Source organism: Astyanax mexicanus, chromosome 7, assembly GCF_023375975.1.
Source record: "Astyanax mexicanus isolate ESR-SI-001 chromosome 7, AstMex3_surface, whole genome shotgun sequence".
Lineage (NCBI taxonomy): Eukaryota > Metazoa > Chordata > Actinopteri > Characiformes > Acestrorhamphidae > Astyanax > Astyanax mexicanus.
Genome location: NC_064414.1, coordinates 42140733 through 42346950, shown reverse-complemented (window position 1 = coordinate 42346950; position 206218 = coordinate 42140733). Strand labels below are relative to the sequence as shown.

Genomic DNA, 206218 nt, shown 5'->3' with positions numbered 1-206218 from the left:
CTAACCATGCTCTATACACAGGCCTTCTACCATGTTCACTGGATTCCCCATACTCGCACAATCTTACACCCAGGACTCATCTATAAATCCACTCACTCATCACTTAAACCACACTTATTTTTGTATTTATTTATTCATTAATTACCCCAGTGCTGGCATCTCTTCATTGGCTGCTGATGAGTTTCAAAATAGATTTAAAAGTTTTTGCACTTGTTGTCTTTTAAATGTGCTTTAGAAGTAAAGTTGATTTGACTTGAAGTTGACTTGACTTATCAGGCTGTTCCTAATGGGGCTCCAGAATATTTTAATAAGCTTTTTTCAACTTACTAATACAAAATCTTTAAGGTCCTCAAACCAAATGTTACTGTGTGTTTCACAGTAAAGTTAAACTAAAGTTAAAGGGTGACTAGACTTGCAGTCTATGCTCTCAGGCTGTTGAATAATCTCTGTACTGACACCAGACTATCAGTTCATGCTTAAAAAAATAACTATTTTTATTCTCTTGCTTTTTTAATAGTGTTTACAATTGTAATTTGACATTATTTGACATTTGATACCTTGGTTCCTTTGTGTTTTAAATTCGGAATTATTTTTTATTTATCTATTTTATTTTGTGATAAGAAAGACTACTACTACCGTATAGGACAACAGTTCCTCCACTGCCTGCCTACAAGCCGTAATCAGTGTGTGTATCTTCTGCAGGTTTAAGTCATGCTTTCAAGTTGTCTTCCCTGGTTTCTGCCTTTTGTTTTAATGTCCAGTATAGACCTGCTTGTGCAGACTTCTGCCTACCTGTTGTGACCTCTGCTCTACTCACTGAGCTCGTGCATTAGTATGAGTGGCACACTGACACACATCCTGAGAGATGTGGAGCAGTTTACAGGGTCACTGACTTATAGATCTGAACTGATTTGCTTTCAGGAGACGAGCATAACATATTATATAATCTACAGTAGCCTACATGTCCCAAAGGGGAGGATTCTTAAAATTAAAGAACCACATAATTACACAATACTATTAATAATAATTAATAATTAATTAATAATATCTTTTCATAAATCAGCCAGTTTAAAGTGAAAGTTAGATAAACTATATGTGCAAAAGTACTGGGACACAAATTTCTGAAATTAAAGGTATTAAAATAAGTTCATTATACTTTTGTTGAGAATCTGTCTCTAACTAGCTGAAGAAGGCTTTCTACTAAACTTTTGAAGCTTTGCTGTGAGTATTAATTGCATTATCATGAGCTGGGGGCCTTTACACCATATATATACTGTCTGAAAGCACATTAATCAAGCGTCTTTGTGATTAATCACACACTCAGAATGATATAAGGCAGGTGCCTGATGATTTAGGTGTGCACAGGTTTCCAGCCTTAGTTCTGGAGTAGAATCTGCTGTTTGATTTACTACATTTCCACTAAGAGGAACACAGTGTATTTGTTGATTTTTACTGAAGCAGCAGTGCACATGTCAGATTTCAGACACCCCAGGTGTTTGATATGGATACGCTTGTGTGTTTTAGCAGGTAGTGAGAGACACCAGTGAGTCTAATCAGAGAGAGAGATGAGCTCAGGGTTAGATTCAGGCAGGCAGCAGGGTTGTGCTGTTCTGTGGCTTGGGGTGCAGACACATAGTAGGCTGCAGCTCCAGAACACCTGGAATAGAGAAGATAGGAGGAAATGCATGCTATGATTTGGGATGAGCTGGAGCTTTACAGCATAAAGGAAAAGCAGCAACTACTGTTCAGCACCTCCAGAAACTCCCTTAAGATGCTTAGAAAACTATTAAAGGTCACTCTCATGAAGACACTGAGATTAAAATACCAAGAGTGCAGATCTGACAAATGTGGTCCTTAAAGTATAAAACATATTCTAATTTGTTTAACACGTTTTGTTTACAAAATACTGTAATTCTGTATGTGTTTCTTTATAGCTTTAATGAAGTCTTTAATACTAAATTTACAATGTAAAAAAAATCATAAAATGAGAGAAAACTCATTGAGTAAGAAGACTTTGGACTGGTACTGTATAGAAACTCACACATACAACATGTCTAGTCACACTATACTGAAGTATTGCTAATAGTACAGATTTATATACAGATATAAAGCCCATTAGAGGTATAAAGTCCACAGTACTAATCTGTGCAGTGCAGTGGAAATATATTCTCTTGAATGATGGTTCTTAATACTTTTGGGATGAGTTGGGGAGTCACTAAATGCAATAAAATACTATTAGTTGATCTATTAGTATTTTATTGCATTTAGTGACTCCCCAACTCATCCCAAAAGTCCCTGGAGGATAGAGGCAGTTACTCAAATTAAAGTAAGATAAACATTTTTTTGTATAATTTTATATATTTTCTCCCATTTTCTCCCCAATTTACACAGCCAATTACCAACCCACTCATTAGGACTCCCCCTATCACTAGTGATGGCTAGCACATGCTGACATGTAAAGTCAGCTATCTCCTCTTTCTGAACTGCTGCTGATGCAGCATTGCCAAGTAGCATCAGAGCTGCGACATCACCCTTTGGAGTGATGTGGGGAGAGAAAGCGCTATCCACCCTCCCAGAGAGAGCTAGGCCAATTATGCTCTCTCAGGGCTCCAGTAGCCCATGGCAAGCTACATGAACAGGATTCGAACCGCCGATCCCCTGATTATAGTGGCAGCGCTTAGCCCACTGGACCACTCGGAGCCCCAAGATAAACTATTATTAATACACATGATTACGAGCGAAACAATAAATCAGCAGGTGTTGGTAACAGTAGAGTACAGTTTTAGTAAATGGGGTGTTGTAGTATTTAAGAATTAAGACAATGCTGTATAACAATCAGTTATTTTAAGTCTTTAAGTCTAAAGTAGCACATGCACTGTTAAACAGCAATTATAACACTATGCACTTAAAAACTGACCTTCATATGGAAACCTATTTGCTAAGCGACTGTCCAATCCCACAACAATTCATGGTCACGCAGTACATAATACCAGCAGAGCAGATGCAGGTCAGACATGGTTCTGCAGAATGAACGGAAGGATTAACTACTTCACACCTACTGCCCTCAGCTCTGCACTCATCAGTCTAATGGAGAGACCAGACCTGTGAAGGCTCCACAAAAACTGACCAAACTATGTCATGTCGGGATAATATTGACACACATTCATCTGAAGTTCTTACGAAACATCAGAACATCCTTCATTCTGTGACCTTGGAGCTCCACATTTAGTAAGGAAAAAGCAGGAACCACCAGGGTTTCTAAAGAAATGATTGTTGTAAGGGGTTTAAAGAATATACAGCCCCAGAAAAAAAAGACAACTTCAAAATAAAGATCAGTTTCTCTTATTTTACTGTTTACAGGTACAGTTTATGTTTAGGTAAAACCAGCATTGTTGTTTCATTTTAAACTGATAACATTTCTCACAAATTCCAAATAAAAATATTTTCATTTAGAGCATTTATTTGCAGAAAATGAGAAATGGTCAAGATAATTAAAAAGATGCAGAGCTTTCACACCTCAAGTAATGCAAAGAAAACAAGTTCATAATAATTTTGAAAAAGCAATACTAATGTTTTAAGACTTCAGAAAACAATATTTAGTGGAGTAAACCTGATTTTCAATTACAGTTTTCATGCATCTTGGCATGCTCTCCACCAGTCTTTCACACTGCTTTTGGGTGACCTTATGCCACTCATGGCACAAACATTTAAGCAGTTCTGCTTTGTTTTTCTTCCTTGATTCCTTGATTACATTCCAAAGGTTTCTAATTGGATTCGGGTATGGAGATTAGGTTGGCCATGACAGCCCAATCATCATTCAATACAGCATATATTCATATAATGGAATATAATAGAATGAACAAACATTTGGGAAATGAACAACATCATTATAATACTCTTTAGAGTTTCAGAGAGAGTCAAGAAAATGTAATCGGACCAGAAACTCACACATTACCAATAATTATCAACTAAAAATGTATTATCACAGTGTGAGATCACTCAAATATTTCATGCAAGCAAAGAGCCAGTACTTGAAACCCACACACACCACAGCATCCAAACTGATTGTAATTTAGTTCAAGTTCTTTTTTCCAAACTCTCCTAAAAATGCCATTACTCTGCAGTAGAAAGCTTCTCAAACATGCCCTGGAGAATGTATTTTCTATTGGATTACCTCTTCATATTTCTGTACTTTTATGTGTTATCTCCACTCTACTGAAAGACACACAGTGTAAAGACAGTAAAGTGTGTGAAGTTTTCTGTTGCTGTAATTTAGGTCCTTGCACAACATGAAAGGAAGGTTACTGCAGTGCAGAAACCGAGGACTGTTTTCAGAGCTGTATACAAATGAAGAATGCAATGTTTCTTTTGATTTGTTTGCATTTAGAAAAGCAGAAGGACTATTTTGTGCCAGAATGACTCAGTAATCTGCTTCAGGCAGTCCTTTTCTATTGTCTATACTTTTCTATAGAGACTAGACAGGTTTTATGTGCAATTGTACATCTGAGTTAGCAATGGTTACAACATTAATTTGCTGAATGCATTTATTAGAAGGGCTGTATGCAAATATTTTGACACACACAATTAAAAGTATCTTGTGAATTTTACAGTAGGTTAATGGCAAAAAGTTGCCAATAAAAGATTGACTGATTACTGCATACAAAGAATAGTAGTTTACTGGAAATGGATAACAGAGTATTACAGCATTCTTACATTTTAATATTGTAAATATTGAATGTTTGGGGTCTTCAGTTGCCAATGAAGTGCTGCAAAATTATTACTGACACAATACTGTAAAAATAATAGCTGGCCACACTGTAAAGACTCTCACTGTAAATGAGTGGCAGTAAAAAAAACTGACAAAAAGCATAAAGTTATGCTTGGCAGTAAAATAAATAGAAACTTGCTCTTATGGCCTACAACACTGTGTCACCGCAAATAACCAATATATCAAATAAAACTGACTACCCAACAATCAGGTAATCCTGGTAGGCAGGAGTCCACATTGATGTGGAGCTGATGGTCAGGCATGGGGAGACACGCCCATTATGCAAATAAAGGATGTTTGTAGGATGTGTGTAGCCTCAAAACAATGCGGTAAAATTTAAGAATGAACACCTGTCTTTCCCTCAGATGTTACAGTAATTTATACAGGTGACAGCCGTTTTCATAGAACATCCCAAGATGCATTTCTCTCTTCTACTGTTTTACAGCAAATTACAGCAAGTACAAAAAAATAGATATATAATATAAAAAAATGGGAGACACTACAAGGACACAGTAGACATACGTGAGACACAAGACAATAGTGCAATAGTGATGGGGGTGAAAATAAGATATATAATATAAAAGGATGGGAGACACTATTATGTACAATACAAAAATGACACAAATAGACACAAATAGACAAATAGACAGAAGACAACAGTGCAACAAACAGTTATTTACTGTATGATTTTACTGTAAAAAAAAATACAGGAATTGGTTACAGTGTATGTCTACTGTATATACATATATACATAAGTAATAATAATTGCTGCACTATTTTATACATAGCCTAAATGCACACCTTACAAACTGTTAACAGTTTGAGTAGCATTCAAATGTATAAAATGGTTCTCTGAAGGTGCTGACACAGTGCTGGTAGACACTAACCTGCACCAAGAGGCCAGAGGATGGAGATGAGGGAGGAAACAATGAGGGTAAATGAAATTAGTTGAATGCATTCTTTAAAGGGGTTGTTGAAAACAAATATATGGACATATAATGAACATCTGCTTAGAATTCACTATATTTGCAGCAGATCAAATATTTTGTTTTGTGAATGTGGATATAAGGAAAACTACAACTGCTCAGCACTAGTAGTAGCTCAGTGATAAAAGTGATAAAAGCTAAAAGCTACAAGCCACTGAAGATGCTGTTGATGTTCCCATCAAATAAACACGATAGTTTGAATCTGAAGAGTGGGTTTTGCTCTTAAAATGAATCTGTGGGGGTCTGCAGATTGGTCTTTCACACAGTAAGGGGTCCCGTGCTGCAGAAGGCCTATTGAGAAGCCCTGCTGTAAAGACGTGGATTTTCTACTTTAATTAACTCAGACGACAGCAGACGTGTCCAGTTCCGATCTGGAGATGATTTCTGTTTACTTCCTGCACCTGAAGTACCCTATCAGAGTGTGAGTATTACCCACCAGAAACCACCCTGCCAGTCTGAGGTCAGGAGATTATAGCTGATGATACACTGAGCTGAACGTGCTGAGAGGGATGTAGCAGATGAAGAAGGTAGGCTGAGCTATCAATCCCAGAATACCCCTATGTGTGCAGCATCCAACAGCTTTAAAGAGTGAATCTATCTAGCCCCAGGCGGCAAAGCTCCAGAGACTGCAGTCTGCAAAAAAAGTGCTAGTTCTCAATCAGGTCCTTAGCCCAGGACCTCAGGCAGGGTGTCAGACTGACACATACAACTTCAGGGTGGCCAAAAAATAAAAGACACATAAAGGGAGAGAAAAAGGACAGAAAAGCTTAAGGGCTGTAGGGGATCGTTATACCCACAGATCATCCAACTACCACACAAACATGTCAAAATGCTCTTGATTGATTTTGCCATGCTGGTGTAAAATGAGGCAATGATTTTATATTTTTGGGCACTGGGCCACGAATAAGGCATGATGCACCTAACTGTACAGCAAGAAAACTCAACCGCTTTAACTGTTAAATGTTAGCTGCTGTTAGTGGTGGTCAAAATTCAACTTCTGGAACCCCATGGAATGAATATCATTGCTGTCCAATGAAAAACAAGTATCAGCATTTTTGTTGATTTTTGGTTTACTACATAATTTGAACAAACTGTCCCGTATACTGTGCCAATTTTCTTTGATAAACAGAGAGACCAATAGAATTACTTAAAATTTAACATAAATAATCTTCCATTGAAAGTTTAGAAGGGCTTTTCTCTCTCCTTTACAGTTGCTGTTTACAGTCTTGTTTTCCATTGGACAGCGACCATATGAACATCTAAAACAAAAATGTACAAAAGGCTTCCTAAATAATTTTAACTTTCTTCAATTGTTCTTTTCTTTTCTCTTAAAGCAGCACTATGTAGGATTTCCTTGATTTTTAATCTTTTTAAAGAAGTAAAATTACAGCTTGAAACTCACCGCAGCGCTGCATTGAGGTGTAATAGGAGGAATAGTGGTGCTCTCGTGTCTGTGCCGGAGCTCCTCTGAGCTAAAACCAGACTCTGTAAGTTTTCTGAGGTGGCCGCGACCAACGCTCATGAGAACTGCGACCTGCTTTCCGACCTTTAGTTCTACAAGGACTACTGGTTCTTTCTTTACAAACTAACATACAGACACTCTGGCAGAAGCTGGAAAGAGACCGAATACGTCTGTGAAAGCCAGAAAACGAGAAATTCGCCTGAAACATTTATTACACTCTACAACTGTAGGGGGAGCCCACAAGCATAAAATCTCAATCCTACCTAGTGGAGCTTTAAACAGTCCAAACGAGAAGTCTATGCAAAATGCATCATGGGTTTTAAACCACAGGAATTATTGCAGCTTTGCTCTTATAATGATGGATCCTGTTATCTCAAAATCTTACCAAATCCTAAATAAGAAAACACATCAGGGAGTGTCAGAAACTGTATAACATTATGTAACTGCATAAGTGGGTATTGGTTGATGAATAAAGCTGTCATATAACACAGTTGTAATATTACTCACTGAATTTGAAAGTTTTTTTCAGGCACTGTTACTTTATCATACATGCACAATATACATCCTATTGCAACATTGTTCTAAGTTCTTCTTTATTATTTTTTTATATAGTTTTATTGTTATTATATAACTTTTAATTTATGCACATACATTGTGTAAAATAACTAGATTGAATTTGCTATTGTGTTTGTTTTTCTTGTGTATCTTGGGCTACTGCAATACATGAATCTCCTTCTAGGATTAAGAAAGTATTCTGTCTGTCTGTCTGTTGAAAACTTGGAACACCCTCTAAAGACACCAGCTACTCGTTATGATATATAAACATTTCATAATATAAATAAATTTGGCATTTATTCCAAGGAATACATCAGACATGCAATGTCACATTTTTTTATTTTATGTCCTTTAGAGGGTAACAAAGACAGCACTGACCTGCAAAATTTGCACATAGAGCCTCACGTGTCACTGTCACACTTCAGTCCATGTGTGTCTTGTGTTTTTCCTTTTATTTTGGTTTGGTTTTGTTTTCCTCTAGTTTTCTGGTTTGTGCTCCACCAACACATGCCCCCACCCTAACATTAGAGTCCCCTCCTGTCTTGTTTGTTATCCCACCTCCTTGTTACCAGTCCCAGGTGTTCCTTTGTGTATATAAGCCTCTTTGTTTCAGTGTTTGTATTTTTTTTGTATGCTTCGTGCTCTTGTCAGGTCTGTTGGTTTTTCTTGCTGGTTGTTCTTTGTTTCTTACTTTCAAAGAAATGTTTAATCTGTTTAGTTTTCTTAGTGTTATTACTCATAGTGTAGTTTTCTTTTTGTTTGATTTTCGTTGTCTGGTTTTAACCATTGTGTTGCTTATTCTTGTTTTGCATTATTCCTACCTGTTTTTGTTTTCTGTTTATGCTTTTAGTTATCTTGTTTCATTTAATTAAATATTACCTGCATTTACATCTGTGACTGTCACGTATCCAGACACCACCAATCGTGATCATTAACACACACTGTTATGTCTACTCTGTGTGGTCTTCTGTGATGTGTGATGTATTCCAAGTACACACATGACACTGTTGATAGAGCAAGATCAGAAATTAGATGTTTCATCCATCTGGCACCTACTATCAGGCCTCGTTCATACTCCCATAATTCATGTCACCTTACCATGAGTACACAACACCTCACCACTGGGTATTCCAAAGCTGTCCACGAGGTTTCACCTAATGATTTACAAGTTCTCATTATTTTTGGGATGTGAGTGTATTTCAATATACTGATATCAAACACTAATACCGACATTCTACAGCTTCTTTTACATTACATTACATTACATTACATTTGGCAGATGCTTTTGTCCAAAGCGACTTACAATAGTCAAGTACAATAGAAGTTAAAGGTAAAACATTGTTTAGATAGGGCTTAAAGGAGGTCGAAGGGAAATAAAGGGATAGAGAAGTGAAGGAGGGGAAGAAGGAAATGGGGTTAGAAGTAGTTAGTGTGTTAGAAGTGTTAGGAGAGTAAGTGCTCTTTGAAGAGCTCTGTCTTCAGGAGTTTATTAAAGATAGCGAGAGATTCTCCTGATTTGGTAGTGGAAGGTAGTTTGTTCCACCATTGGGGAACTCTTTAACGTAAAGTAGAAGGTAAGTCATGCAAGTTCTTTTTTTGTCATGGCAGCAACAATATGCCAACATATATATGTGATGAATTATTACTTAAATCCCATATTACTTATGATAATTAGCCATGTATAAAGCTGCCCATTGTAGCATAAGAACATCATTGCTAGAAACTGAATATATTAGCCTGAACAAGAAGGTGCACCTATGCTTTTATGAGCAACCAAACTAACCAGGTCCAGTTAATTATGATTAATTAAGTCAGTTCATATCACTCTGCTTTTCTTGTCATGCGGATGCCTGCAGCAAAGAGCTCACCTCACTGAGGCAACAGGATTCCTAGTTAAGTGAGCGCTGTATCTCTGATCAGGGTTCAGAGACCTGGTGTTACTGACATCGTGCTCTCAGATAACCTGCCCGAGGCATGTAGACACTGGTGAGCCATAGAAATTGAATTGTATTCATGGCAGTGTTACCAATCACCTAAAGATTAACAATTTTCTGTGATTAATCAAGATTAAATTACACATTAATGTTAAAACACTGGTATTTCCCTGTATTTTTAAGAGGTTACATGTGGCGCCCTAAAAACAGATATATATATATACTATAAAAGGGTAATTTTAAAGTTTAAAAACTACACTCTTTTAGGGGGCTTCGAGTGGTCCAGTAGGCTAAGGGCTGCCACTATGTTCAGAAGATCGCTGGTTCGAATCCTGTTCATGTAGCTTACCAACGGCTACCGGAGTCCTAAAAGAGCACACTTGGTCCTTGCTCTCTCTGGGTGGGTAGATGGCGGGTGATGTCGATCAACACAAAGCGTCTGTAAGCTGATGTATCAGAACCGAGTCGCAGTGCTTTACTCCGAGAGCGCTGTGATGCTACACGGAAATGCTGCATCAGAGGCGGTGGCAGACTTCACATGTATCAGAGGAAGCATGTGCTAGTCTTCAACCTCCTGGTGTTGTGGAATGGGTGAGACAATCGGCCTAGCTAAATTAGGGAGAAAATTGGGAGAAAATTAGACATAAATATAAAAAAAAATCTACACTCTTTTAATGTGCTGAGTAAAAGTTAATGGGTGAGCTTTTGGAAAGGAGCGGCAGCTGTGTGTGTGTGTGTGTGTGGGCAGGTGTGTGTGTGTGTGTGTGTCAGAGGAAAAGAGACAAAGGCATCTAAATGACAGTAGCGATGCTATGTTTAAATCACAAAAAAAAAACACTAATCTTGCCCCAGATGTTTTTTAGTTTACAGTCCCCACATATCTACGTGTAATATGTGTTATTTTATTCTTTGGCCTCTGTCTTTGTTTTATTTTAAGTTTGTGTTAAAAAATACTGTACCCACATTCACATCCTGTCCCCAGGCTTCCCAGCTGTGTTAGAGATTACATAAATCAGTCAACATTTTCCGAGCTGAAGCTACAGAATATGCAGCCTAAACAGAACAATGCTGAGGAATGATTATCTTTTTACTGCCAAGTCTTTCAATAAAAACTCACACCTGCAGTAAATGACCTACTTCTAATCCCATATGAGAAGATGAACTATTTGGCAGTGCTCTGATAAGTCAGAGAAGGTGTTGGATATGGACCAGATTAACCTCACTAAACACTAAAACATACAGAGTGATTTATTTTAAGCGTTTATTTATTTTATTGTTGATGATTATGGCTTATAGAAAATTGGTACTTTTGGCAGTGTGGGCAGTGTGCCAAGTCCTGCTGGAAAATGAAATCTGCACCTTCATAAAAGTTGTCAGCAGAGGGAAGCATGTGCTGTAAGATTTTGTGAGAAATTACTGCACTGACTTTAGACTTGATAATAAAACACAGTGGATCAACACCAGCAGATGACATGTCTCTCCAAACCATCACTGATCATCAGTAAATTTTACATTTTATTTGGAAATCAAGGGACCAGAGTTTGGAGAAAAAGTGGAGAGACACACAGTCCAAGTTGCTTGAGATATAGTGTGAAATTTCCAAATTCAGTGATTTAAAAACACATGTCATCTGCTGGTGTGGATCCACTGTGTTTTATTATCAAGTTCAAAGTCAGTGCAGTGTTTTTCCAGAAAATCTTACAGCACTTCGGGCTTCCCTCTGCTGACAACTTTTATGGCTCACTTGCCCACACTGCCAATAGCATCAAGTGGTCTTAATTATGTCAGTTTATATCACTCTGTTTTTATTGTTATCCGAATACCTGCAGCAAAGATCTCACCTCACTGAGGCAACAGGATTACTAATTGAGTGACTGCTGTATCTCTGATCAGGGGTCAGAGATGCTCTCAGATAACCTGCTCAAGTCATGTAGACACTGGAGAGTCTGACCTTTAAATACTTACAGTACATAGTAAATCAAACAGCCAGTTAATACATAAAACAAATACATACACATAAACTAATTAGGTAATGCCTTAATAAGATATTTTTAACTTGAAAATGGCTAATTTCTAATTTTAAAAGGAGGATAATAAAGTATGTAGAGAAACAAATACAGGACTATAGTCTTTAATCATAGAACTATTAAGCACTCCTATATGATCAGAGGAGCTAAAAACAAACTGGATAATGGGTGGAGAAACAAGGAGGTGGTCATAAGGTTAAGGCAATAAGGCTCTTAAATAATATCACGATATTTAATGGTATTTTCGTGATATCGACACGATATGACAAAACATTGAATTAAAAAGAATACACTGCTGCAACAAAATGAAAATTTTATTTTATTATTGAATACAATATGATATGACACAGCCCTATCTGAAATATTAAAAAAATATAAGAACTAGAATATCAGATTTGTAACAGAAGCCAGTGATCCAGAATGTCAGTATCCCAATAATGCACTCCAAATATCTCCATATGTCCAGGATTAAAGTAACATAAATGATGCTGGACAGATATAATCGGACTATAGTGGATATATATATATCGGAAAATGAGAACAGTGTGAATTTTTCTTTTGCTAAAAACAGCAAAAAAAGTAGTACTCTGATGTGATAATTAGGGGTGGGTGATATGGCACCATATTTCAGGGTATAATATTCTTCACAATATTAAAAAATGTTGGTGATATTATTTTGTACGATATGATATGGCACACCCCTATTAATCAGTGTATATATACAGTCAGTCTATGGAAATAATGGAAATGGCCTAGAAAATATTTTACAGCTGTGTCTACAAACCTCCTCTATAAACCTCCTCTAGGCTGAAGACAGAACATCTAAATATTTGATTAAATATTTATCCAGACACACTTTATTTTTCAATTTACATTATTTCCAAGTGTATATTGTTGTGAAACCTCAGATGAAATGAATGAACTGCAGCTACTAGTAGCCTACACTTTTACGGTAGCCGCACAGAAAATACACTGTCTGTTACATAATAGCAGCAGCAGCTCCAGTGGGTCACTGACACTGATCTCCTGGGTGACCTTCTTTATACAGGTCTGTATAGGAAGAGCTATAGCATTGAAAACATAACCCACTCCGGCCTCTGGCTGTATGTCTCTCTATATTCAGGAAAGAGATAAAGGATTTCACACAAGGCTAAAGCACAGCAGTGCAGTGGCTGCACTCACCTGTGTTACTGCTAAAGGCTAAAGAATGTGCATCTCGAGAGTCCAACTGCAGAGCAGTGTATTTTAATAAATGTTATATAAAAAAAGTATCCCAATCCCATCTCACCACTTGGCCATGTAACCCTTCTCCTTGAAACAGAGTTACAAGGGAAAGGGGTGAAATCCTCCCACTAAGAACTGAGACAACCTTCAAGCACCTGATACTTCACCAGGAACACTAAAGTTCAGTAACCTAGCTCCTGCTTCTTAACTAGTTAACTTTAGGGCATTGTATGTCCTCAGAATGGGGGAAGATGGTGCAGAAATTAATTATTATTGTCCATTTCTTAATTGACGTAATTCCTCTGTGAAGGGGAGCCCAAATTAGCTTTTATCTTATTTTATTTTTCCGTTCCGCCTTAAGTGCTGCAGCCTCTGCCATCTGTTGCACCATTTAGGTGAAACAGGAAAGTTAGCTAGCTAACTATTTTGTACTTTTTGCCCAGCACTCTGTACAATGGCCGTATTTGGGGCATATTTTGCCCCAATAAATCGCTTTTTACACCGATATCCAGGCTCAATGTAGCTCCACACCTCCTTGCTAGAATCCAGAGAGCCCTGACATTTAAAACGAGGCACAAAAAGCTTATTAAAAAACACAGTTTACATCATTGTACTTATAATGACAGAAATATATACATAGAATCTGCATGAGACAGGCTATGCAGAGCATATGTATATATGTCTGTCATTATCAGTACATTGATGGCGGTGCACAGCTGAAGCTCCCATTATGCCCCCATTTATGCCTCGTTTTAAATGTCAGGGCTCTCCAGATTCTAGCAAGGAGGTGCGAAGCTACTTTGAACCTGGATAACGGTGGAAAAAGCAAGTTATTGGGGCAAAATTTGCCCCAATACGGTCGTTGTACAGAGTGCTAGGCAAAACTGTATGTCAGAAAGCTGTAGGAAAGCGGTGGTGTGCTATTCATCAAAGGTAATTAATTTTTATCATCTTTTTAAAAAACAATTAACAAGCACATATCCCAGTATTTTTGTCCATATAGTCTATTTAGCATTGGTTACTTTAAAAATGAGAGAAGAAAATAGGTGAATAATTTGGTAGCCATTTGATTTAATATATTTTGTGGAGTCACACTGGGCTCTAGTTTAGGGCCAATATGAACTGATGTTAGTTATAACAGTAATGTATTTACAAAAGAAAATAAATGTGGGCTTACATACAAAATCTAAGGGGCTTTACCTGTACCAGAGTGATGATAAGAGACGAGAAAGAATAAAGAAACTCCTCCTCATATGTAAGAATGAGCATGCATGATCTCCAGTAGAACTGGATCATTTGTCTTCATTGATGGTGAGTGTGATAGTGCTGACACCAATAACAGCAGCAGAATTAACTGCACAGAGGAATCATAAAAATATTCAGTTATTAAGTTCAGTTACACCCTGTTACCTTTCACATGTTGGAGACAGGCCAAAAAAACAGTTCAGCAAATACTAAACTACCATTATTGATCATTTACACCAGTGCAGCTGATTAGTCAAGACATGTTCAATATTTGACGTGTGCTTCTTTTATTTGTGATTGTGACACTAGGCCAACACTCTAGCAAACACTTTCACCAATTTATCATCACCAATACACACCTAAAAACATCTTTACACACACATGCATCCAGATCTCCATGTGTTTACTGTACACAAATCAACAGAGTTTAGAGCACAGTGTGATCGACTGATCATGTTATATCATGTTTAAAATGTTTTGCACTCTATTTTAAGGATATTGGTGCTCATCTAATATTTTATCATGTACGAAGGCACCTGTGTACATTTTTCTTTTAATATAAAATGAATAAATTACTAAGTAGAATAACCCTGTAAAGTCTGTACCATCAAAAAAAAATGATTTGAACTTTTAAACAACAAAAATAAATAAAATTAAATAACACTTTTCATGTATGACTCATATTTGATACATTAGTATTTATTGTTTACAGTTCACATTTGCTGTTAAAATTTGTATTTGTATTTTTCCAGTGCATGCAACAGGGGGCAGAGAACATGTCTCTGATTTGATTTAATTAGATTGCATATTTGCACAATGTTCCCAAACATGATGAAAAAAAATCCTTTCTATTCTTTTCTTTATAGACAGATTCTGGTCCACATTACATAAATGTAGCCCATCTGCCTCAAGGCTGGACGTCTTGTGTATTTTGAAATGCTGTTTTCTCCTCATCAAAATTGTTCAGCAGTGGTGAAAACAAACCCTTTACTTAAGTTAAAGTAGAAATACCCAAGGTAAAATATTACTCCAATAAAATGAGATGTCCTCCCTTTAAATCTCCAAAAGAGTAAGTGGTTCTTTCTCCTTCTTACTGTCCAAAAAAACCCAAAAGTTGTATTTTTAAAACAGAAAGCACAAATATTCTTAACTTGTAATGCTAATTAAATTAAGACTGGAAAAAATTAAAGAGACCACTTCAGTTTCTGAACATTGTTGTTTTATTCTATAAACTACAGACAACATCTCTTCTCCCAAATTCCAAATAAAAATATTGTCATTTAGAGCATTTATCTGCAGAAAATGAGAAATGGCTGAAATAACAAAAAAGATGCAGAGCTTTCAGACCTTAAATAATGCAAAGAAAACAAGTTCATATTTATCAATATTTGATTGAATAACGCTCGTTTTAATCACGTTTTTCATGCATCTTGGCATGTTCTCCTCCACCAGTCTTGCACACTGCTTAATGGATAACTTTATGCCACTCCTGGTGCAAAAATTCAAGCAGTTCAGCTTGGTTTGATGGCTTGTGATCATCCATCTTCCACTTGATTATATTCCAGAGGTTTTCAATTTGGTAAAATCAAAAAAACTGACAATATTTTTCCAGAGCTGTAGATGCTGTATAAAAATAAAAAATTATAACAATTTAGACACTTTTTACTGTTTATTACTGTTTTTATTTAGCAGCATATTTCTTTTCACTGACACAGAATTAAACACAAGACCCATCAACAAGGGTTATCCACCCTGACTGTGTAAATGACCCCCTTCCCGCTGTGTTCTCCCATCACTGGACAGCACAGCACTGCTCAGCAGGACCCTGGCTTTCTTATTGAGTGGTCAGCACTGCGTATCGATTCCTCCACATCTACCCGGCTTCCTGTGAATTCACTGTGAAATGACCCAGAAGCGATGAATGAGCTTACAACACATCAGCCCACCATAGGAGAGGCATTAGGGGGTCTGCTGCACAGGTGCTGCTCCTATAGTGGAGTGTAACTTTCTGAAGGACGATTATTTTAACAGTAGGTCCTTTAACTTTGAAAAGAGCACCACCTTCTGGCTATGGGAAAGTACTGCATCCAGCTGAGTGGTGTCCAATGCAGGTTCAGTGGTGACTAGAGTCTGTTAGGGCCTCAGAGTCCATCACTACTACTATATTATAGATATGACACTAGCTGTTTTTAGATGATGATGCACAGTTTTCTAGATTATAAAACTACTAAGACTAAATTCTACTACAGGGGTGTCCAAACTTTTTTTGTTGGGGGCTAGAAGGAGAAATATATTTGAAGTCACGGGCCACACTCTGTAATAAAACAAATCATGAAATATACCACTTTAAATAATACTTTTTTCCTGATTACTTTCATTTACACACCATTTTACTTGACTTACTATCTTTATCTTTGACAGTGTTGTGTAAACTAAGATTTTTCAAATTGATGTTTAATTTCATGATGTCTCTTAATATCATGTCTCTTAATATCCTTAATTACGGCAACTTTTAGACTCTTTGGCCCTTTTTTTCTGCGCTAGAAATGCGCACCCTCTCCGCTTTTAGACTCTTTGCCCCGTTTTTCTGTGCTAGAAATGCGCACCCTCTCCTCTTTTAGACTCTTTGCCCCGTTTTTCTGTGCTTGAAATGCGCACCCTCTCCGCTTTTAGACTCTTTGCCCCGTTTTTCTGTGCTTGAAATGCGCACCCTCTCTGCTTTTAGACTCTTTGCCCTGTTTTTCTGCGCTAGAAATGCGCACCCTCTCCGCTTTTAGACTCTTTGCCCTGTTTTTCTGCGCTAGAAATGCGCACCCTCTCCGCTTTTAGACTCTTTGGCCTGTTTTTTTTGCTAGAAATGCGCACACTCTCCGCTTTTAGACTCTTTTGCCCCGTTTTTCTGCGCTAGAAATGCGCACCCTCTCTGCTTTTAGACTCTTTTGCCCCGTTTTTTTGCGCTAGAAATGCGCGCCCTCTCCGCTTTTAGACTCTTTGGTCCGGTTCTGACACCTAGCGTTCAAACTTTGAAGCTCACATTATAAAAACCTGCTTAACAGTGGGCCAACTTTCATTCTATTTCTAAAATACCTCGTGGGCCGCTCCAAAAAAGGAAACGGGCTGCAAATGGCTCGCGGGCCGTAGTTTGGACACCCCTGTACTACTACATTTTTAAAATAAAAAATAAAAAACGCACACCACAATGCACATACAGCTCTGGAAAAAATTGAGACCACTTCAGTTTCTGAATCAGTTTCTTTGATTTAACTATTTATAGGTTTATGTTTGAGTAAAATGAACATTGTGGTTTTACTTTATAAACTACTGACAAGATTTATCTCAAATTCCAAATAAAAAATATTATGTTGGTGTCTGGAGTTTGCTTCTAACAGACAATACTGTCTGTTTTAATCCAAGTATTGTTTAAATACCCATAAGGCCCATAATCTGTGTTGGCTTCTAATTTAGACAGAAACAAATGACTAAGCACTGAAGTACGCGAATCATACGTCACCTTAAGCTGTTGTTAAATGCTGTTGATAAATAATCACTTCTGCTGAGGGAGAACAGCTCCACTACTCGATTAAATGCCAGCATTTTTAAAAATGACTGCTATGCCAGAGGGGACAAAAGTAATTGAGTCAGTCACTTTAATCTGTGTGCAGACCTCAGTTCAAACCCCTCAGCCACGTTCATGTTACGGTACAGAGCTGTACAAGCATAAACAATAAAACAACAGTAGAAACCTATCGACCCCCCGCACCCCCTCAGCACTGTGCAGAGGAGCAGTGGAACTGTGTTCTCAGGAATGATGATGGTCTATCCAATGCTTCTAAAATGAGTTTTGGAGTCAGAGTGAGGTGAGATGATGATCATCCAACATCCTGACCTCAATAACTACCGTAGCTTTTTGTCATTGAATGCAAACAAATACTCACAGCGTGTCCCAATACTTTTGTCCACAGAGTATATGTGTAAAGTGGACAGTTTGGGTGATTTTTCTGGAAATCATTTCACAGTTGCTAATTATGTAATACATCAAACTGAGCAGTCTTTTAAACAAATTCCCTTGCAAATGAATGAGGACGCAGCTATCATTTCACTTCAGGTAAGGGAAAAATGATAATCTAATATTAATATAAAGTTTTGTAAATGAAAGTACATATATATTTTGTAAAATATTTGATTGTATTTTTTTTAAACATTTAGAAAAATTTATAAAACAGAAAAAAAAACAAAGAAATCATTTCAAGATAGAAACCTAACCTGTAACCTCATTAAGTGTGAAATCTGAACACAGGCACTGTGGTTTGGAAAAATCCATGGTCAGAATTATCAAAGGTATGTTAAAAAAGGGAAAAATGTATCAGTCTCATTAGACTACAGTATTTGCAGGTAAGCAATTACTCATATTCAGGAGACTGAGAGGGCATAAATAGTCTGGCTTAGTAATATCCAAGTATTTTCCTGACTTTATCATGTGATGGTTATGATGAAGTATGGAAGAAAACTGATACAAGAAAGACATGCTGTGATTGATGAAAAACTGCTAAATTATTAGTACACATCTTAGGAGATTACTAAAACTACTAAAATCAAGTTTAGAACTGTCCAACACATTAAAAAAGGAAAGGACTGGCTGGAACAAATAATGAATGATGGTGATCGGTAATCACTTAAATGTCTGGTGAAAAAAATGTGGAAAAACAACACTACAATATGATTATTAGTGACAATGAGAAGAAAACAATGGATGGGCTTTCATTTGCTAGGGAGCATAAAGATTGGACTCAATCTTTGGAAAAATGTCATGTGGTCTGAAGAGTTCAGATTTACCCTGTTCCAGAGTGAGGGAGCACCCATCATGCCCAGTTTCTACCGTACAAGCCTGTGGGGGCAGTGCTAAGCTATCCCCAAAGAATGAGGCCAGCGGACTACCTGAATATACCAAATATAGAACAGAAAATTTGATTTTTTTTCTTCCCTGATGGCACGGGCATATTCAAAGATAACAATGCCAGCTTGTGACATTATTTTCACCCATGGATTGTCCAGACCTGAACCCCATAAAGAATATCTCGAAAAGTGATCTTAGGGGAAAATGAATGTAATTCTGGACAGAAATAATTGTGACATGGCAGAAAGGACTGTTACCTGTTCAGGCAGTGTTTATCCATGTCTACATTTCAGGCAACCATTCTTCCTGAAAATATGTCCTATGTGTTGCCGGAAATAGAAATAAAATGTTGGGTTGTAGATACCAGACACATAATTGGCCAAAAAACAAACAGACAGACAGGTTTATGAAGAAATGACAGGGTAATACAAGCATTTAAATTTTGCTCCCAACTAGAGCACAATACAGCTTTATTGCAAAAATACAAGTTCAATTTTCTACCACAGCATTTACAAAGGTACATTTTCAAAGTAGATTTCTCCCCATGTTCAAGACTGAACACTTTGGATATCTGTACATACTTATATGTATTTACATCGTTCACTGTTTTTTGCCTGGTCGTTCCATAAAAAACAAGAGTGAAAAAGAAAATATAAAAGTAAAAGACACTTGTATTTGTGGTCTGCTAATAAAACTGGGGGGCAGTGCTGCACTGCATACAGGCCAAGGCTCCAATCCAATCCCCTCAGCACAGCACAGCACAGCAGGGCACTGCACAGGCACACTCACCCTGCACTCCACTCTTATAAACCTTTATAAAGCAAATAAACTCAACATCAACGAAAATATTAGCCTTCATATAACAGAAACAAGCCTTCAACTGAGAAAATATCAAAAGTAAAAATCTCGCTGGAATCATGTTTTTGGAAAATTACTAAAGCTTGCTCACTGATGTTAATATTAAGGATCTGGCACAAAACACACAATCTTTACTCCTCAGTGGCTTCAGAAAATGTCCTTTTTACCTTTCATAAATATAACCCGAAGCAATATTTCACATTACAATTGATATATTTTATGCAAATCAAACACAAAGTTCAATTAACTGTTAAAAACATTTTTTTGGAATTATTAGAACAAGCACTAACAACATTATTAGAAGCAGTCCTTTCTAAGGAGTACATGATTTAGAAACAGATCAAGAACAAGCCAATCAACAGTTTTAATTTTCCTCCTTATCTTGTTTGAGAGTTTAGTACTTCAGGAAATACTGATAGGCTGTATATTCAGCATCAGCTCACAATAGAAAACAGTAAATATAGTTGTTTAATCAGGATACAGATCTATAGATTATGCATACACATATAAACATTGAAATATTTTTAAAAGATCCCAAAATAATGGGAAACATTACAACAGAGGTACATTTCTAACAACACTTTTGAAGTGCACTAAATCAGTGTTAACAGTCAAGCAAAATCACAAAACCAAGTAGTGTTAGCATATGCTGTTAATGCAGGGCTTGCAACATTGCATATATATATATCTATATAATGTAGCTATTGTAGCTAAGCAATAATAACTGTTCTAAAACGTCTCTGAACACAAGCATCGCTGTAAGACATATTTAGGAGTTAATGTGGTAGGTACACTCACACAACAACCCCAGCAGGTCTTCCACACATGCAGCTTATTCTGGTCCAGATAAAGATGAAATAACTACTGCGTTTGGATATAATATGTAGTCACAATCACACATAAACCTTGTATCTCCAAAGGCAAAAAAGGGACAAGATTCAAATTCAAGTATTTTCTATGGTTTGTTGGTTTCTAGGGTATCCCAGGGGATTGATGTGCTATTGCTAAGAAGACGTTAGATGGGTGCCATGAGTAGCAAGGTGTTTGCTATAGTTTTTTTATGCAGTTGCCATGATGTTGATTAGTGGTTGCTATTGTGTTGCTAGGCAGTTGCTATGGCATCTCTCAGGTTGCTCCACTAGTACTGAATGTTGATGTCTGGGTGTTACAAGGTTGTATCAATTGTTATATTTTAAGGGTTCCAGCACTTTTGCACCTCGTTTATTCCTACAGAAAACAAAGTTGCAAAGATTTGTTGCTACACATAAACTGTAAATTTGATAAAAAGCTGTAAACAGACACACATCACACAGTCAATGTGCAACCATAATTATGCCAAAAAGTGAAATACAAGGTTTTGTGTTAGTGTGATCATTTGTAAAATCTAGCTTCAAGTTGTCAAAACACATGTTTTATGAGAAACAACCTGAATCATACACTTAAATATATCAGTACTAAAGCACTGAATTTGTAATTGAAGTAGTCATTTATCAAGGACACAAAATGCAAGAATCACTGCACAAATGTGGACACTTTTTAATAACCCACTACCTGCCTTTGGAATAAAACCTTCATTCTTAACTCCTTGAAAACAATTCCAAAAAAAAACTCCCAATGTAATTACTGAACGATAAGCAATATGATGTACCTCGAGTGTGGAGTGTTAACACTGCTTATTCAGCTTCGAGAGATATTTATCTTGCCTTGTTAAATTGGTATGTGATTATTATTAATACCCCAGTACACAGAAGATTTCTACAGTGAAATAGACAAGCCTATTATTTCATGTAGAATCTGGCAGTCATGACCTTGGAAGACACAGCAAGTGCCGCCTCAACCACTACTAAGAAAAAAGGCATTTTTCCACACAAAGACCATTATGAATCATCTCAGTTCTTGTCATAGATTAACATTCTACATCTTCCTATTACTTCATCACTTTTACAAGACGTTCTAAATACCATGCTCTATTGGAACATTCTGCTCATCACACCATTAAGCAGTGTAACATTCAGCAATCTGTACTACAGAAAGAACAATCAGCTCTTTAATAGAGGCCCATAATTCTGTAATCAAAAAATAGATATCTCTCTCAGTCTTTAGCTTGAGCTTGTGCTTTTGTCTTCATAAAAAGGCATGAAGGAACATGCTCTTCACATAGATAAAACACTGTAGCTTTGTCACTAAGCCAAGTTCTAAATACCAATCACAAATTGGCAAATCATTCAAAGAATGGATGAAGCTCCATCCCTTGCGTCAAGTCAACAAATCTCAAAATGCTTCATGACAAAAAGAAATCCAACTCTTCAGCCAACAGGATGCACACAGTGCAGATTTGAAGCGTCAGAGCTCCAGTCAGAGGCCGTTGTTTTGCCGTAAAATATTAAAAGTAGAATTCGGGAAAGAGGACAGATAAATGAGATGACTGGAAAGAGCCTGGCATCACTCTGACTGTTGCAGCAGTATAACATTGGCATGTGGATGAATAATGTAAAATGACAAGCTGGCATTTTCATGATGTAATACAGCCTCAGCTGGCTGACCTATAGTGGTTCATGTAGGACCGGCAGGTCTGGCACTGGCTGAGCCCATGTTCAGCTGGGCTCTGTTGGCAAAGTGAGCAGAGTGGGGATGGGAAGCCACGGAGTGATCTGGTGCGGGGATCTGGTCTGGAGAATGCTGGGCTATCCACTGGAGCTGTTCTGTAGTCAGTGGTCCTCCAGTCACACTCCGGGGGCACGTCAAGACGCATGGGCTTGACCATAGGCTCATGGTGCTGTGGGATCATGCGCGGGGCTGTTTGAGTGGGCCGGCCTGGGTGCTGAAACGGCTGATAAGGAGCCTCTATGAGTCTGCTGGTAGGTGCTGAACGGCGTGGGTGTGCCAAGGTGGCGTAGCCAGAGTCTGGATAGTTCCAGGCCTCAGGGCCAGCAGCAGGTCCAACTCTGGCCTTGGGCAAAGTGGACCCGGAAGGGGCAGACCTTCGGGGAGCCCGGGGCAGTGTGCCATAGTTCATTGCAACACTGTGGTAGTTTTCACGGGCGAGAGCTTCACCCCGGTCAAACACAGCCAGAAACTTGTCGACCTTTTGGGAATCTCCTGCAGAAGTTATTTAGAATTATTTTCACATCAAACATGCAAGGAACAATGAAGTCAGAGGAACCTGTAGCATTATTAGCTGATTAAAGGTGAAGATTTTATATTTTTGTTTTTAGCAATCATGTGCTAACCTTACATTATAGTAGGAGTAGAATTTTTAAACATCATATGCAGGATGATATGCATGATATGCATTTCATATTTAATGGAAATGAAAGGAATATCATCATGAAAGACATTAATTGCAATGGAGATTGACGGTTTCCCTCCACAGACCCAAAGGAGTTACTGTATGCCTGCAGCATACATTGTGATTGCTGATGTGACACAGTGGAGAAAGGGGGAAGATGGTTACCTGGGTGTCCGTGAGAGGGCCCCAGTGGACTGGGCCGCAGTGCCTGCTGGCATGGAGGTGCTTGTGGAGCACGCTGCTGCTGAAGCAGGTGGAGGTACTGGTGTTGGGGTTCGTGGGTGAACACTGAAGGATTGTGGGATAGGGGTGCGGCATGCAGGGAGGTGCTTAATTGGCGCGTGATTGGTCGTGGATCCGCATGCTTGGCCATCCTTGTGGCAGGAGGGTCCTTTACAAATGGTGCAAAAAGTGAAAATCACAAGAGGCATGACAGAGGGAAAGAGATTATGCAAAAAATAAATAAATAAATTAGAAATAAAAAGAAAAACAACAAAAATGACAAACGGAATGATGGCCAAAACATAAAAATAAAACTAAGTAATGAAACAGTGACATCACAATGGACTTGCACATTGTACCTGTTGTTATATAAAGTGATGAGGATGCAGGATAATACACACTTATATTTAGGGAAAAATACTAAAGCCTTTTAAAAAAAACCTTCAAGAGCTGAATTTTGGATTAGCACTAGATGTTTTCCACATTTGCCTCTGTGTCCAAAAAAATCTTATTTTCCCAAGGCTGGGATAGAATATACAATACCAGTCAAAAGTTTGGACACATCTTAAATTTAGTGGTTTTACGTTAATCTTACTTAGATGAAAGCTTTGCACATCTTGGCATTTTCTTAGCTTAAAGAGGTAGTCACCTGGAATAACTTTCAGTTAACAGCTGTGCTGAACTTTTTTAATTATTTGAATTTCTTGCTCTCTTGTGTTTGAGAGCATCAGTTGTAAATCTGTGAAGAGGCAGAGTTGGTATAAAGTGAATAGCCCTATTTGAGTAATGTTCTAATCCATATTATGGTTAAAAAAGTGTTGTACTAAGAAAATAAAAAAAGGTCAGTCAATCTCAAAAATGGCAAGAACTTTGAAAGTATCCTCAAGAACAGTCACAAAACCTATTAAAAATTGGCTTTCATCAAGGAAAGGAAGACCAAGAGTTACCTCTGTTTATCAGAGTTACCAACCTGAGAAAGTTTTTTTATTTGTTCAAGACTTTTAAGTTTACTATATGACCATGTATGTGTTCCTTCATAGTCGTAACTTAAACAAACATAAAAGCACTTAATGAGAAGGTCTGTCCAAGCTTTTAAATGGTACTGTAGACCAGGTTTTTAACCTATAACTTGAGATTCTGAGGTTTATGAGCTGTTTCATAAAAGATTTTTAGTGACATGAAGGCACACAGTCTGTAAACTGGTGGATTCGAATGGGACACAGGTGATTACTGCTTTACCCCATCTCCTCTACAAATGTGCCAATGACCAAAGGCCTACTTGCAGATAATTTTTATGCTGGCCTATATGGCATGCCCACTGCATATGCACCACTGTAAATCTGTATGGGTGATTCTGGTTAAATTTAACTTACAAGACTGCGAGAAGGTACAAGATTGTCAGCTCGTCCTGCTATGACAGTCCCACTTAAACTGCGTGCAATACGACGCAGATTCTCAGCACTGTATAATTCATCCTCATCCACTTGTACCTCATTCGCTGCAGCAGTCACAGGCTAAGGAACAAACACATACAGAGAGTTAACATTTTACACCCAAATTAGTGTCAATCACAAATATGTAGACTGAGACAGGAGAAAAAAAAAAGAGTCTGCACTTACTCTGTGTGTTGGAGTGCTGGTATATGCTGGCGTCCTGTAAGCACTCCTCTCAATCTCTGCAGTGGGTGTTTTAGAGCGGCCGAGGCTGCCAGAGTGTCCAGATGCAAGTCTGCGAGCAGCAGCAGGTCCTGTAGAGAGAGGGACACCAGGTCAAACGGCCCTTAAGGTGGCTGAAAGTTCAAAACTAGCCTTTACAATGGGAACATAGAGTATTTGAAAGATATTTGGTTTAGATACACTATATGGACAAAAGAATTGGGACACCTTCTCAGCGAGTATCTGTCCAGGAAGTATATCTACTAGAGATTACTGATGTCAGGATGTTGGATGATCACTACCCACCTCAGCTGATCCCCAACTGCTCTACTCATCCCAAAAATATTGAATGGAGCAGCATGCTGGGAAATTTATACCCCTCTAGTACAGGTTTGCAGTAGCTTAGGAGAGTCCTATTCTACTGAAAATACTTCTCTACAGGAACTAGAAATGTCATGTGTGCATTTGCACAACTGTGTCAACAGTATGTATTAATTAGAAGGGCCAGATATTTTTAAACATGCTGAAGTACACATCTGACAATTTTGGAACTGTATTTTTGGAAGTATTCTTTGATTATTTGTATTAATACCTTGTCTCCCAATGGTTTGAGGACTGGGCCCTCTGTGTCCCCGAGGCAAACTGGAAACCTGCAGGCTGGCCCTGTAGAGCGTCTCCAGCTCAGACAGCTCCTCGCATGGTGAGCCACAGGATGGCTGCAGAGCATTTTGGGAGTTGTAGTATCTGTTGACATTTTCAGCCCAGCGTTCTACAGGCATGGGCCTGGCTGCACTGTGGTCCTGTGGTGGCGATGGAGGGCGGGGTGCAATGCAGGTGTCTGTCTGGGAGTAGTGCACAGGCTGCTGGGGAGTTTGGGCTGTTTGGGGAGTGTCTGTGTGCCCCAGGCTCCTAGAGGGTCTGCTGCATGTGGCTGGTGGAGGAGCCGGGGAGGGGCTGGACAGGCTGCTGTCGGGAACACGGCTATGCTGAGAGGACGGAGGGTTGTGTGTCTCCTCTGGGTCGAAGTAATGTTTGGAGGATGAGGAGGGGGCACGCAAGTGTGTTTGAAGAACACCGAAGTTCTGGGACACAGCAGGATGCTCGCTGGTCCATTGTGTTGGGGCAGCAGAAGAGCTATCTCTAGACAGTGAGGGTGGCTTAGGAGCGCTAGTTTTATTGGCTGATCGTATGCAAGCAGTTGGTGCAGTGGAGTGCTCCCATGAGTCTGAAAGTGACCATTCATTCTGTCCGTTATCAGTTACTGCAGGGTGGTCAGGGATGTCTCCTGAACCGCCCTGGTGCTTGGGCCCTGGGTCTGTGGAATGGATGGGTGAAGCTTGCCAAGGGCTGGAAGGGGCTGGAGATGAAGGAGTGGTGGAATGAGGCATTATGGGAAGCGATGAAGGCGGGCCTAAGGAAGCTTCCGTCAGTGCTTCAACAACGTCCTCTTGAGCTTCCGTCAGAAGTACTTGGATCTTGACAGGCTGGACACTGTAAAAATAAAATGTGAAAATGACTACCTGACAGGAGGTGTGGTTCAGACAGATCATTATCTATCTGCATATGATGTGATGGCATGTCTTACCTCTCTGCACAATTAATAGATCAAACAAACTGGACAAACAGACAAACAGCCTGGTATGCTTTTAAGTTCAAACTCAGTTCATTAAAACCTGACCATCACCTGTTCACTTAAGCACTGTGTTGTTTCTTACTGAAGTGCATGTGTAGGCCCCTGTAGGCTTCATCAGGAGGGTGTCCACACACATACACACACCAGAGCCAGCAGCAAGTACCTGATAGGCAGTTTTTGCTCTTGCTCCTTCTCCCTCTCCTTCTCCTTCTCCTCCTGCTGTTGCTGCTTCTCCTGCTGCTGCATGCGCTGCTGCAGGCCTCGTGCTCTCCGCATACACTTTTGCAGTCGGGCCTCAGCACCTGTCCTGCCCTGTCCGTTAGCACTGCTCTCATGCATGGGATGCCTGAGTTTTGCTTCAATAGCAAAAACAAAATGAGAAAAGCAAAAAAAAAAAAAAAAAAAAAAAAAAAAAAAAGGAAACAAAAAATTATGAGAAACAAACAAAAAAGAAAAAAGAAAAAACACTGACTCATGGGATGCATGCAAACATATATGCTATGAAGTCAAGTGTCACACTGGGTTGGATAATGGGAAAGGTTTAGAAGAAAGAAAAAAAAACACACTGGGACATGGAAGAAGAAGACTGAGAGAACTGGAAACTATACTACACGTTTACATTTCCAGCACAAATGGTTAAATTATAGTGAATTATTGCCTATGTTGATTTAAAGGTTCTTCAACTTAAAATGAGTTGAATTCATCCACAGAATTAAATTAAAATGAACTATATTCAGCCATGGAACAAAAAAAAATCAATTAACAAAAAAATGAAACACTGTCTCAGAGCCTAAATGTAGGCTTAGTTGCATAGTAATTACAGGTGCATGAGAGCACTATTCTAGGCTTAAACAACCTGACAAAAGTAATCTAAGATTTCTCCAGCTACACATGGGACCTTGTTAAACAGGCAGAGGAGAAGGGTTGAGATCACACCACTGGGATTAGCACAGAAGGAACAAGTGGAGGGAGTGCAAAATGCTGTGTGTGTGTCTGTCTGCCACAATTTAGGAATATTAAATTTAAACATACAACAGCCATACATGGAGATACAAAGAACACAGAAAAAGCACAGTGCAGAAACCCATCAGATGTCAGAACCACAGAGGCACAGAAAGAGACTTGTTGACATTTACAAACCAACACAGGCTCACACACTCTAATGAAGCGAGAGATTGAGAGGTTGCCATAGTGTTAGGCGCCACCCCCATTCCCTTTGGCAGCTGGTTGTTGCTGCAGTGACGGGTAAACAGCCCTCTGCGAGTGGCCTGGATTCATTGAGATGAGAGCAAAGGCTTGTCAATTCTACAGCCACTCAGATGGTAGGGAAAAGTGTGTGTCTCCTACCATCACTAACTTCTATGAGACACGTCCTTGCTACTGCTTCAGTGTTTGACAGGAAAACGCAGACGAATTTAAAAGCTGTTAGAAGAGATCACTGGGGAAATACAGGCTACACACAGGTCTCTGCACTAGCACGTGCTGTAACTCAGCTTAGGATAGTGATATAAACCATGTACTTATAAATGTTTCGAGGAATAATTGTAAATGACTCCTAAATATTATTTATTAATGTGTGTTATTATTATTATTATTATTATTATTATTATTATTATTATTATTATTCAAACAGATGGGAAGCAACACAATTGTGCTCATGCACATACTGATTCTCATACAGACTAGTTGGTGGGCATTTCAATCTCTGCCTTTAGTCACTGAAACATACATAAACCTTTATCACAATGCACAGAAAATCCGAAATTCTTATCTCTACAATTCTCTTTCCAGGCATGATGATAAAGAGTTTTACAAACAGTTTAAATAAAGGGCTGAAAGTCCCAGAAGGATTTGTAATCATTCAGCTGGACTGGCAAAATGATACAGGAATTCTTTGGTCATGATGAGAGAATTCGGCTAGCTACATTGCAGATTTGAGGAAAAATTAATCATATAACACTGTGGCTCACTGATATTTATTGTATGGATTTTCTGGGATTCACATTATTGTGTATAAAGTTTATGAAGGACAGGGAATGGTTGTGTTAAGGTTGCTTTTATAAGAGATAAAAGTGTTTTTCCTTTTGCTGTATGAAAAGCTGCACTCAGTTCTGGGCTTTCAGATAAGAAACAGAGACATGCAGTCAGATAAAGGATCTGTTTTGTTTTACTTATTCCTTTCTTGAAGGGGTTTTTCAAACTTAGTTAATGAGTTTGTAAACTTGAAACATTTTACTCTTGGTTTGGTTTACTTTCACACAGGGAAACTTTCAAGCCCACTAAAACGAACAAGGAGGATACAACACACAAGGACAAGTTATTCCAATACAGCAAAAAAAGTCTCGCTGTCTCTCACTCTTACATACACACATGGCAGACATGGTAATGGCAGCTGCAGTTGAGGTTTTGAGGACTGGACAGGACTACTTACACACTGCTTCATTTACCACAGAGATAGCAGCAGCAACCTCTCCTGCCTGCTCCAGCCTCAGAGATTGATCTAACAGTGCTTCCGCCTCCAGAACACACCGCTCAAAGCCGTCCCCCTTCCCTGAAAACAACAAACACACCAAAGAACTGCAGAGCACAAAAGCAACCCACGCTCCCACATGCACAGAGGGCCATACACTGCATCCACCAACAATCATCTCAGTAGAGTCACACAGGCCACACCCTAGTTTTAAAATACAACGTTAAAAAAACTCTTTTAACATTTATTTTTGAAAAATGTCTGCTCGGCTAAATTATATAAAAGGAATCACACATCACACTAAACCTCGCTAACAGATGAGTTGAATAACTAAGATGCTTTAATCAGAAGCTCATTGTTGTCAAAGTAATATAAGACAATAGCAAACAGCGGTTTATCAAAATGTGCATGGATGCCTTTAGAAGCCCTAGAAAAGAATCAGATTTACTCTGGGGTGGCCTTAGTGTAACTCTTATTCTGCTCCCATACACATTCATCATTGTATCCCCCACTCCCCCAACTTCCCAAAGCAGCAGCAAAGCCCCAGAAAAATGAAATGCCCTGCGAAATGCAGCCTGCGAGGTGCTTACCTTGGTGCTGCAGTTCATCCAGGTCCATGAACTTGCTGGGTCTGGGGTTGAAACCCATTGCTGCTTCTCTCTCCTTCTCCTTCTTCCTTTGGAGCTCTTGCTCCTTGGCCTTGCGTGCCACCTCCTCCTGAAGCTCATCCAGTTCACTTCTGCCCTCTCCCACTGGATACGGACACAAAAATCAGTAAATAAATATACACAAGGACACATATTCACACAGGTATGTTCACTAGATTACATGACTAAAATTAAAACAGGATGTAGAAGTATATATTTTGAGTGCTTAAACACACACAGACCATTCTTATGTAGACAATTCTTATGAAGACAATATTCATAAGCAAATGCTGTGTACACACCTAAACTCATGTGACTGTTTCCTTTGACAGAAGCTTTAACATCCTGCAGAAGGGCACTGCTGCTCTTAGACTTCTGTACACTCTTCCAGGAGGGACCAACACTGGGAGGAGGCTTTATCAAAATGGCATCTTTCAGACTGTAAAAAATTATGTCCCATTAATGATCAAAACCATAAACTAGGCCAAACCAGCTTAAACAAAATATTTCAGTGCATTTCAGTGCATCACTTTGCTCAAAAGCACACAGATTCACCTACCTTGTTAGGCCATTACTTGCCCCCTCATTTATAGGCATGTCCAGGCTAACAGGGCTGTTGCTGTTCCTCTCGCTGCTCTCATATCCACTCTCCATTCTCTGAATGAGTCGGGGTGGCTGCTCTGACCCTTTGCTCTGGGACAGCGGTAGAGTCTTGGACGCAACATTGTTATTAAATGTAATCTTCTGCAGAGACCCCAGCATCGCTCCATGCAGCCCTGTGTCCTCGGGCAGTGAGGTGCCCAGCGGGCTATAGCCGGCCTGCCTACGTCTCTCCTTGCTGAAGATGGTGTCAATGTTCAGAGCCTCACGTCGAGGCTTCCACGCTGGCCGATAGCGCCCCCCAGACGAACTTGACTTTGACTCACTACTGGTGCTGTCGACCTCCCAGTCGTGGCTCTTGGCCCCAGTATCGGGGGGCCCCACTGAGCTGGAGGAGGAGGCTGAGAGAGGTCGGCTGAGGATAATACTGCTCATGGTCTCTTTAAAGTCCCTCAGGCGGCTGGAGCTCTTGGGTAGTGCCCGAGGGGCCTGCTGCTCTTTCAGAGTCTCTCCTGGACAAGGAAAGAGAACAGAAACATTAAAATATTTAAACATAAATAAAAATATAAATAAATATATATATATACAGCTTACAGCAATCATACAGAGTACAAATGAGGTACAAAAAATCATAAGGGAGATCTGTGCAAAGAGTTATAAATAAGTACTTTTTAAGTTGCTCACCTTCACTGTGGTATCCTGCAGAACACACCTCGTCAGTTTTTGAGCTTCGGCTCCTTTCCTCAAATCTCCACGGGCGAATGGTGCTCCTTTTCCTATCAAGAATGCCGTTTTTTCTGTCTGCTGTTCCACCTTTTCGGAGTGTGTGGCGCTGTGTCTGCTCACTGTCAGTCAAAGGACCTTCACATCAAACAGCAGAAAAAAAGCCAGTCATAAAATCATTAAAAACACTAGTACACTATTGAGTAAAATTAAATTGAGATTAAGAGATTAAATTGTTAATCAAAACTGCTTTTATATTATAACATACATGTGAGTTCTTAATGTATGAATATGGACATACCTGTAGTGTCTAAGCTGCTGTGTGAGTTAGAGTTGTCAAGGTTGCACACAACGGTTCCCTGGGAGTCGGAGGAGAAGTGTGAGGCCAGTGATTCGTGGTGTGAGTGGGACTGCTTATAGCTGTAGCTGTCTGTTGAGGAGTCTGTTCGTGTGTCACTCGAAATGGATGGCTCACGGCCTGACGAAAAAAAATAAATAAATAAAATAAATAAATAAAAAAAGAATTATATAAAAAATAACCCATGACCAGTCACATAGGCAGAGGAGAAGACAAAATCCCAGTACAGTAACTTGTAAACTACAATAATGAAGAAAGCATAAAAAGTGTAATTTATTTAAATGTCAGGTGCCTAGAAATGATGCCGCTCCACAGCAACCACACAAATGAATATGGGATTGTTTTTTAAAGAATAAAAAATAAATCATCAACCTTTTGCTACGGCAAGTGAAACCAATTTAAACACCCCAAATTTAAACACATTATGAAAATAATAATTTGACTGCTAGCACAACAAACTAGTAAATCATAAATGAAATGAAATTCAAGAATGATTACTCTAAACAAACAATTTTAAGAAGCTGCAGTGTTTGTACAAAAAAAGATGCAGAAGTTAATGTAGCTTATGATTTACCAGAGTCTTCGCTGTCATAATAGGTTTTGGTGAAGTGGTGCTGTTCTAGACGAGACGCCAGGTCCTGCACAGACACTGGCTTCCCCCGGGGGTCAGCATAGAGCAGCAGCAGCGGCTGGTAATGGCCCTTTATACAACGAGACACGACATCCCTCCACTTCGGCCCAATCTGGGAGAAAATAGGGGAAGAAAAAGTTAGAGTGAAGCGAAAGTAAGAAAAACAGGAAAAGAGACCTCATTATTTCGATTCATCTCAAGTAACTCGAAGTTTTTATCCTCTAAATTGGAAAAAAGAACATTAAGCAAACACAGCAAAGACTGGAAGACGAGTGCAGTTTCAAGGCCTGAGACGAAGTGTTCTGAACTAATCTCACCACCAGCAATGACTTCCTAAACCGGAGATATTCTCTACATTCCGCCGCTCGCAGTCACACAGGAACAGGATGTCCAGACAGTCCGAGAGTATGAGACGAGAACGCGTGAGATTGGGTGTATGAACCCACGTGAGAGAGAGACAGAGAGACAGCAGGTACGAAAGAGAGTGAGCTAGAATATGCGTGATGGGCTATCATGGCGACCGCAGTATGTCTGTGCACTGGCCACACCCTGCTGCTGTCCAGCTGGGAGGGATAAACAATAGAGGGATATCCTTGTTTTCAGTGCACTTTTGTGCAGCCCCCGTGTGCCTCGCGTGCTGCCTCTCTGCTGGCCAGTCGCTCTGAAGAGACCAGGAGGAAAAAAAGCTGCTTTGTGTGCAACTGTCCTGGATCCAGAGTGCAGGAGTGTTATTGTGGAAACAAAGCCTTGCTAGGCTGGTCGAACCCCACGTAGGACGGCACACTGCCCACACAAATACATTACAGTGAGTCTGAACTTTAGCCTTTAGCTCTCATGGAAAAAACACTGAATTTGAAGCATTTCATGCTCAGCGTAGTCTTTATAAGAATGTCCGTTCAGCTAAAATTCATCAGTTCAGCAACAAAAAGGTTATTTAGAAGCCTTTCTCACGGTTCTGGACTTTTATATCTAGACTCTCAATAACAACATGCATGAGTATCAAAATGACATTGGGGTGCAGAACAATTACAGCGTAGGTTAGAACTGACAGCAAGGATTAAAAACTGATTGTGAAAACTCTGACGCAAGAAAACACTGCAAGTGACAGCTTTATGTTCCCCAGAGGTGTGGAATGCTTAAGTGAATGTCAGTTTTGGGTTACGCCTTTGTCGTTCAGCAGAATAAAAGATGGATCTGTATTGGGAAATCAATGCTTGGAGAGTATGGGCTTATCCATGCAAAACACCACAACACCATGAGTTTACTGTTCATTGGGTCATGCATTGCAAGCTTGCTTACTGTGCTGACACAACAAAAAGGTCACCTCTAGCTGCATCACCTCTACAGTTTACCACGCAGGCCCTTTGTTGCTTTTAGTGACCTCGTTTTTGCTTTTTGTAATGGTAAAGATTTGTGGCAGTGATTAGCATGTAATTCAGCAGACAGCAGTTCTCCTATCATTGATATATTTATAAGGAGGACAAAAATTAACAGTTTGATCCCCCTGACTGGCAGGAATTGACAGGACACTGGGCACATGAGTAGTGATGTGGCCACTTACCACTCTGGGGTTGTGTTCTCACTACCAATAATTACTAGCATGAGTGTTTACTGCCACAAATGGGTTGAATGCAGAGGTTTGGGCAAATATGAACTCATGCATCTGGTATATACATTTAGTCCTCATTAAGCATATTTTTAAAGGCTGCATGTGTAAGTCTAAACATTAGCAGTTTAGATATGTGTGCAACAAATCAGGTTTGAGTTGTGAAAGAACCTTCCATGTGTGGAATTCTTGAAGCTACGATAATCAAAAGCAGATCAATTTGGGTTTGGAAGTATTTAACCAACTACTGAAACTATTAAGTAAAAAAAAAAAAAGACCAATACAAATTAACATTTGATGTTGAATGAACTGTAAAGCATTTAAACCACTGAAATAACATTCAAACAACTAAAACAAAAAAACAAACAAAAAAATAATAACACTTATTCTTTTTTAAGAAAATTACAGGTAAATAATCCTATTTTGTTCCTGATAAATGAAAGCTGTACTTTAACAATCAATACCAGACATCCACTGAGGGAATTCACAGCCGTCTGTGTAACTACTGTTCATCTGTAGCCCCAGGCTTGTGCTCAGAGCAGTTACAATGGACTCTCAAGAGAAGATAAACCTCCAAATCACCTTTTTCACGTACAATAAACGAACAAAGCATCGGGGAAGTCCTAGTTTTTGCACCCCCTCAGGTTAACAGATACCAGCCCGCAGAGTGAATCCACAAACCACCAAAATGTGTGAAGTACAGAAACAACCCACTGCCAATGACATTAACAATAACTACTGCCTAATTGTTAGCCAACCAAATTTACATTTGAATGGTAGAAAGGTAGTATCTATGCTGTTACACAATGATACACGCAATGATACTTAGTTGACATTCAAGAAGTGTACCTCTTTTACATGCGCATCATCAAAATACATCCACTTGCGGATTTTGGTCTGGAAGAAGAAGGTGGAGTAGTGTTTGCCGTAGTAACACACCATGCCCACTAGGTAGAGCTCTGCCTGCCTGGCTTTCTCCTCGGTCACCCTGTAGAAAAGCTGAAGAGACAGGGAACAAAGGTTATGGATGCAAATAATAAGTGGAAAAAACAAACAAACAAAAAAAACTCAACGAGAAGGAACAAAATGGTATTTGAGTCTATACTAAACCTGCTTCTGTTTTCTTTTTAGACTTTTCAATACCACCCAAAAACAAGACCACTTTGTAACAACTAAATACGCAACACAAATAAACACACCACCATTTTTACATTGTATTTTTGGACAAACCAATATTTCTAGCAAACATAAGTTAACAGATTTTCACACCAAAAATTTTCAAACAAATTTGTCTAGTGCAAAATGTGGGTTATCTAACCTCCATGCCTACAGTTTCCTCATGTCTACAGTAATGAATGTACCTGAAAATAGCATCCCTCTAAACCCATAAATAACACTGTTGTTTATGTATAGTTCAGTCGTTAAAGCCGTTAAATCAGTAAGCTAATTTGCATATCAAATTTAAAACTGCAAAATGCAATACATGAAAATAAAATACAAAAGTGTGACCTTTGTGAGATATATTTAAGACATTTTAAGACACATTAATGTCTTTTTTTAGACAAACAAATTTAAGACATTTTTAAGGATCTGCAGATATCGTGTAATCAATATTATAAGTCATACTAAAGTTACAAGTTGTGTGTTATGTGTCAGAGCTAAGCAGCAAAGCGTGTTTTCATTACAGTGTGTTTATTTTCCGTAGATACTTTCTGTGATGCTGTTCATTTGTTTATTTCCATTTGTTTTATCTCAGTTTCCATCAGCAGTCACTCAGAGTCATCCTCTCCACTGATCACACACACACACACACACACACACACACTGTAATCTTTTCTGTTTTCCAATACAAGGTCAGAAACATCCTGTAAATGACTGAATATTTAACATCTAAAGAATCTGTCATGGTCAAAAATGTGCCCAGCCTTTCTGCTTTTCTGGACCACAGACTTTACTGCTTGACCCAGATAGAAGTCTAATATTAGACCAGAAAGACTCACAAGAATGACCAGTCGGGTGCTTTCTGTTCAAAAACAGATGGATGTCTGGGTGCAGTGAAGCTGATGTTAGTGTGTGTGTGTGTACATATGTGTGTGTGGAGAAATTAAGAAAGTCTTACATCTCCGAGGCGCAGGATGGTGCCCAGACTGTGGATGACATCCTCGGCCAGGTCAGAATGGTCCGAGTCCCACACCAGGCCAATGGTGATGATTTCTGGAGAGTTCATGAGAACACGTCTAATACGCAGCTTCTCTCCACAATTGCCCTGAAAGGAAGAAAGAAAGAGAACATTAATAAAAGAGAACGAGATAAATATGCTGTTATATGGGTAATTGTGGAGCCAGGGTTATCTCCAATAATCAAAGCAACACACAAAGTAAACAGAGTTTCATGCAGACAAAGAATGCTTTAGTGTCGATCAATAACTGTGAAACAGTGCTACTGTTGGAAGCTTTAGAGAGTGCTGTGTACAGCAGTGTGTAAGTGCCGTCTGCACATATAAGAAAATTTTTAAAAACTTAGGTTTCTGTCTTTGTTTTGGCTTTCCCGTCCACACAAAAACACTATTTTTAGAAAACTGAGCCTATTGTTCACGGTCTGTTTTTTTTTTACTGTTGTTGTGTGGACCACACAACAGCACAACGCATGCATTTTTCTAAATTGATCTTAAATACCTCCTTACTCATTATTTTGTGTAGTACATAAGTCATTAAACTACAATGTCTACACACAGGTAACACTAGATTTGACGATTTTGGCAGAATTAATAAATTCACATAATTACAAATATATAATGATTTGTTTAGATTTAGAATCCATCATTTCGTGACTTGCATATACAATATACTACATTACATTTTTACATTACATTTGGCAGACGCTTTTGTCTAAAGCGACTTCCAGTAGTGAAGTACAAAAAGTAATATTAAAGGTAAAAAGACATTTTTTGACAGGGCCTAAAGGAGATCAAAGGGAAATAATGGGATAGAGGAATAAAAAAGGGAAAGAAGGAAATGAGGTTAGAAGTAGGTAGTTAGTTAGAGGTGTTAGGAGAGTAAGTGCTCTTTGAAGAGCTTTGTCTTCAGGAGTTCAGTATTAAAGATAGTGAGAGATTCTCATGATCAGGTAGTGGAAAGTAGTTTGTTCCACCATTGGGGAACTCTGTATGAGAACAGTCTGGATTGGTTTGTGTAAAGGGTTTGGTAAAGCGAGGCGACGTTCATTGGAGGAGCACAGCGGCTGGAGGAGCACTGGCGTAAGCCTTCAGGAGTGATCAGTGCAGGTAGGAAGGAGCTGTTCTGTCATCACCTTGTAGGCGATTGTAAGAGCTTTGAATTTGATACCAGCAGCAACTGGTAGCCAGTAAAGCTCAATGAGCAGTGGCCTTTTTTGGCTGGTTGACTAGGCGCGCTGCTGCATTCTGAATCATCTGGAGTGGTTTTACTACACAGGCCAGGAGGCCAGTTAGTATGGCATCGCAATAGTCGAGGCGTGAGATGACCACTGCTTGTGCTTGTACTGCATAAGGGGTTATGTGTGATTTGAAACTAACGTCTATTTTCTTTACACATGGTTAGAATTCTGTTTTTTTGTTCGTTTATTTTTGATGCTGTGTTGACAGAAATCTTATTAAAAATAGAGAAAGTGCAATGAGTAGTGCTGTGTTTTAGATAAGAGACAGGAACATTTGTCATCACTCTATAACTGCCATCTTAACCTGATTTCTCACACCCAGGAACAAACACACTCTGCAGTGAGGACTCCCTCACAGTTTAAAAGCACAAACAGTGTTAGATTTTACAATACAGTTTATTCATGAACTGTACAAAATATTGACATTTACAGAGTACTCTAAGGTTTAAACTAACACATGACAACACAGATAACAAAGATAGATAGTGAGAGAAAGACACACAACCCTGGCTCCCAAGGCCATTCAACAAAAAACATCACACACGTGCGCACACAGACACAACAACATTTAAAGTTCATTAGATGCAATTAGTGGTTGATTGAGGATTTGTGTGTGCTGTTTTCTTTTATGTGCATGAAAGAGAGAGAGAGAGAGAAATAAAAGAGAGAGACAAAGGAAGGGAGAGAGTTCATGCTCACAGGACAGTTGCGGAGATCTCCCATGGTGCTGGCATTCCTCAGCAGCTCCCCAAACATGTCTGGCGTTGGCTTCTCCCTGCTCTCCAGCATCCTCACAGCCTGATTACTAAAGAAAACAACACACAAACATGCACACAAAGACACACAGTGAGAAAACAGTTCAGCTCTGTCTGCTCTGTGTTGATTTTGTTCTTCAAATTAAATATGTGCATATAAATAAACTCATTGAAATTAAAGCCCCACAATGTCATCAAGGACGAAACAACCAACAACAACAACAACAAAAACAACCATTATAATAACAACTGATTGGGAAAAATACATGTGTTGTGTACGTATGTGTGTTTGTGTGCGTGGTTGATTGTGACTGCAAGGTGACTTCTCAGTGCTGTTTGCCCTCATTCTTCAGGGCTCTTGGGATTGAAACACACACCTCAAACAGACTGCACTGCAGAAGCAACACTACCCCTCTCCTTGCCACAGACTCGGTCTGGCGTTCAGGGACAGGCGTATTCTTCTGAAAACCTGCAACCATGATACACCCCTCCTGCTATGTGTGTGCGTATGTGTACCAATCAGTGCGCACATACTCCCCCTCCCTTTCTTGTGCTACAAAATATTTCTAGCACTTTATCTGGCAGAATGTTTTCCACCATGTGCTCTCTCTGTATGAGGTGGTGGAGCAATGGCTGACTCTGCACTGGATACAACCCAAACCTCTCATACCCAGCTCTCTGGAAAGCTCTACAGTTCTAAACGTTATGTGGTTTAATGCTTATATCTCACTGTTCTTCCTCGAATATAGAAACTGTGAGAAACGCAAAATGCAAGTAAATGAAATAACTGCAGGATCTCGTGTTTAATGGCAGTGGTGTTTTGTGGACATGCAAAAGAAATAAACAGATGTTCTAAAATTAGTGCTGCATATAGGAACAAGCATTTCAACTGATGTCTAAAACTATTGTATAGAACTATATATTAATACAGCTCTGCCTAATCTCACACAATTTTGCTGTTGGTTTACATTACATTTCTGTATCTGCCAGTAAGGTTTAATGCAGTTTTGTCCTGTCTAGGGTGAGTTTGTCAACGGGTCTATGACAAAATCATTAAAAAATAATAAAAATAATAACATTGTAAAGTAAACAGGCATGTGCTTTCTCTGTGCTGAGTATCTGCTTAGATGGCTCCATGATCTGGCCATAGTCCTAAGTATAGCACAGGCTTGGCTATAAGTGCATATTTCACCTGCTTCTGACTGCAGCTCTGTGGATGTAAGAGTACCACTGACACCAGTAATAAGCACTAATGCAGAGTGTACTGCTCTCATCCCCCTGGAGACCAAAGGTTTAAGTTGGCCTGTGGGCTGCTTTTAGCCATCAAGAGCTGATTTTCACTTTGGATGGGTGTCACCATGATGCCATTTGATGTGACAGAACACTCATTTGTGCTGCTAAGAGAAAGACAGACGCTCCAAGCAGCCTTTCATTTCCAGACCCGAGGATGTCTGGAGCTTGCAGGTGCTCTTTGAACACTAAATGCCAATTGACTTCATACTTTGACAGAAACACTAAGCAGACAGCAAGTTCTGGCCTAGGAGAGATGCTGGAAGGCCACAGAAATTAGTCTACAGTACTCACCAGAGAGAGGTGGTGGAGATGTAGTGCACCATTTGAATGAAGGGCAGAGGGTCTGATGATGCTCCGCAGCTACCGCAAACACACTTAGGATGAAAAAGACACAGCAAAAGGCATGAAGCATGACTGGTGGGTCCAATGATGTATATACAACTTGTTGTAGCAAAAGAAGAACAGAAGCAGGAGGATGCAAGAAAAGAGAGACCCAGAAAAAGGAGGACAAAAAGGGAAATGGGACAAGTGATGGTTAGAGAGAATTACCTGCTCAAAAAGGGTCATGGCAAACTTTTGGTGTGGAATACAGTGTTTGGCTGTACAGATGTCCTCCTTGGACTCATCAGCAATGTGAAAGTGGATACGCATCAGGATATTCTCCTGTGAGTGGAACAGAGAGAAAAAACTCAAGAGTCAGAAAGCGACTTTGAGACTGTTTACATGTCTGAGTGTATCTGTCTCCATTTGAGATGCAAGATGGGGTTCCCAAGTGGTCTAGTGGTACTAGTCTGCATTCCACTAAGGTTTCTTTGCTCACTAATGGTGGATGTTTCTGTTATGGAAATGAGGAAAGAGAGTATAATTTATATTAAACATATCTGTAGCGGTATATATATATATTTTTTTTTTTGTTGTTGCAATTTTTCATCTTAATTTACATTGCACTAGAGATTATAATGAGAATATAATGAGGACCTATCCATTATGAAATTTAAACAAGCATATACAGAATGTCAGTCATCCATCTATAAAATCTAGCAAGGTTGCCAGTCTGTTTGTCTGGAAAAGTTGGGGTCTTCAGTTTAAGTCCATGTCTGTATGGAGTTTCCATGTTCTGTCCATATCTGCGTGGATTTCTTCTGCGGACTCTGTGCCCTCGTGTCTGTGTGTGTGTGAGAATGAGTGGGGGTGTGTTTATGTATGTAAATGTGTGACTATCTGTAGGGCCAGATATAGATAGATTGGAAGTCTGTCCTGGGTGCCTCTAGTGTCTGGTGCAGTCCTCCAGGTGGGCAGTTCATATAAATGAGAGAGGCATGCATGGTGTCCTTCACGCCTTACGCAAATATCTTCTTACAGTCACAAGGATTTTAGGCAAGCTTTTTTTTATAGCTTCTCCAGCTCTGGTGCAGGCCCTGCAAAAGCTGGTGCTCTTGTCTCCACATGGACAGAGGCACTGTTTGCTAAGCCCCTGCCTCAACTCTGATCCATAAGTAAGTACAATGGCCAGAGAACAATAAGCATGAGAAAACGAGACCAGGAGCAGACCCCAACTGCAGCTGCTGGTGGTTAGCGTATCCCAGCCATCTTCCAGCAGTGGAGGGAGAGGCTTGCACAGAGGCAGTAAGACAATCCTTTGGCTGGTTGCCTACATATGCAAGGGCTTTAGAAATGTGCTTACCACAAGGAAATATTGCAAGTAACTGCATCTACAAGCTCATTCTTCATGCCTGAGAAGAGAGAGGTTACATGCGACCAAACATTAACCTTTTTTTCTGTTTCCATGACAGATCCAAGGCGCCAACAAATGCCAGCCACAATATACGCAGAGATGGCACTGTGGTATGAGAGCAGAAGCCTCTGCTTTAAGCAGTGGCTCTTTAAGCTTGATTTCTTTTTCCAGATGAATTTAATTGGCCATTCTGTGTGTGTGTGTGTGTGAGTGAGTCAAAAAGATAAATAAACGCTTCTTCTTATTACAGATGTTTTAAGCTGATATTTTTAGGTATAAATAACACATTATGTTGGTTTACGGTACTTACAAAGCATTCAGCAGCATCATCCATAATGCCCAGTTGGAAGCGCTGTTCATCCTGAAAGGTCTTGGCCAGAGCAGTACGCAGAGCATCTGATGGCAGCACCTTGTCACTGCTGAACTGGAACTGGGCAAAGATGCTCTACAAAAACACAAAATATTATAAAAAACTTTAATAAACCAATAAACAGCATTAAAAAGAAGTGTAAAAGTAGGTACAAACTGATTCATTAAAAATTAAATGTGGATCAAATAGGAGAGAGTTTAACCTCACCTCTAAAAAAAATATTCAAGATCTGACAGATGTATGCAACACTTCTGCACACCACACAATACAATACAATACAATACTAATAAAGTAACAGACTTTTCTGTAAACTGAAAACAGCATGCAGGCAGATCTACACACCTCACTGCTGCAATACTCTCAGGTCTAGTATGAGAGTGCCTTACTGCTATGGCACAGACCTTGAATTTCCAGTCGTGTTATTGAGCGTTTGATGAAAAGTACTGCTGGCACTCCAATGCATTAGAAAGAATAAAGTGAAGCACAGAAAAAATAAAGTGAATCCAGACACAAAGAAGAGAGAGAGAGTGCTGAGAAGAGATGGAGATAGGAGACAAATATCCAGGACTGCCTAACCTCATTCATCTCCCACATCCATGTCTGTCATATCAATGGTACAAGTAGGAGAACACTGCAATGGTCAACTATAAAAATTGTATGCTTCTCTGACAGAAAATCTACACCTAGTCACAATATGTAATTATATTTTTCCTCAGCACATATATTCTAATGCAGCTCTCAAAAGTGTCCTTGTCTCTCAGAGAAGTAAAAAAGCCCGAGCTTAAGAACGGAGTCAATGAAAAAACAACAAACCCAGTCCAATTAGAAGCACATGCACAACCATAAAACTGTAAAGCTGCTGTTTACCTTAAGAGCACAGAAAATGCACGAGTCCTCCATGCACTTGTGTGTCGTTAGTTGCCGAAAACTTCGCCGGAAAATGTCCAGGTGCCACAGGACCTGTCAGAGAAAGATGAAACAAACAACATGATATAACAACCTTTTAAGCACATTGTTTAAGTCACCCCTCCGTCTATTAATGACTGAAGAGAGAGAGAATGAAATCTGGTGTGGGGAAGCAAATACTCTACTACAGTCCTGAATTCTTGAGAAGCTTCGGCTATCAAAACTGCAACAGAGTTCAGAAACCCATTCCAATTGAGTGTATCTTTCTTCAGCAACGACGACGCAACATCAATGAGCCAATCCCGGTTTTGTGGAAAAAAAAAAACATGGAATACAAACAGAAGTCATCATGAAGTTATACCTGATCGAAGATCCCGGAATCCAATAAAAGACAGAGACAAAAGTGCGAACAACAACCATCAAACCTCTGCCTATCAGCCCAGAATGTCTAATAATACTGCACAAGGTCCAGTCTCCCCATTACAAAAAGCCCAGATGCTTCATCTATCAGATGTCAGACATCTTATGTATGTAATAATACCTGTGGGTGAGGATGCCAGCTTGAGCGAGGAGAGAAGGAGATAGAGTTTGACATGAAATTACAGAAATAAGGAGTGCAGGGGAATAAGCAGTAGTTTTCCAGGTGATGCATGATGTGGAGCGTCAGCGGAACAAACACTACCCTGGCATCTTCCTGCTGGTCAAGGTCTTCCTGCTCTTTCTAGCTCTCTCTCTCACTCTCCCTTCTTATGTTCTTATGTCTCTCACTCTTCCAAACACACACACACACACACACACAAAAGACATCTGTCCATGTAGAGACTGCTCCAGGGGCTAACCTGACCACACTTGCATGGCAGTAAGCCCAGGCCACAGCCATGCTGCTCCCAGCGTGCATGTCAGTGCAATTGCATGCTGAATTATAGAGAGAGCTGTCAGCCCCCGTTAACACAGTGGTCTGAGTGCTGCCTTACTGCTCTCACCTTACTTTTACAGATGTCCACCATGTCAGTTATTCCTCTTTTTCAATTAACCACAGTTAGCATGTGCCACAGTCTTATAAACACTTTTGTTAAGTTTAAATGTGGGCCTGCTGCCGCTGGAGAGGTAGCATTCTTCAGGTAGCACATAAAATCTCAAATATATCAAAATCTAAGGCTCCATTTACATCAGACATTAACATGCGCCCTGAGTGATCAGATCACAAATGATTTCAAACATGCATAGCTGCCACACCTGGCATTTAGATGTGACTTGTTTCCTTTGCATGGAGTTCTCAGCCTAAACACAGATAAGGCAGCTAGTTCCATTTGCGCACCACCTAGAAGTACTGCCATTATCAAATAGCTTGTGAGATCAGCTAACTTGTGCGGACCGTGGCCGGTCTGGTCTTGCAATTACTATGTATGGTGGTGCTTGCTTGTGGTTAATGCTGGTGGTGCGTTACTGTCGGGGATCAATAGAGACACTTGATTGATTAGTCTGCTAAAAGGTTGCTCTTAGGGAGCAGGGTTGGTGAACCCTTTCTCACAGCACATGATAAAATAATGTCTTTATGTGTCTTTCAACCTCAAACTTAAAACTCACTTCCTTATAAAAATCTCTGTCGATTTCCTACAGACCAAATTCCTCAAAATTACTCAAATATGCAATGCATAAGAAACATCACAGTATTGAGACAACAGAAGTAAAACCCAATTATTCATTATTTCCACTGTGACATTCACATTAAATCTCTTAGGGATCCACATGAGAAATGTGTCTATGATATTTACATTTGTAAATATAAATCTACACCAATACAGGGTTAATATAAATCCACTGCAAGAGACTGGCAGCTTACTTAGTAAGAATCACAAATCTAAAGCGCTACAGAGAGACCAGAGCACTGCTGATATGATATAACAAAATGGGTGATTCCAGCCTTAATGCTGCCATGACGAAAGCAGGAAGGACAGGATAAGCAGATAACTCATGATTGAAGAGGAAAAAAGGCAGGCCAGGTCAGTATCAGCTGCTGAGATCTTATGTACACACACATCCACACCAAATATAACACAGGAATGGTTCCACCTTTTACACAATCTTTCCTTTCCTTTTTAAAAAACAATCAAAGTAAATTCATAAATGGAAGTGTAATGTATGCATATAAGAAGATTATGCCTAAGCTAAAGCTAAGTGCATAGTTTTTGTTTGTCATCTTTGCTGTTATTCTTTAGATAAGGATGCAGTGACAATTCTGAACATTGAGTAATTTATGCTGAATAATTTTTTTCCACTTAATTGGATGCTACTTTTACAGCTACAATTTATACAGACATTTGTAGCCAATTTATTAGCTATGACATATGCCAACTGAACAAGCAGAATCAACAGAACAAACAAACAGAACTCCAGTATTCTAGATATACTGTACCAGGTTAAAGAGACTCAACAAATGATCACTGGAGACTCTCACTTATTTCTTTTACCTGTAGTAACTTCAATATTAGCACCAACATTACATTAAGGGTTTTCCTTGCAACTTTAATTTGCATACATGTTTGTCTCTCTGGAAACAAGGGGAAACTGGGGACACTGATTAGTGCTCTTGGAGAATTTACACAACCCATAACACCTTAACTTGTTAATAATAAGCGCGCTGCTAACAAAAATGTCAACTGCATGAATTTTAAATTCACACAATTCTCTTGGTAAAATTAATCAAAACCAGAAGCTGTCACAGCTTCCCCTCATTAAAAGCAACAAACAAACTACAAGTCTTGAAGAAAAAATAAATAAATAAAAACTGGAACATTAAGACATTTTTTTCTAATGTTTTATGAACTATCAAAGCAAATAGTGTCCACGGTGAATATGTAATGGGAAATCAATCTGATTATGATTTATTTTGAAGTGATTAAAAACACAAGTATAGACACAGAAGACATGATGCTTCTAGTAAACATATCTAACAGAACTAAACACCCTATTGTATTGTTCTAGTGTTATGTTGCAAAATCTTTTGCACATTTGCACTTCATGTTGTCTAAATTGTACTATTTGTTCCATGTTGTTCCATAGTTGTGGAGGAAGATATTTTAATTGCACTGTGTACTGTATAGATGGAATGACAATAAAAGCCTCAGATGATCAGGGATCAGATGTTATTTCGGGTGAACTCCTTTAATAATAACCAACTGACCAACTGCTCATCAATTGACTGACTGTGCATCAACAGCATAAAAGAGCCTGCTCTGAATTGATTGCTCCTCTGTATGTTCGTGACTAATACAAGCTTGCTTTTTGAATGTGACATTGAATGAGGTCAACACACTGGGACACAGGACCAGTGGCCATGGGTGTCCTTTGGTATTTAGAGCTGCTACAATCACCATGCAGATAGAGATGGCCTTACAACCATTGATTATGGGTTGCTGTTGTGTATGTTTTGTTAGTGCAAGTATCATACTAAGTCATTAAATAGACTGACATGCCAAATATCCTAAGACAGGAATCACTTTCTCTTATGACTTTTGCCATGTTTCATGTGGATATGCATGTAGGCCCTTCTGTATCTTGCCATAAGAACGCTATCCAGCCTTCATCCTCACTCACTAGATAACACCTCACAACTTATACTGGCGTGAGGGTTCCCATGCCTTCCCCTGAAGTAACACTTCATTATCAATTTACTTTTATGTTTTTCCATGACTTTTGGCAATGTACCACACATGGGTTTATGCTGAAGCCTATGGCAACACAAGCCACTGTGTAGCGGATTTCCAGTCACATTAAGATGTAGACTGGTTTCAGTAGCTCGTGAAGTAGATCATTAGGACAGAGAACACAGTTACAAGCGGATTACAAGGCCGGTGAAAGCTGACAAGGGTCCGCATATCTCATGCATAACAAGTTACCAGAATAAACAAGAAAAGCAACAATCTGCCAGCCAGCTTCCTGGGGCACACGTGCTGCTAACAAATCCAAACAGCATGCACAGATGAGCCAAGGTCTGAAAGGTGCCAAAAGAAAGAGGGAGATTTAACAAAAAATTAACCAACAAATCAGTGTCAAGGAAAGGCAGCAAAATTATCACAGAAGACACAAAAACAGATAAAGTGACAGATCTGTAAAGGAAATTACAAAAAAGAAAAAGTCATTAGTGTAATGCCAATAAATTATGCAATAATTTTCACTTAAAAACATATCATGCTCATGGAAAATGTCATGCTATGACCACTGAGCAAAATATTATGCAACTAACACTGAGAATTTCTATCCCTGGAGTTCATGAAGCAATCAGTACGATAATATAAAGCACAGTTCACAGTGAATCCACAGTAGGGCTGGGCGATATGGAAAAAAATCTTATTACGATATAGTTTTTCATATCAGCCGATATCGATATGTATCACGATATAAATCAAATCACTTTCTGTTACACTTAAAGGTTTCTATTTTTACTCAGAAGTGACAGAATAAGGGAGTTATGGACAAAATCACTAGCAGGCTCAGAGCCTTGTGGACAGACACTAGGATGTTAACATCTTGCCAGGTGGGTACAGCTTTTAAATTAATTTTAAAAAGGGGACAAATATATAAACTAAAAAATATGTAAGACCCTTTACATTATATGTCTGTTTAATTTAAATTGCAATAACACTTTATTTATTTTTATAAAATTATATTTAATCAAAAGATCATTCCCCTCCCTGAATGCAGGCAACTACATAAAGCAAAATACAAGAGTATATCACAGTGTTCATTTTGACAGGTGATTTTGATACAGTCTTAGTCTTTTCACTAAAATGTATAATAGTTTTAGTTACATTTTAGTCTATCGGATATTATTAGTTTTAGTCAGATTTCAGTCTAGTTTAATTTTGGTCATATAAAAAGTATGTATTACATATGTTTTACTGTTTTTCTATTTTCTATTTGTTGTAATTTTAGATAATTTACTGCTTATGTTTTTTTTTAAATAAGAGCCTTTAGTTTTTTTTTCATTTAAATTAAGCTAACATTTAAATATTTAAAAAAAAAGTGGCCTATAATGGAGGTGGGAGGAATAAAGTCAAGTTTCTGAAATGATCCACTTCTACTGCAGTACAGATTTATACTAACATTACTGGCTTTCAGTAGACTAGACTTACATTACTTAAGTGTATTTAAAACTCCAGTTCAGTAACAGCAATGTTTAGCTCAGTTCAAATACAGCTAGACAGATTATATAATCTTCTGTATTTAGTAAAATATCCAGCATAACAGACTCTCTATCTGTTAAAAACTATAAAACACAAAGACAGAGGAGAATGCTGCCCTCAGGGTTTTCTAACAGAAACAGTGAGAGTTAGGAAAAAAGATGGAAAGTGCTTCCTTTCTGTGTGTTTATATACTAACCCCTCACTCGTGCTGAAGTTAACCTTAATTTACACGAAACGTGGATTAACACGGCTAACGTGCGTTACCCATTAGTTTATTAGAATGTAAAAAGCAGTGAAAGCATCTTAGCTAATGATGACAGATTGCACAGATCCCTTTTACACCTAAACATCGCTAACTTTAAACTGGAGACAAGCTAATCTAACTAGCAGCAAACAGAGCAGCGTTTACCTGCCTTCAGAAATCTGAACAAGCTCACCTCTCTAAATATCTTGGAGACGCATGCCTCATATTTAAAAGGTGAGTTTTCCAGTGTAGCGCCGCTGAATAGTATAAATGAAGTTTATCCAGTAAATGGGAGAGAAGGAGCCGCTATGTGAGGAGTTCAGAGTGGAGGGGCTCGGGGGGTGGGGCGGAGGGGGATGGTGGAGAGGGGAGGGGAGGGGTTGTACTGGGCTGAGCAGCAGTTCAGCGTGCTGCCTGATCTCGTGCTGCGCCTTTTCACAACGCTACTTAAACGGGAAATAGAAAATTTAGTTTATCGAATTTCTCGCCCCGACTTATCGCGATATATAGTTTCCTCGATAACTATCGATATCGTTTTATCGCCCAGCACTAATCCACAGTCATATAGGACATGCGTCACAGCAACAATGAACAACCCTAGACAATGCAAATCCACAACGTGTGGTGTGTAGTGGCCCCAGCTGTTCATTGCTGCTATATTCCCAGATCTACCTGACCCAACTTTCGATGCAGCAGTGCCAAACTACACCCCCTCCAAAGAACATGTCAGAATGCTTCTTTAAAATCCAACAGACTGATATATATATATTTGACCACGTTTTATTAACAGCACAAGCAGTCATTTCCATTTGTGAATTAATGTATTACAAAAAAAAATTATGGATTATCAAGTAAAATGTGCTTGCAAAAGGCTGGAAAAGAGAAGAGGTAAGAGGCTGATGCAGCCTTTCTCTAATGGGGCCAGTTTCCAGAGTCCTGCTGCTCCATGACTCAAGAAAATGACTCAGAAAACAGCTCTGAAATTGCACTGTGCCCATATAGACACTACAGCCTATTACTGTCCGCATTATGTGCATGAGATACTGAGGACAGGAAAGGGAAGTGAGAGAATGGAGTGGGGAGTGAGATAGAGGGAGAAGGAAAAATAGTAAGAAAAGGAAGGAAGACCAATGTGCAGGTCACTTCCATTAGCTCATTTTTGTCTTTAGCTGCATCTGCTTCCTGCTTCCAAAGATTCAGATATTTACCAATGTTTTCAAGTACAGTGGGATTCATAAGTATTAAGTACACATACAACACAATTTTGCAGATTTAAATACACACCATAAATATGACAATTTGTAAGCAACATAAAGCATGCATTTTCCCCATATTTTTTGTTTTCTATTAGGTTTGCTTACATTTATGTGGCTTTACGTTTAAAAAATGATAAAAAAAAAAAAATGAAAGGACCTTCCCCTCTTTACACTGCGCTTTAGTTGTGTTCCTGTTCAGGCTTTGGAGCATAAAGTACTCCTTAAATACTCCTAAACCTTAGCAAGTAAAAACCAACATCACAGTAGAACATCTATTTACAACTTTGTGATCTCACAGAAAAACAGCAATACTGTAATATTACTGAACTGCACCGCAAAACCCCAACTATTACAGAGATTTTCTTTTAATTAAAGGGTGATGCGAGGTACACCACAGTGCACAGCTGAACACTCAATTATGCTGTAGCCACAATTATGCTGTAGCCACTCCTTTTATAAGAACAGTAACAAGGAAATATTTTGAAGAAATAATTACTGTATAATGAAATCAATCAGCCACTGTAACCATAACGGTTGTAATAGTTTACTGGAGGAGTTGGAATATGTTTTGTACTAAACCAACATTTACATCTTTCCTCAGCAAATGTTGATTCACTTGAACACCAGTACCTATAATGCCAATAGGTGGGGTGTTTATTTTAAAGAAGTTGTGGTGAAATGAGTGCTCTAGGTGTAGATCTAATTAGGGCTGAAGTCGTGCCCCCTTTTAATGAGAAATATACTTGCTTATTCTTTGCCTTTGCATAGACAATCAGCGTTGTGAATATAGCTGTTGAAATACTTGCTGAGGACACAACTGAAATACCAACAGGGCCCAGAATAAGCAAGACATGAACACGTTTTGAACTGCAAGCAGATGTCTAGTAGAAATGCATCAAATATATTGGAACTGAAATGATTTTACCAGAATTGTGGAAAAAAGCACTTTCAGAGTTTGGCAGAATAAAAGAATGAACAAATGTATTCCAATCAATTTGTCATATTGTGTTTTTTGGTATGACATGTACACAGTGGTTAAAAATTTTTGCAACATTTTAGAAATCATACAATAGTTTGTGTTCAGCATTTGATTCCAATCATATATTTCACTTATATTGTGAACGACAAAATGCAGTGCTGTCAGTTGCAGCTGGTTCCCTTTCTGGTTTCCTTTATCCGGTGAAACCATTCTACCCAAAAAATCAAATTTTGTAGCTTAGCATCTGTATATGGACTATGGAGTGAATGTTGGTTCTGAAATGGCTACAGTGTTTATATATTACTTCAACGTGTCTTAAATAAAGTGACGAAAATTCAGTTTTCCATGATTAGGCCTTTTAAAAGAGACGGTCCTTTCAGCTCCATTACTATAACAGGAAAGTGTTGATTACACATCCTGACCTCCACTGTGACATAGTCCCCCCTTGACTCAGCAGGAGAAAATAAAACTGTTTGTAAATACATGCAGACTAGACATAACATAACCCTCCCCTTTCCCTCCCTATCTTATCCTCCATGCTGTGTCCTTGGCTAATTTTATTAATCAATGCAAGAATCCATTCATTCCTCCATCTATGCAGACAAGTCTGCGCTGCTCAATAATGATCTGCTACAATCTTGCTTCTAAAATAAAATTGCCTGGACTGTATAGAGGCTCTGGCGAAACAAAGAACACCTAAACATCTAGCTATTACAAAGAACAACCTCTATAACCAGCTCATTCTCTGCATTTCTCACTCGAGAGATTTACTTAATTCCCAAACAAGACATTTATTTACATGAATGAATGGTGTATCAATTCTGTAAATTAGTCTCCACATTAAATTATCCTATGTGGAGAATTTAAATAAACTATACTGAGACAAGTGTTTGCTATGTGGATCTGACTGCATTCAATGGAAAGCACTTCTGTGAAGTCAGCATGCTATAAGATAGCCACCTGAACACAACCCTATCTCCCTGACTCAAAATCCCAAAGTATTGAATGGAACACCGCAGCTCCATAGCTCAATGATTTGGAACCTTGTACCTGGATGGCCAGTGTTGGCATTAAGGATGGTGCTTATAGATTCATTCTCTGTTCCAATGTGTCCTATTCTATTGGCAATACTTCTCTTTGGGAACCCGACCAATTATCTACTCACAGCTAGGGTTGCAACGGTATGAGATTTTCACGGTATGATAACCGTCTCAGAAAATACCGCGGTATCACGGTTATCACGGTATCACAGTTTGTTACATATATTATTAAACTGACCCTTAAAGAAATTACAACAAAGGTTTTTTGTTCAATTAACTATTTATTGTAGAAACCTGGAACAACTATATAGATAATGTCTCCTTAAAAAAAATAAACTGTACACCATTAGGTGAAGGAAACCAGGTTTTTCCACTACTCTTAAGGTCATTAAGGGTGTATATAATTATATATATATATATATATATATATATATATATATATATATATATATATATATATATATATATATATATACACACACACACACACGTGTCACACATTACATGTCCTCTAAGAAGTAAAGATCCTGTGTTTAAACTATTCAGTACAATTATTTAAGTTTAAATTATTTAATATCTGATAAACTGAGCCTGGGTCAGTGTCTGATCAACAACTGTTGTAAACGTCCGTTTTACTGCCAAGTTGGTATATAACCAGATAGAGGGGATTTATTTCTGAGTCTGGTTTTAACACATGAAAAACAGGCACGTCAGAATTTGAAAATTAACACATGTAAATGAATGGCGTCTTTCACATCCAGTCCGCAACCCTACTCACAGCACAGTAAAATTTCTAGAGAGAACTGCACTGCAACACCAAACACCCGCTACAGCCAACAAAGGAAGTCTGCCTGTAAATGTGAATAATTTATTTCTGACTTCCAGAACAGCAATACCAAATATTTGATTTTATAGTTAAATATAATATTTAAAAAAATAATCACTGATTAACACCAAAAGAAACTTTGTGCTATGTTTGACAATAACAGCCTGTGAATTACACTGGTAGATTACTATATGAACGCAATTTGATGACTTGCAGATATTTTGAAGTACTCGTCTTTTTAAAGCCACATATTCAAATTCAAAACAAATGCCTAATGTATACAGTGTTACATGAAACTATCCTGTGTCTACAGCACACAAACAGAGTTTGTAACAGTGTTATTATCAAGCATAAGCACAAAAGTCCTCTTTCATAAATTAAGCAACTTGAATTGGCAGTTTTTTTGTGAAAAAAGGTCATTTTTAGAGATGGAATGATCGATCGGCAGTGTATCGGTATCGGACGATTTTCAGCCAAAATACGGTATTGGCGATCGGGCGATATTCCTCTGATTTTAGCTGGTCCGATTTGGGAGTTAAGGCAGTGGCGCAAAAAAGGGGGTATGCAGCCTATGCGACGTATCTAGTCTGCAATCGGAATCGGCCCCAAAAACACTGATCGGTCCATCTCTAGTAATTTTACATGTAAGTGCATTTCTGTAAATAAAAAAACAGCTAGTCTTGGGGAAACTCCCTCATACCACTCTGGCAATTCCTGATTATGGCATTGACTCTCAGCATGATTTTTTTTTTTATTGGCCTCTAGATGTAATCACACAGGTCTTCTGCAGGCGGGCAGACAATCATCCAAAAGTATTAACACATTGCTTTAACATAGAGCTTGTTAAATAACTACATTTAATTCCAGACAAAGAAATGACTGTTTTCGCCCCCGGGTGCTCAATTTGCTGTCTCGACATATTGTCATGCCTCAAAGTAGCAGACAATACAATAGAGCGGTTCACCCCCCTCCTCCCCCTGCTATAATTGACGCTAATTTGCAGCTTTGGAGGTACTATCAGCCAGCTAAAGCTGCTTTATTTCCATATAGCTGATTATACAGTAATCCAAAAATAGATGGGACCTAATGGCAGGTTGCTTTGCAGCGTAATTATTGTCCAGCCCAGCATTAGACTGACAGTTGTTTGTGGGGTCTATTGCAGACGGGGTTTGAGTCATCACTTAGTCTATAGTAGGCACCACTGAGCACAGAGAACAAAAAGTCAGGCGAGCTGTATGCTGTGCTGCTCACGCATGAGAGAAGAGCTAGGGGCAAAGCACTAAGCTCCCTCTATTTCAACTTGTGCCATTTGTGGCTATTCAAGGCTCATGATGCTCCAAATGATCATGACAGGGACAGAAGGCCAACCAGCTGTTAAGACTTTTTTTATTGAGCGATTCGTACATGCAAGTCCTTGGCCTTGACCATAATGGATACATACTCCCTACTCATTAGTAGTATTGCACTATATAGGGAGAAACCATTTAGTTTAGTGATTTATAGGGCAAGCCAATATGTTGTAATTATCAATATAGTAAAAACTATTTTATACAATGACCATAATTGTCATGTTGTAATATCGTGCCTGTGTGTGTGTGATTTTTTCCAGAAAAATAATGTGAATAGTTTGCTGGTATGGAAATGGTTTGCATTCTGGAGGGATGGTGCTCTACTGAGAACAGTCTTGTGAAAACCATGTTACAGAAACTTGGTTAAAAGTAACCAGGATTACATTATTTTACTATTTCAAACATTATCATTCTTCATATCCTTACACACAAACTGTATTCTGAAATAATGTTAATAAAGTCGTATGCTGTTCATGTAATTTTTTTGTTGTTGCTTAGCAACATTACCTGCTCTTAAAAAACTACATGGTAGAAAACATCTGTTGTTTAGTAACATAGGAGACTCACAATGCATGGTGGTGCTGATCCAGCTCATATAGTGAGCTACGCTGCTCATAAAATATTGCAAATGAATTATGGGAGATTATAGTGCCCTCAAATTCATGCTCAAATTACACTCAGAAAAAATTGGCGGACAATGGCTGACATTTAGTCACAGCCATAGCCTTCACATCTGTATTTAATCCAGTCCATCTGACTGTTGTGACGAAAGGGTCTATGAAAGAACTTCATATATTTCTCTTCCAGATCAGTGTGACCACTCATGTAGTTCTGTCTTCTTTTAGGCAAGCTTACTTTAATTAGAAAACAGGAACACTTTTATGTGTTTTAGTGTGGCCATGTACATAATAACTGGCTGGGCTCATGCATGGTCAGTGATGTGCTGTGTTGAGCTTCAGAACTCAACACAGAGGTGTGTCTGGTATTGGTGAAAAATCCTTTTTCTAAATATGATATAATATTTAAATAAAACATTGTATCTCTAAAAATATGATGCTTGTTCATAAACTATAAAACATAGTGTATACTGTTAGTAATGTACTAAATGTTAAAATATAACTAAGAGGCTTTATTGCTAAAAACAGCATTAGCTTTTTTTACTGTTCCCCAAATGTTTATTTATTTATTTTTATTAAACTGTCACAGCTCCTTTCCTGTTTTGTTTATTACTTTACTTTATACTATTCCAAGTAAAAGAATGGTCTTCATTATACTGCTGAAATTCATCAAAGTATTCCTCAATACAGAGAACTGGATTCTAGCAGGCTGTTTGGCAAAGGAACGGGGGAATTAAAATGGAAGAAAAATGCTACTGCAGGCTTGGGGAAAACTACAGGGTCTCTCTGTAATTACCAAGCGCATGGAACAGCCAGAGACAGAAACTGATTATTACAATGGGTTTGGAGCCTCTCAGCAACACAAAATATACGTCTTTAAAATCTGGGTAAAAGATGGGGTAATTTAGCATTGCAGTAGAACACATTCAAAGGCTGTATATGTTATATGTTAAAGGCTGCAACAATGGTACTGCTGTCATGTCGAGATGTATTTTTGATCTGTCATAAATTTAGTTAAAAGAAAACCAGTTTTATTAAGAAATCTCAAGAAATCAAGAAATCACTCTTGAATTTTTTTAAACGGAAATTAGGTTCAGCGAATAAGATCAAATCACTGTAAGCAAGACAAAAATAAAATAATTATTTAAAATACAATAAAATGTGTAAGCTCTGCTCTCAGAAAAACTGAAATAAATATACAACACACTCCTTCCAACAATGATTTTGCCCAAAAGACGGCAATGAACAACCCAGATACAACTCCTGAGGTTATCGTCAAGCTCTTAGTTGGGAGTCATCATATTCGCAGCAAAGGATGTATAAAAGTTATTCCCTACCTGCAGAGCACTGTTGAGGAAGCAGCTGTTTTGTCCTGGTTCATTGCTGAGCCCTTTGCTGGGGGCGATGGACGTCATGGTCCGTGGGGTAAAGATGCCCTGCAGCCCACTGCTGCCAGATGCAAAGTAGTTCCTTTTCCACGACATTGTGGAAATCTCATTCAGCAAATATATGTATGTTCCAGTAACACCAGTAACCACAGGTGCATAGTCTCAAAACACAAAGGTTTTTTTTTTAAATCATGTCCAAAAGAAGAGCTTTTTTGATCTTTTGAGACAAAAAAAACATTATTCTCTAGTTTTCACAGGCTCCAGGAGGGCTTCAGGAATTATGAAGAGAGGAATCAGGAAGTTGACTGCAGTTGTTTCAGGCTGATTTACACACTCATCCTCAACTTTTCACACTTTTCCCGTCCACGCCCTGTCTCCAAGGACTTGTTTGCAGAATGTCACAAGCCTCTGCTGAGAGGGGCCCTGGGTTTGCAGTAGGTGTAGTGAACTTCACTGTAGAACCATGGTCCAAAATGGCAGTAGAAGAGTCTTGTCCTTCCCTTTCTTGCAAATATATCACCTGGGCATGAATCTTCACACTTCAGCAGACCTAACGAAGAAAAAAAAATAAAAACATTAAGGTTTCCAGAATCATTCATTACAGCTTTCAACTAACAAAGAACTCACACCCAGTGTGTGTTTTTGCCACCTCACACAAAGCTGCTAACCTGCCTTGATTATTGGATAATAAACATGTTCCACTACAACCTTATACTGACAAACCTTGCGCCCTTCACCTACCAAAACTCCTGCCACCCATCCAACTCACAGCTGCACACAGCACAATCTACACACATGCCTAAAACTCCTGTGAGTTTGACCCATAGCGTAGAGGCCTAGCTCACAGACTCCCCTTACAGACACTACTCATAGAAATAATAAAACTGTCACACTGAAAACAGCTCAATCACTGTCAAGCTAAAAAAAGCAATAAATGTGCATCATGGTGAGACAGGGGATTTTTCCTGTCATTCAAAATTGTATTATTCATCCAATTTAGGACGGTCTCACCTCCAGTCATGAGGCAGAATGTTTAACAGGCTGAACACCATTGAGTACATCTTAAGTCAATTTTAACAAACTCCTCTTTTTCCATCAAAGCATGATGTCCTTTTACATCAAAGAGGGACCTCAGGGCAATGTTCTAAGTATTCTTTTTTTCCAGTGTCCTGGAAAAAGGACTTTAGTGGTAGAAAGGAAAATTGGCAGAATGGAAAGATAAAGAATCAGGAAGAGATTAAATGACAGCAATGACTTGCTTTATAAACTGTGATAGAAAACTTAATGTACAATTTCAATATTGTTTATTGTTCTTAGCCTAATTTTTTAACCCTAATTTTGCAATGTGTAAATAAAAAACAAATGTAATACATTCTGGCATTTAAGAGACCATATGTACCCACAGTATTTATTTTATTTGTATTTATTCTAGAGTTACTCCATCAGGCATCTGAAACTGTTCTGCAGTACTTTGAAAACATTATTACACCATGGACCCCCAAAATTGCAACTTTACAGCAGCAGGAAAAGACATCTAAATGACTTTAAATGGAAGCCAAAATAAAACTTTACTTCCAACTAATACACTTACAGCCTGTATTTGATGTATGTGCAGTAAACAGAAGACAGCAGTCAAAAGCTCATTACAAAAGCCACAAACAAAAAAAAAGTTCTAGGTGGGCTATTCTGCTCTGCACGCACATAGGGTGGGGTGGATTGTGTGGCAGGTCAGCCCGACAGATTAGGCTGATCAGACACTGGGATTAGTCTGGCCTATTGCTCACAGATCTGTCTGTCGGGAAAACCAAGCTGGGAAAGCCTCATCTACAGTTAGGACCTCCTTTGCTCCCAGATGGTTCCAAGTCTCTGTGGGCCTGCTTTAAATCCTGGTAAACAAGCATGGTCACATGGTTTTTGGTGAGACACAAGATGCTGGTAAACAAGCTTCCCTCACAGTTCCAAGTAAGGAAGCACAGTTCACACTCTCACACTCTGTCTCACATACATACTTCTAGCTCTGTCCTTAGAAATGTTTACTGTGAAAACCTGCTACGTCCTCAAAAATGTTTTGCCCTGACCCTGCATGTTCCGTAACCCTTGTGAAAAGTGATTAAGGCAAGGTTAGGTTCACAAACACTGTTCACCACAAAATGAATCTATGGACAATGCATACAAATACTTTTTACAAAACGCATTTGTAAATGGAACTACAGAGCTTGCACACTCATTAATGCCAGTACTGTATGCTGTTCTATCAGTCTGGTGTTAATGGATACCCACATTACTAAGCCTACTACAGTATCACAACACCAGCAAACCTATCAAACACCACTAAATACTTTTTGGTTGATTTCAGAAAATGAAAAAGACATCTCTGTGACGAGCGTTACAAGTAATGTGAATGCATGTACTGGGTTTAAATCAGATTGTACAAAGAAATAAGCAATCTTGCATTTCTTTTCTCCCTCATAAATGCAAATGTTAAATGAGATAAATTTTCACATTTAAAGTGCTCTATTTTGTTTTTTCACTAATTCTGGGTGGGTACTAATGAGTATTGTTTTGGTTCCTATCTACCCCCAAGCTACAAAATAACCATTCAGGGTTAACCTGACCTATTATTAGGCTGACCTTTTTGCTGACCTCAATAATGCCCAGTATGAATTTGTAAGCAAAACAGCCCAATAACAAGGGTGAGCTGGTTTTTTACATTTATTTAAAAATATTATTTTATTTAGGTTCCATGATTGTGTGAAATCTGAGACATCCTTAAAATTAAAAAGTCAACTGAATTAGCTATAACATAATAAATAAAGTGTTATTGAAAAAGTCAGAAAATAAACACTCTGCAAACCAATTCAATGGAAATTGCTTGTTTTATTGATAGCAAATAAAAACAACAATAATGGCATTAGAGGCCTTAAAAATGGTCATCTGTAAATAACATTTAACTTGTAACAATTGCAATGTCCAAGAAAAAACTCAGCAGCACCCTCCCTCACACACACACATATGTTTACAGCAAAAAATGACACCTTTTAAAATTTGAACACACACCCCCAAACCCATATGATCAGCTTATATTAACTCATCAACTGTTGCAGAGGACACAGCTAAACCCTCAGCTTCCTAGTGCTCCCATGAGAGTGCAGCTCTTAACAGTTATGCAACATGACAGTGTATGGATGACTGCAGCCAGGCTTTTCTCCAATGGCCCACTACGTGCCTCTAATCACCTCTAATGCCTCAGTCTGGCTGTGCTCCAGCTCAACGCTGTTGTTAGACACTAGCCACTCCACAAATTCTCCCCAAAGCACTGGATCCTGCCGACACCACAAACATCACCCATAACCCCAAGAGGAAAGAAAAGTGCACTGACAAAATATACTGATCTACGAGCACATTTGTCCAATCAAAGTTTTTTTGGTCCACAGCATAAGAGAACATACTTACATCACATGTACTACAGGAACACTGGACCAGAAGATGAGCAGAAAGAAAATCACTTCAATGCTACTACAGCACAGAAGTAGTAGTGCAGGCTGGAAAATGAGCTTTTTAAATAGCCACACTGAACCACAGGAAGGCAATGGGTTACTCAGTGACTAATAAACTCTGCTGGGAACAAGAGTGATTGTTTAAACCATCAGAGGTGAGAAAATCCATTCCCCGCCCACCCTTTGACACCACTGTCTGAAATTTTTAACACTAGCAGAGCACATGTGCACTACTAATGAAATCTGTAATGTCTCACCACTGAGCAGCTTCACACTCCAGTCTAACACCAACAGCTTCTGGTCTTGGCAAAACGTCACTTGAAGCAACAGTGAGAGAATATCCAACAGGGACAAAAGCTTAACACAGACAAGTGGATGAATATATGCAGTGCCGTCAGACAGGCCTGAAGACAGACCTTGTGTTTCCTACACTAGACTTCATGTGAACTGGAAACATACCACTGGGATGCGTTTAGAGTTCTGAACAAAAATTATTTTCCTAATCAAAGTCCAAGTACAGAAACTAATGATTATGCTGTCTACAGTGTTGTCAGGTGTGATTTTGCAGTGGCTGTCCCTTGCGTGTATTTTTTATTTTTTTTAATTAAAGCATGAAGTCTATTTTTTAAAACTAAATTAAGCCATGTTTAGTGTTACTCCTCCAGTGCTATTAACCTCTGGAACCTTATATATTTGCTATTATATTTGAGTTATTCATCCCACGTCAGAAACTATTAGGATTTATTTGGTAGTTTTTTGGTATTTTTTTATTTGGTAGTAAGCAAATTGTGTGATGTCCCACTGGGTTCTTATTTAGAGCCTATGAAGATGTAAGGTAAGACTTAATTCAGCAATATGGTGTATAGTCATTGATGGACACATATAGACTACCATCATCCTATTATTCCATTCTTTTTATTGCCAGAGAGATTATACGCATTGTAACATTCAAACAACAGGTGTGCCGCAAGGTAGCTGAATTTACTCATTAGAATGAGTGTTTACTTAGTTTTGGACATGTTTTGGAGAACTGTCTCTTACTCTGCCCTCTCAATAGATATATGAAGGCATAGCTTGACAAGATGCCATTATGGGTCATGGCTTACTTTTCACCATAGAGATACAACAGCAAGAATGACCATATCCGTTGCCACAAAGACCATGACACAATGCCATTTTTGAAAGAATGAGGTGGAGACATGTAGCAGAAATGAAAATACAGAGACAAGGGCTACATTCTTATTACTCAGGTGAAGAAACTATACAAAAACACACTAAAGAGCAACACATCAACACACTGGCAATTCATCTTCCGTGGAAGGGTACAGTCACATCAACTGTGCTGGGAAGCTTTACAAATGACACAAAGATCAGCTGTGAGATCAGAGGAAATGTTGAATGTATGCACACAAATCAACAGTAGTCAGGTTCTGTTATCAGTGGTGAGCAATCTAAGGGTCATTTCAAAGACCAGTGAATGGAAATTGTTGGTCATGAGAGAGGACATTATAATTATCAAGTCATATTATTATTATTATTATTATTATTAAAATTAATGATCTATAAAGCTTGTTTTGATTAACTGCATTTGTGGGTAGTTTGGCATAATATATTATTAGGGTATTTCAGTAGGTAACTGAAAGTTTTTTGGGTGTTTCCTAAATGCATACATATGACTTTGTCAAGAAATATGTACAACACTGTATTGATTTTTAAAACAAAGTAAGGATTAGGGGTGGGCGATATGGCCCTAAAACAATATCACAATATTTCATGCTATTATCGCGATAACGATACTCTTAGTGATATGACAAAAAAAGAAAAATACACTACTGCAACAAAACAAAACTTTTTATTATTGTATACGATATGATATTGCACACCTCTAATTAGGATATTAAATAAAACAAGAATATTAGCAGATTTAACACAAGTCAATTATTTAAAATGTCATGATACTACTAATAATAATGCACTCCAAATATCTCCATATATCCAGGATTCAAGTAAAATAAATGATACTGGACAGATCAAATCTGTCTCTAGTAGATATTTAATAGGAAATGAGTGAGTTTTTATTTTGCTTAAAACAGCAAAAAGTTAGTACCCTGATGTGATAATTAGGGGTGAGTGTTATGGCACGATATTTCAGGGTATAATATCGTTCACGAAATTCAAAAATGTTGCCGATATTATCGCTTACAATACGATATGGCACACCCCTAGTAAGGATTCAATTAAATTAAATCACAATACACTGAATCCTAAAACATATTTTCAGTTAACAGAGCTAAGAAGGCATTTGAAGTTTTATACAAAAACTGATGTCAGAGTTGGTGACAGCCACTATGTTAAAAAAAAATTGTTTTTTTTTGGTCCAAACATACTGTACTGTGCAAATGGGCCGTTACTCGACTGTAACCTAGCAACAACCAAAAAGCCATTAAAAAGTCATTGGTAAGTGTAACCAGCTACAAATAAAGAGGCAGTCGAGAAAAATGAACTCAACGAACTTCATATCCTAACAACAAGCAATGTGAGCGAGCAGCAACAAACCCAACCACTCCTATAAACAAGAAGGCCCATCTCCAAACACCATCTTCAGCAGAGCACAAAGTTAAATGAATGTCTTGTTTCTGTGTTTGATCCATCATGCTTATGTTTCACATCAAGTAAAAAACTGTGATGAAGGCAGAAGTCCTTAAATTCAGCAGTGATCAATTAACATTACAAAAAGTTTAATAAATGTCAGAACTATCAGAACTGGGGAAGAATCACAATAATACACAATACATCTGCTACAGAGTACAAGTGTGTTGATCTTAACAGTTTTCGACCTCAGAACAACCTTCAGTTTATAACTGCATTATTAACCATTAATCATTCAGAAAATAATATATGCATGATACTGCAACTTATCTTAATACTGTAATCATTTATCACTAAAACACAAATGATTAAGTGACTAAATCAACACAAGAATCCATGAGTAAGTAAGGTCTAGAGAAACAAAAAAGAGATGGAAAAGAAAAGTGAAATCAATCAGAAGCTATTAGCACACAAGTCATATCTGTACACAGAAATGTTACCTCTGTCACACAATGTATGGAAAAGTCTTATAACCTGGACCACGCAACACAAATTAATTGTCCTCTGGGTTGTTCAAATATCATCAGTCTTTTAAGTCAGATCTTCTTAAAAAACAGAAACACTAGAACAAAATTGTATCACAGTTTCTGTGATGGTCTGCAAAGGCAGAAAAAGAGGGATTTACTTCACACAGCTTGTTCTCTCATGTGTGCCAAAGCCTGTTAGCTGGATCTTTTTGATCTGAAGCTGACCCCAATGTGGGTTTAGCCAGATCCCATGACAATGCAATTAAACATGTGACTACCACTGATCTCCAAGTGTCTACTTGGCAGGTCAGAGATGCAATGATCAGATCTTTAAAACCTAAAAATCTTAACAACTGTTGAGATATGTTGAGTGGGCTCAACAATGATATTGTCAACAAACATGAAAAATATTAGACATTGATAGAACTGATTTGCATTAGTTACCACAATTTTGAGCTAATTCTTTATCAAAAAGCTTCCACAGTTTTACAAAATGGCTGTCTGAAGACCCTTTTACCAACTTTACACAAGAAAAGTCAACAGAAGAATGAATAGGAGGAGTAAGAATACGTGAACAAAGGATATGGAGTCTCCCTTTCTTGCTAAAATGGGTGTATGGGATCCCAACAATGACTTTTGAGCTAGTTGTGAAGAATGCTGTCTCTTTATAGGTTGTTCAGTGGATGAACTAGAATAAACTAACAGGTATGTCCTTTTTTTTTTTTAGCTGTGTTGCTCCAAGAACAATAGATGTCCTAATAATGCTCTGCACTCAAGGTACCCCAACCCAGTATTAATGTAATTAATTAATGACTTCTCCAACTCAGGATACTACTATTACTACCCGGTATCTTACATACTAACATACGATCCCTACTATGGTATCAGTACACCTGAACATTACAGACATTTGGGATTCTACAGTTGTTTTTTTATAATTTAGAAGTAGCATTGATCTAATGAGAATGGGTCCCCCGATGAGTCCCTCGTTTCTCCCAAGCTTTCTTCCTGCAGCAGTGAGGGTGATTTTCCTTGCCACCATTTAGGCCTGGACAATAATTCGATATCGGTATTTATCGCGATAAGAAATGTTTCAATAACGGTGATATCATTTTTGTGGTATATCGATATGTATTATTTACAGAATCTGTCACGGACATGCGTTTTACTGGCGTCAGCTCGCCGCACAGCTGAACACAATCAGCTTCCGTAGCTGGACTATCTCTGTGCGTGATGACGTAATCACATAGGCACGTAGCCAGATAGGCTAGGCTAGGCTAGATTTGGCTAGGCTAGGCTAGGCTCGGGTCCGCTACGCATCTAAAATGCCTCGCGCTGGAGCCAAACGGAGCCGGCACGAGCGGATCCAAGGTTAAGGTAGGCTCGGTTTGCATCTGAAATGTTCCGCGCTGGAGTGGAACGGAACGGAACGGAACCGAGCCTAGCCTCGGGTCCGCCCACGGGTCCGCTCGGTCCGCCTCTGGTTCGCTCGGTCCGCCCACGGGTCCGCTCGGTCAGCGGTCAGTTGCGGGTCCGCTTTGTCAGCCGCGGGTCCTCTTGGCTCCCAGCGCGGGACATTTTTGATGCAAAATGAATGCCCCTGCCGCTTCCACAAGTGATTAATTGAAGGAGGGAGGTCTAATTCAGTGGTGAGGATTTGGTTCGACTCTCGAAGGTCTGCTAAACTTCAGTTTGCTGCAAATTGTGCCGGAGAGTGGAGCCGACCAGCAGCGGTAACGTTAAAACATCTAATCTGTTCCACCACCTCAATCAGTTCCACTACATACAATATTTTCCTTATACTGGCTGAAGCACTTTTATAGCTTATGTTGTAAGTTATTTAAGTTATTTAAAGTTTATGAATCCTTTAGGTTTGTTTATTTGACGGGGATATCATGTTCCTTTTATGTTGTATGTTAAAGAGTTGTATTTTGGCTGAAGCACTTTTGTAGCTTATATTGTAACTAAGTTATTTATAGTTGATAAAGCCTATAGGTTTGTTTATTTGACGGGGAAATCTTGTTGCTTTTATGTGTATAAAGGCTTCTTGTGTTCTTTATCCTAGTTGGAACACTTTTGTTTTGATCTGTTAAATTTGTTTACAAAAGACTAAGAAGCTCTGCTTCTATCCTAATTTTAAGTTATTTTTTATTGGTAATAGTTATATTGGCTTATGTTTGACAGGGATGTCATGTTTTTATTTTGCTATATGCAAATAAAATTGAGCATTGATTTATCTTGACTATTGTTTATTTCTTAAGTATTATAATGTTTTCGTGAAAGGAGGTTTCAAAGACTTAAATTAAGTAGACAGTAGTAGGTACTAGGGGTGTGCCATATCATATATCACGATATTATACTCTGAAATATCGTGCCACATCACTCATCCCTAATTATCACATCAGGGTACAAATTTTTTTGCTGTTTTAAGCAAAAGAAAAACTCACACATTTCTAATTTCCTATTAAATATCTACTAGAGACAGATTATATTTGTAAAGTGTCATTTATTTTACTTTAATACTGGATATATGGAGATATTTGGAGTGCATTATTATTATTAGTATCATGTAATTCTCAATTATTGACTTCTGTTATAAATCTGCTAAAATTATTGTTTTTTTTTAATATCTTAAAGGTGTGCAATATCATATCGTATACAATAATAAAAAAGTTTTTTGTTTTTTTGTCATATCGCCAAGAGTATCGTTATCGCGATAATACCATGAAATATTGGATATTATTTTAGGGCCATATCGCCCACCCCTAGTAGGTACGTATTTCCATTGCAGGGATTCTTAGCAGTTTTCTGAGGCCTTCTAAGTATTTATATCGATATCGGAATTATATCGTATCGACCGAAATTAAGGAATATATCGTGATATGAATTTTGGCCATATCGTCCAGCACTACCACCATTATGTCATATGGTTTTATGTTTTATGTGTTGTTTGTCTTATCACAAGGTTTATGTGATGCTTTGCGACAACAAAAGTTCTAAAAAGTACTACACAATCAATAAATTCAATTTGATTTGAATGATTTAATGTTAAAGTACAACATGTTGCCCTGGTCCAAATGCAATTCACATGCCTCAAAATGAAAGTGCTTTCTCTCACATCACACTGCATTGATCTTAGTCATGCCATCCCTGCTGACTATGCAGCACAGCAGCTATGGGTGCTATGCAGGTGTATGCATGATACTGCATAAATCACTGCTTCACTGTCTGTGTGTTTCATAATACTCTAAACATTCAGATTTAGACTCTTTACACTGACAGTTGTATAGTGAAACACACTTTTGGCTAGAGCTGAACAATAATTCAACATCAATATATATATATTTTCCCAATAACTGTGATAGGATTTTTAAACACAATTTAAATATTTTAATATCCCTCAGAAGCCACTCAAGGTCCACACGGAGCAAGTGGCTACATGCTGGTGTTTTGACCTTCATAACTAAAGAACAGAGTAATGTACAGACATAATACACAAATCGTATCAAACAGACTAGTGGGGGAGAACATGCCAAGATGCATGAAAACCTTTATCAAGAACTAGTGTTATTCCCCCAAATACTGATGTATGAACTCCTTAAAAACTTATGAATGTGATTTTTTTTTGCATTATTTAAGATCCGAAAGCTCTACACCTCTTTTGTTATTTCAGCCATTTCTTATTTTCTGCAAATAAATGCTCTAATTCACAATATTTTTATTTGAAATTTGAAGGAAATGCTGACCATAGTTTATAGAATAAAACCACAATGTTCATTTTACTCAAACATATACCTAGAAATAGCTAAATCAGAGAAAATGATTCAGAAACTGAAGCGGTCTCAATTTTTTTTTTTCAGAGGTGTATACTTCACAAACTATAATTTATTAAAAATGTTGTGTTTAAAACTGCTTGTTGTGCTATTATAAATCATTATGTCGGTGGTATTTAAGTACGGGCCTCAAAATTACATTTATGTCGTTTATCGCAATAATAGAGCTATTTTATTCGCTTAAAGTAATTTACCGGTATTGTTATCATGACAGGCCTAATAGTTTACTCATATTTTTCCTAGTTATATGTAACTTATATAACGTTACTTTTTTCTGTGCAGGAAGGGCTGTCTGTCCAACTTCCCTTCAGTGAACAGCCAGACAGTGTAGGTTACATTTTAGGTGAATAACTTTTCACAGTGTGTTTTTGACAGTGTGTTCAGGAAATCCAGAAGTCTGAGGAGCATCGGAAGACCTGCGTTCACCTTCACTTACTGACTAGCTATTACACAAACAGACTAAGAGAGAAAGATGGACTGCTTTCGACAAGACGTCTAACAAATTTAGTCAAAAAGGCACCATTAATGAATAGGAGTTAAAGACCTTGACTATACACTTGACAATTCCCACATTAAATCTCTCTTTCTAACGAAAAAACGCGTTCAAAGTCCCAAATAAATCGTTAAAGTAGCGAGCTAAGCTAGCCTTGCTAGTCCCACCAACTTCCCCACTGTGAGTGAGCAGCCTCCCAACATTCACGGCAGCAGTAACTTTAACACGAAGTCTCTTCGGGAACCTGCAGTTAGTTTAAACACTTAACTGTAAAATAAAGTTTTAAAACCTACCTTCCTCCCTCTAAACGTTACAGAAAGGAGCAGCAAGCAGCCTAAAGACCTGCTGTCCGCTCCCTCATCCTGTCTCAGCGCTGACCGTTAGCCCCAGTCTCCTCCGCACAGGAGCCGATTTAAATTTCAGCACTTCACGCGCATTCACCGGCGGAATGTACTCTCCACCCGTATCCAGGCAGAATCCACCCGTATTCTGACAAGTCCCGCCCAGCTGCGCTAGGATTGGCTAGTAATACAGCGCTTCTGCGCTAGGATTGGTTAATATCGACAAACTGCGTGTGTGTATGACTTACTAGCCAATCCTAGCGCAGGGAGGCGTGGCTTTCTGGAAAACCGGTGTGGAAACCAGGATGAAGTGACTCAAATCTGATTTTTTGCTCAATGTGGCTCACATCTGATTTCTTCATTGCTGTATGAACGTGCTAAATCTGATTTTTTTCAAATCAGATTTGAGTCTCTTTCATATGTGATCCTTAATCGGAGACATATCCAATCCACGTATTTTTCTTTTACGCATCTACCCACACATTTCTTGGTGCAGCTGTGCAGCTATGGCTGCAAAAACAGCAAAAGCAAACCGCCTAGCCTTTTTTCACCTCCTCGACCTGAACGTTTATCAGACCAGCTGTTTACTCCCCACTCCAGCAAAAGATGTTCCACATACGAGCTGCTAACGCATCCATTTCCCTTTATAAAGTCATCTCTCAAATATGATGTTTTTTGTTACGTATCAATATGTGCATGTGAGGTGTTTCAGGAACAATTACAGGTCACTTACGTTTGTGAATATAAACCGTCAAGATGGCCATATCCAATTTGAGCAAAATTTGGATTTGAGCAATGTGACTTGTAATGTAAAGTAGCCATTGTCATATCTTCGCTGTCATGAAAAAAATCTACATTTTCCCCTTTTTGTCATACTTTGAATCAGAAGTTCACAATGAACCGACCAACATAAATGTATGGAAGCACATTTCCGCCACTTTATGAAAAATAAGAGGGTATTCCAAGCCATAACTCGAAAATACTAAGTCATAATTTTAAGATGGTAGGTCATAATTATGAGGTACTAAGTCTGGGGAAAATATCTCATAATTACAACTTACCATATGCCTTTTATGCTGGAAATGGGCTTCCATACAAATGCTCTATTAATTATTGCATATTATTGTGTCCAAATGTTTGTTAACCATTTCTTTAGTTTGTACCAACTGCTGACACAGCTATACAAATGTACAAGTGCTAATAACATGATAATAAATGATAATAATAATGATTATTATTATTACTATTAGTGAGAAGCACGTTTTGCTTAAAACCATTGTGCATTGTACATATGTGTGTTTGTATGTTTCTTTGTTTATCCATCTCCCTAGACTGACTTGCATTTCATTCCTTTTAGACAAACACCTTGGATCTTCAAAATAGCTACTTTAACTAATAGCTACTGTAACTAATGCTCACATTTTAGCTATGGTTTTAACACACATTTCTCTTCTTCACCAGACAGCCAACCAGAGACTAGTTCTGGGGTCTTGTGTTTTAAAAATAATAACAGAGGCACAAGGGGAACATATCGATCTTTTATTCAGCAACTGTAAAAATCAATAAATGTCCGTTCATATGCATTGAGGTGTTCTTGATTTGATCTGATTTGGTCTGACTGGGCAAGCACAAGCCGAGGAGTGAATGATGGGTCAAAAACAAGGTTTGGTGCATTCTCACATGTTACTAAAGCTCTAAAAAGCAAAAGCAGAGCATTTTCTCACTATGAGTATGAGGCGAAACAGCTAAAGTATTCACTGCATATGTGTTCATGACTTAATGTTAAGTTAACTTCTTTTTCTTATTCAGCAGACAAGAAAAGTATGAAGTCTATAAGCTTAAGAAGAGAGTCTAAGCACTAACCACATTCTTCAAAAGCAGCTATTTCCTGAGACCCAAACCATTTATTGGCTGACAGATGACTGCATGAAAATAACACTTAAAGGCCACAGCTTCTCTCCACACCCAGAGATAATTAACTATGTGTAAGTTACAGTTTAACCTGGTCATTTGCCAGACCAGCAATTCCTGTCTAGAATCCACATCTGAAACATGAGCTCAGGAAGGACAGGATATTGCTTCTACAGAAAGTTTTCAATTAAAAGTACAGAGGCAGCACTCCACTTCCCTACATTCTAATACTGTGACCAAAACTGTGACCTTAAAACCTAAAAAAAAACTGTTAAAACCTAAGCAGTCACCCAGGGTAGTCTAAAGATTGCAACAGAGTCAAAACTGTTCAAACAGCAGTATCTCAAAATATTTTTTGTGAAGAATATGTTCTCTGAATATGTTGCCTGAAACACGATTATAATACATTATGTAACAAGTTGCCTAGGACAGAGTGCAAAATACAGCTTTCTCTTAAAAATCTGTTTAGTACAAGGGTTTACACTGGCTTTCAAATTGTAACTTAAAATCTGGAGACTGAGCAGTGTGGCAGTGTATATACATTATATATAAAGTGTTGGCATTGACGGCCAAAGGCCATTGACTGGTAGGTCAAGGGTTCGATACCCGGGTTTGCTACTGTTGGGCCCTTGAGCAAGGCTCTTAAGGCCTCACTGCTCCCAACTGGCCATGTGTTGGACATGAATCACTGTGTGTGGTATATGCTTGTCTTGTCTAAATACAGGAAGAAGGTCCTGTGCTCATAGCTGTTGTGATTTTATTCGAGGTCCGATTACATTCTCATCAGTAGTTTTGGTCCACATCAATGTATAGTTACTTTATGCCAAAACCAATTGCCTCAAGGTGGAAAACAAGCACATTTACTCAGATTAAAAGGTGCTGGAAAATTTTTATCTTAGACATTTTTTATCTCTACATTCACAGACCCACACAGACAAAACAGAGCCTGTTTAGGACTCTTGTACGATTGAGATCTCTGTTAGACACAGAGCAGCGCACACTCTGAACTTTATAAACAGATTAGCATCTTAGGAGCACGAATATTAGATCCAATGCAAGTGTAAATGTTTTAAGAACCTTAACTGCAGACATTACGCTCTTCGCATTGCTTTCCACATTATTACAACTATAACCCTCACAGCTATGATCAAAATGAGCTTTTATAGCCCAAAGTGAACTGAGATCTCAGTAAGGTGTTTAAGTACGCAGAGTATGTTTTTGATCTTTATCCAGAAGCATGGGATATCCCAGCAGCAGGAGTCTACCCAATTTGTGGCTTCATCAGCAGCAGGCCTAACAAAAGAGTGAAACATCCAAGGCTGAAACTCTAGAGCTAAACTGGCTAAACCCACACAGGCTGAACCAAACAACTTCCTAAGAGAATACAGACTAGAATCAGACTGGAACCAAGCCAGATACCAAAAAAGCTGAAAAAATACAATCTTCATCACAATTACTGAATCACACTACTGAATCATGTTGGTGAGACTGTAGGAGGAGGAACACAGTAGTTTCCCACAATAAATCTATTCAGCCAAAAACAAAAGCTGATGGTGGAAAACAAAAGGTCTTCCTGATAACAATACATTCCCCATCAGTTCACCAGCTTCCTCCCCCTCACCCCAAAGGCCAGACAGAGTTTTTTTTTTACTAATGGCCTAAAACTGCATCAGTTACTCCAGTTAATGGGGTTAAGTCTGCCCTACATATACCATGAGTGTATGAAGATTGTTTTTGAATATTTTATGACAAAAAAAAGTCCTGGACCTGTACAGTTAATTACTGTGTGAGTGTTAATAACTTTGTTTATGGTTCAGAGCTTGTCCTGAACCTTCAGGCCTCAGAAATGCATAAAAATGAATGTGAGTGAAAGGGAGAAATGATGGATAAATAAATTAGAGACAAATTAATGTGGTTCAGTATAGCTGTGGATTAGAATTCAGTTACCTGCTCTAAGGGACACAGAAACTCTATGGCTTGGGCTATGTGAGAAAACTGAGTGAGTGAAATTGGGAGTGAAACGAGGAAGGAAACAAAGGATAAACAAATGGCAAATAGAGAAATGTGGGTCAGAATGTGGATTAGGCTAGAAATTGGGGACCTGCCCTGAGAGAATACATGCAAGTTGATAATGGTAAGACAAAGACTGGGATTGGGATTTGTTTGGGGGTGAAAATGAATTGAATTAAATAGGAGTAACAATAGATGTCCTCTCCTGAAATAATGTATCCAAAATGCTGTGTATTTGGCCAGTCTGAAGTACAGTAGAAGGGTGCATTAAAAAAAAATGGGATCCTGTGCTCACAGTGAAGTGTATACAAGCACACTTCACACAATCAGACAATACAATCTGGATGTGGAAGTGCTAACATATCAAAAACAGTGGGGATTAGATATGTGGTAAAAAAAAAAAATCCATATACACAGCAAATTGCATATAAAAAGAATATAAATTGGATAATAATAGGATTTGCTACAACCATAATTAATATGACATATCCTAAACAATGAAAAAACATACATCAGATAACAACTGATTATTCAGATAATATTATTTACAACATGCAACCATAAATAACAGGACAAATCTTATCTAAAATATATATCTTACACAAAAAACTGTGGGTGCTTATGGCAGATCCGACGTCAGGGAAAACCACTGTAAAACCCTATCATTTACAAACTAAACACAACCAGCAACTGCACTTTATATATACACACAGTCCAATTCACCGCAAACAAAACAAGCACGCTCCAATTTCTGAGAATACCCTTTATAAAGGAAACCAACATTTCCAGATATTTCCATATCCTCATCCCAAAGTGCTCCACACCACACTGAACAAACAGACGAGTGTGAGCTGCAGATGATAATGATCGCCGTAAAAGGATCAGAACCTGCACATCCTGCTTCAGTGTGTGAGATTCATCAGTCAGCTGTACTACCCTTTTACTAGAGCCACTTCCTACATGACATCATCCCTCACAGTGACTCCTCCCCCTCTCAGCCCCATGCTTTACACACAGTCATATGATTACCTAAGCACACACAAATACACGCTCACACACACACTTAGCTAATCCCACACAACTCCATGACAACCGGGAAGCAATAGGGGTACTCGCAGTGTACACACACGCATACACATGCACACATACATATACATAGGCTGACTAAATCTATACCTCCTACACAGACAGGCCTTCATGCTGTAAAGCACAGCAAAAAAAACACAATCTTTCCTCACATTTTTTTTAAACCCTTGTGAGTTGAAGTGCTTCCAGCGTGTTGGCGTCAGCATGGTCTGCAGGTAAATTTGCTCTGACTCATCCTCAGTTTTACTTAGAGGCAGCACCAGCAGCACAATCCTTGATATTTGAACCAGGTTATGTTAGCCAAAACTATTAACAGAGGTCACACAGCTGAAATGAGAGGAGCTTCCACATAAAGGCTTAATAGAATACTCCAGGTACTTCAATCTGTTTTAAAATAGTCCCATTAAAATTATAAAACTATTGTTAAATACTCTTAACTCCTTGTACTTACACTATATGTACGTCTTCTAATAAATGCATTCAACTACTTTAAGTTGTACCAACTGCTGACACAGACAGTGTGGTAGTCTAGTAAATAAGTGTTGCCAAATGAATAGGACTCTCTGAAGCAGATAAACAGGAATCAATTTGCTATCAATTTGCACCATTCCAGCCTATGTCTGGTGTGGCCTAGAGGGGTATAATGCCCTCGACCTTCGAGCTGTAGAGCAGGTACCCAACTTAATACATTTGGGATGAGTTGAGGAGTTGGGGATAAGGTAGGATAGTGATCCTTCAACTAACACTCTTGTTGGAAGAAGCAATAAACGAGCAGATGTCCCAATACTACTGTCCATACAGTGTATGACCATACACATCAACTTACCGTAATTTAAATAAACTTACCAATGTGTTTACCATGTGTTAAGCAATTCTGTTACATAGCCCACCAAACACTACTAATTGACTGATACGATTATTTAACTAAAATTATACTTTGAGTACAAAGTAAAAAAAAATCAAGACGTGATCATTACTAAAAAACTGCATTGTCCACTTCTATAATGTATTCATGGTGTACACAACACTGTGGATTGTGGAATGTTAAATGCCAGCACAACTTCGGAAACTGAACGTCCCATCCATCTGCCTTCCACTATCACACCTCATTCAAACTCTTATAATTAACGTTCGCCTTGCCATGAGCATGTTTCCTTTAGCATAATGCACCTTTATCTCTTTAAGAATGTACAATCACTGTAAAGGATGACCTCAAGTGCCTTACCTCTTCAGTACCTCACTGTGCATCCTCCTCTCCTCTCCTCAGAGCTGCAGTGCTCTTCAGTTTGACATTGTAAACCAGAAGTACATCAGATATATGAAACCTGAGACACCCACACAAGTATGTTCATTCAGCTGACCTGTTATGCTGGTTGCAAAGCTGGTTCAAGTGATTAGTAATCTGATTCACAATAAAGTCCTTTCAGCTAAAAGAACCTCACGTAGTCTACACTGCGCTATGATATGGCATTTTACAGAGCTACAGCATTGTGCAACATAAACCACTGAAAGATCTGCACCTCCAGCACTTTTACCTGAATGAGGATCCTGTGATATTTCACCCCAAAGCAAACTCCACCAGGACCTCAAAACACTGCAGTGACACCTGCCAGATCCGGCTCTCAAATATCACCACTATTCAGCCCCCCAAAAAACAGTCTCAACCCAGCAGTTAATGTTACAATACTTACAGCAGGCTGACAGGTGATCCAGTGCCTAGCAGCTGTTGTGTGTGTGTGTGTGTTGCCAGCCAGCGTTCAGCAGCAGTTTTTCCAGGTGATCCTAAAACAGTGACATCATCCTTTCCAGCCCACACCTGTTTTCTCCTGTACTCCTCCCACCTCTCCATCTTTAAAGGGACAGAGACCAGGGACAACAGCGGAAACCTGAATTCTGACGGACTGCACTGTCCACAGAACCAGGGAGCAAAGTCAATGTCAAGCTATCAGTCACTGGATATGCAAGCTCACTGAAATTTTTTGGACAATGCTTTTCAAAAATGACTGCTAATTTTAGTGCCTTTTACCACTGTAAATGGACTAATCCTCAGGTATTCTTTAGAAATACTAACTATATAGAACATGTAATGGAAAATGAGTTTTTTTTTTTATCCACACTGAATTCTAACAATCCTATTAAAATAAGCAATATTTTTTAATAGCCAATACTGGTGGGCTATATTACAATATTTCATCACATAGTAATGTTTTATGATGTGATAAACAATATGCGCACATTTTAATACTGCCGTAAAGAATAATATTCTAATAGTAGCCATTACTAACGTGCCACTACTGATACATCTGCAAGTCGGTAAATAGCAATAAATATTGTGTAAAATAAAATGTCTTGTTATATTCTCGTAATATGTCTGAAATACTGTGATATATAATACTTGTATTATATTTAATACCCCCACAGTATTACTATATGATCCTCAGGAAGTCATTTCAGTGGCAAAATAACATGGTAAATTGTATATTTTTTAAAAACAGGTATAAACTGTATGCATTTTGCATGAAGTTAACTGCATGAAGTATGAAATAATGTATTATCTACTATGTGGATTTTATTATTTTATCCAGTTGAGTGCATTGCAGTTTACAGTCCATCATTGTATGCTGTTGCCAAATAATTGTTTTTATGTCAGCAATTATAACCAAAATTAAATTAAAACCAAAATTAGAACTAGCCACTTCCTTCATTTTATAAATATTATTTATTATAATTTAATCACTTCCAATAAGAACTTGCCAGCGTATTGCCTGAAATATTACTAACATAAGAGCCTCTATTGGAAAACTGCACTACAAAAGAGCTAAGTCGCTCTTAAGCCTGGCGCCATTATATACTGTCATTAGACATAATTAAAACAGAGCTTATACTGTACATTAATAAGTGTACCTGTCTGTTAACTGTCATGGGCCATTTTAAGGTTGTCATTCAAGAGTACAGACATTAGATTTTTTTTCTCTATGCCATTATACACAGGTGGAAAGTGTCTATACTACAGAGTGAAGTGTGTGCTGTGTAACTACATGCATTAAACAAAGCTGCAATAACTTTAATGCAACAAACAACACACCTCAGAAACATTATGTAAAAATTGATCTTGGGCTCCCCTACAGTCAGAAAGTGTTCTTTGCACTTTGAGACGCCACCACAGAATACACATACATTACTTGACAATCAGAATCATCAAAGACAGACAGAATCTTCACAGAAAGTGAAAGCAGCATATGGACTCTTTTACATAATAGACTAATTTACATACTATAATCTGCCTTCTTAATTAAAGTTTTATAGTGCAGTTTTCAACTTGACGAGCTAGTAGACTCCTATTACAGTTAGTGGAGCATCACAGTGATTTTGAACCAGCTGTTTAAGGTAAAATGCAAAATAATGCTGCTTTATATTCTGAAAGAAATTACTGGGCTCAAGCTATATTCTTTTCCTGTATGTATTAAATTTGATAGATTCGAAGAAGAAATGGGAAAAAATACATAAATAAACACACCACTCCTCACGTGGGATCAAAACGTGTCGTCAGGGTCGCGGTCCAATACACTATCGCTGCCCCGGCTAGTGAATTGGGACACGGCCGGGAAAAAACAGCCTTATAAGAAGAAAGGAAGCCCAAGAACGAGCAGAAATACGAGAATGGGCGGAAATTAGTCACGACGAGCGCGACAGAGAGACAGGGGAGGAATGTAACCAACACTCACCAGAGAAGCATTTTATGTATATATATATATATATATATATATATATATATATATATATATATATATATATATATATATATATATATATATACACATTTATTTTCCATTATCATTCATTATAGTTTAAACAACTTCTGGCCCGCGGGCCACCAATTGCCGACCCCTGGTCTAAAGCATCACAACTATCAGTCTGCTAGATGTTTAGAGACCCACTACAGAGCTCTTTGAAGAGACAAACAGTTCCTTTACCACCTAAAACATGTTATCAAAGCTGGATACTGAAATACATATTGCGACAATTCTCATTACACCATCCACACACACAACTGCAATGGTGTATCAACATGCAGGAAAAATACAGAGGCTGTGAAGTTATTAGATGAGCAGAAGCTGTTATGTAATTGTCTAGACTGAAAGCACACACAGACACAGGCACATACAATCGACACACGCAATGCTTCACCAGGTGACACTCTGACCGGGAGACTAACACCCAGCAAACACGCTTCTGAGTCTGATCAGAGACGAGGACAAACACAGCATCTCACACACTCACAGATACCCCTGAACTATTTCCCTTTACTTTTATGCATAATTTATTAGTATTCATCTCAGCAGCTCTCTAGCTGCTCTAGTTTAAAACCAATAACACACATTACAGGTTTATAGCTGTTTGGAGGGGAAACATGAGTTCATTGCTGTTATAAACAGGCCTGAGGGTAAATTTAGCCTGCTCATGATATCCCTGCCCATGTGGATCTAATCAGAACATGATGGGATTGAGGCAGGAGAGCCAGAGGTCAGCCTGCATCTAAAATCTACACCACTAAGCTCAAAAATGGATTTGTCTGCCCCTCTGCTGCCTCAATAGTATACAGGTTTACAGCTCTTCTACTTACAAAATACTCAAAGTGCTGCATACTCTACCAGGGCTTAGGGAAATTTAGACAAATGCTAAGACGCTAAGCTGAGTGACGGGACCCAAATTGCTAAAGCTAAGCAATCTAAACTCCTATTCTCCTTTGCAAACATAACCCAAGACTTGTTTTATACAATACAGTTATCAGACCTCAATATCTCTTGTTATTTTTGTTGTTAGTAACTAGCAGTGAAAAGTGCACTCAATAAGGTTAAACTATTAACTGCAACATGATCAAAACCTAAACTGTATAACAAAAATATAAACCTTACACAGACATGCCAAAACTCATGGTATTCCCAACACATGCACAAATGGCAAAGTGACTTTAATTATTTCCAACGTGGCCCAAGCTTGTGCTAGACAGACAGGATATGCCATTTCTGAAGTTGTGCAAGCATTTAAACATCCCTCATTGCAACATGGTATTACTGTGCACAGTGGACAGCACAGTGGGTGGCAAATATCATGACCGGTGACATACTGCTAGAATTGCCCATGGAAGAATCACATCCATAGTCAATACTGGAGGCCACACACACACACCTCACAAGTCAGTTCAGGACACAATATTAGTTCCATAAAAAAGATCTGACATGAACTCAAAAAGACCTCTGAAGGTGTCCTGTGGTATTTGGCACCAAGATGTTTCCAGTAGACCCTTCAAGCTCAGGGTATCCATGACTCTGTCACCAGTTCACACATGGCATGGTTCCTTTTTTGAACTATGTTTGGTAGGTAAAGACCACTGCATACAGGGAACACCCCACAACACCTACAACTTGGAGATGCTCTAACCTAGTATTATAGCCATCACAACATCCACTGTCAGACAACCCTGTAGATTAAGACAGTATTCATTTCACCTCTCATGGTGTTAATGTTATGGCTGACTAGGGTGTGTATGTATGTATTATTTCAGCACGATGATGGTCATCATCAATCACTGTTGTCATCCCAGCACAAGTATCCTATATACATGACAAAATTAAAATTAAGAAAAGCTTTGGGTCAGTTATAACAAAAGATACAAAGTGAAACAAACTCCAAAATAAAAAGTATTACATTTTTGTTTAGTTTGTATGAATTTTCCCGTTGCAGGTATAGCATAGGAAGATCATAAAGTATAGAAAATGCCAAAGTTTTTCTTTAGGTTAGACTACACACAAAAATGAAAACAGTTTCATCAGAAGTTCCAAACCTTTAAGAAGTTTATTAAAAGTTCCTCTCATTGGATTTTCTGTCCTTTCCTTAGAGACTTTCCATTCCTTTGAATATCTGTCCTCAATCCCACAGGCATTTCATAAAGCTCAACCAATTAGGTTGTCTAAAATGTCTTTGTTTACCCTGTCCACCTACCCCCTCCCCAACAACTCTGCCTGAGCTGAATGCATGGGAACGCAGAACACAAGGCCACAAGAATTGACCATCAGTATGTTAATTTATTCATCTCTGAATTTTACATAACAATCCGTCCCCTGATTTAGCATGCATACCAAAGCTCACATTTACTTTTCACAGTGAGGTAGTATCAGAGGAGAGGTTGCGGAGAGGAGACTGGATAGAGCTCCATTTAATCTGCTTTTCTCCACTTCTTAGTAAACACTGCATTTCCAACATGTTTTATGTAAGAACCTTATTCCAGACAGGCTTCACAAATAGGATTTACACTCAAAATATACACACATATTTCAACATAAAAAAGGAGCTGTTACTTAAAATAGATAACTTTTTTAAGACAGCTGTCAGATGTAGACTTTCTGTACTTTTCATTAAATCCAATAGATTAATTTCTGAAATATAGATAGTCATCTTTTACATAGTTAACTAATTAAAAAGTTCAGATTAAAAATGTTATAAAATGTAATCTTCGAAAGATAAAAGAAAAAAAACAACAACTTGTTTTTGTCAGCATGAAAAAAATCAGGTCAGACCATTATTCTAAAAGCTTTTCCATAAGATAGGACTGGGAAATATATTGTGCATATCAATATATTCTAAAAAAAACAGTAAAACTTTGTGTTACAAACAACGATACACTAATATTACACTTTATTAATGTTTTCATCATCTTGTATTGTATATCACCATTTCCCTTAAGCATATTGTGGTATTTATTTATATTGAGTTTTTAGTCCTTTCTCCCAGCACTTTCATTAGACCTTTTCTGAAACAAGCAGATAAATCTACTCTTACGTGTTTTATATGTGTGTCTTAAAAACACATAAAAGTTGATGCTCTGGATGAGCGGAAATATTTAGGTGATGTTTTGGTGCTGTGTTTAGAAAGGGTTTTGCAATGCTATATTCTATCAAATGCTATTTCAGGAAGAAGTCCTATTTTCTACATTTTATAAATGTTCATGTATTAACATTAGCAGATTTCCATTTTAACATCAGCTCAGAATTCCCATATTGGGTACATCCATCTGCAGAGGTTACTGTTTTCTAGCCTTTAGGACAATGTTACATACACTGACATACCCCATGCAATTAGACAGGAACTAGTATCATTATGCTTTATTTAAGCTAAAAAACACTATACTGAGCTGTGGGATACGCATGTGGGGTCTCCTGAATTGCAAGGACTATTCTTGCCAGATTCCACTGGCCATGATCATTACAGACTGGCAGATGCCATAACAGTAGGTGCTGTACAGAAAATTAGAAATCCCATAACTGTGCATCTTTATCATCCATCCCTAGGGACTACTGTCTATTTTTCAGACTTTTTCAATCAATCTTACATGTAGTTGCCAATACGGAGAGAAAAAAAGGAAGCTATTTTTTTCCATTTTTTTTTATATTGGGCCATTATCTGACCCTGAAAGCTGTTCTTTATCTGTTCTTTTTTATGTTCTAAATTCATGATGAAATTTCAGGTACAATTTTTTCACCAAATGTCCATTCAGGGTTAAGTGTTTTTTCCTCCTTTTGTAAAGTTCATTCTCCAAGCATTCTTTATCCTTAAAGCACATACTGTAGGTATCCAAAGTAACCTACTATTTCTCTCAAATTACTAACAACCAATGTCGACATGAATCCAGCTCTGACGTAAATCACACTGCCACTTTCAGCTTTGCACCATTATTACTTTGTGCATATATTTGGGTTTGGCTTGAGGAAGCCAAATACCTGAAAGTCTTAAGTCCCTGATAATCCATCAGAGATGGAGAGTGTACAACAGCACTGCTCCCACATTTAGCCTGGCAGTGCTAATGAAACCATTACTGGATGAATTATTATCACAATTATGATGATCCTGTTATTTTCTCCACACCTGCGAGCAGTTGTGAGGGGGCTGAGCAGAAAACATGCACAGTAGAGGAAAGACATTTAGGCCGTAGAGTAAAAATATAAAATCAGCTGGGAAGATTAAACCTTTATTAAGGAAGTTCAGTAAGAGTGGCTTTAACCAGCTCTGCTCTGTAGGCCTCATTTCCAACTTGCAGCCTTTTTTGAGCAGTTTTATTAAGGTGGGCTCACTTGAGCAACTAGCCAGTGACCCAAATGTGATGAGGGTGGCCTATATGTTCAGCAATTCATTTCAGCTATGCTTAAGCTGTCTAATATATTGTTTTAGCACTGTTATTACAGGTTTTACTGTACAATAATCACACTGCAGGATATGCACTGCCAAATTCAAAATTTAAAACATTTTTTGCTTGATACCAATAAAAAAAATGATATACCTACAGAGACAGATTATATTGGCCCAATATGATTTACTTCACCACAATACTGGATGCACAGAATAGATTGTTAACAATCATGACATACTGGATCAATGACTTATGATAAAATCTGGCCAAATCCAAATACATTTTTTTTCACAGGTTCTGAGAAATGTTTCCAATGTTTTTCTACAATAAAATATATATTAAATACCCTGAATATCAAACGTCAAACTACAATTGAAAATATTTTTGTATATTATTATTTGTATTTTAATTGTACCATCAAAAACACCATGTGATTTTGGAGTACCATGAAGTATAAGTACTAAAAAAAAAAAAGTGCAGATTTGTACTAAAAAGAGTACAAAGCTTGTCGCTGGGGCAGTACCTATTATTGAGGTACAACAGCATACTTTTTAGTAAAAGTCTTTTTTTGTACCCATGTTTTTTTGTACCAGTAAATATTATAAAGATTATAAACATTATCATTAACTGAATATTTATCAAGAAATTCATGATTCAAAATTAACTGGCTTCATATGAAAAATTTATATAATTAAAATATATATTGTTTATTTGTATAGTGATACAGAATAGCGAATGTACCTTTTGGCTGGTTAAATGGTACAAATCTGTACTTCCTGCTGTTAGGAAAGACTTTGTACTTCAGACGGAACACATCTGACCCTCTAAAGACCAAGATTTTACCTTTGAGGGTACAATTATGAAAAGTGTACCTTTGAGTACAAAAAAAATCACTTAGATCATATCTCTGTTTTTTTTGTGTAACTTATTTCAATAAATATTGAAAGAACTTTTTTTCTGCCAAATAATCTCTAAATATTCTGAGCGTCCCCAGTAGAAGAAAAACCTACAATGTCAGTTAGATGCAACGATAAGGTGTCACAGATTAGACGACACAATCGTCAATGTTTATTATTTAAATGTGTGGACTCCAAAGCTTAGTGGGCAGTTCATTCATTCAGTTTACACTCAGTTTGGTCACCTAAAGTAAAAGACACAACAGATTACATATTTTCTCAGTAATAATCATAACATTTTACGTTTTAAAGACTTATGGGCATCTCTGATGTCAAACTTTCCCCTCAATATTGTGCAGCCCTAACCTATGTTATATATGTAACACCACAACTACATATCCAGACATAATAAAAAAAGACAATGTGCTTGGTCTACTTGGTCCACGTGACCAACCTGAACCTGCTCTCTCTCTCTCTCTGTTGGTTTAGTCTGGTTTACTATCTACTAAGTGCCAAGTAGATGATGTGAATGGCACTGGCTGCTACGAGGACAGTGTGAAATAGCTCACTACGTCATCGATAAAACCCCAGCAAAAAGAGCATGCAGGCTGCTTTTGGGCTCTGCACACACACAGATGGGACGCAGCAGACGAGGTTTGCTCACCTTTTGCTCACAGCGCATCTGCTCAGCCTACACAAACGCACGATTGTGCTTTTGTGTTGTTTGTGCATGCGCAGGGCAAGAGAAAGTGGCTATTGTGCGCAGTAGGTATTTGAAGAAGGGGTCCTAATGTAATGGCACCAGTGGCCAGCCTGATGAGACAGTGTGTAATCGAGCTGAAGTTGCTGTTTAAGCTGCTGCTACTGCAGCCTACCGTGCAGCATCGTCAGCAGGTTAACGTTGCTCTCTCTCACACATATGCACGCACGCATGCACAAGTCTAGTAACATGCATGCACACACCTCTCACATTACACACATAGAGATGCATGCACCAGCTTCATGAACTGCGCGGGTATCTTATCTACTAACACGCTGGACGTTTGAAACCAGCTACGTATCTCTCAGCTCGCGCTGCAGCGCGCGGCTCGCATCAACACAACAGCACAGGCACTCACATGCTCGCGCTCTACTACGGAGCCTCACAACTTCCCCGCACGCGGACGGAACGCCTCCTTCCCGGCCCAGGCTGATCTCCCCGCCGCCGTGCCCGCTCTCCAGCCTCCGCGTATCTCCGGGTAGCGAGAATAAAGGAGTGTGAGTGTGTGTAAGTGTGTGAGTGTGTGTTTGCCTGGCTCGACCCCCAGACCGGCTGCACCTCAAACAGCCTCCAGCGTCACTGCGTGCTGCAGCCAAGGTAACCAAGTCTCGCGAGATCCACTCAGGTAACGAGTGGTGACGAGAGGCAGCGAGATTTGCCACAAAGTGGATTAAAAACTCCGATTTTCGACTTTTTATTGGAGCTGAAACGTCAACACTTTTAATAAACAGATAGATAAAGAGTATAATAGCCTTAAATACCACAAGTTCAGTAACTTCACCACAGAGGTTCAGGTTTAAGTCATAATTTTTGAAGAGGACTCAAAGAAAGGCTGGGCAAAAAGGTAAAATGATTATTATAATCACAGTATTTAAAAAAAACATTTACACGACACACAGCATTTATCGCCAAAAAACTTTTCAAGTTTTTTTAGGAAATACACACAAAAAACATATGACAGTTGTTATTTAAAAATTAGCAATGGTTTAAGAGTATAGTTTATTATATAGGTGTGCCAAATTAACCAAACTGAAACAATCCTAATTGTAACGGTGACACTACTGATTAAAAAGATATAAATGTAGAGCATTTCTAGCTAGCTTTATGGACTTTATGTTAGCTAAAAAAACCTCACACCAAACGATACCAAAGGACAATAGAACTTTACCTTTGGTTATTAAATACATAACTTGTTTTAGGAGTCAGACAAACCAATGATAAAAAAACATATAATCTTAACAGAGCTCTGTCTTTTTTTTTTTTTTTTTTTTTTTTTTTTTTACAAATATAGTGGACTTTCATAGTAATTGGCCATTGGCACACAATTGCTGTTTCTATTGAAGTGTATAAACATTTAGAAAGTGATATAAAGACAGACCAAAACACATCAGCTATCAAATGTTTATTAAATTGGGAGATGACAATATCAGATGCCAAAGAACATTGGATCAACGTGTTGCACAAACAGTGGTGGGTTTTCCAGTGAAAAGAATCAGGTCAGTAAACCTCTAACATGGATAATAGATCATATGTGCAGCTTGAAATTTTATTTTTTAAAATACTTTTTTTGTAAAATACTTTTTAGTATGTAACCCCTTTACCTGTTCTTGCAGGTTACTGGAGCTTAACTACTTACAATAAAGAGTTAGGTGCTAGCTTTCTTACCACTTTTCACCAACATTACCTTGTACACCAACATTAATTTATATGCCAACATTAACTTGACTACTCTTGACTGCTCTGACTACCCTTTACTTGGACTACTGTCCAAAAGTGCAGGACATCAGCCCATCCTACAGTTCAACATGCTGAATAATAGTAAGCAAAGCAAAATGTCACTTTTCTCTTAGTCATTACAGTTTTAGCTCCATGCATAAACTTCTTCTTTGGAGTGCAGGTGCATGGTAGGATGAGGCACAGTGTGACAAATCAGGTTAAATATGGACTTTATTGTATGAGTGGAGTTGTGATACACTTACTGACTGTTCTATTCCATTTTCAGTGTGTTATGAGAAGCAAACCTACTTCACACCACCAGTGGATCATTATCCTTTTCACACACAGTGTGTCATATGTTATTTAGCTGATCCATGAGAGAAGTATTGATGTAAGTATGTGTGTGTGTGTTTGTTTGTGTGTATGTGTGTGTGCGGGGTTAATATTATCAGGGGGGACAAAGCCTGTTGAGCTGTTGCGGGATCATGAGGTTTACTCTTCACAGGTCATCTGTCTCTCCGTCGAATGGTATGGTATCAACCTCCAGGTGAATGTTGCTTGGTTCTCCACTGCCTACCCAGCCTATGGGAGTACGGTTGAAGGAGGGTCGCGATCCGATGTCATGCTGATACACCACTGCGGGCTCAGGTTCCTCTGTCGCCACATCAATGTCTGGGAGCTGGAAGGTCATCAGTTGAGCAGCTTTCTCAAAGCCTCCAAATGGCAGAGCAGTCCTATTAGTGCAAAGACAGAAATAATATGTTTGAAAAGAAGACGAGTCACGCCTTTTTGGTAGTCTCCACTGGCAAAAATGATAACTTTAATGTTAAAATAGACATCTAATTTTAATTCATTAGATTTAATGATAGTGATATTGGTTTCATGTAGGAAAATCTTTTGTGATAAAAAATACAAATATAAATATTAAGCCCTTGCGCTTCAGAAGCTGCAAGTTACCACAGATTAATTATTTCCTAATGAGGAAACAGATGGCTTACAATTGGCCTCAACCTGTGAATCATTAAAAAAGTTCACAGTTCTGGATAAAAGACCCTCTAATTCCAAAACCATGGATCAGACTGTGAAGCTGTAGTCCTATATATCCTGTTGAAAGGATAGTTAAATCAAAAATAGATTGCAAGCAAAATGGAAAAGATTTTGTTGTAACAAACATTTAAACATTGATTAAACCAAAATTAAGGAACATTCATTTACTAATTTTCCATTTTGAACATAAAAATTATTGATTTAAAACATTTAGAACAATCTTTCGTTCCTTTTTAAATTAGATTACATTTTTGAAGATAATTTTTTTTTTTTCAATTTGTTTCCCCTATTTTCTCCCCAGCCCACTCATTAGGACTCTATCACTATCACTAGTGTTTCCCCGAAACCAGGGGGGTGAAGACTAACACATGCCTCCTCCGATACATGTGAAGTCAGCCACGACTCTTTTTGAACTGCTGCTGATGCAGCATTGCCAAATAGCATCACAGTGCACTCAGAGGAAAGTGATGTGATGTGGACAGAGCGCCATCTACCCATCCAGAGAGAGCAAGGCCAATTGTGCTCTCTCAGGGCTCTGGTAGCTGATGGCAAGCTACATGAACAGGATTTAAACTGACGATCTCCTGATCATAGTGGCAGAGCTTAACCTGCTGGACCACTCTGAGCCTGGTTTAATTTCTGAACATATTTGACTTTTTGGAATAGTGTTTCCAAATATTTTAATAGTGATTTCAACGTTTGAAAAAAGTATTTAATATCTTTGATTACACTTATATTTTACACGTTTAATTACATTCATTCATAACCTATGAATGGTGATTTCAAATATCTATATGGTAATATAACAAGTACCGTGAGGTCAATAAATATTTATAATAAATAAGCAATGTGTTGGAAGCAGGGGTCATGGCTGTTTGGGTTGAAATGGGATGTCTATACCTGTCAGTTAATTACAAAGAAAACTGTTTTAAAAATTAAAATTCATCATGTGGCACCTGTTGAAGCTCTTGTATTTGGGCAGATCATGGTAAATATAGGGGCCTGGCATGTACGGCTTCATGGTAGCCATAAGCTCTTCATTCCCTTTCATAGCTCGCTCCCAGGGTGATGTATACGTCTTCACATACTCCTTTCTTTTTTTAGCCTTCTCCAAAGCAGCCTTAGCACTCTCATCACCTACAAACAGAGAGAAAATCAGGCAGGTTAACATCAAAGTTAAGTACTGTATATTTTGTCAAACTATTGAAGGACCACAGTAGCCCACAGTTTACTCAGTGCTTTGATTGAACTCAAATATCAGGCTGAACAAAGTGTTCAGAACTGTGGCCTGCTGTTCCTCAAATTTGTGTAGTGAAGTATGATCTGCATCGAGGCGTATGAATCAGACAGAACGTTTACCCCCATATGGAGATTGTCGACTTGCATGGATGTGAAGTCAGGGTGGGTGAGCTGGGCAGTGTATGGAGGTCACCATCTGGACCTTTGTCTGTTACTCACTGTGAGAGGCATCTGCTGTTCCTACAAGTATTCCTCCAGCACCTCCTGCTCCTCCTGCCCCTCCTGCCCCTGCTACCCCTCCGATAGTTGTTCCGCCTACAGCTATCCCACTTCCTGCCCCCTTGCCAAGGCTTCCTGGTTTGGGAGGGGGCACAGGTGCATGCCCGCCTGCACCAGCCTGGCCAACCATCTGCCCGCCAATCAGACGGCCACCAACATCTATCATCTGGCCTCCAAGGCTCGGCACCAGCTTCTGGAGGTTATCCTGGGACCACAGATCACAGTTAGATATTATCACTTGATGCATGCAATGTATATTTCGGGAAAGGTGTGTTTTAGGAGGGATTGAGTCAGTTCTCAGGTTGATGTTATATATTTTTGATAATGATTTGATGTGATTTATCAGTTGGATTTGCTAAATAATAAGTAACAATACTACTTCAAAAAGGGGCACTATTCCTCTTCACAGCAACTTAATTAACTATTGTGTTACACTTTTTTCTGTAGACTTTTGCAGCTACTGCTCTGTGCATCATCTGTTTGTATAAACACTGTTTTTCTCACCATCGACTCTTGGCTGAAGAGGTCAGGGTTATTCTCATAGATAAACTTCTCCACACGCTGCTGCCTCATCTTAAACATCTTGGATCCCTTGTTCTTCATCAAGGACAGTTCCTCCAGCATGATGTCCTTGGGAACCCGAATCTTCGTCCCCAAGTCAAACTCGGAGGCCTCAGGCTCTGACTCATACTCTAGTGGACGACAGAGGGGTGAGTAGTCATGTGCCACATTTCTATGCCTTTGAGTGTCTGTAACTCACTAGATCACACATCACTCAAGAGAGCCATGTTCTCTAAAAAAGCATAGTTACTTGTTGTTATATTTGTTTTCTATATAATATAAACCATTAAAATCAATTGAATTGTTGATTATTAAATACACCATTATAGTAATGTTCACAGCAGTGGCAAAAGAGAAAAACTCATCTACAAATTTTAATGCTATTAAAAACTACATAACCAACTTTAGTAAAGTTAATGGTTGCAGATATTTTATGTGATGCCTGAAAGATTGTTTTATAATAGTTTCAGTAGAGAGGAATGTGCAGTGTCTATTCCTGATCTATATACAGTCCCAACACAAAGTCTTCATTTTATAAATATATATAAAAACACAAATGCAAGAAAAGTAAAGTATCCTAGTTATTTTCACCTCCACCGTAATTCATTTTAAGGCATTTGTTTTCTCTACAATTAACCATTTCACAACATTTTGAATATTGGTAAAAAATAATTAAATCAGTTCAAATAACTGGGTAGCTTTTAATGTTTTTTATTGTGCTGGAGGTCACATGAATTCTGTAATTATTTGAAAGTAAAAGTTCAGATGTCACATATGTGTCACAAGAACAATTAAATAATTTGTATTTTATCAGTTTGTTCTAGAAATTTGTATTTGTGTAATTGTATTTGTATTTGTATTAAAAATTATGTAATTGTGCTGGAACAGACTTGTAATATTCAGTATATGGCACAATTTGTTAAATTCAAGGACAAAGACCTGTAAGGAACTTTACACATATTTAAAGTGTCTGTGACACATATTGTATGTATGGATTAAAGTAAAAAATCTCGAATTAACCATTGTGGTTTCCCAATAACCATCAGAATTTAAGAAGATGTTAAATGGGGTCATCCGCATGACAGCCACGGAAGAAGGATGTATTATCTGTCTGTGATCATCTGATTATTTACATTTACCATTAGCCCATGGCATATCCTGATCACATGTTACATAATGAGGTAGAGGTCATGTTCTCAACATGTTTGCTCTTCATTTCCTTATTCATTCCAAAAACACAGGAGCTGTTTGAGATGTTCTTTCCTCACTCTCATAACTTTCAGACTAGTTTTACATGGAGTATTGATACAGAAATGGGCTTCAGGGTGAAAAAAGAATAATAAGTCTGGACAGTGAGGGGTTAACTCACATATAATTTGTTCTGGATAAATCATTATCCTGGATTCAGTTGAATATACAGGGAGCCGAGCAGTGAGCAGGAAAGCTGGAAATTGCATTTATAAAGAATTGCATTGACAGAGACATACTGAAACTGCAATTTAATGTAATCGAGAACCATAATCTGCCTGAATAATTTAGCGCCTGAAAGTGATTGTTGCTCAGGCCTGAGAAAATCTAGACACATTATGAATAAAATAAAAAAACAACAATAACTGCTGAGATCATAGAGAAATGTCAGACAAAAGCATCTGAAGGATTTACTGTAAGCAAGTAGTTTTTCTATTTTTTTTAATAACTGTACAGCACTATAGAACCGAATATACTGTATTTCTAAATTTAACATGATGAAGCAACACTGTTTGCAAATGGAACAAACTGTAAGAAGGTCTTGGATTTGACCCAAATGAAGCCATCCTTCCTAATAATCCTTAACCCATCCTTAAGGTGAGATCTTGCATGGAACTCCAGAGCGAGGGCGATTGACTGTTCTCTTGTATTTCTTGTGTCTCTTGTACAGTTGTTTCTTTCCTCACCAAATGTGTAGCCTATGGTGATCGAGAGGTTTGAATGGAAGGTACTGTTTCTGTTACAGGTGTTTTTATACATATAGAGAGGTGAGAATAAGAGTGCTTCCTTAAAGGGACAGGACCCATTTGTGTGCATCAAGGGCACATAACTGATCAGTGGGGGTCAGAATTCTTGACGGTTAGTAGGGGATCAGATACATATTTTACCTATGCAAATACAAATCTCTGTCTCTATCTGTTAAAATCCTACCATAAAAATGATAAACTGTTCATGTCTTTGAAAGAGAGTAAACTTACACAGGTGGTGATGGGCACAGATGACATTTAGCCTCCGCTTATAACCTGAACCTGTCCAGTGAACACATACATACACAAGTGAATAAATTTAATAACCTAAAACCTTGTTGATGGCCCAGTGCTCTAACTGCTTAGTCACCACTGACCCTAAGACCAACTAAACCATTAAAACTCAAACAAAAACAGATTAGGCTTTTTTTTTTTAGCAGAATTCACCTTTTTTTAAATCTGCTTTTATATTTTACAGTATCCTTTCTTAAATATGTTCTAATTATTTGAATTATTATAGAATCTTTGCTTATTTGTAGCTCATGTGATATGCTTTACTTGTTTATTTATTTAATGCTACTTTTTTGTTTTTAATCTTTGCTTTTATTTTGCTAATCATTTTTGATGAGCTAGATCTCAGGATTTTTTAAATATAAAGTTTATATAAAGCAGTTAAGCACTTTGGTAGCCCATGTGTATGAAAGGAGCTGTGCAAATTAACTTGCCTTGCCTTTCCTTGCCTTTTCGTTTTCTTGTCTATACAGCTCCCGTATTAGAATGAGAGGTACTTGTGTGATAATTGGAAAGACAGTTGGCATTTCTGCTGTGAAATCTGTGGAATAAGCATTGGTGTGTGTGACAGTCTTCCCCTCATTAAAACATATACACCACAACCATGCAGAACATATTTGACAAGCCCTGAAATCTTGACTGTGCCTCCCATAAACACAGTAATTATGCTATAAATAGCTTAATCATCTTTTTTGTCTTTCCATTTGACCTAAGCATGTAGTCACAGAGGGACCGACCCCCGACCGGCCGCTGAGTCAGAGGCCTCGCCTCAGGCCCTCGGCTTAAACACTGCCTATGCTTTGTGCTTCACTGATAATCTCCCCTCATTCACCATATCGTCACTCAGCAAGTGTATTTCACAGATGAGGTGAGCTGAATGAACATGCGCCACATGAAAAAGACTTCAAAAAGACTGCACATACAAGAATCATGCAACCAGCCTTCCAGGAGCTGCTGAGCAAAACTGTTTGTAAATCAGGAATCATCTATTGTTTTTAAAAGATTTATTACAACATTGCATTTGCAAAAATAATAAATAACTAACTAGAAGTATTTCAGACTGTCACAATAGAGGTGCAAAAGAATATTGGTATATCAAAGTATCGTGATATTTTGTTTTGCAATGCTCTATCAGTTTTCATTATTAGTTTAGATAGTGTAAACAGTGGTTCATTTAGTGTTGTGTTGAACTGTTCTGACTGCATTAAAAGAAACTTTAATTTTAGATTTTAGATTTTGTAAATATGATCATGTGTTTTTATATTTCGCTAGTTTTCCTAAAATTTTATTTCACCAATTGCAATATATCACCTTGCTTACAGTATCACAGTATATTGAATCATAACCCCTGTATCATGATATGGATTATATATTTAAGTTGTTGCCAATGCACAGCTAAAGTCACAGTAAATGTAAACATTAGATCTGTATTAATATTGAGTGTATTACATGTTCTTCACACCAGGCATCTCCATTGCCATTCATGGACCTGTGGCCTTCAGTAAAGCTGAGGTTTGGGATTAGAGGCGTGCTTTTTGCAGAGCTGCATGCTCCTCAGACTCACCATTCTGAGTGATGTGAGAGAAGTCAGTGATGATCTTGGAAGTTTTTTTTCTCTTGTTGGGAGGGGCAGGTGTTCCAGACAGAGGCATGACTCCAAACTGGAAAAACAGACATTGAATAAAAAGGTATGATAATGACCATTAGGGATGTAAACCTCTATTCACACAATGAGTTGAAAACAACAGAATGATTCAATGAAATTTAAAAATCATCTGATGCCATTTTTTCTACTGGTTTAAATATTTGATTAAATACACTAAATACCTAAATAGGACTGAAGGGATCACATATAAAGCAAAGGAACAAAGGTATCAAAAGTATTTACATTCATTACTCAAGTAGAAGTATAGATACTAGGGTTTTTAAATACTTGTAATAATACGGGTTTCAAAACTACTTAAAAATAATAGTAATTATGGAATGAGAGGGAAAAAATGCCATTACAGACAGACGCTTAGGTCACGCCACAAGGAACAATAGTGCACTGCCCAAAACACATTTCTCTAAAAGCCATAATGATTATAATGTTATATTAAAATGTTAATGTTGAAAAATGTGGGAGATTTTGCTCGAGTTCTTTTGAGTTTCTGCACGGATCATCTTCATACTAGGCTACATACGTCTGCTATGTTCTTGCTGGAGTGTGGACGTGACGTGTGCAGGTCTAATGGATTGTATAAACCAATAGGGTATGTATAAATGGTATATATTTATACTTCTCATCTAACCACAATCAGATTCACTCTATCTGGGTGGAGCAATTTATCTGGGTACGTTTTTTTTCTGAATAATGACAAGCCAAAAAATTCGAAAAAGAAAGAGGTAGTGTTGGAGGGGCACTGATGTATGGGTTTAGAAGTCGGGCAAGAGGGAGAGCTGATTTGGCTGAGCTGCAGCAGTGTGCCTATGGTAGCGGTGAGACCCAGATGATTGGACGTCACCAAAGTACACGGATACATCACCCTTGCCTTTAGCACTGTTGAACCTGAGAGAGCACTGCAGAGGTGAAAATTACCACAATGAAAGTGTTTTTTTTTTTTAGGTTAGAAAATGCTTATAACAATTTTAAGCAGGACTGGTATGTTTTATTACTTCAAAGAAACACATTCCAGCCATTAATGGAAAAAATATAGTTTAGGGTTTAGTGGCTCTTTGACAGAAGCACTGTATGCCTCAGTCAGTGGCCACAGGAAGCTGCAGTTCCTCGTTTAACCGCTAGCTGAAACTCCGGAGCTGGAGCACAGCTGCAGACAGTACTCGCTAATCAGCAGCTGGTCAGGTTTGGAGACTCGGGCAAAAACCTCCAGCTCTGAAGCTCCTGCTGAATATGTGTGTGGAATGTGTAGCTAAAACTCCTGGAGGAAAGGGAGTAAAGATGTTTGATCCCACTAACTGGAGAATACCGCTCTCAACAGAGCAGCTTTCAGCCCATACTGTGAGTAGCAGAGCTAGTTAACTAGCTAACAACCACCACCGCTAATCAAACTAAACACCAAACATTCAAAATAACAGGTTTAGCTCTGGATAAGCAGCTCTGTACAGTTATGTTCCTACTTTAAGCTCCACAGTGATATTTGTATCAGTGTATATATAGTAGATATTTGTATCAGCAGACTTTCTCAGTTGGAGTTTCACAGTGTTTTAATGTGGGTAATTGTAAAAAGTAACCCTCCGTTGGTTGTTGAGAACGCTTCCCCTCAATTATGCGGTATTCGCGTTTAACCCTTTCAGACCCTGCTTCTATTAAAGTGGACAGCGAGTGTTTTCTTTTATATATTTTTTTTCTTGCTAATAACGCTAATTAAAGCCTATTGTGCGGCTAAATAGAAGTTTGCATCGGAACACAATCATGGCAGCACTAGACAAAGACGGCACTAGAGCCAACAAAGTTGCAAAGTAAGAGCTATTTTTTAATAATTGTATGTGATTGTGTACATTTTATCATGTTAATGTTTATGGATGGAATTGCAGATAGAAAACAACATTCTATTTTTTTTCACTGGAACATAATGCAGGCCTAGAAGCGTTAATTGAACAACATTTTAAAGATAACTTCATTTAAGGTGGAATGGACAGTTTGAGAAGGGGAAAACATAAGCTTAGCTGAATTTGGAGCCTTGTTTAATCATGATGCAACCAAAACAAACAATACACAGGACAGTAGTTAAACATGTTTGCTACTTAATATATCAGACAAGGATTGTTTTAATGCTTTTCTGTTTCTTAGGTGTGGTTTTTGGGGTTAAACATCACTGAACAGCGCACTCAGAACAACAGCGCACAACTGAGAGAAGTCTAATGCGGCACTTTAAAAGCACTGGATAGTAAGGTCAGTTTTATTTTTTAAATGTTTCTGCAAAAACTATAATAAATAAGTTTAGAATGTCCAATTATGCACACGTCTCACTAAAAATAAGGTGTTTCTATGTTTGGTGAGGTAGGTTAATTATAAAGTGAGGTAGGTTAATTATGCATCATCTATAGGATACATATATACAGTATAAAACTATAGACCCAAAATTACACTTTAAAGCCACCTGATTTATGTGTTTAAGCGTAACAGTGTTAATTAAACAGTCATTTGTCTCACACACCACCTTGTTTAAGTTATCTTCTCTCTTTCCAAAGAATGTTTTTTTTTCCGGTGCTATGCCTTGGTCCAGAAATTTGTCACAAGTATTTGGACAGAGAGACGATTTTTTGTATGTACACCACTTTAATTGATTGAAATGCAGCAAGATTCGATTACAGTGTGAATGAAGTGCAGTCTTTAAAAAGGTCCACATCCATAAAGATGGTAAAAGAAGAGTATGGGGATGGGAAGGACAGGTTTAGGATTTAAAGCAATACCACAGCATCTATCAAACATGGTGGAAGAAGTATCATGGCATAGGCACGTATGGCTGCCAGTGGAACTGGATCATTGGTGTTAAGTGATGATGTGACTGCTGATAGAAATAGTAGGATGAATCTAAAGTGTTAAGAGCTTTACTTCTTTTCAGATTTGTTCAGATGATGCAGAACATATCTAAAACAACGTAAAAAGAACTGATGGTCACCTACACAACGCTTATTTGCTGGTTTGGAAGGCAGGTTTACTGGTCAGCCAAAAGGGTCACTAATTAGCATTAATTTGCACATTATGTAATAGGTCGTAAGCAAGAAAACGTTTTGGGACCTCTTTCCATTTTATTCACGCTGATTTTACTTATTTCATATAGGAACTAAAAACAAGGACAGGCTCACCAGGTCCTCTATAATCTCCTGTAGGGTTCAAGCTAGTGACCAGAATAAAGTTGTAGTAGTTGATGTGGAGTATTGCACCATCTGGTGTCAGAAATGGTACATTGGTAATACAGAAGCTGCACATGGCATTGCAAAGTGTCTGTCTGTGTGTGTATGACCTCACATTCCAAAAATTCCAAAGTGAAGGCTGAGAATCGAAAACCTGAAACCCATCACTGCTTTCAGTTTGTTTGGGCTCTCTGACACGAGTGCTAGACAAAACTCTCAGCAGCTGTCATTCAGGGAGGGCAGAAAAGAGTGAACATCTGGAGTTGTCAAATAACATGTTGAACACCAGGATGTGCTGGGATTTATACACCTGTACATGTGCACAGATTAATAAAATCTACAAACCCTGATATTTTGGGCTGGTCAGTGTTTTGGCCTGGTCAACCGTTACAAATAAACTGTTACTTAAGAATAACTAATGGGTTCCTTCAAGAACCTGAAGCAGAATGTTTTCAGATTCATGCTGTTATTTAGTACTAGCTTTGTCATGGAAACAATGCAGAATAGAAACATGTGTAATTGTTGCTTATCTTGCTTCTGTACTTTGTATTATACTGTATATTACGTTTGAAATGTGTGGAACATACAGTATCTCTGCCACTTCTTCAAGACCCTAATGGCAAACACTGCATTGCATTGACATGTCTGTAACTCAATCCACGCCAGTTATTTTTAAACACCATTTTGGACCAAGACCTTTTAGCAGCTAGCAGTGGCGTCAGTGACGCCTCACATGATCGGACACCAACAAATTTACATTAATAAACATACACAAGATTTTATAGACAAATTGGTAGTTGTCTTTGAAGTTGATTAAATATATAAAAGGGAAAATATATTGTGGGATATGTATGAGGTGCTCTAGGTGATGTTCTGAAATACTTGCAAGCTGTAAACCACTGAGCTCAAGTTCCCCCAACTGGATATTCCAGGCTTTACACTCCATATAAAATCAACAGCCGGGCAGTGGAGGGGGCAGCTCTGCTTATTCTCTCACTGACTCTGTCTTTAAGGCATGGACCCAGAATCAAATGCGAAACCTTCTCTAAAACTGACCATGCAAACCATGATGAGGCCCATAAACGCGCTAAGGCTAGCTCTAGTCCTTAAAGGGAATAAGGGTTAATACTGGTGATGTGATTTAATCTCTACCTTCCAACCGTGTTAGTTTTAATGGGTGCATTTTGGTAGGTTAGTAAAGACAGCCCATGCCAAGTACCAATCCACTCACCCAGGCTCAAGGCTACTCCAAGAATGTGGTCTCAAGAGGAAGAGGCTTCAGAATAATCTTCAAAAATCCCAGGCTCCCTCAGACCTGTGGCTGGACCAAGATCCCAAGGAGTGCAAAACCCAGTCAGGATTTGGACGGCAGATCTTTGAGGGGGGAGGGAGAATCTTTGTGGGAGTGGGTGTGTGTGAGAGAGAGTGGGGGGTAGGGGGGTGCATGGGGTCTCACAGTCTGCACTGCACGAAGTGCTGATGGTGATATCAAGAGACTAATATCTTTCTTGCAGATGCTTCATGAACTAAATATATAACAGAGGGAGAAGGAGTGAGGGAGAGTGAGCACTTATCAAATGGCCTGACGGGGGGCAAAGACAGCACTGCATACTGTTGGGGGGCGTGGGTCGGGGGTGATAGATCTGTCCTGTTTCCTCCCACATTAATTAGCCCCTGCCTCAGGTCAAATTTTCACCTTTTCTGTCATATAGATGATCCCAAGCTGTGAAACATGTTCTCTAAGTACCCTAAGTAATATGCTTTTGATTGACAGATTCAGCATGTTTGCATTTCATTTTAAATTGAACTATTGCAAGTGTTTTTTTTGCAATTTTCCAGCCCACTTGTACAGTAACTTACTCTTAGCTTACTGTGCAAGCTTATATTTAAACATAAAACCTGTACAGTGTACATATCCTACAAAGCCTTACTTTTAGAGTTCATAGAGTAAACTGACATAATACTCAGTTAAGCAGTGAGTATGCCCCCTGTTAGAAAATGTAGAGAGTTACACGGTCATATCTACAGATAGTCAGAATGTAAATGAAAAGTAAAAAAAAGAAGGAAAGCTTGGCCGATCCATTAAAAGAAGATTAATATTAACAGGTCTAAATATAGCCTAGAAGCATAGATAACACCAGACATCTTACTGTGAGCTGCACTTTCCTTCTACACATTGTGCTGAAGGTTTTAAATAGGTTACCTTTATTTTGCATACAGTGCTATTACAGCATATATAGAAACATGTATTCATGTTCAACAAGTGTTGTGGAAATCTCATACATACATACATACTAGAACATAAAAAGTGAGATTTTACCATTTTCATAAAAAAAAAAAAACTAATTTAAAGCTTGATGTCCGCAATGCATTTCAAAACAGTTGACATTCATAGGGCCATATCTATCATTGGTTAGCACCCTTTCTTTTAAACAGAGTTTTTAAACATCTGGGAAGTGAGAAGATCACCTGGAGTTTTGGGAGACTAATGTTTCATCCATTCTGTTGAATGTAGGATTCTAGCATAGTAGTAATAGCAGCGCTTGAGACACCGTTCTCCTCTGAAGCTGCTTTTGTAAGAAAAAACATTCTTTATAATGTTGCTTCAGGTTATTTACATGTGGTTGACATCAATTATTGGTTTCACTGATCAGGAGTGTGTGGATGCATTATGTTATCTTTTGAATTTGATGCTGTAAATTATATATTTAAATAAGCATTGTTGTTTCATTATGAAGGGTATCTCTATTTTTATTGCTTATAGCTGATGCTCTTATGCTGAGATACTTGAAGAGATATTTGCGTCATGTTGCACAGGTGGACTTAAATCAATGGATTATCATCTGATACCAATGTGTATACCTAATGTGTTGAGCTTACCTGGCTGACAATTTGAACCTTTGTGTGCTGCAGAGCAGGTGATGTTTGCTCTCTAACACTCTTTCCTTTTGTGGCATTGTGTACATATACTGTACTATGGCACTTTGAGTATGTAAATTTTGTATAAGTAAGCTTGACTTTTAGCAGGCCTGACTGTGTCTCAGTCTGTTAAATAAGTAATCAGCAATCAATCTTGCACAATATTTGTGAGTCAGACATCCCAGGCATGTAATCAAAAATACTTACTGATACTTTTAAAACCATGACAGTTAGCAGGAAACCTAGACTGTAATATACCCAAAATTACGTCTTACACATTTAAATGTACATATTTTATATGTTTAAATTGTCAAAAATGCATTGGTCATGCATTTTCCAGATATTTAGGGCTTATTTGGATAATTATCTTTGACTAAAAATGAATGAATCCTAAATAAAAACAAAACAATTGTATATGTGTAGTCTTGTACAGTATAATTTGTGATTATCCACAGCTCAGTGTACCATACCGTTCAGTTTAGAACTAAAGAAAGAGCTCCACCTTGTGGTCAGCTGTGACAATATATACTGTAATATTCTGTAGGTTATAGATAGAGGGCAGTGTTGGTGCAACAAATTAGAGTCACTCAGAAATGTATTTCAGTTTATTTTTATTTCATGAAAAATAACTTAAGTTTTTCCATCAAAAGATCATTCAGTTCATTGTATCTTTGCTTCATAAACTCAGATACAATTCTACACTCAGTCTCATTTACCATAAAGTCTACTAGTTTGGTTACATAAAGCACAGAAACATACATGACAGCCATTTCAAACATACTGACCCCTCAGATTACACTCTTAATATAAAGGTGCTTTAAATGGTTATTTGACAGATGCCATTAATGAAACACTTTTGGTTTCAAATAGGAGCATGTTTGTAATAGAGATCCTTTAAATTAGTAAAGAACATTTTTATCAAGTGAAGGTTGTGTAGATCACTGTTTCTCAACCCTGAGATTGGGAGATTCTCTGCCTGGCACATTTAGTGGATTACCTGCTTTAACACCCACTGACAATCTGAATTGATTGTTAATAAGCTGATTTAGTGAATAAGGTGTTTTGGGAGCAGGGAAAGCACTGAGAGTGTGTCTCCAGGGCCAGGATTGTAAAACTCTGCTTTAAAGCTCTACACCTTGTTCTAAACATGACCTAAATGCCTAAGAGTGATTATACTATGTGATTGCTAAAATAACCATTTAAAACATTTTTTTTATAAGTGGACTAAAATAGCTCTTCCAGTGAGTTTGTAAGAAACGATTAATGTAATTTTAAGGTATGATTAAACTATGAGTAATCATCACAATGATGTTTAGTTACAGTTTACTGAAGAACATATGAGTCATTGAGGAGTAAATAGGCGAGTTCTGTGTTAGATGTTCAGCGCTTTATCTAATTCAAGTTTTGGCTAGTCAATTAAAAAAATATGTATATTAAACTAAATGTCAGATTTTCATATTTGTTTCCTGTACAACTTCCTATTTCCTTCATTGCAGCCTGACAATAGATCAGCCTGGCTTTCTGATTCCCTTCTTCTCTTAATAATGATCACATCCAATTACCACAGAATAGCTGTGAATTTTGCCATCTTACTAACAAATCTAAATTGTCCCTTATGTTACAAGAATAACAGTAAACGGAATCTCTCTCCAAATTCCATAATTAATAAATGACTGTATTTCTAACCATACCTAAACACCTGTATCAGGATGTCTAAGCAAGTCGAGGGTCACTGGTTATATATATATATATAATAATAATTCTCCCAATTCTCAGCTTCGTACTTTAGGCCATTTTTTGCGTCTATCAAACAAGACTGTGCTTTTACTTCATGCTGGTTTGACCTCATATCTTGTAAAGTCACTGTTCAAAACAATTAATAACACATATATGAGCTGTCTCTATGCCATCTGCTTAATATAAGATGAGTAGTTCATGAATGCCACACATCTAGTCAAGACCCTTTGGGACGATCCTGGTTCGCTGTTTACTTTGCTCCCACAAATAGGTTCTGACACCCATGCACCTGTTCCATCCAGACTCTGCCAGATGAGATATCATTTCTGATAGGTCTGTGGGAGCCAGGGTGGCCAACAGCTACATTCAAAAACCCCTATTTCAAGCAATCCAAGACCCAGCAAAACCAAAAGCTGCCTCTAGAGGGACAACTTTAGGCCAGCTATCCCAGGTGCTTTGCCAGTGTAGCAAATCCAAACAGTCAACAATCCAAAGAACCTTCTCCAACGTTCTTTAGGAATCCTATGGATTCAATATTGTCAGTCCAGTCATTTGTCCATTTCCTGTACTTGCTTAAATGCTTTGCCTGCATATGATTCTTCTCCTAAAGTTTATGTTGCTCACCCCATAACCCCTACATAGCAGTCAATGACTTGAGACTGCTCTGGGAGATGATCTTCTATGCAAACCTCTGCCATGAATTCTAAAAGATCATCTTACATGATTTTAAAACTAGCAGCTTTGTGAAATACGATATGAAATGCTAAAACAAAAATCGACAGGATTTGATATATAGAGCTTTACAGATATTTTACTATGTAAAGTGTCAATCTGTACTGTAGATTGTAGTTACAAGAATGAAAGCTAATTAAATAGTGCTTTTTGTACTCAGAACCAGTGCAATTAAAGGCTAACTAAGGCTATATTTACACAGCAGGTACATTTATGAAAAAGGATTGGATTTGAGAAACATTCATATGTAGTATTGAAATTCAATACATTCATGAAACACAGCAGGACTTTTATGTGATGACAGCCGTGAGGGAGGGTTTCAGTGGCAGGAAAATGAGATAACAGACCTAAATATCTTCTTTTCTAGGAAAATAACAAGATACATATTGTTTTTGCTACGGACAGGGCTGCAGTGTCAAAGGAATCACATTTGGGCTTACTGTAGTGGTATGGGGGGGAAAAAAACATTTTACACAAGTTTGAGCTCACATTCAATGGAAAATCGATCACAACGACAAACAGGTTTCCGTGATAGATCTCCAATTTAATGGTACAAAGCATGTGTTTTTTATACCTAAAAGGTTGCATTACACATCCTTTGCATAAAATATCAAATAAAGTGTTAAATTTGCTGATTTGATGAAAGCACTGTTGCTATGATAATTATTTACTATGCAAAAAGTACTGTCTGCCAGCAAGCTTGATCCGGTATGGCCTTTTAGTATACGTGTAAAGAGGAAATGACCACCAGACGACTGACCTTTTATATCAAAATTGCCATTCCACATACACATTATTTTTATCATATGGCTGACGGAGACAGAGCACTCTGGAAGAAAAGAATATTGGCTATATGTGCTTATTAAGAGTATTAGTAAGAGAAGAAACATAATATTAATATTATTATAATACATTTACCTGCTGTGTGAACATAGCCTTACAATACCTCCCAAAAAACTACAATCAGTCTCTTAAATACTCTACTAGAAAATCAAACAATATTACCAAGTGTCATCAGAAAGCTAATTTGATGGGGCCATGAGCAGGCAAGGTTTTATTCATTCTCTTGTATCAGAGAGCATCATCCTCTTAGTGGTGCAAGGTGCCAGGCCTCCAGACATGGGGCTGTATTCCAGCCCTCGTAGCAATAAAGTGAGGCTTGGGTACCTGCACTGGAGGCCTCAGGGGCGGCAGGGCACTAAGTTCTGGGGCGCTTTTGAACTGTTTGGCAGCCTGGAGACCAGAGTAGTTTAGGCTCAACATGCTGGACATGGGAGCTGGAGGTGAGTAGGGCACAGGGTGACCTATGGGGGTGGAAGAAATTTTGGGGAGCTCTGGCAGACCTGGGGCTCGTGTGGGCATGGCTGTGGGTACGTGAACATGCTGAGATGAATGAGGAGTAGTCATTGGTGGAGGGGAGGTCATATGAGAGAGAGAAATGGGTTCAGCAAGTGTGGTTCGCGAGCGAGGAGCGATCACAGTGGGTGTTATTGTGGAGCCCGACATAGGTGTAGGTGTTGAGAAGCGTTTGATCTCATACACCCGAGCCGTCTTTACAGGTACCTGTCTAGGTTGGGTTAAAGTGTGGCCCTCCTGCATTTGTCTTTGGTACTGGTAAGAAGGACCTAAGAACTGTGTACTTGAGCCAACTCCAGAACTGAACATGGCCGGGTTGAGTTGATAAGGCTGTCGCCTCATAAAATCTATGGCTTTGATGCCTTCCTTTTGGATTCCATAACCACTCCTACCCACCTTGGAGCTTCCATCAGAATGCTTTGCACCCCCACGCTGTAGCCCTATAGGGCAGGAAGGGGACAGCAAAGGGTTGTACCCAATGGGTGGTGGAGCACGTACATTTGGGGAGTACTTCCACTGTGATGGGGTGGGCGAAGGCTCTCGTGGCTGAATCATGGCCATGACAGACTGAGGTTGTTGAGACTGTACGTACTGCTGTTGAGGCTGTATGTACTGCTGCTGAGGCTGCATTTGAGGTGGCTGCTGCTGTTGCTGTTGCTGAGGGGTTGCAGGTGTAGAATCAACTACATAGAGATCCATGCGACTTTGTCTTCGTGCAAACAGCTCAGCACCCTTCCCTTCTGCTTGAGGAATTTGGGACACCTCTGGGATGACACGTGGTTTAGGAGCCACTGGTGGTGGGATCCTTCCCCTTCTGCTATCCATGCTGTTCAAATCTTCTTGAGGGACAGGGACAGGTTCTGAATATTCATGTCTGGGCCTCTCATCCAGATTTTGCACCAAAGAGAGAAGCTCAGGGTTAGGTGAGTTATTTTTGTTTTCAGGCATTGTGAACATTGGCTTGTGCGTACTTCGACGGCGAGCTTCTTGAAGAATGCCAGTTCGATTGCCAGCCCCTGAAGCTTTCTCTCTGTACACAACTGGAGACTGGGGAACATCTGGACTAGCAGGACTTGCCTGAGTAGCTGGAGTTACAAGGGCTGCAGGACCTGCAAGAATCGTTGAGGTCTCTGGGAAAGGAGCTGCAGTGGGAGGCACAGATGTTATAGAAGTGGAGGCAGTGAGCCCAGCATGGGGAGTGGTAGCAGTAATTCCGGCAGTAGGAAAAGATGAATCAGCAGGCATTGCTGTCTGTGCTGCAGGGGATGCAGCCAAATCATTGTCCATCGATGAGGATATATGTGGTGGATGTGAGTGTAAAGAATCTGGTATGACAGCAGGAGGTGGGATAGAGCCAGGGGGCATAGGGGCAAGTGTGGTGGGCATCCCAGCAGGAGCAGCAGGAGTTATCTGATTTATTGACACATTGGTAGATGCAGCATCCATGGGCTGCTCTTCTGATGCTGTGGTAAAAAAAGGGGCCAATACTGCAACTGACACTGGTCTGGGAGTCTTTTTAGCAACGGTAGGGCGGAATACTACTGGTGCAGTGGCTGCTCTGTGACTTATGAACCCTGGGGCGAAGGGGCGAGCTGTGCGGTTTAACACTGAGCTCGCTGGCAACTCTGGCAGAGGTGTGGGAGGTGGAGCCATTACGGTCGATACAGAGGTTATTGGTTGGTCTGTTATAGGCACCTCAGTGGATACACTGCTGATATCCACGTTTCTAACAGCAGCTTGAGGTGCAGGTACTGGGATTAATGTCTCTGCAGCTGGAGTCTCCTTTTGCAGCATCAATTCTGGAGGTCTAGCAGGTTTTGGTGCAACTGGTGGTGGCTGGACACTGGGCTTCTGTTTTGTTTCTGCCTGTACAGACAACTCTAGCCCTTGTGATTGTGTTATTTGTTGTGTCCGTGTCTCACTCTGTACTTGAACTGTGGCCATCTTCTTTGCATGCTCTTCAGCTCTCTTCCTCTGTTGCTCAAATAGTTGTGCCCCTTTTCCTATAGTGTCGCTCAAGCCAGGGCTCAAAGTATCCTCTCTTTCCTCGCCTTCTAACCCCCTAGATGCCGATCTCTTATCCAGCATGTCCAGGACTTCACTGTCCCAGATGGGATCAGGTGCTGCACTAAACCCTTCCTCGTCAAACTCTGATTCACTTCCAGGGAAGAAACCGTCCTCTTCTTGAGAGTCTGGCTGCATATCTTCATCCACACTACCATAACTTGTCAAAGTGTACTTCTTGGAGCGCTGGCGACGTTTTTTGAACATAAGAACACCTTTGGAGTGGGGGTTCGGTGCGTCAGTCAATAGGGAAGCAATGGTACGGCACTTGGTTTGGGCCTCCTTCACCTGCTTGTCTTGCTGTGACTCCCCACGGTTAAGCTCTGAACAAGGAGAAGAGAAGTATTATCACTGTGGAATGTGTTAAAGTATTACCACCATTACTGCTGAACCCTGCACACACTACTAGAGCCAGAAATGGTTCCTTTATAGGCTGGCAAAGAATGTTATCACAGCAATGGCCTCCCCATTGATAAAAATCTGAATCTAACCTTTAAGCCCCTCAGCACTCTCCTAAACAGCCTGTAGAGGTCTTTTAACAAGCATTTATTTTTGCACATGCTAATGGCAAGCATTGAATAAGCGAAATACCGTTTAATTTTAATTTCATGAGCAAAAAAAATGCTTAGCAGGCCTGTGGCTTATCAGATTTACAGCAGTTCACATTTACATTTTTTGAATCTCTCATTGAAAACAAAACAGTAGCCAGTTATATTCTAGAAAATTACAGTAAATTATTCTGTAAATTACTGTCTCATTTTAGGCCTTAAACAGTTTTTCCATAGCATGTGGACTTTAATCTTGACAGCACAGTCCACAGGGAACATTTAATATTAGTAAGTGTTGTCCAGAGATTTACAGGAGTTTATTTATTTTGCCTCCTGAAACAGCACATCCTCAAATAGACCTGGGTGGTAGGAGCTATGTTTTCATGGGGCAGTACAGTGTTTGAGGTCTCTGCCTTCTTTAGAAGGTTTGCATTGCTGTACATGATACATTGTGCACCCGCTTCTTGCCTTTATAATTTTTATTATTTAAAATTATTTACACGCAATTTCTATTGCCTAGCATAATCGTTATGTTAATCCAATAAGAACAAGTGTTCTCATAAGATGCCTCCAAAAACAAAACAAACTGAAATAAACTTGGAAATCAAAGCCATTATGGCCATCTGCTCTCAGACCGCTCAGATCAACAAACACATTCTTTAGCTAGGCTTTATAATAAGTGTCATAATTTAAAATGTCTGCTATGTCTGGCAGTTATCAACATGCATACACTATAAATAGTACATGAGTATATGAGCGTAAAGGTGTATATGAGCCTATGTGAACCATAGGGATACGTTATGGCACAGTTTACATGGACAGCCAGAAAAAATTAAGAAGAAAAAGTCTTGAAATGAGGAAATATAGGACACATATATATTAGTAAATGCGTGTGAGAGAGAGGCTGTAATGTGAAAGCAGAGGTGGAAAGATTTGAGGAGGCAAGATTGTGGTGCAAAGGAGAGGACCGGAGGGGGACATTGCTACTTGACACCAGAGAGCAGCTGTAGATGCTTTGGCCATCCCATCGAAGCAGTGCTCGGGTTATCCACCCACACAGCTATGGGACAAATATAGACCCTCTGCACTGCCACCCCTCTTCTCCTCAAGAGGTCCCCATGCAGACTATCACATTGCCATTTAAAAAAATGCTAACTACATTACCTGAGACAAGTGGTGACATTCAAAGCACAAGCCACACACAAAGGCGAACCAGTTGTTCTAGTGGGCACTTTTGGACTTGATCCAGGCTACAAGTGCCACTTCAATGTCCTTGCTAAGGAGCAATTTATTCCAAGTAAAGAGACCCACTTAGAATGTCTGTCATGCACTACACCGATAGCGTATATCAGCTAAAGTTTAGGCTGCAGTCCTGTAGTATTATTTAATGTCTCAAGCCATTGGCTTATAATTCATTTATTTTACTAAGGACATTTTGGGACCTCTTTAAACTCTTCTTTTTGTGATTTCTTTTGGGCAGGTGTAAATATAGTAATCGCACTTCAATGTAGACCAAAATGACCGCACCGAGACTTTTAATTGGAGATATCGGAGATGTCATATTATCTGAAAGTTTGAGCTTAACAGCATTTGGTAGGTGGAGTTTAACCTGGAATATTACTCAGATAATTATGAACTCGGTGAAATTGGTGATGGCACATGCAACACTCATTGGCCCAGTTATGGCCCAGATATGAGCAGACTGTTTGGGCCATAGTTCACCTTGATTTAAACTGGGGTTTGGCCAATGTAACTCTTGGCTTGGTGTGTGATATTTGGTATGGTAATGGCCCATTAGTTTTTTGCTATCTAGTTTGTAACACATTTGACTTGGATTTTTTCCAATTTGAAAACATGAAGAAAAAGTTTCGGGTTTACAAACTTGCTCAATGATTATATCCAAAAATACTGCAATATAATGATATATATCATGTTTGTAACAGAGATGATCTTTACATCAAGTGAGATTTTTTTTAAGCCTTTAAAAAGTTCTTCACCCTTACACATCTGTTACAAACTTTGTTTTGTAATGGTACAAAGTAAGATTCTTTTATGGCATTGCATGCCAAAGTTGTTTGCCAGTAAAATACCAACATGAGGATTCAATCATGTTTTGTTATATACTTACTGGCTTGTTTGGCTTTATCCATGTAGGTCATTGTAAGCTCTTCATCTACTGGTTTGTCAACTGGCCCAACCATGGGCACCAACTGTCTTCGTGAGCTTAGCATCAGTGCTTCCTTTGCTCTCTCTGGAGACACCAGTGGAGGCAAGTTTGCGGGCTCCTGGAACCCGCTGTCTTCTTCTATGACTACAGGGCTCTGGTCATCTGCGCTTATTGAAGAGGTCTCAGTGGAGGTGTGGGAGGACCAAGCTCCCGATGGAGGGGGCTGGTAAATAACCTCTCGGCGAGCAACCCCAGGTAAGCTATGTTCTCTCCCCTCAGGTCTCATTACGCTGAAGCCCAGGATGTCTGGTGCACTGTCATAGCCGCTCATTTCAGAAGTTTCTCCACCCTCAGGTGAAGTGCGGCCTCCTTTTCCTGGGGAGTTACTGGGGCTGCGTCGCTTCTGTCTGCGCTGCTTCTCGTGGGCTACCACATCCGCGTCGCTATCCGTCTCTCCATAATAGGCCTCGCTGCATGGAGGGGAGGTCAGACCGCTGCGGCCTGTCGGGGACATCATTGAGCCGTGGTGGACTTGCCGGACACTGGGCTGCTGGGGTCTGGAGCCGGAGCTGGATGGGGATTTGGCCCTAAGGGCAGCACGGTACTCTTTGTCAATGCGGGGAGAAGGAGCTCGTTGCACCAGAACTACCGACTGGAAGCCAGCCGGTGTCCTGACACATGTGTAAAGGAGTAAATTGGCAAAGGAAAAGTAAGTATCAACACACATTGTATTTTAGATGTGGAGCTTTGCATACATAATGCTAAAATAAATACTGTTTAGGACAAGGACTTAAATACAGTCATTGACAAAAAAAATAATCCATCCCAAATGGCAAAACAGATTTATCACCAATCAAGCGTTTATTGGACCAGCTAGGACACCAGCATTAGCAACCTACAAGTGTGCAAAATCTGCGAACAAAATCGTATGCCTCCGTAGCCAACCATATCTTATCTTGTGTTCAGGTTAGTGAAGGCCCTACAGGGCACAATAAACTACTTTAAATTATACAGTTTTCCTAAACAAATGAATTTAATATTGTAATTGCTTAACTCCTTGGTGCTATTTTTTTGTCAATGATTGTACATCTGACACAAAGTAAAAAAAAAAAAAAAACATCTAATGATCTGTCCCAGCTTAAACTCAGCGTCATACATCTTGAATAAACTTTGAAAAACATTTTCTTCTTCAGAAAGAGAGAATGTTTTACCTCTTTACTCTGATGCGCAGCGCTCCAGGGATGCTGTCAATTAGATTCATAGCCTGAGCATGTGACAGATTCCCGCAGTAAGTGTCGTTGATGGACACCAGCTCATCCCCTTCTCTCAGTCCCGCCCTGCATGCCTTACTGCGCTTACGCACCTAGAACATCAGATAGATAGATTTTTAATTAAATACTCAGTCTTCATTGGTTTTAAATAAAAGGGTTTCTACAAAAATAATAATTTTATAATTGATTTTAAAAGTTAAATTAATAAAACCTTATGAATATACCATATAAATATCATATCCTGCAGAATTATCAAAACTCATGGAAACAAGAGCAAAGGAACTAAAATTTTCTTCTGCCTTTATTTTATGCTATATCATACATTTAATTTGTGACATTAAAAAAACACAAACAACAATCCACCAATTTCTTACTTTTTTCAGTGGGTTTAGTTTAGGGGACTGGGGCTGAGGTGGCTACTGGAAAAGTGTGATTGATTGTGGAATGTTTTGGACTATTGTCCCACTGGATGACCAGACATATCCTTGTAGTAACTTGGCATAGGCAGTCAGGAGTCCATGATGCCAAATGCCCTCATACTAATGGATTACTAAGGGTCTGTGAACTGTGTATCACCTCATATTTATACCCCACTCCTCACCCCAGGATGCCTGTACTCATAACATCAGAATTCCAAAAAATCTTTAATACCTTGTTCTCGCCACATTTATATTTAACTGTCATGTTTATTATGTTAAATTAAAGAAACTTTTTTTTTTCAAAATAGGCACTTTTTGCATTGTGGCTCCATCTAGAGTCAGGAAAAGTAATTTGTATTTTGAGCCACACTTTTTCTGTGATGAGTGTTACAGAACCTTTACCTAAAGAATCATATGTAGGGCCCTAAAAATTTTGGCTGAGGAGCAAATTAATGAATGAATAACTGGAAAGCTCCCTGTAATTAACATCAGTCAGTATCAGATGATATAAATACTGTATATGTTTCTAGACCAATTTTTATATATGCACATTTATTCACCTAAGAAATTTCAAAACAATTAAAGAAGACGTTCACATTTGCTAGATGTTATTTTCTGGAGATTCTAGGCTACTTAAATATGTCTTAAAAAGTAACTACACTGTAATACGTTTTTACATTAATAGTTAATGTATGTTAGAAAAAAATATATAAAATAATAAAATGTACCAGCCCTGCTTAAAATGCTTACACAATGTGGAAATATTAACAGAATTTAGATATTTGACCAAAACATTGAGGTTATTTTTTATTTTAGTCAATACAGTTTTCTTTTTGTAAACATCTTTTTATATAAATGTTCTTTTCTGTGGCTTTTATTATGAAGAACAAAATGATGGACTAGCCATAATGACTAAATGCTAACTGGCTAACTGTTTTATGAGTTAAATTAATGGCTGATGTTTGATAACGGATGGATTGGGCTGTGATGGTTAGATGGCTATAGTTCACACCAGTCTTTAGGAATTGACCTCTGAACACCAGAATGCAGCTAGTGGTTGAATGCCTTCTAACAGCTAAACTCAGCAGTAAGGATTTGAGGATGATGGTATAAATGAGAGTATGGATAATAACTGTTTCTGTGATAAATTAATCACAGGTTAGATATATTAAGTTCTGCTGCTTGATATGGTATGTGTATGATATCTGTACATTACTCTGGTCTTCAGTTGTGAAGGTTAGAACACCAGCACCATTGCATTTTAGGTATTTTAGATAATTATGTTTTTTCTGATAATTTTGTGTATTTCATGTTTATTCTTACTTTCACAGAGAGAGAAGCATTACAGTGATTTTGAAGCTGCGTTATGTTGCTTTAAAGAGATCATGGTGGAAATTGGCTAAAAAGCAAAAGGGAATTTAGAAAATGATGTGATAAATTTAATATCCAAAACGCTTTCAATCCACAGTGGACAGTGGGTGGTAATGATTGTGACCGGCGGCATTTGGCTACAACTGTCTGTGCAAACACATCCACATTCAATGCAGGAAACCCCACATATCCATCAGGTCAGTGCAGCTTTATTTTTCTTAACCTAATATATGACATGGCAAAAGTCATGGGATGTGATATAAACTCCTGTCTTGTTACTTGCATGTCAGCTTAATTCATCTTTTGTTATTTATATAATAACAAAAAGGATTGCTAAAATGAGTGATTCTCAACTTATGAGTATTACTGTTATTTCCCTCTCACTGGCTATGGTCTGTACATTTCATTTATATTTAAGCACAGAAATATACATATCATAAAGATAAATATCATATAGATAAATAAAATATAGAAATCTTCCAGAGTTTACTGAATGCTGTGCATACTTCAGTCACTTGACTCTGTACAAGAACAGCACAGTCAGGCTTTTTATCACCTCACACTCACACACATTAAAATGGCAACCAAGAGAGGGCAGCAAGCAGAGCCTCAGTCCAGCTGGCATCACCAAAAAAACCACACTGAAGATGATAAGGTCACTTCTGACCACGTCATCTTCCCAAAGCAGGAAATGGGCAGAATTCCCTAAACATGCTACTGTATCTCTTAAGCACATGAAGGCTATTGAAAAAGATATTAGGTGTTCAGCGATGAGCCTAAAATACTGATGACTGACATGTAAATCAAGTCAAATCTTTGGGGAGCTGACTCCTCCCTCTTTAATCCCAACTTTACACTGCGGAGCCTAGGCCACTTCAGTTCACCTGCTCTGAGATCAGGCTAATGATATCTGTGGCTTGTTCTGACTGAGATACAGACAGTTCTGGAATACACATTTAATTTATCATAAATTCATCATAAATTGCTACATGTTCCAAGGTATTAAATAAGATATCTATTTTGCTTGTGTTGGAGTAACTATCTCTACTGTCCTGGGAAGCTCTTCCACTTGATTTGGAAGCATTATTGTGCATCCAGTACCAAAAGCATTAATGAGGTCAGGATGTGAGGTCAGCTCATCCCAAAAGTTTTCAGTGGAGCACTGTATTTACAGAGAACACAGTTCCACTGCACCACAGCTCAGTGCTGTGGAGGTGCTTTATTCCACTCCAGCTCAATTCTGGCATAAGGCATGGTGCCAATAGGTTTGTGTTTATTTGCCCTAGAGAGTATAGTGTATTTTACTTAAACACAACTACTGTGCTGTGTGTAAACAAAAATTGACACTGAATTATGCAATTTGAGCATTTTTGTTTTATGCTTTATAACAAGAAAAACCTACATCAGCAGATTCCACAACCTCCCCACAGCCAGAGCAGTGAGTCATTAGATATGCCAGCATTATACGGACACAAACACACGTAGCCTGTGATCTGATGCTGCATGCAGGTCTTAGATTACCATAAACTGTTTGTGAAATCCCACTGGTGTTCAATTATGCTACGAGCAGACAAAATTTCCCAACCACTCTACGCTTCAAAAGAAGATCTGTAGTTTGAGATGTCTTGAGTAAGGCCGGGGGTAAGAGACATTAGACAGTACAGAAAAATGAAAAAGTTAAGGAAAGTTAAGGGACTTTATACGTTTAATCCAAATGTGTTATGGGGTTTAGCCAGAATGATATTCTTTGATTTGTCTGTTTTTTATCTACAGGTCCCAGAGTGCATTGCACTATTGGTTAATATTGCTTCTTAGGTCTGAATACTTGGCTGTTGAGGCAATGTACCATTAACATAGTATCGGGTCAGTATCAGAAAGTTGTGATTGTTATTTTTTCAGTGATTATTAATACATCCTGGGTGAGCCATATGCATAACTCTAGTTGTTAGGTGCAAGATTCATCATCTTCCTGTATTACGATATTTGTAGGCTTAGTCTCTTTTGGGGAGCAGAGGGTAGAAAACTCTCTCCAGTGTTTTAAACGTGGACTGTGTTAGTCATTTTATGCATTTGCTGTCAGTTAGTAAATATTGTTCCTTTAGCAGTATGTAGAAACCAACCCATTTAGGAACCTGTTCTTTCAGAATAGCCTAGAGTATATAGCCTGTTAGACTGCTGTCCGTAAACAATTCTGCATGGTCAACACTTGTTATAATTAGTGGTAAACCTGCTCACATATAGCCCAGGAAATGATATCCTGGGCAGGGATAGCCCCCTCTTCACAACCTGCCTGAAAACCAGGATAAAGTGCATTCCTTTTTCAATATACCTGTAACAAGGAATTTAGCATTGATGGGAACCTTCCTTAACAAGTCACTCTGTTTCATATGTATTTTCCACTTTGAAAAGAGGATTTTCGCATTTCCCGGCTACGCAAACAGAAAACATATATAGAACACTATCTTTTCTGCTGGCAGGATATATTTATGTTGGCCTAATGGTTTCTTAAGCACCTCTAAACAGCAACAGATCATATCAGGAGTTATTACTATGTTTCCAAACACCATATGGCCAGAAGTGTTGGGTTTGGTTTGGTTTTGTTTGATTAACTGTCTTTACTGTTTAGGGATTGCATTCTACTAGATTTTGGAGCATTGGTGTGAGGAGTTGATTCCATTAGTGAGGTCAGAATGTGGGATGAACACTTTCTTTGAGAAGCTCTAACTGTCCAAATCATCCTAAATGTACTTGATGGAGCACCATCATTCCATAGTAAAGTACACAGTTCCACTGCTTCACTTGAGGGTTGGCGGGGGCATATGTCTGTCTAGCTAACATCTGGGTTTGATACCTGGGTTCGTCAGCCGCCACTGTTGAGCAAGGCCTGTGCGCCACAGCAATGGCTGCCCACCACTTTGGGCGTGTGTGTGTGTGTGTGTGTGTGTGTTCACTGCACAGATAGGTTAATGGTGTAGGCTACTTTCCATCTGCATGTCCAACAAAAGCATGGATACTATGATTGTCTTGCTTCTCCATCTTCTGCAACTTGATGTAGCTAAGTACATTCATTAGAATGGGTGTCATCAAATATTTGTACAGATAGTAAAGCCATCAGAAAAAGCACTATATTAATATCATGAAATATGTTAATGCAGTTAAGCTGTCCAGCATTCTGAGAGACACGCATTCAAAGTTCACAGTTCAATCAATCACTTGGCTGTCTTCTTTAGCAATCCCATTCCAGAGGAATCACATGACCGACCGACCGACCGACCGACACACACACACACACACACAAATACACACACACACACACACACACACACACACACACACGCAAACAAACGCATGCACCTGACATGCCTTAGAACACAACATATTCCATGTCTAAAATCCAGGAATCCACTTTATACAAACTAAAAGATACATATGATCATATGATCAAATCTGAGCTGCTCTGGAAGGTGATACAGGTCTGACTTGGCTGTTCTCATAAATCACCACTCACCCTGATCTGAACCAACCATACCTTGGCAACCTGCAGTGGTCTCTGGTGCTCCACTCCCCCCTGCAGCCTGAAGCCCCACGGGGCTCCTCCGGACAATGTAACGATGACCTCCTCCGCCACCATGGCTCAGCGTCGGCTCCTTACCTCTGCCCTCGGCTCCTGGATTCGATCTATGTGTATGTGGGGAGGGGGTCCCCTCAGAGCAGAATCTCCATCATTCTATGTTTTCAGGACCCCCTCAGAGGAGAAAGCTGACTTCTACAGCCACACTGTTCCTGGAGACCACTTTCTCTTTGCCAACCTGAGTCCTCTCACTCTCTCTGCTTTGCCCAAAGACCCCCACGTGCCCCCCTCCCACCCTCTGAGCTGGAGGTTGGTGATAGGGGCAGAATTAAAATAGAGAGAGAGTGTGAGAGCACAAGAGAGAGAGGGATAGCGTGAAAGAGAAATTAGAACGAGGCAGAGTGCCTGACAAATTAGAGATACTGAGACGGAGAGAGAGGAATTTTAGAAAGAAAATTAGAAGAGGAACAGACAAAGATAGAGAAAGACAGCAAAAGAGACAGAGAAAGAAGGAAAGAGGGAGAGAGAAATAGCAAGCAAGAGAGCAGGAGAAATAGAGAGAGAGAGAGAGAGAGAGAGAGCAAGAGACTTGCTTACAAGGTGGAATGTAGAGCTGGATGAAAGGAGGGCCCAGTAACACACTTGTCCTGTCACTCAAAGCAACTTTAGAGAGGATGAGGGGTAAAGAGGAGAAGGTTGGGGGGAGTAATGAACTAAAAATAGAGCACCTTATAACAACTGCAGTCGAGCTGCAGTAACATAAATACAATACAAAAAACTAAAAATCACTGAAAGTATGTAATTCGACAATGAATTGTAACCCCTGGGGGCCATTTGTAAAACATCACACCTGTGTGTCATGTAAGGTGTTATTTTGTGAGTAAGACTAAACACTGGCCAGTTACAGGAGTTAGCATTGAGGTCTGGTAGTAGGTAGCAGGTGCCAGATGGAAGGAACAATCCATTTCTGAAGATGTGCAGTCATTTAACATTTCCTCAGTCCACAGTATCACATGTACTGGGAATTACCACCCACAGTGAACAGCATAGTGGCCGTTGGCACCTGGCCAGTATTGTCCATGCAAATAGCTTATCCCACAGTCCATTGTAGTCTTCCTTGGCTTCCAAGAGAGATGAAGTTCAGATTGAGGTTTTGTCTGTGCACTTTTTGCGCTGGTGCACCTAACTCTTTTATGGGGTTTAAGTTAGGTGCACCCAAATTTTTGACTGCATCATATTAAACACCCCAGTTCGCTTTTTTAAGCACTATCCAAATAGACAATATTGACTTGTAAATGTTTAATAACAGTCTGGTAAACATAAAGTTCTTTATTTGAATCACAATTCTACAAATAAATTTGATTCAAAATTCTCCAGACAATAATCCCCAACCTCAATTTTCATTATTTTTATTATGCAAGTATTCATTTCCATCAGGAAATACAAAATCAAATAATGATGACTTACTGTATTGTAGGCTACTAATCAAATGCAGCACTTCCACTTCGTTCAATGTGTGTCATTCTGCGTCATCATCTTTGGAAAGTTAGTGGAGAGATCACAGAAATTGTATCTGGATGCAATGCTATTTTTTGATTGGCTCCTAGGTAGCTACATTTCTTAATTTAATGGCTGGTTTCAGGGGCATAGCAGCAAATTCTGGACCCTGTACACTCTCAATGTCAGTGGGCCCCTATCCATGGAACGTGTGCGTAAAAAAAAACAAAAAAAACTGATTTTCATTTGCCCCTCTCCCTACTCAGGCCCTGGGTAGTCAGGTCCACACCATGGCTGGTGTGTGGCAAGTTTCTTCAGAACTCTTCAAGGAAACCACTTGATGTTGCCCTTCATCCACAGTTATAAAATAGCAGTGCACCTTGGTGGGCATGTCTGTGTGTGAACTGCTTTTATTGTGTGTGCCTCACTCCCAATCCTTGAAACCTGAGAATAACAATAGTTAAGGGACATTATAGTAGCTCCGGTAACAGGATTTTATATATATACATATATATATATTCCTTATTTGTCTTGTAGTTAATATTAAGATTAAAACCGTAAATCTGTTTTGAAACAGTAACCACTAACACTGGAGGCCCACAGCTGTTCACATTCTCTTTAAATTTGACAAGTGATGTCAAAATGTGTGGCCACTGGAGGATTGTCAAGCAGAGCCCATCAGCGCACCCTGGATTTCCACACATTCCAGCACTGAGCGAGTTAAATCCGACAAAGTGACACATTTTTTCCAGCAGCACCACTTAAGCTCTTTGAGCCACAGTGTTCAAAACATGCATCCCTCTTTATTTAACACCCCAAAACAGGCAACAATGCTGTAATAAATCTGTTATATATAGACACTACAAATTTACGTGGGCCATCAGGACCCACAGAGGCCTGTGTTTAAGTATTTTTATGCTCTGTCAGTATGATGATTAAAATTTGGTGTTTAGCACAAGCGCCTCTCTGTGCTAGGGTCTTGAGTTCCTATCTGGGTAGAGCTTCTTTGTTCTCTCTGTCAGCACACACAATAATTCAGTATGTCACATTCTGGTTTATGCAACACAAACGTTTTCAGAAATTTGTCCTCCCATTTCTCCAAAATGCTACAGTAATATCACACGATTCTTATGTGATTAATAGAATTGAAAGGATTCTTCAAGAATGTGATGGTGTTATTTAATAACAGATTAATTTGCTGGTTTAAAATGCTACAGTAATATCACTTGACATATATTTCAAATACAGGAGAGAGAGAGATTTACTGATTTAGTGGTGTGATATGATACATGATTTACCTACATTTACCAATAATTTAAATTTTTACAGTATTAATACTTATACTATAATGAATGTGTTTAAGACCTCTGTGGTGCTATTTAATACTATTTGAGTCTAAAAACTGGTCTATATTTTTCTAATTTTGCAATCTCATAACTCCAAATTCCTACAGTAATGTCATATGAAAATAAATGTGATTTAAAACTAAGGAATGTGTTTAAGACATTAGTGGTTTCACTTGATAACAGTTTGATTTTATTTTTTTTAAGACTTTAAATTGTGGTCTATACATAATGTATTGTTAAGAATAGAGGATTATGATAAATGATGTTTGCTAAGATGTATAACTATTTTTTTTTTCCATTTTCAGTTTCTGTATTAGAAAAGTGATGCTGCTCCCGTAAAACACAATTTGGATGCATGCTCCAACTTTTGTACAGGAGATTAATCTTTTTCTGAAGGAAATATTTCACATTTGTATTGCTTTTATCTATTAACATGCTTTACATATTTGTATTTTAAATGTTACTAATTTAAATCACCTTTGTGTGCACACATGAGTATGTAAGCCCAGATATGGATTGACACTCTTTCCTGGGTCAATGCCTTAGTGCCAAATGCAGTTCAAGGCGAGTGGTTGTTTTTGGTGGAGAATGTGTTGTGCATAATTGCCTGTCTGCATGTTGCTCGTAAAACATTGTTGATCATCTTGAAAAGGCCCATAAGCACACTACATTAATTAATTAATTAATTCATAATGTTTTGGAGAAACTAAATATACTTACACAGAAATAATACTTATAAAGCTGTGTTTGAACTCTCATTAGTTTGTGTATGATTTAGCACCGTACACAGTTCTGCATTGCTGATACATGTGATCATTTGTCTCCTCTACAGGTAGGAAAAGTATTAGGGAGCAAGTGAACAGTCGATTCCTGAAGTTGATGAGGTGGAATCAGAAAAAAATGGGTAAGCATAAGAATCTAACATGGGCCAAATTGTTTTGGACTGCTTTAGTTAGACAATTGGGTCAGAGATCCTACCAACACTGGTGGAACAGAGACAAGCTTAACTTACAGAATTTTGTGCCAAAAGTTTTACGTATTTAAAAAATCAAAAGGACAAATTGTATGTTGCAAATTCAAAAGAGAAAAAAGGCAATACATATTTTTAAATCTACTTGGTTACTTTATTATTCTTTGCAGTCATTTAATAATTATTTTAGTTTGGATTTTACCAGTCTTTGCTTTTATTTTTGTGTTTTTGTGAATTTTCTGTGGATTTTTCTGCTAAAGACTTTTGCTTCTGGAATCTCTCCTTTGCTTCTGCTTCAGTTTTTTGCTTGGGCACACTTTTCACGGGTGCTTAGTTACCTAGTCAGTGAGCTAGTGAGTTGGCTAGTTACCTAGTCAGTGAGCTAGCGAGTTACCTAGTCAGTGAGTTACCTAGTCAGTGAGCTAGTGAGTTACCTAGTCAGTGAGTTACCTAGTCAGTGAGCTGGAGAGTTACCTAGTCAGTGAGCTAGTGAGTTACCTAGTCAGTGAGCTAGTGAGTTACCTAGTCAGTGAGCTAGTGAGTTACCTAGTCAGTGAGCTAGTGAGTTGGCTAGTTACCTAGTCAGTGAGCTAGAGAGTTACCTAGTCAGTGAGCTAGTGAGTTACCTAGTCAGTGAGCTAGTGAGTTGGCTAGTTACCTAGTCAGTGAGCTAGAGAGTTACCTAGTCAGTGAGCTAGTGAGTTAGTTAGTTACCTACTTTGCACATGAATATTAAGCACACCTCGCTGGCGTGAAACACTTGCTTAGAGAATAAATCTAAATAATACAGAATAAAACATAACGTTTGTATGAAATTTAACTGTAAAAGGATCTGTTCGCTCCCTGTGTTTGGAAGAACGCTTGAAGCTGGCGGGGTGGGCGTGGTCAGTTTCAGACAAGGGTTCAGGGAACCAGTCAGGAAACGCCTTCTTCTAAGCACTCGTGAAAAGTGTGCCAAAAGTCAAAAGCAGAACTGCAGCAGAAGCAAACGAGATTCCAGAAGCAAAAGTCTTTAGCAGAAAAATCTAAAAACAAATCCTCAGAATTCACAAAAACACAAAAATAAAAGCAAAGACTGACAAAATTAAAACAGTAATAATTTTTTAATAATATATTTAAATATATATTTTAATTTTTTATCTTTTGAATTTGCAACACAATTTTTCCTTTAGATTCTTAAAATTTTAATTACAGATTTTATTTTTTTGTGTAAAACTTTTGGCACAAAACTCACTCCATAACCTGCTGTCAACTAGTTGGGTTCAGATATCCTTTAATGCTTTCAAAAAGGCCAATAGTCAGAGCTATATGCAGATATTAAGTGGATAGATTCAGTATTATGGCTGTGTATCTGTGTATACAGTCCAGTAAAACAGTTGCAGTCTTAAATGCACAAGGGTTGGAGCATCAATAAGAAAATGAAGACACCGCTTATGTTTAAATGTTATTTTTATTAAATACTTTCAGACGTTTCAATAACAAAGCTATAATGAAGATCTACTAACATTCAAACAAACACTTGATATTTTTAACTCATGGTTTTTATTAATCGTATGGTCATGCAAAAATCCAGCATCCAATTAAACTCAGATTATAGTCATATGTAGCCCCATCATATGGTTACAATGCAATAAATCGACTAGAATCTGGGGAACATACTAAGGCTTTGATATTCTTTTTTTGTCTTTTTTTTTTCTTTTTCTTTTAAACATCACTTCATTTCAGCGTTGAAAACAGCCATTTTTCCATTACCTTGAGAATGCAGGTAACATATATATATATAGATAGATAGATAGATAAAGATTTCCATTTTTAAGTTAACACAGACAGTGAAAAATATTACCAGAGTAGACATGCATATTTTTCCTCCTTCTGTCCAACTGCATATATGGTTTGGTTTGTTGTTTAAGTGAGTGGCCTTTTTTTTTTCTTTTCTTTTTTTCCTTTTTTGAGTTATTTCGGTTGGCGTATCGTAAGTTCTCCCTCTTATCGCAAGCTACGTAACATAAGAACATATTTTTCCCCTTTATAAAACGCTCTGCATTGTATTTTTTTTTAAGGTGACCATTCCTTATGGCTGTGTGGAGACACTAGGATGAGAGAGAAGGGCGGGCCTCAGAGGACAGGGCAACGAAGTCAGAAGAGACGCTACTTGGACGACATCACACTGGAACTGTACAAGCACTGCACCAGGGCCCAAAAAGGAAACTGATGGGGCGGAAAGGTGTCACAGTGCCTCACTGGGTGTTCTGTGGTGAGTTAGATATGTTTGATATATACAACTGAATCTTTCCTTTTACCATTTTTCTTATCCTTTTCTTCCATCAGATGAATCTTGTCTACTCGCAGCCATACTAATTACTGCTAAATACAATGAAAGGAGCATAACGGCTTAGAACAAAGTGAACAGCGTATGCATTAAGCCTTTCCCGCATGGGGTCACTGATATTATTCACGTTTCTACTTTTTGACCACAGTGAAAATAAGCAGTATTCATGTCACACAGATATACACACACACAGATATGCCTTAAAGGGAGAACACTGTGTCATGTGAGCATTGAACACACAACCACACGTCTCGTTTGCTTTGTGAACGTGCATTTTACAGCATGATCCATGATTTTACCTATTTCACCAGTGCACTGGAAGTCCATGAGCATGTGTTTTTAGGGATGAAGACGGACAAAGTGGGCGTGTGCAAAATTGGCACAGCCTAGGCTCCACCCACAACTACAAAGGGCAACGGGCACTGCATTAGTATTTACATAAACAAACGAAACAAAAAACAAAAATATATGACCCAGAAAATACACCAACACTAAGAACACTAACATTAGAACATTACAACACAAACTGCCACAAAAGGGGCCGATAAACCCAACAGCCTTTCAGCATGACCTGGACTCACTGCTCTTAGCTCCTCCCCCTTTCTCTCCCAAGTCAGACTCAGAACTTCCATATCCTGAGTCACCCTCCATCCTTCCTTCTTTCTTCCTCAGGACTAACCTGCTCAGGCACTGCTCACAGTGAGCCTCGGAGACAAAGCACAGGAAGTGAGCGAACAGACGGAACGACACGGACAGGACCAGACCTCGGACAGCAGACAGCAGGCAAGTGTGCAGGACAGACCAACACAGTGGGGGTGGGAAGGGTGTAATGGGGTTGCACGGGCTGGTGTCAGGGTCCCCTTTGGAGAAAGAACCTGTCGGAGAGGGCTTTCATAACCTGAAGTTGCAGAAAAGTCCACGAGGAGTGAACGGAACAGCATAGCATCTCAGGCTAATGTGCAAAACAGTACAGGCCATTTCAATTCAATTCAATCCAAACATGCTTTGAACAGTATAGAAAAAAAACAAATGATATGCACAAGAGGCCGGAGCCCTGGGAAAGTGAGAGAGAGACAGAGAGAGAGAAGGGGGCACTAAAAGACGATGTATGTGAGAGTAGTGTTTAGCCCCCCCTGGCAGGCAGAAGACGAAGGTGTGCTCAGAACACACTGATAAATTGAAGGGAGCGTTCTGCAACTTCAGGTTCTGAGGACTCAGGTATCACACCTGCCAACAAGCAGACAAACAAGCAGACAGGCCAAGTGACCCAGCCCATGTTTGTGTTCTCGGTAGCTGTGTGTGTGTGTTGGTGTGTATATAGATAGACATGTACATGTGCTTCTTAAAGCACAACAGAGCCAACAGGCTAAACTAAATAATACACACATTCACACACACACACAAACATGCTCACACCCCCTCGAAAGCTCTCAAAAGTTCCCTTTACACAGACACTAAAATCATTTTTTGTCTTTTTTTCCCTTCTCTTTATAAATATCTATGTATACACAACTATTAAACCGTGCCCCGCTTTTAAAAATCAGCTTCTTTTTTTTGAAAACACAAAATACTTTTAAATACAGCATTATTCAGGAGATAAAAACCAAGAGTTCCACAAAATAACACAAAAATACTTCAAAAAAAAATTAAAATAAAAATAATAATAACCGTCCTCACAGCTTCCCTCCTTTTATCAAACAGAATAAAAAATATTGTTAAAACAACTTCTGGTTGATGCCTAAATTCTACACTTTGGTAGCTTTACTCATGATAATAAGCAAAGTTTTAGTTTAGCCCCTCAAATATCCCACTCCTCACGTGACATTGCATCCAAACAAGACTTATACATGTTTAAAAAAAAAAGAAAAAAGAAACAAAGGCAGAAAAAAACAAAACTAACCAAAAAAAAAAAAAAACACCATCCACTGAAACAGTGGGTTCTCCTTTTCACTATTTCACATTTCAGATTTGAAACTGCCATCACTTTCAGCCCTGTTAATAGTGTGAGGATCAACAATCTCGATATTTTACAACAGATTAATACTTTAAACACTCTTTCCGAACGACGGGCAGAAAAGATGGGATCATGGGCAAAAAGGACAAGACAGCGCCCCCTTTGGGCATCAGAAGCATGCAGCATCCGGAGGGCGGGGCCACTTGCCACAGCCGGCCCCCACGTCTAGCTACGGTAGGACTGAAGTGGTGGTGGCCACAGTTGGCTTTCAATTTTTTATTTAATTTTTTTTTTTAACTTGGTTGCGTTATTTTTTCCCCCCTCATGTTTTCTCTTCAGGCCGGGCTCCTGGCGCCAATCCAGCCACCGAGAAGAAATGCTCCAATTATCCAGGTAAGCTGAAAGAGAGACATTTACATGTTGACAATTAACTGATGATTTTTGTATAAAAAAAAAACGTAAACAGTCCTCCTTTAGCAATGTAAGAGCTTTGCTTAGGGACAGAATGAAAAAATCTTAAATCAAACTATACAACAAAATTGCCATTGGTCATCAAGGACCTGTAACAGAGCATTTATTTAAAGTTGTGTGGAAGTTATGGGTTCATGTTAATCAAAAACTGCTTGTGTACTGACTTGCAGTGTGTGTTTGGTGGTACCTGTGCCTGGTTTGGTTCACTGTAAAGGTGCAGCAGGTGCTCCTGAGCAGTGGAAGTGCACGTTGAGCCATTTAGCATCGCGGCGGTGCCACACACGAGTCTCTTCTGACTGGCAGCTACGCGGACGGCCCTGGCTGTCGATGTACTGCGTCAGACGGATGTATGCAATGCAGGCTGCGTCCTCTCCGATCAGGTGCACGTGTGGATTCAAGATGGTGGTGTGCACTGGCTTGCTGTTCTTACTCAAGACTGCAGAGAAATACAGAGCAATACAACATGTACTCACTGAAATACAAGGTTTACCAGACTCAAGGTGCAACATGTACAGATACATAAGTGTGTACACAAGCCAATAAAGAATAGGACATGCAATTTCTCAAGTTGTGCAGTTGTATTAAAAAAAAATATTTTTTTTATAAAGTCAAATGAGCACTGGATGTTAATCTACACAGATTTCTCTCCTGAATTGGGTGAGTAATGCACTTCCATTTATTTATAGTAGGCTTAGATTCCTAAATTTCTCCAGCACTAAGGCTGGAGCATCAGCGGCTAACCGCTATCTCAGGAACCCTGAGTGTTCTGGTAAGCCAGGGCGATATTAACTAGTGTTTTGTTTTAACACGAGAAACGTGCGGACTACAGTCTGATACACTAGTATACACTAGCTGGTAATACTAATGCTGCTCCAGCAGTGCTAGCCAGGGTTAGCAGCAGGCTACAGGCCGATAATACTCACCTCTAAACGGGGAAATAGCGGTTAGTGGCTAATGCTTCTCCAGCCCTGGTGCTAAACTAAAACTCCTGTATACAGCTGCACTTCAGCAAAGTGTTTTTACTGCTTCTTACAAAATTGATACATAAGGTGCACTGACTATTTTTGGAAAAATTACAGGATCTTAAGTGCACCTTATATTGTGAAAATTACCGTACTAGTTTCTGTCTGAATTTTGACACGTCAGTGAGAAAAGAGTGAGGTATGGTGACTCACGATTTTCAAAGTAGAATTTGTGGAAGTCCATCCCCTCCACCAGATTGCCCAGTGCCTCAGGTTCAAAGGAGGTCAGACCTGGATCACAGATTCTCCTAAAACAAGAAAAGTGAATGAAAAGAAAAAATCTTGTGGAATTCATGTTATAAAAACTGAAGCTGCTTTGAGAGCAATGTGTTCCTAAGGAAATGCTAATTAAGTTTTGCAGGCTGCAAAATGTTAAATAAAATTTCAGGCAATTATGATGTGCTGTTACACAGACCAAAAAAATATCCCAAATGGTGGTGATAACCATAAATAATCATTTAATGTCTGAATTTATCAGATATGCCAGTCTAGTTAATGTGTAGGAATGTGTTACTCACGTGTAGGCCTCAAAGTCTCCATTGTTGATGGCCTCAATCAGCTGTTCAGTGATCTTAATGATCTCCTGCTTGCGTGCTGTTTCCCAAAGAAGCAAGAAAGTTAACAAAGCAAATAACTCTCAGCTTACAGATTTATCTCAACTAAATCCAATATAAAAATAAAAAGCATGCTAGCCCATCCCACCCCATGCAAGTCCCAGGCTATCTACCCTGAGTGCTTAATCTCTTACTACTGCCTCACTACTCTACCTAAACTCTACAAGAGGAAGCAGGATTGTAACTGCCTTAACCAGAAACTTTTAGTCCAATGATTTAGATTAGAAGCAATGTATCCTAAATATCATAAGCTTTTGATTTGGTCTATTGCTGTAAATAATATTCCAGTGTGCTCTCAAAACACTCAACTAAACATCATACCAGATATGATGGGTTTGTGTTTGGAAGGAGGAGAAAAGCAACAGTGCTGCATATTAACGTTATCTACTGTAGAGCAATACAACAAATGCAAAGAGTGGGTAACACTAGAAATATTTTTTTTTTCTAAAGGAGAAAAATATCAGAATGTAGGAACTCTGGCCACAACATGCCATGAACACACTGCTCTATGGAGTGTGCTAATACATAACGCACGACATGTTTGCCAAGTCAACCGTATTCTAATTGTTTCTCCTCTCTGAAGCTGCCACGTGTTGAGCTAATTCTACGCTCTGCAGTCTACAGCACTTACACTGCTGTGAACTGCTGCTGCCTGCTGCTGCTCTGGAGGCTGGGGCAGGCACAGCAGGCTCCAGATCAGGGCAAGAGCTCTGCCTTCTACTGCTCCATGCCACACGCTTCACATCATGCTGCACCTCAGCTGCAAGACAACGGCATCAATCAACCATAAGGGAACTAAGCCATATACAAAGACACACCCACTCTTAACGCCACAGCAAACCAAAGCAGTGACAAGAGAACCAAAATCACTCTACTGACCATCTAAGATTTGTTTAATATTTTTATAAATTAAGTCGAACAGAAGATATACTAAAGGTTTGTATATTCATAAGCTTTTTTTATTATCTAAAAGACTGGTTCAATAAAGAAATTAATCAATTTATTCAATCTAACTACTGGTTCATTGCAACGGAATTTTATTACTTTGTGCACTGCTGGTGTAAAATTGAATAACACTAAACTAAATCTAAGTCTAAGATTTGTCAGAGATGCACTGGGTTTGTTTTTTTAGTTTTTTAGTTTTTAGTGCACTAAAGGCTATTGTGTAAAATTGAGGAATTGAAAATCAAGGACATTAAAAAACTTAGCAAGTGATCTACTAAGTCAAATCAACAAAAGAATTACTGCTAAAAACATCTGCCACGAGATCTTAAATAAAGTATATAAATATAGTTGCACTATAAAGTAAATAAGCAGACGATAAACAACAAATTAACTAAAATTAGGTGGATTTTTAAAAACAAAGCTTTTGTCATAGTAGTTTAATAAACAACGCTAAGCCAAACAGACCTAAGTCTTTCAGATACAATGACATTGTTTCCTAATAGTTTTATTAACTAACATTATTATGCTATTTGATATTCCCCTTAAATCAATATCATAATTAACTGAATGTTTTACCTCAATTATATTAATAAGCAAACATCACAGCATTTTTTGGTACAAGCTGCGTAACATGCACAGATGGCTAAATGTTTGATAAGCTGGATTTGGACTGTTTCAAAACAATAGCAGCAAAATAATTTAAAATGCTTAACATTTAGTGTTATAACCATTAAATGTTTTTTTTTTTTTACAGTTAAGAAACTGTAATATTGCATTTTAATATTGAAATTTTATATTGCAAAGTCTGAGTTACTAGTTATTACCACTCTGAGGATAAAGTGCTAACTGAAAATCTCCCTATAGCACGTTGTCACAGTGAATGTAACATAGGATTTGGGCATGTTTAAGAGGTGATTTAACATTGGCAAAGGGATGTTAAAACAATACTAAAACATGAGGCAATTCTAAAGATGGTCAGTTGAGTGATTTTAAACGGATTGACTCCAAACTGTTTTCACACAGTCACTACAGACATTCTGTAGGATAGTCTTCCAGAAAATAATTACAGAACCGAAGCACTACTCACAGCACTCAGTAAATCACACCACCACAACACAGGTTTGAAAATAGTCTAATAGAAAATCAACATGTGGAACATAGTATGAGAAATCATAATATAATGCTCCAGATATGCACAAACAGAGTCTACTAAAGCAGTGCACAAAGCAAACAGCAGGTGGCAGCAGCCTCTCACTAGTGATGATAGTGTTCCTAAAACTAGCAGCATAAATAAAAAGTGCACACATCAGACAGGTGAACTACACTATACACAAAAAAGAATGCATATAATAGAGTGAGAATAAAGGGGTAGGAATGAAGTTCGGAACCAAAGACTCATGCTTGTTCTGCTGAAGATGCATCCCTAATTCTTCTGTATTTATCAGAGTAAATGCACATTTGAGCTGACTCAAACCCCTGACCACAACCACCCTCTTTCTAAGAGGTCACTAGCTCTTCACAAAGCTCAGAGACATCCTCACCACTGTGTACAAGTGCTCAAGCTCTCCAGCTTGTTTGTTACTTCTAAAAGCTCACCACAATGCATTCTTGCTTGTTAACAGTGCTCCAAACTGTTGATTTTGGCTGCCTCTGACTGATTTATTAAGAGTTCTCAGCCTCATGGTGGCCAGCTTAACTAACACTGGCACTTCTTTGGCCTTCATGTTGAGAAAAAACAGTACTAGATTGTAAACTGCCAAATCTAGTATCGGCTCCAGACCATTGATTACAACTAATCTGCAAGTACAAAAAACAACAAAACGACACGAAGCTGACCAAGAAACGGAGCAGCGAATAGCAAAATTATTTATTCCTTTAAAAATGATATTTTTAATGATATTTTCTATACAGATAATTAATTCTACACTTAGGAATATCTCTCAGTGTATTCCAGTGATGCATCCAAAAACAACACTATGTCACTATCCAAACACTCAAAAAATGCTTAGGCATTTGTTAAATTTTGATATACCTGTGTAATATATTTTTAATATATTTAAATGTATCTTCACATGTATAATTAAGGTAAGAAAAGTGATTAATATAATCAAATGTCAAAAATGCATAAACTTTCCATGTAGAAAGATGGAATGACTGAATTTTCCTTTCAAATCTGAAAACTGCTTTGGTCACACCAACCATTATATATATATATATATATATATATATATATATATATATCACAATACACAATTCTGCTCAGTTTGATCAATTAGATACATGCTGCAGTAACACTCTACTCTTCTAGAAAATCCTTTAAATGTTGGAACACTGCTGTAATGAGGGGATTACTGAGATTAGGCACTGAACCTTAAAATAGCTAAATTCACTAATTACACGATATGTGTACAAACATTTGGACATACAGTCTGAGAGAGTGAAGTATACAGGCAGTAACAAGCAGTCCACCCACAAATGGTGTGAATCTAAAAAAATCCACTGTATAGCCCTGAGCTTGTTAACCCAGTACAGTTCTTTTCAGTTTTTAAGTAAGTAAACAGATACACATTCAGCCATGTAGGTTAACTCTATATACTCTTGAATAAATAATACTAATATTAAAAGTTATTTGACACTCCTAGTGAAGAACAAAAATAAAGCATGTGAAAGTGATGGTTTGAGTCAGAGAAGACACAGTGAAGTCAGTTAGAGAAGAACTGCAGGAGGAGACTGAGGAGATCAGTCTGAATGGGTGTCTGGGGAGAAAGGAGAAATTAGAAATGATAAGGTCAAGGGTCAGAAACAAGTCTCGGTCATGGAAGTAGACTTACTGGGAGGTAGGAGGGGGGGAGGAGCCTCAGTCTGAGGCGTGGGCTCCTCAGAGGCACTGCATTGGCTGACCACTGCGCTGTCACTGCTAACCTCTCCGACTGATACTGATACAGCCAATCAAGAAAAACAAAAACACATATGATGTGCAGTCTATGATGGGACCAGTATTGGAGGCTTAAGAGAACAGCAAAATGAACAGTTTTGCTTATGCATGTAGCCACATTTACGTTTCTATTAACAACTGTACAACTTGCAGTACTGTGAAAAAACAACAAAACACCAATCATTTACTACATTTCCAATAAAAATGACCATAACTTTATGATGTTCATATTTTAGGGATTATTTGGAATATGAGTAGATATAACCCAGACTATGCAATGTGGCACCATTTACACAACACTAAATCACTCAACGGTAACCTTAGTACCAGACGTGTCATTACAATTTATACATCATATATAGGGCTACAACTAATGATTATGTTTGAAAATAAATTAATCTATTGAATTCTTAATCAAATAAAAAGGAAATATATTTATTAACATAATTAATTTAATATATTTGAGAAAATAATGCTCAGATATAAAATATTTTAGAGAACTAATCACTAATGTAATTGTATAAGGAACACAACCTACCATTACTAAATATATTTTGTATATTTAGGTGTTTATATGAAGAATTAATTATTATATAATAACACAACAACAGTGTAATGCCAACATACACTTGGCTGTGACTCTCAAACACTATTATACAACTTTAGAGACTTCTACAATGCTTTACATTTATTATTAAAATGTTAAGATTAATTTATGTTACTCTAAATGTAGCAAACTCACAATTAAATTAGAAAGAAAAATTCACTAAAGACGAGTGAGATATAAATTTACTATAAATGAGACATGTAGTTTAAACACTCTAGTAACACTTTGTGAGAGAAAAAAACACGACTTGTCACTAATGTTAGCTTGACTAAAACTACAGCTTGATTTGAAACTGCAGAACTAAAATTACATTTTAAGTGACTTCATTAGTGTTTTAGTATTAGTTTAGAGTATTAGTTGCAGCCCTAATAATGTATAAAATTGTTTTGAACATATCAACACACAGCTAATACAAACCGAGTCCTCAAAAAGTAAAAAAAAAAAAAGGCAGACCATCAAAACTATCCAAATCAGAAGAGCAGCACTTAAAGCCCTCCACTCCTCCTTCAGATATTAAAACAATCCATATCAGTGTTGATGTGGAGCAGATGAACAAGCCTTTACTGAGACATGGAGGACATATTTTCAGAACAATGGACAGACCACCCAGATGTTTGGGAGTTGAATAATAAGCAGCAAACAATGTTCCAGTTTCTAAGGCTGAACTTTGAGATCATGGAAAAAAGTCTCTTCAGGAAAACTTAAAATTAGTCTTCTCAAAATAAAAGAAGCTTTAAGGTAGCGGGTGGAAACAGTAAATATAAATACAATGTGATGATATTATTGTTAAGTTTTTGAGGCTTCTTTGCAATTTTTCTATCAGGTTGTCGTAAAGATGTCCCAGATGGCAAAAAAAATGTATTGGCGGTTTTCACAGGAAATCTCAAAAGACCCGTCACAAATCCACAGCAACTGAGTGTACTTCCAAATCAATTCAAACCAGTGACTGATGCACAAAACAGCTAATGTCACTGAAGACCAACGACTAGCACAAACACAAGCCAATGAGGAATCCTGTAACAAAACCTGTGGACCCAGAACATAGCAAGAATACATGCATAATACACTCAGTCCACAGACCAACAGAGGATATTCCTGAGCAGGATTTCAACATTTACCACGAATATCAATAAGAAAGTAAGAGTGGAATACATTTCAAACTGCCAACAAACACTTGTTGACACTCGTTGATGATTTTATTAAATCCAAAAAGAGGGTGATAAAATTATTAATAAATGTCAATTAAGAATAAGATCATCCTGCAGCTGCCACCACTAAAACACAAGTCCAGAAAGGTCACAGCCGATCTTTGAGTGATATTTTGAGCTGGCAGTGTGAAGCTTTCCTCACTGCATGTACTTGTGAGGGAGCGAGAGTGTGTGGGAGTGTGCTAGGGTGTTATAAAAGCTGAAAGACGGCTCTGTCCAGGACATAGTTTCACTCGGCTACAGAATGTGGGATCTTTGGGCTATTTCTGTCTGACGTCAGCAGCAGGGCTGTGGCTTGGAGAGCCAGCTTTATTACCCTAAATCATCCCTTCTGAACTGCAGAGACGAATAAATAAAAATATAAAAAATGAATCCCTGAAGGTAGAATAACATTAATAATAATTAAACACATCAAAGATACCACCATTTTTCATCTTATAAGTAGAGTAGTTGTCCACTACTAATATAAATGTGTGCACAATATTTTTATTTTTATGTATATGTTTTTGCAAAATATAGTACTGCGCAAAGGTTTTATGCACCTGTGGAAATTACAATAAAAAGTAAGTATTTATTTATCTTATAATAAATACAAATACCATTCATACAAAAGTAGTGGTTTATATCTCCACATCTCTCCTCTTTGGAGGCTAGCATTATTTATAGCTATCATCATTTCATCAGGTGTTGAAAGAATTGAACACAACCATATGGTAACTCTGGGCCTCCAAGAGAAATGGAACAAAACTTTCTTCAGTTTAGTTTGTGATAACTAATTTCTTAAAATAAAACATTCTTGTTAAATTTTACTGTATTTATGTTTAATAGCATCTGTTCATATAATATGTTGTGTCTTTGCAGACATTAACATGCTTACTGCTGAGAAATATGGTTTTGACTAATGTGCCTAAAGGTTTTGCATAGTACTGTATATTGCATTTTTACAGGATTTTTACCATCTCAATATTTGATTATATTAACAATACCCTCTGAATATTCAATATCAGAGGCAAATAAATGAGTAGACATGGTAGACATATCACGCAAAATAAGAGAAGTGTAAATCTATTTGTATTAAGCTGCAAATAAAGTTTAAGAATGTAGATTTTAACACTAAAGAAGATATTGCAGGTCCTGAAATGGGACTATCGCTCAGGACCACACTGCAGTAAAGATGCTGAAACGATATATTGTGCCACCCTTGTGTTTATACCAGCCTGGCCCAAAGTCCTCCTGTATGTGTTGTTGGTGGCTTTGGTAAAGTGACAGAAACATATATCCTTTCTTACAGGTTTCATTAATCTCTGTTAGCTGTGTTGTGGAGGCTCAGCCTGTGCTGATTCATGACACACATCAGTCAGTATGAAGTATGACCCCATTTTGTCCCCCCACTGCAGGCTAGAGCAGACTACGCTACAGCTGCCGCTGAAGAGCGCCACACTAAAGCCGTCAGCTGCTCTCACACACACACACACACACACACACACACACACACACACACACACACACACACACACACACACACACACACACACACACACACACACTACCTTTTGTACTTTGCTGTATAATCCCAAGAAATGGGCAATATGAGAATGTTATAATTTAAGTCATAAATAATGTGAATGTGACTTTTCTAGAAGTAGCACACAGATAACGTCCATTCGTTCTCCCACTAGCAGTAAAAAAAAAATCTTGGTCTTATTATACTGCAATATTATCATAACAACAAAAAAAAAAAAACACATACTCCACCATGTTTTGCTTTTTTTTTCCATGCAGCATAAGACACCTTTCCATTCTAGGCTAAAATCACTGTCTACACCCTGTCCAGCTGTCTAGCCACCCCAGAGTGAAGAGAAAAACATGCAGAATACGTGAAGGGTTGATAGTGTACCTTTCCTACCTTTCATGTCCTCCTCTTCTGTAGTGTTACAGCTCTCTGTGGAACCCTGCCACAAGACAAAAAAGATGGAAAGGGGGGGGGGGGGAACAAAACGAGGGAACAGGAAAAGAGAGAGAGAGAGAGAGAGAGAGAGAGAGAGGCACAAAACAGGGAGGTCAAGTGATGCAGGGTCACTTTATAGCCATTTCCATAACATTTTAGCGAACACTTTTCAGCCCCCCTGCCCCCACACACAGCCACACCCACAAACAGAGATACACACAATCACAGATAGACCACTTCAGAGGAACACACCAAGCCCTGCACAAACCAGCCATGTCCAGCGAGAAGGCAAGCTCAAGAAAGCCAGCCACCACAACACACTTAGTCGATGAAGGCGGGAGTGCAGAGCACACTAGATATATAAACACTGTGAGTTCAGTTCAGGTATAGATGAGTTTATTATCATTAGAGAGGAACCGTTACTGACTGACCGACTACAATAAGTAAGGTGAGTATTTTAAATACAGTAAGTAGTAAGGCCACACCATCAAATATTAATTCAGGCAATTTCAGTCAGATTTGTGACAGCATTCAAAAGTTTGGAATTCTTGTTTTGAAAATTGTATTGTAGATAATCAAAATTTCCAAAAATGGCTTTTGGGGTCATGTTAGCTTAAGGATATGTGATTTTTAATGCCAAAAAAGAACAAAATGCAGTTTAAAACTGTTTAAAAACGTTTGTGGATACTTCTTCTAAATGAATGCATTTAGCTACTTTAAATTGTATCCATTGCTGACACAGACATGCAAATGCATGCACACATGGCTTGTCTAATCCCTGAAGAAAAGTGATGACAATACAATAGAACACTCTGGAGCAAATAAATACTGATTAACATTATCCTAAAGGCTACAGGAAAAGCACATCATATTGGATTAGATTAGTAAAATAGTCGATTAGATTAGATTAGATTAGATTAGATAATAATAGATTATTACTATTTTGTCTCATTTGATTCTACTTGGTCTATTAAGTTAAACTTAAAATTTATTATAGGTCTTATTTATACTTAACCCTACAAACACGAATGCACACAGAGCCTTCTCTCCTCTCTATGCATTTATTTTGTACAATACAGGGTACTACCATTGGAAATCGCAGGGGCATTGTAGCCAATAGTTCAAGAGAAATACGACTGCTGTCATTTAGACATGACAAAGAAGACACTGTAAACTGTTGTCTAGAGGACATATAAAAATATGTGGGCAGTGAGGGTTACTACATTTTAAATGGACATATGCATTATTGTATGTAAAGGTAGTATAAATTATTAATTTTTTGGTTCAATTTGTTATAATGTGTTATAATTATCGGGACCTAAATATGCCTTAATCCTTCATTCATACAGTTTTTCCACCTGTAATTACCCTTAAAATACCAAGTATTACGACTTAATCTACAGCTTTATTTATTTTATAAAGCTGAGGATAAAGTATAGATTTCTTAATGCTATCTGGTTAATTATCATTTACTTACTGTTTCTATACAAATCACAATATCTGACAAGTATTTCCAAACCTTTGAGCTTTACTGTAACAATAGAGCTTCTAGTTATAAATAAAATTCTGTTCACCCCTTTTTTTACTGGCTGATTTTTGCAATTCATATCAAGCTCAACTCCTGCAAGTTGATCTGCGTGAGCGGTGGTGGTGCAGTATTAGTGGTGTTAGCCTGGTGGACTGCAGTGGGCAGCACAGCTGGCAGCTGAAGCGGCTTACCTTGATGCCGTCGGCTGGGTTGTGCACGACAGTGGTCTGTGGTTCCTGGGAGAGGCAGGAGACAGTTTACCATGCAGAGGAGGGGGTGGGAGGGATTAAACAAAACCCCAAACTGCAGATCTAACAATCTAGCTTAAAACTAGACCACTGTTACTAATGCCAAGCGCAGAGAGCAAGAGGACAAAACACACGCTGGAGAATGTAGAAAGTGCTATAAAAGAGCTGTTTGGACAGAAAGAGGATTATGCTTTCGGCTAAACGGAAACTTGAGTACGCAGAGAAGCGAATCCCAGAGCAAAGAAGAGAGATGTACAGACATGTACCTTCATTCACCAGCCTCACAGACAACAGACTGACAGTAAAAGCTGCAAAAGCTGACAACACTCACAACCATTATCCACTCAGCACAGTGACGAACACTGACTGGACAAACAAACGCCCACCCATACCCGCTACCAAGCACAGCAGATAACTGAAGATGCAGTCCCTACACAGAGCTAGCCACTTGCTCTGAAAACATCAAAATATATTTTGCTTCCCTTCATTACAGTTTCCCCAAATTCCCCTAGCTGCTGTCTCTCCGAGTCACACACACGCAACAAGGGCCATGTAGCTGATGTGACAGAAAGTGTATCCAGTACTGTGTCCTACAGCTGCACACTCTACTGTTAGATAACTGAAACTCTGCCATCACAGAAACATGGCTAAAACATGTCAATACACTTTCTCACACATGGCTAGTTAAGATTCTTAAGCATCTTGTTCAATTAAAGGCATTTACTAATTAATCATTCAGTCATTAAACAGGAAATGTTTCTCATTAGAGGGTTGGTTTTCTTTGGGTGTTTTGACAAATTGAGGCATCAACTGGATTTAAAAAATCGAAATAATAAATTGTTATATCACATTATCCTTAATTTCCCACACATGTATCCTGCAGGTCAGCACAGCATTCTGTAGCTACTATGAGAAATGGCAAATTTGTGGCATACACATTGTTTTATATGTCTAGATAGAGTACAGTTGTTTAAAGGTTATAGCATGATAAGGGAAATATATCTCGCTAGATGTGATAAAAACTTTTAAATCTTTCCTGGTGTTTTTTTTTCCCAAAAATGTCTTTTATGTTCTTTTCTTGCAATTTGGGTAAAAACTAAAACGCAGCACAATACAATACTGCTTCAGTTAAACACCATGGTGATCTTGATATAAAACCAGTGTTAGCAGTCAAAACATCTTTTAAAAAAAGACAATCCTAAGGAAATCTTATTTATGAAACTGCAAAAAGGGGATTTCACCTTGCCCACCACAGTGTTCTTAGGATGACGGGTAACAGCTAAATAGGAAAGTCTAAGGCTGATTTGTTAGTGAAGTGTCACAGTTAAGACATTAACAGATTTGAATCAGGAGCATACCAAGGTCAGTGCTGGACACATTACTCTCTTACTGATGTGATTTTAATGCCTTATTAAAGTAACTTCATTTGCAATAATATATTTCGCACCCTCTCTTCAGCACTGCACCAGATCTTCACCACAGGCTGCAACATTTGCTTTTTTTGTGTTGAAGTGGACAGTGAGCCTCTGATTAGAACTGAGAGAGATTTTACTGTGAGAGAGAGGAGCGACCTTGGAGATGACGAGAGAGCGAGCAAGAGAGCGAGAGAGATGAGCTCAGCTTCACAGCTACAGGGTTTCCCTTCTGTCTCTCCAAAAACATGCTCCAAACCGCCACCCAGAGAGACAGTGACAGAACCCCCCCCCCCCGGCTCTCTCACATTTGTTCCATTTTAACTACTTGTCTGGGTTTCTTTTGTACACAAAGCGAAAGGCTGCACTTTTGTGATCCTTGTTGCTTATAGCTTTCAGAAGACCTTGGACAGTACTGGTACCACTGGGGCCGTGTGCGAGTGCCAGCAAGCTTGTTTTATTGACGCTGGCCGTTATCCTTAATAGCAAAATAACAAAACCTTGACAGCGAGCCAATTAGAGAGAAATGTGGAGTTCTGCTTCTTCACATTTCAAGAAACCATCTCAACCTCTGGAGAGCAAAATGGATATCTGTGCTCTTCACCAGTCTACAGCTGGGGGAACAGATAGGGACTGCATCTTCTAAACTAATGACATTTCTGCTTCCTGTCATAAGTGGGTCCAGTTTTACTCATAGGTCCTTCTGAGACAGGGAACTGCTGCAGATGTCTACCTGATGATGACACACATCTGTTATGTTTACTGCCATGTTTGGATGTAAACCAAAAAGAAACTAGTCTGAACATGTTTATACATTTGTAAATATATCTCTCCAAAACTGTGGATCTCAAACAGGGGGCAGATGGGTAAAACTGGACTCAAGGAAGAGAATCAATCACAACAAGCACAAACTCGTAGCTTTAGTTAAGGTCATCAGAACCATAAGCAACATCACACATCTCCAAACGGAGGGCGGAAGGGAGGGATGGAGGTCGGAGGGAGTTAAAAAAAAAGAGATGAGAACTGATGGAAAAACTACAGAACAGAAACGTATGGAGCGCTAAAACAAACAAGATGAGTGAAGCAACAATGAGGAAATAAAGAGAGATGAGGTACCATTGGTGCTGTGGATGATATGCTGCTGTCTTTGGTGCTGCTGCTGCTTACTACACTGTTTTTATTGTTGTTTGTCTGTGGCTGGGGCAAAACAAAATAAACAAAAACAACAACGCAAAAATGATTTCTGTTCAAAAAAGATTACAAAAACCTAATTAGCCACAGGTCCCATGTTACCAGTGTAGAGGAGCTGCAGGTGACAATAGCAGCCCCATACACTCCCCGAACAATGCCTTCTGCCATTACACACTGAAAATGACTCAGAACAAGCAGAAGGGCTTTTTCTGAATGTACGGCTGAACTGCAAGTAACTCCTTGTGTAGGAATGTCCTGGAATAATAACTAGATATGTGCATTTACGTAAAGTGTTTGCACAGCTAAAATGGTTGCTAATGTGTTGCTATGATATAGTTGTTGTATATTGTTGATCTGCTTTAAAACTGAGCATGATCTCTACTTCACAGAAAGTTAGCAGGAAACAATAGAGTTCAGCAGCCAGAAACATAACTGGCAATTAGTGTTTAGTGACATCATCCTTTCCGTATAATTCTAAACAATAGAGCACTTTGTTGTTGGCTTTCCAATAAAAACAATACTTAGTTTCAGTGATATTGTCCACACACAAGACATGGGGAGAAATTTCAGATTAAGTACAGAATGATCAAACTCCTGCAGGGAAAAGAATCTGTACCTGCCGGGACAAAAATCACTGCACATCATTTACATTTACTAAACACGTACAAGCCTGGAATTATCACATTTTACCTGACGGCACAAACAGAATCCCAAACAGTGAAAAGTCCCTGGCAGTCCACTAGTGCATGCAGTGAATAACCTGAACATAGTACTGTTTAAATTTCTTTCACAATTTTTGCTTTACTCTAATTATCCAATTAAATACTCAGAAGTAAAAACAACAAAAAAGAAATTTTAAAATAGCTATATGCAATGATTCACTTATTTGCATTATTTTTATTATCATCTATGCATTACAGCATCATTTAGAATGAATGCTGGGCAAGAAGATTTTGGGGATTTGCATTTTACTTTTCCAAGAGAAATTAAAATCAGACGAGATCATTATGAATAAGTGTAGAGTAGAGTTCACTTGCTTAACATTTCTCATTTAATTAATTAAAATATTATATACAGATTAAGTTACATTTAGAGGTGTAAAAATGTTTAAGCGGCTCAATTTGTGTAATGCTGTTGATTACAAACAAGAAAAAAATATAATTTATAAAGTAAGCATTTATTGTATCTTAAATGCTGGAATTGTCTAAGTCACATATATTTCCCTCCTTAAGAACTAGAGTAAAAAAGGAGCCACTGAGTAAACTACTGTGTCAATGCTACATCAGGCTGATTCTAACAGATCAATACTCAGTAAGAGTAGCGGGTCCTAAGAGAAAGGCTGCCGGAAAAAGAAAAATACACAGTGGACAGACAGAAGCAAACACGCCACTGCCCACTAAAGTGACTAAAGGTGTCTCAAGATCAGGTCACCAGAGGGTGGGGAACACTGTTCTATGAATAAATTGCAGACCTTCCAAATATCCACAAATTTCAAATATTTTAATAATCTGTAATTCTGTAATTCTTATCAAATCATGGTAAAATATGAAGTAGGACTTTTTTAAAAGAAATTGAAAAGAAATGGGGAAATGTGAACTTAAAAGAAAAAAAGCCACTTTCTTTCTCTTATAAGAGCAAAACGAATACAATAAACTCAATAAAGAAACACAATAAAATCTAAAAACATTTAAAAATAATACTTCAAAGCATTTTAGCAATATCCATTTAAGCAATATCCATTAATTACTGTAAACCCAGGCCTTTCTGTTCTTTTAAAATTATAACATGTTATTCATTTTATTTAATTAACTCTTATTATTCTCTTGTTTGCTTGTTTGTCTGCTTTAAGACCTGCAGAATTATTAAAAAGAGACTACATTTTATCATTCAGAAAACCTTCCCTAAATAGAAAAATGTAAACAGTATAACTTTGCAGTGTTGTAAACTGTTTGCTACAAATCCTAAGGGGGAAAATGACTTAAATTTTGTAATGTGATAAATATAAAAAAAAATACTTATCTTTGATCCGCTGCTCAATTGCATTTGGACTAAAGAGACCAGTGACTGAAGCATATGAATGAATGAGTCTGCCAGAAGTCACCCCAGTTTCTGAGCAACACTTCAGCGTATTACTCTACGTGCTGAAAACTAACTACTCTGTACTCAGTCAATGTGATGGCAGGGAGAATGACAGCCAAGGACATGAGAGTAAAGTGCCCATGTGTGAACGTATGAGTATGTGTGTATGTGGTTCCGGCCTGAACTCGTGCACAATAAGCAGGAGGAATGGGTGTTATGTGAAAAATGACTTCACATGCATAAATAAGCCTGGCCATGACAAAACGTGGCCCAGGTCAGCCGAAAGTAGACATCAAAAAAAGTTCTTATTGCAGATGGTAAATTTGTATGTATACTGCCACATAAATAGCTGCCGTTTTACACCATTAGTCTGAGAAAGTGCATGTCAACATTTTCAGGCTCTATCACTGTGACAGACATGAGCAATCCAAGTCAGTGGTTCTGAAACCGGTTTTCAGAATCCATATTTATTTTGCAAGTTTATTTTGCAAGTAGGAGCAAACATCTAGACCAGATTGAAAACCACTGACTTAAGTACTACGATATGATCAGCTACATCTGTCATTGGGTTTATGACAGTTCTGCCTCTGATCTTCACTGTTGTATATAAACTGCAATCAACCAAAGACAGAAGAGCCCTCTGTTTAGAGGAATGACCCAACAATCCAACAAGCACATAAGCATAAACTCAGTATGTTTGCCAATGAGGGTGAAAAAAATGTAAGGGGGTAACTAAAACTATAATATGGAAAGAGCTCTTAACATTGTTGCCTGGTCAAGCCTGTCACAACCTTTGTGTGTATACTGAGGGCAGGGAGTTTTGTGGAGAAGATATTTATAAAATTTCCATCAGAGAACAGGTTTGTTTAGACATAAAGCCCAATTTATACTTCTGCATCGAACCTATGGCGTAGGCTACGCATATTTAGCTACGCAGCGGAGCGCATTTATACTTCTGCGTGCGCGTATCAGCAGCTCTGCAGTTTAAACTGCAAAGGTGGGAATGTGTGGGAGGGGCCACGATACCCAGTGGACTAATCACAGCTGTTGTCCGCGTTGTGCGACGCGTAGTTCCATTTCCAGAGAGGTGCGCGTCGAGCTACACCGTAAGGTACGTGGCGTAGGTTCAATGCAGAAGTATAAACTGCTCAAACTATAGTGCTCTCCAAACTAAGGTCCCCATGGAACTGTCAGCCAGCCAGCAACTGCAAATGTCCAAAAGTACTGCTTTTAGAAACAGCCACAGTTAAAATCATTTTAAAAGGCCCTAAAATAGATCCCTGTGGGACCCTATTATATTATAATCCAATTTCCAACTGTCAACAAATAAAAATCAATAGTTCTGCATTAGGATTTATAACTAATTAATATATAGATGCTTTCAAACTTTCTGAGGTTTGGGTGCATCACCTGTTGGCACAGATGTTCAACCACCTACACACAATCTCTAACTATAAAAGTAAAAAATAAAAAAGCACAGCCAATTGACTTTTTAAACTAGGCCTTCAAACTAGTCTTGCCATTTAAACTAAACACAAAACAAATCCCAAATAAAAGCAGGTTTAAAACTCTTGGACATTAAGTGTTTCCGGAGACCACTTGTAATCCATAAAAGTACTACTTTCTTCAACTGCTTTCAAAATATTTGTCTTTGGAGCACAGCCATCTAAAACAGAGTTTCTGTTGCAGAAAAAAAACAGATGGAAGATGGAACATCACCATCTCAGAGTTACAGCATCTGATAAATGTGATTCTATTTTTTTTTTCTAATATTCTTTAAAAAACTGAGGGCAGAAAAGAGTTCACAGGCTTGGACCAGGACACAGATGGCTAGTGAGTTTGGGGTCAAGGTGAGGGGCTTAGGGGGGAAAGAAAGGGCAAGCTTTCCAATGCTTGACCTTCCTGTCAAAAGAGGCCCAGAGATGCACTGACTACAGCGTGTAATGGGACAGCAAACCGTGAAAGGTCCACTAAGTAATGAAATCTAATTTCACTTATCTAATGACCTGGGGCTCATAATCCCCTCCTGCATCATAAACATGCTAATGCTTGACCTTTTTTTCCAGCTCCACATATTAAAGCATTTATCTCTGGCTCTTCCATCTCCATCTTTCACGCACAAGTCACTTCTGATTGGCCAATTGTCACTAACATGGTTTATGATACCTGAATAGAAAGTGACAGCAGAAAAATAAAAAATGAAAAATCAACTTAGTGGACCTTGAAGGACACTGATGTGTGCACAGACACATGCTTGGTTGTGTACGTTTGTGTGTGTGTGTATATATATAAAAACAAAAGGGTGGGCATGGCTGTGGTAATGTTTGATTGAACCGAAAAGAGCCAATGAAAGTCCGACAACACAGGAAAACTTAAGAAATAAATTTAAAAAACAAAAATAATTCAACACTTGCATCTCAACCAAGAAAAAAAACAAGAACAACTATAGAAAGAGGAAAAGAGGGGAGAGACATAGAACAGATCTCACCATCAAATAAACACTGGAGCTTGACTTCCTTTTCTGAACAGTGTGAAACATAGGAGGTAAAAACAAGGTAGCACAGGAGCACAGAAAACAAACAAACAAACAAAAAAAAAACGAAGCCAATGAAAAATAGAGATAGAAGAAAAGAATCGCCAATTAGAAGGTCTCAGAGAAAGAGCGGGAGAAGGGGAGAACAATCACCAAAAATTTCAGAGCAATGAATGAGGTGAAGGGGAAATAAAAATAATAAATCAAATGATAATAATAATAATAACAAAAAAGGAATTTCATTAGGTGTAATTAGGTGATTTTATTTCATGTAGACTAACTCTTCATTCCATTTTGAGGAGCAGGTAGTGTTCAGCTACCTTTAGTCATCAAATAAAGACCATTCACTGCATGCACTGAGACTGGGACAGGACATAGTGGGTCCAGTGATTTCGAAAGACCTATATCTGGCTTAATAAGCAATACATAAACAGAAAGATTAAAATATACATATACTGTACTGTAACACATCACACTGTCTCATTTACATTTGAACTCCCTGACTTCTAATTCTTACTTGTGCTCTGGTTCCTCAGAAGAGCTTATCCTTTATTTCAATGCAACACATTTTCAGATTATAACAAAGCACTGGGGAAGATGAAAAGTACCAGTGTTTGCGTAACTCCCAGGTATTTAAGACGAACAAATCAAATGTGACAGGGTAAAAAGTCTCTTAAACATAAAGACTGGGGAAGAATCATGTACAGTCTGATTATGGCAGAAAAAGATATTATACACTGAGGTGCTGATGCCACTCCAATTTTACAGGAGTGTAAAAGTGTAAGATGTGTGATAGAGAGAGATCTTACCTTCACTCCATCAGACTTTTTGTTCAGTAAACTTTTGCATGCTGAAAAACAAAAGAACATGTATATACAGTTTATTAGTGCATAAAAAAGTAGTTAATTACCTACTAATTACAAATAAAAAAAACTGCTAAGTGCAGTGATGATAAACAGCCTAGTGTGAGTATCCGCAGCTATACAGAGACTTGGTGCTGTGTTCATCACTTCAGAGGACCAGCACCACCAATCCACCAATGAATTAACTTCTCTCCACTTCCTGATCTTACTGACCACATTGTTTTTCCTTTCACTGCATTTGCATGCATATAGCTTCTACCATATGCAAAACACTCCCTGTTTTTTTCCTGCATGCCCATTTAAGACACACACACACACACACATACACATGCATGCTCGTAGACAGACGAACATACAAAACGCTGATAGACATGAATATGACTAAAATATGACAAATAAATATACAAACATCTACATAAATCAATAGACAGTGTCTTCACAACAAATACAAAAATATATCAGCAGACTTCCCAACTTTCCTAAATCCTAAAATTCCCTTACCTTCCAATGGGCAAAAAAGTAGGAAGGAAGGCAAGAAAAAGAGGCTGAGATTAGAAGCAGTGGTTTGGTTTTGGAGGGGAAGATGAGGATAAACTGGTAGACAAAATCAGTTCTTTTTTTCATGCTTGGTCCATGCAGCGAGGTGGCTACTGCCTCGACATGCAGATTTGGACAACACAAGCACAAGATGCCTTTACTGTCTCTGTTATGTCTAGAGTGATGCAAGACAGTTAGCTGAGTAACATGCAGATATGGTTAGAACAACAACTAGAAGTTCAATGCTGGGTAAATGTTAAGTTTAAAAGGGAAAGAAGCAGATTACCTTCCTGAGCCTGTCCCTATAAAACTGAATAGTTTTCATTATACCCGACACTAAAAAAAACTGCCTCTTAAATTACAGAGGCTAAATTAATTTTGTCACGCTTTTTAAACAAGAGCATTTTTGATTTTTAAAACCACAATTTAAAATACTTATTTATTAGCTAACCATGTTAATCATATATAAATTCTTGATTGTAATAATACTGCTATGTTAATGACTAACACAAGCTACCTCAGCAGTGCTATTTCTGTCACTATCTTAGTAGGGCCATTCTAATCATACATTTATTTAAGTAGTGCAATTTTAGGTCACCTTAAGTCACTTGTAGCTGGCTAGGTAAGCTAACTAGGAGTTTACACAGAGGAAGGCAGTTGGATATTTGCTAAAGCTAAGTTAGCTAGCTATTTATCTCAGTGAACATTACTGTTCTAGTCCTGTAGCTAACTACAGCTTGTATCTTTCGACTGAAAAGCAGCCAGTTTGTGAAGAAATAGTAAACTATATAGTATATTTAATTTATGTTGAGTATGAGTCAATGTTCAGTATAAATTATTCACTGTTCAATATATAAAAAATTATAAATTTCCTCCTACTTAGTTGAACACCAAAATATTTTTTGTTTGAATTACCTCCCTAAATAGCTAATTAAGTATCCATCACAAAAGACACTAAACCAAAAGTTTAAAAGGAAGGCTTATTTAAAAATGAGATAAAAGATAAAGCATATGGTCACTTTCAGAACAGTATAACCTCACGCTACAAAGATATATAGAACAATTAAGAAAAGATTACACCAGTATAATTTTACACCACTACCTGCACCATCTAAGAAGTGCTAAATCCTAATTCACATTAGATGTAAATAAAAAAATAACAAATGACTGAGCAGAATCATCGCTGGATTAAAAGACATATGAACATATCAATGAATATTTAAAAAAAATCCTCGGACAGACATTAGTCTTCCAAGATAAGAAAAAGTACACATGCCATTCAGTTACAGATGCAGGACATGAAGGTCTCATGCATGTACGAACACACACACACTCCTGGACACATGCTGAAAAACTTAACAGTCCTCTTAAGTAACTGCTTCACTTAGTAAAAAGACTGAAACATGCTAACATATAAGTGAATACACACAAAAAAATTTAAACAGCAAACATTTTCATCTTTTTCTCCCAAGCTAAACAAGCAACATGGCATTGCCACTGCAAGACTGCATCCAAATACACTTTCACACTGGTGCTTCTGTGTGTGGTGGTGAGATTCAGACCACCGTAAGACACATCCTGATAAGCAGCACTGACTAAAGATCTCAGCTGTGCTCAGATGTGGGCTTACGAGGTCCCAGTTCCACCAGTCAAAGACTTCTGTATTGGCCCTCCACCTATACATCACCCTTCACCATCTCCAAGTCCATTTGCCAGGAATGCATGATGATTCCTTCAAAGACATTATTAGGAATGTATAATGCATTCTGGGGGGAGGGGAGCAACCTGCAATAACAACATCTTTTAACAAGCTTCCAACTGACCAAACTTGTTTAAAGATGTTCTTGCATCATGTAGGTTTCAGGTACAAGAAGGACTTGGCAGCAGAAGACAGGCCTTTTTAAGCCTACGCTTGATCCAGTTCCAGAAGCAAGGAAGGCTTGTCCATAACCAGCATGAGAGAGAGTGTGTGTACATCAGTGCTGAGAACTGAATTCCACTTCATCCAATTCAAGAAACATATTAAAGCAAACTCATTTTAAATGTAAATTTATATAAGGATTTTAACAGAGAGTGCTTCAACCTCGTTCTGGTTCTGCCCAGTACAGCACATTTTAGAGGACTGCCTGCTTTAATACACCCACTGCAGCTCTAAAATGGCTTTTTAATGAGCTGATTAGTTGAGAGGGGGAAAGCTGTAAATCTGCAGGGCAGGGTGTGCCAGGACAGGACAGAAAGGCCCTGCTTTAAACTACTGCAACTTTTGTGAGGCCAGACTTCTTTTTGATTACTCTAGTAGCTACAGAACTGGGAAGTCTCAATCCAGCTGATTAAACCTGCCTTTTAAATTTTAAGCATTGGTGTGTTTTGTGTTTAAATAAAAGCACTACTACACTAAAAACAAAAGATATGATATCCACACAATATAGTGTGGATATATTTAAACCTACATTTTTTAAATAACTAAAAAATATATATGTTAGTTTTTTTTTGTATTTTGTGTTTAATATCTCAATAAAATTTGACAGACGTTTCTCATAATTTGGCCCCCAGTTACATTAAAAAGCACTGAAATCTATTCTAATAAAGGCATACATTCATAAATAGTAAATCATGAAAAAAGTATATAATTTAAGTAACCCTGAAAAAATTAACAATAGTCTTCATCTTTTTGTTTTGAGACTTAAAAAGATGTGCAGTACTGCCGCCATCTTTACTAGAGCAGCAGACTGGGCTTGCTTTGGGCTAAAAGTAGGCAATACACCTGGATCACATCAGTGGTTTGAGAATTTCACAGTAGTTTTAGAATTAGAAATACTAGTTACAGAAAATAAGCCTTGATGTTAAAAATAAGCCTAATAAAAATATTAGTAAATTAACAGTCCTACAGGTTAACTAAACCTGAATTGGACGACGTGGAATTAAATTGGCTCAGTCACTTGCATGTGTGTGTGTGTGTGTGTGGGAACATTGCAGTGCAGTGTGAGAGGATGGGTAAGCGAGGGTAGGGCATTCTCCCGCGGGCCACGCATGCGGGCAGAGCAAGGGTTAGAGGTGGACAGTGCCCTCTTCACACCTACCTTCCTGGGCCAGCGCAGCCGTGCTGGTGGTGGGGGCGGCGGGGCTGGTGTGCTGCCGGCCCACTATTAAACAAAGAAGCATGCTGTTGGGAGGGGCTAATCTAAAAGGCCACGCCTCAGTGATCTCACGACCAGGTGAGTACACCCGCATTACACAAAGCAACATTAAGCACAGCTCATAGTTCTCTACAGGGTGAGTAGCTAAAGCCAGTGAGACAGAGTCAGTGAGAACACTGCCGAGCTAGCTTCACACCTCTCTCTAAAGGTGAGCAAAGGAACATACAACAAAGCACGATATGTTATTCAGAAGGGAAGAGAATGACTGTGTGATTAATAAAATTAAGCTGAGGTTAGGGGTAGTTCAGCAGTCTAAGGCTACGGGTAACTTACCAGAGAAGTTTCTAGATACCAGCATGGTGGTGAGAATGGCCCCCTGCAGAAAACACAGGCAACACAAGCACAGGTAATTTAGTTCATGTGATAATGCTGGTATAAACTAACTATAATAAAAGTACATACAGTTCTAGACCTGTTACAGTAATTACATTACTTATCATACAGCATATGGACATGGCCCACATTCATTTAAAAAGGTCCCATAAAAGAGTTTTACTCAATGTGGAGGGACTATTCAGCACTAATACACCAATACAGTTTTTGCAGAATAATAAAATGAAAGACCTTACCTTCAGTTTTCTCCTTGCATTGAATTTGCGCAGACACTCAACAGTCTCTTGACGATGCATCATGGAAGCCACAGTGGAGCGTTGCTGTAAAAAAAAGCAGAGATGGATTTCAGGTGAAGAAAGTGACAAAACTGCCGGCTGCCTTGATCAGATTGAGCAGATTAATAGTGACAGTCGAAATGTTGACAAGCAGACGAAAAACTGACAGTGAATCCATTAGGAGAGCTTCACTGCATTTTAATGCTCCCCCTCTGCAGATCCCAACATGTGACTTACTTTTAAGATGTTCAGTCTCCTGGTGATGATGTATAAGTAACCCAAAAGTGAGAGATTTTATCTTTCTCAGTAATTCTTCTGATGATTATAAATTCATAGTCCAATAACTAGATCAGATCAGAGAATAAGTAGGAAATGAATGCTAACAATATATACGTTTATCCTAGGACTTATGTTGTCACTCAAAGTGAGAGAAAGATATGAAATAGGAGGAGAGTAATCTTACTTTACAGTTAGGGAAAAGCGTAAAATTTTTTTTTTCAAAAATACTTCCTAGATCCTACTAATGTTCCATATATACTGTATAAGTTCCTTATTATTATACACAGTTACATTTATATAAATATTATTATTATACACAGTTACATTTATATAAATATTTATTTTAATTGGCCAATGTTTCTCCCCCGTTTAGCTAGGTCTATTGCCCCTATTTAGCTGCTAGTCAGCTGTATATCCCCCATCACTTGTGATGCCCCAACACAAAGACTAGCAAAGACTAGCACATGCCTCCTCTGACACATGTGAAGTCAGCCACTGCCTCCCATTGCTCTTGATGTATCACTGCCGAGTAGCATCACAGCGTGTTTGTAAGACAATGCAGCAACTTGGTTCCGATACATCAGCTCACAGATGCCTTATACTAATCGACATCACCCTAGGAGTGATGAGGAGAGAGAGCACAATCTACCCACTCAGAGAGAGCAAGGCCAATTGCACTCTCTCAGGGCTCCGGCAGCTGATGGCAAGCTGCATGGCCGGGATTCAAATCAGCTGGATCACTCAGAGCCCCACTCCAATAGTTAATCTATCATGTATTTTAGCTAAAATATCTGAAGATGCTCTATAGGTAAAAATTAAGTAAATACTCTACTGCATGCAAATTCTTCAGTGAGAAACAATTAGACCAACCAGAGATTTATATCAGCAGCTTCAGACAGAACAACAAGCTACATTTAATTGATAGAACTTCAGTAATTCTGCTTAAAGCAGAAGACAGAGACACTTACGCAAACCCATGGGTGCTTGAGAGCCTGATCAGCAGTGATCCTCTTTGCTGGGTTGATGGTCAGCATCTGATTGATGAGGTTCTTGGCCTCTGGAGTAACAGTGTCCCACTCTGGAGAAGGAAACTGAGACAAGAGGATGGAGCAAACAAAAGAAAGACAGCACAAAGAGAAAGGTAGATTAAGGAGGGGAAATTAAATATATTATAGAAAGGATAAAAAAAAAAACATACAGAGGGGATAAAATCCAGATCATGGCTCCAAGTATACTCACATCGTACGCTCCTGCTTTAATCTGCTGATAGAGTTTGTGCTGGTCTTCATCCCAGAAGGGGGGATAGCCCACCAGCAGGATGTAGAGAATAACTCCTGCATACATGACATATAAGTGTTTATTATAAAAATAATATAATCATTTAGACTGGGCAAAACAAACCATAACAGTCCAAGGACAATGTCCATTATGTGCTTATGATAGGGACTCACCACAGGCCCAAATGTCCACTGGTTTTCCATAGGGGTCCTTTCTCAAAACCTCAGGGGACAGATATCCAGGAGTGCCGGCAAAACCTGCAAAGTGAAACCAAGAAGCATGTGAGGCTTAACTGTTGGTAAAACGATGTGAAAAATGACATAACAGTTAATGAAAACAGCATCGTGCAATACAATTACATATGTATCATCAAAATGAATGATTCAATCTAAAGATCTATATATCTTTAATTAGCAAATCCTGAGAACAGGAATAAATTTCAAAACAGCTTTGTGCAAATTAGTTATTTTTTCTAAAATGTAACCTTGGCTAAAAGTTACTCCAACATTGTGCCAATGAGTTACAGGACTGCATTCTCTCTGAGTAACTGATCTCCATTAAATATATTTAAGGTGAACTTGAGTGGCATTGTCACCTGGGACTAATTCTCTCCTGGCTGAATGTAATCAAATCCTCACAGCAATGTTTCAATAGCTAATTTTTTATGTTTGTACAAGTGTGGGGGAACAGGATTAGCTGGTGTCTACGAACTTTTGTACAAGTAATTTATGTTGAGAAAAGAGTTAAACCAATCGATTAAACAAGCCCAATCCCAGATTGCATTGCAGTGTGCAGTCCATAATTCTTAGCACAGATGTATAAAAGTACCTAAATGCTGTATATGTATCTACTGGAGTATTATTTTTTACTCCTACTTTCACTTTTACTTCACTACATTTTTCAGATGAGTTTTTTTTTACTCTGATACAATTATGTGCTGCATCATTACTCTTTACTATTATAAAAATGTTAGGAATCTATCCAAACCCACATTATCACTAAAACCAGAGCAGTAGATGCTCTACACGGTCAATGGATTTGATAAAGCTCTTCATTATTGAGCAAATCAATCAATCAAGCCTGCCAACAATATGCTATTCAAACTGCTTTCTGTAACTGTAACTACACAACACAATATTGTACTTTTACTTTCAGCACTTGAGTAGTACATTTTAGAATAATCTACTTGAAATACTTAAGTACAAAAAATGTTGAATACTTAAGTATTTCCACTTAAGTGTGGTGCTTAAAGACACTTCAACTTCTCTTCAAGTCACTTTTATAGATAGAGCACTTGTACTTTTTTACTCAAGTCTGGTTCTTACACCAAAATAGAAATCCTTAAAAACCCAGGTCACTGTGAACACAAGAGCATAACAGAATCAGGAAAACTCCAAATTTGGTAAGAAAGTTAAATCCTCATGCTCAGAGTGAGTGAGTGACCCAGTGTCTTCACGAAGTGAGCAGTCCTCATGGCTTTTATAGAGGTCTATATAAGCACTCCACAGTTGGCCATGAGTCACCCCCCCACTCAACATCCTCTGAAGGCCCTATTCAAGCAGCACTGGCTCGTCTCCAGCCTCCACACGGCTAGGGAAGGGATCAATGCATGCTGAAGATAATGGTGAAGATTAGGAATAGAGGAATGAGAAAACACACAAGCAAGAGATTAAGAGATGAATGAATGTCATTTCAGGTAAATTCCACAGGATCCGTGTGTAAATCTGTGGGGTGTTAACTGAAGACTTAGCAAGGAGTTTGGTTTAGTAAGTCAGGCATGTGCTCAAGGTGGGTAGAGTGGTTTGAAAGTTCTTACCAAACCAGGCTTGCTGATCACCCTGCACCTCAATGGCCAGCCCGAAGTCAGCCAGCTTCACCGCTGCCCCCTTCATCTTACTGGCCAACAGCAGATTCTCAGGCTGAGATACAAGAGAGCAGAGAGAGAGAGAAATAGGGAGTTAAAGAAAAAATAAATAAACATTGTGGAAAAAAAAGGACCTGATACAAATAGCTTTGTAAAGACTGAATCGATTGAATCGATTGAATCGCCTTTATCGTCATTATAATTTGCATTACAATGAAATTGGATTTGCTTCTCCAAAATGCCTTTGTTGTATAAATTAAACAGAAAAATAATTTAAGTTAAAAGCAACACATTTAAAATAGACAGAAATTAAATGTAATAAAAACAAGATATACACTGTACAATCTATCCACAAAATATTGCACTTCAAATATATTGCACACGTTATATTACTCCTGGGGTTTAAAATTGTACGTTTTTGTTTGCCATTGTTTTTTTATTGTTCAGTGCAGTGATGGCTCTTGGGAAAAAACTGTCCCTGAGCCTACTTGTCCGAATTTTATGTGACCTGTACCGCCGGCCTGAGGGTAGCAGGTCAAACAAATAGTTGCTGGGGTGGGATGTATCCTTGGTGATACTGTCAGCTCTGCTAATGTAACGAGAGGTAGCAATATCCTCAAGGCTGGGCAGGGAACAGCCAGTGAAGACACATTGTGAAGAGTGATCTGAAATAACATACAACATCCATTTACAAAGCAGTAAAATTAAAATTTTGTTCGGCGGTCCTGCTAAGGGTTTTCATCTTTTTAATCAGTATAACTAGCTAAATGTTCAAGTCAGCCACCTTTAAAATATATGGTTCATTTGTGAATAAAGCACTAAAATTACTGTAGAGTTTTCTCTTGAACTTATCAGCTTAGTTGGTACAGACTGTGTATATGTTAGAGAGTGTAAAGCAATGTGTACAATGCACCACACAAACAGCAGCCAAAGTTAAATATAGATCCTACGCTAACTTTAAACTCTACAGTAGGTAAAAACAACCTGCTGTAGTACGAAAAAAAATGTGTTACACCAGAAGGAGTACTTGATTATGCAGTGTTTTGTAAAGAGATGGCTTGGGAATGTTCTATAGTAGTGAGGTGTTTTCTTGTGAATGTGGGTGAACACTGGCCAGCATAGTGGCTTGATAGTGGGTGAACTGATAATGGGACATTCCATTTCTGGAGGCATTACTGCCCACAGTGGACAGCATAGTGGGTTGTAAAATGAGCATGACTGGCTGCACCTGCCTAGAATTGTCCACGCAAACAGACAAGGGTAATGTCTGCTACAACTGATACAAACATTTGCAGGTTACTGTGCATGTGAAACTTTAAATGTACATTAAATGTAAGTAATGTATAGTTTGGATTATTTTGTAACACAAGAACACTGGACCATATTACAAACCTGCCAAAATGATATTTTAGTAAGTCTATCCTTAACCTTAAAGAAGAAGACCTTAAAGGTCTGTCATAATCAAGACATAAAAAGTGGAAACTCTCCAAAACAGTCTTTCCTAATGGCAGTATTGATATGATAAATATTAGAGTCTTCTTTCTGCTGAACAGTGATAGAAGACTATGCATTTCCATTAGCTCTTTTATTCATCCTAATGCCAATTATGTAGAAGGTGATGATCAAGCCTACTAAGAGAGAGGGCTAAGCATCTGTGATCAGCATTAGCGGACCTAAACGCACACAGCATGTCCCAATGGGGGAGTCCTTCATCACTGGTTGGCAGGAATACTAAACAGACTTCAATCTAAACCCATACGTATCTGTCTATGTGTGTGTGTGTGTATACAAACTCAGAGGGCAGCATGGGAGATGTGACAGCATACTAATGGCTTTAGGTTGCACAGTTCACAGAGGGGCACAGGGCATGTTAGCTCATGCCAAGATGGCAGAGGTGAGCCTTGTCTCTTCTTGCTGACCCACAGGCCAGACTCTCTCTGCATGCTAAAAGAATACCTTCTAAACCCTGTTAGACTTCACAGCACATACACCACAACAGGCATGTCACAGTGCCTCTAAAGCAGGGTGCTCTGACTCTACAGGGTGAAGGATGTGCAAAGTTTAGAGTGGTTTTCTGCAAGCAAGCCTACACACCGTGGACATCTGGGTACCTAGGACATATACTGTGTTTATAGGAGTGGGCTCCTAAACAGGGATTAAGTCTAGTCTTGGACTACACAGCATTCTGAATGGAGACTTTCCATTGAAAGTAAAATTAAGGCTCCAAAATGTAGTCTCTACTCTAAGGTAGGCTAATATAACAATATTTTATTTTATTTTAAGGACTTTTGGTGAAGTTTTTTATTAATCATACAATGTTAGGGTCAGTGTGTATGATGTACATACTTAATGCAACAACAACCTGATGACTTCTTTGCAAACCTAATGGACTGGATACAATAACCACAAAAACATATAAAAATAGATCTGTGTCTTCTCTGTTTTGTCACCTTGGCCTTTTTAAAGCTAGCGGCTGATTTAATAGCCATTTTGGAAGTAGTCTGTTAATGGAATTAGTTTTGGAATTAGGCTATTATTCCATTTTAAAACAATGAAAATAGAGTACAGATTCACATCGTCAAAAAGCAAAGTAAAATTAATAAAATTAGTAAAATGAATACCATGATAAAAGTGCAATAAGCCATTGAAACGTAGAAATGTTAGAAGTTGATTGGCACACATATCTTAAATGAAAATCGCTGCACTGTAATCAGAAATGTGTTCACAATATGGACATGAGCTCAAGAACGTTTGCGAACATTAAAACTATCCATTGTGCTTACTTGTGTTTTTTCTTTTTTTAATATACATATGAACAAACTTTTCAGTCATGCAATAACCAAAGCAGCAATAACACCACATTCATATTCACTTTGTGGGGGAAAACCAAACACTGTATAAACAATTAATAATTTATAGTTTATTGTGCTTTAAAAAGGTGTAATTGCATTTGTATGCTACAATATAATAATCATTTCTCAATCAATAAGCAATAATTTCTGGGACAATATATTGTCCAAACAAAAATATCTATTGTGACAGACTAATGTTTGCTAAAAGACCTTTAAAAAACGTTTTATTGTTTCATTAAACATGTTTTTGTTTGTGGAGGGATTGTGTTGATTTACACTAAACTCTATAAATACATCAGTTGGTCACCTTATTTTTTCCTTAAAAGTAGTATTGGAGCAAAAGACACACATCTGTTAACCACTACTGTAAAACGCAGAGGCTGTGTTCAAATAACGTTTAAAAAAATAGAAATGAAGTAGACTAATCTCTGTTGATGTTAGGAAAGAGCAGAACATTGCTATGGCACCCACAGTAAAGCTTTATTTTGCACCATAACTTTTTCTCCCTCCGTGTCAGATGCACAGTAAATCGTTAATTATGTAGACTAATAAACATTAGCAGTGCAGTCTCATAAAACGCTGTGCTCAACAGTTACACTTGCTTGGTGGCAGACCACTCCAGACATCCAAAATGGATTTAGATAAAACTAATAGATTACTGGCAATTAAAGAAATACCAATTTATGATCAGACAAATTCCCTTTCCTGTCAGATGAGGACGAAGCCTGCTTTATATATTTATAAATATATATTCTGCGGACCACAGGCTAGGAGAGATCCCTGACTGAATCTGATGAGTAACTGGTGAGTTGAATAAGCTGTTTTACACTGAGCTGTGCACTCTCACTCTCTGACACTCACTGGTGTAGTCCAGGCTCTCTCCGCTGAGGCACGCTTCTGCCCACCCTGCCTACCCTGACGTCACACCTGTTGCTATGGCAACTGTCTTGCCACTTGCACTTTTCTTGTCTCTGCATTTCTCTCTCCCTCTCTTTCTCTTTTTTCCATCACTCTCTCTCTTGTTGCATCTCTGTCTGAAGCTTACCCACACTGCCTACCTAGAGCCTTTGGCCTATAGGGACTAAGTAAGAGAGAGAGAGACACTAAAAAACATTATGATCAATTCTCTCTCTCTTGCTATCGCTCTCATAGTCTCTCTCTTTCCCCTACTCACTTTTTTGTTGCATCTCTATCTCATCACCTTTCTCTCTTTTTCTTTCTCTTTATCTCTGTATAAATATATCTCCATCATTGCATCTCTGTCTGTATGTAACCTACACAACTTCTCTCCCCCACTCTCTCACTCGATCTGTCTAGCAGCTGGTCTCTCAGTATTGCTTATTCTTCATCTGCTATCTCTTCATCTCCATGTCCGCCCTTTTGGCCTCCATCATAGAAAACAAGAAAAGGCCCATATTCCGCCCTCAGGAACTGCCAAGTGAGATTATTTTCCACAGCTCCACTCGTTCCTGAATCCGTCTCATCTCCCACGCACACAAACATCACCTACACGTCACTGAGTGGTGTGCACCACAAGCACAGTGGTGGCAAACTAGCCACAGAGTTGTGCAGAACAATTAAACAAACTGCACTGATGTTGAACCTAACAGAACGGCTGAACTCAAAGACGGACAAAAAGGACGAACGCCTCCCTCAGGCATTAGATGATCCCTGTTATCTACCAAACGCAATACTGAGGATCACTCCCGCCTTGACGTCACAAATGCAGTGAGCTCAGAGACGGCGCAGCTGGACCCAAACATAAACTCTGCTCTCCAGTGGCAGCCTATCAGGGAAGAGAATGACGTACACTGCCGCAGGCCTGAAAGTCTGTGTGTGTGTGTGTGTGTGTGTTTGTATGCATGATGTCACATGGTTGCCAAGCGAAGGGTTTGGGGGGATTGGGGTCACCAGATGACGCGCTGCCGTCTTGTGGCAGGTTGCCATGACAACGGCACGACTCACCTTGAGGTCCCTGTGCACAATGTCATGCTGGTGGATGTGGCTGACGCTCTCCAGGATCTGATTAATGCAGTGGCTGAAAGAGATAGAGAAAGAGAGAGAGCGAAATAGAGAGAGAAAGAGAGAAAGAGAGTGATATTTTATTCATTTTATTAAAGTAAAAAGCCCAGGTTAAGCTGCATTCTCCTGGGGTCCTCCTCCTGCCAGAAAGTTTAATTTATACTTTTAGACCATTCTGAAGAACTTTTTTACACACGAAAACAATTCATCGACATCGTCAATCTGGAAAAGGTTACAAAGTCACAAACCACAGTGAAAGTTATTATTCACAAATGGAGAAAACATGGAACAATGGTGAACCTTCCCAGGAGTGGCTGGCCAAATGAAATTACTCCAAAAGGGCATAAACAACTCATCCAGGAGGTCACAAAAGAATCCAGAACAACATTTAAAGAATGCCGGTCTCACTTGCCTCAGTTAAGGTCAGTGGTAAGTGATTCAATAATAAGAAAGAGGCTGGTTTAAAATGTTATCCATGGGAGAGTTCCAAGACAAAACACACTGCTGACCAAAAAGAACACAACGGCCCATCTCACATTTGACAAAAACATCTTGATAATCCCCAGGAACACATAATTTCAGAAAAGGGTGAAACAATCAAGTTATTAGGTTTAGGTTTTTCCCTTTAATAAATAAAAGTGTGAAATAAAAACTGCTTTTTATATTTACTCAGGTTATCTTTGTCTGATTTTAAAGTTATATCGATAAATTGATAAAATTAATATGACAAAAAAGCAAAAACTAAAGAAATCTGTAGGGTGACAAATACTTTTTCACACTACTGTATATAGAGTAGCCTTTATTTTAAGTATGTCTTTTCCAATTCAAGTATTTTAATGCACATTTTTGAAATGCACAAAAAAATGCAATGACAGTAATGCTACTCTCCTAATTACATTCAGTGGAGCATCACAATGATTTTGAACCTGTTTCAAGGTGCTGCATTAAAGTGAGGCTGTGTCTATAGCCTCCACTGGCAGGTCAGCAGGCTGCCTGCTGCAAGTGTGGACTGAATAACTGCACAGGGATGGATGGTTTGTTTTGCTGGTTATAAATACTGCCAGAGAGAGAGACAACGCAGAACAGGAATAGATCTATTTACCATGCCACCCCAATGCCAAAGCAAATATTCTGCTGTTGATCTTCCATTTATCATCGTACATCAACTCCACAGGCCAAATCCCAGTTGCCTTGTACCCGGAAGGGTATTTTCCCATGTGTACTGGGCTATATTGTAATGTACTGTAGCTTGCTATATAAATGTTACTATCAAGCGCCCAAATCTTGAAGTTAGGAGAGCTAAATCAACAAGCTCTTGATTTTAGAGTCCCATGGAATGCACACAGAATAATTCAAGAAAAAACAAACAAACAAACAAACAAAGGATCAGGAGGGATGTGATAGAAAGGACTAGAACATGAACTCGAGATATTCTTAAGCTCTCCTGTGGACTTACTGTACGAGGGTTTGTGCCCAAATTTGGCCAGATCTCTACAGTTTGCATTCCTTTCTATTTTATTCCCCAGCTGCTGCAGAACTTCTCATACAATCTGCCCACCCTCACTCTGTGCTCTCCCCTTCCTCACACCAGCATACAGATCACCGCATGCGCATGCGCTCACCTGCATCTCTTGATCTTTCTCTCTAACCTGAATGTTAACCTTTTCTATCCCCAGGACCCCTGCCTCCTCATGCCCTCCCTGCTCCCTCTCACCCAGTCTGTTCTCAGTGAAATGTCACTTTCCCAAAGGCACAACTCTCTCCATGGCTGTTGTGCTTGCTCCTTGTTAAAATGAGCAACACAAGCTACATACAGATTAGGGATGAAGCGGAATACGAATGACTCTTAATTACTAGAAAGGGGAATTATAGTAAAATTCATTTTGTTTTATATTATAAAAAAAATTGTGCTGCATCCTTTTTAAAAATGACTGGAGTAGTGCTAGTTTTTGACAATAGCTTGTTGTGAAATGGCAGGGTTTCTTTATTTGTACTTAAGCACTGCAGTGAATTGCAGGATCGTATGAGCAGATCCACTGCATAGTGGACCAAATGATGGCGGTCATTTTGTGTGTTCTTGCAGGGGACTGGCCAGCAGGGTCAGCCTTCAGGCACCTGTGCCCCCCAGACAAAGCATTCATACTGTCCACTGCATCACCAAAGCTGGCCTACATAACTGAGCCTGAAAGCCAGCAGCTCCTACTGGTGAAAAATGCATTAAATATGTGTTTGAGCTGCAATCGCTAAACTCTGGCAGTGAAAGAGGCCTGAGGAGACTGGCTGCAGTGAGAAGAGATAAAAGTATGTGCAAGCAATTACTGCACTGTATCTTAAATCACCAATCAGGACTTTGGAATTTGCTGGCCGATTTTCTGCACTGCGACAACAGATGTTTAAACAGTACAGCTTTTCTTAACGCATATAACTTATCTACCTAACTGAAAACGAATTCAGAGCCAGCTGATCACTTAAGCCAACTGTGTGTGTGTGTGTGTGTATGTGTGTGTGTGTGTGTGAGAGATGTTATACTAAGGATATTGTGCTAGCATTGATTTGAACTCACCTGGCATCTGCTTCACTGTAATACTCTCTAGCAACAATGTCTTCAAACAGCTCTCCTCCAGTAACACTAAAGAGGACAGAATAAGGGAAACAGTGTCTTTACAGTGTCTTAGGTAATGTGTTGTAAAAGTGATGAAAAACAGAGAGTTCCCGAATTATGGTTATGAAAAAAAAAGATCAGAAATTGACTGAGTTACCAAAATTACATCCACCCAAATAACTGAAGAAATGAATGGACACCAAGAATATAGTACAAATGTGGACACACACGGACAAAAGTATTAAAACAGTTTATCTTGATTTTGTTGGATTCACTGTCCATTGAAGGGTTTATACTAAATGCTGGAGCATTTTCCTAAAAATTTATGAAAATTAATTTATACGATTTCGGATCCCACCTTAATAATGGGGACATACTACCCCTCTAGACCATGCCTGACCATGCATGTGCATGTTCATGTATCAATAGGTAACGTAAAAGTAGCAGAAAGTTTTCATTAGAAGGGGTGTCCACAAACATTTGGACATACAGTACCAATCAAAAGTTTAAACTCACCTCTTCTCTTTTTGTGTGTTTACTTTTTTTCTCAAATTTAATATTGAAGACATTAACAATATACAATCAGGTACTGCTGAACAATAGTTGCTGATTTTCTTTCAAGCTGTGAAGCTCCAGCTAATCCTAAATCACCCATTCCAGTTGGGTTTAGGTCTGGCGATTGTGGAGGACAAACAATTGTTCCTTTACTACATATTCCATATGTGTCCCTTAATTGATTTAATGTCTTTAATATTAATCCACAATGTAGAAAATAATTTAAATAAAGGAAAAACATTGAATGAGAAGAGGTGTGTCCAAACTTTTGACTGGTGCTGTATATGTGCAGTGTTCCGGACAGGAACTAAGCCTAGTTATAGACTATCTACTGACTGTCTGGTAAAGTGCTCCATAGTGTATATGAATATGAGGTGCTATTGTAATACATCAGTGTAGAAAACATATCTCAGACCGGAGAAATAATTAAGACTCCAGAAGCACAAAGTAGATTAATACAGCTCTGGAACTCTGTGTGAAGCAATAGATCAGAGAGTGCACTATCAGCTCAGATACTCACAGGTCAAAAACGAGGTAATGGAAGCCTTCTTCTGAGATACTGTCATGAAGCCGCACTGAGAGACAGAGAGACAGAGAAAAAGAGAGAGAGAGAGAGAAACGAACCGTTAAATTAATCATTAAGAGATAGCAGAACTTGGAGTTCAGTGATTTAATCCTGGAACAAATAGGCACTGTGAGATGTCAATAGTATTACATTGCTATAAAACAAATTTCTAATCAATAAAATACAGAACTGTTTGCACAATGCACATCTGTATAGATCACACTCTAAACGTTTAGTTAACAATCACAATTTCTCTGTTTTATGCGTGTTGTATGTATAACATTCTTGAAAGTCTGGACCGGAAAACTTGGACGGAACCACAGAACTGAGAAATAAAAGATATATTCAGATAAAAACATGAAATACATACAATAAAACACAGAATTAGAAGATCCAAAACAGCAGTAACCAGCAGTGACTGGCACTGTAGCCTAATGCTGGTGTTCTAAACTTTATAAGTGAAAATCAGAGTAACTGTACAGACATCATACACATATTATGTCAAACAGCACAACCTACCATATCGAACCATTTGTTATCAAACCCTAGATCCTCCTAAACTAAATCAGTACAGCGCCATCCATCTGTCTAATACCTCAATAATTCCACAGATTCCTATGCTAAACTGTGTAGGAATCCCAAACTGACTTCCCTATTAATAAAAAATGAATATTAATAATAAAAATAACAAAGGACAAAAGCACAGCCAAAGTTCCGGCTGTGTGCGTGTCTGTGTGTTAATGCATTAGGGCTGTGTACTGGCAGGAACTTGGTAATATGATACACACTGCAGTAGAGGATTTCATGTAAATGTGGTCCATACCTTTGTTTTTTATGAACTGTGTATCACGATTTAGAAAAAGCTATTGTTCTGCTCTGTGTAACGGGTTCTGTGGAATTTATGACCTGTTCTTTGCGGGGACCCTGGAGCACATGCGTATCACGTGGACAATGCATGGACCCTATTGATGGACCCTCATGACCCACATGACTCTCACAACTCACACATATAGCTCACATATCCTCAAACATTGTACTCTGAAATAATAAAAAAAAATGGTCGGTTGGGGAACTACATAAAATGGGGTGATCTAGCAACTTAATAAATAAAATTTAAAGAAATAAAATAGAAGTACTAAAACAAATCATCATAATATGCGTAAAATCTGTTATGCATGTATGTGTATGTGTGTTTACTGCATTGGTGTAATTGGGGGACAGAGCTTGTGTGCACAAATAGAAATCTCACAGGATTCAGCTGCCATTGCTGGCTTTCCACAGGCTGCTGGTTCCCATGCTTGCCATGCCTGTGGGGCAGCACAGAGCCAGGGTATTACTGCTGGCATGAGGGGAACAGAGGTCCACAGCTTCACACACACACACGCATACACACACAATAAAAATTTAATTCAGAATTTAAAAATATTTTTTAAAAAGTTTAATTTGGAAGAGATACACCCATTTTAAGAAGTTATGTTTTATGCTGTAATGTAAAAAAAAAAAAAGTAAAAATTCTGCAGACACTAATTTAGACTCTTACTTTCTGAGAACTTTCCTCAATGCTGAAAAATGGGCAGTAATGTTTGTTATATGTATATGTTATATGTAAGTCCAAAGATAGTGAACACTGTTGACTATCTGAACACTGAACACTGTTGTTAAAACAAAGATCCAAAACTGAATTGGGATTAAAATAGAAACATGACCCATTAAAATATGCCTGGATACATATTTGTATAAATATTTGTATATCAGCATCAGCAGATCTGTAGATTAAAAATATCTGATAGTGTCACTGTCCTGTAAGTCCCATATCAGTGTGAAATACAGCTCTGAAAAAAATAAGAGACCACTTAAAAACGATGAATTTCTTTGATTTTACCAAATTAAAAACCTCTGGAATATAATCAGGAGGAAGACTGTGTAAGACTGGTGGAGGAGAACATGCCAGGATGCATGAAAACTATGATTAAAAACCAGGGTTAGTCTGCCAAATATTGATTTCTGAACTCTTAAAACTTTATGAATATAAACTTGTTTTTTTTGTATTATTTGATGTTTATGATTATCTGAAAGCTCTGCATCTTTTTTGTTGTTTCAGCCATTTCTCATTTTCTGCAAACAAATGTTCGAAATTATAATATTTTTATTTAGAATTTGGGAAAAATGTTCGTAGTTTATAGAATAAAATAACAATGTTCAAAATGTGCAAAATCAGAGAAACTGATTTAAAAACTGAAGAGATCTCTAAATTTATTTCCAGAGCTGTATAGATGGTGATGAACTAAAAATAGTGTGAGAAAAGGAGTTATATGAGGTAAGCTATGCGTATAAAAGGTGTGTCTCTGTGTATGCAGAAAATATAGCATATGCAAAAAAACTGAGAGTACTAAAGCAAGTGTTGTGTACTGTTGTGCATTTGCGAATGTGCAAGTGCGACTGATGATCGAGATGCAGCAGAAGCAGAGGTCGTAAAAGGGTCGCAGAGAAATGAAGACAACCAAGCATAAAGCATACTGGCATAAGCATGGGCTGCCAGGGGCAATGTGTGTGCTCTCTCTCTCCCTCTTTCTCTCCCTCTCCCTCTCTTTTTCTCTCCCTCCCTCGATTGCTTCCTTTGTTAAGAGTTTACTTGCAGTTCAAGCAGAAAACATGACAAGCTGCCCCTTTGAGTCACACTGAGAGAGAGAGAGAGAGAGAGAGAGAGAGAGAGAAAGCGAGGGAGAGAGAGTGAGGAAGTAAAAAAAAATGTGGGATTGTGAAAGGTGTGGGGAAGAAGAGAGATAGAAGGGAGAAGAGAGAAGAGCAACAGACACAGAATGAAACAGAAGTGAGAGACTGGCTGGGACGAGGGGGTGGGAGGGGGTATGTGAGGGTAAGGTCAGAGGAGGACACAAATGCAAAGCAGAAGCAGAAGGAGCAGCAGTGAACAGGCTAATCTTACTGCGGAAAGCTTGTGGGCACTGCAGGACTCTAGTTAGGCCTGTCACAATAATTATGCTATTTACACTAAACAGCTTAACAAGATATGTTTCTTTTTAAAATAGTTAATTATGTTCATTTTTTAAATATATTTTTGTGTTCTTACAATTATGATTTGTGATTGTTATTTGTTTTTTTTTTATGTTATTTCCTTCAGATCCAATGATGTATAGTGAGATACTTTATGAAATGGTCTTAAAATGACAATATTATCATGATTGCGATTAGTCTGAACAACATATTGTCCCAAAGAAAGGGTTATAATGACAGCTTTAATTGTCATATAAAACCATTCTTAGCCTTATCAACTTATACAGTATAGTAAACCACTTCACACAAAGGCGTGTATCATCATAAGCAAGATCCTAGATTGAGTGGATAAAAAGTATCAAGTGTCAATACAGATTGTGTCAATATGAAGTGAACGTATGTTTATTTAGAATTTTTACATTGCTGGTAAAAAAAAAAAAGTACAACAAATGCGTTAATTTCCAGCAGATGGCAATGTGTCCCTGAGCCAATGACATTTGGCTATTTGCTAATAAAAGCTGATCATTCTATAAAACAAGTCACTTTCTTAAGTTAAACAAAGTTAGCAAAGGCTGGCAGATTGAAAGATTAAAAGGATTTACATCAGCATTCTGTAACTAGACTGAAACCAATATCTTGTTGTATGACATGCACATGATATTCAACCTCATTCAGAAGAGAACACTTCTACAGGATTATACAGGTCTAATAGGGAGTTCCTGGCATGCAGAGGTTGATACCTTCCTAACAGTAGTTCAAGAAAAGTCAGGTTGTGAGCCAGCGACATGGTCATGGGAATTATAAGGCTATGTCGACTCAACTTGTCTTCTGTAAGTGTCTATGATGAGTGCCCTATGCCGTTGTGTGCACTCATGCTTGTGCGATTGTGTGTCTGCGTCGCTATGCATTTTACAAAGGCAGGAATGTGTTGGTGGGAACACGAGGCTCGACGGACCAATCACAGCTGTTACTGCATAGTGCAATATACAGCAACAGGGTACACAGCTCTGCATAGGCTACGGTTAGAGCTGCAACTAATGATTATGATTAGTTGCAGCTAATCTGATGATTATTTTTTTTGATTAGTCGAATAGTCAGTGACTATTTCTTCTATGTCTTCCATCTCTAAAAACGATAGGAACAGCTGAAAATGCCATTTAAAATGTCTAGATGTTTTTTAAACATGGAAAGTGCTGATATTTAGAGTTAGTGTTTGGGCACTTTTGGAGACAGAATCTAAGTTGAGTATAAACTGTGTACATGAGCCATTTACCCATCTCCCATTGTGCTTCTGTCCTCACCACTTTGTGTAATGCACGATAAGTCGATAATTACATTTTTATTCGATAAATTTAAATAATCGACATTGTCGATTATATCGACTAATCGTTGCAGCCCTGGCTACCGTGAAGGTTCAATGCTGAAGCACAAATTGGCCTTAAGCCTTGTTGGTGTGATCTATAGAGACACCACCTTAGAGGTGGAATTAAAGAAAACTAACATCTAGGAATCAGATACCACAGAGGTCTTACTCAGTCCATGCTTAAAAAGGTCAGATTTTTTGTGGCAATATAAAGGGGACCTACATAAAATGATGCAGATGCCACAGAAAGTTCGGAAAGTTCTCCTTTAAAGTTACTATTTAGAGTTATGCCTTTTTTTGTGACAGTGACGATATATATATACTGTAGGAGAACATGTATTCAGGCACTGTTAATCCCATCCATCTTTGAAGCGATTTTTTATTCACGACAGAGACAGTTGCTAAACTTGGCTGCATGAAGACAGTCCATGAGTCATGGCCAGCAGAAGTCCAGCAAAGCCAGTGAACACTCACACAGCTCCGTGTCACTTAGAGGCAAGATGATACTGCCATCATTTCCATGACTTTGCATGAGGTGCCACTTGTGATGGTGAACTTGCACATTCTCTTTCACTTAATGCAAATAGGCCTCACCTTACTGCATCAGTTAGCTCACTGCCTGGGGGGCATTTGCCTACACTGTTTCTTTCCCTCATGTGACGGATGACTGTGACACTCTGCAGATCCACTCACTCTGCTGTCTTCAGTCCAGTTTTTTCCACTTACATAAAGCTACATAACCTTTTACACAACTTTATTAGAAAAAAAACACTAATGTGAGCATGACTAGTTGCTTAAGAAATGATGTGTGTGTATCTGTGTGTGTTTGATCAAGCAACTTCATTCAAAAATCACACTCACCTATGTTGGGGTGTTTGAGCAGACGACAGATCCGTGCTTCCCGCTCCAGTTTCTGGTGATCTGTGAAAACAGACAGAAGTTATAAAAAATAAGTATCTCATCACAACACCTGAAATGTTCATGATGCACATTATGAAGAGGTGGATTGCACTAGCATTTAGTAACATGCTTAAAATAAAAAAGTGGCCATTTTTCTATCAGAAGCTTTCCAGAGACATTTATAAAATAAACATTAGGACTAAATGCATATGGATTGAGGTAATGAGCCAACAAGGCTGACCAAGACAGTGTCGGATGCTAAGGAGAGTTTGTTTTCTAATTGATGTATCAAATCTGCACATCTAAAAATGTCACCTTGCTTTAACAAAATGTAGCAAGTTCCACTGGCAATTAAAATAGTCACCTTTTCAACATCAATATAAAGCTTAAGCGCGATAGACTATTCGAATGTATTTGTAACTGTCAGCCTGCTGACTCCACCCTCTCCTGCCCAACAGCGCTCGGCGTCACCGAAGTTTTAATCACCGGCCCCGCCCTGATTACCTGAACTCTATAAAGGAGTATTACCAGCTCTATAAAGGAGCTCCAGTTAAGAGACTCTCTGTGAAGTCTTAGCCTTTCATTTGAACTATAAGCTCTGAGCCTTATATGTGTATTGTTTTTCCAGTATTCTAACCTCTAGCTCTGACTAGAGACTAGAGATTAGACTGAGATTATAGTTCCCAATTGCAAGGCTTTGATCTAATTAATATGTTAGTTCCATGTTGAAATAAACATCATAGAATGTCAGTTATGATTTGCTTTTAAAAAAACAAACAAACAAACAAAAAACATATATCTGATGCAATTTACTGCTACAACCCCAGAAAATGTAAACTAGTACATGACAGTGAACGGCAAGACTGTTATTTTTGTGCTGCAGCTATTCTGGAACAGCTGGAGAGTCAATGTCTGGCATGTCCATACAGCCATCTTTAGAAACCAATCTATGGAAGGGTCTATATGTAGACAGACAATGAACTGCAGCTTAAAGCTGTACAAGCTACTAACTATGTAGAGCAAATAAAGCAACTACAAGCTTGATACTCTTTTAATAAACTTGGGAAGTCTTCATGCCAGATAGGGAACTCAACAGAAACTAGACAACACCTTTAAATAAACAAATAAATATAGTAAATACACCAAAAATATTTCCATTTTACATTGACACTTCAAATTAAAGTGACTACAAGGTTACTCCTATTACAGAGGTGGACCAATCTACAGGAGTTTTGCCCAAGAACTCTTATTGGTGTAACACAGCATAGTCACACAGACCTGCAATTGGACCCCAGTCTCCCACATGATGTGGTAGCTCACTTGCAGGTAGTGGTGTTATCCACTGCACAACACCAACGAAGTACATCATATGCAATCAAATCCTCACAGCAATGCTCCAAAATCTAATTAAAGGTCGTTTTGGACAGTAGAAATCTTTTAAGTACCCTTGATTAAAAAAAAAACAATGATTACGTAGGTGTCCCAATACCCAGCATCTAAGGCAAAATTTTAGCATTGGGATAACAGTGAGAAACTTCGAGCACCATATTGGTGTTTTCCTGGGATTTGCAGCCCATATTTATAACCTAGTTCCAATAGCTGTAGTGTGTACTTGTCACATTGTGAGTTAGTGTTCTTTTATCTGCATGTATGCGTGTGTGAGTGGACGTCAGTAGGACGGCGCTAGTGGAGGCAGTGGCTGGCGGTAGCTGGCAGTCTACTGGAGGACAGATGTCTAGATGTCTACAAGGGCACACAGCTGGACCATGAAGAGAAAAGGTATATGGGTCTGGGTGTGGGTTCCTTTAATCCCCATACTCCTATACCCTTTTCAGGCTGGTGGATTTAGAAGACAGGAATCTCTGCTGCCCTGTGGAATGACCAGTTGTATATCCAGTGAATGCCTATAGGTGCATGTGTGTGACCAGCATTAAATATTATTAATATTGAAGTCAGTTCAATGCTACTTGAACCAACTCCCCAACACCACTGATGTATTGGCCTTCATCTGTTTAAACACCCACATAAACACACACACACACACACACACACACACACACTCTTTCTAGTGAGGAGGCAGAGTGCTAGTTAGGCTGTCATCTCCAGCGGCAGCCTTGCACTGGTTGGAATTCTAATCATGCACTCAATGCAGTCACTCCTGCTGTGCCTGTTCTGACTCTCACACGCTCCCAAATATCGCAGCACACAATCGCCTCCGTTCAGCAGCTCACCCACAGCACGCTGAGCTTAAACACACACCCAGGAACACTAAACACAACCACAGCATATACAACAACAGAGAGAGAGAGAGAGAGAGAGAGAGAGAGAGAGAGAGAGAGATTGTGAGATTGAGACAGAGCAGAAAGATGCCACATGAAAGGAAGAGGGAAAGATATAGAACAAAAGAGAAACAGAGAGGCAGATAGAGCCTGAGAGAGAGCACAAAAGAAAGAGAGAGGGAGAGAAAGAGCGACATAGAGAGAGACAGTGAGAGTAAGACCACAAGAGGACAAAATGAAGCAAAGGTAAAAGCAACAGAGAGAGGGGACACATAAGAAAGTAGAAGAAAAGCAGGAAAGAGACAGAGAGTGAGAAAACAAGAGTAAATAATAAAAAATAAAAAGGCAGCTCTGGTATAATCTCCATCCACAATCGATGCCGGAGCCACACACTCATATCCTGTAGGTTTGTGCAGCGATTTTTGTCATGGAACACTAGCTCCTGTTCCATGAATTTTGTCATGTCACTGTGGAAGCCAAAGAATGCTTCTGAAAAGTAGTATGTGTAGTGTGTGGGTGGCTCTGGCGACGGTCCTTAAATCCTTTTCTCTACTAGCCTCTTCTCTTCAATCCATTTGACGGTCATGAAGCCTAATTTCCCAGAAATTATAATCCTTACCTCAGTACGTCAAATATTAATCTAAACTGCTGCTCTCTCCAGTATAAACTAAAAGAAATACTGCCTCACAATCTCACATTCAGATACACACACACCCACACACAACTATTATTTTCACTCTAACATTTAGACACTTATGACCTTTCCAAAATCACTCTGGAGGAGCAAATCAGGTCTCAATTAAATGGATATTAAAAAGGGAAGTCAGCAGGGGGAACATTCAGCAGATAATTCTCTAATAAAGCTGAAAAACTGCAGCTGGAGGTCTTGACGCAGAGCGTGTGTGCATGTGCATGTGTGTTAATTCCTGAATCTTGCACAGTCATGATATTTTATAGCTCATTTGCTCAGTTGGACATGGACACACACTCCCAGGAGAGGGACCACAGTGTGCTTTAAGTAAATCTCCCACTCATGCCAAGAAGCTTTCATTACGCATTTGGAGAATGACATCATGTTCAACACTGAAGCATTCCTTTACTAAAGCTTTTAAGAAATTTGTGTGTGTGTGTGGTTGTGGGTGTTTGTGCTTGCAGCAGGGACAGATGTCTTTATTACCTAACCGTATTAATACTGGACACTCAATATCCAGCATGGCTGAAAGCGCCCCACAGAACAGTTAATCTGACTGCTAGCTGTTACCCAGGATGAGGGCTCTACACAACACAACACCAACGCATCACCAACGTATTACAAACGCATCATCAACACAACACCAACGCATCACCAACGCATCACCAACACATCACCAACACATCACCAACACATCACCAACACATCACCAACACATCACCAACGTCTTACAAACGCACACCAACACAACACCAACGCATCACCAACGTCTTACAAACGCACACCAACACAACACCAACGCATCACCAACGTCTTACAAACGCACACCAACACAACACCAACGCATCACCAACGTCTTACAAACGCATCACCAACACAACACCAACGCATCACCAACGCATCACCAACGCATCACCAACACATCACCAACACATCACCAACACATCACCAACACATCACCAACACATCACCAACACATCACCAACGTCTTACAAACGCACACCAACACAACACCAACGCATCACCAACGTCTTACCAACGCATCACCAACACATCGCACCAACACATCGCACCAACGCATCACCAACGCATCACCAACGCATCACCAACGCATCACCAACACAATATTCACAAGCAGCGAGACATCTTCAGGAATTTCAGGAAAGTTGCTATGAATCAAATGTAAACACAAAAAGTGTTCTTTAAAAGGCTCTTTAGGAGAGATGACGCCTTAAAGAATCATATCATAAAACAGACAGATGCTCATCTGGTTAATCTTTTATATTTCTATTTACTGTGATTTATAATTGGGAGAAAAGACAGATACATTAAAAATAATTTAACAAACATAGCTAGATAAATAAACTATAAACAATGCTTGACAGTCAGAATCTATGAGTACAATAATGTTTTAGACAAACCATGCTCTTCTTGTTTAGTACTGATGTAACACATAATACACAGTCAGAAAACGTGTGAATTTATCACAACGACAAAAAAAAAAAAAAAAAAAAAAAAAATACATTTCCCACAGGAACCTAAAAGGCACACAGTCCCTCAAAGGGATGCTAAATGCAGTGCATCTCTAGCATTTAGCTAAGCTATGCTAACACTGAGGAGTCTAGTTTTAGACTATATTGCAGCACTGCAATCATGAAAAATGCAACAAAACACAAGGCTTTCTTCTCTTCTGTCTCCCTCTATCAGATAAATAAATAAAAGAGTGGTGACCATTTCTAAAACCCAGCTACGCTAAGTGCTGCATTCTCAAACAGCACACAAACCTCACTCCCCTAAAAGTGCTCTTATACGCGCAAGTGTACACACAGACACAAAAAAATAAAAAATCTGAGTAAACCACAGCACCACAGATGGGACAGGAAGAGAAAGAAAAAGAGAATGAAAAATAAATAGATAGAAAAGAGACAGAAAGGAGAAAGCAAAAACGACAAATAGAAAAGGACAGAAAAAGGAAAGTTAGAACAAAATTGAAGTGTTTTATGAGGTTCCACAATCTCTCAAAGCCGTGAGAAGTCCCTGATTCGTCTGAAGCTGTGTTCATCTCCTGAAGCGCAGTGGTTTGAGGCAGAGGTCAATGAGGACATGCTGTTCAGAGAACATCACAATATCCCGGCACGGCTAACAGCTCTGGCCTTTTCCCACTGAGCGCTAACACACACTCATCCCTCTGCTACAATTCAGTCACAGCTAGCTCTCCTGCATGGGTGGCAAAAAATATGACCCACAGGTCAAGAAAGATTTTAATCTGGCTCACTCTAAGGATAGGTGTTTCTCACTGCTCCAAGCAAAAATCATTAAGTAATTTAATGCAAAAGTACAAGATCTTGTGCAGATAGACTGCTGCATCAGCTCTGGCTTTACACTCAACCCCTCCCTCGTCTTATTACTGGTAAATTCCAATGTAAAAGGGTGTGTGAAATGGACTCAAACATCTGTATCTCATCCAATACAGCCAGCATGTGAGCACTTAATTGGAGAGGAAATGATGCAACTCACCATTAAACAGAATGCAGGCACCAAGTTGTATAGCTCCTATAAACACTAGGGGTGTCACGATCTCGATATTTTATCGAAATCGAATCGAAATGAGGTCACGATCTCGAGTATCGAAGTCAAAAAGAGGATCGACGATCCCTCCCGCGCGCGCTACGCAAATAGCGCAGCGCGCTACGCAAATGGCGCGGCACCAACACAGCGCATCCTATTCATTTAAATAGAGATAGCCGCTGCATGAGCGCAGTCGGCGGGAGTGTGATCACTGTTTTTATCTGTCCAACGGGGGAGGGGGGGCGGGGGTTGGGCGCGCAGGTTTTGTATCTGTATCTAACGGAGGGGTGGGTGCGCGCAGGTGAGAGCGTGTGAACTCGCTGAAATGCGTGTGTCAGTGTGACTTGAGAACACTGACTATAGATCACAGTGAGGTGGATTAAAAATCTTAAACTTATAATTGACTACACCTGTTGCTTTCCATTGAATTAAAAAAACATCTTTCTCTCAGATAAAGTAAACACAAGCTTGTTTCTGACTAAAATAAAAGCTTTTCAGGAGATATAAGTTATGTGTAAATATTTATAAGACAATACCTGACAAAATCTGTTATAAGACGTTAATAAACATCACTTATCTAACCAGCCTGTACTGATTTCTGCCCCCCAATAATGCTTTCAATAACCTCTAATAGCCTTTAATAGTCTTCAGTAGCCTTTAAAAGACTTACCTGGCGGCCGTGGTGTGTCCACTAAACTCCGTAGTTATAAACATCCTGAGGTTAGCAGCGCGCTAACTGACCTGTTCATAATGTAATCCGAGCAGTGCCTCCGTGTCGGCTGTTCTAACCTGCTGCTGTTAGCTGCTTGGGCTGAAAGATGAACTGTAGTGAGCTGTATTATCCGGTTAGTGGGGTTAAAACCTTTATTTGTTTACAGAAACAGTAAAAACGGACTGGCTGAGCTCTGTAGCCCGTGGCTGGGCTGTACTGAAGTAGTGACTGAGTGAAGAGAGCGGGGTGCTGCTGCTGCTAGTGGTTGGATGAAGAACTGCAGCTTCATGTAATGAGCAGTTTCACCAGCCATCCACACACAGCTCTGATAAACTGCTTGTTTTAATAGTGCACACTGTTGCTACCAAAAAAAGTCACTAGATGGCATTACCATATATATCTTAATTAATAATAATAATAATAATAATATTTATAATATTTATAATAATAATAATAATAATAATAAATATATTATTTAAATTTTATGAGGCATAAAATAATAACAAGAAAAAAAAACAAGAAAATCGAGAATCGAATCGAATCGTGACCCTCAAATCGAAAATGAAATCGAATCGAGGATTTAGAGAATCGTGACACCCCTAATAAACACTGATCAAAATACCCAAAATATCCCAAATGTATCGCTAATTAAAGCAAAGATAAATACAGATACAGAGGGGGGTGGGGGGGTGGGGGGGGGGGGTCTAACTTGACAATGCAGGTCACTACACTAGAGCTGGAGGAGGAGGAGGAGGGCTGGAGAGGAAGAGAGAAGATGAGAAGACAGGAATCAAGGGAGGGAGCTTATGGGCATTTCCAGGCTCCATGAGACTCTTTACCCTCACAGCTCCACTCAGAGGTCAGACTGGCCCAGACAGCTAAAAATATGCAATCCATGCAGCTTAGCACTGAGTCAACCTCTACCACACACTGCACACACAGCCCAGGAGACAAACACACACACACTCACGCACGCAAGCCCACACGCAACTATACAAAAGCTTATGTGAATTCATGCACATACACACGCATAGACACAGACACATGAATACACGTACAAAGAGCAATTATTGAAAAGGGCACACTGATGTACAACGGCCCTCTGCTCGCTGCATCCATTACACATCAGAGCAGGAGCAAAAGGTGAAGAGAGGAGCAAAAGAGGGAGAGAGAGAGAGAGAGCAGATGAGAGAGGGATGGGAGGGTTCATCACTCACGCTTACAGACAGCTCTCTGTCTCCGTCTCTCAGCAGGTGAGCTCTCTCTCCCCCCACAGCTGAAAATCACAAGCAGTCCTGGAGAAGGAGGAGCTGCTGACACAAGACCGTCTGCTCTCTGACCTCAAATGATCTCAGACCAGCTCGGCTAAGTGTGTCTCAATCACACTGAGTGACCAAACTGAAGGAAGGCTGCTGCACAACATGGACAAGAGTACTCTAATATCTCTATAGTTTACAATGGTGGTGTGAGGCTAACACTGCTAGCAAACACTGATGTTTTTATACTTTTAGCTAGAGCTGGGTGATATTGCCTAAAAAAGAAACAAAGAAATGTTTTTTATTTATTTTCTTTTCATTTAATTTTCCCCTTTGTGGTTAAAGTGCAACCAGAAACAAGCTAAAAAACAAGAACATCAAGTAACTTTTACAAAGCTTTCTCCATCATAGTTTAGGTACTGACACAACACTGCCACAAACTTATAAAAATAAATAAATAAACACGCAGGAGGGAGGGGCTAAGCTCACTCTGAACTACGGGAGCCAACAGGGGAGAAAAAAAACTCAGAAAATAGAAAAACACATCGTCCTTAACTGTAAATTTAAATTAATCACTAAAATAGATTAATCGCCCAGCTCTACCTTTAGCGTTACACGATAAACATACCACCTTGAATAACAACATGATTTAAAACTAATTTAGATTTTAATTTTTCGCATTTCACATAAATTTCGGATCTCCAAGTGTTATTTTATATTGCATGCTAGCCAATGCAATGTCGAACTGTGAACCAGTTAGAATGTGGAACAGTACTACTTTAATTTTTAATACTTAGTCAATGTTTTAACTTTTATTTTTTATGGGAGTCTAATGATACTTAAACCATGATGCAATACAATACGGTTCATAAAATTTGATATCCTCAAGATATTGCAAGCAAATTTTAAATAAAGACAAATGATGACTGTATCAATGTAAGGTTTTAAACAGACAAAGGAGTGCAGTGTGCCACATGATTGCTGAAATGCGCTGTTGATTGGTGTAAGCTTTGCAGATGTACAAACAATGCACTTGTTACCAACCCATTTTCAAAGAATGTTCCCACAGCTCCACAATGCAAAGTGTCACATAATTGACCAGCAAGGTTATGAGGTTTCAGTGCACTTTCACATTAATGATTACATCTGATTTTAATAGCTAACATAATAATGATAACATATGGATCTATTGTCATTTATACCTGTACGCTGCCATTACATTGATCTTTTCACATAATCCAGATGAGAAAGCTGGGGTTAGAGCCAGGCTTAAAGCGTAGGCTACAAAACCCCTGGAGAACAGAGGTGTATGGACAACTTAGCGGACCCAAGTATTAAACCAACAACCCTATGATCAATGAGCCACCACTGCCCATGTATACTACACACATACCACAGGGGGAGGGGTGCCAATACCTTTCTAACAGTGTAATAATTTCGATTAAGCATGTTTTAAACCTGTATGGAAATTGAACTGTGGTGTTGTGCCCAACACAGTGATGGAAAAGCTAACAACAATGTTAATGCAGCCCTACCTCAACACACACAGCCACCTGAGAGCTTAAACAACAGAAACACACAATCACTCTAAACTTTCCACCAATCGCAGAGGGTGAGCTTAGACTCCTGTGTGTGGACCGGAATAGTTGCAGAGGGAGGGGGCAGCTACGCTTACATAAGCAAACCTCCTCCTCCTCCTCCTCCTCCTCCTCAGGGCTGCTGTTCACAGTCTGATGCCCAGTGGCAGAGAGAGAGAGGGAGAGAGAGAGACAAAACATACTGGGCAGCTCCAGCTCTTGCTAGTGCCAGCGGCCACAGCGCTGTAGCCTCTCACTCCCAGCCTTCGTCATCTTTCCCTTCCTCCTCCCCCACAGAATGCAAAACAGCTCCACGCAAGCTAAGCCCTCCAGAGACCACAGGGAGCATCACAACCTCAGAGACTGGAGGAGCAGGGGGAGAGAGAGAGAGAGAGAAAAACTCAAAATAACCTTCACTCTCCATCTTCCCCATTACGGCTGTAACTGTCAGAGCACGTCTAGCACTGCTCTCTTGTTGGACACAAAGCTCTGCTTTTTTAAAGGATGACCCCAAGTCATGGTGTGGTAATCCAGTGTACAGAATCTCAGTATATGAAAAACATAATAAAAGTAATGGAAAAGCAGCATGTAAGTTGAACATGAAGTGTTACTTCAGGAATCAGATTGGGATCACCCATTCCTGTATAAGTTAAGTTAAGAGGTGTTATCTTGTGAGTAAAGCAAGCCAAGGCGGTGTGAATTATCAGACTTCAAGCAAGGCCTGAAAGTGGGTGGCAGATGTCCGAAATAAAATACATTTAATTGAATTGAACATGTGTACCGGGAATAAACAATCTGTAGTGCACAGTGCAGTGAGCAAGAATGATTGTGACAGGCAGAATCTGGTTAGAATTGTCCATGCATACAGGCATGTGACCACTGGTAGAAAATAACAACCACGTTCATGGGACATGATATTAATATTTTTAAATAGTTGCCATCACAAAGAAAACTTCACAGGAACCTTAGTTTTGGTATAATTTCTATTGATTAATTATTTATGAAATTTTGATGAAAACACAAAAAACAACTGGCAGATTTACAAGGTCAGAAAGTAAAATCTGAGGATATTTTGATATGGCAGCAAAAATATGTAGATATATTATGTATGAGCATGAAAAGATAAGATAATAAGATAAAATAATCCTTTATTAATCCTACAATGGGGAAATTTGCAATATTACAGCAGCACAGATGATAGGACAGAGAAACAGGTCAGGAAAATATATAAACAAATATTAAAAAATCTATATATACAAAAGACTACAGCAAAAAATACTAAGAAATACTAAAAATATAATAAAATAAAAATATATACATCTAATGCAGCTACGATAAGGTCAGAGGTGTTATGATTATGGTAGGTTGTGACCAGTATTATTGCACAAGGACCAACAGTATATGTATGTGTGTGGGCATATATTTATTTATTATATTATATCATACATGTTATATTATAATACATTTTGACATAAAAATGTCGTCTTTTCATTAAAGCTGCAAAAACTGTTCTCCCATGCATCACTAGCTGGTGCATTTTATTCAGCAGAGCAGAGCTCAGCAGAGGCTGATGGGTAATCCAGTGGTGACGTAACAGGCTGTACACACACACGCACGCGCGCACGCACGCAGGCATCACTACAACAGGCAGCGAGAGTCAGAGAGGAGAGCGAGACACTCCTCCTGTGATCAGCAGCTCAGCTCTGACTCCAGATTACGGCTCTGTGAGCATCAGCGCTGATTAACAGAGCTTACAGCCACTGGAAATGAGTCTTCCTCACAACTCACAATCAGTGTGGTGCTGTACTGACGCAAACTAATGCCACTGGCCTGCTGCACAGTGCGCACACGCACACTCTCTCGCAGCTCATCTGCAGCATGCCCCTATCCAAGCATGCTGAGTTTAGTAAACAGCATTTTTTCCAAAGTCTTCAATGTGCATTTTTTGTGCATGTTCACAAATTGACAGAAAAACTGTAGATTAATAATCTACAATTATTTGGACAAAATCTTTTCTTTTGGAAATTGTGATCCGACGCAGATAACCAGTACTATTCATATATATATTCCAAATCCAATACATAAACATTTATAAAGGGTTGGAGCTGTGAAACCAAATTCACTTGGATTAGCATTACAGAGAAATATAACATGTATTTATGAGATTTTAAATACAGTAAAACAAACAAAACAAAAAGTCACTATATGGACAAAAATATAGGAAATATATAATTCTTTACGTTGATAATTCAATAATTATTTCGGAAAAAATATCTTTTTATTTTATCCAAAATCAAGGGTATTAAAGGGATTATCCTGCTTTTGCTGGAGTAACTATCTTTTTAGTAGATTTTGGAGCATTGCTGTGAGGTTTGGACCGCATTCAGCAACAAGAGCATCAGTGAATTCAGGATGATTCTGGATGAATGATACCATCCAACCTCATCAAAAAAAAAAAAACTGGATGGAGCACCATCATTCCATAGAATGCAGTTCAAATGCTCCACAGCTCAGTGCTGGGAGGATTTATACCTCTTTAGCCCACATAGGTATCTTGCTATAGTATCAAAGTACTCTATAAGGACAAACATTTGGGCAAATCTAATTACCTTTATGACACTGGGATTTAGACATTTTCACTATATTGCATAATTTGAATCTGACATTCATATTATATCAGAACTTTGTGAGGAATAGACCAATGGAAATTGATCAACATATCACTGCTGTCAGACATTCTTAAAATTTAATGTAAAAAAGTAATTTAAAACCATATCTTTTAATAAAAAAATCATGGAGTTCTCACACAGCATAACAATTCATATTCAAATACTGGCAAAAAAATTACAAATTGCTATTATGGGTTAGAGCAACCAAAATAATCGAATTAGATTGCTGAAAAAATGATGGTCGACCGAAAAGGTGAAAAGACAATTTACAATGACCAACTCTATAACAAATATATATCTTTTTTTGTTTAATATATAGGCTGTGTAGTTTATGCAATGGGGAAATAGTGGAAAAAATAATGAAAATACTATGAAATTACTCAGTATTCCGCCTTTTTTTGTTGGGTTGCGGATACCTGGTTAGGTTTCAACAGTGAAGAAATACAAATATGTTCATATAAATAACACATACTGAACATGTATTATCTTAATTGCGGACACATCATGTATAAATATAACTTTGTGTGTGTGTGTGTGTGTGTGTGTGTGTGTGTGTGTGTGTGTGTGTGTTGTGCTAGACAGTGTCCTCTCCAGGGTGTGAGTGAACAGTGAGTTTTGTGGACAGGGTGCTGCAGCTGAAAACGGACAGTGCAATACAGTACACAACCTTACACCTCAGAGCAGTCACGACTCATTAGAGCTGCCCTGTCAAACTGAAACACACTCTCTAACAGCAGCCTGAAGGAGAGGGAGTGAGAGAGAGAGATGTGAGGTGTGTGTGTGTGTGTGTCCATGTGTTAAAGAAGAGTGAGAGTAAAGGAAAGTGTAGCCCATCGCTGTAATGGAGAGAAGGAACTCCATTCGGCTCTTTGGTTCATACCAGTGCAGCAAAAACACTCTCCTCGCCTGACTGAGCTGCCAGAGCAAACACCTAAGAGCCAAAAGCATCCAAACACAAGCAGATCAGAGCAAAACTGTCATAGTATAAATAACACCATCATTTACATACAATCTTTAGAACAGTGGGATCTGAAGACAGAGTACAACTCTGCTATCTAGCAGTCAGGGTTTAAACACAACACAAAACCATTGTCTGCCACCAACCTTAGAATTACTAAAAAATAAATAAATAAATGTAAAATATAAAATGTGAAAAAATGTAAGTGAAAATTGTAAGCATACCACAATACTTATATATCAATAAATATATACCAATGTGTTTTTATACACCTGCAAAACACCAACACCCAAAGTGCAAAGCATCAGAATGCACCAAAAACTGAGCTAGGAACAAATAACTGACACAAAATGTACCATCTGTAAGATAAGGGTTCACTATGAGCCTCTCTGCAAACATTTAAAAATATTTTATATATTCAGATGAGGGTCCCCAAAATCAACAAGAGACAAATATGCTCACATATGTGCACACAAACACACTCAAATACAGAGAAGCTAAAGCAGAATTCAAAATAGTGTATCAGAGGCATGCGAGAGGAACAGGATAAGAGAGAGGAAAAGAGAAACGATAATTTCCTCCACAAGATGTGAACTGCACCTGACCTCTTGATTAACCCTGAGAATGCTATGAAGTTTCCATATCATTTGTGAAGTGAAGTGAGATAAGACAGGAAATTATGTAAAAATACTGTATTCCAGACCATATGGGTTGTTCATAGATGCATGTATCATACAATTTAGCCACAATGTAAAGAACATGCACACACAAAAATAGATTAAGATTAAGAGATACAAGGATCTGCCTGACAGCAAAAATAAAATGCTTTAAAGTAAAGTGCACAGGAGGGGAGCAAATACAGCTGGGCAGTATGACCACAAATCAATATGATGATTAATTGAACATTATACCTTAAATATGACTAATGAACAATATAAATAATTATTCAACTGAACAACAGAATCAATAATAGGGATTTAGTATTTGGCACAAGCTGCTTGAGTTACTCAGGTGGCTTGATGATTGAGTTCTCCACCATGTTGTTTCCTTTTCTTAGACTAGACAGAGCAGAGTCATGTGAATATACATGCTGTTGTGCATATACACACACAGAGGAAATATAAGCAGATTTATTTTTTTAAGTAGACTTCATTCATTAGATTCTGAAGGGCGTTTTTTAATTAAATTTCAATTTATTTCACAGTGCCAAGTGTAACAATACACAGTTTTATTCAACTGATGATTCTAAGTTCAAAATTCTTACAATATTTAGAAAAAAAAAATGAAAAGAAAAAATAAAGACTGTATCCACACAGTCACATCATCCACTGGGAGACATGAGGAGTAGGGGAGTAGGATATGGACAAAAAATATATAAATGTGCAATAAATTATATTATTGTGAAAAATGATAAATACAAATAAATACTAAATTAATACATAAGCTTCTTGAAGTTTGGTAGACACTTTGCTTGTCTGAACTCTTTGGCTGAAATTTTTCAAAGGATAAAGTAGTAGTATGTGTTTACTGTGGACCTCTACCTCACTCTACATTTAGCCTCATAGTGTCACATGATCACAGTCTGAAGTAGGAAAAGCTTGCTTTGTTGCCACATGTGTGAAATGCAGTTTGAGTTTGCTGTTATTCACAATGATATCGCAGCATTTTCTATGTGTTTATTGCAAAGACTCATACTGCAATAATGATGAAATATGATTTATCTTACAGACATCTTGAGGGGGATGGTGTAATAAATGAATGGTTGCCAGTTGATGCCGACTTAATAACTAAAGCCAGCAGTCATTCTGAAGTCACCTACACTAAAACGTATTGATGCACACAGCCCACAATCTCATAACCCAACATATTGACCACCCCCACTGTGCGAGACAGTGAGCCTCAAACTGCTCCTGAGGGTCTTCCCCAGCTAACATTCAGACAAAGCACAATTTAGAGAAAGCTCAGACCACCAAGCAAAGGCCAGTCTCCCTGATCCCCACCTTCCCCCAACCCACTCCACAGCCCCCCACCCGCACCTGTTGTACGGTGAGCTGGGCTAATTCACAGTTTAGAGCTTTATCCTGGCAGAGAGTGGTGGGGGGGCTGGATGCTGCACACCAGCACCTATCGATGTGCATCCCGTCACGCAGCCGCTCCCTCACACGCCCGCTTTATTATGACATCCTATCCTCTGCCCTGCCATGGCAACGCTCACCTGACTCTTTTTCCACGTCACTGAGCTCTCCCTCTCCCTCTCTTTCTCTCTCTCTCTCTCTCTCCCATTTCTCTTTCTTTCCTTCCTCTCCATCCACCACTTGTGCTGCAGTGTTTTTCACTGCTTCTGCTCTTTACTCTGTCTTTCTCTTTCTCCATCAGTCAGTCTCTCTCTCTCTCTCTTGTTGTTCCTCTCATCTTCCTCTTCCTGTACTGCAGTGCTCTCACAGCTTCTGCTCTTCACTTTGTCTCTCTTTCTCTCTCTCTCTCCATCAATCAGTCCGTCTCGCTCTCTCTCTCAGCTCTGGTGAATATTTAGTCAGGACAATACAGCAGAGGAGTTAAATAATCTTTCCTGACCAGCATTTACCACAAATATACTTACTACAGTATAAAGTACTGTGCAGAAGTCAGGATATTACAGGGTATTTTACTCATTTTAGAAAATCCACTTATTTTTATTAATTTACAGTCAAAACAAGCACTAAATGCAGGAGATATTTCTGAGGTGATTAAACCTACTGGCATAAAGGAGAAAAAACAAGAGTATGTAGAAAAAAAGATATATTTATAATAGAAAAAAGGCTTCTATAAACACCAAAACTGTCCATCAAACGAGAAAAGCTGCAGAATATACTGTGCAGTTACATAAAATATAAATCTAACGCTCTGTTTTTTTTTCCCCAATAAAAAGAATATGTATGTATTTGCACAAGTACTTGTCTCAGTCCTTCCACTGCGCAAAAACTTTGAGGGTCTGAAAGGATGCAGACCTAATCAAGAAGCTCTTACTAAGAAAAGGAAGAAAAAAAAAGAAACTGCCGACAGTGTCTTTTTAAACTTTCATCTGATAAAGGATCATGTAGGCCCACCACACAATACACTGTGAGTGGTAATGCCTTTACTAAAGTATTAAAATGTTACACACATTGCTTGTGTATCGGTGGAGGAAAGTTAAATGCCTGCATAACTTCAGAAATTAACTTCACCCATTATCAGAGCTTACTAAAACTCAGAGGTTAACCTCACTCACAGGATAACACCTAACAACTTATACAAATGTGGACACTCCCAAGCCTGCCATCCCCTGTGGTAACATTTTATGATTAAATTACATACTGTTATCCCATAACTTTTGGCATGTATGTGTACTGACAACTTTTGCTAACTTGTTTCTTAATAACAAAGAAAAATATAAAAGGAAATTAAGTCAATGTATATGCAAATTTTATACTACCTAATTTAAAATTTATGTTTGCACCATATTTAATATAAAAGCTACATGTAAGGTTAAAGGAGTCTGCTTACTATTCATAAAATAAATAAATAAAAATTATATAAAAACTAAAAATCTAAATTGAAATTGAGAATTGTTCATATATTTTAAGATTATAAACATCACCCAGCCCTACTATAAACATAAACACTAAATTGGAGTCTTAATTACGAACAGTGTGCTTGTTATTAAGTTATACACAGTGTATACACAGTTGATTAAAATGCTGATAATTTTATTACTTATATGTATAAAAATTAATGTATTACATGCATCTGTATGACATCAGCAAAAATCCTTTTACTGTTCCAACACACCCACACTTGCCTCACTCAACACTGAGTGTGTGTGTGTGCCCATATCAGAGTGCTGTCATGTGCAGCACACACTCGCCGCAGCTGTTGCATGTTGTGCCACATTGCACAGTGTAAGCAACAGCTTATATGACATATAGGCACATGAGTCTACGAGCGAGATCCACACATCTGCTCATGTTGTTAAAAGGTCACGGTTTCAGTGACGGACGACCTCTCTCTTCTACTAATGGTGACATAATGAGAGCCTGGTAATGATAGGCTGTGAACAACCTGCTTCACAGACACCACACTTCCTCACTGTTTCTCAAAATAGTCTTTCATTCAAATGAGATCCCAATCAGGTCAGGGCATTGTTGGATATTATGACACTGCAGCTAGCAAGTGCACAAAAGGAAGTCAAGTCAGTCACTGGCCAGTATAGTCTATCCAGACACACAGACTGAGGATTAAAAAAGGCAGGAATGAGAAAAGAATAGAAAAAAAGAAAAGCTTTAGCCCAGTCTGCTCTGTTAGTACAGTCATCTCTTCCTGCGCAACCCTCCAAAGAGCACCAATCTGAGCGCGTCCCCTGCTGTTGCTGGGCAGTGTGATGTCAGAGTGAATCATGACTGATACTTCAGTGAGGCAGCAGATTCCAGCCGTGCGACGACAGCCGGGCAGGGAGTCTGTCATCTGCAGCCCATAAACACAGCTCAGTGGAGACACAACAACTCCCATAATAAAGAACTCCCAATATCCAGTTCTGTAGAGTCCTGTCAGTTTCAATTACAGCTCATATTTGGAGTGAGCATTACGGCAAAGTATTATTGTATCGTGATAGATTTTGTTAATGTAATACATAAGCATATCTTGGATATCGTCAACGAACACTGGCCAACTGCACGTTTCCTTAGAAAATAATGTAATTAATGCTTTTTAATTGGAAGAAGTGCAGCTTAATCTAAATTAAGATCAATACAGTGGTTAGTCTTCCTTCTAGGACAGATATTTAATTAAGGGCTGCAACTAGGGATAAGCCGATCTGCATTTTTTCAGTTCTGATCCGATTCTGATACGCAACGGCAGATACCGATACAAATTGAGATACAAACATTATTTTAATTTTTTTCTTTTTCCTTTTTACCATATCTCCACCCCTCAGCACACTGGATTTACTGTGTGGATTTTTCGCATTTTTATACTAAAATATCACATTTTATTAAAACCAACAGTTAATCTCACTAGTTTACTGAAATTGCAGGAGTTAACCTCCTGAAGTGCTCCTTCACTGGCTAAACTGGTCCAGCACAAACAGCAGGCTGGAATATGGATCAGTTTGTGGCCGAGTTCTCCTGATATCCGATAATTTAATTGCATAAATATATATCCGATACTAGATTATCTTGATCCCATAACTAGCTGTCAAAAATTACAGAATTACAAAGTTCATTATTTGGCCCAACTGATAAAACAGGAAAAGAAAGGGAATGGTTAATAATTGAATAATGAAGATGCAATCTTTTAAATTATATATGCACAAAAAAAACAATGTTCTTACGTAGTTTGGCTACCTCTAAATATAATTGCAAGTTATTTTCAGATTAAGTTAAATTAGAGAGAATTTAAAGCCACAGTTTGCAGAACTATAACAATCATAGATACACAAGTCAGCTAGCAATACATGTTTGAATATTTTATCTGGCTATGCCAACTAAGCTAGTTACGCATGCCACTGGATTCTCTGGAATTATTCTGACAGTAGAACATTTCACTATCTGGGAGATAGCAGTCAGTATGGGTCATTACAGTCTTTAATTATGTTTATGTAATAAACATCAATTATACTGGAAATGACTTGCATTTCCATTAGATTACAGCACCAGTATAGGTCAGCTCCACTTGCTGTTCACTTAAGCTAAAAATGCCGGACGTGAGCTCCACCCAAACAGTGCTAATGCAGGGGTAATGGGACAATTTCTTCTGATCTGAGAGAAAAACTCAATACAGGAATGCTTTTAATTAAGACTAGACTGTGAAGACACCGTGACTGAGTGCTTCACCATTTAGCACATTTGGGTGAAAGGGCAGTCCACAGGAGTAACCCGACCAGTCAAAAACCCTGTGAGGTCCTACACACACACACACACACACTTTCCTCCAAACAGAGGTGCAATAACATATATTTTATTACAACTCAAGATAGGCTACACAAATATTTTCTTGATGATGGCCTCCCTGTTTCTAGGAAGGGTGTGAAAGATATACTGACTGGCAGCTGAAGGCAAACATTACAAAAAAAATAGTCACAGTGGGAGACTGGCAAAATTCTCACTAAAAAATAAACAAAAAAAGACAGAAGGTGTCTTCGATGAACATGATATTGTTGGTTCAAGGGGAAAGTCCAGGTTTTAAGGAATACGACTACCTGGGAACTATCAGAGCCACACCTGCTCCACATTCTGCTGCCAGTACGATTACTCTGCTCACAAAACCACAAAAACAACCACATGTAAAATTCCTTAGTAGTGTTGTTAGTAAAACAGCAAACAGACATGTCACCGCCCTTTATATGTAAACATGCACACTGACATGTACACATGTTCACCTTGTACTTCAAATAGCCATGAGCCTACAGGACCACCATAGACCAGGCATTGAGGTGGGTCATTCTCAGCATTTTAATGACACTGACATGGTGGTGAAGTGTGTGCTGTGCTGGTACAATTAGATCAGACACAGCAGTGCTGCTGGAGTTTTTAAACACATCACGCCAACCAACCAGAAATCCCCAGTCTGCAGCTTCCTGTGGGCACTGATAAATCAATAAAGGATAAATCAACACTTTCAGCAGCTCTGAGAATGACCCACCACTCAAAAAGTAGTTGCCAATGAGTTAGATACAGCAATGCTGCTAGAATTTATACTGATTTATAATAAAAATAACGAATGAATGTATGTATACTCAAGGCATTTAGCAGAAGGGGCATCCGCAAACATTTAGATACACAGCGTACTATGGAGAGGCCACACTTGTGTAATAGCCTGGGTAATAGCTTGTGTGAAAATGTTTACCATTTGACTAAAGCAGAGGGCTGAGAGAACTTATTTCTCTCAGTCTTTGAAATGCACCTAATGTTCAGAATAAACCTTCAACATTGATTAACAAAATGATTAAAAAACAGGAAATGCCACAGCGCAGGCTGAATCACAGGATTTTCTCCATCAACATGGGCATGTGCGTGTGTGTGTGTGTGTAAGCTTAAGCCAGCCCCATGCCAGATGGTCGGGTGATGGACACTGTTACTACGTCTCCCCGTGATCAGTCAGGATTATCCTGTTACATGCTTTAGATGCCTGAGGATTCGCAGCAGTCGAAACAAAACAGGTACTACAAATCCCCAAAGAGAGACAGAGACAGAGATATTACTGCTGTACTGAGCTCAGGCCCACCTGTGCCAAACCACCATTCCACGTGCGCTTTTCAGGAACGGTGTGGTGTACAGTGTTACCTCTGCTAGGGCCGGTCTCTGGTTCCCTGACACTAGCCTGAGCATTCAGACCAGCTGCCAGAACAAAGAGCTACAACAGATGAGGGTTTACACAAAAACAGGCAGTAAGATGTAGTTTTTCTGACTAAATGACCAGACTAGACAAGAGTACACTATACTATACTAGAACAGATCATGATTAAATAGCTTAGAGTACAAGTTTATCTAACTATTCAGATTCCTCAACACACAGTTTTAAGCATTTCCAAGGTTAATGTGAATGGCTTCACTGTACAAGCTTGAGTGTCATCAGAATTACATTAACTTTTAGTTAAAACCTTACTGAAAGGGTCTTTTTTAACAATTAACCTATAATAGTTTATAATTACACACAGTGTGGACTGCACAGTAAGTGAAGAAAAAAAAATCTACATTTCCCAAACTATGACTAATTAAAATGTTATTGTCTGTGAAAGGGTATAATTGCATTGATATGCTATTATTGTATCGTTATCAGTGAAAAAAATGACAATGCTATTGTTTATTGCAATCGTTTCTTTGATGATTCTTGACAACAAAAAATATTATTGTGACAGGCCTACATTCATTGAATGTGGATGTGATTTCTGCCTTTGCTGGTCTATTTATGTGGACAATTATAGCCAGACACTACCAGTAATAATCGTTACCATCTCCGACTCTGTCCACTATGGGTGGTAAAAACAATGAAATCTTGATAACTCCTGCCGCCTTGCCATGAGCATGCTGCCCAGTGTTCATCCCCACTTACAAGATAACATCACACAACTTACACAGTTGTGTTCTTAAGCTGTCTCCTGAGGTAACATTCATTACCAATTTACACATTACTATACCGTGAGGTTTGGGCTTCTCAGTCCTTGAAACTGGACCTTGAAACAATGAAAGAAGTCCTGTTAAGTGTTACAGAGCACAGTCAGAGCACAGTAGAATGATCTGCTATCCAGTACACCTGCCTGGAAGCTTCTGCACTCATGTTTTAATCTCAGGTTAGATATTGATTACACCTTTATCTGACCTTTCAGATGCCTCCACACAGTTTCTGGCATTCCCAAGGTTAAAGTCAATGGCTTCATTGTGCAACTACAGTGTGTCACCAGATTCACATTACAGTCCATTGAAACCTCACTCACTGAAATGTATTCTTAGCAACTGTGCTATAAATTCAAGCAGCTAAAACATCCTGCTAAAAAGCATAGGTGTACCTGTACAAGGAAATAGTAAATCCTTTAATTTCAAACTGAAGTCCTGTTCAACATTAGTATTAAAAACAGCAGCATTGTGAACTGCTCAACTACGTCATATAGTCCACCGGCTTAGAAGCTCCTGCACATATTTTAATAAACTTGTTTCTTTAGTTATTTCTTTCATTTGTCAGCCATCTGTATTTATATGACTCAAGATATCACAATGGCGGAGCTGCAAATTAGAATGAGATAAAACCGTCTGCAAAATGCTCTACCCAATTAGACTGGGGCTCGACACATCAGGGAACCTCCTGCAGAGATTAAAGTCACTGTGAAACAAGTATAAAAACATTTTTTCCTCTTAATTTGGCAGATTTATAAATATAAGGGGCTATATAAGCAGGGAAATTATAGTGGGTGGGACATGAGCTTATCTATTGGGATTTCATTGAACAATAGTGTTTTTTTATAGGTTGAAAATAGTTTGTTTGCAGGGGTTATGGGGCAGAGGTCCCCATAGGATAATCACTTGCCAGTATGGCATTTAACAAGATATTTGCATTTATCCATCAGAACATATATCTCATATAGTTCAGATAGTATCAAACTTTCATAAATTGCACTGTGGACACCAATGTCTTAAAGTTGCTCAACTTTTTACTGCATCACATCCCTCAGACCTAACAAACCACACAATTTACACAGCATGGCAACATCTGAGAGAATCAACGCAACACATCAAAATGCATGAGATACAGAACACATACACACAACTATACAACTTTATGACTACTATTTACACAATATGATCAATAATAAAATTTTTAATGGGTTTGCATGGAAGCTAAAACAACAAAGTTAAACTCCAGCAAGTTTCCTAAATCTGCACTCCATCCAATGTACACAGAACACACATTCCTCTATGATGCTGAAACACAACCATGCTGGCAACCACTATGGAAACCAAACAGACAGTGTTTAGTACTTTGCACAAAAAATAAAAAGAAAACTGTTGGCCCAGGCTAACAGACAGCGGTTCTTCTAAACAACTGATAACCGTTCATGAAAGCTTCACTTTCACCTCTTTGAATTCTTGCTGAGACGTCAACCACACTGTTGCACGAGCTAGGCAAAAACAATGCCTACACTTCACAGGAGTGAGGTGTGTGAATAACAGCATTTTTATCTACATCAGTGTTTGCACTGGACACCACATGCTGCTGTCATATGCCCATCACAGAACACATCACAGCCCTTTAGTAAACGCCTGGATGCTGGCTCTCTCTGCTTTCACAAGAGCAGAACCTGCTGTGTAAACATCAAGATGGTTCTGTGTTCTGTGTTTATACAAGATACGAAAGTGCAAGCATCAGATCCAGAAAGAATTTTGTTGTGAGAGTCTCATGTTCTCCTCCTTTTCTGGGTCTGTAGAATAATTTAAACTTAACTTCATACATCACTGTTTTAACATTCAGAATCAAATTAATCAACATGCTACCGCCCGGGCAGTCACATGACTCAAACCTGTCCAGTCTGTAACATGGAGGAGAACTTAAAACACTGAGCAAACTGAGCAACTTAATCAGCTAAAAAGAAAAATGTTGGGGCCATTGTTCAATAGTCTAATTTGATGTGATTTTTTTTACTACATCAGGATGTCTACACTGGAAACACTGGAAATTTAAAATACACAGCTGTCAGCTCTAAATACCTATAGATTCCAACTACAAATTGTGAAGTAAAAGTCCTTTATGCAAAACAAACAAAAAACGTATTTCAAGATATTTTAGCTAGACATTTTACATATTTTACATACTGGTGCATACAGCTGATAATGAGTAGTATAATCTGAAACTTCCACTGCTATAGCTCATCTATATCTCACCTCATTTTAGAATTCTGTACAAAAACTAAAAGGAACGGTATAAAATCTCTCAAATCTCTTAGTCAGATTATTTGCATCTCATCAATTTTAGCTTTTTAAATTGTACTTTGATGAAAGTTGACAGGATTTATGTTGCAAAGGAACATCAGCTCAATCCATCAATGCAAGACGTGACAATCAGAAGTGTGATATTATCAGGAAATACAGGCCATCATTTCAGCATCCAAATGTTATGATCCTTGAGTTGTCAGTGCTCTACATGTAGCCACTGCCTTTCTGAAAGTGTAATTTAAGAAAATGCTGCTGAGAAACTGGCTAAAATTTAGTGTCTTTCTGCTTAGCTTAAAGCCTTAAGACCCTTTCGGCCCTGCTGAAGTAAGTCTGGACTGTTTAGCAGCAAATCCTGTGAAGGAGCTGCTCCTGCAGTTGAAGTTCAGCTCACAGCAGAGCAGCCAGTGCTGGAGGAACTCACACAGGCAATATAGCAGAAGGAACGGAGATTTTATGACCTAATGATTTTCACCCTGACCAAACGAATGACTTAAAGTAGCCCCCAGGGACAGAGCAGTGCTGCATGACTGCAGCGAGACAGCACAAGCAGCGAAGGAGACTGAACAAGAGCGTGGATTGCAGAACCCAGTTCCTATATTAATTTCAAATACAGTGTGAAGCCAAACAATGTTCCTTTAGGACCCATGGTGGAGAACGGAGAGTGTAAAGAAGCAGGGCTGGGGTGCATCAATGGAGGTATGCATGAGCATGGTGGGGGTCAGATTAAACTTTGTGTGATGCTCTGGTACCTCTTGACGGAGGGGAGCAGGGAAGAGAGACTAAAGCCACTTAAAAACGCAAGTATAAACACACACAAAGATTAATTTAAAATAGATACAAATCCGATCACTCAAACCACTTCAGGAGGTGCTCTGAATCGTATATGCGCCACTTTATAGCAATATCTGTAAACTTATCAATTTCTCCAAGACTCATTCATCAAATCCCAGTAGTACAAAACACACCAAGAATAACTAACATTCCTCAATGCTGGTGACTTTGCAGATATAAAGTGTTCTATAAACCATATATATATATCAGGAAATGCTGCATTTTCCAAACCAGACAGTGATGTAGCTGATCAGGATGCTCTCTACAACACACAGCTAGCTTGAGCTTTCCTGTCTTCACAGGACACAGGATGTACTGACCCTCAGTACATTGGTATTAAGGGACCAGATGAGATTCCCCATAATCAATAAAGTTGAAGCTCTTTGTCATCTTCAGAGCAGAGCTGTTGATGTGCAACAGGGGGAGGACAACCGTTTAAAGTGAAACTGACAATTGAAGTAAACCACCATTTCTTTAGTTGGTTTTGCAATAGTCGGTTTTGCTGCTGTTCCTTCTCTTCAGGTGGCCAAAAAGTCAAGTCAAGATAGCAAAGAAAATGTTGCCATGTCCTGAGATATACATCAAATATCACCTAACCTAAATGTTTCATTCTTTTCAACCTCAGTAAGCCTAAAGTAAGATCAGTCTCCTGGTTATCAGAGTCACAAATACAACCAATTCTGCCCCTGTATTGGATGGATGAGTAGATTAAGATGGAACCCCAAACAAGATAGCAAAAAGACTGGGATTCATGGGCTGGGTCAAGAATTCTGACATTTTCATAGAATTGAGGACCAAAGGAGAACAAGCACAAAATAGCATTAGCACTAGCATTTGTCTAATCAAACCTATCACATAACGAGCTTGCATTTTGGATTCATCTACGATATCCTGCTTTTAGACCACTATATACAGCAGATTGCAATTTAGTCATAGATTAGATTTTGTAAGAAACTGAAGGCTAGTCTTTTAAATTAGTCTTACAAAAGTTGTAGGTCCTTCAGTGGTTGGTATATGCAAAGACAGGCAGCACTGCTGATTTTCCTTAAAACAGACTAAGATTCAGTTACCCATCAGGATATAACCAAATGCTAATACGCAGTATAATCAAATATAATGATTCTGAGACATATTGCTCTTCCAAAATGAACCTTTGGGCATGACTCCTAATTATACATTAGGTCTACCTGTCTCTGCAACATAAATTAAACTGTATGCTGCTCTGTATGAGAGTGTGTGCCAAATGTCATATGCAAATATCTTAGCTATTAATAATATCCAGCATTCAGAAATTCCACTGGTGCTGCTCTTCAAGCTATGTCGAGACCTTTACACAAGCACAGCCTCAATCATTATCAATCAATGTTTTTATTAATAGATTTTTTTTAGAATAATACCAGTGACTAACTGTTCCCTAAGGTAATAAACCTAGTCACGTGCATAAAATCCCCATATCCCAATAAAGTTATTTGGGTTATGGTTCACTGGGTCCACAACTCAAGGTTTACAGCCCTTACGAGGAATGCTGTGTTCAATTTAGACATTAAAGGCATTTATTGTGCATTATTTTAAAACATTACAAAAAATTGCTAGATACTTAAAATTTAGAGAAAGTGCTTTGATGATCATTTCTTAGCGAATCCAGACCAAAATAAATCCAAGGTTAACATTATTAGCAATGTTGCCAGGTACCGATGCCAGATGACCTTATACAGTATTTTGTGCTTCCAAAAATGCTGAAAATATGCCGACAGATAGAAGTTGTGACTGATTTAACGAAACCCACACACAAACAGAAATGCTAAAAAACTGTGTAATAGTACTGCATTTACCACTCCTTGCTTTTCAAGTGAGAAATCAGACTTGGCAGCATTCCAGTTAAAAGTTCCTACCTGGAACTTAGAAATTCTGATATCTCTGTTTAAATGGAACACAGTATGATACCTAAGAAATGCTCACAATCACCAGCTCTCTTAAACCATCACCACTGGCCTTGAACTTTTATATTCTACTAAAGGCCTCAATTTGACAAACCAATGTAGAAACCTTATCTCACAGGTCAGTAGATCTCAGAAAGCAGAGCCAGCCACTACTTTAAATGGTTTAGACAGGTCATGGGATCAATTCAGTTCCATCATCAAGAAGCATTAAGCGACTGTGTTCCCACATTGTTGTATTACAGATGAAGTGCTAAACACTCAAAGGTTATTAAGACTACTCAGCAAGCACACCTCCTCTCCCTGCACATTTCAGCAAATGCTTACCCTCCCGAGCGCTTCATTCCGTGTGATTCAGCAGTTCTCAAATCACAGCACCACATTAACAGCTGCGGAGTGGAACAGGTGTGGGAAGCTTAGAACAAAGCGATATGGGGATGTGTGCAAATAAATTCTACCCTGTTCACTAAATCAAGACCTGAGGAGTGTACCTTTAGATGGAATCCAACGATCATATTTTCATTTCTCATTTCTACCCACAAGACGCTACAATCAGTCTATTCATCTGATCTTTTCATATGATGTTTCCATCACAGCTGAAGTCCAGGGGATCCTAGATCAACCCTTATGACTGTTCTGTTTGTTTTTTGTTCTTGAATTATAGTGCTCTCAGCATCTGGGTCAGATGTAAGTGGAGCCGAAAAACAACAAATATGAAAGCCCCTTTCTTGGGTACCTGGATCTCTGGCCAAAAGAAAATCTGAGATTCCCACTAGAGTTCACCAAGCTCCTTTATCAGTTTTTCACAACCCATGCAAGTAATTTTCTAAGGAAACAGTTATTGATGGGGCTAGTCAAAGAACATACTAACTGATCTGTTAGAACACAATGCAAAGCTTTCTCTTACTTCTTTTATGAAGCCATGCCTTGTCTAGGGCTGGAGCTCATTGGTGGTTCAATCGCTGTCACTGATCATGTAAAATCACTGATTGGGTGTGCCCATTAAAACATCGGCTGTGTCCCAAACCACACACTACCACACTAAACAACGTAAGTAATGTATAAACCAGATGTGCATACATTTCTAAAAAGACACAATATTAAGATACATATTCTGGACTCCATTTCCATTTTTAAAATAAAATATTTTTAGTACACACCCCCAATACACAACCCCCTTTTCAAGGGATCAATAAACTGGCTGTCAGATTAATTGACAAACCGAACAAAAACAGATGTAAGACGGTGCACTGTGGTGCCATGTCTACTGACAATTTTCACTTGGTTACAATATAAATGATTAGCAAAACGCAAAGCCACTCATCTAAAATACATATATCATCATTTAAACTGGAGGAGGGTCCAGTTACAGTAAGCATCTTCTAGTTTATTTGCAATTATAATCCTCATCTCAAATTAGGATAAAGAAGCTACTTTTGTGTGTGTTTTTGCCACATGCATCACCTCAATACTCATTAGCTTGTTATAGAAGTGTGCTCAGCTAACCCGCACAGACAGTGAATGGTGTGGTCGTGCTGGTTGTACGTATGATGTTAATGCAGGTGGTACTTCAGGGCCATCAGGGACAGATTGAGATGTTCACAGTACAAAATAACGTGGTCTTATGCATCTCCTGTACCTGGTGTTGGCTACTCATGATCAGATCACTCAGGACATATATGTTATTGCCAGGTGTGAACATTGCATTTTATTACATGGTTCTGCACTTCAAGTTATATTGCAAACCCACGCAGTATCTTTAGCATTCTGTTGAGGATACACCCTTTGCACATTTACTACAGTCTAATGACTGATAACATCACAAAGCAAACAGTGCTCACTTCAGTTCCTTCCCTGGAATTCAGGCAGTGGGCAAAAGGCAAGGGCTCAACTCTAACTGAATGGAATCAGGGATATTCCAGGTTTGCGGCCAGCTTTTCTTACTTCCACATCCCAGTTGGCATGTATGCTTCCGAGAGAACAAAGGGAATGGGGGAATACTGCTAATAGAAGGGGGAGGGTCGCTCTACTACATGCCATCAGTATATCTATAGAGCTCTATATAAAAGCCAGATTCTGATTTGCCAATATACCCCATCTTCCCCCACATATGATACACGTGATGACATGAGAATTACACCCAGCCATAAAAGAAATTCACATACACATATAGACCAGATATATTATTGAACACACACTCCTCATATTTTTCTCTCCCTCTCTTTTCTCTCTCTCTTTCTCTCTCTCCCCCTCACACACACACTTGACTCGGGCTCATTAAAAATGCACATGTTTGTTCCATTAAACATTTACAACGGCGGCTGTGCTGCTACGTTTATCAGGCCTCCACAAATCAGCCTGCAACAAGCAGCGAGGAAGCCTTCCAGAGCCATGATAACCCAGCAATGCAGAACACAAAGCAGCACCTGACCAGAGAGAGTGAGGGAGAGAGGGAGAGAGAGAGAGTCGAAGAGATTAAGTGAAAGAACATGAAGGAGGAGGGCTAGATTGACAGAGACAGAGAAAAAGCTGTGAGAGTGTGCAGAGGGGAGAGGAAGAGGTCCTTGCCCCCTTTCCCATTTTGAGCTGAGCCAGGCGGCGCATGTCAATTATTCAGCAGCACCATTCCATGCGCCTTCTGACATCATCGCAGTGAGCTAGCTCTGTGTGTGTGTGTGTGTGTGTAAGAGAGAGAGCCAGGGGACCATAAAGCTCTAAGACACATCACCATCCACCCTGCTGCATGCACATAAAATAACAAAGAAAACTAATTAATTTCTTTTTTTCCTAGAGTTAATATTAGTTAATATTTTTGAGGTATAGGCCTTTGCAATACTGAATTATGCACATACACTAGCAATACATGCAGACTAAGCATCCTGACCAACCACACCTCTATTTTTAATGTTTCTTGGGGTGATGTTATCAATAAATGTATAATACAAAAAAAATAAATGAAGAGATTTTTGGTCAAAACAATGCAAGTTGGTCTTCAAGCAGATTCCAGAGGACTTTTATTATAATGCAAGTCACTATTGCTTTACTATCATAACTAGAGGTGTGTACTGAACAATCACCAAAGACTGGTGGCAGACAGTGGTTAATTTTGTGTAGTATATGGAACCTCAACAACTAGAAAGCAGTGCTGTACTCTGTTTTTACATCCTGCTGTTGTGATTGCATAAAAAGTATATTTTTTAGGCCTGAATAATTAACCATCTAGAGGTCACTAAAAAGTTATGATATTATACAATAACAATAATGAACACAGAATATCCAAAAGTGGAGTGAAGTAATGATTTTGGATTTTCATTTAGTATCAAGCAGCACAAAAAGTTGTAACATGACATGCTTGCTATAATTTAACATTGCACATCCTGCAGTGTCACACACTGTGAAAGTGGGGCTGAAATTATATATCGTGCAGTCCTAGATTTTATACCATGAATCTCGTAATATATTGCCCTGCTAAAAGAAAAAAATCCTGCATTGTGGCGCATATCGTATTGTAAGGTTCTTGCCAATATTTAGCATTAATTGCAACACACAATATAACTGAATAACAATATAACATTAATACTGTCCATATCATGCAGTCAAAACTGCAAAACTGGTAAAAGCGTCAAAGAGGAGCCTGCAGTAATGGTTAAAAACAAGCATGAGGGAGGCTCATGGGCATGTTACAGTATCTGTGGTTCTTGTGGGTGGCTAAGCTGACTACTTAGAACAGACTTCATCTGACTATTTACATAACATTACATACATTATCTTGCACTTTGTGCAAACATGAAACTTAAGATAGGAAAAGCACATGCACTGCAGAAATAGATGCACAAACAAAACAGCGTTATCAAATACAACTTTAACACTTTACAATACAGTACAGTAGCCTATTGAAAAACATGAGCAAGAAATTACAACACAGGCAGGCACACTTTATATGCCCCACAAACTCAAAAGCTCAAGCTGAGAATACAAAAAGATCTGGGCAATACAACAAGCCTAGGAGAAATGGCAATATACAATACGATATCATATAATGAAAAGCAGTATTTATTTGTATTTGATGTAGCTTATGCAGTCCCACAGGGATCAACCTTGGGCCCTATGAAACCCTATGATCCTCATGTTAAGTTATGACATTAAAGCTGTTATGAGAATGACTTAAATTAAAGAATTGGCTTAAATACGGAGTCAAAAGGGATAAACATTGACTGTTATGGTTGTCACAGCTCTTAACCTCAACAGAAACTATCAAAATACATATATACCATATACAAAATACAAACAGTGGAAATGAAGCTACCCATATTTTTTTAGCCATATTTTCTGTTAATTACATATTTTTTGTGATTCGTGTTACTGTTAAGTCAAAATTAAGTTTGGATACAGTTTACAGTTTCCACAGTTCAGAATTATATTGCAATACAGTTCAGAGAAAATATACAAAAATGTAACCCCTGGATCATGACATGTTGAGACATGTTGAAGCAGTGTTGAGTCTAAAGGGTTAAACCATGCTTGACTGACATTTGGTTGTATCCAACAGTAATAAACATATTTCTGACTTGGTGAAGAAGTTAGCCAGAGGTATCAGCCTATATTTGAATATATATGTATATATATATATAATAGAGATAATTACATATTTTTAATATTATCTGTTTGTCAAATGTTTGGATGTTCGTGTTCAAATTTACCAATTCAATCAGCCTAATTTAACAGTCAACTGTTCAGATTAATGCTTAATACTTTTGACTACCATGAGTACAGGCTGAATCTACATCTTGAATAAATGCAAGAACAGCCCTATTTCAAAAGCATAGCCAAATGCGATGTAATCATTTTCCCAGGAATCCAGACCAGCAGCTTAGGACAAATAAAGTTTGGCTGTTTGTGGCCCTGTGAATATTGAACACATAAATAAGGCATTGGCTACAGTCTCAGGCGTGCCCTTTAAACAGATGATGGAGTAGACGGCGGATCAGAGACAGCTGATTGCAGAGCCTGTCTGTGTAAAACACGCTGGCATGAGTAAGGCTCTCTCTCAGCTTTGATTAAGGCCACAGGGTAGAGGCCTGGGTAGAGGCAGATTTAGAGAGACGGAGCCCTTGCATTTGAATGGGCGCCCCCTAAATGAATGGGACTGATGCTTTTTAATTTGCTGCCAGCCAACCTGATGAAGAGTCTGAAGAGGAACAGTTGCCAGGATACTTGAAAAGAACATAATCAGAGCCATCAATGTGCCACCGATTTTATTACCTTTGCATTTTTTTGTTGGCTGGGGTCTTTTAAATGAATGCTTTGTTTACTGGCCATCCAGGGGGAGCAAGGCACAAAGCACAAAAGCAGGACCTGTTGTAATTCAGCTAGCAGCTTCAGAAACAGAACTATCACTCCTAGTCTCCAGGCCTCTGGGTCCCAGCAAATGCATGCACAGACATGCAGCACCAGCAGGACATGAGTGCCTGAGAATGCGAATGCAAAGAAAGGAATACTTAAAAAGATGCATATTACAAAATCAGTCTTGCTCAAAAACATGAGAATTTCACATGAATGCTTCATGCATACATAAGACAAACATATCTACTAGGAACTGAGGAACATTCTATCCAAAACCACTAGCAGACCTACGTGTTTTTATGAGTTTTACACTGACACGTTAAAAGACATGAGACAAGAACAAGCTTGTCTGTTCCCCTGGACAGTTCTAGCCAAACACCGCCAGTCACAAGTTTTCCTTCCACTGCACTATCCACTGCAGGAGGTGCATGCTAAATGCCAGCACAATTTCAGAATGCCAAGTTTTTTTAGGCCAGCATTATAGTTTTATTTATTAGTGTATTTTCCTACTGTCATAATGTCATGCAATTAACCAGTGAAGAGTACCATTTTCCTGCTTACCGTTGCCACTTTTGAAGCTCCACAGTTGATGGACATGGAGAAAAATGAAAACACACTATTTCCTTACAACAGTAACTTTCCTGATTGGTTCTATGTTAATAAACTGGACTTTATCAGTAAACAGGTATAGTGGGACCCAGGGATTTTATATGTTCCCCTTTTTTTCAGACATTCATTTTACTATATTTGTTACAGCACACTAGTCCAAGATTTACTGAAATTATTAAAATCTTAAACTTTTTAACAAAATAAAGGTGGGACACAGCACACCAAGTTCTTGCTGTGTCTGTCCTAGAGCGATGCAAAACAAACAGTGCTTTCCAGTTCTCTACAGGAGCTTACCAGTGCCATACAAGCTAATTAACATGAATTAACATGTTATTTTTGACAGCCTTTTATTTAACATAATGAAAGAACACTTGGATGACCTGAAATTAGCCCTGAGCGATGAAAGCACTAAATACACGCTATTCTTTACCGTGATGAACAACAGAACATTAGCCAAACAGCCTCATGAGGCCACAAAAACATAAGACCTGATTAACTCAATTTTAAAAGCATGTTAGCCAATCAGGGCCACAGTTAGCACTTTCATTATCCATACATTATCATAGTCATGTTTAGGATCATCTTAAGACATTCCAATTAAACCATACATACAAACAAAAGGTCACACCAACACAACTGCCTTATTGTAGTAAAACAGCAAAGCTCAACAAATCCAAACAACTCCTTTATTCAGCAGAACCATTGAGGTTTATGTTATTTATTTTTGGGTATTTTTTTTATCAAACATCAGTGCAGCAGCAGCATAACATGCAGCAGTCAATACAACCCCATTCACTAGTCTGTCCACTTTACTCTCTCAAATACTACTCCAAGTGGTATTTACAATGCTCGATACCAAATGAAGCTGTTGCAAAAACATTCCCCACTGTCTGAAAACCACATGTTTATTGGAATTTGTACAGCATTATATTCAATACCATCTTTTATACTTTTTTCTCCCACAAATACATTACCCAACATGCAGCTGGTATGGAAAGTGTGATCCAACAGCAACATATATAATGCTGCAGCATAAACATTTGTGCTGCATAAATGCACACACACACACACACACACACACACACACACATACATACAGCTCTGGAAAAAAATAAGAGACCACTTATAATTATAACTTTTCTTGATTTTACCAAACCTCTGGAATTTAATCAAGAGGAAGATGCTTGAACTTTTGCACCAGGGGTGAAATAAAGTTATCCAAAAGCAGTGTGTAAGACTGGTGGAGGAGAACATGCCGAGATGCAAGCAAACTTTAATAAAAAAAAAAACAGGGTTATTCCAACAAATTTTGATTTTTGAACTCTTAAAACTTTATGAATATGAACTTGTTTTCTTTGCATTCTTTGAAGTCTGAAAGCTCTGCATCTTTTTCTTTTTCTAAATGACAATATTTTTATTTAGAATTTGAGAGAAATGTTGTCCGTAGTTTATAGAATAAAACAACAATGTTAATATTACTCAAACATATACCTATAAACAGTAAAATCAGAGAAACTGTTTGGGAAACTGAAGTGGTCTCTTATTTTTTTTCAGAGCTGTGTATATAGTTAATTGGGCTATTTACTCATGGTCAGAGACTCTTGGCTGCTGCCCCTAAAGCTCACTGGGTTCCAACAGCTTTGTATACATGTTAACAAATTCACAACTATTAGTTTACAACAACTTATTATTTTGGATTATTATCCGAGCTATATTTATATCTCTGGTCAATAAAAAAAGGTCAACACTGAACTGAATATTAGATTGTACACTGTAAACGAGAAGGACAACTAACATTACTGACATGGCGGGCCAATCATGCAGCTCGAAACACAGCAGGTCCGCGTGACGTATATCTACAAATGAATGGAAACATGCAATGGAATTTTTGGTGAATCTGACACCAAGATTTACTGAGCAGGCTATTGATGTCATCACTCTGAAGGAACTTTTCCACACTCTGAATTTCATCTCTACATGGTGAGCATTGCAGTCAGATAGTCAGTCATATTAGCAGTATTGTTGCCTTGCCACAGCACGTGCCTGTGCTACCGAACTGACGTGACAACTGGGAAAGATCTGGAGTTTAAAGACAGCTGTTCTTAAGAAACAGCCGCAGGGCGAAAAGTGAGTAGACAAACAAGGTAGTCTTCCTTTACTCAAGCATAACAACGGTGCAAATGCAATTTCAAATGATTTTCAATTCTGAAAAAGTGAAAATGTATTACTAGCAATTTTACTGTTAGAAAAGGAATGTATTGCTGCATCTTGCTCCTAAGTGGCGTGGTCCAGAACACATTTCAGGAGAAACTGAACACTGAAGAATGCTGCTTTAATTATCACTAAACATGTACTGCTGTAAGTCTTTCTTCAGTTTAAAAGGAACCCCATAGTTCTTTGTTGTTTTCACTAGTTTATACAGTACATGCACAAATGTACAAACTGTGAAAGTGAGAAACCTTCAAAAGACTAATCTAATAACTATCCATCTTCATCAGTGTCAAACAAGGCAGCATCAACTTGATCTGCTAAAGGCCAGGTACTCAGAGTGTCCACTTCCCAGAAATAGATCTGCAGCTTTTGTTTCTCTTGTGACAGAACAGGAGGCCAAGGCTCATGTATCCAATCCTTCCTCACTGGGAGCTTAATTAGCCCGATGACCCTGTCGGCACCGGAGTGCAACCAGTCTAGTCACAAGACAAGACAACGACAGGAAAGAAAAAATAAATAAATAAAAGCCCAACTTGTCCATATAGGCTTCAACCACTGAAAATATCATTTTATTGTCACTGGCTGTGGCAATTTTGTCACAAATGGGCAAAACTCTTGTATCTCCTAAATGGAATACAGGATAGAAGTGGGCAATATGCTGATAATTTAGTGTAATGTGATTATTATTCTTATTGAATCATTAATCTGCTTTTTTTTTAAGCAAGTCGAGGATATCATCAGTGCTTAAAGAACACTGTCCCAACTGTACTTTTTATTGCTGACTGTGTCATTAGTCTAATTTAATAGGGAGATGTGCAGCAAAACTAAACAATCACTACACTATGCAGAACTGAGCGTTTGATTAATGGTTTTTAAGAGTCTGCGCTGTTGATGCATTTTAAAGGCATGTCAGGCATGAAGGCATGCAATTTGGTACCTGGAATCTGGTACCACTCCCATAATGAAGCAAAGGATGGACCAAAAATGTGATGTGTAAACATGCATAGCACTGACTGGCCAGATAGCAATGCAGACATCCAACACAAACTAGACATTAAAAAAACCTCCAAACTACAGAAGCAATTTCATTATTTTTTATCAAACTCATCCAACAACGGCAGCTCATACAATGATATCAATCCCAGATTGGTGGCCAATGGAATAATCAAGCAAGAGCTTGACGATACAAAGGAATGGAAAGCTGTGGTATTGAAAAATGAACCAGGTACAAGATGCCAAAAAGTGCCATTCAACATATTCACTATATATATATATATATATATATATATATATATATATATATATATATATATATATATATATATATATATATATATATATATACAGGTGCTGGTCAACAAATTAGAATAATTTGAAATAGTGCAATCATGAAATTCTTTGAATGCATTTTTTGTGCAGAAAGCAAATCAGGTGTTCACCGCACCTGTCCTACTCGTTAGACTAATCACAGAACTCGTTACCTGGAAAAAAATTTGCTCAGCTGAGCTTTCCAAAAGGCCCATTTAGGCCATTTAACTGCAACACTGTTGTTTTATTGAATTAGAATAATGGAGAAACTGTTTCATTGAATTAGAATAATTTTTATTATAATTACAATCATCACTTTCTCAGTATTTTGTGGCTGCCCCCTTGGCTTGTATGACTGCCTGAAGTCTCCGCGGCATCGATTTGACCAGCTTGTCGCAAGTTTCCGCACTCACAGCTTCCCAGGCAGTGGCGATGTTCTGCTTCAGTTGGTCCAGCGTAGTAGGCTTTCTGTCGCGAATTTTCCGCTTGACGATGGCCCAAAGGTTTTCAATGACGTTGAGGTCAGGCGAGTTGGCCGGCCATGCCAAAACTTCAAGCTGTTTTTTAGTGAACCAATCTTTGGACGACTTTGCCGCATGAGCCGGTGCAAGATCCTGTTGAAATATGAAGTCTTCTTCGCCGAACTGTTCCTCAACAGTCGGAATCAGGAACGTTTCCAGAACATCTTGATATACAGCAGCATTGACAGTCTTCTTGAGGAAGCAGAGTTTCCCTACACCTCGAGCGGACATGCATCCCCAGACCATAACGCTCTGGGGAAACTTGACGGATCTTTTCACGCACTCGTGGCTGTAGGTTTCGCCACCACGACGCCAGACACGAGGACCTTGGTCACTGAAGGAGATGCAGAAGCGTGATTCGTCACTGAAGACCACTTTCTGCCAGTCTTCAGCAGTCCACTCGCCGTGTTCTTTGGCCCACTTCAGCCGTTTCTCCATTTGTTTCTTGTTCAGCATCGGTTTTACTGCTGGAACGCGAGATTTGAAGTCGAGTTCGCGCAGACGACGGTAAGTGGTTGATCTGGAGATGTCAGGGCCGGTCTGCTTGTTCCACAAGTCGGTGAGCTCGGAAGTGGACTTGAACCGGTTGCTGACTGCGATCTTTCTCAGCTGCTTGTTGTCGCGAGCAGAAGTTTTTCGGACGCCGGAACAGTTGGTGCGCTTGCTGCAGTTTTTCTTGAGAGCTTTGCAGACGGAAGACTGGCTGATGCCGAGCTGCTCAGCAATTTTAGTTTGGGTCAAGCCTTGTTGGCGAAGGGCTTGAATTTGAGCCACTATTCCGGTTGAGAGGTCGCGCTGCTTACCCATGATTGATTTTACAACTTAGAAATTCTACTCAACCCTGACTTTATACTGCACAGTGAACACTCTTCACAGAAAACAAAAATTCGAGCATTTATTCTAATTCAATGAAACGGTTTCTCCATTATTCTAATTCAATAAAACAACAGTGTCACAGTTAAATGGCCTAAATGGGCCTTTTGGAAAGCTCAGCTGAGCAATATTTTTTCAGGTAACGAGTTCTGTGATTAGTCTAACGAGTAGGACAGGTGCGGTGAACACCTGATTTGCTTTCTGCACAAAAAATGCATTCAAAGAATTTCATGATTGCACTATTTCAAATTATTCTAATTCGTTGACCAGCACCTGTATATACCACATGCAGACCAACACCATCCCTCACCTCTAATTTTCCAAACTGCTGATTTCAACGCCAGCAGCAAAACCCACCTCTCAACACTGAACCTCATCTGCTAGAGGAGACTCATCTGTAAATAAACTTCAGGTTTGGATGGCTTTAAACATTACATTTATTATGTTTTATTTTGTCTGATGGAGCTGGCTATTGCTCATGCTGGAAAGTGCTAGGACCAGCTTTTTGCGAAGGCTTGTGGCTGGAACTGGAGACCACAGTAGGAATAAGTTATTGCTTGGACTTGAGCTGCTGATGCAACATCATCAGGGAAACAAACGTGAATGAACGTAGCACCCTGGGATTTCAGCAAAACAACAAAAAATAAAAGCCTTTAAATAAGACAGTGAGTGGGTTTGGGTGCATGTAAGGACAACAAAGAACTGAAGCAGCTGCGTGCCTTACCTCGTGCTGACAGCTTTTTTGTGTTGATAATTTTAGCAGCATATTCCTGGCCGGTTGATTTCTTTACACATCGCCGGACTACGGAGAAGGCACCCCTGTTTAAACAAAACAAAGGAGCACTTAAAGGCTGTATTAGGGCATGTGACATATACACATTCATTATTTAATTTCTTTACAATTTACACATGATCAATGTATATTTTAGAAAAAGACAGAAATCAATTCAGCTGAATAAATGTGTTATATAAAATAATCTGAACATCTTCATTAAAATGACATCATTATCAGGGGACAGGAATTAGGGCTGGTTGATCTATTAAAACCAATAGATGATTTTTAAAGCCATTTTCATAAAACAATATTTATCACAATATTTTGAAATGCTAACAAAACGCATCAGTATTGGCAGAGTCTTAAACACTGCTGTCCAAAAACTCTCCATACTGAGTACAGCAACTGTAAATTAGATTGTGCTTCACTCCAGAGATTTAAACAAGACTAATTGCACACTCTTCCTAATGAAATGTGCCATTATTCAGTGTTATTTATGGCTTAATTTTCAGAAAAGTATATTGTGACCCATCACTTTTTATTACAATTTTCAGTGCTCTTTAGATCTTTAATTTTAATCAATTGTGTGTGGGTCTGCCTCTGCTGCTGAAACAAACTAACATTAGATAAAACACCAGAATGGCATTTACAGTAAATTAGACTTAGTTATGTATAAACTTTGTTTTTTTTTATTTCCCTTTATCGAAAGTGCTTTTGCAACTCTGAGAATAATTTGGTGCATCCCTAATCACAACACAATATAATACTGTCAACACATATTCAGAAAAAAATGCAACACATCAGAAAAAAAAAAAAAAAAAGGAATTTGGTGCAGTAAAATCTCCTGTTGTTAGCTGTGTGTCTTATGAGTGTTTGACCACGATACACTAATTGCTACAAAAAAAAATCTCAGTAGTAGTTTTTAAACCTTGTTAATGATTAAGAAAAAATATGAAATCAGAACTGGCCGATCACAGCCGTCGCTGAGTGATGGTAGTAGCAGGGTGAATAATGGAGGAGGCTTTCCAAAAAAAATGTAAATAAATAAATAATAGCTTTGCTGCACTGCTTTCTCGTGCCACCAGCAGACCATGTGAGCACATTTTTGGAAAGAAGGGAAAGAAAGAGTACTCAGAGGCTGCTGCTCTGAACATACTGACTGCAGAGCCTTTCTCCAGCAGCACGTTTCAACACGGCAGGTAATGTAGCAACACCACAGAGGAGCTGTTTAAAGCACATAAAATAAATAAGCCTCAGAAACCTGTAAAATAACTGTTTTCTTGCTTTGGGTTTGTTAGTTTCTGCTGCATTGTATTATCACTTGGGCAGCCCTAGCTATTACAAAATTAATCAGACCATCTGTTTTTTGATTACGTCCAGGTTTACATTAAGGCTGGAACTATAAGTTAACATAATCAACAATTAGAAAACACTGCTGTCTCAAAATGTCAGTGTCTTAACTCACTAAACATCACTACATTCCACTTTTAAATGCATTCTAAAGACTAAAATTTTCACCCAGCCTATCTCTCTTTCTTTGCTTGCATAGTGTTAAAACATCAGATTAAAAAAAAAACATATAAAAGCTATAGTCAGTAAACTATCTGTGATAATCTATGATACAAAACTTTTTTTTAGACTGCCCAACCTGATGTTTTGCAGCTTATATATATTTGCATATTATCTCCATGTGAAGGATAATATGCATTTAAATTTCTATCATTGTATTCATTCATTTATATATATGTATTATTATTCCATGTATTTATTGTTAAAATATAAATTTGAGTAAGCTATTGTTACGTTTTATATTGTTTTCAGTTTGACTGAAAATTGAACTGAACTTGTTATATCTTGTTATATTATTATGTTATATTGAAGCAGTAACAGGTTAATATTCACAGGTGTGAAGACTTGAGCAGGTGAAGTAAAAAAATGCACAGGAACAGGAGCCTAGCACACAAAAAGCATAGATGAAGAGCACTGCAGAACCAACTGTTGACTAATCAACTCTTCAGCAGAATCCTCGACTACCAAAATAATCATCATTACACACAGAGCTTACATCGCTTGCTGAATCATTTACACATCATGACTAATAACTGTACATAAAAGTACACACACAACCCCCCAAAAAATCTAATTAAACGCGACAATTAAGAATGCAGAGCGTTGCAGAAGGGGAAAGTGCACACATTACAGCACACTGCACTATGTATGAAGAAACAGACTTCATAGAGAAAGCCCCCCAGGTGAAGGACACAATGTTGTAAGGTAAGGGCATCATCCTGCCCAAACAAACCACTGCACTGCTGAAGCAGCCCGGTGTGAGAGCAGCCCAGTGTGAGAGGAGCAGCAGCTTGTTACGCAGCACAGTATTACGGGCTTCACTCACAGGCCTAGTGCAGATACAAGCAACGCACAAGGCAAGAGGCTGGATGTGGGTATATGTGCTCAACCACGTTGTTAATTTTTTTTATTTATTTTAATCAGACAACAGTCTTTGGGAGTCCCTACAAACTGAACGAATAAAACCTAAGCACAGATAACTAGAAAAAGTATGTTGAATCAACACTGATTTAACACTGACTCAATATTATAATTTAAATGTGTTGTTTTTACTCAATTTTAAATACATTAACAGGCTATTGCATAAAATTTGTATTTGTTGGTGTATCCCAGAATAGACACCCAGACATGGAATTAAACCTCAGCCTCCCACATTTTGTGCTTTTCCACCAATGTGAAGCCGGTGTTCTGTCGAATTTTCCTACCCATCGATACATGCTTCCCAAACGTACTGCGCATGCGCCGACCTACACAATTTAATTATTTCTCCTGTTTTATGTATAATTAATCTGGTTTAGGGGGGGTTTATGTGCATTAAACAACCTGGACGCACTGTCATTGCACAAAAGTGTAAATGGAAACTAAAAATTACACTTATTATCATAAATAAAATACAAAAGCAGTTTGTAATGAGCTATATTTACTATAACTTTGCCATGGTACAATGAATTATGCAATCCAAATCTAATAACGTACATCTACTGCAATATCACTGGGTACATGCCCTAAAATAGTGCTTCTTTTGTATTTTTACAGTTAAATATACATTGTGGCAGCACGGTTCGACAAGGTAGGAGAATTCGACAGAACACCGGCAACATTCTTGTTTGTGAACCTAATTTTGAAACAGTTCACTGTGTTTCCACCAAGAAAAGTAGGTTCCAGAAGCAGTAATGTTAGTTTGCAGTGGAAACCGAAGAATACTAGGTTCTTCAGCGCTAACCATAACTGCTTCTGGTGGTGCGCTGTGAAGTACCAAGATTCTTATAAGCCACAATGGAACTGGTTAACGAACCAGAGTTCTTTTGGTGGAAAAGTGCTAATTGTAGCTGACTGGCAAGCAGTGGTGTTATCCACTGCACCACACAAAACTTAGCTAGGCTATTATGGTGAGACTTGTTTTGAATTGCAAAAGCGGGTTAAATATGTATATATATATATTGTTTGTATTACGCTCTTATTGTTTGTACTCTGTTCTTGTAGCCTATAAAGGTACATTTTAATATTAATATATTAATTAAATATAATAACATATTTTTAAAGGGAATACCTTAAGCCTGAAAGCATGGTGACTGTAGAAGAGCTCCTATCATTCAAAACCTTTAATTGAACATTGCTTCAATTGAATGCCTGATTCAAAAAGGTAGTTTAAACGTTGCTTATTAATTACACCATTTTAATTATAATATTAAAATACGCAATGCAACAAAAAAATGCACGTTTATTTAATGTTCTTTGGTAAAAGGACGCTGCGAGTAAGCTACCTAAAGACATTTTCCCGTCCACCTTAAATTTGTGCGGCAGTTATAGGTTATCGCCTGGGCGCTAAACGGAAAATGCTGCACTATTTAAGGTGGAACGGATCATTTTAATTACTGGCTAGCTACGAAGCTGGGTATTTAATAGCACTAGCACAACTTGTGCCTTATGCGGATGTAGACAATTAAAACGACATTGTGGAGATTTTTGTGGTATAATTTATTCTTTAATTCAATTTGTATTAAGCACGCTTTTTAATTGTTTGTATTGTAGGCGGTTAGGTAGCTATGCTAACCTATAGCTATGCTGGAAGCCCTGTCGATAGCCTGCTAGCTAACATAGCTAACTAACCTAGCTAGCGTTAGCTATGTTTTATTGTAACGTTTTTCAGCACTAACAATTAACTTAGCTTGCTTACCAAACTAAAGTGGAGTGTCCAAATATTTAAGATAAAATACATACTTGTAGGATGTAATTTAAAACCACTCTAACAATGATAGCTTAGATACATCCGTAGGCTAAGTAAAAGCTCGCTAGGTGTTTTGTCAGTTTCTGCCCCCATGTCAAATCGTGCTACCATACTGTTGCTAGCAATATTTATCAGTCAAGCTGCCTAAGCTAGCTAACGTCAACCAGATAAAACAGTAAATATGAGGTTAAATATCTATTTTAGTTTAAAGACATGATATCAGAGAATGTTCCCAGCAGAATTGTATCCTAGCTAGGAAATATATTTAACTAATATGATAGGTTAACATACATTACATTAGCTATCCAAAGCGACTTACAAATAATGATAACTCATAAATTTAGAGGAAATTTAAGGCAGGGTCTAAAGGAGGCCAACGGGGGAATTGTAAGCCTTACATAGCTGTAAGTAATGTTTGCATTTAATTAATGTAAAAGCTTTTATTGATTACGTTTGGATTCGCAATTTACACTAAATTTACACTCAATTATTAAATAAAGTAATAGTAAGCAATAGTAGGCTCAAATTGTATAACGCACTCAAGCAAAACTAAAAATAAAAAACTCACGAAAGCATAAAATAAATGTTAGGTTAGCGCATGCGCAGTGCTGACACCTAGCAGATATCGATGGGTAGCAAGACTGTACAGAACACCGGCCACTCAGAAGGCTGGAGCGAGCAGCAGCCACCTTATTGAACACGGCACGACAAAAACACAGGCAGGCTCAAGAGCTCTGGTCGCCGGAGCGGAGCTAACACGATGTTTTAACGACTGTTTGCAGTCAAATTTAACAACAGCATAAACCATGAACACAGCTCCTAGCAGCGCTGGGGCTGAGATCACACAGCCCTCTAACCTGTCTATCGGTCTAAAAGGTGAAGACAGGCTTCCTGGTTGCCGTGCTGTTTCTGACAGGCGACAGACAGCCAGCGGCTCCTGCAGTCCGCTCAGCACACAGACCCGCAGAACCAGCCCGGAGAGCGGACTATCCGACCAAATAAACAACCAAACAAACACAAAACCAGCAGCAGCAGCTGCAGCTGTCGCTTACTTTCCGAGCTCCTCGTAGAGCTGGTACTCGTCTGTAAACCTGGTCGAGGTTGCAATTGTAGCCATGTTGTGCTGAGGGTGGTGGTAGCGCTCGCGCTCTGTCGCCTCTCGTTTCGCTGCCTCTGCCTCGCTCAGGTTTCGGGGAGGCTGGTCTCGCGCACACGCAGAGCGGAGAGAGGGAGGAGGAGGAGGAGGAGGAGGAGGAGAGGAGGAGGAGGAGGAGGGGGGGCTGTACTGCCGATTGTGGAGGTGGAGAGAGAGAGCGAGAGAGGGAGAGAAAGCAACGCGAGATTTCCCGCTCGTGCGGAGAGGGAGAGAGAGAGAGAGGGTGCTGCATTGCCCCACACTAGAGATAGGCAATACTATCAAGTATCAAATACCATATCAAGTATCGAGACTAATATAGACTCACTGACATTTTGCTCATATAAAATAGGAGGATATTACTTTATTACTTTAGTAATAATGTAGACAATGTACCTAAAATGAATGAAAATATCGCCACATACTAGAGCTTGGCAATATTTTAAAAAATAAAACCTAAATATTAATATATAAGAAAGAGAAATATATGAGTAATTGTCGATCACAATTTCTCAATTAATTTTTTTTAAATACTAAAATTTAAAGAGAGAGAGGGAGAGAGAGAAGTGAAGATTGAAAGAGGGTGCTGCATTGACCCACACTAGGGACAGGCGATACCACAACTTTCTTTTCGACAAAATATCATGTATCCAGGCTAATATCCACTCACTGACATTTTTGCTCATATAAAATAGGAGGAAATTATTATTATTATGCTGTAGTAATAATGTTGACAACGTAAGGTTACCTAAAATATTGCCACCTACTAGAGTTTGGCATAAATAAAACCTAAACATTATTAATATATAAGAGAGAGAGAGAGAAGTATATGAGCAATTGTCGATCACAATTTCTCAATTACAATTTTTAAAATTCTAAAATTTAAACAGAGAGAGATAGAGAAAGCAATGCTCGTGTTGGGGGGGAGAGGGATAAATACAAATAAAATAATAATCAAATAGATATTAAGTTAAATTCACAAAAATATAAAGTAGCAGCAACATGAAGTCCAAAGCAAATATCAGTAACATGAAAAGTGACTGAATGGGTGCCATTTGCTTGTTGTAACTCTTCAAAATTAAACTTATGTTTTTACCTTATTTCAACTCTGAATCTAATAACACACATATTTAACTTTTCAAAACATGTACTGGTCAAACTCAGGCAACTTTAATTAATATTTTACAAGGTTTCTAAGCCGAAGATGGCTACAAAACTAATGCGAAATTTAAATCGTCACAGACTGATATGCCTTCCTGACCAGAGTGAAAGTGCTGTCGCGCCAGGTCAGGTTGTTACTCAGGTGCACACCCAAGTACCTGTTGACCACTTCCATGGCAGATCCTCAAATCAATTTTCTTTGTCTACTTTCTGTGTAAGTTCTCAATGTGTGTAAATCAATATCTACATTACCATTGATAGTTATTTACAGGTATAATATCGGATATCGGCATCAGCCCCATTGCCACATCGGAGCATCCCTACTATTTTTAAAGAATAGCAAGCAGCTTTTATATTGAACATAACCACCCAATATTTTAGTTAATAAAAATGCAAAATAAGACAATCACTGCCACATAAAATTATATTTACCTGTTATTTTTTTGTTAACAATTTTGAAAAAAAAGGAACTCATTTAAAGACAAAAATTATCTACATAGCCATAAAGGCCCTCTCTATTTTAACATCTATAAAATATATTGATCACAGCTGGCTCTGTTCCGTCTGATCGCTGGACATTTTTTTTATTCAATTGGCAAATTACATTAAAGAAGAAAAAGGCAAAAAGTCCGGCCTGAGACCTCGGAGGATGCTCGTCTCTCCTCAAGGTACTATTGAGTCTAATTCTTTTTAATTAACCAGTGCTGCCACTTTATGGAAGCAAAGCTCCGTCCCCATGAGGGAAAGCAGAAGGCCTACTTTAAAAAGTTATGGGCTGACTCGTCCCACAGGGTTATAGGTTGAGCTAATTAAGTTTCATGATGAGCCTTGCTTACAGAATGTGAAAAAGTCAGTAATTTCAGTGGAATATGAGAAATATAATCAAAGACTAGTATTATTAATAGAGGATTGAAGGGCTTGCATCTTGGCCCCCATCAATTTTTAATGGACGAGGTTGTAATGACATCCTCTGTCTGCTGGGATTAAGCTTTGTGTGTGAGTGTGAAAGAGAGTGATGGGGAGAGGCAGACGGAGGGGCAGCAGTATCTACCACGTCTTGCTACCTGTATGTAACAGTGAGAGAGAGAGTATGTGTGATATAATAACACAATAAACTGGAATTCGTGGGCTTCTGCCATGACCAGAAGGAGGCCAATTGGATGGGTGGTCATATAGTGTCCTCCATAACATTTGGGATTTGGAACAACACCAATATATCCTTCTGCACCACAGATTGTATTAAAATTTCAAATGAGATGGGATTAAAATACTTTAATTGAAGTGGGTAAAAGTCTAAAATGTTTACAAATACTTCAAGTCTAGAA

At 38.6% G+C, this 206218-nt stretch overlaps 4 protein-coding genes and 1 long non-coding RNA gene across 40 annotated transcripts; 1 reads left to right on the top strand and 4 right to left on the bottom strand.

Moving 5' to 3' along the window:
• Positions 1-19529: 19529 nt before the first annotated feature.
• usp54a (ubiquitin specific peptidase 54a) lies at positions 19530-81863 on the bottom strand. 7 transcript variants are annotated; one of them, XM_007258746.4, is made up of 22 exons: positions 81632-81862; positions 55095-55695; positions 42222-42314; positions 41295-41429; positions 39799-39912; positions 39541-39623; positions 37901-38006; positions 35907-36053; positions 34637-34786; positions 32125-32293; positions 31494-31670; positions 31154-31330; positions 30429-30981; positions 30172-30308; positions 29813-29974; positions 29184-29303; positions 26916-27108; positions 25712-26610; positions 25084-25211; positions 24838-24978; positions 23408-23633; positions 19530-23052 (listed from the first exon to the last, which is right to left on the bottom strand). In XM_007258746.4, the coding sequence occupies exons 2-22, from the start codon at positions 55239-55241 to the stop codon at positions 22484-22486; spliced, it is 4626 nt and encodes a 1541-aa protein (XP_007258808.3). In that variant the 5' UTR covers positions 55242-55695; positions 81632-81862; the 3' UTR covers positions 19530-22483. The 7 variants fall into 7 exon arrangements, with proteins under 7 accessions (XP_007258808.3, XP_007258809.3, XP_015463723.3 ...); XM_007258747.4 differs by lacking the exon at positions 81632-81862 and adding an exon at positions 73124-73206; XM_015608237.3 differs by lacking the exon at positions 81632-81862 and adding an exon at positions 66378-66516.
• Positions 81864-82660: 797 nt separating this feature from the next.
• myoz1a (myozenin 1a) lies at positions 82661-90052 on the bottom strand. The gene is made up of 5 exons (XM_007258721.4): positions 89965-90052; positions 86059-86246; positions 85495-85759; positions 84993-85173; positions 82661-83723 (listed from the first exon to the last, which is right to left on the bottom strand). The coding sequence occupies exons 1-5, from the start codon at positions 90050-90052 to the stop codon at positions 83489-83491; spliced, it is 957 nt and encodes a 318-aa protein (XP_007258783.1). The 3' UTR covers positions 82661-83488.
• LOC111195964 (uncharacterized) lies at positions 90001-115175 on the top strand. Of its 2 annotated transcripts, none has more exons than XR_007440056.1 (6): positions 90001-90088; positions 92191-92292; positions 104768-105035; positions 105135-105489; positions 107939-108038; positions 115088-115175. It is a non-coding gene; the product is annotated as an uncharacterized LOC111195964 (long non-coding RNA). The 2 variants fall into 2 exon arrangements; XR_002651898.2 differs by lacking the exon at positions 90001-90088 and adding an exon at positions 91094-91398.
• On the bottom strand, positions 96771-111984 carry synpo2la (synaptopodin 2-like a). Of its 2 annotated transcripts, none has more exons than XM_007258722.4 (4): positions 111371-111984; positions 105992-106143; positions 104742-105451; positions 96771-102388 (listed from the first exon to the last, which is right to left on the bottom strand). In XM_007258722.4, exons 1-4 carry the CDS (start codon positions 111470-111472, stop codon positions 99735-99737), a joined length of 3618 nt encoding a protein of 1205 aa, XP_007258784.3. In that variant the 5' UTR covers positions 111473-111984; the 3' UTR covers positions 96771-99734. The 2 variants fall into 2 exon arrangements, with proteins under 2 accessions (XP_007258784.3, XP_007258785.3); XM_007258723.4 differs by having other exon boundaries at positions 104742-105367.
• A 1481-nt stretch (positions 115176-116656) lies between the features above and the next one.
• On the bottom strand, positions 116657-203821 carry camk2g2 (calcium/calmodulin-dependent protein kinase (CaM kinase) II gamma 2). 28 transcript variants are annotated; one of them, XM_007258745.4, is made up of 23 exons: positions 203650-203821; positions 198250-198344; positions 160708-160767; positions 155427-155481; positions 154313-154378; positions 151693-151765; positions 146828-146930; positions 145185-145268; positions 144973-145067; positions 144702-144824; positions 143416-143499; positions 143120-143162; positions 142730-142792; positions 139059-139099; positions 133563-133643; positions 130978-131022; positions 129208-129262; positions 125392-125496; positions 122247-122375; positions 121520-121595; positions 121155-121249; positions 120167-120415; positions 116657-119906 (listed from the first exon to the last, which is right to left on the bottom strand). In XM_007258745.4, the coding sequence occupies exons 1-22, from the start codon at positions 203712-203714 to the stop codon at positions 120183-120185; spliced, it is 1869 nt and encodes a 622-aa protein (XP_007258807.1). In that variant the 5' UTR covers positions 203715-203821; the 3' UTR covers positions 116657-119906; positions 120167-120182. The 28 variants fall into 28 exon arrangements, with proteins under 28 accessions (XP_007258807.1, XP_022540301.1, XP_022540307.1 ...); XM_022684580.2 differs by having other exon boundaries at positions 129217-129262; XM_022684586.2 differs by lacking the exons at positions 130978-131022; positions 133563-133643 and adding an exon at positions 138205-138237 and having other exon boundaries at positions 203650-203820.
• Positions 203822-206218: the final 2397 nt, after the last annotated feature.

What these genes read in the sequence shown, in the direction of transcription:
- usp54a (XM_007258746.4), bottom strand. Translation starts at nt 55,241, where the DNA reads ATGTCGTGGAAAAGGAACTACTTTGCATCTGGCAGCAGTGGGCTGCAG. An exon ending in CAGCAGCTTAGACACTACAG is followed by an intron (nt 31,331 to 31,493) that starts GTATGTCCATAT and finishes TTTGATGTGAAG; the next exon opens with GTCCTTTGACTGACAGTGAG. An exon ending in AAACAGTCACATGAGTTTAG is followed by an intron (nt 29,975 to 30,171) that starts GTGTGTACACAG and finishes GTCCGTATCCAG; the next exon opens with TGGGAGAGGGCAGAAGTGAA.
- myoz1a (XM_007258721.4), bottom strand. Translation starts at nt 90,052, where the DNA reads ATGCCTCTGTCTGGAACACCTGCCCCTCCCAACAAGAGAAAAAAAACT. An exon ending in CTCTCACATCACTCAGAATG is followed by an intron (nt 86,247 to 89,964) that starts GTGAGTCTGAGG and finishes GTCGTCCACTAG; the next exon opens with AGTATGAGTCAGAGCCTGAG. An exon ending in TCTTCAGCCAAGAGTCGATG is followed by an intron (nt 85,760 to 86,058) that starts GTGAGAAAAACA and finishes CTGTGGTCCCAG; the next exon opens with GATAACCTCCAGAAGCTGGT.
- synpo2la (XM_007258722.4), bottom strand. Translation starts at nt 111,472, where the DNA reads ATGGTGGCGGAGGAGGTCATCGTTACATTGTCCGGAGGAGCCCCGTGG. An exon ending in GACCACTGCAGGTTGCCAAG is followed by an intron (nt 106,144 to 111,370) that starts GTATGGTTGGTT and finishes CTGATGTTCTAG; the next exon opens with GTGCGTAAGCGCAGTAAGGC. An exon ending in CTGCGCATCAGAGTAAAGAG is followed by an intron (nt 105,452 to 105,991) that starts GTAAAACATTCT and finishes CACATGTGTCAG; the next exon opens with GACACCGGCTGGCTTCCAGT.
- camk2g2 (XM_007258745.4), bottom strand. Translation starts at nt 203,714, where the DNA reads ATGGCTACAATTGCAACCTCGACCAGGTTTACAGACGAGTACCAGCTC. An exon ending in TACAGTGAAGCAGATGCCAG is followed by an intron (nt 151,766 to 154,312) that starts GTGAGTTCAAAT and finishes TATCTCTTTCAG; the next exon opens with CCACTGCATTAATCAGATCC. An exon ending in TGATCAGCAAGCCTGGTTTG is followed by an intron (nt 145,269 to 146,827) that starts GTAAGAACTTTC and finishes TTCACTTTGCAG; the next exon opens with GTTTTGCCGGCACTCCTGGA.